Below are 227342 nucleotides of genomic sequence, written 5' to 3' on the forward strand. Positions count from 1 at the left end.
TATGTCATTTTTAATGCAAGGTGACATTGTTTGAATTTTCTTTGTTATTACAACTTGACATAATACAAGACATCATAACGTGTTACAAATCTGTCATAAGCATGACATAGCAGAATAATTATCAAACTTAAGAAACGACCTAGCTTTATGGGTTAACATTACATTAAACTGTCATTTAAATGTCATTAAGTGTTAATACTGTCAAACAATTTTAAATGCCTCAACAAAATGCAACAGACATGTCAAAATATTATATTTAACTTTATGTAGGTGCACAATACACGAAAAAAAACTAACAACTAACAAAGCTTGTTTTTCCTTAAACAGAGGGTTCTGAAATTTACTGACATAAAGGAAAAAACTAACAAATAATTTCATTAATTTAATTTAATGTAATTACCTTTGCAGCGATATGAACCCAACGCTGCATAGCTTAACACATTACTGTACTGTTTTCATTTAATTTTAGGTTAATCGATCTCCAAATGCAATAAATATAATTTTATTTATTATTATTATTATTATTATTATTATTGAATGGTTGATTTTATTTGTTAAACACATGGAAGAAACTTTAATGAACTGAAGAATATTCATAATGTTCTTATAAAACTATTTGACAGAGCCACTTAATGCCATTTTAATGACCAATTATATTTATACCACTGTAGTTGAGGTCAAGAAAAATATTAATTACGCTGTTATAAAACTATTTGACAGGGTATTAACACTTAATGACATTTTAATGACAAATTCAATTTGTATCACTGGTAAAAAGTGGTCCGTTATGTTGTCTTGGTAATGTCAAGTTTTCATGACAAGTTTTGATCTATTGGTTAATATCAAGTTGTGATAACAAAGACATCTTAAAAAATGTCATCTTTGCATTAAAATCAAACCAATTACACTTAATGACCGTTGTCATAAAGAGCATTAAAAATCTCTTTCATATTCATAGCACGTGTCGTGTCATGATTATAAATGTGTCATGTCAGTCTTATGAACACCCCTTCATATAAAGTGTTACCTTAGTTTCACAATACAACTAGTTTTTACATGTGTTAAAGGGATAATTCACCCAAAAATAAAAACCAAACCGTCCATTAGCCCCTTTAACTTCCATTCCTTTTTCCTACTATTGAAGTTGGGGCTCATAAACGGTTTGGTTGCAAACATTTCTTAAAATATTTTCCTTCGTGTTCATCAGAACAAATAAATTTATCTGGATTGTTACAACATGAGAGTAAGTAAATGATGACAGAATTTTTTTTTTGGGTGAACTATCTCTTTAAAAAGCCATTACAACATCAAATCTTTAAGATGAGTTGAAGATTATCTGTTACCTGTAATAATAGTCTGTTTCTCAGACAGCTCAGAAGATAGTGATGTTTTGATTTCTGTCCTTTCTGGATCTTTACAGTCCTGGTCAAGTTTTGAACAGCATGGGGGTGAGTCAATTATGACCACATTATGAAAGTATTTCTTTAAAAAAGAATCAATCATCTGTAACGCTGAGACAAACACCAAACATACACAGTAACCTGTAAATGTGTGCATACATGGTGATGTGATTGGAGATATGAGGTTAAAGTTCAATGTCTGACATTGATGCATGAGAAATGATTTGTTGCCGTGTCCCATCATGCTCTCTGTCTGTAGCAGTCAATTTAATTCACAATCAAATAAACAGTGAATGCTTCAGAAATCTAACACGGTTTTATTTTAGAGTAGCCTACTGCAAGCAATAGGTCCTGTTAGTGTAAACATGGCCCTGTTATCTTTTCATATCATTTATTGTAAGATGAACATTGTTTTTTCCATGTCTCCTCAAGTGTCAAACTTGTTAGAGAGCCGTAAGCCTACAAACCCTGACATGTGAGATGTGTGTGACATAAACAGAATCGATTACCATAACAATATGATGCAATTTATTTTATTTAAACCTGCATTTTAAATAGATCAAATTAATCTGTCCCTTTTCTCATTCTTATTGTATATTTCTGTACCTTCTGTCACACAATCAAAGAGCCTCATTTAAATTTCATCCATGCATGTCTGTGTAATTCAGACAAGCATTATTTTCATTTCTCCATCAGACTCTGTTGTCTTTAGAAATTAAAGAGGAATATATACATATATATTTATTTATGTACGGCTTCAGATGTGACATTTTTTTGTGCATTTAGTGTTTGTAAGTAATGTGTTTGTTGATGCCTGCAGGCTGTATTCAGCTCTTCTGATACAGATTTGATCACGGCTGAGCGCGCTGCCCTGCTCTTCTGCACTTTGTGGTTGCCGGTTGTTTTTGATGCCCTTAGGGAAAGGTGGGGGGGTTGTGCCACAGCAATGGGGAAAAGCAGCAAAGGGGACGCACAGGAACACTTCACGAGCTGCTGTGCCATATACGTGGCTTTTTTACCGTAATTTGACGGAATTTCTCTGGCGACTTTGCTGCCAGAGATTTACCGTTTTTTTACGGATTTTTTTTTACAGTGTAATTCCACTACTTTTAGCGGTAGCGAAGTATTTTTTTAAATCAACTAACGCAGTTACAATTACTGAAATTGAAATGAGTTCGTTACTCTATTTTGTGAAAATGTAACACTTGCAGACAAGACATTCCTGATCTAGTCGCAGGACTGTGGTGGGCGGCGCAATGAATCATTAAACTTAATCATGGCAGACAGTGCGTATGAACATAATAAATCCAAATGGGACAACATACCTTTGTTTAAAAATTGTGTTCGAGTCATCAGTCCATCCGGTCTCATGTTTGTAAATTATCTTGGCCAAGCGTTCACAGTATGACATCAACTTGCATTTGTTGTCCACAAAAGTAAATCTGAGAAATGTTTATATATATTTATATATATATCTGCTTTCATGACAGAGAACGATCCGCGATTGTTGCTTTCCAGTAACATATGCACCCCGCACTGTACAACCATTTTAAAACTCCATAGTATGTGTGAGTGCGCATTTAGTTTCAGTTTTAGTTTCACTCGCTCTGTGTCCGACAAAATAATCCACTAGCTCTGTGTTCGTCCGACAAAACAATCCACATACTCCGTTTTTTTATTAAATATCTTCGTTTAAATCATTTAAATCAAACATAAAAAATATACAAACAATATATGATCTTAATTATCACGGATGCGGTAAAGAAAACTGTGCAACTCTACTGTATTCCAAAGAGCGCACTACCCGCAAGCTTCACAGTCTTCAAATTCTTAAAGAGACAGTTCACAATTTTAACTGAAATATATTTTCAATGTTAACATACAGAATATTTGTCTAAATGGTCTAAATTATATACATAAATAAAGTAAGCTTACATATTAAGATAATTTCTAACAAAAATATTCAAAGGCTGAATCTAAAGCAAAATAGGATCTTACAGGATGTGATATATTAGAGTCTTAAGGGGATCGCACACCGGCCACGCAGCTCAGCGCCACGTCGAGTCGCGTCTAGGACAACTCGGAGGTATTGTAAACCGGAAGTGCACATTAAATAGTGCGAGCTTCGTCAGATAGCGTCTACTTCAAAATGCAAAATATACGTTAGCAGCCAATGTTAATCGTTAATGATTTGGGACAAATATGATGTTATTTATTGTTAAACTATGTTAGTGGCGCTGTGTGGCGTGACAGGGATTTGAGCAACTTCCTAGTCACAGCTGGGCAGCGCAGACAGGCGCCACCTGGCGGCGCCGGTGTGCGTATACTCATAGAAAACAATGTGTTCAGTTGATTTAGAATGGTGTGCGATCCCCTTTACGTGTAAAATAGCCCATCCATATAAGAAACTTAAATAATAAGATAATACAGTAAATAACCAAACAAACAAAAGAGTGATCATTTTATCTGTTCATATTTACATTTTAAAAGCAAACTGGTAGAGTAATTCAATTACTTTTAAAAGAAGTAACTAGTAACTGTAACTAATTACTAATATTCAGTTACTTTCCCAACACAGTTCGTGTCACTCACACTAATTTCTATAAATAGTTTTTCGTGTCCGTTGCACAACTTTCTTTTTCATTTTCTCGTTGTTTTTTCCTATTTTCTTACCATTGTCACTTGGGGTTGGGGTTACAATCACTTTTTGTTAAATTTTAAACCCCAACCCAAACCCCAACTCTAACCCCAACTCCTGGCGAGAACAGTTTTAAAAGCTGAAGAAAAACATGTAGAAACCAATACATAAAAGTACATCCTTACCCCAAATCTAGCCCCAACCCCAAGTGACAATGATTTAAAAATAGGAAAAAAAAATTGAAAACAATACATAAAATGACATGAAAAAGAAAGTCGTGCAACATACACACAAAACTATTTGAAGAGTTTTGTTGCAAAACAAGATAATTTTTGTCAGAACATGTTTATTATGAAAATTCAGTTTTTTTATTTTTCAGAAATCTCGTTTTTTGGTTGTGCATTCCAATTAATATCAATTCAACTGCAGTTGGTTTGTTTTGATTTTAACCTTCATAACATAAATCATGTTATTATTTTGTTTTATTGTGCTACTTAGCTGTATTTTTTAAGTTATGAAGGAAAACAAATGAACTGCAGTTGAAATTATATTAATTGGAATGCACAACCAAAAAACAAGATTTCTGAAAAATAAAAAAAACGGAGTTATCTCGTTTTGCAACGAAACTCTTCAATAATAGAAATTCGTGCGAGTGACACGACAAAGACATTTCTGCTCAAGGCACAAACAAGCTAAATTTCGTGCAATGGAAACAAATAAATTAATAAAAAATTTTGTGACTATAACACGACTTTCCGTGAGATCATGTTACACAAACCTGGATACATTTATTTGTTCTGCTAAACACAACGGAAGATACTTAAAAAAAGCAGGAAACAGGAGCACCAATGGCTTCCACAGTAGGAATGAAAAATACTATGAAAGGCAATGGTGCTCAAAAACGATTTGGTTGCAGTGCTCAAAATAACATCATTTGTGTTCAACAGAGCAGATACATTTATACAGGTTTATAACAACTTCAGAGTGAGTAAATTATGACAGAATTTTCATTTTTGGGTGAACTCTCCCTTAAATTCATTAGGTATCATGAACTAACAATAAATAATACTTCTATAATTTCTTAGTCCATGGTAATTCACAAATACGTTTATTAAATCAACATTGAAATAACTGTTAACATTACTCAATGCTCATGAACTAGCATGAACAATTATTCTTTGGTATTGACTAACATTTACAACTAATGTTATTCATTGATAATTCATGTTAGCCAACACATTTACTAATGCAAACTAATACAACCTTATCGTAATGTTGTACTTTATAACTGTAGGCTGTTTAGCAAATTGCTGTGTTTATCAGCATTTTACAATGGGTGACTTAAGAATAGATCACCTTTTAAAATAATTCAGTAAATCACGAAAGACTTAAGTGTTATAAATGATACACTAAGAACCTTAAATGAAGGCAATATATTAAAATACTGTTGTAAGGTTAATTTCTAAATATAATATTGATCATTAATAATTTATATGGTTTCATTACTTGAAATATGAAAGTGCATACATTAAAAATAAATGCAGCATTTTTGTCAAATCAATATATATTTATGTTACTTTAACTTAACAAATCAAGTTAAACTATGTCAACTTGTTATGTCAAAACTTAAAAAAGTAGGTTGAATTGACTTGCAAAACCAGGTTCATTTTTATGACTACTAACCAAGAATAATAAATGCAGTAAATATTATTCATTGTTAATTCATACTATTTTATTATATCAACTACTGTAAACCATACAAACCTCAAGTGTAGAACAAAAAATAACGAGGTAGGAATCAATGTCATGTCACACACAGAAATCATAAATCTATAAAATGTCATTTCAAATCCATTCGACAATTCTCTTCCAAATTCTGTCTGACAATCACTGGGAAGCTACATGAGAGTTTAAGATTGAGTTTAAAAGCCCAGCCATCACAGCACCCTTTACCCTCACCCCAAATGACTCCCCCGACTCAAAGATCACTCCCTCTCTCCCTCCCTTTATTAATTGGCTGTCAAAAATGTCCTGAATTAATGGATTAATGACCCCGGTTTGTGAATCTTGAAGTTGTGGATGGAGATCGGGTAAACCTCCCCGTCGTCCCAGCCAGCAAGACACTCGCCCCTCCCGTCGCGTCCTCATGTAGTATTGCCACAAACGTGTATCCGGGACGTTTGCGTGGATTGTGTTTCATTAGCTTGATTCGAGCAGACAGCACTAAGCTGCTGTGGGGCTCTGTGCTGACAGCTAATTACAGGAATCTGCCTCGTCTACTGATAGAGAACAATGGGTTGAAATGAGCCTCCTTCACCGGAGGGTTGCGACTGTATGGATCTTTATGCATTTCATCTGAATATGTGTAAAAAAAGTCAAATGCACCACGTGCATACATTAACATACCTGGAATCAATGTCTGGTAACATTGACATTTATGCATCTGGCAGAATCAAAAGTGATGTTCAATCTATACGTTGAGTGTGAGAATCGAACCCATGACCTTTGCTTTGTTAAATGGAAATTGTCTAAGCTTCAGAAACTTTTTCAAGATGACAACATCCGCTATATCTTCAGATGTCGGGTTTAACATTTCTTGTATGCAGCAGTAAAACAAGTTTAGTGATGCCCGATTTGATGCCAGTACATGTTTAGCGGGCCGGATGCGGTCCGTTGAATTACAGAATCCTGCTCTTTGGGTTTGGCGGGAGTCTGTCAAGCACACGAGTATTCCCCTTGATTTTGTCTGGACCTCCATCTACAGATAATAAGCATTAAAACATGCCGCTCCATTCATGTGAACGCTTTTCCCCCTTAGAAGAAAATTAAATGGATTAGCGCAAACGTCAGTAAATCAAACGACGTATTACGCTCGCTACATTTGAAGCGGACAGCGCCGGCACGTCAAAACAATTCAATTAGCTGCGTTTCTGGCTCGGACGTATTCTTTTGTTATGTTTAGCATTTTTCCCAAAACCGAACTCGCTGTGCGAAATATTTGCCAGCGGATTGCAGCACAGCTATACGCCGCCACACAGCATGCAACAATGCTAATTCCCAAAACTCCTAGGTTTTTGACACACTTTTGCCAAGTTCTTTGTCTCCGGCACCCGAAAAGCCTCATTTCTGAGCTGCCATCATTTCCTTTTTCAATATCCTGACACGCTGTCAGTGAAAGGCAAAAAAAATTCTCTCCGAGATGGAGACATTTCAACATTTCTTAGCTGCCGTTTGGCCAAAAGCTCGGGTCAGTCTGTCTTCTCCTCCTCTTCCTTGCCTTTTTTTCACGGTTTCATCATCGGGTCGTTGTGATTGAGAAGCGCCCCCCTCTCTTCTGCCCATGCACGCTGTGGCCGTCGTTAATGTCACTCTGTGTCAGGGTGAGTACACCACGGTGACCCGTTTGGTCTCCGCAATGGGCCTGCTAGTCTGTCGGACATGGGGTCAGCGGTGCCGCAGCGATGCGTTTGAGTGACAGCCCGCGTGGGGGGATTGTTAGTGAGATTTCACTGCATGGAGATGCCCTGTCAGGGGTGGCAGAGCCCTGCCAGTGTCAGCCGGCCCGCGGCGCTGTCGTTGGGACACTGGCTGACAGGTGAGCTGTACTGTGGCTCCTCGGCCTCCTAATTGCAGCCTCTGGTCTTCTATCTTGTGGGGATCAGGACTGATAGGGTGGCGGAGGCCGACTCGTGTCCGGCCGCCCTGCCCTCCTGTGCCAGTGCTCAGTAAGGTGAGCGCTCCGCCCCTACGGAGCTACGTCTGGACATATGATGGTAATATGACACGAGGACCAGACACAAACATGGCAGGTGAATTTGATTGGCAAAAGAGGACATGCACACACTTGGATATCATGAATGCATGGAAATTGTGCATGTTATATTGTGTGTTTGACAGATTTTTTGTATTCAACATACTCGTTTTGAGTGAATTTAAATATTTTATCATTTAAATATCCCATATGTGTGTGAGTTCAAAAAACTTAAGAATGTTGTTTCTTAAATAGAGTGAGTTTTTAATTTCCATGTCATTATTTTTCCGTCGAAGAAGAAGTGATATTGGTGTCTATAAAACAAGAGGTTGTGTAGGTTTACTCTATAAATCATGGTAAGAGATGACTGTCAAATGAATTCCCCAAAGTGTTTTTGCGTGAAAATTAAAGTTTTATGAATATGTATGTTTCTAGGGAATCAAAGAAATTGTGCCGCTTTTATCTGAAGACTAAGACGATACAGAAGAGGATTTGTCTGTCAAAAAGTAATGGTTTGGGTATTACATATTTTACATAAGAATTGACTAAAGGTGTTTTAAATCCATTAGGATATTTATGCTGGTAAAACATTTGTCTTTTAACTATTGCACCATTTAAAATCTCTAGTAAATATTCCTTAAAAGGTTTAGAAAGCAGTAAATGTGATATTTTGTATACCAAGGCGAATACTGTAGCAAAAAATTGGACATATGTGTTTTATTGGAGTATATTGGAGGTATGTGTGAGATCAATTACATTTATATATAAATATTGGGTGTGCTTAAAAAGAATATTAACATATTTCTGCATGCATATCATGCACATATGACTTTTTCCAAAACTTTTACGGACATTTTCCCAATCAGGGATTGAATTAATCCAGGACTAGTCCTTAGTTATACTAGAACATTTTAGTAGTTTTTACAAACATACCTTAAAAATAAACAATACAAGTGTGCAAACCATGGCACTGATATATAGGATTAGGGCTCCATAACAACGAATTGTTTGCAAAATAAAAGTTTTTGTTTGCATCATGTATGCATTGTGTATGATAATTTGTGTATATATAAATACACACACATGCATGTGCAACTTTTATTCTGCAAATGATTAGTTGTGTTGCAGCCCTAGTTAAGATCTGTCTGTGCAAGGTGTTTTAAAATTAAGGCAGCTCAAACATGCATTTTAGGGACTACGAAACTGCCCCATATACAATAAAACACACAACACAAAATACTTTATCCTATGTAATGCATGATATTCCAGTATTACTGGACTTGATAATAGTTATCAACCAGCATTTTATCATTCATATTATTATTTATTACATATTATTTGTATTATAAGTGATGTGTTTTGCTAAGGACTTCATTTGGACAACTTCAAAGGCGATTTGCTCAATATTTAGATTTTTTGCACCCTCATTTTTCAATCTTGGCCAAATATTGTCTTATACATCAATGGAAAACCTTTTTATTCAGCTTTTAGATGATGTAATCTTGTAAATGTATAAATCTGAGCCATGTTTTGTGGTCTGGTGAAACATTTTTCCCTGATATCAGACTGAAAATCCAAATAAATATATATTTCCAAGATTATAATGTGACAGCAAACTACAATATAAAAAAAAACTATCGATGCATAATGCACTGTTATTTTTATCCTTTTAGTGGGCAGTATAATGTTTATATTGAGCAGTATATGCAGTAAATTAAAATTGCAATCTGAAGTTCTAGGCCTGGTTTCTAGTCCAAGATTAAAATGCATGTTTGAACTGTCTTAACCGAAAACAACTTGCATCTCAAAAATATATCAGTCCCATTGTTTTTGTCTCAAGATGCACATCAGTAACGTTAATTTTAAAGGGCACATTTATAAAAAATAGCCTACTTAAAGGTTCTTATTCATCGGGTTAATTTAAGCCTTGTCTGTGAAACCGGGCCGTAGAGAATAACTTGTGCCTAATTTACTAAATAACTACAAATATATGTGAATATTGTCAAGCCCAGTTTATATGCAGATACGGTGCTGTGTGTTATTTTCTGGCACTTCTCATTGGCAGCTGTGCAGGGTGGCTGCTGTATCCTGAGGGCAGAAGCCTGCAGTGATCTCTCCAATGTTTCTACACAGACTCTGAGAAATGCAAGACTCGTGGGACATCACAAAGTTCAGATACACAATTGATACAATACACCGTTTAATCAATTCCAAATTTGCTGCACGTGTAGGCCCATATTCAGCGCACATTGTGCTGAATCTGCCATTAGAAACGCAGACGTGCTGTGCTCAGGAGTTTTAATTAGTCAGATGTGCTCATCTCTCATCCACAGTCATTTTCAAACGCTCTCTGAGGGACCTGGCACGTGAGACACCTCGAAGAAATGAAGCAAACCGGAAGAAACCGACTAGATGTCCTGGTCTGGAGGAAAGGATGGAGGAACAGCGTAGCGAGAGGAAAAGGGAAGAGCGTTTTTATCTACTGATGGTTTTGGTAGCGGTGAAACTTCAGATGGGCCCGCCGCGCCCGTGGACAGGCGAGAGTGACGACAGACTGCCATCCAGCGGCCACGGGAGGTATTGCATGCTTATCGTAAACCTGTCAGGTAATGTACCTGGTTATTATAATTTTATTTTTATGCATGTGACTTATTTATTATAATATGAGGTCTCCTAAATGAATCTATTAGTCATTTGATGCGTTTTACAATTGAAAAAAGTACCTGCTTAAACCAACGATGTCTTAAATAATGACGTTTCAGTTGGCATTTTTGTGACAACCTTAATTGCGACTTTTCACGTTTATTTGTATAAACATTTTCACAATACTTACAGTTTAAAAAAAAGTTATAATATTGTACTCTTTAGAAGTACAAAAAAATCTGTCAGTTTCGTATTATGTTATATGAATGTCAAACTATATATATATATATATATATATATATATATATATATATATATATATATATATATATATATTTATTTTTATCTGAAGGGTTGTCAGTGTATTATTTCAGGGTTGCTTGGGTGGATGATTCCTGACAAAATTTCTGTGATGTTCTGGTTTGTGGATGTTTCTTTGGAGTAAATGTGTTATTTTTGGGAATCTAGCAAGTATAAATCTCTTGCCTTAGAAAAATAATAGCACACATCTCCTTAACACGCTGCACGATATGAGTTGTCATTCAAATTCACGGCTTTAAAATAAATTAAAGTTTAATATCTAAAGTCAAAGGTGTAATTCTCGATTTGCAGTATGGTGATGCTTGACTTTAACAGCATCTGCGTTGTATCTGTATGGCATCTTTATTTACTGATCAGCACAGTGATGGAAGAGCTCAAGATTGACAGATTGCTCCCATGGTGGGCATTTAAGGCCGTGTATATGATGCATAGATAGAGGAAGGCAGGAAAGAAGCTATAGTGATTTTCGATAGGTCTCTCGTCTTGATCTTTATATGGCCTGTGGCCTCTCGAACCCCCAAAACTAATCAATCAGCTAAACTCGCTGCCTGCAGTGCACTCGTATTGAATAGTGTGCATGTGTTTGTTTATGTCTGTCGACTAGTTATTGAAACCTATTGATGCATTTTTGTGCATGTGTGTGCATGCAGTTGTTTATTAATGTTTGCAAGAACCCCACTGGGAAAGTTAATACTTTAATGTTATTGTTACGCTGGTCTTTTCCATGCAATGAAATGAATGATAACCAGGTGCTCAAACACAGTGTATAATTGGTAAAGCATTGTAAAGGTCATGGGTTCGATCCCCAGGGAACACATGTGATAACATGTATATCTTAAATGCACTGTAAGTCACTTTGGATTAAAGCGTCTGCGAAATGCATCAATGTAAAATTTGAATTGCAGGTTGATCTGAAACAAGAGTCTGTTCTGACGCTGTGGTCGCATTGTACGGCATATGTTATGAGAGACTATGTAAAGCCCATGGGAACGCTGTCGAGGTGTAGCTCAGATGTATTGTGTTGGTGGTGGGCTGTCGGGGGTCTGTTGTGGTCATCTGTTGTACGGCGGTACAGATTACGCAGCTTTATCATTAAAATACAGCTGATCCTTGTACCAACCCCCTTTACACCTAATTAGCCTCATTAACCGACTCACCTGAACTCAGCATGCAGCACAGCCACCTGGGAGCCACAGGCAGGTAAAAATACCGAACACAGGGACGGCTTACAACCATTATTACGCCAGGTGCTCTCTCGCATACCCACTCACCTTTACACACAAACTACACAGTACATGCAATTAACACAACTGAACATTAATCCAACTTCCCGACTTGACTGCAACACTAAAGCATCATCATGTCTATAACACAAACACTGTGGCTTACGTTTAATACTCCTGACTCTGCAAGGCATAAATTCTTTAAACAAACATGTTAGTTATAATAACTCATAAATAAATGTAAAATGAATGAAGACAGGTGAATAAAGCTAAACACTGAAGTCTTGGTCCCTTGGTTACTGGATTTGTATGCGTGTGAGCCCAGCTGCCTGATGGATCACACTGTTAGTGTACTTTATATTCCCTATGGATCCAAACACCAAGTGCTTTCTCATCACCACGACAACCACAGATGAGCTTGGGTTGTGATGGTGATGCTAGCATGCCACGTGTTTCGTCAACTTTATGTTGGGTGGTTAATGGTAACTTGTCAGTCACTGCCTGGTGTTGTATGAATTACTACTCTATCACTAATTATCCTACTTCCTGTTATTTCGTATTCAACCCAGGGAATGAATGATAGGGAAAAGAATCTCGTTAAAATAAAGGAGCAACCTGGGCCGTATTTAAAGACCAGGATATCAGAGACTTGGGGTCGATCAGACGCACACAAAAACCTGTCATTGAGCATGAAGATGTTCTAGAGCAAGTGAAAGTGTCTTTATGGTATAACCATGGTATTGAAGGATTACTGTATTTATATGATGTTTCAAGAGCACCTAGTATCTTCTGATTCAAGATTTTACAGTTCCTTTGGTGTGTTAAGGGGGTCGCACACCGGACCTGTCGCGCCACAGAGTGCCACTCACATAGTTAAACATTAAATAAAACCATTTTTGTCCCAAATCATTAACGCCTAACATTGGCTGCTAACGTATATTTTGCATTTTTAAGTAGACGCTAGTTGACTAAGCTCGCGCTATTTAATATGCACTTTCGGTGTACGATACCTCCGAGTTGTCCTAGACGGGATTCAACGCGGCGCTGAGCTGCGCGTCTGGTGTGTATTAGTAGATGTTAACGATATGCAAAAGGTACAATCCCCAAAGTAAACGATGACGTGAGTTATCATCTCCAACGTAAATTTCTTTTCTTGGACTACAACAAACACATGGATTGTAGGCAACAGTTTACTTCCTGGAATTGGTGATGTAGACAAGACCGACATTATCATAATTCCTTCCACTTTAGACTCACAGCCTGTAAGTTAACTCCTGTTATCATTGCATTGTGAGCGAATCTTTCAAACATGATAAGGGGCGTCACATTTCCGACGGACGTCAGAGGTATTCAGACCAATCACAACGTACAGATTAGCTGGCCAATCAGGGACACAGCACTTTTCAAAACGATGAGCTTTGTACAAAATGAGGAAGACAGTATATCTGGAGCTACAAAAATTGTACACATTGTAATATACCAAATACACAAAATAACAATGTTTTTAGCAATGAAATATGTGACCTTTAATGTATTATTGCTGATGTCTCTCTGTACTGTTCCTTATGAATGACTACTTGCTCAAACTCAAGCTCGCTCGCTCGCTCGCGCTCTCTCTCTCTCTCTCTCTCTCTCTCTCTCTCTCTCTCTCTCTCTCTCTCTCTCTCTCTCTCTCTCTCTCTCTCTCTCTCTCTCTCTCTCTCTCTCTCTCTCTCTCTCTCTCTCTCTCTCTCTCTCTCTCTCTCTCTCTCTCTCTCACTGAGCCTTAGCTCTTCTCCCTAAATGACGTGTGGAGTTTAATTAAACACAATCTCAGTCATCTCACCTGTCAGCTCCGTGTCTTTCTGCCCACTCAGTGTCTTCCCCCCTGGGTAAGTGCCACAGTCTTTTTTCCCTCCTCCCTCTCTCTCTCTCTCTCTCTTTTTCTCTATCTCTCTCTCTCTCTCTCTCTCTCTCTCTCTCTCTCTCTCTCTCTCTCATATTACACACACTCTTTATCTCACATGCATATATCAGTAAAAGGCCTGCCATATAAAGCTCAAACCCAAGAGGCCTGCTTCATCTCCTGGGCTCACAGACACAGTGGGGTTCAGTAATTTACTCTCAGATGCTCTCACAGTCTATTCACAGACCGTACGAAGCTTCCTGCAAACAAACACACGATCAGGAGCTGTAATCTGAATGAGTTTTGTTTGAGTCGGTTTTTAAAAAATTACTCCAACAAAAAAACTTTAGTAGTAAGTCATTAGATATTCATGAGCATAAAGCTGCATGTACATTGGCAACGACTGCCAACAGCGGAGCGATGCAATCTCATTCGTGGAAGCTTGCCGATTTCCAGCGACATGAGAGACCGTTGGCGACAGGAAGTCGGTGTGTTCAGCTATGTGACAAAGTTAAGAACAGTTCAACTTTATTCAAATGACGAACATTTTTCAGTAGTGACGACCAATGACGTGAAGCAGTGGAGTTTACGTCATCTGTCCTTCGTCATGTACTGAGAGGCCAATCAACTCATTCCCTGCCAGCCATCTTTTTCTCTGCTTGTAAACTCTTAAAGGATTAGTCCATTTTCTTAAAAGAAAAATCCAGATAATTTACTCACCACCATGTCATCCAAAATGATGTCTTTCTTTGTTCAGTCGAGAAGAAATTATGTTTTTTGAGGAAAACATTGCAGGATGTTTCTAATTTTAATGGACTTTAATAGAGCCCAACATTTAATACTTAACTCAACACTTTACGGTTTTTTTCAACGGAGTTTCAAAGGACTATAAACGATCCCAAACGAGGCATAAGGGTCTTATCTAGCAAAACGATTGTCGTTTTTGACAATAAAACTAACAAATATACACTTTTAAACCACAATTTCTCGTCATGTAGATCCGGTCGTGATGAGCCAACGTGACCCCACACAATACGTCATGACGTCAAGAGGTCACAGAGGACGAACTCGAAACTCCGCCCCAGTGTTTACAAGTGTGTTGGAAGAGGACCGTTCCGACGTTGTTGTATGTCAACTGATACTAATTAATGTCTTTGTGGCAGTTTATTGTTTAAAATGGTCCGCAAATGTGCGTTTTATATATGTAACACGTGACCTCCCTACGTCACTACGCATTTACGTTAGGTCGCGCTGGACTTGACCTAGACGAAAAGTTGTGGTTTAAAAGTACATATTTTTTTATTTTTCTTCTCAAAAATGACAATCGTATTGCTAGATAAGACCCTTATGCCTCGTTTGGGATCGTTTAGAGTCCTTTGAAACTCCGTTGAAAATAACTGTTAAGTGTTGAGTTAAGTATTAAATGTTGGGCTCTATTAAAGTCCATTAAAATGAGAAAAATCCTGCAATGTTTTCCTCAAAAAACATAATTTCTTCTGGACTGAACAAAGACAGACATCAACATTTTGGATGACATGGTGGTGAGTAAATTATCTGGATTTTTCTTTTAAGAAAATTGAATATTCCTTTATGGGTATTTAAAACAAATTTAAGCAAAAAGCTGAAATAATTGCAATTTTTGTGAAGATATTTTGTACATTCAGAGTTTAAAATTAGTAAATTACATTTTGGTTTCAGTTTTTTCATAAATTGGGTAAGCGCCATCTAGTGGATAACTGTTGTATTGCAGATTAACATAAAAATTCTTATGAAACGCGTTTTTTATGCAAATGTTTTTTCACTAGACTTTTCGTTCCACTGACTCTGAAGAAACGCAAGCTTGTGCGACAATATTTCACAGCGTACCAAAGTTGAAGTCTGGTGAACTCTGACCTGCGAATTCGTATCACGTGGAGATAAGTGACTAGTAGAAAACCAGTACGTCACGGCGTGACCTTTCTCTTTACTAAAAAGCACAAATGGACGAAGCCAAAGATCTATTGACGAACCGCTCCCTGCCCATATTCACAGCAACGTTTGACAAATATTTGCATGCTTAGTCTAGTCTAGTGTGACCGTGCCTTTACTCATTTGTTTATTGTCTTTATAAACAAAATCAGAAACATCTCCTAATGACCTCATTGATGCTGACTCCCTGGTGGTGTGCATGCATTACTTTAATAGAGATGTTTTGAGACTGGCATCACTTTCTAACCCTAACTAGTTGTTTGGGTCAGATTATACAGTAAAGGCTATTTTAAAAAGACGCTTCATTTTCTAATGTGATGCAAAGGATTTCTGTTTTGTGTTTTCTGTTATAGTTTTGTTCTGTGTGTAAGATTGAAATCTTAGGGTAGTGACAGGTGTATTTAACTGCAGTAGCGTCAGGTTCTCGTTTATTCATTTGAGTGGCAAATCTCCCCACATCCTTCCCAAAAAACTTCCCAAAAAAGCCTTTGTCATCAAGTGGCGGCGAATATCTGCTTGCTCAAACTCTGCCACCCAAGCAAATCTCTCTCTCTCTCTCGCTTATTCTGCTTAGGTGTGTTCTGTTCATTTCTGTTCTACTTCTACTCTCCTTTGTTTTTCTTTTACACACAATCTGCCTTTGAGGTTGTGTGTGTATGCGTGTGTGCATGCATGTGCTTGTGTGCGTGCGTGTTAGGAGGTCAGTCAGGCATGCAGTACAGAGGACAGGAGTCCCCGATGTGGAGATTCCTCTCTGTCTGCTTTAATTGAGACATACTGTCAAAGTGACAAACACATTTGCATGCTGTTTGTGTGCGTGCGCGTGTGGGGCAGAGAAGAGTCGTGCTGTTAATCAGCTCAGTATCTCTGTGAAGGACACAACAGAGACTCATCTCCCTACAGTGACAGCTTCAACACCAGAGGACACGGAGAGGAGGGGGAATCGCCGCTTTAACATTCTTCTTTTCTTCTTATTCACTTACGTCCAGCACACACCAGAGCTCAGCTGAAGTCTGAGATGGTAACAGCGAGTGTCTCACATCATCATCTTTCACTGTGTGCTTCACACACCTGTGGACATCTGAACCTGGCCATTTTTAGTATATTAAGTCTCACTTTGGCATATAAGTCATACGGTTTTGGGATATAGGTTCATACTTATAGATATTTCATTGCGTTTATTAGATATTCAGTTTATTATTGCAGATCCATAACCAAACAGAAGGATCTGGTACATTTCTCAGAATTGATGTAGGGGATGCTGTACTGTATATCAATGTATGGATCGTTTTCTGTTTCAGATCAACAGTTGTCATGTTGTTTGATATACAAACTTACATAAGTGCGCAAGTAATATCATGTTGTTTAATACAGCAGATAGATTATATCTATCACCTCCGTAATTTCTGTGCTTTGTTACTAAAAAGATATTGCGATAATGCATGTTAATGTAAAAATGCAATGTGTGTGCCTGCATTTGCATGCTTGTAAAAAGTCTATATTTGATGATAAAACCAATACAGTCTTCTTAACATAAGAGGGAGTTTACAAAAAAGTATTTAAGGTACCGCATCAAAAGCACCAACAAGGGAAAAAGTGAGAGAGGATCATGAAACAAGAATCCTTAAATCACGACCTAAAAAGGATAGTACGGAACCCCTAAGGGGACATAGAGCAAAAAATAAATAAGGTTTAGTTTCGCGTGCGCACGTGAAACTATCGCGATCTCACAGGAAACTATCGCGATCTCACGGGAAACTATCGCGTGCTCACGTGAAACTATCGTGTGCTCACTTGAAACTTTTGCGTGAGCACTTAAAAACTACCGCGTTTAGTTTTGCGTGCTCACGTGAAACTTTCGTGTGTGCACATGAAACTATCATGTGGTCACGTGAAACTTTTGTGTGCGCACGTGAAACTATCGGGTGCGCACGTAAAAACGAATGTGTTTAGTTTCGCATGCTCACGTGAAACTTTCGTGTGCGCACGTAAAATTGTTGTGTGGTCACGTGAAACTTTTGTGTGCACACGTGAAACTATTGCGTGCGCACGTAAAAACTACCGTGTTTAGATAGATAGATAGACTTTATTTGTCATTGTGCAGTAGTACTGTACAACGAAATTTACGTGTGCAACCTCTAAAACAATACTCGTTTTGTTTCGCATGCTCACGTGAAACTTTCGTGTGCGCCAATAAAAACGTGTGGTCACGTGAAACTTTTGCGTGCGCATGTGAAACTATCGCGTGCGCACTTAAAAACTACCGCGTTTAGTTTTGCGTGCTCACGTGAAACTTTTGTGTGCACACGTGAAACTATCGCGTGCGCACGTAAAAACTACCGTGTTTAGTTTCGCATGCTCACGTGAAACTTTCGTGTGCGCCAAAAAAAAACGTGTGGTCACGTGAAACTTTTGCGTGCGCATGTGAAACTATCGCGTGCGCACTTAAAAACTACCGCGTTTAGTTTTGCGTGCTCACGTGAAACTTTTGTGTGCACACGTGAAACTATCGCGTGCGCACGTAAAAACTACCGTGTTTAGTTTCGCATGCTCACGTGAAACTTTCGTGTGCGCCAAAAAAAAAACGTGTGGTCACGTGAAACTTTTGCGTGCGCATGTGAAACTATCGCGTGCGCACTTAAAAACTACCGCGTTTAGTTTTGCGTGCTCACGTGAAACTTTTGTGTGCACACGTGAAACTATCGCGTGCGCACGTAAAAACTACCGTGTTTAGTTTCACATGCTCACGTGAAATTTTCGTGTGCACCAAAAAAAAAAAACGTGTGGTCACGTGAAACTTTTGCGTGCGCATGTGAAACTATCGCGTGCGCACTTAAAAACTACCGCGTTTAGTTTTGCGTGCTCACGTGAAACTTTTGTGTGCACACGTGAAACTATCGCGTGCGCACGTAAAAACTACCGTGTTTAGTTTCGCATGCTCACGTGAAATTTTCGTGTGCGCCAAAAAAAAAAGTGTGGTCACGTGAAACTTTTGGGTGCGCATGTGAAACTATCGCGTGCGCACGTAAAAACTACCGTGTTTAGTTTCGCATGCTCACGTGAAACTTTCGTGTGCGCCAAAAAAAAAACGTGTGGTCACGTGAAACTTTTGCGTGCGCATGTGAAACTATCATGTGGTCACGTGAAACTTTTGTGTGCGCACGTGAAACTATCGCGTGCGCACGTAAAAACTACCGTGTTTAGTTTCGCATGCTCACGTGAAACTTTCGTGTGCGCACGTAAAATTGTTGTGTGGTCACGTGAAACTTTTGTGTGCACACGTGAAACTATCGCGTGCGCACGTAAAAACTACCGTGTTTAGTTTCGCATGCTCACGTGAAACTTTCGTGTGCGCCAAAAAAAAAACGTGTGGTCACGTGAAACTTTTGCGTGCGCATGTGAAACTATCGCGTGTGCACTTAAAAACTACCGCGTTTAGTTTTGCGTGCTCACGTGAAACTTTTGTGTGCGCACGTGAAACTATCGCTACGTGCGCATGCGATAGTTTCACGTGCGTGCGCAATAGTTTCACGTGAGCACACAAAACTAAACTTAAAATAAATTCTGCACATGAAGGTTTCGCGTGAGTACATGAAAGTTCATGTGAGCATGTGAAACTAAACTTTAGAGTTTTTTTACTCCAATGTCAGTTCACCCAAAAATGCAAATTCTGTCATCATTTATTCCAAGTTGTTACAAACTTGTATAAATGTCTTTGTTTTGCTGAACACAAAGGAAGATATTTTGAGCAATGTTTGTAACCAAACTGTTTATGGATTGACTTCCAAGTCAATGTTGCTCCTGTTTCCTGCTTGATTACAAATATCTTCCTTTGTGTTCAGAAAAACAAAGAAATATTTACAGGTTTTTAACAACTCGAGGTTGAGTAAATAATACAAGGGCAATGCTTTTAAGAAATGCATGACAAAACCCCTTTAATTCAAATAACAAACAGGTTTAGCTCAGTCTAAAAAAGTATCCTGTAAGTGAAATTAACTTGAAAACTCATGACAAGGCAGTACAGGTGATATCATCGTGTTTGATCTCACACTGACAGAGGAAACAAATACTAATAGCACAAATGCAAAGATTCAAAGGAAGAGGAGAACCCTGCCGTTCAAATGCATTAGTGTTAGCACGCATTAGCCTAAACTAAAATGATGCAGTCGTTCTCATTGGTGCGGAGACTCGGGTCCCGGTGGGTGCGTTCCTCTCGTTGCCATAAGCAACTGCATATGCATTAATAAAGTCCATTGAAATGCAAAATCTAGCAACAGTTTGTTCTGTAAAGCTCTCAGGGAAGTATGGATTAGATGAGAGAGGGGCGATACATTAGGTGTTTTAAATAGCTTTTAGACGTTGCCTTTATTTCTTCTTGCTAGCGCTCTCTTGACTCAGAAAACCTGCTGTGGTTTCAATATGCATGAATCCTTTTTCATGTTGGCTGCTCGGTTTCATTGTCTGTGTCTGTAGGTGGCATGAGGTGTTCAGTAGATGGGCTCACACATATTTGAGTCATAACAAAGACTAAAATGCAGGTATGTTGCTCTGGGCAGATTACAGAGATTCAAGTTGGGCTCAAAGCTTAAAAGTTTTTTTTTTACTGAGGACAGTAGATTTGTGCTTTAAATGAAAATCGGTATACGTAAAATCTTTCATCGAGAGTAGCTTTTCCTCTTTTAAACCATGACCTAACCAGACAAGCGACAAATTGTCTGTGTGTTAAGTTTTGTCTTAGCTAGAAGACTTGTAAAACTGTAAAAACAAAAAATTTGACATTTTTGTCAAATCAACATAATTTGTTAAGTTAAAGAGCATCTATTGTCCAATTCACGTTTTTACATTTCCTTTAGTGTGTAGTTGTGTATTAATACATGTTAACTCTTTCCCCGCCATTGACGAGATATCTCGTCAATTAAGAGAAAACGCTTCCCCGCCAGTGACGAGATTTTCCGTCTTTCCGCAATACCGCTATTATCCACCAGGTGGCGCCCTTCCGCAACTTTTTAAAACCGGAAGTATTGCCCTATGGCAAGCTGCTGCATGTCCGTGTCTGTTTTAAAGATCGCTCTGAATGAGATCTCTATGAAAAGTCCGTCATAAAAATGGAATTATCTCTGCTTTTTGCTTAAAATATGGTGTTTTTGCAAAAACCTACCCATATTCAAAAGCTGATTGCAAAAGAACCACTAAAGGTAGGATGAAACGTTTTTTTTTTTTTGAAAGCAGAGGGTCTGTTCTTTCATTTGGTATATTGTATGTTTATATATTTAAAGAAGAACATTTTCTGGAAGGCATTAAACTTTGGTGAAAATCATGAAAAACGCTGGCGCTGGCTGGCAACTTTTTTTTTAAACGCTGGCGGTGAAAGAGTTAATGATATGCAAAAGGTACAAACCCCAAAGTAAACGATGCCGCAAGTTATTGTCTCCAACGTAAATCTCTTTTCTTGGACTACAACAAACACACGGATTGTAGGCAACAGTTTACTTCCTGGGATTTTTATATAAAAATAGGCGCGAAATGTGAAGCGCCCCTAACACAGTTAACTTTTTCCGCCATTAACAAATTATCTCGTCAATTAAGAGAAAACACTTCCCTGCCAATAACAAGTTTTTAGGGCAATCCATATTCCACTATTATCCAGGTGGCGCTCTTGCTCAACTTATAAAACACTAACTTTTGTGAAAATCATAAAAAATGCCGGCCCTGGCTGGCAATTTTTTCAAAAATGCTGGCGGGGAAAGGGTTAATACAACTATCACTTCAGGATAGCTCATTTGTCTTAAATCTGTATTTTTGCCTGCTAAGTTCAGGACAAATATCTGCTGTGGTATAAACAGGAGTTTTACAGTCACGTGATATATATCTCATACCTTCCATCTCTGAATGAGAATAATTCCCAGACATGTTAACACTTTTAGGACGGCCCCTGGTGTAGTGCGGGGAGCCACAGGAAACGAAGGGCCGAATCCGAGACAGCAGTGTCTGAATGACTGCTGTTAGACCCTGAAGCACAGACTTAATTAAACAGACCCTCTGTCCTTCTTTTTTAATGAAGTGGTCTTCTCCATCGATCCAGCTGAACGCAGATCTTCTTCCTCTGCTGTGCTGGCTGCCAGCCATTTGGCTTCGCTCTGTCAGCTCTGCACAGCTAATGAGCTCTGTTGTTCATTTGCTTCCTTGAGATTTCCACCCCGTTTCAAGTTTAGGAGGGAAATGCAAAGCGGCCGGATCAGGCGTGACATCCCTGGATGTCGAACCCGACTGCCACCGGTCCTGAGACGAGTTAATGACTCAAATACACCGTCTGTGTTGATCTCTTATTGAAGCCTTTTGCTACTGTACATCTAATGTCAAGGTAAAAGAATCAAGCTAGATGTAATCTGATGGTAGAAACACAGTTAATGTAGAGCTCCCATCATGTTGGTGTTGTTATCAAATGAAATCGTTTCAGTGGGTGAAATATATCTAAATATTATCTAACTTTTCATGCAAACTCCTTGATGTAATGATCAGAAGTTACTTAAAAAATTTCTAGTGCATTTTTTAAGCTCCGTTCATTAAAAAATAATCCATATAGTTATTAAATGACTTCTGAGGTGAAGTGATGGAAGTGTTGAGGGATGGATGCTATCCAATGCCATTATAAAACTAAAAGAGTCTCCAACTGCGGGCTAAAAGAAGAAAGTCATACACAATGTACATCTATGATGGCTTAAGGGTGGGGTTAAATTAAATTTTGGTGGTGAACTATTCCTTTAAGTGACATTTTGTGTGTGGAGGGTTACATATACTTTTTCTATACTAAATTTTCACAAACATAGTGAAATGTCTCCAAAATAATTTTTTTTGCTTTAACTCTCACGGGTCAGTTTACAGTTTATGCAAAAGAAAATATCATTAGCCTGCTGGAAAAACAATAGAAGTCTATTAGATATACAGTAGTGAAACACATCTGTGTGTCTCCCTAACACAGGAGATGTTTAAGGTTTCCTCATATTGGGTGAAATAGCAACGAAACAGCGCCGCATTCACACCCACTGAGCCAATTTAGCATCGGGCAAGCGGCATAATAACAAGATATACAATTATACGCTGGACTGACCTGAAACCATTAGGCTGAAATTGTGTCCTATGTATGTATTCAAATAAGACACTACGTTTTTCCATATGTGGGCAAAATGAGGGGCGCTCGGGATGAAAAATCCTGTGAGGTCTGATGGGCGGGAAACAGGTCGGAGCGTGAGGATTGAGCGTACGCGGGTGGTAAGGCCACGGCTTTGGTGTCGCGCTTCATTTAAGTGAGTTCAGGACTATAACCTCACTTATATTTTCGTTTCTTATTGACAGGTATTTTAATGTCACGGTCTAAAAAACACAGGACAGGTAAGAAAAACTGTTGAAATGTTGTTGACAAAGTGCTCAGCGAGACCAAATACAACAATTATTCAGTTATATCTGTGTGCACAGAGATTTATTTATGTTTCCCCTTTAACAATTTTATTTAATGATTTCAGATCACCGCAATGATTGCACATCTCTTTAAAAAACACAAGGGGGAGCTGCAGCGCCTGTATTAACGAGACAGTATCAGATGGCGCTCCTTAACTGACAGTGTACACGATACATTGCAAAGCCATTTAATACAGTGAAAAAAACCACATTTAATAAAATGCTGCAAAACTTTGGGAAGCAGTATGACCTGCCAGGTAAAACATATATTTTCAAAACAACAATTCCAGATTTAGGGAAGTGAAGGATGCTTTTTTAAGGATCTGTAAGGAATTGATTTTTTTGCAGCCACTACAGACTTGTGGTTCAGTACTAATATGACCTTAGTATGATTGCATTTTTATTTTCATTTATTTTTGACACTTTATTTTGTTTATTTCTTATGAAGATTTTCAGTTTTTTTTAAAGATATATTCATTAAATAATTACTTTTAAATATGTGTTATGTGTATTAATATTTAATGCCAGGTAAACCTTGCAAAAGATTAATTTAAATAATCACAGCGTAAAAATTATTTTATAACCAAACAAAAAAAATTATGAGAATTAAAGCAAAAAAACAGGAAATTAATCGTCATAATCGCCACAATTTGTTAGGCTATTAACTGTCAGCAAAATTTCATAATTGTGACAGCCCTAATTTTTTCATCATATTTTTGTACCTTATGTTGGAAGAGTTTATGTAGAAAAAAAGTGTTTAAAATATTTATTCTGTGGATTTATTCTGAGGATTTTTCGCAATGACGTGAGGTCGCGCTGGCGCATCACAGGACCAGAGGAAGAAGAGTTGTTGTGGTTTAAAAGTGCATATTTTTATTTTTATTGCCAAACATTACAATCGTTTCGCTAGATTAGACCCTTATGCCTCGTTTGGGATCGTTTAGAGTCCTTTGAAACTGCAATTTTAAACTGCATTAAAACTGTTAAGTGTTGGGGTCCATTAATTCCAATAAAATGAGAAAAATCCTGAAATGTTTTCCTCAAAACAAAAAAAAATTCTTCTCGAATGAACAAAGAAAGACATCAAATTTTGGATGACATGGTGGTGAGTAAATTATCTGGATTTTTTTTTTTTTTTAGAAAATCGACTAATCCATTAGTGTAAATGTAAAGGAGTAACTCAAGCTTTTTGCTTTATTGAGAAAAACTAAACATTGTGCACATTGAGATGTGTGATCACTTTGCCCTCTGCTGGTCAGAAGTCACCAAAATTTTGTGTTTGTCCTTCACAATGCGTATCCTGGCCTTTCTAAATATATATACTGTACAAATCTTCAAAAGAAGAAGAAGTGATTTTCAAGCTTTCAGTAATCTTGTTCTTATCTCGAGTGTGTCATCAAAGTGATGTTCTGTACTCGTCTTTACTCAAACACATCAAATCTAAATGAATGGGTGATACCTATGCCTATAATATAGGCATATTATGTTTAAAACATTGCTCCATCATCTCTGTTTTCCTCGGTATCAATGCAGAGTTCTGTTTTGCTTCACGTGTCAAAGCTGACGGTTTCACAGAAACAAACCTCTAATCACGGCAATGCGTATTTGAACACACATACACACACATAGAGAGAGTGACAACCTGTGCCAACAATACACATCCGACTCCTCTCCCTCCAGAAACCTCCTTTGCATTGTTTTTCACGCTTGTCTCGTGACAGCACAAGCGTTTCAGTCTCTTAGTGTCAATTAAAAGTGAACTATCTGCATTTGTCAACATATCATCTCCGGGCCCCGGCGTGACGTCTGGATGATTTGTCTGGGCTTTCTGACACAGTGTGGGATACGGTGATCTCCCTCATTAGAGACAGAGCGAGAGCCATCATATCTGACGCGATACTTACCAGGCGAACCCCCCCACCTGTTCTGTCATACCTGTCACTTCAGTGCCCCCCTCCCTCACTCGCCTGCTCTCTCTCTTTCTCTTAGGGAAAAGCAAGGCTACCAAGGCATCCACAAAGAAACAGAACAGACATTTTATAGAGAAATCTGGTGCCAATTTGGTGGACATACTGTGTACGTTTTTAAAGCAAAGCTCTTATATATGAGTGACTCTCATGATCACTGTCAGGCTTATTCCTTACTTCAGACCATATATCATATACCATAATATAGTGCAAAATATGTTATAGTATTAAAGGACACTCCACTTTTTTGGAAATATGCTCATTTTCCAGCCCTCCTAGAGTGAAATGTTTGATTTTTACCGTTTTGGAATGCATTCAGCTGATCTCCGGGTCTGGCAGTACCACTTTTAGCATAGCTTAGCATAATCCATTGAATCTGATTAGACCATTAGCATCGCGCTAAAAAATAACCAAAGCGTTTCGATATTTTTCTTTGACTATTTTGTAGTTAAATCGTGTACTTAGACCGGCAGAAAATTAAGTGTTGCGATTTTCTAGGCCTATGGCTAGGAACTGTACTCTCATTCTGGCGTAATAATTAAGAACTTGCTGCATTTAAGTTTACATCCAAGATCGCTGATATTCGACGGGATAATCAATTCCGATTGGGATTCACAGACTGATTCATGAGCTAGGGAACTTAATGAGACACGCTAAGAATGTTTAAAAACAGCGGGTCTGTGTGTGTCTGTTTAAAAAAGCCTCACTCACTAATACTAAAATAACCAGTAGGTGGCGAAATAATACAAACCGTGAAGCAGTTACTGTTATGTTATCAATACAATATTTCACGCCTGGGAAGAGCTCTTACCGTGGGTTCATACCAGCCGCGTTTGAGGTGTCAAAATCGCGTCTACCTCGTCTAGTTTGCCGCTTGAACACTTCGAGACATTCACCCGGAAATTCGCTTTATGGGAGGGCCTTTCATCGGCCTCTGCGACTCCGCTCGCTTCCTGTAATCACATCACTACTAGAGCAAGCTGCTAATTGGTTAACGCGGTGCGTTGTTCCGCCAAAGTTCAAATTTTTCAATTTGCACGTTTGCCACAGCACTGCTCAATTCGCGACATTCACGCAAACTAGACGCATGAATGAGGCGGAATCGAGTCTACCGCGCCGTGCTAAACGCCTCATTCACGCAGCGAGAACTCCGGACGCGTGTCAAACTGTCAATGCATCTTCACATTGACTTGACATTGAAATCACTCGTGCTTGATGCCTCTACCGCGGCTGCTCTGAATGCAGCATTAGCCAATCAGATTCGAGAACCTGAAATAACTGTTGTATAATAATGTTTGTGCATGTATTATGACTGGTATTTGCACCATTATTTAAAGCAACACTATGTAGTTTTTTTTACCTTTAAATAATGTCTCTAAAATTATTTCAGTGATAGAACAACTTTTAACTGGACAAATTGTACTGTTGCTGCAACCTGAGCAGCCTCCTAGCTGCTACAAGCACACTCTGAAAGTGGCGGTGGAGGGTAGGAAACACAGCCCCGCCCCTCCCCCTGCCTGCTAAAGAGTGTCTGATGCAGGCACTGTTGCGCTTTTCAACCACATGGGGGAGCTGTAAGTCATTTTTACATGGAAACTACATAGTGTTGCTTTAACAAAGAAATAAATGCAAAATATTTTTGCATTTCCCATTCATTTTCAATTGGGGTCATTTTCACTCCCAAGGGCCTCTTTTATAAAAAAAATTACACATCTTCAGAATGACAGAATCAAAGACAGATTTATAAATATGGACTTTGCCGTGGATTTTTGCATACACAAACTTTACGATCAAATCTGTGTCTACGCATGCTTTATAAATGAGGCCCCTGATCTTTGATTAATAATTGTGTTATTTTTTTCTGAATGAGTTGGGGGGTAACTTATATACATTAAGGGTGAGATTTTGTGTAGCAGACAGAAGAGGATGTGAGGACTTGTGACTGTATTATTTAAACAAAAAATATTCACAATAATTAAGTCTCCAAAATTAGGACTAGGACATAATGAAAATTTTAGACAGTGTTGTTTTTGCGTATAGGAGTTTCTCTCTGGAATGTTGTGTGAACTCCTTCAGATAAAGATGTGACCTCTTTAGCATTATTTTTCAGTAAGATGTGAATCTTGTGAGTAAGGTTTTGCCAGACAGAAAATCACAGAAATATTTATGCGGACTAATGATATGACACATACAGATTATTTGTATAAAATATTTATTCTGTAGTTCGGTATGCTATCAAAACTACAGTAAACTGATCACTTTACAAGAAATGAAATATTGTGAGCAGATTTCCCCATTATTTGCATGATACTGTAGTCAAACTTTGTGTTTTACTCTTCATTTATAATTCATCAATTTATAGTAAAGTGCACCCATCTGCACAATAATTTATTTCCAAATTCATGGCTGTTTCATTTGACTGGTTTTCTGATTAATGATTCACAGCATTGTCAAACACATTCAATGATGTCAGGGCAGTATATATATAAAAAAAGAGTATAGTTCATGATGTAGAAAGAAAAAATATAAACAACACAAATATAAAAACACATTACATCTCACAGCATAATTATAAAATATACAAATCCAACAGTCCAGTGTTAAAATCAAATACTGATACAGTCTACATGAACTACTTCGAAATTAAGCACCTACTTTGTGCTACAATAAATACTAATACTTTCAATACTTTTTTAGCAAATATTAACTGCTAAACCAACCATATGCAGAATATAAAGTTTTCAAATTAATTTAAGTGGGTTTTACAAAGTACAACTTTTTCAATTATATTAGCAAGGCACAGTAAGTATGATTCAAACTATGGTGTTTTTAAAAATACATTCAAAGCATGCCTGTATTTACCAGACACAAACACTGAAACAGAAATAACTTCGCTTTGGAAATAGTTTGAAAAGTCTGTGTGAAGTCATTTCAAAGAATTGTTTTTAAACGCATTATAAATGTTAGACATGTATTGCTGAAACACATCACAAAGATTGTGGGGTTACACCGTTAAACAGTTTTTCCACATTTTTGTGTTCAGGATTATTTGGGCGGGGCTAAAATGGTAGCTAGATGACGCCACGGAGCATAGCCGCGCCTCTAAATCAATTGCGTGCATTAATTCAGGTTGCAGCGGTATTTGAAATTTTAAAGAGACGGCAACTTTCCTGCAAGTGGGCGTGGTTTCAGCGCAGACAGCGGCCACACCCCGACGTTTAAGAACAGAAAATCCTGCCTTAAAGGGACACTCCAGAGTGATATTTTTCCTTTTTAAAACTGCCCCTGGTATTGAAAGATACTACGGGGACAATTTTCGGCTGCTGCGTAATATCATTGCGCCTCCTGCAGCCATGTTACGGCAGCAAAGTCCTTGATTATTGCGCCAGTTTGAGAGTATTGTCCTAGCCATATCTGCCTAGTAGCAACTTTTAATTTTCTGTCGGTCTTAGTACACGATGTAACTACAGAAGAGTCAAGTTTTAAATAGAAAAAATATTGAAACTCTTTGGTTATTTTTAGGCGCGATGCTAATGGGCTAATTAATGGATTGTGCTAAAAAGTGGTAGCGCCAGACCCGGAGATCGGCTGAATGGATTCCAAAAGGTAAAAATCAAATGTTTAACTCTAGGGGAGCAGGAAAATGAGCATATTTTCAAAAAAAGTGAAGGGTCCCTTTTAAAGAGACAGTTCACTCAAAAAAATAATTTTTGTTTATTGTTACAAACCTGTATAAATTTCTTTGTTCTGATGAACACGAAAGAAGACGTTTTGAGGAATGTTTGTAACCAAACCATTTGTGAGCCCAATTCATTTCTATAGTAGGAATTAAGAATACTGTGGAAGCGAATGGGGCTTTCAAACAGTTTAATATCTTACTTTACACAGACTTTCAACCGGGTGTGCCTCATAAGTCTTGAAAAGTGAAGCCTCTGGCTCTTTGATCGCCCCCTGGTGGCTGGCTGCAGTACAAGTCATAACCCCGCCCTCTCCATTCAAACAAATGGGACTCTGCTCTAAATAAAAAAAATATTTACACTTCCAATAAAAGTTTCCCGAAAGATAGTTTTAGTCCTTTTAAGTAGTTGTTATCACATTGATATATGTTCAAGTGTTCATTTTTGTGATAACTTTCATTTTAGCTAGTTATTTGATGCTATAGAAACTGGGCGTGTCGTTAAGATTGGCGTGGTTTAATTGGTCGCGCGAGCGTTTAGGCGGAAGTTTGATACCGCGGCTCCACGGACATTTTTGGCTTCAATTCATTACAATGGAGGGAGGCGACGTCGCGTCGTCCATCTTTTTTTACAGTCTATGCTTTCAACATATAGCTCAACACAAAACCAGACAAAGCCTCCATAACACTAAACATAGCAGAAAGAGAATACAGATGTCTCCAGGTGTGTTTTTAAATGTTGGACTATTTTTAACATAACGCAACATCTCGAAAATGCTCTGCTTGTGGTGAGCGACTAAACAACAACACAAGAAGCAACACAACAAAAATCTGAAGTCTGTAGCTGTACTGTCGTTGCTTTGAGAAAATAATAAAAAGGATTGAACTGTAGCTAAATAAAATGTAGATACGGTAATTGTCAACCTTGACTAGTCAGATGTTACACATTTAGTTGATTTCTGTGTTGTCTATACTTCAAATCTATTTGCAAACAATAACATTTTAACTTTTAGTGTAAATGTGCTGTTGTTGTCATTATGGAGGGGCGGTTTTCCAGACAGGGCTTATCCTAGTCCCAGACTAAAATGCATGTTTGAGCTGCCTTCATTTAAAGAAAAAAAACCTTGTACTGACATATCTTCACATATATAGGTGCCATTGTTTTGTCTCAAGATGCACACCAGTAGTTTTTTGTAAGGTATGTTTGTCAAAAAAAATGTCCTAATATAACTAAGGCTATACGTTTACACGAAAACGATCTGAAAAGAAAACACCAAAGTGGCGTTGCGTTATCACTTTTTATTCCGTGTTTATATGAGCGTTTTGACTGAGAAATCTGCGCGCGTATGGTGACGTAAAAGTGTGTGATATTCAATGTAGTATGTACTCCAGGCAGCTAGGTGGCAATGTGAAGCACTGAGGTCTCGTCCAAAGCCGACTGGTTTGCCTCCGACAAAATGGCGCATCAACAATTTGATGTAGGTAATTAAAGCACCTTCTCTGATGAGTAATACAAGCTGTGAATATTTCATACAACTGCTGGAAAGACTTGTATATTTATCACATATTTACGACATTTTTGTTGTTATTTTCCTGAACTGGGGCATGCCTGTGACGTAAACGCGTACGCGAAGAGAGCCAACCTGAGCAGACTTTTGCATTTTTACCCTTCAGACGGGAACACGACGGTAGATCGTTTTTAAGATTTCCACTCTAGAGGGTGGTTTCACTTTTTTGCGTTTTTAAGCCCCAAAAACGCCGTCGCCGTGTAAACGAAAGGCACATCCGATAAAATATTTTTACGTTTTCACCCTTGAGCGTTCTCGTGTAAACAGGGCCTAAGGCCTAGTCCTGGGTTAATGTAAACCCTGTCCGGGAAACCGCCCCAGAGTGTTTAAACTACTACAGTGTATTTAGACCTTTATTCACAACCTAAAGGACCTTAAACTGAGGTAAAGCATGGCCTGATACCTCTTTTGAATGGCACTGGAGAAAAGGCACAGAACCATCAGTGGCATTGGTCTCAAGCACAAAAAATGTCTAAAATCTCAGTTATTTTCTTTCACTGGAGTTATCATCAACAGTCAAAGGCGGAGTGCACGATTTTTGAAAAACCCTTTGGAAAAAGGTGTCTGGTCGACTACCAAATCACACTTGTAGCCAATCAGCAGTAAGGCGCGTGTCTACTAACCTAATCGTTGCCTGGGTTGGGTATGTGTGGGGCGGGTCTATCAAAAGAAGGTCCAGATTCTATTGGGGTAGGGGCGTGTTTGTTTAGGTGATTTCAAATGTCAACACTGGCTTTAAGAGATCATGCACCCCGCCTTTAACACACAAGTGGTCATTGCTTTCAATGCTATTACACTGAAAGTTCCATCAAAATTCACACAGTTGAGGTAATCCTACAGACCGGCTACCGTACCACACTTTGTCTCCCATCACCTTTGTACACAAGTAGCTTCATCGTGCCTCGACATATAAATCCCACGCTTGCTGGCTTTGCCACCTTATAATAAATTTAAAAGTGGCATGGCCACAAGTGCAACAATGTTAAATGTTGTTTGTGTATACATTTGTCAGATTAGTCTCTCCTCTGGAGGAACTTTAAGCACGTTCCCCATCTCCAGTCTGGCTCCTGCTACCTCCTGTTGGCTCGGGCTGTACGTTCCCTCCGACTGACGTTTCCTTCTGGCGGTGAGAACCATACAAACCAGAGTCACCGCTGCCAGCAGAACCCCGAGACACAGCAGCGGGACGGCCACCACCAACCATGGCACACCTTCTCCCTGCAGCTGTTTCTACAGGAGGATAAACAAAGGAAAGAGAACAAATGAGGATTGAATAGCAAAGATGAAGAGGAAGCAGGGCAGCGATTTCAACTCACAGTATTCTGACAGTTTGTTCCACTGAAGTCAGACACACAGTCACAGAAATAAGAGTTCAGTCTGTTCAGACAGGTGCCACCGTTGAGACACGGGTCAGATTCACACTCATCTATATCCACTTCACATCTAGAAAAAAGTCAAAAGTGAGTCTAACTAAGAGGATTATTATGCCCAACAACCTGCATGGGCCGGATTTGCAAAACATTCTTATGAGGAAAAATATGTACGATTTTTGTAATAAAATGTCACAAAATCAATTGCACAATGTGATTATTTCATGAGAACTTTTGGGATAATGCAAGTACACAACTCCAACACTGCAAAAACTGTGATTTTCTAACTTAGTATTTTTGTCTTGTTTTCAGTAAAAAGATCTAACAAATCTTAAATTAAGATGCTTTTTCTTGATGAGCAAAACGACCCAAGAAAAGTCTAGTTTTAAGACAAAAAATATCAAATTTAAGTGAATTTGTGTATTGAAGGAGCAAAAACATCTGCCAATGCGGTAAGCAAAAAAATCTTGAACATTTTTCTTGAACACTAAATTCAAGAAAAATCTGCTTACCTAATTGGCAGATTTTTTTGCTTGTTTTATGCACAAAATCACTTACATTTGAGATTTTATGTCTAAAAACTAGACTTAATTTCTTGGGTCGTTTTGCTCATCAAGAAAACGCATCTTAATGAATTTATGAATTTTTAGATATTTTTACTGAAAACAAGACAAAAATACTAAGACTTTTTGTCTTGTTTTCACTGCAAAAAAAGATTTTCAAGAAAAACATTTCTTAGTATTTTTGTCATGTTTTCAGTAAAAATATCTAAACATTCTTAAATTAAGATGTTTTTTTCTTTATGAGCAAAATGACCTAAGAAAATAATACTAGTTTTTAGACAAAAAATATACAATTTAAGTGAATTTGTGCTTAAAACAAGCAAAAATATCTCCCAATGGGATGAGAAAATTGTACTTGAATTAAGTTTTTAAAGAAAAAATAAATCTTATTTCACCATTTTTTTTCTCACCCCATTGGCAGATAATTGTGCTTGTTTTAAGGACAATTTCACTTAAATTGTATATTATTTGTCTTAAACTAGACTTATTTACTAAGGTCATTTTGCTCACCAAGAAAAAGCATCTAAATTTAAGAATTATTAGATATTTCTACTAAAAACAAGACAAAAATACTAAGACTTTTTGTCTTGTTTTCACTGCAAAAAAAGATTTTCAAGAAAAACATTTCCTAGTATTTTTGTCTTGTTTTCAGTAAAAATATCTAAAAATTCTTAAATTAAGATGCTTTTTTTGATGAGCAAAACGACCCAAGAAAATAAGTCTAGTTTTAAGACAAAAAATATCAAATTTAAGTGAATTTGTGTATTAAAGGAGCAAAAAATCTGCCAATGCGGTAAGCAGAAAAATCTTGAACATTTTTCTTAAACACTAAATTCAAGAAAAATTTGCTTACCCAATTGGCAGATTTTTTTTGCTTGTTTTATGCACAAAATCACTTAAATTTGAGATTTTATGTCTAAAAACTAGACTTAATTTCTTGGGTCGTTTTGCTCTTCAAGAAAAAGCATCTTAATGAATTTATGAATTTTTAGATATTTTTACTGAAAACAAGACAAAAATAATAAGATTTTTTTTTCTTGAAAATCATTTTTTGCTGTGTAACATCATTAACTCTTTCACCGCCAGCGTTTTTAAAAAAAGTTGCCAGCCAGCGCCAGCGTTTTTCATGATTTTCACCAAAGTTTAATGCCTTCCAGAAAATGTTCTTCTTTAAATATATAAACATACAATATACCAAATGAAAGAACAGACCCTCTGCTTTCAAACAAAAAAAACCGTTTCATCCTACCTTTAGTGGTTCTTTTGCAATCAGCTTTTGAATATGGGTAGGTTTTTGCAAAAACACCATATTTTGAGCAAAAAGCAGAAATAATTCCATTTTTATGACGGACTTTTCATAGAGATCCCATTCAGAGCGATCTTTAAAACAGACACGGACATGCAGCAGCTTGGCATAGGGCAATACTTCCGGTTTTAAAAAGTTGCGGAAGGGCGCCACCTGGTGGATAATAGCGGTATTGCGGAAAGACGGAATATCTCGTCATTGGCGGGGAAGCGTTTTCTCTTAATTGACGAGAAATCTCGTCAATGGCGGGGAAAGAGTTAAGCTTCACTTTTGTTATTGTAAAAAAGTGACCTCTAGTGGTGAAAATCGTACATATTGTAGCTTTAATATATCACACATGTATATGTATTTACAGATCAGAAAACCCAAGGGCCGACCCAAGATCAGTGTTTGTTCGTGTCTAAAAGTTTCATGAGTGCCTCGGACACAGGTGGGGTATAATATATACACTGCAAAAAATGACTTTCTTACTTAGTATTTTTGTCTTGTTATCTGTAGAAATATCTTAAAATTCTTAAATCAAGATATATTTTCTTGATGAGCAAAATGACGTAAGAAAATAAGTCTAGTTTTAGACAAAAACTATACAATTTAAGTAAATTTGTGCTTAAAACAAGCAAAATTATCTGCCAATGGGGTGAGAAATTTTTGCTTAAATTAAGTGTTTAAGAAAAAATAAATCTTCTTTTTTGATTTTTTTCACCCCATTTTTTTTTGCAGTGTAGCAGCCTAGGGTAATTTAAAATGAATGTGAACCCAAGAAGACCCGAGACGTTTTCATGTGTCAAACACAAATATGCAAAAAAGCATTTTGGTATGAATCAACATTTGCATACAGAAGATATAAGCATTTAAAGCAAACAGTTTAGCACGTGTGCTTAAAACGTCTATAATTTTTATGATAATATCCTACACTGCACAGGGAAAAATATGGATTTTTTTCCAGAAAACTTCTTGCATAAAATAGTTTCAAGCACTTTCAATGACCTGTATCTATCTATGTATATTTTCAAAAACTTCCCAGTTGTAAATCTTATTAAGTCATTAAACTATAATGCACATGTGAAAGCTCTGATGTTCAGACACAAAGATTTAATTCTCACCTCTCTCCAGTAAAACCTGGTTTGCAGGTACAGTTTGCCCCTAAATCTCCTTCAGTGCACATGCCTTCATTTTCACATTGAAGATCAACATCACACTGCTGAGGAGGAAAGCGCCACCTGATGGGAATGTACTGAATTATCCTTCAGATTATTTAATTAGACAGTCCATAATGTTATCTAAGATATCTTAAATGGGTGCATTAAATTTAACACATTGTTTACTTGGCTACAAAGATTTAAGCAGTTTATTCCAAAACTTGGATTTAGAAGATTAAAGCTCATTCTGATGTTTTTATACCAACATATCTAACTTCATTAACCTACTTACTGACAGGCAACAATTCCCTGGTTGAAGATTTTTGAATTTCATATACAATAATATAGTAATAAAACAGAATAAAAATATTAATAATAATACCCAACCCTTATAAACAGCCGGTTTACCACCACTAAAAATAACAGGAGCCGGGTGAGTGATTTGTGTGAAACTCACTGGCAGAAAGGGCCTGTATGATCTGGTGGACAAACACAGGTATATCCGCCAATCGCATCCACACACGAGGCACCGTTCTCACAGCGATGATCCTGGCACTCATCCTCATCCACCTGGCAGTTCTTGCCACCGTAGCCAGGGGCACACAGACACTCGTAGTCCCCCGGCAGATCCCTACAGGTCCCATGGAAGCAGGGCTGTTGGCCGCACTCATCGATGTTATCTTGGCACCGATCCCCCGTCCATCCAGGGGCGCATTCACAATCAAAGAAATTGAAGAGGTCTCTGCATGTGCCGTTGTTCTGGCAAGGCTCACCAGAAAGACACAAGGGTGCACCGTGGCATCCCAGCTGAGGCTTTGCTACCTCGCCAATCCGGACGAACCGTGAGGTTTGTGGTGGTTCCTCCTCAAGATTTCCGACTAACGGTATATATACCTCACCGATCCGTACCTCGCCCAAACAGCCGGTGTAGTTCTCAGCCAACCACAGGGTGGAGTGGTTAAAGAAGTCCATGCTGCCAGCTGTTGCCAGGCTGTCGCCGGCTGCTCTGCCATCTATGCTGAGGTGCCATCGAGATGCTGCGTTGGACATGTAGAGTCTGACCTGGTGCCAATCGCCGTCTGAAACGGACATTGTACTGATAAAAGCTTGTGTCTCAACGCTGTTACCGTTGCGGAGCTTCACGATCAGGGAGGAATTCAGAAGGCCCATGCAGAAGAATTCCACACCGTTGGAGACGCGTAACAGCGTTCCGTTTACATCACGGGTTCGTAACTCCATTGAAATAGCGGTCACAGAGGTATGTAAGGATCCGGTGGCACTGTACTTCAAAGCATTGCTATGAAACGTGGCATTGGCTAAACCTGGTAAGAGGAAACGTAATGAGTAAAATCAGGATCAAAGTAAATTCATGAGGTTGAGTACTTTCTCAAACAAAGAGTGCACTTAACTCTTTCACCGCCAGCGTTTTTAAAAAAAGTTGCCAGCCAGCGCCAGCGTTTTTCATGATTTTCACCAAAGTTTAATGCCTTCCAGAAAATGTTCTTCTTAAAATATATAAACATACAATATACCAAATGAAAGGACAGACCCTCTGCTTTCAAACAAAAAAAACCGTTTCATCCTACCTTCAGTGGTTCTTCTGTAATCAGCTTTTGAATATGGGTAGGTTTCTGCAAAAACACCTGGTGGATAATAGCGGTATTGCGGAAAGACGGAAAATCTCCTCATTGGCGGGGAAGCTTTTTCTCTTAATTGACGAGATATCTCGTCAATGGCAGTGAAAGAGTTAATTGCTCAAAATAAAAACAAAACTCTTGCTTCAAAGCAGAACTTTTGATTTTATGTAAAAATTAATCCTTTCACAAATAATCTTAAAGGGATAGTTCAACTAAAAATTGAAATGGTCATCATTTACTCATTGTCATGTTGTTATAAACCTGTATACATTTATTCGTTCTGATGAACACAAAAGAAGATATTTTGAGGAATGTTTTTAACCAATCAGATCGAAAGCCCCATTGACTTATTTATTTATCCTACTACTATGGATGTCAATAGTGCTTCTCAAAAACAAGCTCAAGTTTCAGTTTGTGTGGTTGGTGTTTGTTTTTCTCACTTATTACTAAGCGTGCTGCACAAGCCCTGAAAAGTGAAACCAAAACGTCTCGATCGCCCCCCAGTGACTGGTCCCAGTATAGGTCATAAACCCCACCTCCCCCATGTTATTAAATGGGACTTGAGATCAACTAAACAATTTGATTACACGTCAATTATCTTTTTTCCAAAGCTGGTTTCTGTCATTTACTGTAGTTTTTATCACGTTTATGTAAATATAAGTGTTCGTTTTTTTTAAGTTTGTTTTTCATTAGTTATTTAATGGTATAAAAATGGTGGTGTCACGTCATGATTGACAGCTGTGATATGCGAATTCTGCGAGACCGAGGGCGGGGCCCTAATTTCGCGGCTTTACTTCCTGCTTACTACTGCGCAGGACTGGTCCCGAAATCGCTACTGCGCAGACTCAAGACCCAAGATGTCAGCGCTGTGTCGGGACACTGGCGGCTTCACTTTTCACCAATGAAAGAGAGAGCGAACGGGCGTCATCCATCTTTTTTTACAGTCTATGCTTATTAGACGGCTCATTGGAATGCTTGATTCTGATTGGCCAGTCACGACATTTGCAGGCCTTATTTATGATTTAAAATAGCCATGTAATAAGTGGAATAATAATGTACATGCAGCCAGTTGTTATCGTGAAATAAGCACGTTCAGTATGATGACTGATCAACACTGTCGAGGTTTATTTCTTACTTATTAAAAGATTGTTTTGTGAAGGTTCTGTGTATAGACTGTAAAAAAGATGGACAACGCATATAGATAAACTTCAATTTTTTACAAAAAACAAAAATGAAGGCAAAATATCACAAAAATGGCCGCTAACATCTTGCACAAATGACATCTTTTGGAGCCAAAGTCTGTGCAGTAGTGATTGTGAGGTGGAGCTGTGGTATCAAGGCCCCGCCCATTTTATCCCATTTGACTCTAACACACAAATCACGTTATCACAACTCTTTTAAATAGCATCTAATAACTAATTAAAATAAACTTACCGAACACTTCATACATCAACTTTATAATAATTTTTTTTATATAATTTGATTTTTAAATTTGGCTCATGTCCCATTCTTTTACATGTATAGTAAACGAATTTTCCATTTTATAAACAAAATGTTTTGGCTTCACTTTAGGATGTGTGTGGCACTCCTTGTTTTGAGAAATGCAATGCTGTGCACCAAACCAGAATTTAGTTACTGAATAAAGTCCAAAATGGAGCCTTAAGAAAACAGATACTTACACTCGTAACCATCAGGTAAATCTAAACATCGACTCCCAGGGACGCACGGATCACTAATACACCACACATGAGTGTCGCACGCCTTTCCAGAGAAATTCAAAGGGCAGACACACATAAAGTCATTCCAGAGATTGGTACACTTTCCTCCGTTCTGGCACGGCTTCATCTACAAAGACAAAAAAGAGTTTATCTAACAGTACATTCCTGGCATGGTTACATGAAGTACACTCTAAAAACAAACGGTGCTATATGGCACCAAAAGTCGTTCTTTGCTCGTAATCATAGAAGAACCGTTTTTAGTGCCATATAGCACGGGTGAAGCACCAGTGAAGAACCATATGGGGGCCATATAGCACCACTATAGCACCATATATGGTTCTACATAGCACTATGTGGTTCTACACAGGTGCTATATGGCACTAAAAACGGTTCTTCTATGATTACGAGCAAAGAACCACTTTTGGTGCTATATAACACCGGTTGTTTTTAAAGTGTATAAACAGGTAAATACAGATCCGCACCAGAGTCTATTGCTATCTGGGTATCTATTATAAGCAAAACAACTACTTTATTACGTTCTATAGTTTACAAACAAAATATCTCACCTTACACATTTGGTCGCTAATGCAATCCTCCAATAAATTCGATGAATTTCTTGGTAAGTAGCTTGGATGTTGGGGTTTTTGGCTGATACTGCCCGAGTACATGTAGAGCTGTACGTCATCTATGCGGACATCTTGCAGACAACCTTTAAAACATCCACCCCACTGTGTAGTGTCCTCACCTTCAGAAAGTCCACCCAGATACGCCACATCTCCAGCATTGACTTCGAAATCGACAAAATCTCTCGGACTAAAAACCAGACTTTCATTAAAGTATATAAATCCTTGTTTTTTATTAATAGCCACAAAGACTTTCCTCGCATCGCTTATGAAGTCAGAGGCTTTTCTGATGGAGCTGTATATCGCTATATATACTGAGCCGTTCTTTATTAAAACTGTGAGGTAAGCACGATTCTGACGCTTCAGTTGAAAGATCAGGCCGTTAAACTGGCGCGATTTCAGCCAAAACGACACTGTGATGTTACCTCCGTGATTCTGCGTGATGGGAAACGCAGCAAAAGTTCTTCTACGCTCATAACTGAATGTCCACGATGAGTGCTCTGTAAAACACAAAAGTAAATAAAATTAACGCAGAATACAAAACCAGTAGATTAAACATTGTGCTCGACCAGCTTTAAAAGTTTTGCATGGCTATTCTGGTCCACAAGCTGGACCATCATATATATTTATATAAATCTAATACTTTGAACACAGGTATTCAAAAAGAAGCCTCACCTTCTGAACAGTTGTGTCCATAGTACGGCCTTCTGCATTCACACGTGTAGTTTGACCAAAGGTCCACGCATCGACCGCGATCCGAGCAGGGGTCTGGATGACACCATTCTGTCCTCTCACAGCCTACTTGAACATCAAGCTCTGTCTCGAAGTTGTGCGGAAGAACCGGCTGAGAATCCATCAGCAAATCCTCTAAACAGCCAACGAATCCTGTCCCGGATAAAGTTTTGTTTAAGTTTTCCTGTGGAACTCCACCGATGTACGCTTTCTTCAAACCGTGTGGCTGGAAGGACAGAAGATGGTTATGACCTTTATCCTCAGCCGTCTTGTTCTCTGCTATCAGGCTCAAAATCAGTTTCTCATCCACACTGACCATGACGCCATGCCAAAGTCCATCGCTGAAATCCCCTTTCAGTTGAGCAGTAAGATTTAAGTCTCCCGATTCAGCTCTAGAGAGGAGATTTCCACCACTAAGCTCCAGTGTAAAAAAATGCTCTCGGCTTCCCCGGTAAAAGATAATTACGTCGTGCAAAGTCGTCCTGAATCTCAGCTGGACGCTTGGCCCTTGGATTCCGGCTTGCCTGCGGCTCCTGTTACTCTGCAGAACGTCCACCACCAAATAAGTCCCTGTTAAGGAGAAAGTGGTGGGGATTTCACATGTGTCGCCATAGAAACCAGACGGGCATGTGCAGGTGTACCGGTGCTCGTCTTCATGCAGCGTAGGGATGCAGGTGGCACCGTTTCGGCAGGGGTCATTCACGCATCCGGTCAGTGTGATGTTACAATCATGGCCGCCCCACGGCAGCTGGTCAGGTGCAGGAGAAGGACAGTAACACGTGTAGCCATTAATAGCATCTTCACACCGAGCTCCGTTCTGACACGGTTCTGTTTCACACTCATCGATGTTAATCTCACAAACAACACCTGCAGGTGAGATGACAAGAATAATACTCGTGGGATAAATTTGGTGCATGCAAACATCTGTATCATTAAAAGTTAGTTTCGTTTTATGTTAAACTTTTAATGTAATGGTTATTCTGTTATTTCATTCGGATAAAAAAATGAAGGTACTGTAAACTACACAACACTAAATAAAACCTAAACACAGCCGATGAACGGCAATCTTAAAACACATGAATCAGCTGTTAACTAAAGTGACTTTAATCCATTAAACAATTACAGTAATCCTGGTAAATGGATTGTGATGCTAGCATATGGTTGAGACTGTGACAACGTTTATTTAGCCTCCAAGAAACTACTGTGGAAACTTTGAGTAAAGCTAATGTAGCAGTAAATGAAACCAAACTAAGACAAAGCATACACATATGCACTACAGACAGTTTTTTACTTCAGATAGACGTTCACATAAAATCAATAACAACAGTCCTTTACAGTAATCTATTTCTGCATAACAAGGGAAATAAATGACAACTAAATCATTTCTAATGTAACGCATATTAACTATTACACCTAGTTAACGTTACTGTGTAAAATTAATGTATGCAATGTTAGCTACAGGTCTTGAATTCTTGTTGTGATCCATGCTCATCATCTCCCCTCGTTTTAGCAAACCAAAACGTTTTATTTTCGACAAGGTATTTGTTTCAGAGATCAGTTTAACCACTAGCCAGACTGATAAATAAATACAGACCGGAAGTTCACTTCGGTTCAGGCTCGTAACTGCGACAATGTGCGTGTGTCCGATTAAACCGTCTATACTCAATTTATTACATGGCACTCTAAAATGCTTGATTCTGATTCTTCGTGACATTCCAATGTATTTTATTCAGAAATAAGAACCACCTGAAACTAATAATACACACTGACCCGGATGCTGCAAATCATTTTGACAGGTACAGTTAAATATTACACAAAAAGTATTTTAATAACATACATGACATTATATATATTTTTACATTATAAACCAAATAGTGTGTTTGTGACATTTGAACGTCTCGTCTTATCTTAAAGGGGTCATAACGTAAAAATCTTTTCCATGTTTAAGTGCTATAATTGGGTCCCCAGGACCCCAAATTAGGTTGTTCGGATTTTGCCTGTTTTGTGAGGTAGATAGCAAGGCCAATTACAATAATACCGCCCCTTAATCTGCACTATCCAACCATGGCCCTGCCATTTAGTACAGAGAGAAAGAGAGAGAAAAAAATTACTGACAGAAAAATTGAGTTTCAATTGCAACAAACCACCATCATTGCGATCAGTGTTGCATTTCATCAGCTCATTTGCATTTTGAAGGACACACCCAAAACAGGCACACATTTGTTCAGGCCTACAAAGTGGCAATTTTAACATGCAATAATTAATTATCTGTGGAGTATTTTGAGCTAAAACTTCACAAACGCACTCTGGGGACACTAAATACTTATTTTACATCTTTAAAAAATCTCATAATATGACCCCTTTAAAACCAAAAATAAACATGTTTTCCTCACAGAAGGTCTGCATTCGTTAAAAATGAGCAAATAAAATATTTCAAATCAATATTTAATGCTCCTTACCTTACTTATGAGGTAAATAGCTGTTTAATAAGCAGGATAATGTACAGTCAGCAGGTTTTTATCGTGAAATTAGCCCCTTGTATAAACAGGACCCGACGCAAAGAGGTGTTATCCCTATGTCACAGTAACATTCAACCAATTCATCAAATTGACAATATAAAAAAAAACTGACACAAAAGCCAACAATATTATCAACCTGTAAGTAAACCTGCTAGAGCGAAGTAGAAATCCATATAGGTATACAAAAGTTATTTTTTGTTTGAATGGTAATAGGTCATCGCGCCTTTGTTTATAGTTGTGTATTACTAACTATGAATGTACATCAAGTTTTAATAAAAAAATGCACATGAAACTTTATAATCGCCGATTTTAGGAGAACAGCATTGTTTTGAAAGGAACCAATAGGCTGTGTGGTTCCTAAGAGACATTTCCAGCACAAGAGAAATATGAGCACACTGCAGGTAATTTTACATGAATGCAGAAGGCCTGTAGAGCTGAGGAAAGCACCGACACTGTACCTGTCACGAGAAGCAGCCCACTGCAAATCACTTCCACTATTAATCCTCTCATCCTGCCAAACGTCCAGGCCACAGTCACTCTCTTCAACAAGACAACTGACAAAAACCTGACAGCTTCCCATGCAGACGTCCACCAACCATCTCGCTCTCTCTCTCTCTCTCTTTCTCTCTCTCTCTCTCTCTCTCTCTCTCTCTCTCTCTCTCTCTCTCTCTCTCTCTCTCTCTCTCTCTCTCTCTCTCAGCACCAGGCGGTACAGAGTGATTATAGTGGATGAGTCCAGCAAAACTCCCCCTCTCCAGTGCTGCCCTGCTGGGCTAATAATCCACTGAGATTCTCCTCCCGCCCCGGCTGACTCCTGTCAATGCTGACATCAGGAATGTCTGTCCGCCCGGGCCGGCGTGAGCGATTACTTTCCATGCCAGCGAGAGGTCGACTCATTACTGGAGATGTGATTTTAGTGATGTCCGTGTGTGTGGGATACAGCCGTTTCAATGCTTTGAATGCAGAGTTCATAGGACAATAAAGCAGCAGTGTTTAATTTCTGTCACCGAACAAAACCCCCCTAAAAATAATGACTTTTTTGCCCATCTACCCTGTCAGAAAAAGGTACAAAATATATCACCGGCATAGTATTTTTTTAAAGGTCCTAGAATGTACCATGTAGGTAGAGATGTGTGTACTTTGAGGTATTAATATGCACCCTTTTGCATATGATTATAAAGGAAGTATTTTGACTTTGATTCACAAAAACTCACACTTTTACCCACTCAATTGACCTTAAAGGGATAGTTCACCCAAAAATTTTAATTATTTAATTATTTAACACTTACCCTTAAGTTAAGGTGACCAGACGTCCCCGTTTTCCGGGGACAGTCCCGTTTTTTGGTGTTCTGTCCCCGACTGGAGCTGTCCCCGGAAATGTCCCCGTTTTACAGCACGTCCAAAACAACCAGCAAATACACTGAAAAACCCGATCAGCATAGCGTTTGTACCAGACCCGAGCAATCATGTAATGATTATTTTCACCAGCAGAGGGGGCCGCGAGCTACTGATTACTTGCGCACATCACTGATTTAGCGATGAAGAATTTACTACAAGTCACACGAGAAAGCGTCATCATCATCAAGTTATCATAAGATATGAAAACAGTTAAAGTTATTGTAGGTTAAGGTACTAACTACTCATGTTAAATTAAAGTAATAAACAAATTAAGTGAACTGATCACAGTATGTATTTGTTTTATGTAGCCTAAATATGTTTGCTTTTGCATTATTCCTTCTGTTCTTCATGTTTACAATGCTATAAACTCAGCTGAAGTAGTAGCCTGCCTTAGAAGTCATTTTTGATGATGTCTCTGTGCATTTTATTAAAAAAAGGAGAAAAAAAAATCAGATTTAGGCTACAGAAATTGTTCAATTAATTTAATTAGAAACACTGCAAAAATGACTTTCGTATTAGTATTTTTCTCTTGTTTTAAGTACAAATATAAAAAATTCTTAAATCAAGATGTATTTTCTTGATAGGCAAAATGACCTAAGAAAATAAGTCTAGTTTTTAGACCAAAAAAATCTAATTTGTGCTTAAAACAAGCAAAAAAACAAAAACAAATCTGCCAACACTTAAATCAAGAAAAAATTTCAAGAAAAATATTTTTTGCATGTTTTAAGCACAAATTCACATCAATTAATTTTTTTGTCTTAAAACTAGATTTTTCTTAGGGGATATTTGCTTATCAAGAAAATGCATCTCGATTTAAGAATGTTTAGATTTGTACTGAAAACAAGACAAAAAATACTATTATGTAAGAAGTAAGTCATTTTTTGCAGTGAACCCACAACAATAAAAAGAAGAAAACTTTCAAAAAACGTTTGTCCCCATTTTTTAATTCATAGATAACAACAAATGAGATTTTAATGAGATTTTGACCATTTAAGTATAAAATGCCCCCGGTTTTCATTTTAAAAATCTGGTCACCTTACCTTAAGTTGTTACAAACATGTATACATTTATTTGTTTTGCTGAACGCAGATTAAGATATTTGTAATTAAGCAGGAAACAGGAGCACCATTGGCTTCCATAGTATAAGAAAAATACTATAAAAGTCAATGGTGCTTAAAAACGGTTTGGTTACAAACATGGCTCAAAATATCTTTTTTAGTATTCAGCAAAACAAAGAAATGTATACAAGTTTGTAACAACTTAATAATGAGTAAATTATGACATAATTTTCATTTTTGGATGAACTATCCCTTTAAGCAGCTCTAGCGCCTAACCTCACACCCTAAACTTTAGACAGGTAAACACACGCGTCATTTTTAAAACGTCGTACTGTCTTTGACCAAGTGAATACTGTGACGAATAAATACAATATAGAACATTGCAGTGCTGTTTTGTTACACACTGTCATAAAATTCAGAAAATAACATCAGAAAAGTCACACCTTACCTGTGAACCCCGGAGCACATAAACACCGATACGCATTGATGAGATCTTCACACGCGCCTTTATTTTGACACGGCACGGACTCGCATTCATTCACATTAACTGAGCAGTTTTCACCTGAAACACAGAGAAACTCCGTTATTAAAAAATGAACATCATCATATAACATATTTTGGACGTCGGCTGCACTCTGTGACAGTATGAATAGTCGTCATATTTCACCTGTAAATCCAGCGAGGCACTGACACAGGTAGCCCGCCGCGTGCTCGTACGTGAAGTCAGAGTCCAGTTCAGGCAGAACTCTATAGAGATTGGAGTCTGATCTCTGAAAACATTGTCCATCATTCTCACACGGCTGCCGTTCACATTCATCCACATCAACCTCACAGTTCTCGCCTTCAAAACCTGAAATAAATTCATTACTAAACATTGACTCACATGTCTCTTTAATTGCATAACTGCAACTTTTTGTCAGTGTATATATTGCAAATCATTGGCACCGATCCCCCTGATGCTTGATTTGACTCATGCATCGTTGCGTAGACAGTCTACGGTAGACAATTGGCTCATGACATCGAAGTACCGCGAGAGTATTTCGAAAGCATCAAAGCTCTCCGATCTTGGCTCGCTCTCGTGTTACTTTGATGTCATATTCAGATCGGTCTGCGCAGCTCTGCATGAGTCAAACATCTTAACGGATCGGATTTTGATGTGTTTGGCTTGCGTGACGCTTTCTTTGTGAGGGCCCTAAAACGTGTTTTAAGGAGTGATAGAGTTAGAAATTGCCATTTATTGCATCTTTCAGCAGCAAATGTGTAAAAAAAACTTGCTCGAGCTGATTCGAGTTTGAAGTCCATCATCGGCTAACAGGTAGCAGTTTAAAAGCAGGTAAGTCCATTTGTTAGGGTAACAAAAATGTCATCATCACCTAGATAAAATTAAGAGTGGACAACATTTAATTTTGGACTAATATAAACCTGCATCCTGCTGTTATTATAATACATCACCTTAATTATGCATTACTTTATCATAGCATTTGCCACTTACACTAAGCATAATACGAGCCATATAATGAGGATTCTTAAAATGAGCATTTTTAGAATCATTTTTTAATTAATACATTTGTAAATATTTATTTATTTATGTGTTGGGGCGACAATGTAAAAACTTTCCTAGGGCACCAAAATACCTGCACTTGTTTAAAAATTGCATAATAAGCCTATACTTTGTTTAAAATTTTGTTTAATTTTCAAAACTTTCCAAATATACTAAATGCACTGAATAAATGATTTAGTAAATGTGCGGCTCTTGGTACAGAATAATAAGTATCCCATAATGCTTTACCTGAATCAGCCATCATTTTTGAAGATTTATTTCTGAGATGTTAACAGGACAGAAACGTCACAACACAACACACCATAAAACTGTTTGCATGGCTTCACATGAACTAGAAAATTACAAGTTCTTTCAACTAGAAATTGTATTAGTAGTATTTAGTTTATGTACAGTATGCAGTAATAATCCATTCCAAACAGCCAGTTTATCTTTTCATGCACTGTTGCAATAGCTAATATTTTTCCCTAGGGGGCAGTGAGGTGTAAAAAACAGTTGAGAAGCTTTCGTTCTGGACCTGTATGAGATTATTATTACATTTTAAGGGTTACTAGTAAATGCAGACTGGTTACCTGGCCAGCAGAGACAGGTGTATTGGTTAACTCCTTCCTGACAGGTAGAGGCATGGCGACATGGATCAGATGCGCATTCAAGTATATCTTCTTCACAAACAGACCCAATGAATCCAGTGCCACTACAGTCACACTCATAACTGTTATTTAAAAAAAAAAAACAGTCACTGAGTTCATATAAAGACTTAAATATGTCCTGGTAAGTAGCTGAGAGAAATAAAGAATAGCCACAGACACTTTCATCCAAAACAATTTACTGGTTGCAAATCACAGTCTTACCGCTAGATGCCGCTAAAATCTTCACAGTCTCTGACACACAGATCGTTTCTATTAGATTGATCTTTAGTAATCTCACCTGTTCACCATATCCACACATCGTCCATCATGTAGACAGGGTGAGCTGTAACATTCATTAATGTCCAGCTCACAGTTAATGCCTTCATATCCAGGTAAACACTCACAGGTGTACAGACCAACATGATCATGACAGGTGGCACCGTTCTGACAGGGAGTCTCTTCACATTCATCGATCTCAACTTCACAATTCACTCCTGCAGAACAAATCAGTGAAGACATCAGGAATTAAACAGACATCTGTCTGCAAAATGATCTGTAATACTTTTTAGACAATTAATATAGTAATATCCTTTTATGGACATTTTTTAGCTAAATCACTTACCTGTAAACCCATTCAGACATTCACAGATGTAGCGATCCCTCATATTGACACATGTCCCATTGTTATCACATGGTTGGGATGCGCACTCATTGATGTCAATTTCACAGTGGTAACCTTGGAAACCAGGCACACAGTAACACTGATACACATCAATACCATCCACACAGATGGCACCGTTCCTGCACGGTTGTGACAGACACTCATCAATATCTTCTTCGCAGTGTTGACCTCTAAAACCCTGGGTACACTGGCACTCGTATCCGTCCGATCCCCAAACGCAGGTGCCGTTATTGAAGCATGGATCATCCGAGCAGTCTCGTACTCGAGTTTGACAGTTATCTCCACCGTATCCACTTGGACAGTGGCATGAATATCCATTAGCACCATCTATGCAATGGTTTTTAATACCCGTGCATGGGTCACTCTCACACTTATTGATGTTTTGGGTGCAGTTTGGCCCATCAAAGCCCTTGGGACAAAAGCAGGTGTAGTTCTTTGTTCCTGCAGTGCCGATACAGTTCAGGCAGTCAGCATTTTTACAGGGGTCAAATAAAAGCTCACAGTTCTTACCGTCATACATAAGAGGAGATGTTGCACAGACACACTTGTAGTCGGTATGTTCAGGCACACAGGTGCCGTTGTTTTGACATGGGGATGACAGACATTTGTCACCGGTCACTGTGCAGAACAAACCTGTGGGTGTAGAGTATCAGTATTATGAGAAAAGATCCAGAAAGTGTCTTCAATATACTCTACTGTATCTTTATTACAAAGATAAAACTAATGTTAGTAGTTACTCACTCAATCTTAAGTCATATTACTTTATTGTTTAAATAGCCCATAAAAGCATAATTCAGGGTTCCCACATACATAGATACAGGTCATTGAAAGTGCTTGAATCTATTTTATGCAAGAAGTTTTCTGGAAAAAATCAATTTTTTGCAAAGTTGTGTTTGACACATGAAAACGTCTCGGGTTACGTATGTAACTGTTGTTCCCTGAGAAGGGAACGAGACGCTGCGTCTCCCTTGCCATACTTCCTGCGTCCCTGTAAGGCCATATTTGGCAATACTTCAGATAGCGATATACTTCCTGGCTTCCCCGTCACCCTGTCTTTGTTGTTAACCCTCACCATTGGTTGAATTTGATATACACATTCAGACGCACTTACCCCTGGAGGCGTCCCCAAAGTGTTACCGCAGTGACGCAGCGCGAGTTCCGTCGAAAGGGAACTGTAACAATGTATCCTAAAAGATAACACGATGTAACCTTGCTCTCACTTGAAATGTGTCCCCACATTTAGTCCTTAAATTTGAGAGTATTGGACCTGTAAAGTCCTTGAAATGTCCTTGAATTTGAAGTTAACTAGGTGAGGGAACCCTGATACCCAATTAAAACATGCATACATTTGCATAGTGTTTATGATGCCCATCCACTTTAATTGTATTGTAGATGCTGTCAAACATAAGATCTTGTTTTCAAGGAAAGAAAGTCACACATATGAGACAGATTTTTTATTTTTAAAGATTTAAATAGATTTAAACCCACTTTTTTGCCATTTATTTTAGGCACTATTAAACCTATCCATTGAACTGGATTAAGAAGGCTTTCATCCACCAGCAGATGGGTCTTAACCTTCTTAACTAGCTCTGATAAACCTTCACCAGGTGCATTGTGTCAGTCTGATGGATCACTGAGACAAAGTGTCCTGTTTCTCCATTCATAAAGTCAGGAGAATGTGAATTACAGGCAATGTTGTTGTTCAAGGTGAGAACAACATTACTGGTCACATGATGGATAATCATGTCCATAAACTAGATCAACACACTGTAAACTAGTCTAGACAACCACAGGAACTGATTTTAAACAAACACTATAACAAAATGTTTAATGTAGTTACATAACAAGAGGTTATAGTAACACCATTGATTCACTTTCAAATTTACTTTCACAGATAGAAATGTGTGTCAGTAGGTCCTGTGCTGTGGTGAGCGCGACTTACATTCCCTTAATCCAGGATCATCTCCTCTCCTAAGAGTGAGAGAGAGTAAGACGAAGTGAGCGTTTCTCAAAACCAAAGACAATTCTGTACCATTTTACCACAGACACAACTGTGATTTATAAAGAAATGGAAAGATTTAAAGTCTAGACGGGCAAGCGGAGGTACATGACTGCCATAAGCTTCGAAAGCTTTTCTTTAAAATCAAGTCGATTGAAACAATAAACTTTTAATAAACAACAAAAGAAAGTGAGTGTCTTTAAAGCACCATGAGATGAGTTTGAAGAGATGAATGGTATGCTGAAGCCTGAGGACAGAAGACAGATCCAATCCCCATCCTGAGACACAATAAACCATTTCAGAGAACCTATTCTTTAATAAACACATGCCATATGTTTATTAAAAAACCTCACAGAGTCACCCGTTTATCAAGAGCTCCTTATCACAAAACCTTATGTTTAAATGTCATTAAATAACATTTAAATGTTCATGCTGTTATCTGTGTAAAGTGATGATTGCTATAAAGTTTCTTGTTTTTTCTGTTATTAACTTTTATTCCTGACAGCCACAAGATTTCCACAAGATCTGCAGTTGAAATGCACCAGTAATAAGCCATTTAAAAACCACAACTGATCCTTTTACAATCTTTCACACCAATTAATGGCACAAATTCACTTAATTCAATAATGCAGAGTTGCTCCAAATCCTGTTTTGATGAAAACTCTCTAGTAATGAACACACGCAGATATACTCAAGACTGTCCTCCAAAAATTAAGACCTCATAGTGTTTGTGCAAGCATCTTATTATAAAGTAACGTGTTAAGGGATTAGTAGCGCCAGTAGCTTATAAAACCTGTGGTTACGTTTTAAAGAAGACATTTCACAAGACTTTTTTAAGATGTAAAAAATATTTGATGCCCCCAAAGTATGTATGTGAAGCTCAAAAAATGTATTATACAGTAGCATGTTAAAATTGGTACTATGAACAGTATGTGTGAGAAAACTATGCCGTTTTTGTGTGTGTCCTTTTAAATGCAAATGAGCTGATCTCTGCACTAAATGGCAGTGCCGTGGTTGGATAGTGCAGGTTAAGGCGTGGTATTATCCCCTTCTGACATCACAAGGGGAGCAAAATTTCAATTACCTATTTTTTCACATGCTTGCAGAGAATAGTTTACCAAAACTAGGTTACTGGGTTGTTCATTTTCACATTTTCCAGGTAGGCACTGCGCAATATAGCACTTAAACATGGAAAAGTCAGATTTTCCTGATATGTCTCCTTTAAGGTTTTTGCCTTATACAAAAGATTAGATAAATATATAATTTTATGAATTTGTAAATGTAGAAACGGTTTCATAAACATTTAAGTTTTTATAATTACGATCATTTTATATGAAGAAATTCATGAATGCAACGCAGACAGTCAGATTTCATTCAACCATAAACCATAACACTAGACTGTGACACAATCTCCCACGAGAGCCAATAGCGCTTCACATTCTAAGCTGATGTACAGTGTAATGATGCAATCGGTCATAAGACACACCAGTCAATGATATTTCACAATCAAAGATGACGTATCATTGCTGCTTCTGGCTGTAGTTTTTGAGCATGAATGTCTTTTTCGTATCACTCGCACAAATTTCTATAGTTTTTCATGTCCGTTGCATGACTTTCTTTTTTGTGTCAGATATACTGTCTTCCTGAAATGCACAGATTTTGTACAAAACTCGTCAATCTGAAAAGCGCTGTGTCCCTGATCGGCCAGCTAATCTGTACGTTGTGATTGGCCTGAATACCTCTAACGTTAGCCGGAAACGTGCTGCTCCTTGAAAGATTCGCTCACAATGCAATGCTAACAGGAGTTAACTTACAGGCTGTGAGTCCGAAGCGGGAGGATTTATGATAATGTCAGTCTTGTCACCAATCACCAAGTAATATTGAAGTTTATCATTTCAGTGTTACTTGCAGAATTAAATAGGATGGCAAAAAAGTGAGTGTTTTTTTTTATTATACCGAAACCTATACCAATGCTGCCTTGACAAAAAATCTTTACAAATTGCACACAACAGCATACCAGTGTATATTTACATATTACTTTTCAAGGAGAAAATCAAGTGACATACTACATACACCGCAGTTTTGTTGAATGAATCACAACTTGAGTTATACAAATCTAAACACAACAGTGTCTGTCCATCTCATTAACCTCAGTGAGTTTCTCTGCTGGTATCTACAGTTCATCTACACCCTAATAACCTCTGACCTCTCTGAGGAGCTCTCAGATGGAAAGAGAGAAAAACATCTGAGCTATACTGAAAAACGAAAAAAGGAGGCTGGTACAGACCCTCACGCACAGGAGAGGGGAGTTAACCTGAGACCCGAGACTAAACTTAGCAGCGAAGAATGAAAGTGACTAAAAGAGATAAAAACTTTACTGATCGGAATGTTCTGCCAAGAATGTTCTTACACTGGAAAAAAATGACTTTCTTACTTAGTATTTTTGTCTTGTTTTCAGTAAAAATATCTAAAAAATCTAAAATTAAGATGTATTTTCTTTATAAGCAAAATGACCTAGGAAAATAAGTTTAGTTTTTAGACAAAAAATATAAAATGTAAGCAAATTTGTGCTTAAAACAAGCAAAAAAAATCTACCAATGGAATAAGAAAATAATTCTTGAATAAAATGTTTATGGAAAAACTAAACTTATTTTTTTTTTTATGTCTTATTACATTGGCAGATTTTTTTTTGTTGTTTTAAACACTACACTGCAAAAAGTGATTTTCAAGAAAACAATTCTTAGTATTTTTGTCTTGTTTTCAGTAAAAATATCTAAAAATTCTTAAATTAAGATGCTTTTTCTTGATGAGCAAAACGACCCAAGAAAATAAGTCTAGTTAGACCAAAAAAATCAAATGTAAGTGCTTTTGTCTTAATCTTAAATTAAGAATATTTCGATATTTTTACTGAAAACAAGACAAAAATACTAAGTAAGAAAGTCATTTTTTTGCAGTGTACTGAAGAACTGTTGGGTTTGATGAATTGCAAAAGCGTTTTATTTATAAGTTGCTTGGATAAACAGTTCTGGTAAATGAATAAATGTATTACATTTTGCAGTAACATCACCTCCTCAGTTAACTCCCTCTGAAAGATCTCTGATAAGAAACACAGCTGATCTCCGTCCAACTGTACTACCAAAAACAACTCGTACAGTATAAACTCTAATCTAGAATTAAATAAAAAAAACTCTTAAATATACATTTTTCTTCAGTGTTTGTAGTAGAAAGTTAAGCACTGAAATACTTAAAACACATTTTGGGTTAAACTCTTTATAACATCAGTAAATGCTGAGAAAACGACATTTTTTGCAAATGACCCCAACATTGAATAAACCAAAACTGATTCTTTCCCTTCACAGACAAACTTCATTACAGCTTACATTTACAGCACAGCATATTTACTCAACAAAATGTTTCAGTCTCTATTCCGCTTAAAGACAAAGAGTGAATTGGCAGCTCACTCCAGTGTGGTTACCATAGTGATGGTCAACTATGCCCCCTTCACATGTCTCGCACCGTGCTTTGAATCAGCCCAAAAGTACCCAGAATTCACAAAGGAGAAATGGGTCATTGCTTCATTAAGGAGTCGTGCTTTACAAACCATCTGTACTTAAACTCCCAACAAAACAATAACACGCGCACACACACACACACTGATGACACACTACACTCTCTTTCATAAGATAATGACAAACCCTGATAAACAACTCATTAGTTTGTAAGCATCACTTTAGTGCTTGTGATCAAAACAAACCCTGAATGTTTGAAACCTTAAACTTCAGCGTGTGACTCTCCGTGTTTATGCTGACACTTGAATCATGTCAGGCGAGGAACATTTTTTTCATAATTTTTTGTTTCATAATTGATGGAGGGACCTGAGTCTTATCTACTTGGTAGACTTGAGGATTGGGCTCTTTTGACCTAAACTACAACCTGGCAACTACCAAGAGCAACATCGCAGTAGATAGTTTGCATCCATCAAATTAATAATTTGATGATACTTGTAATCCAGAGTCTGTGTGTGTGTGTGTGTGTGTGTGTGTGTGTGTGTGTGTGTGTGTGTGTGTGTGTGTGTGTGTGTGTGTGTGTGTGTGTGTGTCTGTGTGTGTGTGTGTGTGTGTCTGTGTGTGCGTGCATGCGTGTGTGTGCGTGCGTGTGTGTGATTATCATTCATTGTAAACAATCTGACGTCCAGCTGGCTACACTTTGTCCTCTACATGCGCTAATTCCCAATTATTTCTCTCTCTCTCTCTCTCTCTCTCTCTCTCTCTCTCTCTCTCTCTCTCTCTCCACAGCATCTGCTCAGAGAAATAAAAGAACCTGCCACGTGCAGATGCTAAACATTATAATAAAACTATTCCTAGTGCCACTTGTTGCATTCATTCATTTAATTACAGTCCACACTGCAAAAAATGATTTTCAAGAAAAAAAATCTTAGTATTCTTGTCTTTTTTCAGTAAAAATATCAAAAAATTCTTAAATTAAGATGCTTTTTCTTGATGAGCAAAACTACCCCAAATATAAGTCTAGTTTTTAGACCAAAACTATAAAATTTGTGATTTTGTGCATAAAAAAAGCAACAAATCTGCCAATGGGGTAAAAAAAAAATCTTGAAAACTTTTCTTAAACACTAAATTCAAGAAAAATTTGCTTACCCCATTGGCAGATTTTTTTGCTTGTTTTATTCACAAAATCACTTAAATTTGATATTTTTGGTTTAAAAACTAAACTTATTTTCTTGGGTCGTTTTGCTCATCACGAAAAAGCATCTTCATCTAAGAATTTTTAGATATTTTTACTGAAAACAAGACAAAAATACTAAGAATTTTTTTCTTGAAAATAATTTTTTGCAGTGCACAGAGAATTTAAATATGAATCACCATTGATAAAACATTTACAGTCAGACTGAATATATATGTTTTACTCTATCTACCTATATCTACATTTGGCCAATTCACATCCTTCATTCTTAAAAATAAAGGTATAAAAGTCGTCATTGGGGTGGTACCCTTTCAAAAAGTATTAATTTGTACCTAAAGAGTGCATATTAGTACATAATGGTACCAAATGTATCCATATCTGTACCTAAGCAATACAAATAAGGACCTTTTAATGGGTACTGCCCCTTTTTCTGCGAGTGATGTGGTGTGACAAGTGTCAGTCACAATAAACTAGGTTGACATGACATAACATGACTTAAACTGTGTCACTTAACTTAAATGATCACTATTAAAAAGTAAATATGAAATATTTTAGATATTGACACTTACCCACTTTGAACATCATTACAAACAGCAGAGCTGCTCTGTTATATCTTAGATTAACTTGTCCAAACTCCATGTCCTGAAATAAAGCTTCGCCTTCAGCTTCTAAACCTGCGGACGCACTGTGAAATATTCCCACATCATCCTGATCTTATCCTGTCTGCATTCATATCCAGACTCGAGGCTTTCCCTCGGTGCTAAACTTCTTAAAGAACCGCTGCTGATTTACTTCACTACGGTATGATGGAAAACATGGAGTGGAGGTTCACCCTGGACTGGAGTTAATCACCAATCTCATTTCAAACTGCACACCTCCTTACTCTCATTCCCTCTCTCTTTCTCTTTCCCTATCTCTCTCTTTCCAATCTAATGACACCTGTAAAACCCAACAACATTTGGTAAAAACATGAACAGCTTCTTCATTATCTTTTATTACATATAAATTTCATTACAAATCTCCTTTCTTTCATTTAAAATAGTTTTTTTATTATATCATATCACAATGCAGTTATTAATTTAATATCAATTGCATATACCTTTATTAACTTAGATCATCATTTAGGGGCGTTTTCTCCAGATGGGGTTTGACATTAATACACCGAGTGATTTATCCATGTGTTGACTGTGCTGTAATCCGCTGTATGCTCACACCAGCCACCCAAACCCTCAATTATCTGAGCTTAACTGACCCATGCTGTGAACACAAGCAGACACTGGTTAATTAAACTACAGCGGGTACTAGCTGGCGATGTAAAGACCATTCAACACACACCACACACACAGCTGCAAAACTCCAATCTACATTCCTTACTGCAGCATCAATAAAACCACCAGCAGGAGTTTCTAACTGAACTGAAAATGAGCCAACATTTTATTCAAATGAGGAAAGCAAAGCCTTTATTATGGACTGAACATCATGTGAAAGTTGGCATGTTAAACGTGTTACATTTTTTAAAGTTTAATATGACTTTGACTTAAAATTTTCAATTTAAAATAAAAAAATTGAGTGTTACCACATTTAAGTCACTTTTTAAGTAGATCCAATTTTTATTCTCACAGTGTAAGTTTATCTTCACGGGAACATTTCACAAGACTTTTTTAAACTTAAAATAAATCTTTGGTGTCCCCAGAGTACATTTTTGAAGTTTTAGCAATTTATTATAGCATGTTAAAATTGCCACTTTATAGGTGCGAGGAAAATGTGCTGTTTTGGGTGTGTCCTTTAAAATGCAAATGAGCTGATCTCTGCACTAAATGGCAGTGCCATGGTTTGATAGTGCAGATTAAGGGCGCACTCACACTATCCAAACCAAACCGCGCTCGGGCGTGTTTGACCCCCAAAGCCTGGTTTGTTTGACTAGTGTGATCGCTCTGTACCGCGCCCGGCCGCGGATCGGTTCATCGCGCCGCGGCTGGGTTACAGAGGTGGGCCGGAGTGTGGTTCACTAAGGGCGCACTCACATTATCCCAACCTAACCAAACCATGCCCGGGCGCGATTGCCACCCCTCCCTACTCCCCCAGGTGCACGCACTCACACTGTACTTCTTATCGATCCGAGTCCGGGCGCGCTTTCGTCATTAAGATGCGATTGTTTTGAAAAAGCAGGAAGTAAAGCTCTCTCTTAACACTGGAACCCACCGTAATGATAAGTCTGTGTTTTTTTATTCGGAGTCGTTTGGTGCGCGATTACAGACAGCCCTCTCACATGTCATCATATTGCTTAGTTGATCTGTCACGTGCGCAGCTCGGACATTCACGTAACCCCGCTGCGCGCATCAAAAGGTTTTTACGGAGGCATATGAAGGTGAGTGGTCGCGCATATGACGTCTTCACCTTTTGAATCGCGCTCAGGCGCGATTGCGCTCACACCACAGCCTTCCGCGCCTGAGCCCAAGTGAACCGCGCTCCGGCCCACCTCTGTAACCCGGCCGCGGCGCGATTAAACAATCCGCGCCCGGGCGCGGAACGAAGCGATCACACTAGTCAAACAAACCAGGCTTTGGGGGTCAAACGCGCCCGAGCGCGGTTTGGTTTGGACAGTGTGAGTGCGCCCTTAGGCTGTGGTGTGAGCGCAATCACGCCTGAGCGCAATTCAAAAGGTGAAGACCACTCACCTTCATCTGCCTCCGTAAAAACCTTTTGATGCGATCAGCGGGGTTACGCGAATGTCCGAGCTGCACACGTGACTGATCAACTAATCAATATGATGACATGTGAGAGGGCTGTCTGTAATCGCACACCAAACGACTCCGAATAAAAAACACAGACTTATCATTACGGTGGCTTCCAGTGTTAAGAGAGCGTTTTACTTCCTGCTTTTTTCAAAACAATCGCATCTTAATGACGAAAACGCGCCCGGACTCGGATCGATAAAAGTACATTGTGAGTGCGTGCACCTGGGAGAGTAGGGAGGGGTGACAATCGCGCTGGGGCTTGGTTTGGTTTGGATAATGTGAGTGCGCCCTAAGGGGCAGTATTATTTCCTTTTGCCATCACAAGGGGGGCCAAATTTCAATTTTTTCACATGTTTGCAGAGAATGGTTTACCAAAACTAAGTTACTGGGTTGTTGTTGTTTTTACATTTTTTAGGTTGATAGAAGCAACGGGGACCCAAATTTAGCACTTAAACATTAGTCAGATTTAGAAGTATCCTAAAGACACATTTTTTGTATATTATAAACTACAAAATGAGTACCGGTACGCAAAATAGTAAATTCTCAAAAAAAAACAATCAACACAAAAGTGAATCAAAGCAAACTTTGATTTTGTCAAAATTGTGTATGTGGAAATCTATTTATGAGCTTTTACAATTCCATGAAGAATTGCAAATGATGTCATTAAATAAAAAACATTAATAATATAAATCTATTAAATAAGCCCCTGATTACAAGTATAAAATACTTTTCAAAGATAAACATTTGCACACACTAAAAACATCCTTCTGCAAAAGGAGACCTTGGAAACCAAAGTAATAACTATTTTTTATCTCTTTCACTGAACAGATGTATGTGGTTTCTTTAACTCATCAATTAAAGTACAGCTCATTATATCATACTAAAGGAATGCCAGGGCAAACAGCTTGTGATAAAGAAACGTTTTACCTAAATATCTGTGGCATTTTACTGCTAAAATGTACTGTGAGAGACGTGCAAGATTTCACTGTTGTTTCAAATTGTACATCCGTTTGATGGTGAAAAAAATCTTAAATCACTAAAGGTCAACCTGAGAAACACACAACAGTAGCCTATATTTAATAGAGAGGTAAATGAATTTGCTTTGAGTTAAGTCAACAAAAATGAGTTAATAATAGAGTTCATCTAATCAGCTTAAATGCAGCAAAATAAGTCAAAATTCATTCATAACACACAGCAGGTGAGATAAAGACAACATGATGATTTACAGAAAGCCTACAGATGTACAAGCAATGAAAGTTTGAGTTAAACTCCTGAGTTCCTGAACTGCCTAAGATAAAAATGAAACACAGTGTAACCAGACTGGATTATAATGTTTAAGTGATGACTGTACTATTGTACTGTGCTAATCTCTGAGTCAAAATCTTGTGCTCTTGAATAGATGCAGACTTACAGATACCTAAAGGTTTGAGTAACCTGCTTCAGAAAGACCTTAAAGAGCACCTATTTGATTGCTAAAATGTATTTGGTATATTACAATGTGTTTTATGGTTAAAAAACACATTATTTTCCACATACCATACATTTTTGTAGCTCCAGGTTTCACTCTCTTCCTGAAACGCACAGATTTGAAAAGCTCTGTGTCCTGATTGGCCAGCTAATTTTTACGTTGTGATTGGCCCGAATACCTCTGATGTCAGCTGGAAATGTGACGCTCCTTACCATGTTTGAAAGATTCGGTTGCTAACAGGAGTTAACTTACAGGCTGTGTCCGAAGCGAGAGGAATTATGATAATGTCGGTCTTGTCTACTTCACCAAACCCAGGAAGTAAACTGTTACCTACAATCCGTGTGTTTGTTGTAGTCCAAGAAAATAGATTTATGTTGGAGATGATAACTCGCGTCATCGTTTACTTCGGGTTTGTACCTTTTGCATATCATTAACATGTACTAATACACACACACCAAAGAAAATTAAAAAACGTGAATTGGACAACAGGTGCTCTTTAATGTTTTTACACAACTCAAACCCACGCAACCTCAGAATGGAATCCGAACCTTGCACTGTTAGGAAAAAATGTCAAAAAAAATCACCTGATGTCACTGGGGCAGTACCCTTTAAAATTTGGACCAATAGGTAAAGGTATACATTTGGTAGAGATATATACTTTTGACAAACTAGTGTACCTCTGAGGTAACAATATGAACTCTTAGATCCAAAGCTTTTTGAAAACGTACCACCCCAGTGACAGCTAGGGTACATATTTTGCCAGATAACAGAGCTCCTCACAGGTAAACTTTGCACCCTCTAGTGGTAAACAATAAACAATGCTGCAGAATAGTTTTTTTTTTGCTTTAGGCCTAATAATCTACATTACAATTATATTTGAGTTTTTGTTTATACTTTAAATTAAAACTTCTATATTATATTCACGCTTTCATTTTGTTTTTAATTGCTGGATGTGATTATAAAAGATTCAGTTATATATGATCTAGGACCACAAAACCAGTCATAAGGGTCAAGTTTTTGAAAATGAGATTTATACATCATCTGAAAGCTGAAAAAGCTTTCCATTAATGTATGTTTTTTTTAGGATATGACAATGTTTGGCTAAGATACAATTTTTTGAAAATCTATAGTGCAGTAAAAAATCTAAATATGGAAAAAATAACTTTAAAAGGCTTTAAAGTTGTCCAAATGAAGTCCTTCGCAACTGCATCCACTCCCAAAAATCAAGTTTTGATTTATTTTTTATGATAGGCAATCTACAAAATATCTTGATTTGACATTATCTTTACATAATAGCCTATGGACAAGATTAATATTTTTACCACTAAAATAACAAAAACACACACTGTAGACATTCACATTATCAAGAAAAAGATATAAGCGGTCACTGTATAATTTATTAAGCTCCTAATATGTATCATTAAAGTACACACGTTATATACAGTTGGATATACATTTAAATACACTATGGGTACAAAAGTGTACATTTAAAAAAAAAAACCCCACTGACAGCTTTTGTATCTTTCTTTCTTATATGAAAAGGTGCATTCAGAAGAGCACTCATAAACACAGACAGACACAGAGTCTTGGTCGTTGTTATTAAATTATTAAACAAACATGATACTGTTTAGAGAGAACTGACACAACCTGTAGCCATTTCACAAGGACGCATGCACGTCTCATCCAAACAACACCACATTCCTGCTGGATATTTCAATTTGAATCCTGCTTCTCAATGACCACCTGATCTATAAGAGAAAAGCCCACCTGATGGACCCAGGTAACATGAACAGCGTTTATATATTTGTTTACAATTTGTTTATTTTCTGACCTGTAGCTTACCTGGTCAATGCCACCAGCAACTTTATCAATTATGGGTTTGATTCTATAATGTGTGGATAAACGTATAGCATTGAATATAAAAAAATTATCTGATAAATATATACAAATTTAATACACTGAGAGGAAAAAAAATTGTCAAAAAATGTACCCTAGCTATCACTGGAGCAGTAACATTTCAAAAAAAATCATAATAGGTACATATTGGTACTAAATAAAGCGAATTAGCGCTTCAAATATAAATGCTGGTATCTCAAGGGCAAATATTTGTACCAAATATATACACATCTGTACCTATGGTACATATTATGACCATTTTAAATGGTACTGCCCCAGTTGGGGTACATTTTTGAAAGTGAAGGGTGTTCTTTTTAAGATAATTTGAATACCTATTCGGACAGGTTAATCTTTAAACGGATTTATATCCATTTTTGTTTTTTATTAACACAAATATAACAAACATTTGTTGAATTAATGAATCAATGGTCTATTAACAGTGTACAGTAAGTGAATTCTTGTTTTAACACATCTGATCTGAAGACAGTATATGAATGCATATGAATGTTTGTATTTTTTATTAGTCAGTTTGCTGAGAAAACTAAATACCGATAAGACTTAGTCAATTTTTTTAAGAGCGAGCACATAAAATGATCTGATCTTAAATGAGGGATTATATATCATGAATGAATAATTCATTGTCGTGTTAAAGGTGACGGTTTCACTGCTAACAGAGTTTCCTACAGGGCTGAGAGAGAGGTTTTAGATGTCCCTAAGGTGAAACGTAACAAAAATGCATCAAAATAAGTCAAATTATTAATTTATAATGCACAGCAGATCAATAGAGATTGATACGAAGTCTACCGATCCAATGCATTTAGATTGTAGAGCGCTGTGATGTGAAATTATTTGTTTGATTGCTTGATGAACAGTGAAAGTGATGATCATTCAAGTCTTTAATACAAACAGTGTCAAACAAGTGTTTTAACACTAAACTAAATGACTCACCTTTAACCTTCTGTCTGTCCATCACCAGCAGTCACTCCACCAAACATTCCTGACGATCCGAGAAACATCCAAGAAACATCCAATTCTTCCGTGCCAGGAAGGAGCACAATGTTACCCAGTGCTCCAGCAAATGACTCCGTAAGCATCCTGACAACCATCCCATCCAATGACACAGACAGCATCCAGACCGGCCACCGGGTTACCGACGGCGACAGCATCCAAACATCTAATGCAGCCTATGACACTGACAGCAATCCAACAACTCATCTGGCATATGAGACGGACAGCAACCGGACTCTGAACCCAGCGTTTGACACAGACAGTGCCCATACTCTAGAGAGGATGGGAGTACTGGGCCCTCCTGGAGGTGAGGGTCCGTCCACCAGTCTCCCACCTAATCCCTCAATGGATCCACCTCCATATAGCCCAGCGGACCCTAAAACAGCTTACCTCATGTACCCTTCACCTCCACCACATTACCCCAACCAGCCTGTCATCACCTGTCAGCCTGGAGCCATCCCACCAGCCATCTACCAGCCTTCCTTCCCTCCGCCATCCACCTATCCATCATACACTATAGTAAGAGTTTCATTTCGCAAACGCGTCCAATTCACTTTTAGTCATGAATCTGAACTTTTAAAACTTGATTTCAGTACATGAACGGACCTCAGCCGGGAGAAGAGCAGCCATCCTTACCCAAAGATTATCTGGTCGAGTCTGTGCTGGTCACCGTCTTCTGTTGTTGGATGAGCGGTCTCGTAGCGGTCATATATTCTGCAGAAGTAAGAACTTGAAACATCATGCATGCACACCAATATAAAAACAAATCTTTTTAATGCAAACAGTATGGTTTGACTTTATAATGACCTCTGACCTCTCCGCAGACCCGTGCGGCTTTGGCTCGAGGTGACATCCGTGAAGCAGAGAAAACCTCTCAGAAGGCTCGGATGCTGGTCATCTCCAGTTTAATAGCCGGCATAATCGTTATTGTCGGCTGGATTGTTTATGTATTAATAGTACTTTTAGTATAGAAATGTAACTAAAGTATTAACATGTAATATCTGCTTTTGTTTGTGCACCTATTTTCCAACAAAAGACTTTTAGATCCCAAGGATTTGAAGATATTAATAAATATAAACTCAGTCAAGTGTTTCAAAACCTCTATGACACATGTATTGACTTTTCTAAGTGTTAAAAGGATAGTTCACCCAAAAATAAAATTTGTGTCATCATTTACTCATCCTCAACTTGTATAAATTACTTTGTTCTGCTGAACTCAAAGAAATAAGGTTTGTAATAAAGCAAATCTGGGGCACCATTGACTTACATAACAGGACAAAATAATACTATGGAGGTTAATGGTGCCCCTGATCTGTTTGGTCACAAACATTCTTCAAAATATCATCCTTTGCGTTCAGCAGAACAAAGAAATTTCTGGAACAAGTCTGGAACAACTTGAGGATGAGTAAATGACACAAATTTCATTTTTGGGTGAACTATCCCTTAAATGAGAGACTTTTCTGTTGTTTTTAAACATTTTTACTTGTGCTTTCATTGTGTTTCTTCAGTGTAAGGCCATAAGAATAAGTTTAGTTGTTTTAAACTTACTGAAATGACTGATGCATCATCATATTCATGTTTATTCATTGCTAGAATCTGAAGTGTTATTGTCAATAAACCTTGTACTTTTTGACTGTGATATATATATATATATATATATATATATATCATATTGTATAGAACAGCAAAAAAATTAATTGGTTTTAGTTTACTATAGAGTTATTTTAGTCTGTACATGTTTAGATATGTGACCCTGGACCACAAAATCAGTCATAAGATGCAATGGGTGTCTTTTTAGCAACAACCAACAATACAATTCTACATTTTAAAATGATCAAATTTGCTTTTATGCCAAAAATCATTAGGATATTATGTAAAAATAATGTTCCCTGATGATTTTTTGTAAAATTCTTACCATAAATACATTAAAACTTTATTTTTGTGAGTGGATGCACTGCAAAAAATTATTTTCAAGAAAAAAATTTCTTTAAGTATTTTCAGTAAAAATATCTAAAAAATTCTTAAATTAAGATGCTTTTTCTTGATGAGCAAAACGACCCAAGAAAATAAGTCTAGTTTTTACACCAAAAATATCAAATTAGTGATTTTGTGCATGAAAACAAGCAAAAAATCTGCCAATGGGGTAAAGCAAAAAAATCTTGAACATTTTTCTTAAACACTAAATTCAAGAAAAATTAGCTTACTGCATTTATTTTATTTTATTTTTTTGCTTGTTTTGTGAACAAAATCACTTAAATTTGATATTTTTGGTCTAAAAACTAGACTTATTTTCTTGGGTCGTTTTGCTCATCAAGAAAAAGCATCTTAATATAAGAATTTTTTGATATTTTTACAGAAAACAAGACAAAAATACTAAGAAGTTTTTTTTCTTGAAAATCATTTTTTGCAGTGCAGTTGCTACAGTACAGTCTTGTTTTCAGTAAAAATATCAAAAAATTCTTAAATCAAGATGTATTTTCTTGATGAGCAAAATTCCCTAAGAAAACAAGTCTAGTTTATAGACAAAAACTATACAATTTAAGTGAATTTGTGCTTAAAACAACCAAAATTATCTGCCAATGTGATGAGAAAATTTTGCTTAAATAAAGTGTTTAAGAAAAAAAATATTTTTAGATTTTTTTCTTACCTTATTGGCAGATATTTGCTTGTTTTACGTTTAAATTTACTTGAATTGTATATTTTTTGTCTACAAACTCAACTTTTCAAGAAAATACATCCTAATTTAAGAATTTTTAGATATTTCTACTGAAAACAAGACAAAAATACTAAGTAAGAAAGTCATTTTTGCAGTGTAAGGGCTTTATTTGGACAATTTTAAAAGGCAATATTTAAAAAAAAATTTTTTGCATTTTTCATCCTCAGATTCCAGATTTTGAAATTGTATCTCTGCCATATATTATCCTGAATGAATGATCAATGAAAAGCTTATTTATTCAGATTTTAGATTATATATAAATCTCAATTTCAACATATTGACCCTTATGACTGGTTTTGTGGTTCAGGGTCACATATGTGTTTATTTTATTATTTTATGCAGTTTGACCATGCAGCACTAAATAAATGTTATATCTAAAAGAGCACCGCTCTCTGTGTCTTAAAAATGTTTTAACAAAATTTATTACATTCTATAATGCTTAAAAATAATGATGAGTGTTCAAAAGCAAGGCTAGAGAGAAATGTTATCTAGTATGCGTTTTATTTTATCACAAGTTCAATTGTGGCCATCATATAAACTAAAATAATAATAAATAAAACACAGAACGGAAACAAATAAAATACATCATGAACATTTCAATCTTTAGCTGCACAAGAACGCTAAACTATAGTTATTTATTGGGTATAAATTACATAATAAATTTAAAGTAAAAAAACATATTTGGTTCAAAAAATATTTCCTGATAGGTATCTTATTTATGGCAAAAACAAATTAAATATGGCTTTTGGAAGTCCAATCCAATTGAACTCAAGTGGCATTCAGTTTTAGAAAAGCACAACAGTAAAAGTTTTTTTTTTTATCAGTCTGGTTTGAAAAGCTGCAGTAATGAAGTGTTGTTATACAGACAGATTAACACAGACACATAAACAGGCATTAAAATATTCCAGGTTTTAAACACAGACAACACATGTGACATATCACTATTAAAACACATAAAGCCTATCCTAAAAATATGAAAGAGAGATTATTTGAAAGAAAGTTTGTTAAAGATGTGTTCAGCGTCAAACAATAATTTGCTTCATCTCTTACTAAATGGTAGAGCTGCACCATAAGATTATATTTCAATAAAAAAAAATAAGGTTTTCAGTAAAGTTTAGTTACTACTAGTCAAGTTTTCATTTAACCATGTAACTAATTTTGACTGCACCATGTGTTCAAGCAATAAGTAAACTTGTTTAAAATATTTGTGTGTTAAACCAGCCATGCACAAGTACTGACACAGAATGACACACATATATACTGTAGAAAAGTGCTTGGATTATACCGGTTTCATGCTGTAGCGCAATTTATAATTGTTTCACACACTCTTTCGAATATCACGTCTAACAGATGTAAATCTGACTGTCTGAATGTCGTAGTTCAATCCATCGTTTTATTTTGACCACTGGTTTTTAGCTTGGATAAAGTTGAATGCTCAAATATTTACTTTATATGCTATAGATTAAGCTTTAACAGCTGGTACCACCACGCTTCTGGACTGCATTGAAATACTTTATTCAATATTACACAAAAAAATGCAATTGACACTTACAGAAGTTGAAGTGTAAGTGCAACAGGCATCGAGTATTCATGCAAAAAACCACAAGTGTTACAGATCAAACATGTAAGGCTTGAATTTCACATTCATATTTTAAACCAGTCAATCCATTATGTTGTAGTTTTATCTGTAAATGTTGCTGCTTTAATAAACAATATTTTATCTGATCATGTGTCTGAATGAGATGCTGTAAGGCAGTTTTAATCAGGCATTATGAAGGTGTTCTTAAACTTCATAACAGTGCAAATATCTGTACATTAAATGTGTGTAATATTAAGCTTAGTTCAATGGCATTAGTGGTGAGCTTTAGAAAAAACCTGAAGAAAGATCACAATCTGTTTTACTGAACTACTGACTCAGTTCAGTTTCTCAGTTCGCAGAAAATAAACAGCTAGTCAAGTTTGTACATGCTCTGAATGAGAAAACGTATAATTATATTATATTATATATTACAGTCCGATATATCAGACGGTATTTGGGGGGGGAGTGAATTATCGGATTTTTCCCATAAATCTTTTCAATTTGTTTGTTTTGAAAATGTGACCTATAATGATGAAAATCTTACATATTGTGCCTTTAAAAGGATATTAAAGGGACACTCCACTTTTTTATAAATAGGCTCATTTTCCAGCTCCCCTAGAGTTGGAATCCATTCAGCCGATCTCCGGGTCTGGCGGTACCACTATTAGCATAGCTTAGCATAATCCATTGAATCTGATTGGACCATTAGCATCACCCTCAAAAATAATAAAACTTGACTCTTCTGTAGTTACACCGTGTACTGGAAAATTTTAAGTTGCGCAATGATATAACGCAGTGGCAAAAAATAGTCCCCATCTATTGAAAGTTACAAAGAGGACCTTTTTCAGGTGCTGCGTAATATCATTGCGTCTGCTACAGCCATGTTACGGCAGCAAAATCCTTGATTATTACGCCGCAATGAAAGTATAGTTCCTGGCCACATCAGCCTAGAAAATCGCAACTTTTAATTTTCTGTCGGTCTTAGTACACGATGTAACTACATAAGAGTCAAGTTTTATATAGAAAAAATATTAAAACACTTTGGTCATTATTGAGCACGATGCTAATGGTCTAATCAGATTCAATGGATTATGCTAAGCTATGCTAAAAGCGGATTTAAAGAGAAAGTATTTGATGAACGTATAATACATGGCAAGAGCATTCATTTAATATCTTTATCTTACTTTGGTTTAACGGCTTTTGCGTCTAAACTCATCATATATTCATAAATATTCTACGCAATAAATGTTTAAAAAAATTCACTTGTTAACTGTGATTACATTTGTGTTATATCAGCCACATTGCTTTCTCAATATTGGCTAGTAAAAATGGGCAACCACTAGTTTTAAGCTTTTGTGAAAGAATAATTTTTTTCAGATATTTGACTGTTTCATAACGCAGAACATTGCATTATTTAATAATGGTCTAAAATGTAGATATTGAGTTAATATTAGTCAAAAACTTAGTTTTACTAAAATAAAATAAAAATCCTGGCCATTTTTGCACTCAACAACTTTCAATATCGATGAACTTCTTCAAAACATATCATACATACATAAATAAAAATGAATAAAACAAAAAAAAAAACAGTCAAACCTTATCATTCATTCCATGCATCTCATTTGATTTTCAGTAAATAAACGCGAATTTGAAGACAGACATTGTATGATGCCGTGTGCGTTCATGTCGCTGATGGATGTTAATGCAACAAACTGTGTGTTTTCTCGCCTCTTTAACTCAACAGCTCCAGGTACGTAACAGGCACTTTGCCTTTCTGGTTTCCTCTTTCACCGATCAGCCAATCAGAGTCCATTCCAGGTACTGTATAGACTGTGATCACCTGATGATGGGGAAAAAATCTATTACAATTCTGGTAAATGATCTTTAATCTTCCTTCCTTAATTCACATGAGTTGTTTACCTCATCTGCCCGCAGCGAGAGCTCACTGGAATCTCCGGCCTTGTAGTCGAACAGGACTTTGGCATTGCGTGTGCCACTAGCGGGCGGCTGAACGTCTTCGATTTGCAGAGCGTCTGTTTCCAGAGGAGGAGGCGGGTTCAGGACAGAGGATGGGTCAGCGGGACCACTGGAGGAGTGAGAATCCACCGCAGGTGAGTCGGTGCATGTTCTGAAAGAGAGAACGGTTATGAAGGGAAACTGGAGACGAGTGTGTCCAATAGCAAAAGTCCAGATAAAGCTGTTTAGTTCTATATACAGATGCCCAAATGTTTAGATCACATGATCAGCTTAACATGACTCCCTTAAGAAACAGATCATTTCTACACTGTTAGGGAAGGGTTGCCAGATTCGTTTAATTTGTAATATTAAACAGTACTTGTCAAAATGATTTGCAGCATTCGGGTTACCGGGTTATTTTTAGTTTTAAGTGGTTGTTATCTGCAAATGTCGCGACTGGCCAATCAGAATCAAGCATTCCAACGAGCTGTATAATAATAGTTAATAACTTCACACAGACAGATGTCAAAACTAAACTGATGTTTAAAGTTGTCTTTAAGTTTAGTATGACAGGAAAGTGAATTAATGATGGCAGAAGTGTCATTTTTGACTCCCACTTGAGTATACAACACAGGTGAATATTATTTAACATCAATACCGGTATGATGCGCACCTGCCCAGTTCTCCCTGCAGTTCTTGCATGTACTGGTGACACTGGTTATAATACATCACCTGTCCTTCCACGAACTCACGCAGACAGCGCAGATGATTCACCTGCGCAAACACAACATACACAGCTCATACTTTTTTTTATTTAAAATGTGAAGTTCACCATTGGCATGCAAAGTTTCTAAATTAGTTTTTCGCTTTAAAAAATATATTTTCAGGAATGTTATGATGGTTATTTTGTAAATTGTCAATTGTAAACAAATGCTTTCACATTTACAGGTTTGGCAGGTGCTTTTTTGGCAGGAAGCGATTTAGAGAGTGTAGGGCTGGATAACGATTAATTGACTAATCGTTTGCAGAATAAAAGTTCATATATATGTGTGTGTGCTGTGTTAAAAATTATGTTTATGTAAATACACACACCCATGTATGATTTTAAGAAAATATATATATTTATAGATTCAATATTTATATATAATAGGGATGCATAACGATTAATTGCGATAATCAATAGCAGAATAAAAGTTTTTGTTTACATCATATATGTGTGTGAACTGTGTATAATAATAACGTATATAAATACGCACACATGCATATATAATTTTAAGAAATATATATATTAGGGCTGTCAAAAGATTAATCGCGATTAATCGCATCCAAAATAAAAGTTTGTGTTTACATAACATATGTGTGTGTACTGTGTATAATTATTATTTATATATAAAAACACACCCAATCATGTATATATTTAAGAAAAAATTTTTATATTTATATATAAAATATTTATATTTATATATAATATAAATTATAGAAATGTATATACAGTATTTAAATGCAAATATTTCTTAAATATATACATGAATGTGTGTGTATTTATATATACATAATATTTATACACAGTACACACACATATGCTATGTAAACACAAACTTTTATGTTGGATGCGATTAATCGCGATTAATCTTTTGACAGCCCTAATATATATATAAGTATTTTTATTTATATATAATATAAATTATACATAAATATGTATATACACATTATATGTAAACATTTCTTAAATATATACATGCATGTGTGTGCATTTATCTATACAAAGTTATTATACACAATTCACACACACATATATGATGTAAACAAAAACTTTTATTCTACTATAGATTAATCATGATTAATCGTTATGCATCCCTAATTTATAATATAAATTATTAGGGCTGTCAAAAGATTAATCGTGATTAATTGCATACAAAATAAAAGTTTTTGTATATATAAATAAATACAAACACATGGATGTATTTAAGAAACATTTACAAGTATATTTATTTAGATTAATATATTTTATACTGTATATACATTTTAAAGAAATATACATAAATACATTTTTCTTAAAATGATACATGTACGTGTGTATTTATATACAGATAATAATTACATACAAATACACACACAAATATATTATGTTAACACAAATCTTTATTTTGTATGTGATTAATTGCGATTAATCTTTTGACAGCCCTACAAATTATATAAAAAAGTATATACAGATGTAAATACTTCTTAAATATCTACATGCGTGTGTATTTATTTATACATATTTATTATACACAGTTCACCCACATAAATGATGTAAACAAAAACTTTTATTATGCAAACGATTAGTTGCGATTAATCGTTTTACAGCCCTACAAGTTTGTATTTCATGAGTACTGTATAGGAATTAAACCAAATACATTTGCACTGTTATATTAACCATTTATGCTTAGACTACCTATAAGATAAATTAAAATATAAATCTGTGTAACGTGTGTTAATCTAGCAGGACTTACATGTGTGCTGCCGATCCCCTCTACCAGCAGCCGGGTGACTTCAGCCTGCCTATCAAACTCTGTCTGAGCAACTCGCAGCTCATGTTCTGCCTGAGAGAGAAGAGAGAGAGAGAGAGAGAGAGAGAGAGAGAGAGAGAGAGAGAGAGAGAGAGAGAGAGAGAGAGAGATTATTAGAGAGATTATGTAATTTATTTGTAAGAAAGCATCTGAAAATGAAGGAAAATAAAGAATACACAAGAAATACCCATCTCACACCAACTTCATTGAAAAACAAAAGCTTTATTTTGCTTACATCTACTGTTAGGACCTTTAGGATGTTTTGCATTATTATAGTGTAATACATTAATGAGAATGAGGAGGAAGATCAGCGATGTCAGACTTACTTTCTGAAGCTCCTCATTCCAGAGCTGACCAGAAGAAGAGACACACAAACACAATGACATCATCATAACATGACAACACAACAGGCAGAAATGTACACGAGTCAAACTTCAATTTAATACAACAGATCTCTGGATCACAGATATACTGTAGGAAAACACACAGCATGACAACAGCACATCAGGATTATACAGACAGACAGATCACATCTCTCATGAATGTCTGTATGTGTCTATACAAGTTTTGCATTTATGGGATCACAGTATGGTCTTACCGCAGACGCACTCGCAGACAGGACATAATTTCGTGGTCTGGTTTCTTGGAAGTCGGGCACAGCCTGAAACAAAGAAACTTACTTTAATATCCACATCATCCCAAACACTTCAATAATGTGTATAATGTATAAAATACTGCAGCCAATCCAAAACACACAGAGAGAACAAGAGCTGTGATAACTCTGCCATGCAAACAGCCTGAAAGATTCAAAGATCAGAAAATCACCTGACAGCTCATTTAAATCTATACTGTATGACAAATAACCTTATAAAATACTGAAGAAGCAATGTGTTAGTTCTGATCTTTCATCTTTTCAGAATGACCAAATAAAAATAAAGTTAGTCAAATACAGACAGTGATCTTTGTGAATTCTTCAGTGCAAGTTTATCCCTGAATATGTACTATAATTTTGGACACCTCCTGCACTGCACTCCCAGCTCTACATTAGAGCATTTACATTATACGTGTTTCATGAAAACTGTGTCCTGTTTCGAACTAAAGTGCCAATGTGAAAGCCCTCTTAATTACATTCAATTCAAACATCAGCCACTAGAGGTCATAGATCAGCAACAGAGTCTGTGATGCCAAGCTAATAACTAAATACTCACAAAAACACACTGAGTGCAATATTGCATTACACAAGACTGTCACCAACAGCAATTTTTTATTGGAATAAATACTTTGAATGTGAAAAAATATATATTTCTATTGATAATTTAATCAAGTGTTATGGAGCAAATGTCATGGGTTCAATCCCACATATAATTATAAATGTGCAACTTAAATGCTTTGGACGCTTTTATGGTAAATGCATAAATGTGAATGTAATAACATTTTATGAATGAAGTCTTTCACTTTCTGCAATGCATTATTCTGCTGTAGATTTTGTTTTTTGTTACAGACAAAAGGATCTTTATAACCAGGGGTGCACATAACTGGTGGGCAGGTGCGCATTTTGTTTGATAAGTTTTGTTTGCACGCACCTGAGGCACAAAACATTTTAGAGTATAAACTTGATGTTGTTTTTAATATTAATCAAACAACAGACAAAGAAAATCATAATTTCCTTGTCTTGGCTAAATAATTTTACTTTATATAATAGTTCCTTTAATAAGAATTAATCCAATTTACACAGTAAAGACTATGCCGTATTATCTGATTACTTTAGTTTCTGTACTGTATCTGAAAAAAACAGACCAATCTTCATTTGTATGTTTGTACTATTGTATTTATTTGTGCATTGCTTATAATTATGGTACATTCACACGGGGCGTAACGGCGCATTCACACGGGGCTTCAGCGTTAACGCTTCCCATTCACTGTTGATGGGTGACGTCATGCGTTGCCGAACTGAGTTGTGGATCCGTCTGCGCCACGTCCCTGCCATTGCACGTGGCAGAAGTTGTACATTTCTCAACTTTTCAAGCGGCAACTCGTGTGTCAGCCAATCAGATTGCCTTATGCAAATAAAGTAGGCAGAGCCAGCCAATTACATTTATGGAAGACTGGAGCATGTGTAACGGCCACTGTGATTGGCTGTTGGCCATGCTTCAGACAAGCCTTCCGTTAAGCGTTAACGCTTACGCCCCGTGTGAATGCGCCTTAAGTGTTGACGGTTTCCATTCACTTTTAATGGGTGACGTCATGCATTGCCGAACTGAGTTGTGGATCCGTCTGCGCCACGTCCCTGCCATTGCTCGCGGCAGAAGTTGTACATTTCTCAACTTTTCAAGCGGCAACTCGTGCGTCAGCCAATCAGATTACCTTATGCAAATAACGCAGGCAGAGCTAGCCAATTACGTTTATGGAAGACTAGAGCATGTGTAACGGCCACTGTGATTGGCTGTTGGCCACGCTTCAGACAAGCCTTCCGTCAAGTGTTAGCGCTTTCGCCCCCTTCTGTTGCAGTAAATTAGGTAATTAACTATGTAACAAAGGTTCAGCAGCGTTGGTATTAGGGATGCTTAACGATTAATCTCGATTAATCGTTAGCAGAATAAAAGTTTTTGTTTACATCATATATGTGTGTGTGAACTGTGTATAATAACTTTTTATAAATAAATGTACACACATGCATGTATATGTTTTAGAAATGTTTACATTTGTATATTTATGTATAATTTATATTATATATAAATATAAATACTTAATATATAAAAAAAAATTCTTAAAATTATACATGAATGTGTTCATATTTATATATATACATATTTATTATACACAGTTTACACACATATGTGATGTAAACAAAAACTTTTATTCTGCTAACGATTAATCACGATTAATTGTTTAGCATCCCTAGTTGGTATGCAAAAGCGCCCCGTGTGAATGTACCGTTTATTTGAAATTTATGAGAGTTAGTAGTCATTAATAAAGGTTAAAAACCAGGCATATTTTATTTTATATACATCATCGTCTACCATGTTTAAACCAAAGAGATATGGTGAAGAGAGATTAGTGATGATGACAGCATGTAGGATGTCGGTGCTATGAATACTGTGAGTACCAGGCAGCATCTCCAGGTGCTCCTTTGAGAACCAGGACAAAAAAGTAATGTGCACCCCTGTCCATAACATCATTTATACCAAAAACTAAAAGATAGAAGGATATTGTAAACATGAGAGAATAATACATGTGTGATACTCACTTCTCCCTCACACTGTGAAGGACAATGCAAAAACACAAGGTTAGTGTGCAGTCAATACAAAACATTCACAACTGCACAGCACAAACAACAGAAGCTGCGTTTCCATTACCCTTAAAATTCGCAAATTATTTTGCAAAAATGCTCGGGTGAGGTGGTTTTCAGACAATTAAAAAAAAAGGAATATATCGCAAAACTGCAATAAAAAAAAAACGTTTAGGTCAACTAGCGTGCGTAAAAGTCACATTATTATTCTTTAAATATGGCACAGTGTGTTTAATTGGAGGAAAAGAGAGAAGAGGGGTGATCGACAAGCGCAATTAATCACGATTAATCGTTAGCAGAATAAAAGTTTTTGTTTACATCCCATATGTGTGTAAACTGTGTATAATAAATATGTTTATATATAAATATGAACACATTCATGTATAATTTTAAGAAAAAAATTTTTTATATATTAAGTATTTATATTTATATATAATATAAATTATACATAAATATACAAATGTATATACACATGTAAACATTTCTAAAACATATACATGCATGTGTGTACATTTATTTATACAAATTTATTATACACCGTTCACACACATATATGATGTAAACAAAAACTTTTATTCTGCTAACGATTAATCGCGATTAATTGTTTAGCATCCCTACGCACAATGCAAAAAAAACGATTTTCAAGAAAAAAATTCTTAGTATTTTTGTCTTGTGTTCAGTTAAAATATCAAAAAATTCTTAAAGGAGCATTTCACCCGTAGGAACATTAATCTTTATTGAAAGTGTTTCATATTTGTAGTCGAAATGTAACATACATTTAGAATTTGGTGTCTATTTGACCGAGAAAAGGGGTTTTTGTAGTCTCACCCCCTCAGCAAAGATATTGGACTTCCTTCTTTCAATGATGCAAAATGATGATTTTTACATCATTGAAAGAAGGAAGTGCAACACTGAAATCTGTATTTCTCCTGTCTCAACGGCAACTTAGGAAATGATGGATGACCATTCAAAAACATGACTGGGGTTCTAACTATACAAAGCTTAATGCAAATGGGTGAAGTGTCCCTTTAAATTAAGATGTTTTTTGCTTGATGAGCAAAACCACCCAAGAAAATAAGTCTAGTTTATAGACCAAAAATATCAAATTTAAGTGATTTTGTGCATAAAACAAGCAAAAAAAAATAAATAAATTTATCTTGAAAATCATTTTTTGCAGTGCATGACATCAAAATACCACGATTTGGGAATCTGCTCTTGTGGAATTTTGATGCCCCATGGTATGTCAGTCTGCGCGGCGCCATATAAAGTCGAAAACACCAGTCGCTATAATTTTTTGAATTATTTATCGCGAGACAACAAAATTACGTTTTAGTCGCATAACATAGGTTAATGTAAACGCCATAATTTAGAAAATAACGCTAGAGTTTTGTGCAAATCTTTAATGGAAACACAGCTAGTGTGAGACTAAGCTACATAGCGTAAGAGAGGGTTAAGGATCTACAGCCCATTCTGAAACTGACATTTGGTTCTGTAAATGTTCGAAAGTAAGTCAGAAAAGAGGGCTTACGGCGGCTTTGCTCTCAGCAGCTTTAGCTTTCTTAAGACGAGCTTTACAGGCATCAAGATCCAAGCGGCGGTTCTCCAAAAGTCTGCGCTCCCTCTGTGGGGTTGAACAGAACGTTATCAGTAAATCTTTACCTGATGAACATCTCTCATCTCAACATACAGATCATCTCACCGAAATGGTTCTCCAGTCGCCCTCCAGAAAGTTTCGCAGTGGTGTGAGGAAACTAATGGACGAGGTATGGAGAAACTCTCGCTCAGCACCACCCAGTTTCCTCTGACAGTCGGACACTTTGATCAATGTGCTACCTGCACGGGCAAAAATAAATCAATTAATTAGATTCAATTAAATGCATCATGTTACAAGTTCAGCCAATCGGTCAATGAGTTCAGTCAATCTACTGTGTGAACGCTTTTGGTTAAAAACAGATTTGATTCCTGTAAATACAGGCTGAGACAATAGTAGACTGTTTTTAGCAGCATTAGTGCTACAACATGCTAACAAACACATTTAGAAAAGCATTTGGATAAAACTGTGGGCTGTGGGTGAGGCTTTGTTTTTGTGATGTCAAATTTAACAAGAGAATCAAAACAGCCTGTCTAATGAGACTGCTCTGGTTTAATGGGGATTAAATAAAAGGAGTGTGGAGTTTTTTCATTGTAGGGTGATTGTGTTCACACAATGCCAACACACATTTATGTCCAGAGATTTTGCATAATAAGTGCCCTTTAAAGTGGACAGAGAATGAAAAACCATTTTTACCTTGTCTTTGTTGAATAATAGTAGTCTACCCGCATTCACGAACATACAAAAAGTGCTAGACATGCTAAACATCTCAGTTTCATAGAAATTCCTCTTCTAGAAATGTCAGCCAGAAAATGGCCCAATCTGAAAAACTGATGCTTATGACATCACAGGCATCTCACTGCCCCTCCACTTTAAAATAATTGGCTACATTTTTTGAGTGGCAGCGAAGTCAGCCAATCAGTAATGAGATTGCAAGTTAAGCCAGTAGGGGGAGCCAAATAGGTGCAAAACCACTTGTTTAAAATCCCCCACCCTAATAGAGCTATCTGAGAGAGGTTTTTAGGAAGCTTCTAAGGCATTACAGACCCAAACAAAACATTTTTTGTCTACATGTCACATCACAGAACAAGGATAAATACCCCGATCAATCATTCTATGTCACCTTTAAAACTGAAATATTAAGCTGATGTTTCTATTTCTGGGTCATTCATAAAAAAGCAAATTTGTGAATTTCCAAGATCAGATTCCATACTTTAAAGGCTTTGGTAAGACATCACTCCTACATTAGTAATGTGCATTCAAAGATAATCATCATGTGTCTGAAGCCACCAGGTCCATTATAATACAATAATGAGTCATTTAAAACCACTAAGTGCACTTCACTCATCACAGATAAACAGAATCATTTCCACACTGCTGTACAGATCTGTTATCATCATTCACTACAAACATACTCAACAGAGATTATACATTCAACTTCAAATACACAATTGTTTTATTGTATATATCTAATTTTTTTGTCATTCAGTATTATTGCCATGACATTTGAGCTTGTCATTGTGGTTTAAATGTTTGCTTTCTGAATTTATTCTAATCCAATACATAAACACAAAGATCACATTTACCCTCGCTGCAGGACATAACCTGTCCATGACATTAACATCTTTTGTGCACTTCTATCAAGTGAGAGATGATTTCCACCAAAATACCACAGCCACTGACATAAACAACAAAAAACATCGAAAGGTTTTTCATCTCCCTTCTTAAAGTTGATAGGCCCATTTATTTTACTAGCCTTACTATAGGCAATTTTTTGGTGAACTATCCATTTAAAGGCAGGGTGCAAGATTTTTGAATAAGGAAAAGGAAGTCAGGCCGAGTACCAAAACACACTTGTAGCCAATTAGCAGTAAGGGGCGTGTCTACTTACCGACATCATTGCGTATGTGTGGGGCGGGTCTATCAAATGAAGGTCCGGATTCTATTTGTTTAGGTGATTTCAAATGTCAACATTGGCTTTCAGAGATCACGCACCCCCCCTTTAAAGACTGGTTTACATTCATGGTTTAACTCTCATCAAAGACTGATGTCATATCCTGCCTGATGACCTGTGACCTCTAAACACTATTGATCTCTCTGATGGGGAACTGAAAGTAAAATGCATCAGGAGGAATTGGTCTGGCTGTTTCCACAGACCCTGCAGCAAAAAAAACTGAAATCAATCTGTTTTACAGAGAATATAATTGATCCTGGCAGCCTACATCTGCACAAACTGCACTGAGGTCTCACAGACATTCAATATTTGCAAAAAAAAAACTAATATTTTCTCTTAGATATCTGTGCTAAAACCTGACACCAAAAAAACAAGACATTCATGCTGACTAAATCTATGACTTTTATAAGCAGTACAGTTTGAGATTTTTTTACCGTATGGTGTGTCTGCCCCAAACTCTTTTCCAGCCTCCAGCATATACTGGCCTAATATCTCTCCATTAGTGGCCCGAGGTGGAACCTTCCGGTCAATTTTCTCATACAGGAACTCTTCGATTCGAGCACCTGCCAGACAAACAAACATTCAAACAAACAGCTGCGATACATATCAACTTTTGGGTTATCACAAAAAAATAAGTTCTGTGTTTCACAAAAGTTTATGACACTGTCCAACAAGACAATCTTCACAGATGAACACAACTTTTATAATTTTTTTAAGTCTAAATGCATTTACTAGAAATGAAAAGCCAAACTTAGACTACGAGCGAACTAAACCACGGTCTCTTGAACCTCAAAGTCATCACCACAACAAACGCATTTAATAACATGTTTCCTGATAAGAAAATGCTATGTTGATAAATCTTTTTAGGGAATTGTGTTTTTTTTTCATCTTTTTTGTAGAAATGTTTAGCATCTTTAATTCTAGTATATTCAAAATGGACGTGAACAGCTAAAGTGAATGAAAATAAGATGCAAAGTCTAACAAACATTTACATTTTACAGTGTTTTTCCAGCAACAAACCTGATCAACTATCACTCAATCTTATAAAATAATAGAAATAACAAACAGGGGTTTTGCGCAACAAACTTCCGTATTCTGCAAAACAGTCAAATCACTTCTATTTCAGGTCTTTTGCATGTGCTTCATATTTAACTTAAGATGCCTTCAAAGAAGCTACCGAAGATAAGCATAAACAATGTCCAATGTCCAGGTTGTTCGTGGCGAAAAAGGCCACTTAATTTAAATGGCTGCAAAAATGTATCTGATGAATTAACTCTTTAATTGCCAAGGTAATAAGTGGTGTCACTGATTTGTGTAAAAACATACACAAAATGACAGATTTTCAATATAAAACGTGATTGGATTGTTTTTAATCTTTTTACAGTCTTGGGCATGTCAAAGATGAGTAAAAACATTGTCTTTGATGAATTTTTAGTTGTTTATGCAGCATCAGATTTAATTTTTTATCCCTACTTAGTTGTTTGTGGCTTTTTTCCCCCATTGACTTTCATTGTAACATTTTTTTATTGCAAAGCCATGACATAATATAATCATGCATTCTTGGCTGTCAGTGTTTTTTTTTTCATTTTGCTAAGAGGTAAGATTAGTAATTTTTTATGTTGATAACCATGTGGCACCATTAACCCTTTAGTAGGCGCAATGATATTACGCAGTCCCCGAAAATAGTCCCCTTGGTTACTTTCAATAGCAGGGGACTATTTTCAGGCACTACGTAATATCATTTCGCCTCCTGCAGCCATGTTACGGCAGCAAAGTCCTTGATTATTACGCCAGAATGAGAGTATAGTTCCTAGCCAAATCTGTCAAGAAAAGCGCAACTTTTCATTTTCTGTCAGTCTAAGTACACGATGTAACTACAGAAGGGTCAAGTTTTAAATAGGAAAAAGATCGAAACTCTTTGGTTATTTTTTTGTGCGATGCTAATGGTCTAATCAGATTAAATGCATTATGCTAAGCTATGCTAAAAGTTGTACTGCGGGACCTGGAGATTAGCTGAATGGATTCCAAAATGGTAAAAATCAAATGTTCAACTCTAGGGGAGCTGGAAAAAAGTGGAGTGTCCCTTTAACACTTTCTCTACAAGCAGATAAGATGAGACCTGATTTCCGTTTTGTTCGTGTAACGTTTGGTAAAAAGCAAAACATTTTTTACATACATGTATGTGTGTGTTTATATATATACAATATGTACACACAGTACGCACATAAATATATTATGCAAACACAAACTTTTATTGTGTATGCGATTAATTTTTTGAGAGCCCTGTACTTCTGTGGGGGCAATATATGACGGCATGTACCTGGATTTGGCTGAAGCAGAACTTCTGTCTGTCTGTAAATCTTCTCAGTCCAGTTTTTGGTGCAATCTGCTCTGGTTAGAAGATTTTCAAAATGAGCATCCAGCTCAGTTCTTTCTGCATGTCCAAATTTCTCCTCTGTAAACTACAGCAAACATGAACAAATCAACAGGGATCTGTTAGACTTCAGCAGGACTGTAGATGTAACACTGTAGCATTACTGTAACCATTATTTTTATACAACCTTGGTAGCACATGTTCACATTTAACAATATTTTGTACGTTTTTTACCACATTTCATGTTATTTAACTACATGACCACACATTAAAAATTGGTCTGTTAACATGCATTTGACAAGAAGCTCTGTGTACAAAAATGCGCTGTTATCTGATGTGATGTAGGAAACACATGATGATAGGGGAGGTGCGAGTCACGCACTACACATCAACCTAACCATTCACTTTCATTTACATTAAACCTCGAGTATTTATGACGACAGACCGAAGAAATCTCACCTGCACAGCCCGACTGAAGAAGATTCCCGCATCTGAGGCAAGTTTCCTGACGTTGAAATCCATACTGTTGTTATTGTTGTGGGAAAATTATCAGGCGCTCCGCAGAGGCCACTGACTGTGAGCGTATGTGTGCGCGCGTGGGTGTGCGCGTACGTGCGGTGTGTGTTTCGTTTTATTGTAGTGACAGTTTCTTCCTCCAGGTGGAGTCCAGTGGCTCAAAATTATCATTCGTCATTGAGCTGCATTCAAATCTTACAACGTTATTTGGTGTATTGGAAATTTGTATACTAAAGCTAGCATATAGATGATCAGTTAGCATTTAGCAATATTTCTAAATATTATTTTTTTTTTTAAAGACTACAAACGCGATTAGTTTATGAGGTGCCACGTGACGACGACAAATAATGGCACGGGAAAACTTTAAAAGGCATTTAAGTAAAAATCATATTGAGAACATTTATACAAATAAATTATTTATTTTAGACGTCCCAAACCAAATAGGCCAAATTTTACGTCTACTATGACTTGCAAGTATTGTATAATATTCCATTCCACTTACTGTAATTCTGAGGCGATCGGTCTTAAAGGGCCAGAACACATTTTAAATAGGATGCAGTTATAGACAAAAAAACATAATGTAAAGCCATGTTCATGTATAATTATGGGATATTTATGAGTGTTTTTAAAGCATTATGCTCTTCAGACATTAACTGAATCTAGTAATCGTAATAATTAATCAACATCTTCACGTGACTCACTTGTGACACTTTTAAAAACAAACAAACTAAAAAGGCGTAAAGTATGTTTATTTTAGAGATGAACAAGATGAGACAGGAACAGTTTAATCATATCTCGAAACAGGAGTTTGTTGAATGCTTAGTTTGTGTCTTTGTTTTAAAGTATCTACTTTGTGTGTCCTTCAACCCACTGATTGAATCTTAGAGAGTATGCGGAGGGGCTTACGGTGGAAAATGCACGTCTTGGATATTTAATCCTCTTCCACAGATTCTCGAGCTTTTTTTGAAATCCATATTCTGTGAAAATATCTATGATTCCCACAAAATATCTCAATTGGGGTCCATCGATCACGTGAAGAGGGTTTCTGTAGTCAGGTAGCAATCTCCTGTTCTCCACCTGGGTCTGCTGAAAGTCCTGAAAATGTAGAGCTTCTTCTGATCTTTTATGTTCAGAGTTATTATCAGATTCTTCGTCTGATGTACATCTGCTGACTGAGCAAGGATGAGTTGGGTCCTTCTGATTCACAGATCTACAAAAATGATCAAACACGTCCAACATAATCAGGAACACTGATGTGAATCTTATCAAAATTATTATTCATGTTGAGAAAAAATGACTGATTTAGGTTACAGAATTTATTGGTTACAGACACTTGCTGAATACAAGTCTTTGTATAATGTATTTATACCAACAGTTTTGGACTCTGGTTTTTGTGTATTTTCCAAACCAACTCTTACATGGTAGTGCGGTGGACAAGATTGGCGAGGTGATGGTTCTGATCCAGTTCGTCCTCATGTAGTGGTTGGTGAGCTAACAGAAGGCTGTAATCCAATACGTTTATTGAGCGGAGAAACGCTGTGTCAATCTTCACCTGTCGAACCAACCAGGAGCGCTGTTCTCCTGCAAATAAAATCATAGCGTTACACACTATCATTATATCATACAATAGTTGTCTATAATTACATGAAGTAATATAGTATAATCATATACAAGTAATTTGACATCATAGGCCATATTTAACTTGATATGAGGGATAAACATACAGTTAATAATTTAAAAACATAGGTTTACAAATTAGATGTGACTGAAAACTGTACAACAGCAAAGCATTCATGTTTCTGACAGCTTGTTTTTATTATTAACAATAAAAATAAATCATACAGAAGATAAATGTCCTCTTACCAAGAACAATGTGCTGTCCTTCGAAGTTCATGTCCTTCAAAATAACTACAGCTTGATCTTTCTTGGGGGTGGGGTTTGACCATCGGCCCACCTCACATCCTTTGATGTCATACCTATAAATATATATTGAGATTAATGCTTTATTAGAATATAATCATGATCTTTATAAACAGCAAAAGCAAATTTAAAATAAAATGATGAAACTACATGAACCCATACAAGTGTTAAATCCTTAAAGGAAAACACCACAATTTTTCAAAATTTTACTATGTTCTTACCTCAACTTAGACAAATTAATACATACCTATCTTCTTTCAATGTGTGCATTTATTTTTTGTTCAGCACCTTGTGAATGTGTTAGCATTTAGCCTAGCCCCATTCATTCCTTAGGATCCAAACAGGGATGAATTTAGAAGCCACTAAACATTTCCATGTTTTCCTTATTTAAAGACTGTTACATGAGAAGTTACACGAGTAAGTATGGTGGCACAAAATAAAACTTTTGTTTGGAGCCATAGGAATGAATGGGGCTCAACTAAATGCTAACACATCCACGAAGCGCTGTACAAAGATTAAAAGTGCACGCACTGAAAAAAGATAGGTATGTATTACATCAAGTTGATGTAAGAACATAGTAAAATATTGAAAAATGTTGGTGTTTTCCTTTAAACGCTCTTTTATTTGTAAATATTTAATTAATGAATCTAAATGAATAAATGTAAAATCCCAGGTTTTTATACCTGGCTGTGACACTCTCATCAGGATAGAAGACGCTCTGCATTACAATAAAATATTTCTAAAAATGAATGAACAATATATATTAGTTTTACCATTTCAGACTTGTACTGCATGTTGCCAACTGGTAAGTTTTACTGAGAAAAGTAAAAATGTATATATTTACCTTTGATTCACCTGATATGATTATCCGATGCACCCCTAGAAATGAGTGTTAACATATAAGAAGTCGGTATATCTTCATAAATACCAGGGTTCAAAAAATACAACATACATTTATGCATAGGGATAATCAACCAATTTGAACAAATTCCATTGTTGTGCTGAATACAAATAAAGATATTTTGAAAAATTAAATACGAAACAGTTCTGGGGCACCATATTATTATTTCTTTTGACTATGGAAGTCAATGGTGCCCCAGAACTACATGTTTACCAACATTGAACAAAGAAATGTATATAATTTGGTACAACATAAGGGTAAGTAAATGATGACAGAATTTTCATTTTTTGTAAACTTTCCCTTTAAATGTAACTTCTTATCTTGCAACAGAGACTCATTACACTTTCTTGTTATTTGGATATTATCGATGTGTGTGGTGTATATTTATCAAAGGATTGGAGAATCATTTCTTACCCAATATTTTTACCAACAGTGAATGTGGGTATTTGTGAAGATGCTCTGTGTAAATTCTTAAGTTGGACAAGAGAAGCCCAATTTCCTTTTTAGTCTCTGTTTTCAAAAAGAACCTTCTGTCATGCCTGTAGAAATAAGGACATTTAATATCAGCATGAGGTTTGTGATGATGACAGATCTGAATGACAGAGTAAGCTCACGTGATGAAGAAATCTGCTTTGCTCTTTGAGTTACTGATAAACTGCAGGTATGGCTCAGATGAAGCCACCGAAGTCTCATACTCTTCCTCACTAATGTTGACAGAACGCCGCAGGTTAGCAAACACAGGACCAGCAAATGTTTGCAACATAAAACCCTACAGAAGCACAACGATTAAAAGGCACAACTGACAGAAAACTCTCTGAAGCATAAGAGCATTTCAAGGATGTTCTTAATTTGAGAACTTGTTACTAACCAGTATGCCTATAAAAAATAATTATTTACTAATTCTGGAATTTATGTTTTATATAATATTAAATGTCCATGGGTTCTCAGTTATACATGCAAATTAAAATCTTACCTGATGAATATAAGTTTCTTCTTTGGTGAAATCATCAGGTGAAAGTTGTGTCTGTAAATATTAAATGTGTTTTGTGCAATCGAATGTATACCTAAATAAACAGATGTTGTGTTATAGTGGTGTTACTCACAGGTGTTGGTTCATTTTTGTTGTTTTGTAGTGCAGTAGAAAGGCCGCTCTTCATCATGCACGTGAGATCATAAAATTCATGACCTTCATCAATCTCAAAGAGACCCAGCAGAGTCCAGTGTTTTATCAGACCTGACCACTTACGCCGCCTAGTGGACGATGTGCGCCTCTGCTGCGACATCTCACACACAACATTATACATTATTATTAAATGTTTCACTCAGTTAATTATTGCTACACACAGAGTACTAAGAGTACGTGTATTTTTTATTTCTTTCTCTCTATCAAACCAAAACCAAAATGGTAAAAATAAGAAACCAATGCATAAAACGATACGAAAATATGCACATGCAAAATTGGAAATATGTATTGCACGACTTTTCACAATGCGTATTATTTATACGCAAATTATGGGCTAATCTATCCATCAATCTAGGCTAACTAACTTTTGTGAGGTGAAATAGTCATGTAGATTGTTAGATTTTTAACATTATAAACATATCCCTCAATTTATTTTTCCTTGTCAATAACACACCGTAACAGTTGTTGGATTGTAAATAGTTTATGTTTAGATTTAAGACTTACTGTCAGGTGTTGATGGCTGATTGTCTGAATATGATCCAAAAAGCTCGATATGTTCAAAACTGCTAACTTACTAAGTGAAACTACTAGTCTAAAGTGAGACTCCATGAAACTGCCGCGTTCCTGCAGCAGGTGTGTCGCAATACCTGCCAAAATAACTTAAATGCTAAAATGAGTAAAACTTAATCATGTGTTTCGACAATTATGCACTGACTTAATTTTCAAATTACAATTTTTTTCCTATTTTTATTTTAATTTTTTTTACCAAAGATTTTCTAATTATTACAGTCATGTAAAAACATATGTTGTCATGACTTATCGACTCATTTTCACTAGGCTATGTGGTTGTGGTATAGGTCCAATGTTTTATTTGGATAGGCGCTTTTCCAAATTAATCATATAGCTAACTTATTATAACTATAATTGTTTTGCTTTTTATCAAATTAACAACACCATTGTTTAAAACGGAATAAAAAGGGGAAAACTATGCATAAAATCAGATATTTTTTATATAAACAACTTATTTCAAAGTAATAGGGCTACATAAAATAAAAACTATAATTTAATTGTTAAATACAATTATCGGTAGGCCTACATGTGTAAACAATGTATTTGCTCTCGTCAGTGTTGAGTTCAGGAATCTGACATGTTGGTGAGTTATTATCACTAGTAGGCTATGTTAGCGGTCTCGTGATAGTTAGAGAGGATTTTAAATGGGCGCTATGTTACTCTCCGTTTTGTTCGTGTTTTATTTCGCGTTGGTTTTACCTTCATCTGAAGTACATCAGAGCGGCTGTATTAAGGTAAATCAGTGTAAGTGTTTGATGCTGGACGGTTCAGGACTCATCGATCTGGGTTCAGTGCCAGACCAGGACGGGTTTATACAGCGACTTGAACCCGTGACACCCGCGCCACCGGGAAACACAGAGGTGCTCGTGTCATTCAGCCCGTGCGCGCCGTTCACTGAGCCTAAAGATTTCACTGTCACCCACTGTACTGATGTGGCTGTCTGTGTCATCACACGGTGAGTTCATATATTTTATAAGTAACAAACTTTCAATTAAATGATGAAACAGATTCATCAAGATACATTGTGTATCGCCCTGTCTAATAAGTAATTGCATTACTAATCACTTAATCTCGTAGGCCTGTACTGCAATCCCTATAATATGAGACTCTTTACATTTATTAAAATTGAGTGAAACATTAAATGTAGTTACATTAAAACATTTCTTAATACAAAAATGTAAACAGATTATAAATCTAACAACAAAAACTAGTAAAAACAAAAGCAAAGTTGTTTCAATATAATAAAGCTGTAGTTACAGTTTTCAGCAGATCTTCTTAAAAATGTGTAATTATTTGACAAAATACCCATCTTTACTTATATTAAGTAAATAAACAGAAATACTTAACACAAGAAACACACAGACACACACACACAGAGAGAGAAAGAGAGAGAGAGAGAGAGAGAGAGAGAGAGAGAGAGAGAGAGAGAGAGAGAGGATTAAATTCTCCTTTATTTTTACCATATAGGCAAGACCAAAAACTCTGTTACAATTCTACATTCTTACATTTCACAAATCACAATTATTGAAACATTTAACCATCCACAAAAAAAAATAGTTAAAAGCTGATCACTAAATCATCATTTTCATCAACTGTGCAAAGTACCTCATTTACAGCCCATATATTCACAAACATTGGTAAACAACCTGTAAGTTTATAGTAGGCATATTCAATCTTGAGTCTTGATTTCATCAACCCCAGAAACATTAACAAAGGATCCAATGTATCTCTGCCCAGCATCTTATTCTTCCTTGTTTTCCAAATAGCCAGTTTAGCAATACCAAACACATAATTTAATAAAACCAAAGCATTTTTGCGACTGACCGAATATTTTGGTCCATATATAAACAGTTGATAAGAAAAATCTTCACCCAAGGCTGATGCCCATTGAGTTAAGATGGTAAACATATTACCCAGCCGTGTACATTGTACAAACAGATGAAAAACAGATTCACTTTCAGAACAAAACAGACAGCCCACTGTTGTATTTGGATTGAGGTGCACCACATGTCTATTTGTTGCTATTGCGCCATGAACTATGCGCCATTGCAAATCTCCTGTTCGTTTGTCAATTGGCCGTTTATACAATGATCGCCAACAGCCTTTGGGGGAGGTATTATCTCTAAAAAATTCAGTCCATCTAGATAAAATCACTCCAGACAAGGATTGTGCATTGGTCACTTTAACACAAGTCACATACAGTGCTGTTTTCTCAGCAGACTCAAAACTGCCCAGCTGAGGAGTACTGAAGGACAATATGAGATTTTCCTTCTCCTGCCATTGTCCTGAGTCAGCAGCTACCATTAGGGTTGGAAAATTATATTCACATCCAGTTTTCCAGTCATCAATATGATTAGAATCATTAATGAAAAGTCGCTGATCAAAGTTCAGTTCCCCAAGCACTTCATCGGTGAGCTGTTTCAAAAATCGAGTAGATTTTATCCCAGTTCTTTCACTCAGATTGTCCACACTGATACTAAGAAGATGGCCCAATTTCACACATCCAGCTGCTGTCAGTCGTGATGTCAAAAAAGTGGAGTGTAAATGTCTAGAGGGTAAAAATTTATTAAAAAACAATGGTTCTTCAAAAAGCCAAAAACCTGCACTTGTTTCCATTGATCTTGAAACACAAAATACTTTCCAGGCTTCCATCATGGACCTGTAGAAAGGGGTCAGATCTTTTAAAATGGTTTCATTCAAGTCCATAAGGAACAAATGTCTATCAATTCCCATGTTTCCTGCCCTTTTTAGCAAAGCAATTGCTGTATTTATCCAAGCACTATCATTGATGTAAAGTAGTCTTTGGGCAGCTTGCAAACGAAAGGCCATCAGTCTAGATTTGATGTCAACTAGACTTTGCCCCCCTTCTTGAACTGGTAAAAAGAGAACAGCTGAACGAACCCAGTGCTGTCCAGACCAAAAAAATGTCACTAGTTTCCTTTGAATTTCTTGAATTAGTCCAGCAGGTGGCTGTAGCACAATAAATCTGTGCCACAAAGCAGAAGCAACCAAATTGTTAGCAACTAAAACTCTACCCCTATAAGACATCTGTGGCAACAGCCATCGCCACTTTGACAGTCTGGTGCACACTCTCTCCAATACCCCTTCCCAATTCTTTTTCTGATATTCCTCAGATCCCAAAAATACACCCAATATTTTTAGTCCACTTGTGTTCCATACTAAGTTACTGGGTAGTTTTGGGAACCTTTTTACATCTCCTTTACCTGCCCAAAAGCCTTCAGTCTTTTCCCAGTTTACTTTGGCTGATGATGCCTTCTCATACATGTCAATTATCTCAGTTAAAACATTGATATCATTCTGGTCATTTACAAACACTGTGACATCATCAGCATATGCAGTAACCGTAATTCTTAAATGCTGAGACATAGTAGGTAATGATAGGCCACTTAAAGCTTTTCGTATGTGAAAAAGAAATGGTTCAATTGCAATGCTGTACAATTGCCCTGATAAGGGACAACCTTGTCTTATACCTCTTAAGACTGAAATAGGCCTACTTAAACCACCACCAAGCTTAACCATACAAGAAGCTCCATTATATAAAAGTTGTATCCATTTTATAAATTTTTTACCAAAACCAAAACCTTCAAGCAAATTAAAGAGGTATTTATGGTCTACACGATCAAATGCTTTTTCTTGATCTAGTGTTAATATCCCAACCTCATCATTACATGTTTTGCAAATATCCAAAACATCTCTCACCAGGAAAAGATTGTCCATTATTGATCGTTTTGGAATACAGTAGGTTTGGTCTTGATGAATTATCAAATGTAGGTATTTCTTAAGTCTATTAGCAATACATTTTGATAGAAGTTTGTATTCTGTTGTTAATAAGGCGACAGGTCTCCAGTTCTTTAAGAGCGTTAAGTCTCCCTTTTTTGGTAAGAGAGACAATACAGCACGCTGACATGAAGTTGGTAAAGAACCATCCCTACAACTTTCACAAAAAACTCCAAAGAGGTCCATACCGATGCACTTCCAAAAATGTTTATAAAATTCAGAAGTCAGTCCATCAATGCCAGGGGAACGACCAGATTTTAACTGTCCAACAGCATTACTGAGTTCATGAAAGGAAATGTTGGCTTCCAAGGCAGTCTTTGATTCAGAGTCTATTTTTGGCAGATCCTGACACAACTGTTCAGCACAATCAGAGTTACATTGTTCAGCCTTATATAAACAAGAATAAAAATCAACAGCATGACGACGCATTTCTATAATATTGTTGGTTATTTTTCCATCAGGAAGCCGCAGACATAGCATTTGTTTGTGCTGTGCCACTGATCTTTCCAGATTAAAAAAGAAAGTACTTGAGGCATCCATATCGGCAACTGATGTAAAACGTGCTCTTACCAGGGCTGCCTTCACCCTTTCATTCAATAAAGAGCTTAACTGCGTCTTTTTCTGCTGCAAATTATTAATCATGGTTGTGTCATTTCTTTGTAACACTGCAGTTTCTATAGAAACAATGTCTTTTTCAAGTCTTTGAACTGTTTCTCTTTCTATGGCAGTAGAATATGCAGTATATTGTTGACAGTATGTTTTAATATGGATTTTGCCAACTTCCCACCACTGCTTTAAGTTTTCAAAATCTGCCTTTTTTGTTCTCCACTGATTCCAGAAAGTTACAAAATGTTCACAAAAATATGAATCCTGCAACAACTTAGCATTGAAATGCCAATATGAGGATTTTCTTAAAGACTGTATCATGTTAACTGAGATAAACACAAGGTGATGGTCAGAAAATCCCACAGGTGAAATACAACAATCAATAACTCTATTATTAAAAGACTCTGAAACATAAATTCTGTCTAATCGGGCAGCACTAACCTGATTGTCAGACATTTTAACCCAAGTATATTGTCTCTCTACTGGATGTTTAATTCTCCACATGTCCAACAATTCAGCTTCCCTCATTAATTTTGACAAAAGAATAGAAGAAGCGATATGAGGTTCCTCATTTACACGGTCAAAAGTAAACTTTTCCGTGCAATTCCAGTCTCCACCAATAATAATATTCCCATCACTAAAATCTTGTTTTAAAACATTATTCAATATATTAAAGAAAAGAATTCTTTCATGTCCCAGATTTGGTGCGTAAACATTTATAAAGTAAAAGATAAGCCCTTCAATATCAACTTTGACAAGAGCAAGACGACCCTTTACAAATTCTTCAGTTTTCAAAATACTAATCTTTTTATCTGACATAAAGAGAAAAGCAATTCCTGCACTCAGATTTGTGCCATGACTAAGGATATGATGACCCTTCCACCACATTCCCCACTCAACTTCATTATCAACATCGCTATGCGTTTCTTGTAACAACATAACAGTTAACTTTTTTTGATGCATTATCTCAGACACCAAGGCTCTTTTGTGCCTATCCCTCCCTCCATTAATATTTAGTGATCCCACCCTCAATGAATCCATATACAAAAGAAGGAAGGGATAGAGAAAGAACAGAAAAGAGCAGCAAAAAAGGAACACCGCGTGATGCATAGTTAGAAGTTTACAAAAAAGCTTTTAGTTTCCTCTTTTTATCCACTTTTCTGTATTTTCTAATGGAAGTAATATGTTTTTTCAAACGAAATCGCTTCTTTTCACTCAATAGATCATGACTTACATATTTATAGTAGAAGGCCACAGATCTCTCAAATTTTTCTTCATCAGGAAAAAAGTCTTTAATATTAACTTGTCTTCCAAATGTGTCATCAAGAAAGCTATTGATTTCCTCTAATGTATATAAGGAGGAATCTTTATTCATATCCTGAGAAGTGCCTTCAGGTCCACACACAGAGCCTGCTTGTGAATCACAATCAAAATCAATAGAACCATTGTCATCCGATACATCATCCCTTACACTTGTATCATTACTAGAACACAAAGCTTTTTGACTCAACTCCATATGACCAGCTTCCACACCAAAACTAGAACTAGGTCCCGCCTGCATCACATTGTTTTCTTGTGGTTCATCACTTGTGATGTTTTGCTCAACACTACTGATACATTCATCACTTTGACTTTCACTTACATCTCTAACATCGGAAGAAATAACGTTATCAAGTGTTTTTGTAGCGGACGGCGCCGCATCAGTATTACTCACCGGTTTAGATGATGTGGATTCCTCTCCCTGAACTGAAACCTCCGACACATTTCCCTCACCTGAGACACCAGGCCTGCTCTCTGCTGCGTGTTCGCGATGTGGGCATGTAAACTTTTTATGGCCAAGGTCACCGCATTCGAAACATCGCAAATGTCCAGTAGACGCATATACCATAAGGGTTCTCCCGTCATGTCGCACGCGAAAAGAAACATCCATCGTATTTTCTGGAGAATCCAGAAACATAAACACTTGTCTCCTGAAAGATTTAACGTGTTTTAATGACGGGTGTTTGCAGCCCAGAGGGATTGTTTTAAAACCACTCGCAAATTTGCCAAAGCGTAACAATTCTCGTTCCAAAGCATCGTCGGGAATAAACGGCGGAACATTTGATACAGTAATTCTTGCAGACGGAGCATACAAAGGGGTAACCTGAACAAGATTTTCCTTTATAACTAGGCCAGTTTCGATTACACGATTAACAAGTTTGTGATCCTTTACGAAAATCACTACAGCCTTATTCATGCGGGAAGCGGACACTATGTTTTCATGTCCGACTTCTTCCCCGGTGGAAACAAGCACGTCTTCCACTGAGACGCCGTCTTCAGGTACACACCTGAAACCATTTCGCAGAGATAACGATGGCGTCTCCTCGTGAGACGCCATCTCCCTGCGCAGTCTCTACTAAAGTGCTTAAAGTATAAACTTCCAAACCATGCAAGAAATTAGAAGTAGAAAAAATCCAAAAATGTAGAAATATGAAGATATACAGAGCTCAGGTCTCACCCACCACCGCTCTCAAAACACTCCCAGCATGCACTCCGAGAGAGAGAGAGAGAGAGAGAGAGAGAGAGATGGTTCTCTGGTTGAGAAATGTTTCATGGGTAGGCTATGCATAATTTTTCGATAAATGCACACCTGACCTGTCAAATGTCTTTGGTTAGGTGTGTGTTTTAAACAATCAACACCCCTGGAACATTTTTAACCAATCAGAATAAAGAATTAAAAAGCCCCTTGGTATAATTGAAATAATAATAACCTGGGGTGTGCATTATTTTTTAATAATTCAACAGCCCATCGTCAATTATTCCTTACTTAATGTCATGCACATTACATTACACATCAAGCAAACAAAAAAAAAACACATAGCGATCTGGATAATATCGTCTGCCCATGATATAGCTTAATTATTGAGGCATTACTCACATTATTATATTTAATTGTTCATCGACTTATTGGGATGAGTTGTAATATTATTGAAAAGTGAGAACTCATTGAAAGTTGTTGTTTTTCTAGATTTCATCAGGACAACAGATATATCAGTCACTATGTGAACTATGGCAGACATGAAGGAAACCGATTCAGCTATAATGATTCAGAGAAGATTCTCTCTGTCTACTATTACAGTAAGTTACACTGGACAGACATGATGTTTAATATTTACACTTAAGTGTCTTATCAAGTGTCCAATGAATTGGAAAATCGGAAAAAATAGGAAAAGAGAAAGCAATATAAGATTTGAGGCTTTTAATCTATGTGTAATGTACATAATGTTCTCCTAAATGTTGACAAAATACATTTGGATAATGTTCTCTCCAGAAAAATGTGCCTAAAATATTGAATATTTATATTGTGCATGCACTTTTTATGAGCAGGTGCATCACTAAAGGTAGGACAATTCTAAGGGCCCACGCACTATTGGGGGCCCCAAAGATCATTTTTATTAGAGCGGTAGAGGGCCCTCATATTTTTTCATAGGGCCAAAAATTGCTAGTGGTGCCCCTGCTGTGTCAATTGATTTATCACAAGGTTTTTTTGTTAGCCAAATCCCCTTGACCTAAATTATTTCTTTGAAATACCTCCTGAGGTTTTAAGTAAATATTTCAATAATTTAACAACATAATAAAACATCTAACTTTAAATAGATTTATTTAGCATTTGTTTTAAAGTTTTTATCAGTGGTATTTTACGTAGTTATTAACTGCTATTCGGTCTATAATGTTTTTTTTTAATCTGTACATAAAACCTATTCATTTTGCATGAGTTCATTGATGCCAGTTGTGTAATGTCCCAACATGACATTAAACTAATACAATATATTTTTAGTTAGTACGCGTTTTATTTAGACTTTAAATTTTTATACAATTATTTATATACATTTTATCATTTAATTAGAATAAATTGTAAATTCGCAAAGCAATGTTTTTATTTGTTTTCATTTCTGATATTAAAAACCTGCTTTAGAAAGCAGAACCTATTTAGTTTCAAAGCAACAGATGAGATGAAAACGAGACCAACGTTCCTCCTTTCATTCCGGCTGATACTCCAGGATACACATCAGTAAAAGCTCATACTGAAACAGGATCTGATGCATTTTAAACTTCTCTTAACATTTAACAGACACTGCAACATCGACATCTTGAATCAGACTAAAACAAATGCAAAATATCAGAAACAAACAACACAAATATACAAATACTCGTCGACCAGATGTTTCTATTTCAAAATGTTTTTTGATAAATTTCTTTGTGCAGTTTTAGCAGAACACACTATTAAACAAACAGCTCATGTGACTCCTGAAGATCCATAAAATGTTAAAAAAAAAGTTAAGTTAAATATTAAAATAATTGTTTTTCATCAACTCACGAATCTCCTGCAATTCCCTCAGGTGCTCAGGAACCCATTTTATCATATCAATCATTGTAGTCCCTCTATATCTCCTGTCTTTGATAAACAATACCGATTAGTAGCCTAAATCATGTTTCATGGCTGTAATAAATCGCAAACAAACAGGGTTGTTAAAATGATTTCATGGGTGTTAAATAGCACACCTCTATAATGAAGAACTTACAAAAATGCTTTAGTTGTCCTGTGTCAGACCGTGAGTCAACAGAGGGTGTCGTAGTCAATCTGAATGGGATGTCGTTTAGCTGTGTATTTATTAACTATGACATCATGACCGCAGACATCTCTCTTTCTATCAGGTTATTCTCACAGTGATCCTCAAACTGTTGTTCACTACCAATGCAGTCTGAGTCGGTCTACACGCATTCAGAGGTTCAGTTTGGACGCGCCCCTGCAGATCTGGGTGAAGAGTCCTTGTGTGTGTCCCAATGCCTGTACACTGGTGGATGTGGGTCCTGGCACCATCTTCCTCATCATCCTCTGCCTCAGTGTAACAGCTTACTTTGTTATAGGTAATTTTACATTATCTTGTAGTACGGTTAATGTCCAGTAGGGGTCACAATAGTACAACTACACCAAGAAAATCCATGTTTAAAAAACAACTAAAATATTGAATTTATCCATACGTCATTACAATATTGAATGGTTTTAACCAAATCTTATTTCTTTTCTGAACACCTACAGGATCTTGTGGTCTGCGGGCATTCAGGAGCACTAATGGCATGCAGATGGCTCCAGAGGACAGTGTTTGGTGTATGCTCTGTTACAAACTCAATGACCGGCCTCGTGTCAGTCCAAAGAAAAAATTATTCAAAGGAAGAGAGTACACTACGATCGAACAAGGTCCAGCGAGGAGTCTGGACACATCATATAGCTCCTCCAAATCTTTTTTGGTTTAATCTAACCAAAATTCGGTGGAAAACTGAGATATCCTCTGAAAAGTCTTTAAATCAAGTTTTAAAGGAAAACACCACAGTTTTTCAATATTTTACTATGTTCTTACCTCAACTTAGACAAATTAATACATACCTATCTTTTTTCAATGCGTGCACTTAATCTTTGTACAGGACGTCGTGAATGTGTTAGCGTTTAGCCTAGCGCCATTCATTCCTTAGGATCCAAACAGGGATGAATTCAAAAGCCACCAAACACTTCCATGTTTTCCCCATTTAAAGACTGTTACATGAGTAGTTACACGAGTAAGTATGGTGGCACAAAAATAAAACGTTAAAAAGCGGATAAAAAATGAGAACTATATTATATGGTAGAAGAGCACTTAGTTTGCAGCACTTCGACCTCTTGGCTACTCCCCGTCTCACTCAAACTTCTGTAAATATAACTGTGCCCGATAGTTCTTAAAAATCGCCACGTTTTATTTTGTGCCACCATACTTACTCGTGTAACTACTCATGTAACAGTCTTTAAATAGGGAAAACATGGAAGTGTTTGGTGGCTTCTTAATTCATCCCTGTTTGGATCCTAAGGAATGAATGGGGCTAGGCTAAATGCTAACACATTCACAACGTGATGTACAAAGATTAAGTGCGCACATTGAAAAAAGACATGTATGTATTTATTCCTCTAAGTTGAGGTAAAACATAGTAAAATATTAAAAAACGGTGGTGTTTTCCTTTAAAGATGCCTACAGGAGACAAACAAATGATAAAGAAAAACAGATGAAAACGATTGTTTTTGAGAGTCTGTTAAACTTTATTGATTAAAAACACAGTTGAGATTCACAAAAATAGTGCACTACTTGGAAATAGAAGTGAATTTTGTTAAAATTATAGATCTTTGTTAAGTTATAGGTCTATCTTATGAACATTAAAATGTTAGCTTATTTGCAGGATATATGCAGAGGTTGTGCATATTGTTTACTTCAGACAAAAGTTAAAATAAAAACAAACAATCTGCGTTAGGTGCCGAACAGATGAACGTCATTCTGCTTATGATGTAAAGAGGAAACTAAAACGAGTTCATTGCACTTTGTGACAGTGTTTTGTGCTAATGTTTAGTGCATCATGAATAATCTAAGAAGACTTCATAACGCTGCAAGTTCTACGATAAATGTTTCCAAGTGATATTCACATTTCAAGAAACAAGAATGTCATCTACTCTTAAAAGGAATAAAACACTGTGCTTTGAATAAAGCAGTCGAAAAATTTCTACAAGCACTCGGTTCATACAGACAGCACCGCACACACAAATGACAGTTTTCCAGGTACAAACACCTCAAAAACGCCAACACAAAAACATTTAATTTCTCTGAAGAATTTCTGTAAAGGAAAATAACCAGCCAGCTGGTATTGAAGAATGGGCGATGGGTGAGTTTCTGCATACTGGAAAATAAGTGTAAAATAATGTCATCAGGTCGATTTAATAAGAATCACCAGTAGTGACTGAAGTCATTTAAAAAATAAACTGAAGAATTAAACAGCCATTGGACCGGCCCTGACTGTATTTAGAGTGACATTAAAGGGACATTTCACCAAAAAATGAAAATTCGGCCATCATTTTCTAATCCTCATGTTGTTCTAAGTCTGTATGAATTTCTTTTTTCTGAGGCACACAAAAGACGATATTTTAAGAAATGATGGTAAGCACACAGCTGATTTTAACCCTTAAATCAAATAATATAGAAGTATTGTGATAAATGATGAAAAAGATATTTTGATAAATGGTGGGAAGCACATGAATTCCATCATATTTGTTTTTCCTACTATGGAAGTCAATGGTTATAATCAGCTGTGTGCTTACCATCATTTATCAAAATATATTATTTTGTGTTTATCAGAAACACTGGAAAAAAACATTCATTCAATTAGAAAAAAAATATTCATTTAATTTACTCGATTTTTTTAAGGTAAGTGGTTGCAATCAATTTATTTAAGCTACATTTAAACAATAAAAATTAGACAAAAAATTATTTTTGTTTAAATGTAGCTTAAAATAAATTTATTGCAACCACTTACCTTAAAAAATAGAGTAAATTTAATGAATATTTTTTTTTAGTGAAGAAAAATTCATATAGGTTTAGAACAACATGAGGATGAGAAAATGATGAAAGAATTTTCATTTTGGGTGAACTATCCCTTTAAACATAGCTTGATTTCAGACCCAATTTTAATTCTGTTCCAATAAATTTAATAATCCATTTAAAAAAATTATATAAATGCTGTTCGGCCACCAAAAAGTATTGGGGTGTAAGAGGTAATCTAATAGAAAAACACATCTGGATCACATATCACCCCAAAATAAATAAATGTATAGTATTAATTAAAGAAAGTGAAGTCTGTTTTCTTTGCAAATTTTTTTTTAAAGCTAAATATATGTTAATGTTTTCTATACATGTTGGGGGAAATATGTCCTGGACATGTTCTCATGAGATTTACCCCTATAAAGTGCAATAATTGATTTTTATAACACTAGAATAAACTGTAGTGAGGAAATATTGTGTCGCACAGCAACGTGTTATTTTTTGTTCATTTCTGCAGGGCCATGATAAAGTCTGCTTTAGAAAGCAGAACCTATTTAGTTTCAAAACAACAGACGAGACAAGGACGTCGAGACCAACGTTCGTCCTTTCATAGTATTCAGACCGGCTGATACTCCAGGATACACATCAGTAAAGCTCATACTGAATCAGGATCTGATGCTTTTCTTAACATTTAGCAGACACTGCAACATCAACATCTTGAATCAGACTCAGACAAAAGCAAAATATCAGACACAAATATGTGCACACAAACAAGATGTTAGTGGCTCAAGATCTTCGACCAAAGGGAAAATCTTTACTCGGGGAGATCTTTCATAGTCTATTTCAAAATGTTTTTGATTGTGCAATATTAGCAGAAAACACTGATAATAAACAAACAGCTCAGTTGACTCCTGGAGATGATAAAAGTGGTTTGGCACACAGTCCAGTCTCCAGAACCTGCCGAAATCTAATGGCTTTCGATGACCACAGGCTCATACACACCAGCAGAGACCCTTTAAACAAAACACAAACAGAGAACCATCAGTGATATGTGTATGTGTGTGTCTTTATCAGTTGTGTGTTTGATCAGGACTGTGTACAGGTGTGTGTGTCAGATTACCTGTTTCCAAGGTGGATGCCACTCAGCGCTGTCGTTCCATCTTTGCTTACGAACAGTCTCAGGTTACTGTCTAAAGACACGAGAGACAACAGAAATATGGTGAACTGTCAAGACCACGAGGACCACTTGATACAATTTGAGTCAGATCATAAACTCTTACCTTCATTGTTACTGATATCAGAAAAGTTTTGGCTCTGAACGATTTTCTCCACAATATCATCTGCGTCTATACGCGTGTCATTAACCCAGGATGGGTGATCCTCCACCGAGTCCTGTTTCCTCCTGCGACAAACACAAGATGTATTTACAACAAGACTCCCGCTGCAGAGACATGAATGCCCGCTGTGATGTGGCCGTACTGTACCGTAGAGGTCTGTTTGAGGGTAACATGGGTCGTGGTGGTCTCGGAGGTCGATCAGGACGGGTGTCGGTCTCGGAGGGAGGGTCTGCGCTCACACTACTACCTGTAGACGTGTTCCGACGATGGGTTAAATCAGACAAACTGGAGGAACATGAATGTTCTGTGCTGTACCCTGAACACACACAAACACACACGCAAAAGTTACAATTTGAGATTTTATGCATGGTAATAAAGTATTCAATTAGTAAATAATGCATAATAGAAGTCTTTACGAATATATGCAATGAACAAAAACAATAATAGCAACTGTTTCAGACTGTCTGTCTGTCTGTGTCAAGTGTTGGTAGGATGTTAAACAAACATTCCCATAGAGCGCCAGCATCCCTAGAGAGCAAAGTATTGAAAAAACAGGAAGCTATAGGAAACTGCTTCCTGAATCTGTAACCGGGTTGACATGCAAAAGGAATGTAAAGATTTACGGTAACTTCCCATCCTGTTTGGGGAGACTCGATGTAAAGCAGTTAACTCACGTACACACCTGACAGTTTGCTCTGTTGACTGGCATAACTTGAGTTACGTGAATGACCCGTGTGAAACGATTCATCTAGACTCTGATCCGCCTCCTCAGAAAGTCCTAAATAAATCAGATATTGCACAGAAAATTATTAATGAAACTTTTAACGAATCATACCAAAAGGTACCACAGTACTACGGTACATTGTTTTATTAACATACAACATAACAGTTAGAGATGCGCCAATATGAATTTTTTCCACCGGTAGACGATTATTCACACTTGATATTTGCTGTTAACGATGCCAGTACCGATAGTTTGGTGGTTATGTTAACTTAATTCTGAAGATTAAATTTTTGAATGTTATTTATTCATATAATGACCGTTAACATTAACGGGTGTGCATTATTTTCAAATAATTCAAAGGACCGGAGTCAATTATTCCGCTTATACCACGGTTACCACAAACATTGCTCTGGTGGCTATTTTAAAGACATTTGACAAGTTAGGTGTACGGTTATCGAAAAATAATGCATAACCGTTGAACATTTCTCAAGCAATGGGAATACAGCATTTAACAGACCCGTGGTATAACTAATGTTAACAAATACAACCTTATTGTAAAGTGTTACCATAATATCACAATGCAATAATATGCTTCTATTTTATTAGACCCAGATATTTTACAGGACATTGATACTCTTACCAGAACTGACTCTCGGTTTGGTCAGTCGTGATGATGGGACATCAGATGTCCCCTCCCCTTTACATCCCGGCTGAAGCGAATGATCTTGACCTGCCACTGATATACATTTGGCTGTGCTTGGTGGCCTAAACACATCGAAAGTAAGACTTTTACACTCATCACAGGTTATAATTATCATCTGTCGCATTGTCTACTATGTGCCTGTAGGGGGCACCAAAGCACCATTACAGATAAAGAGACACTATGCCAACACTCACGTTTTAAAACACGGATCTCCAGATAAGAGGGTCATTCCAATGGTCACCTTCAAAAACATGAGAGAGAATTAAAGAGATAGTTCACCCAAAAGGAAAATTCTGTCGTTATTTGTTGTTGTCAAATTTCTTTGTTTCGCCAAACACAAAAGAAAATATTTTGAGCAATGTTTTTAACCAAACACTTTTTGAGCACCTTTGAGCTCCATCGTATTTTTATATAAGTCAATGGTGCTCCTGCTCGATTACAAATATTGTTCTTTGCAAATGATTTTTGGGTAAACTATCCCTTTAAAACCTAATCTGATTTAAAGGGACACTCCACTTTTTTTGAAAATATTCTTATTGTTCAGTTCCTCTAGAGTTAAACATCTGAGTTTTACAGTTTTGAAATCCATGCAGCCGATCTCCGGGTCTGGCGGTACCACTTTTAGCATAGCTTAGCATAATCCATTGAATCTGATTAGACCATTAGCATCAGGGTCAAAAATGACCAAAGAGTTTTGATATTTTTCCTATTTAAAACTTGACTCTTCTGTAGTTACATTGTGTACTAAAAGTAAAATTGCGCAATGATATTACGCAGTGCCCGAAAATAGTCCCCAGCTATTGAAAGTTACTAAGGGGACTATTTTCGGGTGCTGCGTAATATCATTTCGCAATTTTACGGCAGCAAAGTCCTTGATTATTACGCCAGAATGAGAGTATAGTTCCTAACCATATCGGCCTAGAAAATCACAACTTTTAATTTTCTGTCGTTCTTAGTTCACGATGTAACTACAGAAGAGTCGAAAACTCTTTGGTCATTTTTGAGCGCGATGCTAATGGTCTAATCAGATTTAATGGATTATGCTAAGCTATGCTAAAAGTGGTACAGCCAGATCTGGAGATCGACTGAATGGATTCCAAAAAAGTAAAACTCAGATGTTTAACTCTAGGAGAGCTGTAAAATGAGCCAATTTTCCAAAAAAGTGGAGTGTTCCTTTAACACTGAGAGCTGATTACGGTTTGACTTCTGACCTTTAGGATTGAGTTGTCCTGTCGTGTGTTTTTGGTGTCGTATCCCTCCAGCAGACAGCAGCGTGCAATGGAGCCAGAACCAGCAAACTCTGCCATATTCAGATCGGCAAAGCCCAACTGAAAATTTCACAAACATATTAAACATCAGACAGCTGTTTCTCCTTAAGAACTGAATTCCTGTCATTTTCTGCCAAATGTGCTGATGTTAAATATGATTTAATAATAATCTGACAGATGTACGGAGCCCATGAAGAACATCGGTCTCAGCAGTTTAAAATCACAAAGTTTCATGATTCAGCTGGGCTATAACTGATGGCCTATTTGGTTACTATCATAATAAACTGGATGATATTTTGTAGAAATCTGATAACCTAAACCATATGCTCTTCATTTATGAGCAGACTTTAAATGGAAACAAAAAATTTTTTGTTTTAAAGCTTAAAACATAGCAAAAGTTGTCTCTGATATTCCTTTATTGTTTTTCAAATGGGAACATATTTACATTAAAGCGGGGGAATTTCATGCATTCTGACACATTAACACAGTTAAAGAGTTGGTTTCCTCATGCTTAACATATGCAAAGTGTCAAAAAAGCAGTTGGACGTGTTACAGAGTATTTCTGTGCCCAATGCAACCCACCAAAACTTTTAAACGCGGCTGAAAATGCCTTAAGGACACCGAATGCCAGCTGTTTTTCAGCCAAGCTCTTTGGTAGCTGTGATACTATTGCTGTGAGCCGGTTGGTTGATGTGGTAATGTCCCGCCCCTCCTCCACTGTAATTGGACGGCCGTGTGGGAACTGACATTGATGAGCGGAGCTTTTCACTCAAAGTTGAATTTTTTTTACTCTCGGAGCTCAGCGCTGAACACGGAAAAATCCCCAAGCGCTGGTTTTCACCCACTAGCTGCTTGCTTATTTGAAAAACGCTGAGTTTCCAAATGTTTATGGTCAATTTTAATCACGATTTTTGCTGTATAATAAAGTTAGTTAATAAAGTTTGGATATATTTACGATAGGAAATTTAAAAAATATCTTCATGGAACATGATCGTTACATAATATACAAATGATTTTGGGCAAAAAATAAAAATCGATAATTTTGACCCATGCAATATGTTTGCCTTTTTTCAAATGAAGAGTTTGGTTTAAAAACGCAATAAATCCATTTAGACTAATTTCCGTAAAAACTTTTTTTCTATAAAAAATGCTTTTAATCTATAAAATCGATATATAAATTTGCATTCATCTTTGCCATGTTATATTCATTTATTTGACTAGTGGTATACACTGATTTAAAAAATAAACATTAATGGCATTAATCAAAACATTTACTTTGTCATATTAAGAACACTGTCATTGCTGCTGTTATACTTGGGAAGTCGTCGCTGAACTTTTTTGACAGCGATCAGCTGTAAAAAGTTTTGGTCCGGCTCGATTTTCGTTGACTTTGAGTATAAAAATAATGGAAAGTTTTTCATAAGATCCCCTGGGGTCAATGTGTTAGCATGACAGAAGCTTGATGCTGTCGGAAGAACAAGCAACAACCGGCATTTATCTGTCTCCCGAGTGCCTCTCACGTAAATTATTCACGTAAATTTTAATTGCTTACTTTCTTCCACGTCACAGACCAACAAAAGTATTATTTTGCTTTTGTTTGTTTGTTGATCATGAAGCAAAAAGTAGATGAGGAAAAGTAGAATTTTGTGTGTATTCAAATGCACCATGGAATGGTGCGCTGTGATTGGTTAAGTGGGTTTATGGCATTCTGCTGAGATGGAGGACTGGCGTTTATCGCATTTTGGGAAAAAGGGAGAAAAGATGACAGAATAACACGGCGGATATTGGATTTTGTGTAAAATTAAGAAGTTACTTTTAAATACTAACCTGATATAATATTGATTTTGGCGGTAACTCATTTTTTTTTAAATGGCGTTTATCGCGTTTTGGAACCAAACTCTTCAATTATACCTTTGACTTACGACTGGTTTTGTGGACCAGGGTCACATATTATATTACATTTCTTTCAATAGATCCTCCTAAAATTTACATACTGCACCTTTAAATATATGTCAATTGCCCTTTAAAGATCAAAGCGTGATGATTTTATAGCTTCATTATGATTTCGATTTGCCAAAAGCTCAAAATAATCTATAAAAGGCACTATATGTGTACCAATACCTGGTCTTTTACAGTTAACAATTTTACAGACACAGTTACATTGACAAAGTTTGTACTTGAACAAAGCGTAATGACTACAGCAGGTCTGATCATCAGGTAAATGTTTAGTAGGTTTTAGGTCAACATCCTGCTGGTTTACTGTAACATCTTACTCACTTCTTCCAGCGTCTCTCCTAAGAAAGAGGGACTATTTATAGATCAGGAATATCCAAACTTAGCCACACAGGAGAGGAAAATACAGCGTCGCTGGACTACCACAGAGTGGAACTTTCATTATCTTTGTGCGCTATCTAGGGCACTTAAATGAGTGACAGGGGGCCATTGCTTATGTAAGACAAACATCACGTGTATAAATACAGTGATCACATGAAAAGAGCTTTAAATCTTGTGTTTACAACATTACTTTAGCCAAGTTAACATTGTCACATGATCATACTGTAAGTTTAGTGTGATGTTGACTATAAAGTGTTTATTGTGATGTTTGTGTTCACAACAATAAGATGAGTTTAACTACATTATTATAAAAGATATATGTAAATATATGTGATGTGAGATGGGTTAGTCATAGCAGAACTAATAAGCGGTAACTAAAAAAATACAATGCAGCAATTTCAATCATCTTGTTTTTTGATGATAGTTACAAATGTGAACTTATGCACTCGGCTGTATAACCAAATCTTTGTTCTATATATAAACGTGTGTAAAAGGGAAAGATGTGGAAGTTGTCACTTACTTTTGAATATGCTTTTCCTCCTTTGAGTTCCTGTAATGAAAACAGGAAGAGTCTCACGTTCAGTGACTCAACTTTCTCGAACATCCCATGCATATAACCTATCCCAAAATCATCTACACCATGCTTCCATGTTCCAACACTACAACACCTCTCACACGAACCCTCTTCTTAGACTTTAACCTCAAATAACCTCGAATGTAGTGTCATTTTAATATAACCAAGATAAACTAAATCTCACCTTTCGTACAGAGACTCGACACATACAGGGGTCCAGGACACCAGTGTTAGGATTGGCGCTCAACTTGCATACAAAGGAGAACCTCTTTCTCCATCTGACGGAGTTCTCGTGGACTTCTTCTCTGTGGGTGAAAGTTTCAACAGTGTTATTGATTCAGATCAAACAGTGCAGATCCAGACAGACGAGATGACATGTTGATGTTAGCTGTGATATCTATACTCTTGACTAATGCTCAGGATGTTTGTTATGGCTGCTCATGCAAGTAAAAGATTCGAGACAGTTTGTGACTGGAGATCGTCCAGACCTTCAAAGGCAACAAGCTGCGATCAATCCAACCACACAACAACTCCAAATTCCACTAAAAAGAACTTCTTAAAGGAAAACACCACGTTTTTTAAATATTTTACTATGTTCTTACCTCAACTTAGACGATTAATACATACTCATCTTTTTTTCAATGCATGCACTTAATCTTTGTACAGCGCTAGTGAATGTGTTAGTATTTAGCATAGCCCCATTCATTCCTTAGGATCCAAAAAGGGAACACATTCACAAACGCTGTACAAAGATTAAGTGCACGCATTGAATAAATTAATTTGTCTAACTTGAGGTATAAACATATAAAAATATTGAAAAACGGTGGTGTTTTCCTTTAAGAAGTTCTTATAGTATGGGTCAAAACGATCAATCATCAAAATCATTAAGTAAACAGTCGATCAATTTAAATCTAAACTTAAGTCATTCTTCTTTAACAAAACATTCAGATAAAATGTCCAGTAAATGTACTTATCCCGCAATAGTTAGTTTGTCTAGAACAAAGCATTCACACAACTCATCTGGGTAATATACTTATGCCGCAATAGTTAGCCTGTCTGGAACCGAGCTGATTTAAACCACAATACTGTATGACAATTGCATTACATTTGAACGGCCCCTACGCTAATAGGATTCTGTTTCTCTCTCCCTGTCTCGACCCCGAGGACAATGAGACAAACAGACCCAGTTCCTGCTGCTGTGAAGGTCATCACACCACTGACCTACTGACCGTCCTTCAACGTGATGCCCAGCCGATGCCTGACCAATGACCACCGGCGGAACCAGTTTAATTCAATTACCCTTTCACATACCTAATAGTATTTATATATATAAAGATACATGTATCTCTCTCAGGGGTTTTCTCCTCCTAGGAGTTTTCCCCCTGGACTAGCCAGGACTGTATATGTTATATTACTACTACACTTGCTTGTCTATGCTTTTCCTACATCTATTAACGTAAAGCTGCTTTGAAACAATTAAAAATTGTGAAAAGCGCTATATAAATAAAATAAAATTGAATTGGATTAAAGATCAAGTTTCATGAAGATATTTTGTAAATGTCCTAATGTAATTATAGCAAAACTTTATTTTTGTCAGTGGATGCAGTTGCTGAAGACTTAATTTGGAAAACTTTAAAGGCGATTTTTTTCTCAATATTTAGACTTTTTTTGCATTTCTTAGATTCCCAAATAGATGCATCTCAGCCAAATAAGGTCCTTTCCTAACAAAACATACATCAACGGAAAGCTTTCTGGTGATGCAAAATCCCAATTTCAAAAAATTTACCCTTATGACTGATTTTGTGATCCAGGGTCACATATGGTATGGTTAAATGACTTACATAATTCAGCTTCTTTACAAACATACTTGTAAACACAACTCCTATTTACTATACAAATACACAAGCAGTCTAAATAAAAAACATACACAAAAATATAAAAGTACACACATGCAAACTCATAATTCTCTTTTGAGGACATAAAAATAACCAAGAAGAAACACTATTGAATATTCATGAGATCCTGACCATCTGCTATACAAGCATGCATCTAATAATAAATCTGAAAAACAGCATTCAGCTCTCCCTGAACTTCACTTCTGCTTGAATAAAAAAAAAACATTTAATATATTCATGATAACAGTTAGATTTGTCCAAGTACAAAGAACAAGCAAGTGTACCAAAAATTAAATAAAAATACAGAACCACAGACTGCTTGCAGTCGTGCATAACTAATATTACTTCTCACAGATCTACAATTTAATATCAGGTAGATAAAAAAACCTATGGAAGGATATTTACACAACGTGTCTTCATAGATTTGGCTTAAACACAGACATCAGCACTCTGGGACAGAACCAGAGCAGAGCCACGCAAACATCTCGCCGGTGACGTGGATTATAGCCAACAGCAGCATCTGTTTCTAATCCTTCTACACCCTCAAATACAAACACACACACACACACACACACACACACACACACACTAAGGAGTAGCACGAGGACTCACTGTTATATTCGTGTGCATGTGTGGTTTCTGTATTATTCAAGTAGTTCGGTTTGTAGTGCATTGCATTAGCAATACAAAGGTTATGGGTTTGAACCTATATGAACACACATTACTAATAAAATTTACTTTGGATAAAAGCATCTGCCAAATGCATAAATGTAAATGTTCAACTCATACACACATTTAATTAACATGAGGATTGTTTGGGGTAGTTTAGGACATTTTATTAGCTTAAGCAACATTTATACAAATGTGAGGAATGTGGAAAAATCTGTTTATTGTGTGTGATGGTGCAGAAGTAAAAACAAAAACTTTCACATCCTAAGATTCTCTGGTTGATGGCCAAGTGCACTTCAACCAAAAAAGTTACAGAAACTTACACAAACACATTCAGTGTCTACAACAAACAAAGCAGCACCATTTTTTTGGTTTAAAGGAAAACACCACTGTTTTTAAATATTTTACTATGTTCTTACCTCAACTTAGACAAATTAATACATCCTTATCTTTTTTCAATGCGTGCACTTAATCTTTGTACAGCGCATCGTGAATGTGTTAGCATTTAGCCTAGCTCCATTCATTCCTTAGGATCCAAACAGGGATGAATTTAGAAGCCACCAAGCACCCTATTTAAACACTGAGTAGTTACACAAGCAAGTATGGTGGCACAAAATAAAACATGGCGATTTTTTTAAGCAGATAAAAAATGAGAACTATATTTTGTGGCAGAAGAGCACTTAGTTTGCAGCACTTCAACATCGGCGTGCAGGAACATCATCACTCCTGACTACTACAACAAACTAGTGCTTTTCCACCACACAATACAATTTTTTTATCCACTTAAAAATTAGCACGTTTTATTTTGTGCCCCCATACTTTCTCGTGTAACTACTCATGTAAAAGTCTTTAAAATAGGGAAAACATGGAAGTGTTTGGTGGCTTCTAAATTCATCCCTGTTTGGATCCTAAGGAATGAATGGGGCTAGGCTAAATGCTAACACATTCACGACGTGCTGTACAAAGATTAAGTGCACGCATTGAATAGAGATAGGTATGTATTAATTTGTCTAAGTTGAGGTAAGAACATAGTAAAATATTGAAAAACGGTGGCGTTTTCCTTTAATAAACTCATCCAGGATCATCAGAGGTCATGAATCTAAACAGAGATAGGGCTGCACAACATTGGAGAAAATTGCAATTACTTGCTAAATGGTGTAAGGGGTGTGTCGATAAACGATAGATTGTCCATATTTCTGCCTATCAATGCATTACAAAGCATGTGGGCTTCCCCTAATACAGGTTGCTCGGACTCCTTCTCGAACCTGAACTTGTAACTGCAATCTTAACTCTTTCCCCGCCATTGACGAGATATCTCGTCAATTAAGAGAAAACGCTTCCCCGCCAATGACGAGATTTTCCGTCTTTCCGCAATACCGCTATTATCCACCAGGTGGCGCCCTTCCGCAACTTTTTAAAACTGGAAGTATTGCCCTATGGCAAGCTGCTGCATGTCCGTGTCTGTTTTAAAGATCGCTCTGGATGGGATCTCTATGAAAAGTCCATCACAAAAATGGAATTATCTCTGCTTTTTGCTCAAAATATGGTGTTTTTGCAAAAACCTACCCATATTCAAAAGCTGATTGCAAAAGAACCACTAAAGGTAGGATGAAACGGTTTTTTTTTGTTTGAAAGCAGAGGGTCTGTTCTTTAATTTGGTATATTGTATGTTTATTTATTTAAAGAAGAACATTTTCTGGAAGGCATTAAACTTTGGTGAAAATCATGAAAAACGCTGGCGCTGGCTGGCAACTTTTTTTAAAAACGCTGGCGGTGAAAGAGTTAAAGGCTGACTATAGGGCGAACTGCCTATTGGTGTGGGACGATATGCGTTACAATAATACTCTTTTAAATCAAATTTAATAATAATAAAATATATTTAAAAAACAAAAAAATTAAAATGTTTCAACATACAGTCTCTGCTATCTGCATCGACCAAAAACTCTGACTATGCGTTCATAAGCTTTTGAAGTATTAAAACCATTGCAATGTGTGTATTGCGATATGCATGCTTGCAATATTGCTGTGTATATATCGGGACCCTAAACACAGAGAGACCTGAATCTTCTCCTGCAGCATCAGTGTTCATTCTCTCCCCCACCACAATCTTATCCAACATTCCACAGGCCATGGTACTTTGTTGTATCACCGTGGTAACCACAATCTCCTTGTGTCCACGGTAACACTCATGAAACAGAAAAGGAAGGGCACAAGTAGTTAAGTGTGAAAAACAGAGAGCCTATCTCCATACTAGAATATCACCTCAGTAGTCTCAGTACTGGCTGTTAAGTTAACTCAGTCCAAGTTATGTAACCCTCAAAACACCACCATAGCAACCATCTTGCAATGTCCTAGCAACCACCAAAATTACAAAAGTAACTGCACAGCACTGTGCTAAACACCGTATAAAATACCATAGATAAAGCAACACACCACACTAAAATAGTGCTCTGTTTGGCACAGGCGAACACTATTTACAATGTTTTAATCATTTCTGTGCTAAATTCCAAGCAATTAAAAATACATTTCTTAAAACTGCTCATCATTACATATTCAAAAGAGCATCTTTATTATAAACAGCACTAAACATACGACACACAGACTTTGTGTGTTACCCTGGTAAACACAAGAGCATTTTCTCCTTTCACGCTTAGACCCGTCTCCCACGGTAAACTCAATCAGCGCTCGTGAATGGGCCGATTGTTGGGAGACTCGGGACAATTTAGACCGTTGAAAAGACTCGTGAGTGAACGCCGTGAGAAATAAATATGCATAAGATGCTCGCCGTGCAGCCTGGATGAAGTGAAGAGGGTCACTGGGTGCAAAATCACAGACAGGTGTGTAAAGAATTATAAAGCCAGGTTTATTAAAATATCAGTAAATAAGGATGTCTACTATTATTAAAAGAAAAAATATTTTTTAAATACTGTTATAGCAGGTAATATTAATATAGCATGTTATATTAAATATTAAATTAATATTAAAAGGCGGGACCTATGGGCTTATTTCCTCTATTCTAATTAAAGGGTTTGTTTATGATGTTTAAATATGTGTGGCACATTGGAGCAAAAAAATATATATATAAATAAATAGGACTGGCATTTATCGCATTTTGGGGAAAAAGGGAGAAAAGATGACAGAATAACACAGCAGATGTAACAAATTTTAAGATGTAGGTCCTGCACTCAGAAATAGAAAACAAAGAGACTTATTAAAGTAAAAACTATGAAAGAAGACATACCCCTCCCCATTCCACCCCTTCTTAGAGAGCAACACAATAGTCACAATGACCTACTCGAATTCAATAGTCATCCTTTAATACGACTTATTTACATACACTTCAAACCAAAGTGCAGGAAGATGCATTCAGTCCAGATGATTTAATACTGATATTTACACAAACAGAAACCATGTTTGAATATGTCAAGCTAAAATCATACAGTGAATGAAATACCCAAACCCCCATTACATTTTTTTACACGTTTACATCTATTACATTTTCCTCTTGACATGGGAATGTCTGTCTGCTTACACTGCCGAAGCAAATGTATGTATCCGATTCATACGATTTATTATGAGGCTTGAGGGGAAAAAAATCAGGAATTGAGTAGCTTCAAACAGGCAGTGTAAATGTGGTCAGAGTCTCTGTGTATTGTATTGTTTTTTTTTTATGAATCCACACTGAAGCAAACAAGTGAACACTGGCCTACTGACACAATCTTGCAGTTCATGCTTTCCTAATGTTAAAGGAAAACACCACCGTTTTTCAATATTTTACTATGTTCTTACCTCAACTTAAACTAATTAATACATACCTATCTTTTTTCAATGCGTGCACTTAATCTTTGCACAGCGCGTCGTGAATGTGTTAGCATTTAGCATAGCCCCATTCATTCATTAGGATCCAAACAGGGATGAATTTAGAAGCCACCAAACACTTCCATGTTTTCCCTATTTAAAGATAAGTTACATGAGTGGCATAAGTATGGTGGCACAAAATACAACGTGGAGATTTTTTTAAGCCAATAAAAAATGAGAACAATAGTGTATGGCATAAGAGCACTTAGTTTGTTGCACTTCAACCTCAGGCATAATAATATTGACTGAAGTTAAGCGAAAAGGGCAGTAGACAGGAGTGAAGATGTTGATTCGCGCTGCCGAACATACTTACTTGTGTAACTATTCATGTACAGTCTTTAAATAGGGAAAACATGGAAGTGATTCGTGGCTTCTAAATTCATCCCTGTTTGGATCCTAAGGAATTAATGGGGCTAGGCTAAATGCTAACACATTCATGACGCGCTGTACAAAGATGAAGTGGACGCATTGAATAAAGATATGTATGCATTAATTCATCTAAGTTGAGGTAAGAACATAGTAAAATATTGAAAAACGGTGATGTTTTCCTTTAAGATCACAAGGAAGGCAATGCAAAACACATTTTGTAAACATCAGAGGCATCTATCATTACAATGACCTCTTATCTATTAAATGATCTGCAAAATTTGATTTCTCAATTCATCACCCTTTTAAAATCAAGCCGTAAACAGTGTTTAATGTGCAGTCTGCAGAAAAACAGACCTTGTTTATGGTGTCGGATTTTTGCGCATACTCAGGTTTCATAAGGTCTGTATCGCACCCGTGTTACCCAGATCAACAGATGATTCAGTGGAGCAGAAATGTGCAGCTCAAACAGGATTCTAATCTCTCATCCTGTAGCTCGGCCCGTGTCAAAGTCCAGATTCCCTGTGTCAGACCCTCACAGCGCTTACACAAACATCCAATCAGCCCGTGTGACGTCACATCAGACCTTCCTATATCTGCTAGCGGACGCAGAGCCGCTGACTTCCTGTCTGTGCTGGATGACATCGCAGGACACCAGAAGGTTATACTGTATAGAGGGATCATTAACTGGTAAAGAGTTCAAAACAAAACGCTTCAGACACTTCTCTATAAGGAAAGTTATGTAATAAGCAACTTAATGCCATATCTATGACATTCGTTGTTTTTAAAACACATCACAACACTCTAACACAAGCCCAAAACAGGAAGTGATAGCCAGAACGGCCAATAAATAAGAGATGTGAACCGGGTGGCCTTCACTGAGGATGAGGAACTCCAGCTGTGTACAGACGTCTGAGCGCAGGGCCAGGACGTTCTGCTTAATGCCCGAGTCACCCTGCAACAGCACCGGAGCCAAATCAGATCTCGGAAAGGAAGATTTAATAAAGACCACCGGTTCACATTAAACAGACAAAAACACTCCGACACAAACACAGACGAGCGTTTAAACACAAACACATGCTGAGTGTATTTGTGCATTAAACACAAGGTAAAACTGAGCCAACATTTATTTACATCAGTTTGAATCATGCAGTGCTGAAAAATATATTTTAGGTCAGGTTATGACTGTAAAACAATTTTACTCAATGTATTTTTTGCTGGCCACTGCAAATCTAATGACACTTGGACCTGAAACCAGGGGTTTTCTGTTTTCCTGGATTTGGCTTAAAAAGCAATCGCATTCATCAAAAAATTATGTTAGACATAATGCACTCTATAGGGTCTGCAACATTGAGACAGGACATATTAAAGAGCACCTATTCTCCGAATGATGTTTTAAAATGTCCTTTGTTGTGTAAGTGTGTATTACAGGATTCCCACACCTTAGTTAACTTCAAATTCAAGGACCTTTCAAGGACTTTTCAGGTGAAATACCCTCAAATTCAAGGACTAAATGTGAGGACACATTTCAAGTGAGAGCAAGGTTACATCGTGTTACCTTTTAAGATACATTGTTACAATTCCCTTTCGAGGGAACTCACGCTGCGTCACTGCGGTGACACTTTGGGGACGCCTCCAGGGGTAAGTGCGTCTGAATGTGTATATTAAATTCAACCGATGGTGAGGCTTAACGACAAAGACAGGGTGATGCGGGAGCCAGGAAGTATATCGCTATCTGAAATATTGCTAAAGACGGCATTACAGGGACACAGGAAGTATGCAGGGAGCTACACTGCGACCAAAATGGTCGCATATGCGACCTTTTGAACTGCCGTTGCGACCCTAATTTTTAATGGGTCGCAAATGTGCTACCTAATGTTTTAGACAATATGCTATGATTTACTATGAGCATTTATTAAAACAGAAATGTGGATCTTAAGAATACGTTTTATAACATGCTCTGAGCCATCAACACGTTGGCTTCATTTTGCGTGAAAGCACGTCGTGTCTCTCCCTATCAGTGTGCGTTTGCGTGCTCAGCTGTTTCTCAATGAATTGGGTGGGACGCGACGCAAGCGCAGTGTCTTCCTTGTTTCTGAACTTGAGCAGAGGCTTTCTTCACTGAGGACGCGGGACTCGTATGGTTCCGGGTTTATATTTTAAATGGTCTGTCGGGTCCGGTTAGGTCCTAGTTTAATTACTTTGGGTCCCAAGTCTGATTAATGTTTTGTTTATAACCCGGGTCGATCGGAAAACGTCCATGAGCGCTACCGCGCTAAAGCTCGAGTGCAGTTTCAGCGTGCCTCCGGTTTCTATGGCGAGGGTTCTTGTTACGACCACGCGCTGCATTTTCTTTCTCACATTTTTTTAATAATCTTATTATTAATTAACCATATATTTTCTTAAACCATATCCATATTAAGTTTGGACAGAGATTGTAGCAAAAAGCAATGCTAATGTCAAGCCAATTGCACTGAACGAGCAAAGCAATGTAAAGTCTGTCACCGGGACAGCAAGTTAGACTTTTAAATCTGAAATAATGAGTGGATTAAGCTTTTTAAATCAGCAAGAGAGAAATAGAAAGATAGAGCAGAAGCAGCAAAAGTGCCTTTCTAATAGAAATTATAACCATTATAACATCAGTCACATTTATAATCTATAGACCTGCACTGTCTATTAATATACTATACATAGTATTGTATTATATTGAGTTGTATAAAAGGGGTCTAATTGCTTCATATATCAGTGCAAAAACAGTAAGTCTTTTTGTGGTGCTTTGACAAACAGTGTCAGCTTTGTTAATGGCAAAGAAAGTTTAAGGTGGTTAGATTGATGAAATATAATGTGAAATTAATATTAATTTTCAATGAATCAAATTATTGTGTTGTGTCACACATTATTAGTTCTACATCACATGTATAGTAGACCATTATTTGTCAGTGGGTAATAATTGCCCTTTTCACCGGCTACCACCACCAAGTAAATTTCAGATCTGTGGGAAACACTGCAACGTTTAAGAAAACAAGGCGGTATGTGGTTTAAAAGATGGCAAGTAAAATAAAAAGCATATCTGTATGCAATACAGTTTCATTATTGTTCATTATTATCCAGAGCGCCTTAATATAACTTGAAAAAAATATGTGCGACCAAATCATATTTTGCGCCAGTAACTGAAAAAGTTGGTAGCGCAAGTGCCACCAGTGGAAAAGGTTAGTGTAGTTCCCTGGTATGGCAAGGGAGACGCAGCGTCTCGTTCCCTTCTCAGGGAACAACAGTTACATACGTAACCCGAGACGTTTTCATGTGTCAAACACAATTATGCAAAAAAGCATTTTGGTATGATTCAACATTCGCATACATACGATTTAAGTATTTTATCGAACAGTTTAGCACGTGTGCTTAAAAAGTCTTGAATTTTTATGATATTATCCTACACTACACAGGGAATAATATGTTTTTTCCAGAAAACTTCTTGCATAAAATAGATTCAAGCACTTTCAATGACCTGTATCTATGCATGTAGATTTTCAAAAACCTCCCAGGGCCTTTAATTTTTTTCTCCCAGATTCACAAACTTTCAAGGATTTCAAGGACCCGTGGGAACCCTGGTATTAGAACATATTAATAATATGCAAAAGGTACAAACCCCAAAGTAAACGATGTTGCGAGTTATCGTCTCTAATGTAAATCTCTTTTCTTGGACTACAACAAACACACGGATTGTAGGCAACAGTTTACTTCCTGGGATTGGTGATGTAGACAAGACCGACGTTATGATAATTCCTACCGCTTCGGACTCACAGCCTGAAAGTTAACCACTGTTAGCAACCGAATCTTTCAAACATGGTAAGAAGCGTTATTCAGAGTTATTCAGGCCAATCACAACGTACAGATTAGCTGGCCAATCAGGGACACAAAGCTTTTAAAATCTGTGCGTTTCAGGAAGAGAGTGAAATCTGGAGCTACGAAATTGTACGGTATGTGGAAAATAATGTTTTTTAAACATAAACCACGCAAAATATTGTATTATACCAAATACACAAAATAATGTTGTTTTTAGCAATGATATAGGTGCTCTTAAAATTATATAGTGGACTGACATATGATGTGACACAGTTAAGTATACAAACTCTTTAATTAAATCAATATATTGCAACAAATCAATCAGCCTCACTCTCTCATGGGAGTGATCATTCGAAACTATTGCTGTTGATCAATGAAGGTCTTGAGGTTTTGAAGGTCTTTAATCATATCTGACTTTTGGCTGGGGTCAAAGTAGCACATCTGCATAACAGCATAAGGTCTCCAGTCGGGACACAGAGAAACCCTGAACACATAAAACTCTGATTCTGGATTTATATCAGACATAAACGGGTGAGACTTCCAAAATGGAATCGATAAACACCAAGTCTGTGTTCCTGTATAGCTCAGTGGTATAGCATTGCGTTTACAGCACAAAAGGTCATCATGGGTTCAAGAACACGTCACATACTGATAAAAAAATTCTGCGGTGCAATGCAATGTAAGTCACTTTTGTATAAAGCAAAAAAGCAAAAGTGTAAATAACAAAAGCCCTACAAAAACCTACAATTTGGATATACAAGAACAAAAACAATGACTGACAATTTGAATGGCACACATCTCAACACTACTAGAACAAACAAAATCCATGATAACCCTACCGAAAAATCCAGCTAAGACCAGCATAAGCTAGTGTAATATCAGTAGTGATATTACGCAGTGCCAGAAAATAGTCCCCTTGGTAATATTCAATAGCAGGGGACTATTTTCGGGCACTGCGTAATATCACTACACCTGCTGCAGCCATGTTACAGCAGCAAAGTCCTTGAATATTACGCCAGAATGAGAGTATAGTTCCTAACCATATCTGCCTAGAAAATCGCAACTTTTAATTTTCCGTCTGTCTTAGTACACGATGTAACTACAGAAGAGTCAAGTTATAAATAGGAAAAATAACGTAACTCTTTGGTTATTGTTTAGCGCAATGCTAATCGTCTAATCAGATTCAATGGATTATGCGAAGCTATGCTAAAAGTGGTACCGCCAGACCCGGAGATCAGCTGAATGGATTCCAAAAGGGTAAAAATCAAATGTTTAACTCTAGGGGAGCTGGAAAATGAGTATATTTTCAAAAAAAGTGGAGTGCCCCTTTAAGAGAAATAATAGCACATCTCTCCTTAACCAGGGGCGTCAGTTTGTGTTGAAAAGTGGTGGGGACAAAAGTTTAGATGAAAAAACATTACAGCAGGACTGGAAAAATATTGAATAACGGCGCATCAAAAATGGGCAAAGTGTACAGTAGGCCGGTCAACAACACAAAAATACTCAGCATAAACCCAACAAAGTCGACTGCACATGTAACAGTCCCTGCAACACCAGCTCAACCTAACAGTGCCAAAGCACCATACTGTCGAAAACAGCAGCATGTTAAGTCAATGATTACAATAAATTCATTACATATGTAAAAGAAAACACACCATAAGCATACAACACAACAAATGTGACCCTGGACCACAAAACCAGTCGTACACTGCAAAAAATGAATTTCAAGAACAAATTTTCTTTGTATTTTAGTCTTGTTTTCAGTAAAATATTTAAAAATTCTTAAATTAAGCATTCTTGATGAGCAAAATGACCTAAGAAAATAAGTCTATTTTTTAGACCGAAAATACCAAATGTTAGTGATTTTGTGCATAAAACAAGCAAAAAAATTGCCAATGGGGTAAGCAAAAAAATCTTGAACATTTTTCTTAAACACTAAATTCAGGAAAAATTCTAGAAAAAAATGCTTACCCCATAGGCAGTTTTTTTTTGCTTGTTTTATGCACAAAATCACTTAAATGTGATATTTTTGATAGATTTTTGCTCATCAAGAAAAAGCATCTTAATTTAAGAATTTTTTGATATTTTTACTGAAAACAAGACAAAAATACTAATATTGTTTTTCTTGAAAATCTGACTTACTTAGTATTTTTGTCTTGTTTTCAGTAGAAATATCTAAAAAATTCTTAAATCAAGATGTATTTTCTTGATGAGCAAAATGACCTAAGAAAATAAGTCTAGTTTTTAGACAAAAAAATACAATTTAAGTGAGTTTCTGCTTAAAACAAGCAAGCATATCTTCCGATGGTGTGACAAAATTTTGCTTAAATTAAGTGTTTTAAAAAAAAAAAAAATTTATTTTTAGATTTTTTCTCACCCCATTGGCAGATATTTTTGCTTGTTTTAATCACAAACTCACTTAAATTGTATATTCTAAAAACTAGACTTTTTCTTTCATTTTGCTCATCAAGAAAATCATCTTGATTTAAGAATGTTTAGATATTTCTACTGAAAACAAGACAAAAATACTAAGTAAGAAAGACTTTTTGCAGCAGGTATTGTTTGATTTTGCAGAACATTTTAATCAAATGCTTTCAAAAAGTGGTGGGGACAAAATCAGCCATTTCAAAAAGTGGTGGGGACATGTCCCCAGTGTAAATGACACCTATGTCCTTAACAGACCATATATCATCCATAGCAAAAACACTGCAGGTGAATTTTAAAACTAAAGCTCTGAGTTTTTTTTTCCAGACACTAACAGTGATTTATAGTAAAAGTGATGCTTGATTCTCAAGATTCTCTGAATAAAGCCAGAACTGAAAACAAAAACATTAGCTTATATAATGTCTATGAAGTTATAGGTATTCTTTTAACTACATATAAGAATAAAGAAAGTTACATTTTGTCCACACACACACACACACACACACACACACACACACACACACACACACACACACACACACAGCTGGCTGTGGGATCTGTGTGATACACCCAGTGGTTTGCTTTCTTGTGGTTGATCTTTCAAGAAGGTTTGACTTAAAACAGCAGATGGTTTTGCAGCATTTAGAGAAGACAGCTGTCAAACTGATACTAAGGTTTTAATGAGCTACAATAACACCTCTATACCTCCATTCTCTAATGACCTGAACATAAAGCCAAATCACAGAAAATAAGTGGAGATTTTGTATTCACCCACAGGCACCAGGTTGCCCGCACATAGTCTGTGAGGTGCCTGTCAAAGCACATTCTATTAATAGTCTCAATTGTAATGTTTATTTTTTTTTATATATATATATATATATATATATTAGCTTGGCTTCTTTTATGTATGTTAACATTTGAAACAATGATAAAACATATCAACAAGTAAAATAAAATAAGTAGACTATATCAAAAAGTAGCCCCCCAGATTGTTTTATCCATTGTGGTAACCCTTGCTGACCAAAAAGGTTGGAGACCCCTGATATAAAGTATAAATCATAACAAACATGCAACATATGGTCTTATAAATAGTACAGATTCTCTTAACAGTTTAAAGAGAGTGAGGAACTTTGACTATCAGAAATGAACAATTCATATGATAATTTGTAAACATGAATCAAGCAAGCGTCTGGATATACATTGAGGAACCTGACGGTTTCAGACTTAAAACTGTGGCTCACAGTAGGTTGCTACATGAACGAGAGGAGAATCTGCTATAAATATCAATACTGTTTAAAAATAAAGTACATCTTCTAAATCCATAACTACTTATACTGATGATGGGGTAGAAGGAATGTGATTGTTAAATAAAAACATTTAAGACTTTTAATTTTACTTCAGGCCAAACCCAGTTAATTATGAACCCGTGTAACAGCTGACTTCAGTAAAGACTGGCCCGCCCAACATTCTTACAAGAGGAGACTAGACTACTATACATAACAAATAATACATTTTTATTTATAACACTCTGTATTTATGTCCAGCAAGTAAAATGATATATATTTATGACTTATTTAGAAACAGGGTCAGAGACTCATTATAGGGTCAAACTGAAGTTTGCTCTTCTGAAAAGACTTTGATGTACTGTATTTCAGATTGTAACTTTCTCTCCTGTCCACCTACAGCCGTATATAGTGCCGCTTGCTTTGTCAAGTGTATGAATTCAGCTCATGGATGCCATAAATGCTGTCAATACATCTTAATGTTTACTCACAGCAAAATATTCCTTTATAAATCTTAACCTAAGATTTAATAGCCGAACATGATTAAACAATTTTGATTTCCTACATAGAGATGAGATTTGGTGAGATAAGATGAGAATCCTAAATGAACTTAAAATTTGCTTCTTTAATATGAATTTGCAAAAAATGGTAATTTAACAAATCACATCTCAAGTTAAGATCTAAAGCTGCATTCAGACTAGCAGCAGCAAAGCGACGCAATCTCATTGATTTCAATGGAAGCTTGGCGACTTCCGGTGACATGAGCGACAGTGCCCGTGGGTGATTGGATGGGGCGTGTCCAGTTGCGCGACAAATTTGAGAAATCTTTCACTTTATGCAAATTATGAGCGACTTTCAGGAGCGACTACTAATGAGAACGAAGAGGTGGAGTTCACATCATCAGTCTCTTGTCAGTTCATTTCCCACCGTAAATATATATATAAAAAATTATTTATCATTAGTAATGTGTTGCTAAGGACATCATTTGGTCAACTTTAAAGGCGATTTTCACAAATTTAGATCATTTTTTGCACCCTGAGATTTAGGGATGCTAAACAATTAATCGCGATTAATCGTTAGCAGAATAAAAGTTTTTGTTTTGCACCCTGAGATTTATGGATGCTAAACAATTAATCGCGATTAATCGTTAGCAGAATAAAAGTTTTTGTTTACATCACATATGTGTGTAAACTGTGAATAATAAATATGTATATATATAAATATGAATATCGCGATTAATCGTTTAGCATCCCTATTGCACATTTTCAAATAGTTGTATCTCGGCCAAATATTGTCCTATCCATGAAAAGCCTGTTTTCAGCTTTCATCTTGTGTATGATAGGGCTGGGTATCGATTCAGATGTTCCAGATCGATTCGATTTCGATTCACAAGCTATCAAATCGATTCGATTCCGATTCTTGATTAAATTTTCGATTCTGGTTCTCAGGTAGGTTTTTATACTCGATTCTCGATTCAACTCAATGAATATAGATTTAATACACATACTATATTAATAAAAAAGAACAGTGAACAGCAGTTTACAAGTGGGTAATTAATAAAAAGAAATTAAAAGCCACAACACGTCTTGCTTGCAAAATCTAAAATGCTTCCATTCCTCCGTTCAATGTTTGCGGAAATACATATGAAAAAAATCGATTCTGCTCTTTGAGAATCGATTTTTAATCGACCACGTTTTAAAAATCGATTAATCGAAAAATCGATTGACTGATTTTGTGCTCCAGAGTGACATTTGTCATTGTGTAACACTGGATGTACCCAATAAATCTGCTCCTATAGGCTATAGATGCAACACTATACAAAATCACTGAACATCACAACACACACAAGACTATACAAACACTGTACACTGAATGTCTGATGGACAGAAGAACAAACATGCTGTGAATGAGCGTCATCTTTCCAATTATTATTGGAAACAAACAAACAAACAGCCGAAATATGAACTGGGAGATAAAGGACAGTGTAAAGAAACACCACAGACTGCTAGTACATCAATAAAGACTTGATCATATCATGCGTTAACAACCATTCTTTACCAGTGCTTAGAGATGTTAGAATTAATTGCAGTCACTGCCTTTAAATCACGAGAACAACAACGAGACACTAAACTGACAAATCCATTAAATGTCTAATGCATTTCAACATATCTCTCCATACTAAAGGGACGTATCCCAAAATCACAAAACAGTGTTATGGTGGAGCAGAAATGACAACAGAAAATACATCTGGAAATAATGTCTCCCTCACTTCCTTTTGATCACATGCTATGGAAAAACATCTTAATGTAATTAAATCGAGTCTGACTGATCAGCAGATCAGACTGGAGCTAAAGGGCATTACTGACAAACAGATCTATTGCAATATCCATTCATTTCATTACACATCAGAACCAACATGACACTCATTTCATTTGAAATAAAGGTTTTAGAAACAGCCTGAAGATTTTAAAGTGCATATGTTGTCAAACCCTAAGTTCTGTGATTCTTAAAAAAAACTAGCCATGTACTTCTGCGTCACAGAAACGAGACCATCAAGAACATTGTTTTCATCCAGTGGGGCTATTCAAGCCAAACATTGATATTAATGAGAAAAAACTTGCAAGCTTTCTTTTCAAAAACGTTAACCCAAGTATCACTTTCACACAAAGGAAACGGTTTACCTTGAAGATGAAGCTGTAAAATCTCCGTCTAACAGTCTGATCTTGCAGAATAAAACTCCATTGACAAAGGGCACAGCCGTCAGCTCCTCCAGAATAACGTGAGTCTGAAACTTAAACTTTTTCTTCTTCACTAAAAACGCCATGAACTTCGCTTTCTGTGACTCTATCTTGTGTTACTTAGTTTCTTCTGTGTAATGAGTTTAATCTGGAAGCGTCATGTTTTCATTGTTCGTCTGTAGAAAAAAAAACAACACAAATCACACAACGGCAGATTAACACAACAGCTGCTACATGGTTCGTGCTTATTTCCAATAAGCGTTATTTGTTTTTCTATGTTAATTTTAAGATTGTTCAGATCACAAACCCTCAAACGCTTCTGATGAGAGGAAAAAGCGTCCGAGTGTCTCGTGCAGCAGCGGCGCGCAGATGAACTGATACACTGTGATACATGTGTAACATCAATGATGAACGATGGCACACTAACAGTGTGTAGTTGTGTTTCTTGCTTTCAGATGTGATGATACTGAATCACGTTGCCTGTGTGTTTGCTGTTTTTCTACAGAGATTATAAACAAGCGCCGCCTCCACATACGCGCGCGCGCTCACGAGAAGGATCTGAATATCTCAAAAATCACACATCTTCTTAATAGGTTATATAAATAAATATATTTATAATTATTATTATTATTATTTATATTATTTAATAAATGTATTTTGGTGTTGCTTCTAAAGGTTTAGATTTAGATATTTTATTAAATGTAGTCCCATTTGCTGATTTTCATAGAAAGTAGTATTACTTAAAATTAATAGTAGGCTATATAGCCAATGATAAATATCTTATAGTACAAAGGTTTTCCATTTTAAGACACTGAAAAGAGATGGGGGATGAATCTGCAGGTGAAGAAATAACACACTTTGCCTCCCTCTAGTGGCCGAATAATAAACTACAGTTAAATAAACCATAAATCGGACTTTTTCCATGTTTGAGTGCTATAATTGGGTATCAACCTAGAAAATGTGATCAAGATCAACCTAGTAACTTTTCTGCAAGCATGTGAAAAAATAAGTCATTGAAACTTGTCTCCCCTTGTGATGTAAGAAGGGGATAATACCGCCCCTTAATCTGCACTATCCAACCACAGCACTTAAATTTAGTGCAGAGATCAGCTCGTTTGCATGTTAAAGGACACACCCAAAATTGGCACATTTTTGCTAACATCTACAAAGTGGCAATTTTAATATGTTATAATAAATTATTTATATGGTATTTTGAGCTAAAACCTAACATATGTACTCTGGAGACACCAAATATTTATTTAAGATCTTTAAAAAAGTCTTGTGAAATATCCCCTTTAAACAAATTTATACTGGATTGTAAAAATCACAAAGTAACAATAGGGGCTGTCTAAAAGCAAAGGAGAAAAATTTGTTACTGAGGTTTCAGTTATACTCAATGAAAGTATATTTTGTAAAGCTTAAAAGGTTTCTACATTTATTTGTTTGATATTAAACGTGTTTATTTTAATAAATAAACTGTATAATTAGAGACAAATGAAATTATTTGTGTTTTAAAGCTTTGCTTAAGGTACTTTTAAAAGAAAACATTTCAAATTCAGTCTGCAAATAACAGATTTTTACTTCTGGAGAGTTTCTTTATTTAGTATTTGTTATTTGATGCAAAAAAAATGTCTTTCCGAGTCTGATTCACCTGCCACTGAAAAAATGTCTAACTAGAATACTAAAACTATGTTTTAGGGGTTTTGCATGCAGCACATTAATGTTATGATTATTTACACACGATTTATACAAAAAAATATACATATCCAAAAATGACTAAATATATATCTTTAGTATGCAACATAACTACAGTGAACCAAATAAAAAAATCCTGACCATGAGTTAAACTGAAAGACCTTGCAGAAATCAAAATGCTAGTCAAAAGCTAAAATTTGTCTTCTAGATCACGTATTTCGGCCATTTCTTTCTTACAACTGTACATTACTTTATCCCTCCAACATTCACACATACCAGCACAAACTTTATGTGGCAGTGTGAAATCATTTACACTCTAGACCAAAACTGTCAAACACGCATACACACATACACAACTCCAAACATGTATTTCATTTAATCTATTGTCCATCTTCTAAAGGCCTTTGCGCATTTTCCATTTTACCCTCTGCAGTCTCTGAGGCACCTGCAGCATTCGAGCTGTTGGTGTTCTGTAGGAACTTTCTCAGGTCCTTCAATGCAGGTCTGAACATCTGAACAAGAGCCAGCAGACCAGCCTGTGTACCCTCCAGAGCCTGAGCTTGTCTCTCCTGTGCACAGGCCTGGGCCTCCAGGGAGCGCCGGATCATCTGCAGGAGGTCGTTCTGGTTCTCCAGGTGCTGTGAGATCTCACGCACATGGAGGTTGGTGACACGGTGCTCCTGGAGGAGCTTGGCGGAGTTAAGTGCGATGCGGCTCTTCAGCTCTTGGGGTTTGGAGGAACACTCGGCCTGCGCCGCGAGCATCTCCACAGGTGTGACTGTGACAGGGGTCTCGGTGGTGCAGTACTCCACCATCCCGTCCTCCAGGGTGTGATATGTCGTCTCATCTGCAGGACATGATCACACACAACTTAATACTTTAAAGATCGAGGCCGTCACGGGTGAAGATAATTTTGGCCAATGACTGATATCTCACCTTCAATTGTTTTAATTATACACGCCCCCGTTGTAGGTTGAATACCTGTGCAGAAAAATTATAATGAAACAAAAGGCTTATTTACATGTCGTAATTATGTAACATGTCAAATGTGTCATGCTATAATATACATTATATAGAGTATTTTTATACAGAATTTTTTTTTATTTACACCATTTAATACGTTCCAAATTGATACAGTATGGAATATGTAAAACACCAAAGGACCATCTAAACTAAACTACAGACAAAAATAATAAATATAAAAAGTTAAATAACATATAGTGGCCACATATATTATAGACTTTCCCCTATACATTTAACATTATAAAGAACTGAATTTAAAAGCCAATGCACACCTAATGCACCCACTACCCAAGTAATAAAACGATTGTGTTTGGTGTCATTCTGCAACACAGTTCTAGTTTATCACATTAACGCCGCAGTGCTCTTTCTATAGCACGCATTTTAAGTTACGCAACTGTCTTACTTTGCGTTAACGCGACGGTGGTGGCGGCGGAACTGATGGGCACCGTGATCTCCGCGCCCGCCTCCGCCGTCGGCAGACTGATGATGGTCGCCTCTCCCAATAGATTGCAGATGCGCTGCTGCATGGAGGTCAAGAGGACGGGCACTGAGGTGCAGTCGCCCGTTCCCTCCATGGCCGCCCGCGCTTGTGCCACTTTCCGTCGCACCTCCGTCTTCAGATCGGACCATTTCTTCTTGACCTCCGCTAGCTCTCGCTGGCAGGTGGCAACGGCGTTCACGCGCTTCATGATCTCGACCCACGCGTTGTTCTTTGCGATATGCGTGACGCCCGCGTTGAAATGGTTCACCAAAATGTGTTTTTGTTTTTCCATCTCCTCCACGATGATTTCCACCTCTCTTTCGGAGAAGTTCGTTTTTCTCTTTTTGGCCTGAGACGCCATGGTGAATTTAAATTGACTTGGGGGGTTAAATAAAAAAGTGCGTAGAATACGTAAAAATAGTAAGTTTTTGGTCTCGGCACAATTGCGCAGCGTAATGGCTTCTTGAATCTACTTCTCTTCCAACAACAACGTTTGCGGACGTCCCGCCTATCTTCCACTTCCTACGACTCCTATTGGTTAAATCATACAACCGACAACGTTGTCTTAATTTTTATTGGTGGAATGCGTCGTCAATCACACTGTACTGCTGCACGAAAGCGACAGAAGAGGGCGCAAACTGCCACAAAACTGTCATTTACAGTCAAAACATACAACATAAAATATAACTTTGTGAGAGGGTAGAGTACGTAGTGAACAGAGAAGCAAATATCATCACGATATTTTTATTTATTAGGAAAACAGTATGTTCGTGTGTGAATATAGGAGATATACACCAAACACATGCAAATACAGTAATCATGCAGTAATGATGCTGCAAAATTACCTATATAGGCCAACAAGTATCCTTAAAGGGATAGTTCACATAAAATATAGGCCTACTCATCCTCATTTTATTCCAAACCTGTATACATGTCTTTGTTCTGCTGAACACAATTGCAAATATTATTAAAAAAAGCAGATCTGGGGCACCATTCACTTCCATAGCATTATGTTTCCAACTATGAAAGTCAATACTGCCCCAGATCTGCCTGGTTGCAATTTTTTTTTAAATATTCAGCAGAACAAGAAAATGTATACTGTTATTGGTTCTGACCATATTTATACATCATCTGAATAAATAAGCTTTCCATTGATGTATGGTTAGCCAAGATAGGACAATATTTGGCCAACTATTTGAAAATCTGGAGATGCAGAAAAATCTAAATATTGAGAAAATCACCTTTAAAGTTGTCCCATTGAAGCCCTTTGCAACACACATTACAAATGATAGCCTAAATAAATGTTTGACATATTTAATATAGGACATTTTCAAAACATCTTCACGATCTTTACTTAATATCCTAATGATTTTTGGATAAAAAAATATAAATTTGACCAATACAATGTATCGTTGGCTATTACTACAAACCTGTGTGACTTATGACTGGATTTGTGGTTCAGGGTCTTATATTATGAGTTCATTTTATCAATGATGAGCAAGAATGGAACGCATAAATAAATAAACCAAACCCCATCATTTAGCCAACAGAAAAGGCACATAATAAACAGAAACCCTTATATCAACCCTTATATATGTTGTCAAAACAGCACAGTGTCTAAGAATAGTTATAAGAACACAGAAATGACGGTCCATTCATTGACAAGTGTCTACAGATACGTCACATTGTCTGTGATAATTTGATCTGTGTGGACTTTCTATGCATTGTTAGCGTTATTTTATAAGAATGCAAATATACATTCACATAAATCTATTTTAGAGCCTTTTTAGTTTGCTGTGATTTTGTTATTTGTATGCTCTATTTGGGTATTTTTTGCCTTGTACAGCACCTTGTACAGTCAACTTTGGATTGTTTTTAAATGTGCTTTATAAATAAATAATGAAATATACAGCTACTGTTTCATTATAGGCCTTAAGTCGTAACAGGTACTTTAAACAGGTACAGGAAACCAGTGCTTTGAAGTTCTAAACAATAATCTAATAAATATAGGTTATTACTTGAGACTGGCTTCATAGTATTAGTAACTGTGCCACTAAAGAGGTTCAGGCATAACCATTCTGAGAACTCAGATTTGTGTGATAGCCTGAGAAAGCTGAATTCTTAGAATAAGATCACTTATTACAACGAAAGGAATTTAGCAGAGGAGTTGCCTTTGTCGTTCGTTTACCTTCGAACAGCAAACACCTAACAAATCCCCTCAACAAAAAAAAGTTAAACAGGACACTTGTGGAATTGTCCACAAACCATTCATTAAGATCTTTGGCATTGTAACCTTTCCAGTTGCATTTGCCCTTTACCATCAGTCAGCGATGACTCACTGAGACACATTGTATTGGTCAACACTAAAGTACATTCTCAAGAGCGTTCATGTCCAGTCACATGAGAGAGAAGAGGATTGCCCTTTGCTATAGCTGTTTATATCACTGGGCTTGCCTCCACAGACCTGGCAGGACGTTGTGTTTGAAGTCTGTTTCAGTCTTAAAATAATCACAACACGGTTAGTTTAGCAATTTAAATGTCACAACCCAAACAATGAACAGAAATGTCAGTGAATATAGAAATTCAAGTGAGACGAGTGAAAGTATAATGAGTCTATATATGTGAAGTGACACCCCACTTTTTATAAAAATATGCTAAATTTCCAGCTCCCCTAGAGTTAAACATTTGATTTTTATCGTTTTGGAATCCATTCAGCCGATATCCGGGTCTGGCGGTACCACTTTTAGCATAGCTTAGCATAATCCATTGAATCTGATTAGACCATTAGCATCGCACTCAAAAATAAACATAAAGTTTCTTTATTTTTCCTTAATAAAGGTGAATGATTGAATGGAGTATTTATCCTTGTTCTGTGATGTGACGTGTAGACAATTTTTTTTTGTTTGGGTCTGTAATGCCTTAGAAGCTTCCTAAAAACCTCTTTAAAAGGATTTTAAAGTGGTTTTGCACCTATTTGGCTCCCCCTACTGGCTTAACTTGCAATCTCATTACTGATTGGCTGACTTTGCTGCCACTCAAAAAATGTAGCCAATTATTTTAAAGTGGAGGGGCAGTTAGATGCCTGTGATGTCATAAGCATCAGTTTTTCAGATTGGGACGTTTTCTGGCTGACATTTCTATAAGAGGAATTTCTATGAGACTGACGGAAAATTAAAAGTCCCCTTGGTTACTTTCGATAGCAGGGGACTATTTTCAGGCGCTGCGTAATATCATTGTGCCTCCTGCAGCCATGTTACGGCAGCAATGTCCTTGATTATTACGCTAGAATGAGAGTATAGTTCCTAGCCATATCGGCCTAAAAAAATTCCAACTTTTAATTTTCTGTCGGTCTTAGTACACAATGTAACTACAGAAGAGTCAAGTTTTAAATAGGAAAAATATTCAAACTCTTTGATTATTTTTTGGCGCGATGCTAATGGTCTAATCAGATTCAATGGATTATGCTAAGCTATGCTAAAATTGGTACCTCCAGACCCTGAGATCATCTGAATGGATTTCAAAACGGTAAAAATCAAATGTTTAACTCTAGGAGACCTGGAAAATGAGCATGTTTTTTTTTTTTAAAGTGGAGTGTAAAAAGTTACAAAAGCTGTCATTGGGGCAGCTGTATTTAAAAAAAATACACTTTTGTACCTACAAAGTGCATATTTAGAACTTCAAAGGTACATATATCTCTACCTTAACTGATCTTTTTAAAAAGTTCTGTCCCAGTGAAAGCGTGTGTATCTTTCTACTGAAAGTGTTGATAGTGATTTGCAATGTCAACATTAACTTTACTTGTTGTTTTTAAGTAATTACTGGTTGTTAGGGTTTGCCTGATCTTTTGTTGCTGGTGATAAGAACATTTGAAAATCTCAGCAAAATCTTTGTTGACATGGACCACTGTACTTTTACTGACAGATACACAGCCACCATGAAGCAGGTAATAACAAATAATGAAGGTAATAACAAATTAAGCAGGTATAACAAATTAGGCGGGACAGAGCACATCCTGTTTTTCATGTCAATCTCACCACCCAGTAAAGTTTATCAGATGCACATCAACTATTAGACTTAATCTAGCATGACATCAAAACATACAGGAGATTATGTGTGATAAATGTTGAACTTGACCTTGGCTCTGTACTATGGTTAATGTACACATTATAGCTCGTCCACCATTGGCCAAACATTGAGTTTAATGTCTTTTTTAATGTATAGTACATTTTATAACTGTACTGTTTACATGTCTTGTATGTATAGGATATAATGTACGTGACATAAACAGATAAAGGGTTAGGACTTAGGTGTTATCAGTATACTGTACATGTACTGCAATTCAGCTTATGGTTCAGTGTTACCTAAAAAAACTTGTTTGTTTTCAATTTGTTCTGAATAGTAGAATGTAGACTTCATGACTTGATTATTATGGAAAGTATGCACCCAGCAAGCATTAGCCCTCATTCCACCATCTTATAGACCCGATATAGACCCAAAATAAATTTGGTCATTTATTTTCAGGCTATGGATATACCAGGGTTCCCACACCTTAGTTCATTTCAAATTCAAGGACCTTTCAAGGACTTTCCAGATCCAATACCCTCAAATTCAAGGACTAAATGTGTAGACACATTTAAAGTGAGAGCAAGGTTACATCGTGTTACCTTTTAAGATACATTGTTACAGTTCCCTTTTGAGGGAACTCGCGCTGCGTCACTGGGGTGACACTTTGGGACGCTTTCAGGTGTAAGTGCGTCTGAATGTGTATATCAAATTCAACCAATGGTGAGGCTTAACGACAAAGACAGGATGACGTGGGAGCCAGGAAGTATATCGCTATCTGAAATATTGCCAAAAACGGCATTACAGGGATGCAGGAAGTATGGCAAGGGAGACGCAGCGTCTCGTTCCCTTCTCAGGGAACAACAGTTACATACGTAACCTGAGACGTTTTCATGTGTCAAAAACAACTATGCAAAAAAGTATTTTGGTATGAATCATTTCCATACAGAAGATAAAAGCATTTAAAGCGAACAGTTTAGCATATATGCTTAAAAGGCTAGAAATTTTATGATATTATCCTAGACTACACAGGGAATAATATGGATTTTTTCCCAGAAAACTTCCTGCATAAAATAGATTCAAGCACTTTTAATGACCTGTATTTATGTATGTATATTCTCAAAAACTTCCAAGGGCCTTGAATTATTTTTCACAAGTTTTCACAAACTTTCAAGAATTTCAAGGGCCCGTGGGAACCCTTATATACGTCTAGATTATTTTCACTGACAATGCCAAATTTGCCTTAGCCTAGACATCTGGGCTGAGTTTGGATGACTATTAGATGTCTTTTAAATGCAAAATTGCTTGCTGGGTTTGCAAACGTGACATTGTATAAATATAAAATCAGTTTGGAATTGTGACAGGTTAATATTTTCACATAGGACACATCTCTCACCGCCTCACAAGCCCATCTGATGTAATCAGAGAACTCTGGTGACTCCCAAAGCCTGCATCCAGTTTAAACCACCTGGATTAGTGATTCCCACTTTGTGACTGAGTTAAAATTAGTGAGAGCACTGGAGTCAAATTCAATCATGAGACCAGTCTTATGTTCTCCTGGGGTCTGACTGCACCATACAGTAAAAAAGTGATTAGGATTTTCAGAATATGTTTAAAAACTGCTGAGCCCTTTTGACATAATAAATAGCTTATTTCGTTTTGGTAATATTGGAATTGTAACATTCATATTAAAATCTTGAACTTTTTTTAATTATTATATGCTATAATATTCATTTAGGCTTATATCAAGTTTGGCTTTTGAAACAATTATTTTAGTACTAAGCTTTTCCTTTGCACTTTGCATGTTATGCAGGTTACAGATGGTAAATAAATGTGTGTCTCCCCTCTTCATAGACTTCCTTATAAATCTCTTCAGATGCAGAATGTAATTTTGTAACTGGAGCAACTTCACTGCAAGATTAAGCCTTACAACAGGAGACACTATAACCACAGTTACCATTTATAGTATGTAGACTAGTTGAGATTCATCCTGATACTGATCTAATGGTTCAGATTAGTACATTCAGGCAGTATTTTAACAGCATTTGACCTCATGAGCTCAGATCACTGATACAGTTTTATGTGTTTTGTGCTAATGACTGTAAGTATAATTTAAACCAGAATCATAGTTAGGCTACCTTACAAATTAGCTTTTTTGACATGTGACAATAAACATACAATTCACAAATACAAATAAAGTGAAGTTTATATGTTAATATGCTGGGACAAGATTCTGGTTGAGTTTAGCTAAACGTTTAGAGTCCAAAGTTTAGCAGCAACCATTAAATATGTACAGTAAGGCATAATACATTAAATTTTAGGAGAGCTAACCAATAAAATTAATAAAATACTTTCATTTGATAGGCTAATCAATCTGGTCCTTTTAATCTCTAAGCCATAATGACCAGTATCTTTACTGTGTTTATTAACTGTGTGTTTAAGACGAATTCTCTCTCATGTGATGATTACCTAATCCTTTGAGAAGTTAATTTGAGTGCCTTGTATTGGAAATTTCACAGCTCATCACGTGGGTTTCTTCTCTCTACCGGCGCACGCTGGAATTCATCAGAGGTCAGTAGTGAAAAGGGCGGGCTCTCACGTACCAAAAATGTTCAATGGCAATGGCTTTCGATTGGACGTTTAAAATCTACGTCAGAGGCTGCGTGTCAAATCAGCACTTGCGTAAGAACACACAGCCAATCAGAATCCGCCGCTCTTTACTCATAGGGCGTGACTGAGGATTTTTCTAGGCATGATCAGCTGCCTTACCGGCATTTCAGCGTTTCACCGCCGCCAGGACTCTACGCGTCCTATTTATTTATTTATTGTCGTAGAATTTTATATTATTTTGAAAATGTTGTGCCTGTGCTTGTATGTGCCTGTACCCAACTCCGATCAGATCGAAGTGGAGTACTTTGAGTCGAATGGATTACCATCCGAGCTGAAGTCAATCTTTAAGCTCAGCGTCCTTCTACCGTCCAAGGAATTTTCAACCTATCAAAAATGGAGAAAGGTAATACATTTTAAAATATACCTATCTGCTAATTAGCACGCATATATTTCAGTTTCTAAACAGTTTGGAACTATAGTTAAAAGTGCATTTAAAGGTAGTGTGTGTTTTTTTTTAAGAATGGCACATTTTTGTCATGACGCATGACCGTTTCCGGTGTTCGTTCCTCTTCTTGCGCACATTCCGTTCAAATGACCATATATGGAGTTCCACATCCTGAATTAAAAAAAGCGCGCAGTTTTATTATTAATCTAATAACTAAAGTGCTTTTTACAAAGCGTATACTTTATCTTATGAATTCAAAAAATATTATTTTGCTGCTCCGTTGATTTATGCCTTGAGGATGAGGATCATTCTTGTACATTTTATCGATTTCTGAAATTGTTTATGGCTTCTTTAGTGGCGAACTTGAAATGTATCACATTTTTCTAATGTAACTTACGATATAAAGTTTATGCATAATTGCACAAACTGCTCAATTAAATGCACATTTGTGGTTTTGCATGAGTGCATAAATATGGTAATTTTATGAATTGATCTGGGAATGCATGCAGCAGTCTTTAGTCAATAGTAAATATAAGTTAGTGGTCGATTAAATACATTTTGAATCTTTGTTCAAGTTAGTAAACTAGAATTGTTTAAACTTGTTTGGTGGCAATACACCCTTTTAACAGATGTGATGTATGACTTTGATTGTGACCAGATGTTAGGCGTTTTTATCATGGTTTGCCTCATGTAACTTCACAAATTTCCACATTTGAAAGCTGTTGGCATTCACACACACTTATCTTTACTGAATGTGTGCTAATGTACAGATGTTATTTTGCATTGCCATGTTCAGGACTTTCCCACACAGATTATATTAGTTTTCTTTAATATGTGTAACGTTACCTTTAAAATTTTGTCTCACAGAAATCATTGAAGACTGAAGAGAAAGCTCTTGATGGGCAGCTAGACTTTGAAGAGTTTGTTCACTACCTCCAAGACCACGAAAAAGATCTGAAGCTCGTCTTCAAAAGCCTGGATAAGAAAAATGCTGGTATTAGATCTTTATACATAACTTAATTTACAAATTAAATGATTAATTCTAATATGTGTAAATGAAAACTCAATAGAAACATGTCGTTTTGTGTTGCTGTCAGGTCAAGTGAATGCGAGTGACATCGTGAATTCATTGCGAGATCTTGGTGTCCATATCTCCCAGCAGCAGGTGGAGAAAGTCCTTAAAAGGTAAAACCTGAATAATAAATAGTAATATTATTATGTTTAAATAAAGTAGAAGTAGACATGCACATTGCACTTTACAGGTTTCTCTTTAAACGCTTTTCTTTTTGTCACCATTGTGTTTGTTCTCCCGTAGCATGGACAAGAATGGGACAATGACCATTGACTGGAATGAATGGAAAAATCAGTCACTAAAGCCTGCTGAGAACATTCCAGAAATCATCCTGTACTGGAAACACTCCACCGTAAGAATTCCTCTTACTTGCATAAACTATACATGCAGGATCATTTTTACAAAGTTGGGATTTCTCTAAATTGGTTCAAATTAGCTGAAAGTTCTTAATTGTTATACAGTATGGCAGACTGATAGTACTTAAAAATACTGACTGCAGTGGAACACGATGATCTAGGACAGGGTCCAGTTTAATAGGTGTGGCATTACACATATGTACCGTGAGTGGCATCTAATCTTGTATGGCAGAAGTTCACTGCTATTAATATGACAGTAACCGCCTTACAGAAATGTCCAGTTAATATCACAGCACCCAAATTAAAACGTAATGTCCTCTTAAATGGTAAACCTTTAAGCAAGAAGTCACATTATGTGATCTATGGGCTTTTGAGTCTGCGGTTTTATCTCAGTGACCTTTTTCCACACCAGACTTTAAACTTCAGGCCTTGGTTTTTTTGTGCGTAATGAGATGAACGCAAATATCTGCAATGTCACAAGGGTTTGCGAAGTCCGCAGTGGATTGTAAAATCAAATATCACCTTTGTGCGCTAAAAAACACACAGATTAGTTTGCTGCGTCAGTAATCGGGTCAAAGCCTGCTGACGCACAGGCTACACCTGCCAAGGTCACGCCACTTACCTGAAGTTGCTCACAAAATCTTTAGTGTTTACTTAATAAAGCTATAGATTAATACTTTTTTAAGATATATTACAATAAAGTTTTGTGAACTTTTTTTATAGATCTTTGATGTGGGTGAGAACCTTATGGTTCCAGATGAGTTCACCTCTGAGGAACACATTACCGGTATGTGGTGGAGACACCTGGTTGCTGGTGGAGGTGCTGGAGCCGTTTCTCGAACCTGCACCGCTCCGCTCGACCGACTCAAAGTCCTTCTGCAGGTAAGATTTGCCTTTCATCTGCTCAGCCATCAGTCCCAAAGGTCTCCAGGAGAACTTTATTATTGTTATTAGATCTTGTGTATCATGTTATTGTCACATGAACTGTCAAAATATTGCACATTGGATGTAGTGTCAAAGCCACCGCAGAGTTTGATTCTTAAGTCATGTGTCTTTCGAAAAACCTGAAAAAAATCCCGACTTCCTCAGTAGACTCAGTAGCAGGACGATGCAATCAGCAGAGATCTGTTTCATAACTTAACAGGAAGTTTGTGGTAAATTCAGAACAATTGGTCGTCTTATCCAACAGTCATAAAATGAAGTGTAAAAAGTACATCAGTATCAGTTCATACTTCATCATAAGTGTCCTTATTAGTCAAACAACCAATCAAAATCTGAGAAGTCAAGCATACCCTCTGTCCTGGACTCTGATTTGTTAGATACGTGTTAGTGTTTCGCAAGACCACCTTTGGTTTCATGTTGATGTTGGTAAAAATCTGTGTCACGTTTGCGTCAGTGTTGATCAGACTTTGATCCATCTGTGATTTGGTCCAAACCCTTTCACCTACTTTTGAAAAATTTAACTTTGTTCCCTCTTGTCAAGCACCCAGATCTCTCTTAATAGAACACGATGACCTGTCAATAAACTCAAATCATGATGTCATTATAATGAACTTTTTGGTTCTTCTGTCTCAGGTGCATGGTTCCCATACCAACAACATGTGTATTGTGAGTGGGCTCACACAGATGATCAAGGAAGGTGGGATTCGGTCATTATGGAGGGGAAACGGCATCAACGTCATTAAAATCGCCCCTGAATCGGCCCTCAAGTTCATGGCTTACGAACAGGTACCCAGCGCTGACGTGATGTCATTACAAAAATGTGCCGCAAAGTCTGTAACATTAAAGTAATCGACGCTCTGTTCTTCTCAGATTAAACGTCTGATGGGCAGCAGTGGTGAAACTCTGGGGATCACTGAACGTTTTGTAGCAGGTTCCCTGGCAGGAGTCATTGCGCAGAGCGCCATCTATCCCATGGAGGTTCTCAAAACTCGCCTGGCGTTAAGAAAGACGGGCCAGTACAAAGGCATCTCAGACTGTGCCAAGCAGATCATGCGTGGGGAGGGGGTCTCAGCGTTTTACAAAGGCTACGTTCCCAATATGTTGGGTATTATTCCTTATGCCGGCATCGACTTGGCAGTCTATGAGGTAGGCACAGAAACTTAATTTTATAAAGTTGTTATTATTGTGCCATACCTCAAGAAATCAAAAAGCTTATTGTTGCTAATCTCTTTTTGACAGACGCTCAAGAACACGTGGCTTCAGCGTTACGGTACAGACAGTGCAGATCCAGGTGTGTTTGTGCTTCTGGCCTGTGGTACTGTCTCCAGTACGTGCGGCCAGCTCGCCAGCTACCCCCTAGCTCTCGTACGAACACGAATGCAGGCACAAGGTAAGCTCACTTTTGTGTCTTACGTTAGGGTATGACAGTTAGCGTGAGCTGTTACCACATCTCATGATCTCCTGTCTGTTTCCTCTTCAGCCAGCATTGAAGGTGCTTCCCAGGTCTCCATGACCGGGCTCTTCAAACAGATCATGAAGACGGAGGGGCCGACGGGTCTGTACCGGGGTCTGACTCCAAACTTCCTGAAAGTCATCCCAGCTGTGAGCATCAGCTATGTCGTCTATGAGCACATCAAGTCAGCATTAGGAGTGCAGTCAAGATGAGACGCCTATGAAGGACTTGAATCTCAGGGTTTTAATCCTTGAGGTGTGGAAGTCATCTCATTCTGTGAATGTGAGGGGAGTGGAGGAGAGCTGTCAGTTAACTTGCACAAATGAATGTATTTTACCAGGCAAACAGGAAGAATACCTTCTTTAAACTGTAACCTTATTTATTAAGTGGTTCACATCATTTGAAGACACTTTGTTGAAAGCTGAAATCAGGGACCAAACGTGTGTGTGTGTGTGTGTGCCCAGATGATGTATGGATCTCTACAAAGTGTTATTATTATGGTTTGGGCAGTGTGAAAGTGTCCAACACTAAAAGGTTTTACTGTGAAATGCTGAACTTGCACTGCCCATACTAATGCTGCTTTATATGGTTGAAAGTGAAATATTTAAATATGAAAACCAGTTGTTTATATAGTATTTATATTGTGGGATCCGGTGGAGAGTTCTATGGTTGTGTTTCTTGGCACCTCTAATAAGCACATCTTAAAGTCAGTGTTCCCCCTACGAATAATAAATCTGTTTAATGTGTAATTTAAAGATTTATTTTTACGAATCTACACACTAAAGTTCTTAGCTTTGTGTTGATAGAACGGTTGATCTAAAGAATTAATGCACTTTGTTTTGAATGGAAGCTCTAATGTAATGACTGTAAACAAGTTGTCAATGGGTGTGAATGTTTTGTAGTTGGGGACCAAATGTTCCACTAATAAATGCACAATATGCTCACTTGCAGTATTGCTTGGGTGATGAGGGACTTTAATGTACACTAATGAAGGAAAAAAAAACATGGATATCAATATTTGTGTTTTAGATGATGTGATTTGGCAGTGAAAGGTGCTTTGTGTATGTCTGGAGAGTGAATGATTTGATGTCAAACTTTTGTCTTGTTTTAGTTTGCTGTTTTAAAATAATTATAAATATTTTTCTTGAAATGTAATTTATATTTTCAATAAAAAATGTAATATTCATTTGTTGCCTGTAGTGTTTACATTTATTCATGTTTTGGCAATTGCTTTTAACCAGAGTGACAATACATTCAAACTATACTTTTTTATGATTAGGTTAGTAGGTGTTAATAAATGCTTTACCAACTAAGCCACATCTGATAAAGCAAATATTATTATGAAGTTAAAACATGGATTAATCTAATGTGTCAATATAACAATTGGTTACTAAAAATAGTGTAAAAGAGGTAATTTTATTTAATATATTGCAGTAAATGTTTTGATTATGAAGGAAATTTTAAAACTCCTAAAGCTATGCTATGACAATTATGTGTTATGAATAGCGGCTTTATAACATGTCTGTATGTTAAATGATGAGGTAATAGCTGATATTATTGTTGGACTTATTGTTCAAGATGAAAGTACACACTCCGTCTGAACTAGTTTCATAACCAGTCAAAATTCTGTATAAATGATTGAACACTGCCATCTGTAGTCCTACTTTTATCACTACAAATAAAAGTCTTTCGTCTTCAGACCTACTGGTACAGTATGTCGTTATTTCTGCTTAATTAAAATACTTTGAAACATTTCACATTTAAAAAACATGAGTGACAATAAATAAAATCATAATGTATGTAATAAATGACTAAGAGTTTAATTAAATAAAAAAATCACTCACATTCATGCTACTAAAAAAATAATCACCCTTATTTTGGAATCCATAATTTGAGGACTTTTATTTTGGGAATCTAAGCAAGCGCTTGCACCCGGAAATGTCAGACAAAACATCGAGAGAAACAAAAACGCCAGTGTTTTATTTACATAAATGTATTTCAATGCACGAGAGTTGAGACATAGTGTCATATGGTTTCATTTAATATTTGTTTATCTGTTAACTTATTCATAATGTTTAAAAACATGTTTAAATCCGGGTGTTTAGTGCGAACTGCACATGTAATTCTGACTTGGCTCACAACTTTGGTACTATTTCTTCATAACACAGGTACGTTTAATTATTTAATGTCTACGCCTTGTCTTATTTGTATTATTAAAGTATCATTTGAATACCATGGTATGTGAATTTGTTCATGAAAACCATACAGATCTACGAAGATGTCAACAGAGAGGAGATCTCTTACAACCTGTGATATTTAGCTCTTTAGTTCTGCTGTCAGTGCTGCTGTACTTCACAGTGTCTCTCATGGATCCTGGTTTTGTTCGATCTGACCAAGACGCAAAGGTATTAAAAAAAAATCGAAGACTTTATCACATCTTAATAAAATAATAACCGTGCAATACAGTCAGATATTTGGTCTCTTTCAGGGAACTACAGTGGATGATGATGAAGAACTAGAGAAGATGATTCCTCAAGAGCAAAGTTCATTCAAGCAGCGACGTTGTGGTTACTGTTTCTTACTGGTACTCCAAAAACCTTTCTGTTTAGTATACACAATGAAACCTTAGCTGTTACTTTACAATAAACTGAACAGTGTCTACACTTTACTGTAACATTTTAAAAATAATATTTCTTATTTCTTTGTTTATGTGAACTAGCAACCAATGAGGGCACGGCATTGTAAAATGTGTAAGCAGTGTGTAAGGCGTTTTGACCACCATTGCCCCTGGATTGACAACTGTGTTGGAGAGAGAAATCACAAATGGTTCCTGCTGTATTTGTGTGTGCAGTTTGTTGCTGTATCTTGGGGACTACAGGCTGCATGGTGAGTGTGTGTCACATACATACATTTGTCGAGAAATATTTATAATAACAGTGTATCATTTACAGTATAGATAATTATGTATATCTGTAAGGTCTGGCATCGTATTTGCCCCCACCTGGCAGCAGTGGTTCACTCAAAATGGCTTCCTGCTCGGGGCACTTGGATTGACAGGGGTGTTTACTATGGTCGTCTTACTTCTGATGGGCATTCACGTGTACCTGGCGTCCGTTAACACCACCACCTGGGAGTTCATGTCACGACATCGCATCTCATACCTTAAACACTGCGACACAGAGGATAACCCCTTCGACAGAGGAGTGATATGCAACCTATGGGACTTTTTCTGCATCTGTGGGACTGTGGCATGGGAGAGAATGTACATCAAACAAACTAATGGAACCGTATGACAAGAAAACTAGGGGCTGTGGTGGGATTTTATCAACATTTTTAGTTGAGTCTTATTATATACTGTAGTCCCGACAGAGCACCTTGATATTATTTTACACTGATTTAGTGTGTGATGTTCAGTACTGTTCTCAAGGCCCCAAGGGACTAAATCATCCAGGGAGAAGTACAATGTTGATAACAAAACTGGCTGTTAATAATTTTGTACCTTAATTACTGGGTGGGTTTCTAATCAATTAAAAGTTGGTTTGGTGTAATTTTATTGTTTTTACTCATAAATTGTAGGATATTTATCTGACAGTTGGTTCTGTTTTTATGGGGGCAGTTTCCCGGACAGGGGTAAGACTAGTCCTAGACTAAAATAATGAGCTGTCCAAACTGCAAACAACTTGCACTGACATATCTCGAAATATGTCAGTGCCCTTTGGTTTGCCTCAAAATGCTCACAAGTAATGTTTTTAGTAAGGCATGTTTGTTAAAACTAGTTATATTTCCTAATTAACATAAGGCCTAGTCCTGGTTTAAGATTATCCCTGTCCGCCCCATAAAGAATACAGTTTTACAGTTTACAAGTTTCAAAAGTTAAACCTTACTTGTTACTAGTTTGTTATTGACATTTATTTTGAATGTAAAATAAACTTTTGTACAGAATTATAAGTTTGTACTATTAGGTATACAAAGTTTAGTAGACATTTTGGAGAATATAATACAGAAATGTCACTTGTGACCCGGTTTGTTGAAAAAAAAAAAATAAGACAAGAGGAAAAAACTTTACGGGGCAGTTTCCCCGGACAGGGCTTTTCCTAGTCCCGGACTAAAATGCATGTTTGAGCTGCCTTATTTTAAAACTATCTTGTCCTGAAATATATTAACATATATGAGTACCAATAAAGAACGAGTTTTTCTAAACTTTTGACTGGTAGTGTATATCAGTACCATTGTTATGTCTGAAGATGCACACCAGTATTTTTTTTTATATGTTTGTAAAAATTACTTAAATGTCCCAATATTACTAAGACCTAGTCCTGGTTTAACCTAAACCCTGTCCATGAAACCGCCCTTACAAGTCATAAATTTAAATTAATCCCAGTTCATAACTTGTAAGCAGTTATGGGCAATGGCTTAATTATGTCTGACTCAAAGTAATAGTTTTGTAACTAAGGGGCAGTTTTCCAGACAGGGTTTAGATTAATCCAGGACTAGACCTTAGGATATTTAAGTAGTTTTTACAAACAAACCTTACAAATAAAGACACAGGTGTGCATCTTGAGACAAAACAATGGCACTGATATACAACACTACCAGTCAAAAGTTTAGAAACACACGTTCTTTATTTATATTTTTTTCACATTACAAAATAACAATAAACTCGTCCAAATTATAGTATAAAGAAGTGTTTTCCTTCAATGTTCTGTCCATGTCATCTATTTTAAAGTAATATTTTAAAGGGGCACTGTCATAAGATGTAAAATAAATCTTTGGTGTCCCCAGAGTACATATGTGAAGTTTTAGCTCAAAATACCATATAGATAATTTATTATGACATGTTAAAATTGCCACTTTGTAGTATAAGAAATAAGGTGCCATTTTGGGGTGTGTCCTTTAAATGCAAATGAGATCTCTGCAGTGCTGTGGTTGGATAGTGCAGATTAAGGGTCGGTATTATTCCCTTATTACATCACAGTGGAAGCCATATTTCAATTACCTATTTTTTCACATGCTTGCGAAGAATGGCTTATCAAAACTAAGTTACTGTGTTCTTTTTCAAATTTCCTACGTTGATAGAAGCACTGAGGACCCAATTATAGCACTTACACATGAAAAAGTCAGATTATCATGATATGTCCCCTTTAAGATATGTCAGGGCAAAGTGTTTTTAATTGAAGGCAGCTCAAACATTTAGTCTGGGACTAGAATAAGCCCTGTCTGGGACACTCATCCTAAGAGTCCAGTCTCATATCTCCCATCATATTATGTCAATATTAATTATTATCTGATAAGTTAACCTTTTGACAAAGTAAATATTTGCATAATTTTGTAATAAATAATATTTACATAAAAAGACAACTTTATCTGAAACCTTCATATTTATGTAAATATTAATGTAACCAGCAGTTAAAACAATAAATAAATAAAGTTTTACAAATTATAATTTCAGTTACAGCGAGAACACATTTTGAATAAAGTTTACAAGGTAAAAATGTAAAATAATGCAGGTGTATTCTAATTAAATGAAGCGGGATCTTTTATTATGTATGTGGTCTAGAACCATTTTACTTTCATTAGCTGACATGTTATGAGAGCATCGTTGAAATCCCGCCCTTTCTGCAGCTGCTTCACGTCACGCCCCGGATCCCCTGGCTCTGTCCAATCATTGCGCTAGATCGGGGACGAGCGCAGAGCGCGGCGGGTTGTTCTGGAAGGGGCGGAGTTCATTTTTCGAGCTCGTGTGGGGCGCGTTCTGTCCGAAAGAGAGCGCGTGAGAATTTGCGTTCGCTGTTAAGTTTGTGTGTGTGCTCACTTACTTCTGTTCTGCTCCGGAATATTAGAATCTCCACAGAGCGAGTTTTAGGAGAGTGACCTCCTTTTGCCTCGAGGAGTTTGAAAGCCTTGATTCTCACTGAAAACTCTCGTCGTGATCAGTGAAATCATGTCTGCATCAGCGGCTAAAGTCAGTAAAAAGGAACTCAACTCGAACCACGATGGAGCGGACGAGACCTCGGGTAAGCGACAACGAACGGCCGCCATTTTTACTTTATTTTCTAACACCGGAGGGTTTTCGATCGATACCATCGCTGTATAATGAGCGGGGACTCGAGTGTGCCTAGCTGATGTCGACGGTAGCGTTGCGCTGTGGTTATGATTGGCCGTGGGTCCGGCTGGATGCTCGCGAACGAGCGGCCGTTGTCGGAGGCCATGTTTGATTTCTGTCCGTCCGCGCCACAAAGCCCCATTATGAAAAGCGCAAACGCCGTTACATTTTAAACTGCATTACGTAGGACTTTCTTTGTACCCCTCGAACGGGCTGTTTGTAATAAAAATGCGCACTTTAATAAAGAGCATGAAACGCGGCGAGCGGAAACCATCGCGCGCGGCTTTATTGTTGTTCTTTAGCTTAGCCGAGCCGCATCTCCGCCATGATGCAGCGCGTGCTAATTGTTGTTTATGGTCTTTAAAGGATGAACGATGAAAGAAATAAACTCTAAAGCAATTTTAAACATGCTTCTAACATCCGTGCCGTTCGGGCTCGCTGCGGAAACAGGTGCAGCGCGAGCTCGCGGAGCCTAAAACAATTCCGTGCACATTTAAACCACGCGGCATATGCGCGCCTAGGTCTGATCTCAGTGCATCAGACTGTCCAGAAACCGTACAGTTAACCACACCAACTTTTCTCAATAAAACGTGCACGATTGATTACTTTAATAGCTTTTTATTAATACTTGTGTGGTTTCCAAAATTTAACGGTGTTTATGCGTTAAGCGCGTGTTTGAGTGTAATCGCAAATAAGTGTAAAAATATGAAATTAAGAACCTCAGTTTACCTACACTGATGTATTGTTGTTGTTTTGATGCTTTGCGTCTCATTGTTTATTTGTTACACTGTTTTTCTCATTTAGAAAAAGAGCAACAGGAAGCCATTGAGCACATTGATGAAGTACAAAATGAAATCGACAGGTATGATGATGCTTTACGATTTGTTTATGTAAAACAAACATTGTTTAAATTAGAAGTAAAATGATAGTTTTATAACATTATATATTTAAACAATATTAAGTAGCAATTTGGTTTGCAACCTCTGCTTTTAAACATCTAGAAATTCAAAAAAAAAGTTTTGTTGGAAAATCTTTGTTTTGAATATTTGTGAACGGTGGAAAAGTTGAAAAGACAAATTTTCCCTGATCCCATCCAGACTGAACGAGCAAGCGAGTGAGGAAATTCTCAAAGTTGAACAGAAATACAACAAACTTCGCCAGCCGTTCTTTCAGAAGAGGTCAGAACTCATAGCCAAAATACCAAATTTTTGGGTCACAACATTTGTCAACCATCCACAAGGTAAGGTCCAATACAATCTGTTATACATTTATTTCATGGTGCTTTTTTGTTTAATGTGATATGTAAGAAATCATGTTTAAGTTAAACTTCGCCTATGTAGTCTCAGCTCTTCTTGGTGAGGAGGATGAGGAGGCGCTGCACTATCTGACCAGAGTAGAGGTGACAGAGTTTGAAGACATTAAATCAGGCTACAGAATAGATTTTGTAAGTATTAATAATCTTTATTTTGTTTTCACGACTTGAAGCTGTTTGATTTTTTTACTTACCGCCTCTCTGTGCTTTTCAGTATTTCGATGAAAACATGTATTTTGAGAACAAAGTCCTCTCCAAAGAAATTCACCTGAACGAAAGTGGAGACCCAACTTCAAAGTCAACAGAGATCAAATGGAAGCCAGGAAAGGTACTTAAATAAATGAAATAATTTTTCACCCCACCCACACGATTGTATTCTCTCAGAAAACTGTTCAGTTTGTTTAAATGTAAAACGTTTTTGTACGTTTAAAGGACCTCACGAGCCGCTCCAGTCAGACACAGAGTAAAGCTGGCAAGAAGAGACAACACGAAGAACCAGAGAGTTTCTTTACCTGGTTTTCGGATCATGCGGATTCAGGAGCGGACGAATTGGGCGAAGTTATTAAAGACGACATTTGGCCAAATCCTCTACAATACTACCTGGTAAATCTTGTCATCGTTTTTTGAAAAACAGCTACACGTGTCATTTTGTGTGAGGTTATGCTCGTACGTTTTGGATTTTGCCGAAGCTGTACATGGTTTCGTAATGTTTCCAGTCAGTTAAATGATGTGGTTGGATTATTCTTCCTTTTTAAGCAGCTGAATGGAAATTCAGAGTAATTGATTTGCATTCAAACCACATCTGATTCAATCATCTGCAAACAGGTCCCAGATATGGAGGACGAGGAAGGAGAGGGGGAGGATGAGGATGAAGATGAGGAGGGTCTGGATGATATCGATGAGGAGGGTGAAGATGATGGAGAGGAAGAGGATGATGATGATGGCGAGGTACACAATTCTTTTTTTTGTGTTTAAGAAATGTAATGTTACATTTGCTGTAATAACTTTGAGCTTTTTCCCTATTTGGAAGTTTTTGGACATTGGTCAGGTAGAAGTTTTGTATTTTAATTTGCATTTTTTTCTATTACAGGATGAAGGCGAGGATGACTGAAGCTGGAATGAGGATTATTATTCCAGTCCCAAATTGCTTTATTGGCTTTGTTTTTGGGGAGCAAGATGCTTCTTTTTTCCTCTTCAGATTGTTTTTTGTTTTGAGCTCCATCTATTCCTCTTCAATGAAATTGCCATGTTGAAGTTCCCCAAACAGACTCCTAATAAACTGACTGTAAAATCCCGCCGACATGGCATTTACCATCTCAATTCCCAAATGCATTTCGAGGTAAAAAGCAAAACACTGTAGTATCGGCAGCAGCCATCTGGAGTAGACTTGCGAATAGTGTTTTTGTTTGTGTTGTTTTTTTTTATAAATATATATGTACAAATATGTATAATTTTCTTCCTGTTAAAGTTGTGTTGTTAATTGAACCGAAGCCATGGTGCGCAGTGATCTGCTAGCTCTAGCATTCTCCAGGGTTTTCTTACTTTATTTTTTGTGTTTAAACCCTTCATGGTTTAATCAGCAGGTAGAAACTGGTTGTTACCTCTTGTGGGCTGAGGAAAGAGGGCATATGGACACCACCTTTTGAGTTTTTGATTTTTATCTTGTTTTGTTTTACAGACATCCACCAGATTTGAAATGACATTTTTGATAAAGAAAATAAAATCTTCAAAAACAGTAGCCTAATCATGCTTGTAAATTGACCTCACTGTCTGTATTACCGTAAACTTTCGACTGTTTAGTTATTTGTTCTAATAAAACACCATGTTTGGGATTCATCTAGTGGCAAAGAAAGTGCGATGTTTTTTTGTTTGTTTTTCTTTTAATAAAAATAAAACGTAAATAATTTAACTCTCTTTGTGGGTCTCCCAAAAACAACACCATGCTCACTAGTTGCTTTAAATAATTCTCATAAAAATAACTTTATTGAAAGGTATAAAGTTGGGTCAGGCAATTTGTCAACTTCTGAAAGATTTGGGTGTCATCAGCAGTGTGGATGCAAAGTGTTCCTGTAGTAACCTGTCGGCTATGAGTGCCACAAATGTTTGATCTGAACCTTCAAACTCTTCTCTGGTCACTGTGCTGGGCCAATCACTCGGCTGAAACGCCCAACCTGCACAAACATGCAACAATATTACACTAAACAACAATCATGTTATAATAATAGTACAAACTGTGACTCTGTCTGTAAAATCCTGTCTGAAGTCATAATCTAATGATGAGATTTGCTTTTATCTAGAGCAATGCATTCCAACTAACGTATAGACGGTTTCTTAGGACACGCGCGTCTGGGCAGAACTTAACTTCCGGTCTCTGTTTAATGGTCTTTAACTGAACTCTGGAACAAATACCTTGTTAAAATACCTTGTAAAGGGGAGAAGGCGATCATCGATCACCACTGGGAGGCTTGGAAGCCAATCTGTAGTTAACATTATATAGTATACATTTTACACAGTAACGTAGCTCAATGTACTTTTTGATACACTTTAGCTATGATTTAAACGAAGGTAATCTACTTGTTGTTTATTTTGCTAGTTGTCAGAAATAAACTACTCTGTTATTGAGGCAGAATTGCGGCATTTACCGGAAGTTACGTTTGTTCCACGAAAGCCGTTTGTTTATGTTACTCCATGCAGAAACCGTCTATTATACATCTATCAGTATGTCAAAGTCAAAAAGTTCACACTATAACTCCATTTAAATGTTTATTTCAATAATATAAAGGTTTAACTGTTGTTATGTACATTGGCATGCAGGGTCGTTTTAAATAAACTACATTTGGTTAACCACAAAAACTCTTTGACACCCACCTAGGTGTGTTTTGCACCGCGGGCACGTGGTAACCGTCCACGAGTAACCAGGAAACCAGGTGAAGTGACTGTCAGCCGGCCAGTGCTTTAAAACATCCGCGCGCTTAAACGTGACGACCTCAAACTGAAAGCCCTGAGGATTTTCGAAAAGCTGAACGGAGATGCGCTTCTCTCCGATTACGGTGTCGTTCCGGTGCGACAGTGCCATGCGGCTGGCCACGTACCTCAGGTCCGCGACTTCCGCCACCTCGTGCCCGCAGGACCGACAGAGCAGTAGTCCTGAGCAGGCGACGCCGGACCGAACCCACCCACACAGCAGCACCACGACCCACGCCACAGCCGGAAAATTAAACATCCCGACAGGAGAATGCCCGCGTCACACCACTGACAGCTGAAGCGCCAAAATAAAATAAACAAAGAAATGTTGCGCCACCTACTTTAACAAAAATAAGAGGATGACTGTTTCTCAAAACATCCTAAAAAAAGCAAATGGACAATGTGGAAAAATGTAGTTTAAACTTAAATTAGCGAGACAAATACAAACATTTCCAACTGCTTACAGCTGAAAACATCCACAAACTTGAACTGACGGTCATTGATAGAAAACTTCGCTGTCGCCCCCTACAGGTGGGATGAATTATAGCAATGCAATACACTGATTACACTTTATTGCGTTCATACTTGTTTTTACTAGTTCTTGTTTAATCTTTATACAATACAATACAGCTGTACATTATGTTATATTCTTCATCTTCACAATTGTTTTAATGAACTTAAAGATTTGATAAACATGGTTACAAGACACTCAGATATTTTAAAAACAGGAGGTCATACTTTCCCAAACACTAGTTTTGATAAAAGAACATAAAATTGAACTTAAGATGACACGATGATCCAATAAGTTAATTCTACATATGAAAAAAACGCATCAAGTCTCATGTAAGCACATATTTAATCCACTGGACAGCAGCAAGTTTCATCTCTCTTTAATTAGTTAATAACACAAGCGACTCCACCAATCAGGACCTCCAGAAGCCAGGATCCAGCTGACCCTTGGGAGAAGGGATCTGCTGAGTTCTTAAAGATGTCTATGTTAAAGAAGACATACAAAACAAGCATTAAGTACTGCAGTGTGCTGTAGTTATTAAAGGTCTATAATGTATACATTTATCTGACAGCTTCTTCTACACATAATGTTGCTCACCTCTAGAAACTGCTTGAGTCTGGTTACAGAGCCCATCTGACCAGAGCTGGTGACCGCTTCAATTCTGAGGAAATCAGGTGCTTTAGTTTCGTTGTTAGGACACACAGGCCTCAGTCACACCTATGGCTGGTTGCATACACTTCTAGAACTATTCTAAAAACTAGCTTTTTTTCTTCGAGACACATAAAGATAGATTGGTCTAATTTAAACCAAATAGTAAGACTGATTATCCTAAACTAATTGCTAGGTGGTCAGACTACTTCTTAAGACACATACCTAACTTACCAGCTATGTCTATGCAACAGGCCCATTAATATCTGGCTTTAATGCAGAGTCTCATGTGACAACTTACTGTATTTCTATCCTTTTCTGAAGCTAATCATCTTAAAGGATTAGTCCATTTTCTTAAAAAATCCAGATAATTTACTTACCACCATGTCATCTAAAATGTTGATGTCTTTCTTTGTTCAGTCGAGAAAAAATTATGTTTTTTGAGGAAAACATTCCAGGATTTTTCTCATTTAAATGGACTTTAATGGAGCCCAACACTTAACAGTTTTAATGCAGTTTAAAATTGCAGTTTCAAAGGACTCTAAACGATCTCAAATGAGGCATAAGGGTCTTATCTAGCGAAACGATTGTCATTTTTAGTAAGAAAAATAAAAAATATGCACTTTTAAACCACAACTTCTTGTCTTACTTTGGTCCTGTGACGCGCCAGCGCGACCTCACGCAATACGTCATTACATCAAGAGGTTACGGATGATGTATGCAAAACTACGCCCCAGTGTTTACAAGTGTGGAGAAAGAGGACCGTTCCGACATTGTTGTATGTGGAATGATACTAATTAATGTCTTTGTGTCAGTTTATTGTTTAAAATGGTCCGCAAATGTGCGTTTCATATATGTAACCAGGGCTTAAAAACGAAAAAAATTATCAATCGTTTCACTCCGAGCAGAATCGATATTTTAACGTTTCCGTTTTTACGTTCCTCATTGAACATTTACGTTCCGAAAACGGTTTACTTAGAAAAAATACCGGTTAATAACGTTATTTTAATTCAGGCTATACTTGAACAAATGCATGCATACAGACTAATTTTCACACAAAAATAATAACATAACACATGATATAACTAAACTTCAACATTTCATTAATTGTTAAAACCACAAAAGAAAAACCTGCTTTAATTTTAAGTATAAACAGCTGAAAAAAACGACCCGTTTTATGCTGGTCTTTTACTGGTTGAAACCGCAGCATACTCTGCTGGATGTTTACGTTAAATGTGCCTCTGTAAGTTACCTCAGTGATTCCCGGCTACTGTACCCCTTCCCCACATCCTTCAATATTGCAGACAGACTTGTTAAGACAGCTTGTCGTAAGAAAAATAATAACGAAAAGGAATTTCTTGGTGGCGACTCATCTAAAAAGTAATTGACAGTGGTATAAGTCCCCATGGCTTTTTTGAGTTACAGTTTGCATCTTCATATTTCCAATCAAGTTTTAACTTAAACATACCTCTGAACATTTGATGGGTAGCTTGGTGGTTATTTAAGACAAATGCTATCGGGCCGGAGACTCGATGACTGCGGCGCGGGCATTTCACTTACGCTATGTGTCAAAGTCACTCACGCTTGATGCATCAAAGTCACATGTTGTACTGTTCAATTCATGATTGGTCACTGATAAAGTACAATATTAAAGAAAACGATAAAATAACGTTATTAACCGGTTAATGGTAATTTTAAATAAACGTTTCTGTTCAGAACAATTAAAATTGATTTTGTTTTCGTTTTCGTTTTTGTTCCTGTTAAAATTTCGTTCGTTTCCGGTTTTCGTTTTCGTTCCTTGAACCGGTTCAGAGCCCTGTATGTAACACAACCTTTCGACGTCATTACACAATTACGTGAAGTCGCGCTGGCGCGTCACACAACCAGATGAAGATGAGAAGTTGTGGTTTAAAAGTGATTTTTTTTTTCTGTCAAAAAATGACAATCGTTTCGCTAGATAAGACCCTTATGCCTCATTTGAGATCGTTTAGAGTCCTCTGAAACTGCAATTTTAAACTGCATTAAAACTGTTTAGTGTTGGGGTCCATTAAAATGAGAAAAATCCTGCAATGTTTTCCTCAAAAAACATAATTTCTTCTCGACTGAACAAAGAAAGACATAACCATTTTGGATGACTGGTGGTGAGTAAATTATCTGGATTTTTATTTTTTGAAAATTGACTAATCCTTTAAGTTATTATACTAAAGAATCCGTTTACATTTGGGTAGTGAATGTACAATTTCACTTTTATAAATTATAAGTTTGTGTTTAGTATATTTCTATATATAATAAATAAATTTCCTTATTAAACATCAGAAATAAATACCTTGGAAAGTATTTCTCCTTAATAAGCAATAACAGCTTCCAGAACTGGCCCTGATATTGCTTCATTAGGGCATTTCCACAAACCTGCACAGAAAAATATTTCAAAAAGAACACTTACAAAAACTGACCTGTAAACTATATGTATATTTATATGCAGAAGAGAAATTCACCTCCAGAAAGTCGAAAAGAATTGTGGCTGTGACATCAGCAAGCGGCTCCATGTTGAGAATTTGTGCCAACCAGCGCCAGCCATGATTTAACCCATGAGGATGAGGCTGCACAACATCAGCACAAACATCAATCAGACATTCAACTTCTCACAGTCACATGTATTATTAATTAACGTTTAAGTACACACACCCCTTGTTTGTTATAAGGCCATTTTAACTGGATTATCGCCGCGTACAGACGAATCATTCCTGACATCCTCTTCAGAAAACTGTCCTGCTCCTCCACTTTAGAGTCATCCACACGGTATCCCAGAATTCTGTTGTGCACAGTAAAAAAAATGTATGCGTATTATTATGAAGCAGTGTTTCCCATACATAGGCTCTACTTGGGCGCTGCGCCCAGGTAAATTGCGACCCACCCAGGTAAAAAAAAATCACTTTACGAATTTCCGTATTTTCTGAACTCGACTGGATGACCCGTGTTTTGGAGAGAGAGAGAGAGAGCGCGCGCGAAAGAGAGAGCGCGAGAGGGAGAGCGCGAGAGAGAGCGTCGGGTGACCGTGAAGATGATGCACGCGTCATAAACTCATCATCCAGCGCGGCAAACTGGATCAACTGCAGCAGCACATACGGAGCAGCCAGGGAACACACTGCGACCAAAATGGTCGCATATGCTTATGTGCATATGTGTTTATAGCATCTAAGTTGGCTTCATTTTGCGTGCAAGCACGTTGTGTCTCTCCGGTTGAGTGTCCGTTCACGTGCTCTGTTTCTCAATGAATTGGGCGCGACGCGAAGCAACCTCAGTGTCACATTGTATCCTTTCATGTTTCTAAACTTGAGCAGAGTTTTACCATTAGAGGTCTTTCTTCACTGAGGACGCGGGACCCGTACGGTTCCGGGTTTATATTTTAAATGGTCAGATGGGTCCGGGTCGGTCCTAGTTCATTACTTCGGGTCCCAAGTCTGATTAATATTGTGTGTAAAACCCGAGTCGATCGGAGAACGGCCGTGAGCGCTACCGCGCTAAAGCTCGAGTGCTGTTTTAGCGTGCCTCCGGTTTCTATGGCGATAGCAACTGGCTCTTGTCACGACCACGCGCCGCTTCATTTTCTTTATCCCATTTTTTAATAATCTTACTATTAATAGACAATATCTTTACTAAAATCTAAACAGTTTGCACAGAGATTGTAGCAAAAAGCAGTGCTAATACTGAATGAGCAAAGCTCTAGCTGACTCAGGATATAAAAAACGCAAAGCTGTAATGTAAAGTCCGTCATCGGGACAGCAAGTAGACTTTTAAATCTGAAATAATTAGTGGATTAAGCTTTTTTTAATCGGCAAAAGAGAAATAGAAAGCAGAAGCAGTAAAAGTGCCTATCTTATAGAAGTTATTAACATTATAACATCAGTCACATTTATAATCTATAGACCTGCACTGTCTATATAGGCTATAGTATACATAGTATTGTATATAATTGAGTTTGATAAAAGGGGTCATCAAATTGCTTCATATATCAGTGCAAAAACATAAAGTGTTTTCGTGGTGCTTTGACAAACAGTGTCAGCTTTGTTTATGGCAAGAAAAGTTTGGGGTGGTTAGATTAATGAACTATAATGTGAAATTAATATGAATGTTTTATAAATCAAAGTATTGTGTTGTGTCACACATTATTAGTTCTTTGTTACATGTATAGTAGACCATTTTTTGTCGGTGGATAATAATGATTGCCCTTTTCACCAGCTACCACCACAAGTAAATTTCAGATCTGTGGGAAACACTGTGAAGATTGATATTATCTCAAGATAATGAAATAATCACAACAAATAAGTAAAGCAAACAAGTGCATATGCAACTAAAGCCAAATACACAAAGCGTACGGGAATGAAGCGAAATACATAAATTGACGCTCAACTTTTAAATTTTACACAGCTTTTTTAAAATGGATGTGATGTCTTGGTCTAATCTGTGTGTACACAGACATACCAAAAGCAGAATGTGACATCACATCCTGTGAATAAGGGACCAATTTATACTGAAAACAAGTTCTGCCCTTTCAGCACAAAAAGAAGTAGCTCAGTAAACACTCACCTCTGATAGTCCTCAACAGACATGCCTTCTTTCATGGGTGGGTAGTACGGAACGGCATACGGGCACATCTTATGGAGGTGGGCAAGTATGAGTTTTCCAACTATGGGATGGAGTTCCCACACACCTGACGCCACAACAGCAATGGGGAATGCTGCTAAATGATTGGACGCCACTTCTTCTTCACCTTGTTTCTGCAAATGTTTAGTACATTCATTTATTTACTTACTTATATTTCCCTTTAATCTTAAAAACTGAAACTTCAAATGGCAGTAGTCGTATAAGTTGATACTGACCAAAATTTTTATTAAACATTCAATATAACACACTAGTGTTATATAATAGGTATTTCCCCTTAACTGTGTGGGTTTCTTTTTTTTTATGGTGGGCACGGGGGAGGATATTTTGGGAGGTGGTGGTGGGCGCACAGCGGTGGGTGGCCATGGGCTTCCATGGTAGGAATAAAAAAAATATGATGGAACTTCTTACCATCATTTAATAAAATATTTTCTAAGTCATTTATCCAAATACTTACAAAATATTTTTTTCCTACTATGGAGGTCTATGGTCGCTTGCTGCTATGTGTTTGCCATCATTTCTCAGGGTATCTTCTTTTGTGTTCGTCGGAGGAGGGGGATGCGTGCGGGTTTGGAGCAGCGTGGGGATGGGTGGATGGTGGCAGGGTTTTTCATTTTGAAGTGAATTATCTTTACGTCAAGTCACTTTTACTCCTGTTTTATTCTTTTTTACATTTTAAACTGTTTTTATTAAAATCACATTTATTTTTTTTATTGTTATTTTAAATTCTCATGTATCTTTGTTTTTATTGTGATGTTATCGTGTATCTCTTATTTTTACATTTTCTTTTTTATATATTGTTTTCTCATTTCTGTGTAAAGCACTTTGAATGATCTCAGTGTATGAAATGTGCTATACAAATAAACTTGCCTTGCCTTAACTAATGCTGTCCCGTAAGCGGGACACCCGAGTTTACTTCAATATTTGCCAACATTCTTATTTTTAAAAGTCTGATAGGTCTAAGCTGTAGTGTTCGCTGACAAGCGTAGTGGCCGCCCACTAAATATATACTTTAATGCATTATTTTTTACTTATTAGAATAAATTTAAACTGTTTTTATTTAATATTTTCACCTCCAGACACTTCCGTGAAAACTTTAAAGCGTAACTAAACCCCTGGTCAGAGCCTGACTCCGCCCACTGGCAATATTTGAAAAATGCAAGAAAAGTGGGCAGACCCCAACGGAGATAGAGGGGACGAACTAAGTGTGTGGTGAGATCGCAACACGGGCGTGGTGAGCTTGAACCTGCTTACGTCACGAGTCATTTTTTGGACCCAACATCCAACAGGAAAATTCAACTGCAGTAGCCACCGTTTAACCTGAAGAGGGCAGCACTCAGACGTTTTTACACCATATATTGTATTATTGAAACACTTTATATCCAAATGTCAAAAAACTTACTAAAATCAATGAACAGCACTAATAAAGCCCCATTCTTACAGATCAATAACTAAAAAAAGTTGGTTTAGGGTTTAGTTACTCTTTAAAGTGTCTTCTTTAAAACAAGACCAAGATTAGGCTTCTAGACCAAAAAAAATGCCAAAGTTATATACATTTGAAAGTGTCGCCTTTTCACCCTTTCAAATGTTTTTTAAGATAAGAAAAAGTGTGTTTTTTCATTTTCAAGTCAAATCCTTACCACAAACTTTTCTGCAAGTTTATAATTGACAAACTCTTGCCCATGTGGATGCTGGGAAGCACACACTTGCTTTCCACCGGACGCCACCGTGCGTCCTGACAGCAGTTTATCAATCTTCTCAAAGATTTCCTTCAGCTGAGAGCCTGAACACAAAGCGGAGTACATCAACCTCAGAAAAATAAACAAAAAACAAACAAAACTTTGTGCTGTTCACTTCACTTTATCTCACCTGATCTCGATCCGATCTGGCTCACGGGTATTGTGGCAGCCTTTTGGAGCTCCATTTTTAATTTCTTCGTCTGCACGTTTTTATTATAAGAAAACAAACTTAATACACTTCAAAAATACCTCATCCAATAAGATGCACAGCACTGGATGTCTAACCTGCATATCTTTACTGTTGAGATCCTCAAAAGATTGAGCACACTGATTCGCAAACTCCTGCAGCCCGATGTACCATTTTAAAGTGCTGTCATCTGCTCTCAACTGCAGGCCTGTAGAGTAGATGAAGACATTTGCTCATCTTAAAGCAACAGGTCTGGAAACGATCATACATGCTCCGATTTATCTTTCTCACCCTCACGCTTGGTCTTCTCTTTAGCGGACAGCGCTGCAGTCTTCTTCTTCTGCTCCTCTTGCTGGGCTTCTAGCTCAGCCTGCCTCTTCCTCTTCTCCTCCTCCTCCTCTTCCTTCTTCATCCGTTCTGCAGCCTGTGCCACTTCTTCATGCAGAGATCTGACCAGCGACCTCATAACCTGTAGCGCTCGCTCCGCCACATTCATGTCCTCCACGTTTGGAAACTGACCCTGTATAACACAGACAACTAGGCTTTTAATGCTCTTCTTTTTTTACAATGAGCAGTCAAACAAAACAAAACTTTTAGTCATACTAAAAAACAACAACTCAGTAATCATTAAGAAGAATCAGAAGTAATGTCAACTCACCTCAGCAGTGGTTCGCACCACTTCAGACACCTGTGAGCAGAGCTGGTTGCCGCGGGTGATGTAGGAGGCGTGGTCAGGGGCGGGGCCTGTCTGTGTGGGCAAAGCTGGTTGTAAGAGTTGGTTGAGCTGCAGCACTTCTTCTTGAATGGCGTTAAGCGCTCGGAGTCTCTCTCTGCCCTCCGTCTGTCTCTGACGTTCAAGCTCCGCCTCCCGTAGGCGCTGTTGCTCCGCCTCTCTCAAGCGCAGGTTCAGGATCTGTGATAAAATAGATGCAGGTCATTAAAACCTACCGGAAATCTGGAGATAATTCAATTGCCAGCACATCACTAAAAGCAGGGATAGACAATATGGACTGTCACTTGCCCGATCGGGCACGAAAGTTGATCATGTGAACGTGTTTTAGGCTTTACCAGTTTAAATATCCAAGCAAAGACGACATAAAAGAGTTTTGTGTGCGTGCCCTGAAAGCCACGTCACGGGGTTAAACTAAGTTTTGTATCCTTGAATGGACATGTTTACACAAAATTCACTCAAAATGCCAGGAGCACCTTTGTAAACATTATCAGTTCTAGCTTAAGTGAATGTGAAGTTCACATGTGTAACAGTATAATGAATCCATGAATCCAGTTTTTGGCGTCATAACATTATTTATTAAGAATAAATGGGTCAGAAATAATAAAAACAATAATTAGGTCTTACGTTTTTGTGCTTTTTTTGTGGTGGGGCCAGAGCAAGTTTTGTCAGGGCACGTACATTTTGAACCACTGGCCTAACTGGGCCAGCACAGAAAATCTTTAGCGATTAAACCCGACAAGTATTACACTATAAGAGAAAATTATGTTCTGTGGTTATTATTCCAAAAATGTTACTGAAAGATGTTCCCGAAACATCCTTTAAATGGGAATGATCTAAACACTCACCTTCATTCTGTGTTTATGTTCCTCTCGCAGTTTCTCTTGACGGCCGAGACTCTCCTGTGTCCTTTAAAAACAATACAAAAACTCTTTATATGCTCCGACACAGTTAAATACAGCCGTTACCATTTTAGCCTTGGATAAGGGTCAATGGACATTTATTTGTTGCGTTTAGTGCTGCTTCACGATTTATGCGACTAATCATTTGCAGAATAAAAGTTTACATAATATATGTGGGTGTACTGTGTATAATAATTATGTATAAATACACACAACACACACACATGTATATAATTAAGAAACATTTGCATTTGTATATACATGTTTATATTTATATATAATTTATATTATATTATTTATATTTTTTCTTAAAATTAAACATGTATTTGTGTGTATTTATATATATATATATTTTATATATTATATATATATAATTATTATACATGGTACACACACATATATTATGTAAACAAAAACTTTTATCCTGCAAATGATTAGTCTTTACGATTAGAATTACATTGAGTTACATGCTCTGATGAGAGTCTGGTGCTGGCAACATCTGGATCACGGGTTTGATTCCAAAATAACACATGTAAAAGAGAAAGCATGAGAGGGGCAGAGGTCACTTACTCTTTCTCCATCATGTCCCGCATGCTCTGATACTCCTGCCTTTGCTTCAGCGCCATGAGTTCATCCAATCGCTTCAGCTGCTCGGACCCTCGGCTGGCCACTGTTGCCACGAGACGCTCCTGCTGTTCCTGCCTGAGGCTCAACTCCACCTGAGAGACAGCGAGAAATAAACAGAAAGAAAGAGAGACATATTTTATATTTATAAAGTGACATATAAAGTGGCCTCAAATCAATTTTTAACACATTAGTCACACTTAATACTGCATAGCAGTTTAGTACTAAACAAAATCCTTCTTTCTCTAGTCTAGCAGTCAGATGAAGCGTTAAGAGTGAGTTACCTTTGCTTTGGCCCTGTGTTTCTCTTCACACATGCGGATGCATCCTGCCATCTGTGTGGCTCTGGGTGACAGGACGGAGATCACCGGAGCGGAGTTGATGCTTTCTGCAGAACTGACAGCGATGGCACAATAATCGGTTTCATCCTGTTTATCCTCTGTGTTCTGACATCAAAATAAATAAAAAAAATCAATTTTGGAGTTGTGCATGCACAAAAAGATCACAGTGTCAAAATGATCTCCTGACTCTTTAAATGAATAATTTACTTGCATTGGGAGTGCATCACATGAGTGGTTATTTTAACTTTTTTCACTCTTATATCTCAGTATCGGCTCATACATTTGTACTTCTGTCTGTCTGTCGTGAATGAATCCTTGTGCTAAATATAAATGTTTAGAACCAAATCATTTTCATATTTCAGAAGTGACAGTCTTGTGTAGAAACGATCATGTCACCTTCTCATCTTTCTCTTCAATAAGGATTGAAGCTGCAGGTGGAGAGGTGGGGGGTGAAAAGAGCCTGGGGCTGATGGGAGCCGAACCACACAATAAAACATCTTCTAAAACACAATGACTCGTATCACGAACAGAAGAACCCAGAGAGCAGCGGCTCTTCAATCGGGGTCCAGGACTCAGTTTTTTCAGAATCTGTCCTGATAGAGGGGACAGACTTGAGACCTCAATACAGCCTGACAGGATATCCTGAAATAAAGATGGGGTGTGTTTAAAGACATTAATAAAATAGAGACAGCAGGATAATGAAGACAGGCAGATTGTATCTGCGGACTTAAATAGTGCTTTAAAAGTACATTATTATATTGTTGTAAACTGGTTTGTATTTTGGCCCAAGCTTTAGGAGCTCACTGAGAGCATTGTGAACATACTATGTTTATTATAAACATACGATGCTAAAAATGTTAGCATGTCAAAAAAAGCAACATCACGGTACATGGCAAAAACACAACAATAATAATCAAGTGATAAAAATTATATTAGCCTTAAAAATAACGTAACTTTCTGTTAATAGATTCGTTGTTAGGAAATATAGTTTGAAAGTAAAGACGCAAGCTGGTCTAACCTCTCCCTTATCCAGCCAGTCCGGACTGTATTTGAGTTTCCCTTTCGGAGAGTTTTTCAAAGCATCTAAAGTTTCCCATCGCAGATTTTCAGAGTGCATTCTGGAGACATAAATGTGAGATTTATTCCACTAAACACACGAGAGTATCTGAAACTACAAACACCGCAAGGGCTCTGCGCAAAACAACCCGCCGGTGTTAATTTCCACTTCCGCCTGAGCAAACTACAAAATAAAAGTTCGGATGACAAATTAAAAAACTACGAGAGTCGTTTGATTATATACAAAATAATATAGAAATAACACTTAACACAGACATTAAACTTAAATTTCAACAGATTCAGATTATAGTTTGATAATAAATGTAGTAGTGAGGTCAGTGTGAATTTATTTATTAATGTCAGTAGGTGGCAGTGGTGTAACGTCATATCCAGCGCACTCAACAAAAGACATCAAAGAAGAGAGATAAGTATGGACGGGTCACAGTCACAGTGGAGGGTACGTTTAAAACCATCTGTATATTTCCTGCAGAAAATGTAAATTAATTCTCTTAATCGTGCTTTCATTGGCATATATTGTGTTTATTGTACATATAATAAGCTTGAAGCTGTCACAAGTTGACGTCACATTAATGAATGTGACATGAATTAAAAGTGTTTTCAGGTTTTCATATGCGGATAATGTAAACATAGAAAACTCTACCTAGAAGGACAATAGTTTTGCATTTTTTGGAAATGTATTATGTACCAGGGTATTGTAGAAAATATAGCATTTGATTACCATAAATACCATTGCATCATGTAATCATTCAATAGCATGGTAAAAATAATATCACTCTGGATACTATCAAGTGTTATTATACAGACACACACACCTTTCATTCATTTATTTATTTAAACAGGTTAAAACCTACTCACTTTTACAAAAGGTGAGCTGGCTAAGAGAGCAGCATATATATATATATATATATATATATATATATATATATATATTTACCACAAATAAAATGCAACAGAATCATAAAGCACACCCCATGGTAAAATAATTTGATAGTATTTAAATTCATTTAGGGAACATGGACAACTTAAATATATATTGTAAATACAACTGCAGATGTCTTAAATGGCATATCACATTTTATTTTACATTTAACCTATATAAGTAAAATATATTTCACTATATACATTAAAGTCACATTCAGTAGGGTTTGTTTTTGTGTTCATTTGTATTAATTTGTAATGTATTGCTTTGGTTGTGTTTGAAAACAGCCACCACGTGCCTGTGAAGTCTACTGGAGTGAATTCAAGCACTGTAAGAGTCTATTGAACAGATTTCATCAGTACTACACACATGGCAAAGCTCCAGACTGTCAGCAGTGGAAAGAGGATTTTAATTCCTGTAAAGAGTGGGAAAAAAATCAAAGCGCACATTTTAGGGTGAGTGTTTTTAGGGTTGTTTTACTAGACTCTTGCTTTGATTGCACTCATTCATCCATCTCTCATATCTTCAGGAATCTCTTCAGCAGAGCGAGAGGAAGCGTGTGGCCGAGCAGAAGAAGTTCTCTCCAGTCTGGGAGCTCCGTCAGACTCCTCCAGCTGACTGGCATCTGCCACTCAACCAGGGCAAACCACAGGACTCTTAAACACACATTGCAGAATACATCAGACTATTGATGATTGTCATATACAATAAATCCATGAAGAAAGTTTCCTGCAGATGTCAGGATTCTTCTTTTCTGCGTTTTCTGATTTACTGTTCTGTTGCACTTCTTTAAATCTGAGGTCCACACAGAAAAATGCAGAGCAGCTTACAGTCAAATATAATAAATTATGGAAGCTTTTAACCTCCTAAGAAATACGTTTACATTACATTTTTTTGTTGTTTGCACCATAATACTTAATTTGGTGTAACTGAAACCTGTTGTACACAAATGTGGACAATTACACTGCTTCATGTTCATATTTATTGGTTCTTCTTAACCCAAATAGCTGGAAGAAATCTAAAATGCAAGCCAAACCAAACCTCGGGAAAAATAAATATTAGATTATGTTTTGTTTTGTCATTATGAATCTTTGCATAAAACCAAAGAACGGCTTTATTTAATCCAGAATATGTCTGTGAAGTTTCAGTTCAAAATACCACAGTAAGTCAGTGGCTGTGGGCGGGGCTTTATCGGTGTGACATCACATTGACAAGAATATCAAAACAGCATGTCTAATGCGTTGGTTTAATGTGGATTTACAAGAAGAGGGTGGATAATTTTTATTGTAGGGTTGTTGTGTTCACACACTGCCAACACACATTTATGTCCAAACATAAACACCTTGTAAAAGTGTATTTTGCATAAAATGTACCCTTTAATGCCAGTACAATTGTTCATGTTAGTTCATTGTGCATTAACTTATGTCAATCGTTGTAATTTTTCATTTAGTAAATGCTGAAATACATTTTCTGAAATTAAAGTAAAAAAAAACATTGAGATTAGTGAAAAAAGACTTTTAATTTTTTTAAAGATCTATTCCAGATATTAACCAACTGTGTCTGTGTGGGCTGTCCCACACTGGGTGTTAACAAATATTTATTTATGTAAAAAAAGAGATTTTATGAAATGCATAAAGAACAATAACAGATATTTTGGCTGTAAATAAGCACAACTACACATGAATAAAGTTGTTCATTCTCACAGTCCTGTTTTCTTTAATGTTTTGATAAATCTTCTCCAGCTGTTCTTCATCAGTCATGTTGACACTGGTTTATCTGAAGAGCCCAGTCCTTATTTTGTTCAATAAACCTTACACACCTAATACACCCCTCATTGTGTGTATACTCTTGTAATGTCATTGTATTTGCCATCTGGGGCTTCATAGTTTGGAAATGAGGGTGTGTAGCAGGGACCCTGATGCTGGAAAGGGAACAGATCAGTATCTGGTTTGATCGCTGCTTTGTAAAGATCTTCTGATTCAATCTTCAGCTCTTCCAGTGCCTGCCTCTGGGCCTCCAGCGCCTCCTCAATAACAGCCATTTCAGTCTGGTGCTGGGAGTATTTATATCTGGACCATTGTTTAAGAAGCAGGGCTCTGCGCTCACTCTCTTCAAATGACAGTTTAGGACCCTCTCGGACCCTGAAGCACATAAAGAATGAAGTTTATTAACTGTTTATTTTGAGGTAAAGCTTTACAAGACAGGGTTATACACCACTAGCAAAACTTTTTTTATTATTTTACTTTTAAATAAACTCAGGAATAAAGCAGATGTGACTCAGGGTTAAAAAGACATCAACCTAGAGTTTGGTTAAGTTGGAAAAACTTCTTTGTGTCAATTGTACCTGGTTTCATCAAGACATTTAGCAGGTGTGACAAAATCTTCAATGGGAATCAGTTCTGGTGGAACTCTCTCTAATTTTTTCAGTTTCTTCTTCAGACGTTCTTTCATCATAAGCTCTCGCCGTGGATCCACCTTTTTCTTCTTCTTCGGCTCTGCTCTGTTGAGTACATCAGGCATACAGGTCAACAAATATGACTTAACTAAAATACCATAAACACACCACACAATAGCGCTGCAGTTATTGTTACTCATACAAAACATAATGGGCCCTATTTTAACGATCTAAGCGCATTGTCTAAAGCGCACAGCGCAACGTCTAAATGGGCGTGTCCAAATCCACTTTTGCTAATTTAACGACGGGAAAAATGGTTTTGCGCCGAGCGCATGGTCGAAAAGGGTAGGTCCTATTGTAGTGGGAGTATTTTGGGCGTAACGTGCAGTAAACCAATGAGAGTCACAGCTCTCATCCCCTTTAAAAGCCAGTTGCGCTGGCGCTATGTCTAATCCCTATTTAGATGACGGACTTTGTAAACTGAAAAACTAAGCGGAGGAAGAAGATCCCCAGTTTAAGATTAATGTTAAATAATTGTGTTGTTTTTCACTTGTATTGAAATTGTTATTTTTTTATTAAAACCTTTAAAACCCGTTTTCTTTTAGTCATGGAAGTAAAAAGCAGGCTTGTAATTGCTTTAAATGTATGGCTATCCAATATCAAAAAATAATTTACAAGTATGTAAGATAAGCTTTGTACTCTAAAAATACTTTATTTGTAACAAACAGGAGATAAAGAATTTACAAACGGCTCTCCTCACGTTTCAGCACTTTGGACTTTGGAGTTTTTTTAAGCATTACTTAAAAATGTTTCTCATCCCACCATATCCACAGGTACAGAGTAATCATATACAATAAATCCGTGAGGTGGCATTAAAAAAAAATATTTAAAAACATGCAAGATGCATTTGTTTAAAGCAAAGCATTTATTTATTTACCAGGCTGCAGGTGAAGCAGCTCTTTGCGCCTTCTAACGTCTCATAATTAGTCCTCATTTATGTCCAAGAGACTCAATGATAATCTTTTACATTCAATCCTTTAATCTTTCATATTTAAAAGCATTTTTGTGCTGCTGCGCATTCATGTACCTTGTGATAAGCAAACCCGCGTTGTCCTCCCGTGTATAGGCGCATTTTACTAATGCGCTCTTTAAATAACATAAAACACATTGCGCCATTGACTTTAGACTTTAGACCAGGTTTTTGTTGGTCAATGGCGTAGTCTATTTTAGTTGCCTCAAAATAGCAACGCGCCAACAATGCGCCTGAACACACCTCGTTTTCAGACCAGAACGCCCATGGGCGCAAAAGGGGGCGCAAATGCATTTGCTATTTAAACAACGCGGCGCTAAACGTGAAAATTAGGGTGGAAACTAGCGAAAGACACTTGCGTCGCGCATTGCGCTGCATTGCGCCGGGTGTAAGATAGAGCCCAATGTATTAATATGAGATCCTCATACAGTGTAAAACAATAAATTCATTTAAAATATTTTTTTAACAATTATTACAAAACTTTATCAATATTTTCCAAAAAACGTGGCACTACTATCTACCCTAACCCTACACTATTACTTTACCATGGTAATGCAACAAACCTTTTCTTAGTTTAACGTAAGTGCAATACCCAAAGTATTAACAGAAACTGTGCTTACCATAGTAATTATTGTAAGGAAAATAGTGTTAACTATACTAACCTTAATGGTGCAGAGGTTTTTATAGTAAGGATTGATGTAAACCAGGGACTCTGTCTGCCAGAAGACAGCACAGGACGGCAGCTGTAACACAGAATATTATCAACGTGACCTCTATGAGAAATCAACAATATTTTCTCGTGCACATGAATGTAAAATAATTTACATACCATGTTTGACTCGATATGACTCGACACACAATCCCAGCCATATTTACAAAAACATCAATTTAATATGCATCAGCAGCGATGTGATTATTAAACTGTCTTCACAGCTTCCGGTGAACAATGTGGATCTGTAGCTGTAGGTCAGAATAACCTACCGTTTGCTTTTCCATCAGCACTTTCCAAATTTATCGTATCACTAATTCCTGTAATAAAACGCCAAATGTATACAATAATAAAAAAGTATTATACGAAAGTATTTGTGTAATGGGTGACGTTATTTTATATAATCTAATATTTGACGAATAAGTCGAATGTTGTGATGTGAATGTTGTGCTGTGTGTTAAGTGGGTGAAAGTTCACGCGCGGTGTGTCTCTGCAGTCACTCGAATCAAACGATCAATATTATAGTCAACATCACTATGGCTCTCTTAAGAGGTAAATTAACTTTATATATTTTATCTTTAAATGCGTTACATGTAATTGCTTAGATTTTTTGTTTGTTATTTTGTATGTTTTTGTTTTATGCCGCTTGCTCTTGAACTTCAAAGTCACAAGTGTTTTTTATTTAAGTTTAATTCTTTCTGCATGCAAATTGCATTTCTTATATTTTCACGAGATCACAGCTGTAATTCGTCAACTTATTATTAAGAGGGAAATGTAAGCCTAAATCTTTAAATGAATATTATATTAGATACAAATAATAAAACTGCGTCATTAATTGAACCAACTCCAGCATCAATCAATAGAAGCGTGTTCGTGATACTAGAAGTAGGGTAAAGGGGATTTCATTGACACATTACATAATCATCTTTATAGTAGGTACACACACACACACACACACACACACACACACACACACACACACACACACACACACACACACACACACACACACACACACACACACATATAGTCTTTTATACTGCAATCCATTGCATGAGTGTTTAAACTGCTGTCTCCTCTTTACTCTTATTCAGGTGTGTTCATAGTCTCTGCTAAGAGGACACCGTTTGGCACATATGGAGGTGTGCTGAGGGATCACAGTGCTACAGATCTGGCTGAACATGCTGCTAAAGCTGCTCTTTCAGCTGGGAATGTGGCACCAGAGCTGGTCAACAGTGTCATTATGGGAAACGTCATGCAGGTGAGAGAGTAACTGACACCTCTAAACAACACAGGGCCACAAGATATGCAGAAAGCAAAATATTACAAATGTGCATACGCAATATGCATTTCATCATATGGGCATCAGAACCTTACACTGTACAATACAATGTAAAAATACAAATACTTTTGTAATATGTTGCAAAAATTAATAAAAAAAATATGCTATACGTATACGGTCATGGAAACCATTCATACTGGTTATTTTTCTTCAGTCTGGTCATTTTCCTTGAACATGTCTCTCTCTTTTTCATTCAGAGTTCTGCAGATGCCCCCTATATCGCACGGCACGTGGGTCTGCGGTGTGGCGTACCGATACCAGTGCCAGCGCTGACTGTAAACCGTCTCTGTGGGTCAGGATTCCAATCTATAATCAGTGGAGCACAGGCAAGATCCAGATTAAACTGAAAGCGCTTGAACATTTCTGCATGTGAATATAATGCTGAGTTGTTTATCGGTTGTGTGATGTTGTGTAGGAGATCTGCCTTAAAGAGTCAGAGGTCGTCCTGTGCGGAGGGTCAGAGAGCATGAGTCAAGCTCCTTACGCTGTCAGGAACATCCGCTTCGGAACCAAGTTCGGAGTTGATTTGAAGGTAAAATTATAAAATGTAAGTTCCAGTAATGATAAAGGTCGGTGATCAGAATAAATAACATTAGTGTTTGTGAATCAGCTGGAAGACACACTGTGGGCAGGACTGACAGATCTACACGTCAAGATCCCAATGGGCATCACAGCAGAAAACCTGGCAGAGAAATACCAGATCACACGTGAGGACTGTGACCAATACGCCTATAAGACACAACAGAGGTGGAAGGCAGGTGAGTGTGTCAACCTGAGGCTAAACATCAAAACACCAGACCAGTACTGACACATCTCTCTCTATCTCTTTAATGCAGCTAATGATGCTGGCTATTACAGCGCTGAGATTGCACCCATCGATGTGAAAGCCAAGAAAGGCAAAGTGGCCATGACGCAAGATGAACACCCCCGCCCACAGACCACACTGGAGCAGATGGCAAAGCTCCCCACTGTCTTCAAGAAAGGTGGAACAGTCACTGCTGCCAATGCTTCAGTGGGTATAACGGTTTTAGACCAAATGTTAACAATTACTTTATCATTATTGTGTAGTTTACATGCCTTTTCTATTGTTGGCTTCTCTTATAGGGTGTGTCTGATGGGGCCGCCGCTGTGGTCATAGCCAGTGAGTACGCTCTTAAAGCACACAACCTCAAACCATTGGCTAGAATTGTGGCCTATCATAGCTCAGGCTGTGATCCGAGCATCATGGGAATTGGTGAGAGTTCAATTTACCGACTTATTTGTCTGTTCTCATCAGGGAAAGTTTATAGATATTTATTAAATGACATCATATTTTGCATGTACATCAGGGCCTGTACCTGCCATCACAGAAGCGCTGAAGAAGGCTGGCCTTTCACTCAAAGACATGGACCTGGTGGAGGTAGATTGAGTTGCATTGGAGCTCCTGCTGTCTGTCAGAAGTGTGCACCAGATGATACAGATAATGATGTGTGTCTCTGTCTGGCAGGTGAATGAAGCGTTTGCACCTCAGTATCTGGCAGTGGCGAAGGCTTTAGGGTTAGACCCTGAGAAGAGCAACGTTAATGGAGGTGCCATCGCCGTCGGACACCCGCTCGGAGCATCTGGATCGAGAATCACTGGACACCTCGCTCATGAGCTGAGGTACAGACCTGTCACACTTCCAATGCAACACACATTTATATATTAATTTAATTAATGTGGCATCAAAACTGACCGTACCCTATTTTCCGGACTATAAAGCGCTCCGTAGCATAAGTCGCATCAGTCAAAAATGCCTTTTGAAGAGGAAAAAACATATATAAGTTGCAGTGGACTATACGTCGCGTTTATTTAGAAAATAATTTCACAAAATCCAAGCCGAAGAACAGACATTCACATCAGTTCCAGGAACTGCCAAACTATGAAAAAAATGCGACATATAGTATGGAAAATACGGTAATTTAATTATCTAGTTGATTATCCCAAAATGGTTTGGAATGTCATTTATAGCAACAGGTGATCATTTTAGAATATATAATCCTTACTGTGTATTATTAGTACAAGCAATCATGTGATGAGTGCATATCTCTCTGCTTTCAGGAGGCGAGGTGGAAAGTATGCAGTTGGCTCAGCTTGCATTGGTGGCGGTCAGGGCATCGCCATCATCCTGGAAAACATGAACTAAGACAAAATAACACACACTTACTGAATAAACACAAAAACAAGTCATGCACCAGTGTATACCATCCCAAGTAAAAAATAAATCCTCAGGACAGAGAAAGTGGTAGAAAAATAGACTCACATACGGTTAATTATGCAACTATAAAATGTTTTATAACATGACTTGTTAAAGCGAGATGAGAATCTGATGGAAAGTAACGTTGGTATGTTCAGATGTTGATAATGTAATGTGCCTTGCTCTTCTTTTGCCTGTGAAATATTCACTCCACTGTGTCACAACACAAACTCTATCGTAGTTATGTTCTTTTGTAAAGAATCTTGTCGGTATAAAATATTGGCTTGACATCTTGACTAGCGTGAGCCTTGATTGTTCTTATCAATGAATAAAAAGCTGTAAAACTTTCATTTCTGTAATATTACTCATTTATTTGTTAAAGGTGCATGTAGATTTAATATTTTGTGCATTCTGTAATGTGCAATGCTGCAGGGTTATTATTGTAAAAGGGATAGTTCACCCAAAATTGAAAATTCATCATTTATTTACCCTTAGTTGTTACATTTCTTTGTTCTCCTGAACACTAAGAAAGATATTTTGAGCAATTTCTGTAATCAAACTGTAACCATTGACTTTCAGATTATTTTGTTTTCCTTCTGCACTGCAAAAAATGATAAAAAAAAAATGTCTTAGTATTTTTGTCTTGTTTTCAGTAAAAATATCTAAAAATTCTTTAATTAAGATGATTTTTCCTGATGAGCAAAACGAACCAAGAAAATAATTCTAGTTTTTAGACAAAAAAAATAAAAAAATTAAAGTGATTTTGTGCAAAACAAACAAAAAAAATTTGCCAATGGGGTAAGCAAATAAATCTTGAAAATTTTTCTTAAACACTTAATTCAAGAAAATTTGCATACCCCATTGGCAGATTTTTTTGCTTGTTTTATGCACAAAATCACAAATTTGATATTTTTGGTCTAGAAACTAGACTTATTTTCTTTGCTCATCAAGAAAAAGCATCTTAATTTAAGAATTTTTAGATATTTTAACTGAAAACAAGTGTATACATTTTTTGCAGTGTATGGAAATAGTGCTTCAGCTTCCTGTTTGATTGCAAATTTCTTACTTTGTGTTCAGCAAAAAAGAAGTTTATACAGGTTAAAAAAGACATGGGTGAATAAATGATGACAGAATTTTTTATTTTTGGGTGAACTATCCTTTTGACTAAAGCTGCTTTTAAATTAAATGTATTTTTAATTAAAATAACATAAAATATAGGAAAACATATCATTAGAAATGGTGCCATAGCAAAACACTGTAACTGAAGAATCAAAATGATTAACTAAAATAAATGTGTAGTAATAATAATGTGGAAAAAATAATAGAAAACAAATATGTAAAGGGTGACCAGTAGCTGTGATTTATGACAAAAAAAATTTAAATTACGAAATATGGAGATGCAAGTTTATTCTGACCGACAGCAATTATAAGTCCTTATATATAATAACGTTAGTTAATAGTATTGCACATGCTTCTCTTTCTAACTAGTAAACGGATTCCATTGTGATAGTAACCTTATATACAAATGTTTATTTAAATCATAGCAAATATTTTCTGTGGTAAAACTCATGTATGTAGACTTAGTGTGTAGCAGGTAAATAGTTTATCACAATTAATATGTTTGTACTTGCAAAAATTTGCAAATATCAAAGGTTTCTAATTAGGGTAATTTCGGAACCATCCGTGTAATGTAGATATACAAAACACTGTGTTTGTTTATAAATTAAGAAAGAAAAAATTATATAATGAATTGTTGAATCAAAAATGGAATAATAAATGATAAAATACATTTCTTTTAAAGATTTAGCCAAAAAAAAAAAAACTATGATTGAAATAGCATAAAAATGAATACGGGTCATTTTAGACATTTAAAAAAATAAAAAAATAAAAAAAACTGATTCACTTGTTGGTCGTTTAGGGGCGCTCACATCCAAAATGATGTTTTGTTTTTTTAACATGATGTTAGAAAGCGCGTGCGTCTTTAAGACCAGAGTGACGGAAGTAGACGCGCGAGCGTAACACGTCACACTATATATACGTCAAATGCCCGGATGTCGGTCTTTTTTTCTAGCTGAAGGTAATTGTGGCTTCCATGTCTGATTTGTCCAAACGCAATCTATATTAATCTGGTCAATCCGTGCTTTATTTTTGATTATGGATAACATGTGAACGCACTGTGAAATGTTTAACACCAGTAGATGTGATTATTGTGCGCGTGTTGTATGCTTTAGCTTAGATTATTCCCGATCTGTACGCGGTTATCGTTTAGGCCTGATGCAGACGTAATGTGAGCTGATATGAACGCTTGTGTGTTTTTACTTACAATAAAAAGACGTTACAAACATGTGAACAGTTGTCAATAAAATGCCGTGTTTATTGGAAGCTCTGTAATGACGTTTTGTAGTTTATAACTGTGTTTGTGTGTGTGTGTTTAGCCGGTTAGCTGCGTTACAGCAGGTCACGTTGAGTCAGTGCAGCCTCATGCTACACAAGTTAATGTAAATGAATGATTGAGCATGTTAACTGGTAATGAAATGACAGATTTGGTTTATTAGTTTCATAAATCTTTAATATGTAAATGTGTGTCCATTCAGCTGGTAAGAGAGTAACTGTTATATTTAATGTACAGTACTAGTAATAAACTATCCTACAGTAGAGTTATGCAAGACTTTAGGTTAGTTTTGCCTCTGCTGCAGAACACGAAAGATGAAACCATGTCTGTATTTAATGCATATCTGAACACTTGTTTTAAAACATTCAGATGGCTGAGGGCGATAAGAAGAAGGCTGCCCGTAAGCATCACGGGAGCCGAAACCCGGTTCTGGCCCGGGGCATTGGCCGATATTCCCGGTCAGCCATGTATTCCCGCCGTGCCATGTACAAGAGGAAGACTAAAGCTCCTGTGACAAAGGTGAGCGTCTGCAGTTCAAGAAGTGTCATTTAACTTTGCACCACTTCAAAATTAGACTTCATTATCACTCACTGAACGTGTAAAATTTTCCAGTATTAGAACAGAAGTATGCTTCGTGTTTTCAGATTGAAAAGAAGCTTAAGGTGAAACCAATTAAGGAGAAGAAGCCCATGACTGCCATCAAGACTGTCGGTGGAGACAAAAATGGAGGCACCCGTGTCGTCAGACTGCGCAAAATGGTGAGTAGAAAAATAGTAATCTGTCCCAGTATCCAGGATGAAACTTTAACAAGAGTTGGAAAGCGTGATCTTGCATATATTTATCGGCTTTACTTTTGTGTGTCCAGCCCCGTTATTACCCCACAGAGGATGTGCCCCGTAAGCTTTTGAGTCACGGCAAAAAACCTTTCAGTCGCCACGTCAGAAGACTTCGCAAAACCATCACCCCTGGAACGGTGCTTATCCTCCTGACCGGACGCCATCGTGGAAAGGTACATATATTGGTGTTTTGTGGTTTCCAGTACGTGTCCCCTCTCTGTGAAATCCAGGCTAAAGTCTTATGTTGCGTTCAGACCAGCTGCGGTAGAGGCGTCAAGTGCGAGTGATTTCAATGTTAAGTCATTGTAAAGAACTGTTGACGCTTGTCTGGAGGTCTCGCGGTGCTAATGAGGCGTTTAGCTCGGTGCGGTTGGCGTTGTTTTTTTTAAGTAATTTTTTGGGCCATTTTTGCCTTTATTGGATAGAAAGTAATTAAGAAAATGACAAGAAAGTATAGGGTGAAGAGAGGGGTATGGGATTGGCAAAGGACCTCGAGCCGGGATTCGAACTCGGGTCGCCAGAAGTGCGTCTGCACCATGTGTCGGAGCACCGTCCACTAAACCAGTGGTTCCCAAATCCAGTCCTCGGGACCCCTCTCCCAGCATGTTTTAGATGTCTCCTTATATGAAACACCTGATTCCACTCATCAGGCTAGGCTGGAAGGAGCCTGATGAGTGGAATCAGGTGTTTCATATAAGGAGACATCTAAAACATGCTGGGAGGGGGGTCCCGAGGACTGGATTTGGGAACCACTGCACTAAACCATCGGCTCCGACGCGAATGTCGCGAATTGAGCGTTGCTACGGTTGAAAATTTTGAACTTTGGACTGAAAACGTGCCGCGTTAACCAATCAGGTGCTTACTCTAGTAGTGACGTGATTACAGAAAGCGAGTGGAGTCGCAGAAGCCTCTCCCAAGACGGGAATTTCTATGTGAATGTCTCGATGACTAGAATTTCATGCGCGAATGAAGCAAGTCAACTCAAAATGTTAAAGCGGCAAACTAGACGCGAATTTGACGCCTCAAACGTGGCTGGTGTGAACCCATGGTTATAATCTTAGGATGTGATGAGGAGCATCAAAGAATGATTTCATTTGTTGATTTTAATCTTTAACATGACCTTACTGGGATTTTATATTCACACAAACTTCTTTATGTGGGATGATTTTTATAGAAAACTAAATCACAAAAAATACTTAAGATGGGTTTTCCCAAGCAAGCTCGCATTGTGACGTTATGCCCAGACAATGTCACCTGCTTTGATTAGCAATAGCATTTAAAGGAAAATACCACCGTTTTCAATATTTTACGATGTTGTTACCTCAACTTAGATAAATTAATACATCCCTATCTTTTTTCAATGCGTGCACTTTTAATCTTTGTACATCTTTGTATTTAGCCTAGCCCCATTCATTCCTTAGGCTCCAAACAGGGATGAATTTAGAAGCCACCAAACACTTCCATGTTTTCCCTATTTAAAGACTGTTACATGAGTAGTTACACAAGTATGGTGGCACAAATTAAAACTTTTGTTTGGAGCCATAGGAATGAATGGGGCTAGGCTAAATGCTACTACATTCAAGAAGCGCTGTACAAAGATTAAAAGTGCATGCATTAAAAAAGGGAGGTATGTATTAATTAATCGAAGCTTTGGTAAAAACAGTAAAATATTGAAAAACGGTGGTGTTTTCCTTTAACACATAAATACATTTTTATAGCTCTGCAAACAAATGGGCTCAGCTGTTTAAATGGTTTCACTTAAACTTGAGTAAAAATAACACTGCATACTTTTATAACCAACAGCTTCTGAATGTCTTTAAACAAAGCAAACAGTACTGCATATACATTAATATACACTGACGAACACCTGTAGGTCCGTTATCACAGCACTGCATCCACATGACGAATGAAACTCCTACATGCATAACAGACCTGCGGACCTGTACGCGGTCTTCCCACACATACACTTGTTAACTGTTTATCTACACTTTATTGTGCAGAATTAGGTTAACAAATTGCACTTGATATTTGCATTGCAAAAGGTTCTTATTAGAAACTGAAATGGGAGTTTTTAATGCTATCTGTTTCTTTACAGCGTGTGGTCTTCCTTAAGCAGCTGGGAAGTGGTCTCCTCCTTGTTACTGGTAAGCCAGTTTCTTCCTGCATTGTCATTTACAATTAAATTATTTTTTTTCTTTCATAATCAGTCTTCATTCTAAATCTGTATCTGTTTGCTCATTGAGTGAATAATTTCTGATCTTTCACAGGTCCTCTGGCTCTCAACCGGGTTCCCTTGCGCAGAGCTCACCAGAAGTTTTGCATTGCCACCGCTACCAAAGTGGACATCTCTGGGCTGAAAGTCCCCAAGACATTGACTGATGCTTACTTCAAGAAGAAGAAGCTGAGGAAACCCAAGCACCAGGAGGGAGAGATCTTTGACACAGAGAAGGAGGTAAATCAAGTAGTTCTTCCATCATGTGTCCTATAATAACAGATTGTAACAAACGTACTGCCTGATGTGAGCGACGTGGTACTAAGCATTCCCTTTGTTTTGTAGAAGTACCAGCTGACAGAGGAACGAAAGGAAGTTCAGAAAGCTGTGGACTCTCAGCTTCTTCCTCTGATCAAGAAGGTTCCCCAGCTGAAGGGATACTTGCGCTCCCAATTCTTCCTGTCTAATGGAGTTTATCCCCATAAACTGGTTTTCTAAGATGCGAATAAAAGTCTGTTTACCCAGTTCATTCTCCCAGACTCATTTTTGGTTTGCACGTGTGAAATTCTTTAAGGGGATATTTTAGAAGACTAAGAAATCTTTTGTGTCTCCAGAGGAGGGTTGAGCGGGGCACAAACTAACACGGGGTTAATTGTAACACAGCTACTTAACATATTTATACAGGGCAGAGCAATATGTGCTTTTGATCTTTTTCTCTTAGTGTCAGAAGATCTCCTGTGAATGTGAAGGTTTTTAAGTGTTTTGGTTAAGATAATGTAGTGTTTTTGAGGCATTCAATTTTTTCTGATTTCTGAGTTGGGTGTGTAAGTTACCAAATCCAACCTTATATTATTTTAATCACTGTCTTGTTACCTAATACATAACACAATTTTGAAACATGTCAGCCAGTCCTAGTAACTGATAGCTGGGATTGAAAACATTTTTACACTGCGGGGTTAGTTGTCACACGGTGTTACAGCTAAACCTTCACAATGAAATAAACAATTTAAATATTATTAATCATGATAACTGTTAATGCAATATCATGGGAAATAATTCACAATTATAATTTTTTGTCTTAATTGTGCAGCCCTTTCAAAATCTTTCTATGCATTGATCCTTAATCAAAGGATGGTTAGATGAAGGATCATGAATGGATGGGTGAATGTGTGGATATCTATTTTAGGCAGATATATAAACAATATCCACCTTTAGTATATAGACAATTTTATTGAATTAGCAGGCGTTATAACAAACCCTCTGTTTATTACAATTAACCCCACCTATGGTGTAAGTTGTAATGTTTGCACTTCTGTCACTTTCAATGTAATTGTACGATAACGGTAGGTCCCACAAACACTTTAAGTGTTTATTTGTAGCACATATGTGTGTGTTGATTGTGTAAAAAAATATAAATGAACTTAAATATTTTTTGAATGATAGAGCCAAAGTCAAAAAGCATGAGGTTGTACCCCGCTCTCCCCCAAATAAAAGTTTTAACTCAGAATACCAGATAATTTCACCTAAATGTGCCTTTTTGAGGTGTTTCCTTTTAAATGCAAATGAGTTGATTTATTGCAAACACTGATCGCCACTTGATGGTGGTTAGTTGAAATTGTAACTCAATTGTGCTGTTTTTATTTTCTCTGCACTAAATGGCAGCACTGTGGTTGTAACGTGCAGATTAAGGGGCGGTATTATTATAAAATCCCCTTGTGACATCACAAGGGGAGCTAAATTTCAATGACCTATTTTTTTCACATGCAGAGATTGGTGCACCAAAACCAAGTTACTTGGTTGTTCTTTATCATATTTTTTAGGTTGATAGAAGCAATGGGGACCCAAATATAGCACTTAACATGGAAAAAGTCAGATTTTGTCAGTGGTTGTTTTTGAGTTGGTTTAAAATTGCTGTGTTGACATTTTCATATCCTAATCTGGAGATTTGGTATTTTGCACGTTTTACATCAGTAGTCATGAATAACTGAGTCATGAGCATTGCAGTATTTTAATAACTTTATTAATGAATCACATTTGCTGTAATTCTATTAAAATGGACATGAAATTCAGAGTATTTAAAATGCTGCATTAGCAAAGTTTCATTCATGAATGTCAAATTTATTGGTTCTTAGTACAGTCATGTTATATAGTCCTGCAAAAGAGATGCAAAACTTGTTGAACTTTATCATTTTTGTGTCAGAAGAACAGACACAAACGTTCTTGTAATTAAACAAAAATATAAATGCACCCCAACTGATAACCGATAAGACAAAAATATATTTTATTAATGAGACCGTATTAGGTTTAATCATGCCGATAGGACTACTAACTGTAGTGGACCCTGAGCGTTTTTCCTGTCGTGGATGTTGTCCAACATGGATGCACACAATTTTAAAAACTTTGCTTACATCACCTCAGACAACAAAATCCACTTAAACAGCCAAACAACGTTGCTTTAATAAAAAAAAAACTCAGGTGAGACAAAACGCTTCAACGACGGTGTATAGAAAACAAAAATAAATACAAGTGTTTCCTTTTATCATTCTCTTCTCATATGGCCATTTTCGAAATAATATCAGAACAAAAGAGGCAGCCGAGAGAAGGCCGGTCCCAGTACAGGAATGATCAGCCCAGTAGATACAGTCAGTTTTAATGCTCTGTTGAAATGGCGTCGCTCGTTCACCCAGACTTAAACAGCAGAATGGCCACCTGACCCAAGTAGAAGTAGATGAAATGCTTCGTCTCGTGAGTCACGTAGCTGCCGAAGTTCCTTCCCACGATGCAATGCCAGGTGGGGTTGTACTTTTTATCAAATTCCTGCAAGAGAAAAGGCTGGAATGAAACACTGCAGGCATCCCATTTCACATTCACATTGAGTTTTTCACCCTGAAACACAATGTAGCTTTTATCTTATCCTTTGGTAATTCAAAGCATCCAATTATATTTAGAATGGAAACAGATGATTAGAGAAATTTAGTGCCTAAAGATGCACAGTGACGAAAATAAACGAGAACCATTTTGATTGCATGTCAACTTTACGTTTCTGCTTACTTCACCAATAAACTGACAACAAGGTATTCATGAGCACATCTTCAGTGCTAAAAATAACCCCAGCTAACAAAGACGTCCCATTTAAAAGCTGGACGTCTTTATAGTGTCCTGCCCAACGAGCCGAAAAAGACCACAGGCGTTTACCTTCTTGATGTAGGCAGCGATGTCTTTCTCGATGTTGTATTTCTCCAGCGCCTGTGTGGCACACTCCACAGCATCCTGCTGCATCTCTTCAGACATGTCCGCATTTTTGATCACAGCCTTTCTGTCCGACATGATTGTTCTGCAAAGGAAGATAGAAATGATGACGAACAAATGAAATTAATTGTACTCACACCTTCTGACGCACACTTGTTAAGTTTCACTAGAAGTATCTATTCTTGAGGGCGGCCAATATAATCATTTTCAATCAAAGGTGCGTATTAAGGAGCCATGTTGGTTTTTTGCCCTGCCCCAAATACACAATCCAGTACCATCCACCTTACTGGTCAGACTGGTCAAACATTGAGCGTCAGAGACCACCAGCCACGCGGATGAGGTTATATAATAACAGCACATGAGATGCTCAACAGCCTTTATTCCGTCTTTATTGCATAACATCACGCGGCATATTTCACCAGGTTACTGTTGCCATGGTCACCTGAACTAAGAGCTGTACTCAGCAGCAGCAAAGACTAATTCACCAAACTTATAATACTTACAGTGAAATGCTGCTAATACAATAAATTAAAAAAGATTATTAAGTGAGTAAAAAACTCACTTAATAATCTAAAGACATAAAACTAAATATTTATTTAGCTTTTTAGGGGGTTTATTCGTAGTGAAATTAAATGAATGGGATCATATACATTTTTAGGAATGAGAAAACTGTCAAGACATATATAACGAGCAACATCGACTTTATGGTAAAAAAGAGAGTTTTACATTATTTTTTAATCTGGTAAATTATATATTCCAAAATGTATTATTTACATCAGCTACTGAAATATGGGTGTGCAAACAATCAACACGCTCCAATATCGCTTTTTTTAAAGGAAAATACAGTATTATACCCGTAAACGATACAAACTATAAAAATAGAAATGTTTTACCTTATTTTTATGCAGTTTTCAGACACAGAGACAGTGTATGTGTACACGCGACGCGCCCGTGATGCTCCCGCTGTGTGCTTGACTAAAAGTAATGTAGGTGTGTAACTGACGGAGACTCCTCCCGCTCTTGTCTTCCATTGGCCGTGACTGCCAGACCAGGGCCTCTGATTGGTTAGATTTGCGAGCTAGTGCCTGCAATGTATTCCTGCATTTTATTTCAGACCATCATGCATTGCTCCTTAGACGCTTCGTTGGTCTCCATAGCAACAAACTGTGAATTTTCCAGAAGAAAGGCGGGGAAAGGCAGTGGATGCGTTCCTCGGGTGCTCTGTAAAGGGAACTTTATATTGTGTTCAGCCATTTTGAGCGCGATTTTAAATCACAGGGAGCCACATGCGATCTTATAACTTAATCACTGAAGTGGAGAAAAAATTCCATCAGTGATGAATCAGTTTTATTTAGTTTAATTCATTTTTGGCAAAGACGGACATTTAATTAAAGTTTATTTAACTAGCGCTTTTCATTCATTGTTTCATAGCAGCGGGGCAATTTTTAACTATAGTTTAGAATGGATTACATGAAGTTACACAGAGTTAATCACATTTAATTCCATTGTATTATGAAAATAAGATGGAGTACATGGAGGTATTTAAATGTATTATTAATAGAATAATGTGTAATACTTCAATACCAAAACTATAGCTTTACTTTTTGTCCAGAAATAGAGTGCATGGAGGTATACAAAGTAGTTTGAAGGCAATTGCAATATGCCATAAATCAAGATGTTAAAGCAGAGTTTCTCAAAGTGTGGGGTGGGTCCCACTGTGGGGAATAGGAACATTACAAGTAAACTTGTAAACAAAGTCTTATTTCATGCAAAGTGATAATACATTTGAACGTTATTTTCTCTATTGAAAGTGTTTAATGCTTTTATGTTTTAAAATATGATGTGATTAAATAAATTTCAACCGTTAATCGGGAGTAGTCCACTTTATAGATGGGGCCCATTGACTTACCATAGTATTTTTTTTCCTACTATAAAAAGTCAATGGACCCCATCTTTAAAGTGGACTACTCCTTTAAAGCCTAGATGATTACCATTTTGTTGGGGGGACAGGTGGGGCTTGGAACCCTTCCCTAACTCCAATGTGGGGACTGGCAAAACGGTTTAAGAAACACTGTGTTAAAGGGATAGTTCACCCGAAAATTAAAATTCTGTTATCATTTTCTCATCCTCATGTTGTTCTAAACCTGTATGAAATAATTTTTTCTGATGAACACAAAAGAAGATATTTTTATAAATAATGGTAAGCACACAGCTGCTGTGTCCACTGACTTCCATAGCAAAACAGATATTATGGAAGTATTGTGATAAATGATGAAGAATATTTTTTTGATAAATGATGATAAGCATACCGTTAAAGGGACACTCCACTTTTTTGAAAATAAACTAATTTTCCAGCTCCCCTAGAGTTAAACATTTGATTTTTACAGTTTTGGAATCCATTCAGCCGATCTCTGGGTCTGGCGCTACCACTTTTAGCATAGCTTAGAATAATCCATTGAATCTGATTAGACCATTAGCATCACGCTAAAAAATAACCAAGAGTTTCGATATTTTTCCTATTTAAAACTTGCCTCTTCTGTAGTTAATTTGCGTACTAAAACTGATGGAAAATTAAAAGTTGAAAAAATTAAAACTATATAAAGTTCTTTCTATAGTTCCTAGCCATATCTGCCTAGAAAATCGCAACTTTTAATTTTCCGTCAGTTAGTACACGATGTAACTACAGAAGAGTCAAGTTTTAAATAGGAAAAATTTCGTTGGTTATTTTTTAGCGCGATGCTAATGGTCTAATCAGATTCAATGGATTATGCTAAGCTATGCTAAAAGTGGTAGCACCAGACCCAAAGATCGGCTGAATAGATTCCAAAACGGTAAAAATCAAATGTTTAACTCTAGGGAAGCTGGAAAATGAGCATTTTTCAAAATAAAGTGGAGTGCCCTTTTAATGGTACCCATTGAATTCCATCATATTTGTTTTTTCCTACTATGGAAGTCAGTGGTTACAATCAGATGTGTGCTTACCATCATTTATCAAAATATCTTCTTTAGTGTTCATCAGAAAAAAGAAAATCATACAGATTTACAACAAAATTAGGATTAGAAAATGAGGATAGAGTTTTCATTTTTGGGTGAAATATCTTTAACACTAAATGCAATTTGAGGTGTCATATTACTTTTATATTACATTTACATTTATTTTCAGTGTATACTCTGGGTTCATTGAAAAGCAGAATGTTTGGGTGGGTCTAGAAAATATGCACACTAGCAAGTTTTAATTCTAAATATTGGGATAAGTTTCTATTAATCCACTAAATAAATAATCTCTTTAAATAATTCTAGAATCATTACTATTGTACAACAAACCAAATGGTATACATTTTTCTTCTGACATTAAAATAGTAGTCTATTAAACATGTCTTGGAAAATTCAATATAAAAACTAATTTTAGGAAAAATGTGTGGTCCTGCAAGCACATAGATTAAAATTTCCCAATTAAAACTTATACAAATTGAAACAATTAATATACAATGTGTGATTAAAATAAATTTGTATAAAAACAACAATTGGCAAAAAAAAATCTAAATAAAGATGCTTACTGTAGACAACGTTTTATCTTATTATCTGCTGTTACTTCTCAATACACCGAAACACTCATCATAATGTATTTGTCAGTGTAACTTCTCTTTATTTCTACATTTGGAACGTCATTCAGTGTAATGATAGTGAAGTGTGAATTTCTAGTACTAAAATTATGGTTTTTAAACATACAGACAAATTCTGTTTTAGGGCCATATATACATGCAGTGTGAAGAAGTTGTGACTTTTATTGTCATTACAAGGTGTCAATAAATGATGACATCAGAGAAACAGAGTTATTTGTATTTGATGTTTATAATATTTATCATAAAACATGCTTAGCCTAGTGATGCTCATAAACCAATCAGTCAATATTAAGCACATTGCTCTTTACAATCTAACCGTATATACATAATGTCTTAATAACCACTGTATGTGCCACACTTAAGCCAGCCAATCAGATCAGAGCTTGACAAATCAAGAAAGCTCTTGCCAAGTAATAGATGGGATCCCACAAATGTTGTCCAGGTATATGACAACTATAATTTTTGAGGAAAATTTGATGTTAAGCTAAAGCATTCTAATTAAATTTGTCTCTTAAATATTGTTTCCATCTCATGATGTCAGTCTCAGAGTAATATTATTATAAGAAAAATGATCTACTCAGGTCAATTTATTTTTTCTTAACAAAGACACTAAAACATTTCATACAATAATTATATCAAACTTTATTCTGACATCCATTTGGCAAACTATGGAAAATTCACTTAAAACAAAAAAAAATTCACACACTTTGATAGAATTTCATTAATGTATTAATGTGTATATACAATATATTTCGTGTGTCTGTGACTGTGTATGTGTAATGTACCCATTTCAGTTTCTAAAATATTATTTTGTTATTGTATTTCACTTTGAGGTGACACTATAGTACAAGAAAATGACAATAAACACACTTGACAACTGCATTTTACTACATTTTAATATTTCAAACAATATAATGCCTACATAAATAATGTAACTTGATAAACAGCACCACTGGGATATTTTACAAGTATCTTTTATAACATGCAAATGTTTGCCGTCTTATCTTTGAGAGAATAACATAATCTGACACATTATTTGGCTGTGCATCTCTCTAACAGCTCTCCGCAATTCAGACTTCAAATTAAAATATAACACATGATTTAAAAGAAAAACACTCAACTACTGCTATGCAGATGCCTTTATGACCTACCGTATAAAACCTCAAACTTAAATGCATATCACCTCCTGAAATGTGTCCTCTAGTTAAAACACTTGCACTTAAACAGAGTTTAAGTATGAATTTTGACTGATTTGTTACATCTCTGTAAGAGGTAGAACAGCTTTTTTACACTTCTCTTAGCATCTGTGTTTCACTCGCTTCGTTCCTTTGGCTCCCTGTACTTAAACTGGATATAGTCGAAGATGTCCTTCTCACTGTCCACCAGCAGAGGTTCTCCAGCCACACCTGTACAATAGAAAACATTAGAGAAAAACAATTTCCAAGGTACACAGACTCCTTAAGCTTTATAGCTACAGAATGCCATTATTAACATATGCTTATGGAAAATGTTTGTATAACGAATACTGTTATAGGTATACTGATAATAAAATCACACAGTGCTGGGCTCTGTGGAGACCAAAACAAGGAAACTGAATCAACAAAAAGCAGATAAAGTGCGTAACAACGATCAACGTTTCTCACCAGTCACCCCGAGGGGACGAATCGTGTACTCATTGAGAGTAAAGCCCTTTTCCAAAGCATGCGTCCTCATGTGCTTGTTGAAAATGTCACTGCCAGTGAAGTACAGCACACCACAGTAATACTGATCTTTGGGAATAAGCCTACAAGACCAGAGAGGTATAGAAATGAGGAACGTTTGGAAAAAGCATAATATGACTTACATGGAAATTATAGCGTTCAAATTATCTTTGGATGTCTTGTTTTGGCACCTATGCATGCAGTAGTGACAAATCCTTATCAACACAAACTGCAATGGCACAGTTATGATTTTAGGTGGTAATAGTTTTCAATTTAATTGAATTTTAATAAAATCACCATATACAAATACCATTATATTTACAAAGACCTCCAAGATACTTTAAAGAGTACAATGGTGCCATAAATGCCTAAATAAACTGAATAACACAGGAATATAAAATCCATGCAAACCTGATGTCAATGCGACGATGAATATTATCTTCTTTATCCTCCTCTTCTTTCTGTAGCTGACACACACCCTGAGGAAATAACATTCCTTGTTTGTTTGTTTGTGATTGACAATTTTTTCTAGTGAGATACAATTTAAGAGAAAAAGAGAGAGAGCTGACCATAAACTTGGTGTCTCCTTTAGACAGGGTGTCAGTGATGAAGTTGATGGACTCTAGATGATCCACAACATCGTGAAGAAGTTTTGGCTACAGGAAGAGAAAGACATCATATTGTGAAAACTTAAATCTTGCGATCCTTAAAACTTTTCAATTTTCTAAGTAAACAAAGTTTACCTGTTTTTCAGATTGAGATGTAAAGTTTGGGTGAGTCAGCAGTATATCAATATCACCACTCGACTCTGCTCCTAAAGATTATTAAAAACACATTCGAGTCAATTAACTTAACAAGTATTAACTGACCTCGATCTGACTCATTTAACAAATATCTTCCATCTTTAACAAAAACAAAACACACAAGGTTTATTTGTCTTTCATTAAAAGCAACAGAACGAATCCAAAGTAACATTTGCATTTTTCTAGTTAGCATTTCAGTTGAAAGAAAGTTCATGTCACACCGGTTTTACAATGACAAACATCTTGCTGAATTTCAACCATCATTCAGGTTTAATAGGCGACTGTAAATAAGCAGTTACCTCTTCTGTAGCTTCCACATATGGTGCCGATGTATTCTGGATTCAACAACTCCAGCTCCTTTATTATCAGAGACTGAAAACACAAATCATTACGGTTTTAAAACTAACAAATCTGACACATTTGATTATTGAGATCACTGAAGAAATTTCTACCTCCATCGTTTGCATTTCGGCACGAGGTATTCTCTTCTCAAATTCTTCAAAATACCTTAAATACATGGAGTAAGGCACACATTAAAAACACAAACATTACTTGAAAACAGTAATAATTATAAAACAAACGCTATGATACAAATCCACCGTGAGGTAGTTAGGCTTACTTTAATCCAATCTGCTGATGGTGGTTTAGTTTGTGTTCAATCTTCTTTAAATCTATAAACACACAGGTGAGAATTTAAACTAAAATATTACAGAAAAAACATTCGCAAACATGATCGGAAACAAACCTTCCAATGTTCTGACCCCTTCATCATAAAATTTTCGAGCTGCAGCAGGACTAAAATCAAAGAGAGAGTCAATGATTTATGCACATGATGTAATTTTATTGTTTTTTAATTAAAGACCTCAGATGCAAAACTCTCTAATGAATGTGAATGTATAATAAATTAATGAATGTATAGTAAGTGTCGAGAGCATTCGGTTAATATCATCAATATCTCAATTTTGACTGAGGTGGCGTTAAGCAGCTTTTGCATCTAAGCTCCTCAATTGTTGACTTGAAATGAAAACCGTCGTACCCGATTCCAGTCACTCTGGTTAAGAAGTTGATAGACGAGCTTGTGTCATCATTGCGAATCTATACAAGACACACAGACCAAATGAGCATGCAATTTAATTATCATGATGCATAGATATAAGACATGGAGGTCTCTATAAGACAGCATATCATTTTGATTAACATGTTAAAAAAATAATCATTAATAAAACTAAATATGCTATAACAATACCAATGCACTCGAATACCTTTTCCAGCTTCCGCAGTTTCCCCGTCGTCAAAAACTCGTCGATTTTCTCAGCAATCTTTGCACCAACTCCATCCTGATGGTAATAAAACATTTAACAATAAAATGCTGTGCTCAGATCAGTCAAATAACAAACATCAGGGTGCTCAATACTAGTAAATATAAAGCTTGTGTACCAGTTTCTTTGCTTCTGTTCCATTTTTGATCTTCTGTGGATATTTGGCGATTACAGATGCTGCTTTTCTAAACAAATAAATATATGACACAATCTATATCATAATTTTTTGTAATTTATTTCTAAAACCTCTTGTTGTTTCTATTTATAAAGTTATGAATACAAGATAAGCACATTACCTGTAAGCATTGTATTTATGAATGGCTCTGTTGACATTTCTTTCATAATTTGCCAACTCTGAAAGGAGAAAAAACTGTGTTTTAGCTAAAGCACTACTACCTCAATGGACCAGCAACAAAATCTCACAATTAAATACAATTAAGAGACACAAATCAAGAAACTTGCAAGCAAAGAAGATTATAAAGTCTATAAAATCGACACTATATATATATATATATATATATATATATATATATATATATATATATATATATATATATATATGCATTTGTAAATATAAGCATGGTGTTATATTCATACAGGATGTTACTGTAAAACAGCCTGCTTTTGTTTTGTTCTCAGATTATTGAATTGGAAACCATGTGCCTTAAAATAGTACTAATAAATAAAATAATAATAATGTCATTAATAATCTATTAAATGTCAGTTTCTCGTAGGAACAGACACTATTTCTGATCAATTTATCTTCATTCATTTGTTATTTAAAGGTCCAGCTAGCTTAGCCACATGCTAACCTAAGCTGTCACAGAACTCACCTATAAGGAAGTCTGTAATTCCTTCATTCAGAGTCTCCTGTGGCGCTTTCCGTTTACTCATGCTTGATAACAATCGTGGATTTAATATATGAAATGGTAAACGTTGTATTTTTACTTGAAAATATGCTGAGTTGACGCTCCACACAACAGGACAAAGCCTTCGAATTAGCAGCATTAGAGCCACGCAAGAACACGGGGCGGGGATTATGGACGCCCCGCCCACTGCACATACACTGACCAATCAGAGAGTGTATTACATGAGTCGTCGAGTCTTTTAAAGGTCTTTGGTTTAAAGATACAACGTTTAACAAAAAACAAAAAATGTTGATGTCATTATTGTAAGATAACAAGGGCACACATTTAAAATGCGTTAAAAATAAGAAATATTGAAAATGGTAATTTTTGGCCGTTTCTCAATTCGAATTCTGCAGGCTCCGGAGGTCGCATATCTAGGCTGCATACGTCATCAATACTGTCTTATTTCAGAATATTAAGAGTTATAAAGTTTAATATTATATTATTATTCTTTTTTATTTGTAAATTGGTATAATATGCTTATGACCTGGGAATTTAATGGTCAGTTAAATTAAATAAACCAGACTTGATGACGTAGGCAGACTGCATATGCGACCTCCACAGGCTGCAGCCTTCGGATTGAAAAACGGCCAACATTTATTTGATGTAGATAGTTGGTGTATGTACTTTTCTGTGAGGTACTTTTACTTCGAAACAGCTTATAATAAACAACATGTTTATTGTGATCTTCAAAATAAGCACCACTGTCGTTTCAGTACTGTAATACTAAAAATCATTACAAACAACACACCAAAACAATTCAAAGCTAACATTCTACTAATACCAAAATTAACAAATACATTATAAATAGTTATCTGGCTAGTACAAATGCTGCAGCTGAAAAAATCTACAAAATGACTGTATGTGATAACAGAAATACTGCAATTATGATTCATGTGGAAAATTAAAATTGTAAAAGTCGATCATTAGCCAAAGAGACCTCAGTCAGGTCTAAATGTGCATTTAATAAAAAATATTTGATTTACATCGACAATGTGCCCAAAAAGACAATCCCCTGATAAGATATTTAAATGCAGTGAAAATAAATGCAGTGAACTAACTCTCATCGAGTAATGTAGCAGGATCAATAACACAGTGCTGTGTTTATGAGTCAATTTTTACATAAACTTTGTCACGGGAAAAGATTTTGATGGCTTCCTCCACTTCAGAGAGACGCTGATCAAGTTCTGCACGTCGTGAACGAATGCTGAGTGTGTCTGCTTTTATTGGGAGAGAGACCAGTTCACTGACCAGAGACCTGTGAGCTAGAGATAGAGAGAGACTGACTGACTTGTTTGCTCCATAAAAACTAGAAAAAGATAGAACATGTTTCTGGACACTTACTCTCTTTAAGAGACTTTAGGGTTTCTTGTCTCTCTTGTTCAGACATCTGTGTGTGTCCAGCAGGAATGGAAGGATCCCGCATGTTTTTCCTTTTCTCCTCCTCCTCTTTTCTCCACTGCATCTTCCTCTGCTCCAGACTAACAAAAATAGAGTGCATGACGCAGAACTGAAACAACTTGAGATGGAAAAAAGTACTGCACATTGTTGATTTAAATAAGATTGCAGATGTTAAATCAAGGAGCCGGTTGCATAAACATAGCCGGTACATTAAGACTTTGTCTTAAGAACTGGTCCAACCAACTAACAATAAGTTAGGGCTAATCAGTCAAACTTTACGGATTAAAAATGTTTATATGCATTTTAGTTTAATTTATGCATGTATGAATTTTAGTATTATGGCAGTAAGAATCTATGGGAACCTAAAGGGAATCACAAGCAGAAGCACTCACTACTGTGGAACTTTTCCTTTCTCAGCGCTGGGTGGTGGTTTTTCTCTGAGGTCCTGTAAGGATTGAGATCGCCGTAAGGTCGTCTTCCCTGCAGCACGCGCATTGTGACTCACAAAGTCTACCGTGTGACCTCTGACCTCCATCTACACATACACAACAGTGAAGAGGAAATGATCATTGCAACAGAAAGAAACTGTTTTGTGTTCCTCAGCCTGAACAGAGAAATATTTGACGCACTTCAGAACCGGACTGTCCAACAGCGTCCGGTGCCGGTCCAGACTCTGAGCATCTGAGCTGCGGTCGAACTCCAGAATGAGCTTTCAGGAAATTCTGACATTCCGGTTTCTTGGGTGGGCTCGTCTCCTACACAATACAGAGAAACATTATGATGTGGCTTGTGCTAAAACGTTTGCTGAATGGAAAAAAAACATTTTTATTTGTCTGAATATCATTTGAAAGTAATAAACTGCTACTGCACTGAAACCATGTGAAAAATTCATTCCAAACTCACTCACTTGTAATTGGGCCATAACCCTGGAGGAGACATCCTGGTATTTTGGCGATGTCCAGAGTGCTTTAACAGGCACAGGTTTGGCATGTTCTCTCTGTGCCTCCAACTCTCGAAACCTTCTCTGAATTTCACGTAGCTTACGGACATTTTCTTTCCCAAAGTCACGTGCGACAGGTTCTGTTAAAGAGGCCATGTGATGAGATTTTTTAAGATGTAAAATAAGTCTTTGGTGTCCCCAGAGTGCGTATGTGTAGTTTTAGCTCAAAATACCCCACAGATAATTAATTATAGCATGTTAAAATTGCTACTTTGAAGGTGCAAGCAAAAATATGCCGTTTTTGGGTGTGTCCTTTAAAATGTAAATGAGCTGATGAAATGCAAACACTGATTGTAAAAATGATGGTTATGGCAATTAAGTCTGGAAAAAGTCAGAATGGACTTGATCTTACTGGGTTTGCTTGGATTGGGGATCAGTGACACTCCCTCCAGTTTCAGTAAGCTGCCCATCACTCCTCTCTGGCCTCTTTCCAGAATGTCAGCAGCATTAGCACCAATGCGGGGTCGAGGAGTGACCCGAGCGCTGTAGCACCCAGGATACAGCACAGGATCTGGAGCTAAAGGACCTTTAAGAAAAGCTGGAGACTTACAGTTCCCCTCCAGTCGACCACGAGCTTCAACAACAGACAGATCAAATGAGCAACATAAAAAAGAGAAATAAAATACCACCTTATATGACACACAAAAGTAACATCGCTGGTTTGATCTTACCTGAGGATGGGCGTTTGTAAAATTCAGGAAACAATGTAGGGTCCGGAGGTATGGGACCAGAGATCATTGAAGGCCCTTCACACATATTCTTGCTTCAGAAGATTTAAAAAAAGAAATGTAATCTATGAAAATACTAATTTTACAGACCATATAGAGCAAACAAACTATCCAAGCACATTACATTGGAAAAGGCATTTTTTATTCATCAAAGAATAAATGTCATGTTTAATTATATTTAGCATTTAAACATAAGCCATTTGATAAGTATTATCTTGTATAAATCTCAGCAAATTAAAATGTGGTCAGCAAATTATAATGGCTTATTTATAATTATTCTTACATATATTATATAGACGGAAATTTTGCTATTATGAGTCTAATGATGCTTACAACAGGTGCGTACCACATATGAAATATTTTCATATCAGATTATAGTATGATGGACTTACTTATATAATGGACATAGATTTGCACATTAATTTTTAATATTTATTAACTGATTGTGTATTTCTCCCGGCTGCATGAGCTCCTAATGTCAATAAACACCTGATGATTCAGATAATCCGCGAATCTGAATAATTCATCGCCAACTATAATCTGCTTAAAACATCAACGACAGAATATATAATGTAATTAAGTTATTCATTAAAGACTTACCTTTAATAAAATCCTTAGTTATTTGATATTTGTGCAAATACTGTGCTGTTTTTGCTCTTTCTCCAGTTACACGCAGACTGATGACGCGCTAACAACAAGCGCGCAGCATCACCATAGCAACGCATTAAAGGGACCGCAGCACATTTATCCTAAAGATCTTAGTGCAGGGAACAGAAGACATTAGTACCTTCTTGTACAATGTCACTAAATTGTTTTGTGTGAAATTAAATCTCAACATCATACAGCCACTTTACAGAAGAACCTTAACGTGTAAAAAATGCAGTCAGTTTATTTAACAGTTCAGGATAAACCAGACAATCATCATAAAACATACAAACAGTCTTTGATCAACAAGGAAACCTTTGAACAAGTCAATTTTTGGGCAACCAGTCAATTGTGTAAAAAGGCATTGTTTTGCTTTGCGGAATATTTGTAGATCTGATACGTGAGATTGGTTCGTCAAGTCAGTAATCAATCAATAAAAAAATGAAATGCATTTTTATGTTTAAAATTATAAACATATAAAAATGCATAAAAAACAAACATCAAAGACATAGAAATAGATATTGACAAGACGTAGAAGTAGAAAACGCCAGCTTATTCCTTTATCAAACCCCAAAATAGCGGACTTGAGACTTATTTACAAAGTGCTTTTTAGAGCAATAGATCATGTCACGATAATGTGACATTTGTACCCACATATAAAAAAATAAGCTGCCTATTTACACAATACTGGAAAGAAATGGAAAGCTGACAGATTGCGCATGCGCGGTTCACGTCTCCTTCACTGTGCCCTCTCGCGCTGTGCAGTGCAGAAACACGGTCACGCACATCGACACGGTAAGAAACGATATGTCTTTACTGTTATGCATGCTGTATCGATGAAAAACTGCTGCATGCATCACAACAACACATATATTAAACACTTCTTAATACAGCCTGCTTAAAATGATAGTGGATTGTTTTGTACACGCACTGTAAGATTTGAGACAGTATGTTTCTAGGGCCGCAGACACATTGGTGACACCTAAATCCTGATCGTTATTAAATAACTGATAAATCGCACGTGACCATCATTTTCCTATATTACATTTTAAACATACAATAAAGCATTACGCGTATAATCTCAGTTTTTCTCTTCACGTGTAAGAATTTTCAGCAAGGACATCTTAAACATAATACAGATGCTGTTTTCATGTTATTCTTTAACAGTTAAGTCGACTAAAGACGCATTAAACACTTGCATGTTTAACTTATATTAGTGAAAAGCCGTCTCGCCATTTTTATAATCACTGTGAAACACATAACGTTAAGGGAATTAAAGTGTGACTCGGAGAAGTGTTCCGTTATACGTTATATGGGCGTTGTGCGTGCGGCGCGCGTCAAGCTCGATGATTCGCCGAGCGTTGCGCGACCTTCTTTGTTGCGTTGTTTACTGTCCGCTGGGACACTGATTGAAATCTTAACCCTCTATTGTTACATGATGTCGCATACGAGTTAGTCGTGGTTTTTAAGGTTTATCACACATATCAATGTTACTAAAGTGATACAAATACATTTATGTAGTTTCATAACTAGATTTTGGACGTATAAACTGGTATTTGTATTACTGGTTAACATGCAGGGTGTTAAACTTGTGCCATTTCTTAATTAGTTAAGGTGTGATGTGTAACTTTATAATTTATTTGTGTATATAATAATTAATGTGGTTTAAAGCCATAGATGTAGAAGAATAAAAGGCTATTTATAAAAGGCGTTTTGTGATGCGTGCCAGTGGCTTTACATTCACACCTTTGACACACGCACGCACGCACGCACACACGCACCAACCAACCCAATCTAAAGTTTTATTGTGCTACTTAGCTGTATTAGTTATGAAGGCTTACATCAAAACAAACCAACTGCAGTTTGATTTATGCTAATTGGAATGTACAATCCAAAAACAAGATTTTTCTTAACTCGAGTTATCTTGTTTTGGAACCAAACTCTTCAAATAGTTTTTCGTGTCCGTAGCAAAACTTTCTTTTTCGTGTTACATTTCAGACATCCTAACCTAAACCCAACTTTAACCTCAACCCCAAACGACAACAATTTTAAAAAGTAGGAAATAAAGGAAAAACCAATACATGAAAAAGACATTTGTGACACGAAAAAAGCGGAAAATCCTGTCCATGAACACAAATAAAATTTTTTTTTGTAGTTATACCACGAATGCATTGAGGTAGGGTTGCACGCACACGTTACTGCAGAAGAAGAAAACTTTTACATATTAAAAAAAATCTAAGCCCAGCTGCATGCTTATTTGTATATACAGCACAAATCTGCAACCGTGTCAGTGTAAATATGCCTTGTATCACGTTTTTCTTTGTCTGTATCTGTTGGCAAACAGAATTGTCAGGTAGGTATGAATGTCTTCCTTGTTTATCTTGCAAACATCTTGGCCATTTTACTCCACATGATCATAGAGGCGTTCATTGAGTCTGTATGAGCCACTTTCTCTAATGGCCTCTGTATGTGGAGGGCTTCTGAAGGGCATTTATTTATCCTCCATCCTTAGACTGTTATTGAAGATGACTGGCTGGTTCTTTGTCGTGTTTGTGAATGATGAATAGCAGGTACAGCATGTGTCACATTAAGCCTCTTAAAGGTACAGCAGGTGATTTTCCTTCATGTATTATTACTGTATCAGCGGCTGATCCTTTATACCGGCATCAGCATCACTGATATGACTGTGAGCGGACATCATTTTACAGTGCAGTTCATTTCTTTACACGAACAAATTGCTTGCTGCACCTTTATGGAGGTTAGATGTAGATGAAAAACATTCCCATTTCGTAACGCCTCACATCACATGGGACAGCCGTGTCAGTTTGTCTTCACTATTTATAGCGTGTGTCTGGGGTATCGGGGTGGGGGTTAAGGTCACGCACTTGTGTGTATGTGTGGGATCTACAGATGCTGATTCAGCACCTGGAGATATGCCTCTTTATTAAGGGTAGATGTGAGTTTAGAGGTTGTCATGGTGATTGAAGAGACATTGGTACCCCTCTTACCCAGGACAGACCTTTGCAAAAATTTACCATGGTAACCGCAGTTTCTGCCTCCATGTCACTGTTATCACATGTTTTTTTTTAATTATTAATGACAGGGTTAGCTAATGCCAAATTTTTGCATTATTTAACAAACATTGATGAGTGATTTGTTGAGCCATGGTGAATCTTTCGAGGCCGGTACCAAGTGATGTCATTTACCATTGACGACAAATTGCAGCATGTCACATACATGTTGCGTGTGTATAATTCTGAATTATAATCCTTTAAGTGACATGTCTGAGAGAGCAAAGCAGAGTTCAAATAAGGAGAGAATGGAGAAGAAAGACACACAGGTGAAGGGAAGCAGTAAGCCCTGTGAACACTGTAAACCAAAGACCTGCGGTGAGTCAGAAAGAGAGCTAGAGAGAGATGAAATATGAATTAGCTGAAACACTCCCGTGTGTCTCTGATGTCTTGTATTAAAAGATGTTCTGGGTTTGACAAACTCAGCTGCATTCACTGTATTTGTGTATTAAAGGGAAACTATGCTAATTTTTCAGCTCCCCTAGAGTTAAATATTTGATTTTTACCATTTTGGAATCCATTCAGCTGATCTCCGGGTTTGGCGGTACCACTTTTAGCATAGCTTAGCACACTCCATTGAATCTGATTAGACCATTAGCATCTCGCTAAAAAATAACCAAAGAGTTTCAATATTTTTCCTATTTAAAACTTGACTCTTCTGTAGTTGCATTGTGTACTAAGACTGACGGAAAACGAAAAGTTGCGATTTTCTAGGCGATATAACTAGGAACTATACTCTCCTTCTGGTGTAATAATCAAGGACTTTGCTGCCGTAACCTGGCTGCAGGAGGCGCAATGATATTACACAGTGCCCAAAAATAGTCCCCTGCTACTGTAAGGCCCTGTCCCAAATGGCGCACTTCATGTGGACTTTCGGACTCATGGCCTTAAATTGCGCGTGTTCGCTTAGTCTACGAGTCCGTCCCATCTGTCATTTTTATTCTCCGAAGTGTGCTCATCAGCAGCCCCTTTGCATCCTTGATCCTTGCACTGCAGCAGGCTTCACGAACTTCACCAACCCAAAAGTCCTAGCGAAAGAGCAATTAGACGACGGAAGGGAGAAGTTCACAATGATGGGCAACTTCTCTTTCTATTTCCGGCGTGACGCTCGAGTCTTTCCCAAAATACGACTCCGGTGCACCCTCGTGGACTCGCGTCAAGGGTTCCTAAGGTCTGCACTTCATGATGTCATCAAAGTGTGGACTCTGAGGAAGTCCATAAGTCTGGAGTGTGCCATTTGGGACCGGGCCAAAGTAACAAAGGGGACTATTTTCAGGCGCTGCGTAAAATCACTACAGCCATGTTACAGCAGCAACGTCCTTGATTGTTACGCCAGAATAAGAGTATAGTTCCTAGCCATATCTGCCTAGAAAATCGCAACTTTTAATTTTCCGTCGGTCTTAATACACGATGTAACTACAAAAGAGTCAAGTCTTAAATAGGAAAAATATCGAAACTCTTTGGTTATTTTTTAGCGCGAATGAATTATGCTAAGCTATGCTAAAAGTGGTACCACCAGACCCGAAGATCGGCTGAATGGATTCAAAAACGGTAAAAATCAAATGTTTAACTCTAGGGGAGCTGGGAAATGAGCATATTTTCAAAAAAGTGAAGTGTCCCTTTAAAGTTTATGTAGTGAGGCCATGACCAGAATACACACTGTTTTTATATATGAGACATTTATGTACAGAATAAGTGATGTAAGTAAACCACAAGCTTTACATTTCTTCATTTAAACCTCCTTTAGAATGACTCTTCATGACTTTTATTGCTTGGTTGGAATTTTTACAATCTGAGAAATGTTAAACATCATGTCAGTGATGTTGACATACTGTATACTGAACCCAGAACATTTGAAGCCCCTGTTTGTGTGCGTGTGAAACACACCGTGTAGTACACGTGTGTAGTTGTGTGATCATGAAGTAACACCAACACATATGATGTTAGCAGCCTATACCTAATGCTTTCTAGCACAGAAGCTAAAAGGATTGTATTAAGCAACGACACTTCATCTTGATCTGTCATCTCTTACTAGATCTGCTGGTTTATGAATGCATCATGTGTATGACATGTTCCTAGTGTGTGTATGATTTTTTCTTTCATACTGAATCTCTCTCTTTCTCTCTCTCTCTCTCTTTCAGCAAACATGGCCGTCCCCCCAGCATATGCTGACCTGGGCAAATCCGCCAAGGATATCTTCAGCAAAGGCTATGGTGAGAGATCCCAGACACCCAAAGATCGTCCTGAGCTTATCAGCAACAACTGATAATGGTCAATTTTGTATTTAAATATTGTTAAGTAAATATTAAGCGAGTTGTTGTAATGGTAATGTTAAGACAGCAGAATCAATAGAGACCTGTATACAGATGAACGGGTAAAGGTTTTGATATGATCACAGATGTTTCTCTGTTGAGCTCTTTCCACACATACAAAGAAACACAATATTTATCACAACAATTAGCGATTTAAGCAATATCACATGATTGTTGTACTGAAAATCATTTACATACATACAAACACTCTGTTTTCTAGATAATAAAGGACAACTTTTATGCAAAATCCACTTTTAGAAGGTGTTTGGACATAAATGTGTGTTGGTAGTTTGTGAACGGTATAAAAATCCACCCCTTATTCTTAAAAAAAAAAAAAAAAACATGCTGTTTTGATTTTCTTGTTAATGTGACATCACACTGATAAAGCCCCGCCCACAGCCACTGACCGACTGTCCTGCATTACCATAGTTTCCACCCACAGTATGCCGTCCGCCATAACTAAATAGTGAGAATACAATTGGCTCAGACTCTATTCACAGGAATTATTTTTACACGAAAGTGCATATTGTTTATTTTGGTAAGGGAGTGAGGAGCTGGAGCTCATTTGCATTTAAAGGTACAGACACAAAAACAGTGCGTTTTTGCTCCCACCCAAAATGAGGCATTTTGGACATGGCTTAATAAATGGTTTGTGGGGTATTTTCAGCTGAAACTTCTCAGACATATTCTAGACATAGCCGAAACTTATATTACATTTAGTAAAAATGGGCATAATTGGTGCCCTTTAATGTTGGTTATTGAAAAGTAATGTTTGACTACATCTTAACATCATGTATATATCCAGTGGAAATTCATTTACGCCACACTTTCATATGGACCACGAAGTCTCACATAAAAACACTAAACTGTATTGTTGCTCATCTACGAGTAAAATTTAGACAGGTTTCTAACTGAATCTCTTTTTTTAGCGTTTGGAGCGATTAAACTGGACCTGAAGACCAAGTCTCAGAATGGAGTTGTGAGTTATTTTATGTTTTTTTAAGTATTATGGTAGTTGCTTAATATCAATTAAAGTACCACAGTATTACCATCTGATTTCATCACGGTACTATGGTACAACTGTAGTACTTTTGCATGTATTGAAGCTTGATCCTTTTCATGTTCATGTGAACTTGTGTGCTCTGATCTGTTTTTGGATCAGATGTGATCTTCAGGTTATGAGAATCTGTTTGTGTGATTAACACGAATCTAAATGTTTGTGTGAATCTCTTTCCTCTAACTGCACAACTGTGTCTTTCTGTCCTGCTATCTTTCTTGGACGCGGCCATCAGATGGTAAGACTGAGATTACAGATGCTGTTTGTGTGTGTGAAGACAGACAGATAATCTGAGTTAGGAAGTTTAAAGGTCCCGTTTTTCCTGTGTTTTGAAGCTTTGATTGTGTATACAGTGCACAATAAAACATGTTCATGTTTCGTGTGTTAAAAAAACGCAGTATTTTTCACACAATGTACTTATCTTTTTTCACCGGACTCAGATATTGTAACCGTAAGCGCTCAGTAGTCCAAACCGGCCATTCCCTGTAGGCTTTAAAGGGAAATTCTGTTAAAGAAAATATATTGCTTGAACTTTGAGATTTATAATTTTGCAGGTATTATTTATGCTATTACAGCAACATTATACACTAACTTTAATGTTAGTATACACTAACATTGAAAATGGGATCAGGAATAACGGGACCTTTAAGAATGACTTAAAAAGCAGGAAATTCTATTTAAATCCAAAGACTCTGTGATCCTGTCTGTCGCTTCTTGTCTTGCTGTTCCGTTCAAAAATTGTTTTTCTTTTGTTCTCGCTTGTTCTTGCTCTGGGGCCTGTCGCATTTGTTAAAGGAATTTGTTGGTGTCACCAAAAGTATTACGTAACTTATTGCAAATTTACTCAAAAGTCCAAAGACTAGCAGTGTTTGCCACCACAGTCCCAAGATCCTAACATCTAAATGAACATTAACTACATTATCATGTGTTTTCTAAAGACTGACCAGCAAATGTATGAGTGTTTTAAAGTAAGAGGTGACAAAACCTGAAGCTGGTCATAAAGTTTCATTATGGCTAACATAAAGATGTTAAAACCCTGCACATAAAACTCTTTCCCAGTCATTACCTTAACTCTTTCCCGGTCATTGACGGAGAGAAAACGCTTCCCTGCCAATGACGAGTTTTTCTAGAAATCTGTAATTACACCATTATCCACCATATATATATATTAATTAGAGGTTTTGTTCTTTTATCTGATTTATTGTATGTTTATATATTTCAAGGATTAGTCCATTTTCTTAAAAAATAAAAATTCCAGATAATTTACTTACCACCATGTCATCCAAAATGTTGATGTCTTTCTTTGTTTAGTCGAGAAGAAATTATTTGAGGAAATTTTTTGAGGAAAACATTCCAGGATTTTTCTCATTTTAATGAACTTTAACTCTTTCACCGGCAGCGTTTTAAAAAAAAATTGCCAGCCAGCGCCAGCGTTTATCATGATTTTTACCAAAGTTTAATGCCTTCCAGAAAATGTTCTTCTTTAAATATATAAACATACAATATACCAAATGAAAGAACAGACCCTCTGCTTTCAAACAAACAAAAAACCTGTTTCATCCTACCTTCAGTGGTTCTTTTGTAATCAGCTTTTGAATATGGGTAGGTTTCTGCAAAAACACCACATTTTGAGCAAAAAGCAGAGATAATTCCATTTTTGTGACGGACTTTTCATAGAGATCCCATTTAGAGCGATCTTTAAAAAAGACACGGACATGCAGCCGCTTGCCATAGGGCAATACTTCAGGGTTTAAAAAGTTGCGGAAGGGCGCAACCTGGTGGATAATAGCGGTATTGCGTAAAGACGGAAAATCTCGTCATTGGCGGGGAAGCGTTTTCTCTTAATTGACGAGATATCTCGTCAATGGCGGTGAAAGAGTTAATGGACCCCAACACTTAACGGTTTTAATGCAGTTTAAAATTGCAGTTTCAAAGGACTCTAAACAATCCCAAACGAGGCATAAGGGTCTTATCTAGCGAAACAATTGTCATTTTCGGCAAGAAAAATAAAAAATATGCACTTTTAATTCACAACTTCTCTTCCTCCGTCTGTGTGACGAGCCAGCACGACCTCACGTAATTGCATAATGACGTTGAAAGGTCACGTGTTACATATATGAAATGCACATTTGCGGACAATTTTAAACAATAAAATGAGACAAAGACACTTATTATTATCATTCGACATACAACAATGTCGGAACAGTCGTCTTTCTCCACACATATAAACACTGGGGCATAGTTTCGATATGTCATCCTTGACAATCGTTTCGCTAGATAAGACCCTTATGCCTCGTTTGGGATCATTTTGAGTCCTTTGAAACTACAATTTGAAACTGCATTAAAACTGTTAAGTATTGGGGTCTATTAAAGGCCATTAAAATGAGAAAAATCCTGGAATGTTTTCCTCAAAAAACATAATTTCTTCTCGACTGAACAAAGAAAGACATCAAAATTTTTGATGACATGGTGGTGAGTAACAAGAACATTTTCTGAAAGGCATTAAACTTTTGTGAAATTCATAAAAAATACCAGCGCTGGCTGGCAACTTTTTAAAAAATGCTGACGGGGAAAGAGTTAAAGGGATAGTTCACCCAAAAATGAAAATACTGTTATCATTTACTCACCCTCATGTTGTTGTAAACCTGTATGAGTTTCTTTGTTTCGTCTGTATGAGTGAACTATACCTTTAAGTCATTTAAATATGATTTACTGTGAACCCACATTCCAGCTTAAAGTCAACATGAAACAGGATATTTAAGAAGAATAAAAATCTTCTCTGATCTTACGGCTTCATTGTGAAACTTCCTCTCTTGAGATCGTGTTTTCTTCTTTCATTTCCTCCTCAGGAGTTCTCCACTGGTGGCTCCAGTAATACAGATACTGGAAAAGCGGCTGGAAATCTGGAGACCAAGTACAAAGTGCAGGAGCTGGGCTTGAGTTTGAACCAGAAGTGGAACACAGACAACGTTCTGACCTCCGAAGTGACTTTGGAAGATCAGGTGAGTCCAGGTCATCTTCATCACATATTAGCAGATTTTGTGAATGGTTCATGGATGTGTTATTGAGCTGTCGTGTTTCTGTGCAGCTGGCCAAGGGTTTGAAGCTGGGCCTGGACACTTCTTTCGTGCCCAACACCGGGTAAGACATCCTCAAATCATGACTCTGCTTTCCCACTTATTCAATATGTTCCCAGTAAATATATTCTCATTCTAACCCTTTCTCTTTCCCTGTGTTATGTTTAGGAAGAAGGGCGCTAAGCTGAAGACGGGTTATAAACGTGACTACATGAACGTGGGCTGTGATTTAGATTTTGACCTTTCCGGACCCACGATCCACGCCGCAGCAGTTCTGGGTTATGAAGGCTGGTTGGCTGGTTATCAGATGGCTTTTGATACGGCCAAATCCAGACTCGCCCAGAACAACTTTGCTTTGGGCTACAAGGCAGGAGATTTCCAACTACATACTAATGTGTAAGAAATTACCAGGAGCCAAACAACTATTTAGTCATCATTTTAAACAAGTGGTAGGGTGAATTTCTTCACGGCCCCCACAAAGAAAAATCATGACACAATCTCAAATTTACAATTTGAATTAAACAAAACATTAAATTATACAATGTTGTGCTGTTGGTTAGTAGCCTTATTTTTTTGTCGTTTAATTTCACAAAAATTATAATAAATTAATGTGTTTTATAAAAATGCCCCCCCCCCCCCCCCCGGCAACATCTTGCGCCTGCCTCCCAGTTTGGGAACCACTGTCTTAAACTATCGGTGTAGATTAATGTAAACTTTATAACATTTTGCCAAATTGTAAGTGTAAGGAAATAGTCAGAAAGCAAATCAGAGATGTATGATGATGTAAATCCCCCACAATCCATTGCATCACTCAGCTTCAGCTTAAAATCATTGGGTTATTGCAAACCATTGCGGTATGTATGCTTGCGATATTGCTATGGTTTCAATATCTATATTAAGGCCCCGCACCTTTGACTATATGTAAAGTATTAAAATCTGTTATTGCAAACCACAGCGATGCCCCCCCCATAAATTAGCTATTTATTTTGCGGCACTACACTTTAACTATACGTAACTTTTTTTTTACGTAACTTTAACTATACGGAACATTGCGATCCCCCCTCCAGTATTGCTATAATTTTTACTATACAAAACCTTTCAAAGTATTAAAATCATTCTGTTATTGCAAACCACGGCAATGGTTTTTCCCGACAATGTTTTCCCCCCGATATTGCAATAATTTAACTAAATATATTGCGGTTCTGCACTTTTAACTATATGTCGCTTTTTGGAGTATTAAAATCATTGGATTATTGCAAACCGTTGCGATATTAATGTTTGCGATATTGCTATGGTTTAAATATCTATATTACGGCCCCACACCGTAATATAACATGTACGTTTTCAAATTATTAAAATCAATCTGTTATCGCAAACCACGTGATGTTTTTTTTCCGATTTTGCAATCATTTTGCTATTTGTTTTGCGGTTCTGCACTTTTAACTATACGTAACTTTTTGAGGTATAAAAATGATTCAGTTATTGCAAACCGCTGCAGTATTTTTCACCCCCGATATCGCTATAATTTTAATATCTATATTCTATATCTATATTACAGCCCTGCATGTTTGACTATACGTAACTTTTTTAAGTATTAAAATTGATTTCAACGCTTACATTGTGGCCCTGCACTTTTGGCTATGCGTAGCTTTTCAAGTTATTAAAATAATTGGGTTATTGAAAACCATTGCGATATCCCCCCCCCCCCCCCTCCCCCCTATAGTATTGCTAAAATTTTTATATCTATATTATGCCCCTGCATCTTTGACTATATGTAACTTTTTGAAGTATTAAAATCATTCTGTTATTTTAAACCATTATAATATGTTCTCTGCGATATTGCGGTAATTTCACCGGTTGTATGCGGCCCTGCAGTTTTGACTATGTGTAACTTTTGCGATATAAAACAGTTTGTTGTTATTGCGAACTATTGCAGTGCATGGGGGTTGCGGTATTGCGATACCTTGCACATGCACTATGTGTTAAATGTTTTTTTAATTATTAAAATAATTCATTATTGCGTTAAAAAAAACATTGCGAAATGTGAGTTGCGATGATTTTCGGTACCTAGATTGCGGCTTAAAGTATTAAAATCATTTGGTTATCGCAAATCATTGCGAGTTTTAGGGAGTGCAATATTGTGATACTTTCAGTATATATTTATAAAACATTTTCGGTCATTTACAGTGAAGTTGTTCTTGTGTTTTTGCAGTAATGATGGGACAGAGTTTGGTGGCTCAATCTATCAGAAGGTAAACAGCCAGTTGGAAACCGCCGTGAATCTGGCATGGACCGCAGGCAGCAACAACACGCGTTTTGGCATCGCTGCTAAATACCAGCTGGACAAAGATTCGTCCGTCTCTGTAAGTCTCAAAACTTCACACACATCAGATGTGCTTTGTGCTTTTATGTTTTCTCATTGAAGAAGCTTTTGGACCTCATTGTGTTTCTCTGCAGGCCAAAGTAAACAATGCTAGTCTGGTTGGAGTAGGTTACACGCAGACCCTGCGGCCAGGTAAGCAAAGTTTCTCTATAACTGGATTACTTTATCAGCTAACTTAGTGACTAAAGATTAACACCGTGTCTCTCTGTAGGTGTGAAACTCACTCTGTCTGCTCTGATCGATGGTAAAAACTTTAACGCCGGTGGGCACAAGGTGGGCATGGGCTTCGAGCTTGATGTGTAAAGATGAAGATGAGAGGCAGAGAAGACGACAGAAAGCTAACAGCACGAATTTAGCATTAGCAAAATTTCCCCCATAATTCCTCCAGACCCTAAAATTAAAAACCTTGTAGCCCCCGTCGAGTGAGAAATGGTTCTGGCTACACTAATCTGCCCAAACAGCATCTGTTCTATGTGTAACATCACCATGACAACAAATCTCTCTGCATCTTCAGTGGAGTCTGTACTGAGTTATTAATGATGCGTGTAGGTTTTAAAATTACATATCATTTGTTTGTAATGGACATCTGTATCTGTAAGCGTTATCTTTAATATCCAGATTATGCTGTTGTTTCAGTTAAGGTTGGAAACAAAGTTCACATTTAATGAGAAATAAGAAAGACGCCTCTGAATATCACTCAACGTTACTCCACTTTCATTCTTTATGATGTTCATTGCCAAACATACCGTATTGTTTTATTATTTAAGTTTCTTATCTATGTTTTGTGTAGTGGAGATATTGGACCGTTCACAACCTTCTCTGCAGTTTTATTTCTTCACAGAACGTCTTGGTTTATGTTACAAATGGAGAAGTAGAAGTCTGTGTGTTGTGGAACTAAATAAAGAAGATTGTTGACGAAATGAGTCTCTATCTTTCTCGTCTTTCAAACATAGCAAACACTCATCTGGTACTTAAACAAATGTATGTTTTGAATTACACAAGACATAAACATTTTACTCGAAAATACCGGATATGTTTTTATCCTTTCTTTGTCAAAATACAAAGGCGTTGTTATCCCACAGTGAAAACGGATGTACACAAACTTAACAGTTTCTAGTAAAAACAAATAATTCTTAATAAACCCGTACTGTACACATTTCATGAGATCACGTCTTCATAAAGTCGTGATTTACAGTTCAGGAGTCTCAATTTTAAAACTGTACGTAGGACTGTTACTAAAAGCCTACATACGCACAAAAGCCAAAAATGGCATACGGCAAAATATATTACAACTTATAAAACAAAGCAATGTTCCCTTTACAAGTCACAGATCACCTGCAAGTATGCGTACATTAATCATCCTCAGATCCCACCCTGCAAAACCATTTTCCCATCAAGTTTGTTTTTTTTATAGATCACAACCTTTGCGTGTTGTACGCACGTTTTGAGCCCCGTTTTGTGCGTATGCACGTTTTATAAATGAGACCCCAGGACCTGCAGAGTAATGGAAAATAACTTTGAACTGTTTCTGGTTGTGTGAAATAATTGCACTGCAAAAAATTATTTTCAAGAAAAAAAATTCTTAGTATTTGTGTCTTGTTTTCAGTAAAAATATCTAAAAATTCTTAAATTAAGATGCTTTTTCTTGATGAACAAAACAAGAAAATAAGTCTTAAATATATCAAATTTAAGTGATTTTGTGCATAAAACAAGCCAAAAATCTGCCAATGGGGTGAGCAAAAAAATCTTGAACATTTTCCTTAAAGACTTAATTCAAGAAAAATGTAAGAAAAATTTGCTTACCCCATTGGCAGATTTTTTTTGCTTGTTTTATGCACAAAATCACTTAAAATTGATTTTTTTGATATAAAAACTAGACTTATTTTCTTGGGTTGTTTTAATTTATTAATTTATTTGAGAATTTTTTGATATTTTTACTGAAAATTTTTTTTTCTTGAAAATCATTTTTTGCAGTGTGATATTGTAAATTCTTCTCAAACTTTCAACACTAAAAACAAGTAGCCCAAGTTTACTTTAAAAAGATTCAAGATCGTCTTAGTCTGCTCTGAACAGTTTAAGCAATTTACATGCATGCATTTATCAGACGCTTTTATCCAAAGTGACTTACAGTACATTTAAGGTATACATTTGGTCAGTATGTGTGTATTCCCTGGGATTCAAACCTATGACCTTTGAGCTGCAGGAACAGATGAATCTGTCACATAACCTGACATCAAACACACAGCTTATGTGTGGGAGCAGCTGCTCATTTCACATTACAGAAGAGCGCAGGATGAAAATTATCATTAAAAAATACTTATTAAAATAAGTGGACTTTAGGGAACAATAAAATGGAAGTGTAGGATAAAATCCTTCAGGACATGAAACAAGTTTGTGTTCATCACTCCCTGCAGTATCGCGTTTTCTCCAGCTGGTGTCAGTAGAGCATTGTGTGTATGTGACGTTCTCTTAAGCCAGATCTTGTCCTCCATTCAACCACTTCCACTCTCTTAACATCTGACGGTGAATTAAAGATAGACAAATATCAATAACATTCTGTATATAATCACTGATGGGTGATTTTCACGAAATCCAGATTAAGAAGGTGTCCAGCATCAGATTTTTTTCTAAAAGCCCTTGAAGCCATTTTTTTGCGCAATATAAGATTAAGGTCTGAACTTACTATAACCATTATTTTTAGAGGATTTAAAAAATATTTCCTATAGAATTATTTACATTTTTTGGATTATCATTATAAAAAATTATCATTACAGCAACATGATATTACATTAAATATATGCATTTACCAACTCATGTTTCGGTAATGAGAACTAAAATGTTGTCTAGGTACTAAAACAAACAAAATTTCAACTTTTATCTGGAGATAAAAATAAGAACTGCTTACCAGTCAATTATGTCCCATCCAACAATTTTTTTTTTGAAAATGTTAGTTCTTTGAGGGCTTAAACAATGATTGAAAATTGTTGCGGAGGATGAGAAAATTGGTCTTGGACACATTTATATTCCTTATTATTGTCTCTACATTTACCATTGATCACCAAATACCACATGTTTCTTTACTGTAAATGTTTATAGTATAACATGCACTGAAGCTTTTTATTTTTTAGATTTTTTTATTATAAATATTTCCATGTCAAAGAACCCAAATCCAGTCATGGACATGTTGTGGTAATGAAAATTTTCCCCTTAAATGTGGAAAAAAACAACAAAATTGGTTTGTATGATGTCATTTGAAATCATGTGCAAAATAGTACATAAAGAGATGTTTGTAACTGTATGCTTCTTATTTTGATAGCATTTACTTTTATTATCAAAATGTTTCATGACACCTCATAAGTCTAATTTCGTGAGAATCCCCCTGATGTGTCTCTCGTGTCTGTGTGTTTGTTACCTGCATGCTGCTCTCCGTCTCCTGTATGGTTTCTTGTACTAAACTCTGCAGACGATTCTCAAACGACTTACTTTCCTCAATCACAATGTGAGAGTCATCTCTGTAGACACACAAACACGCACGCATGTGATGGAAACATGCAAATACATGCAAAGTCATAAGCTGTATCCTTATATGCAGTGACTCACAATCAAAATATTGTGCATGTAAAAAGTATTTTGTGAAACTTTATAAACCAAAAGATAACAACAGATTTTAATAACAAATTAAAATGAGTGTAAATGTGATGATTTGACTCACATCTGAGGCAGACTGCCCAGACTGCTGGGATGTGAAGGTCTGTGAGGTAACAGAGGACCTGGTGGAGTTCGACCATCATCTGGACTTCCACTCACTGGACTTCGAACTTTACTCTATACAACACACATACATACATACATACAATACACTTAAATACTGCACACTACACATTATATATTATCTGCTATTTTCAATAAACAGTATGCATTTTTTCAAACCATATTGCTGTAGATTTATTATCACATGACTTAACTAGCAGAGGTGTAAAGTACTCAAGTATTCTTTTTGACTGAAAAAAGAAAGACATCTTGGATGACATGGGGGTGAGTAAAAAGACATTTTCTTATGAAAGTGAACTACTCCTTGAGTAAAAATTTAAATACTTGGGAGTTTTTTACACCTCTGGATACATTATCTTGTGCTCTGTTGTATACTGCAAATGTTGGTGTATGTATGTGCGTCTTACACAGGCCACTTTGAGAAGATTCCACAGTTCTTTCTGTCTTTTCTCCTGCAAGTGAAGAAGTTGAGTTTCATTTTCAGCCATCGCGCTCACCATCCCCTCCACACGAGGCAACAGCTCCAGAACTCTCTGACGGCACACCATCGTCTTACTGCATCCAAACACATAACCAAAGACATGAACATGAGCTCTGTACTAAAACCTAGTAAGTTGACTACCAAGATAGCATTTAATATGCGATTTTGTGAGGATGAAACAAACCTCAAGTGCGTGTAAAAGTCCCGTAACTTCCTCTCATAGAACTGCACTGCTTGGACGACCAGTCTGATGACCTCCTGACAATCACCCACACAACGCTGATCTGGAAACAGACGTATGGGAGATCGTGTCAGACCACAGTCAAATCCGAAGATTGTAGATCTGGAGTTTGTCTCTTACCTCTGGGCTTCTCTCTTAGTTTCCGAAACAAATCCATCGCTTTCACCTCACTACACAACACAAAAAAGGTGAGTGTTTGTGTTAATAAATGTAACAAAATAACATTTGGTTGACAAATGATTACTCATTTCAACTTCTAGATAAGACAATGTGTTGAAAGTATGCTTATGTGAATGGTTATAGTGTGTGTTTACAGTGTCTCTAAAGCCTCTCCACTTCTCCACGGCTGTCTCTGAATATCCACTATATCGGTCTGTAACGTCATCATCTCCTCTTCCAACTTATTCACATCTTCTGTCTGAAACACACAAACACACACAATAAAACACTGTGACTGTCATTGCACATCACACACATACACAAACACTTTTACCTGTCCACAGTTGAGAGCCGTTTGTTCCATTTCACGCCAGACGCTCAGTAGTTTTTCTGACGCTAGGACAACAACACATCAAATCAGCATTCAGTCATTCATATTATGCCCATTATAACAAGATGTATTAATATAAGTCTCAGGTGTGCATTTATTGTCTGTTAAGTTTACCCCACAGATCATTTATTATAGCATGTCCAAAATACCCCTATTTTTTATGTGTGTGTACCTTTAAATGCAAATGAGCTACAGCTTTTCACTCCCTTAACAACAGACAGTGAGCGCTTTTGTTAAAAAATAGATCTGATAATCTGAGAAAAAAGTATCTCACTATTGAGCACTACAAAAAATGACTTTTTACTTAGTATTTTTGGCTTGTTTTTAGTAAAAAAAAAAAAATCTTTAATTAATATGTATTTTCTTGATGAGCAAAATTACTTAGGAATATAAGTCTAGTTTTTAGACAAAAAATATAAACTAAGTAAATTAGTGCTTAAAACAAGCAAAAAAAAAAAAAAAATCTACCAATGGAATAAGAAAAAAATCTTGAAAAAAGTTTTCTTTTTCATACACTGCAAAAAAAAAAAAAAATCTTAGTATTTCTGTCTTGTTTTCAGTACAAATATCAAAAAATTCTTGAATTAAGATGCTTTTTCTTGATGAGCAAAACGACCCAAGAAAATACATCTAGTTTTTAGACCAAAAATATCAAATTTAAGTGATTTTGTGCATAAAACAAGCAAAAAATCTGCCAATGGGGTAAGCAAATTTTTCTTGAATTTAATGTTTAAGAAAAAAGTTCAAGATTTTTTTGCTTACCCCATTGGCAGATTGTTTTGCTTGTTTTATGCACAAAGTCAATTAAATTTGATATTTTTGGTCTAAAAACTAGACTTATTTTCTTGGGTCGTTTTGCTCATCAAGAAAAAGCATCTTCATTTAAGATTTTTTTTATATTTCTACTGAAAACAAGAAAATCATTCTTGAAAATACTTTTTTGCAGTGTAAACAACAATTCAAACAAAATGTTCAAACAATTTTTTCTTATTCCATTGGCAGATTTTAATGCTTGTTTTAAGCACAAATTCGCTTAAATTGTATATTTTTTGTCTAAAAACTAGACTTATTTTCTTAGGTCATTTTGCTCATCAAGAAAAAGCATCTTAATTTAAGAATTTTAGATATTTTTACTGAAAACAAGACAAAAATACTAAGTAAGAAAGTCATTTGTTGCAGTGAGATATGTCAGACAGCGTACGACTCGCTGAGGGTAAAACTATGGTTATGCAGGATTGTAGGTCAGTGGCCGTGGGCAGGGCTTTATCAGTGTGATGTCACATTAACAAGATAATCAAAACAGCATGTCTAATGACACTGCATTGATTTAATAAGGATTAAAAAATAAGTAGAGGGATTATTTTCATTCACTGCAAAAAAATGTTTTTAAGAAAAAAATTCTTAATATTTTTGTCTTGTTTTCAGTAAAAATATCAAAAAATTCTTAAATTAAGATGCTTTTTCTTGATGAGCAGAACAACCCAAGAAAATAAGTCCAAAAATATCAAATTTAAGTGATTTTGTTCATAAAACAAGCAAAAAAAAATCTCAAAATCTCTTTTTCTCAAACACTAAATTCACTATCGTGTATTGGCGATCTCATATGCTGACGATATGACAATCTCAAAATGGGGCATATCGCTCAACGAACACTTCCAACACTCATTTATGTCCAAACACCTTGTAAAAGTGGATTGCATAATACGTGCCCTTTAAAGCACATTTACTATGTGATGAATGAACTATAATGATAAAGGCAGTGATTTTCAAAATCTTTAAATGTTCGTCATTGCATACGGCTTCCAACTGTTTTAAATGCCGTACACTAGTACGTCATTCTCCAGAGCATGTGCGCGTGTTTTATGTCAGTACCGATCCCAGAAGCTCTCTGTTCCTGGTATTTGTCAATGTCAATGTGCAGGCTGGTGGTGAAGAACTCCAACGTGGCTTTAAGTCTCTGATGCATTGACACCATCTCATTCTTCTGCTTTGACAACGTTCCATTGTGTCTGAGAAGACTCATTCTGCGAACAGAGAGAATGAATGAACGAGACAGAAATCAGAAGGCCACTTTCACTCCCCCTTGTACGTCAATCTTGTTCACCCATAGCTCACAATCACCAAACTTGTGGTGCAGTTAAAGAAATAGTTCAGCCAAAAATTTAAATAACCCCATAATTTACTCGCCCTCAAGCAATCCTCGATGTATATGATTATATTTTTCAGACAAACACAATCTGAGTTATATTAGAAAATGTCCTGGCTGTTTTAAGCTTTATAATGGTAGTGAATGGTGCTTCTGATTTGAATCCCAATAAAGTCCATTAATACTTCACAGAAGTAATTCACACGGCTCTAGGGGATTAATAAAGGCCTTCTGAGGGCAACCAATGCCATTTTGTAAGACAAATATCAATATTTTAAACATTACACACTAAAATAACTAGCTTCCGTAACGCAAGTTCACAAGAGAGTCTGTTTCCAGCATATGACGTAGGATGTAGAGTCTTGTCTTTCTTGTCTCATCTCCAAAACGTCTTGTACACTACGTCCTACTCTGGAAAAGCACGCTGTCGTGAACGCGCAAGTTTTAATATATACTTTTCTTACCAAATTGATTGTCGAAGGCCTTTATTAACCCCTGAATGTGGATGTCATGTGAAGGATGGATGGACTTTTTTGGGCTTTAAATCAGAAGCACCATTTACTACCATATCCTACTACCACTGTCCTATCAGCAGTAAAAGTGAACTCTAATCAATTCATCATTGTTTAACAGCGCCATCAAGCTGCCGTTGTGTTGTTTAGCGACCTCTACTGGTGAAAATTACATATTGTGCCTTTGGCTCATCCTAAGACTGTGTTCACACCAGAAGCGGCAAAAACGCGCTATTCCTGCGTAGTTGGATGCTTGAACATTTATGCTACGTACACACCAAATGCTTAGCATCGCTTTGCTTGCTCTAGATTACTCGCGGGATAAAATTTTGTGTCATGCAAATTTTTGCTTGAGTTGAATATTTTCAACTTCCGCTAAGGCGTGTTTGAGGCGTATAGCGCGTGTTTTCGCGGCAATCGCGCCGCCCAATTCGCATCGCCCCGCGCGAGGACGCCTCTGATCATGTCTTTGTATGTAATCTAATAGTTGAACTCGCGTTTGGTGTGTATGCCCTATTAGAGTGTACTCGCTTCATTCACGCGTGAAATTCTAGTCATTCGAGACATTCACACGTAAATCCGCATCATGGGAGGGGCTTATATAGCTCAAATTAACTAAACTTATCAGATTGTTCGACCTCCTCACTCACTTTCTTCCAAACAAGATCCTTTTAATTCCTGTAAAAGTACGAAGATGTCTCGTGTAGCAATGATCCGCTCGCTTCCTGGAATTACGTCACTGCTAGAGCAAGCTCCTGATTGGTTAACGCTGCGCGATAAATCCGACAAAGTTCAGATTTTTCAACTTGCACGGATCACACAACAACGCTCAATTCACGCTGAAGGCACCATTTGCCATTAGCAGGGTGTCTATTCGCATTTTTGCATTGACTTAACATGTAAAGGGCGATTTATAGTCGTGCGTAGGTCCTACGGCGTAGCAGCGATGGCATAGGTTCCGCGTCGGTTTTCATTTATACTTGTGCGTCGCCGTCCCCGTCGACGTGCAAACACACGCGAAACCGCTGGTTGGCAGTAATCACGCGTGTAACCACAGTAGCAGCAGAAGTCGTCAGAGAAGAAGAAGCTAAGCAAGTTAACCCACAAACGAGGAAGAAATAGCAACTTGTTGTGTATAATTTGAGAAGACCAGCAATGATGGAAGTAAATAAACAGCGACTTATGTTGCACTTTGAGTTACATCACTCCTCAACTTGGCTCATCTTTGTTTTCACCGTCTCAACCGGAAATACCTATGACGCAGTTTTTTTACCTGACGGGAGGGGTTCTGGTGGACCAATCACAGAGCTTGCGGTCCGCGTAGAGCCGACGCGCTGTTAGGAATTTTGTGAGGTGCGCGTCAGGCTACGCAGAGCTACGCACAGGCTACGGATAGCCTACGCCGTAGCTACGGCGTAGCACCTACGCACGACTATAAATCGCCCTTAAATCCCTCGCGCTTGCCGCCTCTTAAGCGTCTGGTGTGAACGCACCATAAAGCACAGGGTGAAATACTCTGTAATGTCTTACATGGCCACTTTCTGTCCCTGTTGAAGTCTCTGCCAGTCTTCTTTAAGGGAGCGTATGGCGTGCCAGGCTTGACCACATGTGCGTCTCTGAGGGCCGTATGCCAATGGGCGCTTGGGGTCGTTCTCTAAATCACACAAGACATCAGTTTAAAAACCACAGGATGCAGCAGTGTTGAAGGGATAGTTCACCCAAAAATGAAAATTCTCACACTCCTGTATACATTTCTTTGTTCTGATAAACACAAAAGACGATATTTTGATAAATGTTTGTAACCAAACCGTTCGTGGACCCCTTTCACTTCCATAGTATTCTTTTTTTCCTACTTTGGAAAAGTGAATGGGGTCCACAAATGTTTTGGTTACAAACATTTCTCAAAATATCTTTCTTTGTGTTCAACAGATTTGTAACAACATGAGAGTGAGTAAATGATGACAGAATTTTAATTTTTGGGTGAACTATCCCTTTAAAGTTCAGTTATGTGCTAAAAAAAGGATCATGATCAAAAGTCACACTTACGAACAAACCGAACGTTTTCAGGCAGGACTCTGGGTGTGAAGTGCGGCTCGTAGCTGCAGCAGGAACGATCAAACAGGAAAACCAGCGGCTCTTCGGCACGTCGCGTGTCTAACAGCTGAGACACGCAACACAAACCGGTCACATACATTAAAACGTTCATCTTCTTTAGTGTATCGAAGACGCTTGAACTTACGCTGTAATCGATCGCACACTGCATGACGCTATTGTGCGGTTCCAGGGCGAGTCCGGCCTCCAGGAGAAGCTCCTGATTGGCTGGCAGAATGTGAGTGTCCTGTGCGATTCGCTCTTGCAGGGATGCCACATCCTCGTCCGGCTGCACGGTGTATGAGAATATTTCTGCAGAGGTCATGTTCAACACGTGCACCAGCTGAAGAGACAGACACAGGCGTAGATCAGATCATCTCTTCTGACGCTCAAGGTTGCTCAAGGTTCTCTGTGACTTACCTTCAGATTCAAAATGCGGTTCAATTCATCAAAGCAGAAACAAGTTGCCTTCGGAGAGTCTTTGGTGCCCTCTTGAGCGTCTTTACTGTCGTCCTCCGTATCTTTTACAGCTTCAGGAATTTCTCTCCTCAGTTGCCTCAGATCTTTGCCTCTCTCTTTAGAAGACCATCTCAGCATCATTTGCAACCAGCGCTCTAGTTCACCAGCTAACAGTCTGAAACACATTTGAACACAGATGTTATAATACAGATGTGTAATTTTTTTTTTTAGGAAAATGTGGGCATTGTTATTTTTGAGCGCGATGCTAATGGTCTTATCATATTTAATGGATTGTGCTAAGCTATGCTAAAAGTGGTACCGCCAGACCCATGTAAATCTACTGTAGGGGAGCTGGAAAATGAGCATATTTTCAAAAAAGTGGAGTGTCCCTTTAAGACCTGTAATGATGGAGATGACAGCTCGTTTGCTCACTTGACTCACTTGTTAAGGTTGTGTGGATTAGGCAGATGCTTAGAGTACTGAACCTCTCCCATCAGGTCCTCATAAACCATAATATCCATTTCTTTTTTATTTAACATCTTTGCATGCCTGGTGAGAGAGAGAGAAAGATGAAAAGTTCAATGACCTGGACTTATTTTGCAACACACCCAGCAGTACCGGCGTCAGTCTGGATGAAATCTCAGAACCAATATTTGATACGATACTGGAGTGCAGCCAATCACAGCAAAGTGATCGCTAGACCAACAACCTGTAAAAGCAATAATATTATCTTTACCTGTTCGAACAATAAAGGTTGATGTTTTTTTATAAATGAGCTCTTGGCTTGAAGCGCAAACTGATAAAATGCTGGGACATTGAATATTTTATTGGCTTTGTACTGGTAATGTAAGGTTGACATTTTCTAGGTTAATGTAAACCAATGGTTGGGTTTGTCCATATTTTTACTCAACCATGGGTTGAAATAATCCAACATGAATGCATTAGCCTCAGGTCCTACTGACAGTAATAATTAATCATGTGCTCCTGTAAAGCTCAGTGGTAGAGCATTGTAATAGCAGCAGTGCAAAAGGTCATGGGTTCGAACCCAAGGAACAAATATACTGATAATTTTTATTGGATAAAAGCGTCTGCCAAATGCATAATGCAGTCACTCCAAAAAAACACGATTATGTGATCGCATGATTCAATGCATAATCAGCCAAAGTCCACTTATTATTGTGGGGGCAGCATTTTTTCAAATACACTGCACTTTCGCCGCATAAATTGCAGATTTCCGTGCATGATTTCATAATATATTAAAAGTCATATATATCTTAGCAGAAAGTTGAAAAATGTTGCATTTACTTCACACAACCGCAGCCATGTCCCCTGTTGCTATGGGAACGTTATGAAGTGACGTAATTAAGCGACTTAAGAACATCATTGAAAAGCTGCAAACCGCAGTTTTTTGCAAGTTCCCGCAGTTTTTGCAAGTTCCTGCCATTTTACTGCATAAAATTGCATAAATATACCGCATGTTTCATTGCATTTTTTAAGAAAACTTGCTGCAAGATCAAGGATTTTTGCCTGCAACAATCACAAAAAAAACTCCCCATTTTTCTGGAAGGACTGATAATGCATGTAATGTAATGACAAAAAAAAAAAACAGTATATAGCAGTACATACTTTTTAAGAAAAAAAAATCTTAGTATTGTTGTCTTGTTTTCAGTAAAAATATCAAAAAATTCTTAAATTAAGATGCTTTTTCTTTATATGCAAAATGACCTAAGAAAATAGGTTTAGTTTTTAGACCAAAAATATCAAATTTAAGTGATTTTGTGCATAAAACAAGCAAAACAATCTGGCAATGGGGTAAGCAAATTTTTCTTGAATTTGTCTTGAATTTAGTGTTAAGAAAAAAAAATTTGCTTCTTACATTTTGATTTAAGAATTTTTTTATATTTTTACTGAAAACATTGGCAGATTTTTTTGCCTGTTTTATGCACAAAATCACTTGAATTTGATATTTTTGGTCTAAAAACTAGACTTATTTTCTTGGGTTGTTTTGCTCATCAAGAAAAAGCATCTTAATTTAAAATATGTTTGATATTTTTACTGAAAACAAGACAAAATACTAAGAATTTTTTTTCTTAAAAATCATTTTTTGCAGTGTAAAAGTGTGGCCTGTATTAATGAATTGTCATTACATTACATGCATTATCAGTCCTTCCAGAAAAATGGGGAGTTTTTTTTTGTGATTGTTGCAGGCAAAAATCCTTGATCTTGCAGCACGTTTTCTTAAAAAAATCCAATGAAACATGCGGTATATTTATGTAATTTTATGCAGTGAAATTGCAGGAACTTGCAAAAACTGCGGGAACTTGCAGAAACTGCGGTTTGCAGCTTTTCAATGATGTTCATGTCGCTTAATAACGTTCCCATAGCAACAGGGGACATGGCTGCGGTTGTGTGAAGTAAATTCAACATTTTTCAATTTTTGTTGCTAAGATATATATGACTTTTTGCTATGAAAATGCGGGGAATATGAAATCATGCATGGAAATCTGCAATTTATGCGGCGAAAGTGCAGCGTATTTGAAAAAAATGCTGCCCCCACAAAAATATGTGGACTTTGGCTGATTATGCATTGAATCATGCGATCACATAATCGGTTTTTTTTGGAGTGACTGCATTATGCATTTGGCAGACGCTTTTATCCAAAAAAAGTTATCAGTATATTTGTTCCTTGGGTTCGAACCCAAGGTGTGTTTTAAGTGAAAGTAAAGAGATAAATTGATCTGTGTTCAAGTATCACATGTAAGCACATCTGAGTGATGCGTGTATTAATGTACCATGGAACAGGTTGCCAGGTTGGTAGAAAAGGTCTGAATCCCGTGATACACTCAAACACCAGTGTCCCTAAACTCCAGTAGTCCACTGCGACCGTGTATTTCTGCTGCTCTAACAGCTCAGGGGCCTTAAGAGAGACACAGAGATAAAAACACTCGAACACCATCGAAATGAAAGAGTCTGAAGAACACTCGTATACAAACCAAATACTGCAGCGTCCCGACGAATGATGTGCAGAGACTGCTTTGATCCAGCTCTTTAGCATAACCCAGATCTATGATCTTGTGAACCAACTACAAGGAAGGACAGAGAGATCCAGCTTTAAGTCATAATCCATTACAAAATTGAAATTTTCTACGCTTTTTTGAGAGAAAAGTCTGCAGATTGTATTTAAACATGAGGCAGTGCCTACATCTTTAACTATTTCTCTACACTTTATTATTAATAATAATTATTATTATTTTTTCTTTTTTTTTTTCTTCATTATTGTCTACAAGGTCTGAGACTGCTGTATGTTTTTGTTTGTCTGTTCTGTGGTTATAACTGGAAAATTTTCAATAAAAATCAATAATAAAAAAAAAAAACATGAGGCAGTGCCGTGGTTGGATAGTGCAGATTAAGGGGAGGTATTATCATAGTAAGATGATCCCCTTCTGACATCACAAGGGGAGCCATATTTCAATGACCTATTTTTTTCATATCCTTGCAGAGAATGGTTTACCAAAACTAAGTTACTGGGTTGATATTTTTCGTGTTTTCTAGGTTGATAGAAGCAATGGCAACCCAATTATAGCACTTAAACAAGGAAAAAGTTAGATTTTCATTATATGCCCCCTCTCTTTTTTGTAAGTTGGATCTGCCAAATAAATCAATGTAAATGTTTTTAAAATAATCACCCGCTTCTCTCCCTGTTGAAGGACAATGTTTTCTGGCTTAAGGTCTCTGTGAATAATTCTCATCCCATGAAGATACGTGAGCGCTGAGGCTGGAGACATGGAGGGAGAGAGAGAGAGAGAGAGAGATTTTATTTTTAATGAAAATGTAAAAATATGCATTTGAAACTGGACAAACAAAAAAAAAAGATGCAATAATTCCAGATCTTGAATACTGCAAAGAAAACTACTTTATATTCAGTTTTATTTAAACAGCACAATACTTATGTTTAAAAAAAAACATCTGGGGCACCATTTACTTCTATAAAAGGAAAAAAATTATACTACTGAAGTCAATGGTGCCCCAGATCTGCGATGTGTATTTAATATGTGTTTGACTCATACAGGAAAATGAACAACCTAGAGTGTCGTCTGTTTTATAACGTGTACCCAAAAGTACCCACATGGTCGAACGCACAGCCTTGCAAAGTATTTTTTGACGACAATTGCGCACACGTACACATACAAAAATGGACTATACTTCGGCTTAAAGTGTCACTATAATGCCTCTATAGTGATTGAGGCAACAGGGTCAAAGGTCACCTGAAATGTCATAGTAAGTGAGTCTGTGTGCATTGACAGAGAAATGCATGTTTTTAGATCAACTTTTCTTTTATAGTTCACACGTCTACCCCACACATACCCATCACCACACTTTCTCCATTTGACATCTAATATATCCTAAATGTACTTTCGGTACTTTCTGCAGTGTGTGTGTGTGTGTGTGTGTGTGTGTGTGTGTGTGTGTGTGTGTGTGTTTCTGGCAAAAAAAGCATACAAATGATTCACTTTTACCAGCACATCTGGGTCAAATTATGAACTCAGTTTAAACTGTGACATTTACAAGAGATGTGACACAAATTCAGCAGAAACTGAAACACAAAATCTCCCGCAGACAACGTTTAACTCTTTACTTCTCACATATCTTTATGCTCACTCAGTATATATTTGTATGTTTTATACTGTATGCTGTGACTTTATTAACACAGCTGTAACACTTTACCAACATGTGTTTAATTTGTAGTGATAAATCAGGACACCTCATGCTGTATAACTCCCGCTGGAACTTTCATGACAAAAATAAAGGGAGTTGTGAATCTGTTTAATAAATGAATGTTCTCCTGTAAAACTTTGAAACTCGAGTGGTTTGTACATTTAACAGATGGAGATGGTTTAATGCAAAATATCTCACATATGTCCTGAATGAGGGTCAGTACAGCGGCCTCTCGCATCCCACAGCAGTTCTCCAACAGATTCAGATACTGTACATACAGAAAACACAAAGATTAATATTATATGAAGTACTCGAGCAGTGCCAAAGTTGCATTAGATGGTAACACCATGTTACTAATTTATTATCATATTCATAAACTTTGGTATTTACATGGTTCTTTGAATAATAACATACTATTACCACTTCACAAGAAAAAATTTATTCAACAGTTACGGTTGACCAACATGGGTCGTTTGTATGGCTTATGCCGATAACAATATTGAGAAAGCAATAATGCTGATTGACTGATATAATACAGATATAACACAAATGTAATGACAGTGAATAAGTGACAAACAGAAAATTTGTGCTTTGGAAAATATTTACAAGTGAGTAATATTATATTAAAAAGTGAATATCTTTTCATCATTTTACAGTCTTTCAGGGGTGCGTTTCCCAAACAACTCGTTGCTGAACGACCATAGTACGATGCATCGTTGGAAAAACGAACTACCTTGTCACTACTGTTTCTCGAAAGCATAGTATCTTTGTCGCACATTCGTCGTTTGAACCATGTTGGTTTAACAACATAGTTGATGATGTCACATGGGAGGTGAAGTACTAATTAATCTGTGCAAATCGATTTAATGTCAAATTATTGCTGTAAATAACATATATTGTATCGGAAGACTGATTTTGTTATCAGGATTTAGTTATCTGTTGTTTATTTTCAAGATAGTTCCCTCTTACGTCTCTCCTCCCAGGGATTCCCCAGGGTCTTAAAGGAATATTCCATTTTCTTAAAAGAAAAATCCAGATAATTTACTCACCACAATGTCATCCAAAATGTTGATGTCTTTCTTTGTTCAGTCGAGAAGAAATTATGTTTTTTGAGGAAAACATTGCAGGATTTTTCTCATTTTAATGGACTTTAATAGACACCAACAATTAACACTTAATTCATCACTTAACAGTTTTTTTCAATGGAGTTTTAAAGGACTCTAAACGATCCCAAACGAGGTATAAGGGTCTTATCTAGCAAAACGATTGTCATTTTTGACAAGAAAAAAAACAAATATACACTTTTAAAGCACAACTTTTCGTTTAGGTCCGGTCCAGCGTGACCTAACGTAAATGCGTAGTGACGTAGGGAGGTCACGTGTTACATATATAAAACGCACATTTGCGGACCATTGTAAACAATAAACTGACACAAAGACATTAATTAGTATCAGTTGACATACAACAACGTAGGAACGGTCCTCTTCCAACACATTTGTAAACACTGGGGCGGAGTTTCGCGTTCGTCCTCTGTGACCTCTTGACGTGATGACGTATTGCGTCGGGTCACGCTAGCGCATGACGACCTGATCTAAACAAGAAGTTGTGCTTTAAAAGTGTGTATGTGTTATTTTTATTGTCAAAAATGACAATCGTTTTGCTAGATAAGACCCTTATGCCTCGTTTGGGATCGTTTAGAGTCCTTTGAAACTCCGTTGAAAAAACTGTTAAGTGTTGAGTTAAGTGGTGGTGTCCATTAAAGTCCATTAAAATGAGAAAAATCCTGCAATGTTTTCCTCAAAAAACATAATTTCTTCTCGACTGATCAAAGAAAGACATCAACATTTTGGATGACATGGTGGTGAGTAAATTATCTGGATTTTTCTTTTAAGAAAATGGAATATTCCTTTAACGCTCGTAGGTCTGCACACATGCACAGTTTTCAAATGCAGCGCTTTCATTCTGTTTACAAATGTAAAGACGTAAAATAAAATTGTAATATATTTAGAATGATGGATATAGACTGTACTACATGTTTTTTGCTTATTTTGTTCAAAAGCATGATCAACGTAAGTCTACATATGATAATAACAAGGAACGATGCTTCTAACGACAGGTCAAGTCGCTCCAACGACACAAGTTAGCGATGCAGTTTGCGAATGTTCGTTAGAACGATGTTTTCGGGAAACACCAAATCGTTGAACGATGTTAGTAACGATGGAACTTTGATGTTCGTTGGCTAACGATGCTTTTGGGAAACGCACCCCAGATCGGCTTTACATTTAAGTGTCTTTGCCGATGCCAATCATATAAAAACTCCAAATATCTATATATCTATCTATATATAAAAAATCAATGGGGTAAGCAAATTTTTCTTGAATTTTTCTTGAATGTAGTGTAAAGAAAATTGTTCAAGATTTTTTGCTTTCCCCATTGGCAGATTTTTAGCTTGTTTTATGCATAAAATCATTTAAATTTGATATTTTTTTATATATATATATATATATATACACACACACACACACACACACACGTATAAATACACATATATATAAGATGAAGAGTTTGGTTTTAAAACGCAATAAACGGCATTAAAAAAATGAGTAACCGCCAAAATCAGTACTGTATCAGGTCAGTATTAAAAAGTTAATTCTTAAAGGGATAGTTCGGCCAAAAATGATATTAAGCCCATGATTTACTCACCCCCAAGCTGTCCGCACTTTTCTTAGTGACGTATGACAAATTCGGAGGGCGGGGGGACAGAGCAGCAGCAGAGTAGCCTCCGTAGGCTGCGTAAGCTTTCATCCTGAATGCAGAAGCGACTAAGATGGCGGCGCTACCGGAAGGTATTTATTTTCGTTAATAAAGTTTTAAATATGAATATTTCTACAACAACACCGCGCGGATTACCGTCAGAAGACCTTTGTTTATCATCCTGGAGCCGTTTGGATTTATTTTGTGAAGGATGGACGCACTTTTTTTGGTCGTGGACTATGGGTGGACCCCATAACATTACATTTAATCAACTGAAAGATCTAAAACATTTTATAAAATATCCGAAAATGTGTTTGTCTGAAAAACGATGGACATATGCAACTCGGACAGCTTGGGGGTGAGTAAATCATGGGTTTAATATAATTTTTGGCCGAACTATCCCTTTAATTTTAAGCAAAATCCAATATCGGTTCTCCATTTTTTTCCTCCATTAAACCCACAACAAATCACAACGCACCATTCCACGCATTGTAAACAATAATGGCGGCGCGTTAATGTATACCACTAGTCAACTTAATTAATATAACATGGCATAGATTAATGCACATTTATATATTGATTCAATAAATTTAGAGCAAAACTTTTTACTTTTTTTATTGCATTTTGTGGAAACAATTATCCGTAATAAGATTTATAATAAATCTTTGAAAATCAAATTATGGATTTGAATTTTTTATGTTTTTATAACCTAAAGATGCTGTTTGAAAGTTTGAAACAAAAAATAGTGGTTTTCATCTTATAAGTTTCTTGGTATAGAAAACACGTTTTTACCCAAATTAGTCAAAATGGATTTATAGCGTTTTGGAACCAAACTCTTCATATATATCGGTCACTGCAATATATCAGTATACCCGTGGATCTTTTGTAAGTGACGCACCTTACGTAGGTCCCCACCCTGGCAGTACTCCATAGCCAGTAATGGAAGGTCATTTGTGGCAAGTTTCTGGAGTTCTTCTGGCACTTCTCTCGCTGCAACTACATTCATATGATTCAGCCTTAGAAAAGAGAGACGTTTCATTATAAACATGCGGACACACAGAACTCGGTGTACACATTGCTGCTCATAACCTGCTCTGTAAATCCAGCGTACATAATTCTTAATTAAAATGGGTTTGTTGGTCCGGCCTGTGATTTGATCCAATAAAACATCACAGAACAAAGAGAAATAAAAACCATATGGACTCCAGAGTACCCACACAGGTTTCTTTCATCAATGAAATAAACAACAGTGTTCCCTGAGCTTAGGCAATAATCTTGAGGTCATTATAAAACAAGCAAAATTCAAGAAAAATTCAGATTTTTTTGCTTGTTTTAATCACTTAAATTTAATATTTTTGGTATAAAAACTAGACTTATTTTCTTGGGTCGTTTTGCTCTTAAAGAAAAAGCATATTTATTCAAGAATTATGAGATATTTTTACTGAAAACAAGACAAAAATACTAAGATTTTTTTTTCTTGAAAATCATTTTTTTTGCAGTGTATAAATATCTAAAAAAAAAAAATCTAAAAATTCTTACATCAAGATTTTTTTAAGGATCAAGATGCATTTTCTTGATGAGCAAAATGACATAAGAAAATAAGTCTAGTTTTTAGACAAAAAATATTAAATTTAAGTGAAATTTGTGCATAAAACAAGCAAAAAAAATCTGCCAATGGGGTGAGAATTTTTTCTTGAAATAAGTTTACTTTACACTTAAATCAAGAAAAATGTAGGAAAAAATTTCTTACCCACTGGCAGATTTTTTTGCTTGTTTTAAGCACAAATTCACGTTAATTTTATATTTTTTGTTTAAAAACTAGACTTATTTTCTTAGGTCATTTTGCTCATCAAGAAAATGTTTCATGATTTAAGAATTTTTAGTTATTTGTACTGAAAACAAGACAAAAATACTAAGAAAGACAGTCATTTTTGCAGTGTAAAGTAGTGCTCGAAAAGGGTTACTAATGCATCATGAGAAATGATGAAACACAGAAATGTTATGTCGATATTATGTTACTGCTCTCTCATAAGGCGGTTACACCAAACACACATGGTCTGATGATTCCAATTTACACGATTAAATGAATCATGACGAACACATCTGTCTTTGACGTCAGTATGTAAGCAGATACAAACACCATAACAAATACAGCAGGAGTGATGTAAAAGCTAAACTAAAGTTCATATGATCATGTACGGCTGGATTAAATTATAAATGAAACAAGTAATAATTTAGTAATTTAGTCACTCGGTTGTGTTTTTTTAAGCACGTGTGTTGTGTTTGTTGTGTACTGTTATATACAGAAAGAAGGAGTGGGTCCGGGTTTGTGGTTCTGACCATGTCTGGGGACAAACGGCTATAAATCTGAATACGACAGACATAAACCCCTTCTATCATCACACAGCCACTGCTATATAACTACAACAATTTATTTAACCACACCACAGCATCATGGAAACACTCCACAATGTGAGAGCTATTTAAGACAACACATTGTTTAGTGTGTACAAAAATTACCATTGCACAATCCAATATATTGATATTGAAATAAATAGATATTAAAGGAAAACAATATTTTACTATGTTCTTACCTCAATTTAGACGAATTAATACATACCCATCTTTTTTCAATGCGTGCACTTAATCTTTGTCCAGTGCGTCATCATGAATGTGTTAGCATTTAGCCTAGCCCCATTCATTCCTTAGGATCTAACAAGGATGAATTGAAGAAGCCACCAAACACTTCCATGTTTTCCCCATTTAAAGACTGTTACATGAGGAGTTACACGATTAAGTATGGTGGCACAAAATAAAACGTGACGATTTTTAACAGATAAAAAATGAGAACTATATTGTACGGCGGAAGAGCACTTAGTCTGCATCACTTCGCCCTCAGCGTGCCGTAACATCACTACTCCTGACTACTCCCCCTCGCGCTCAAACTTCCCTCAATATTAATGCAACCGAGGTTGAAGTGTTTGGTGGCTCCCTGTTTGGATCCTAAGGAATGAATTGGGCTAGGCTAAATGCTAACACATTCACGACATGATGTACAAAGATTAAGTGCACGCATTGAAAAAAGACAGGTATGTTATAATTCCTCTAAGTTGAGGTAACAAAATAGTAAAATATTGAAAAACGGTGCTGTTTTCCTTTAAAGGCACACAAGGCAAGTCTGAGTATTATTTGTCTACTAGCTCCCCCTAGTGTCTGGGAGTAAATGCGTTCTATATCTAAGACTATACGAGACTGAAGGACACCGGGTCGGATACAGCGAACTTGCAAGTGGGGTATTCTTCCTACAGACGGTAGGGGCGGGCGAGAGAGTCTTCATTCGTCATGTAATGAGTCATTTAACCATATACCGACTTACGAAGATGATTTATTAACATAAAAATGCTGCCTTGTGTCCCTTTAAAGTGTTATAATAAAGTTTTACTTATTATGCCTGAAATAGCCCCACAGAAATTATTTTGTTTATTTTGTGATGAACAATTCCTTTAAGAATGAAACTACAAGTTGAGCACCAGAGTATCCGATTTACCAGACAAGTGATTCATATGCCATTTTCACTGAAATTATGGAAAATACATGGAAAATGCATCTGGGATTTGTCCTGGTATCGTTTGAAATAAATATTTGCCAACAGAAGTGTTAGTGTTCAGTGTGTCATCGAGCCACCGTTTTAGCCCCGCCAAAATAATCCTAAACACAGAAATGTAAAAAAAAAAAAACAGTTTAATGGTGTAACTCCACAATTCAGTATTACGTAGTTCAAAATCTTTGTAACGTGTTTTAGCAATACATTTATAATCTCTTGAACTTTAAATGAACAAATATAAACATTGCCACAATAAACTCCATCAGACCGGAAACTTGCCTTTAAATACACAGACACACTTGTTCCTATATAAAGATGATCTTGGTGTTGTGACGACACAAAAAAATTGCTCAACTTTATATTCCACACACTGTTGGTGAATGTTTTACTGCTGCGGTGTCATAAATTCATCCTTATTTGTTTTGCTCAGAGCTTTTGTTCATAAAATATATAAAAATAGCTGAATAACAATGTGCGTGGTCACTTAATAGACCTTAAAATAGATTTATTTTGCTAAGGGGTGAAAGATGGAAAAAAGCATGAAAAACAGTGTTTTTACCATGATGCTGTTATGACAATGTCTTACATGAGAAACAACTGCTGTGATCTGAAAATAAAAGCGTCTGAAATAGCCACACTTAAATTACACATAAATTATTTTGTTTATTTTGTGATGAACTACTCCTTTAAAAAAATTAAACGATAAATTCAGCACCAGAGTATCCGATTCACAAGACAAACATGATTCATAAGCCCTTTTCCTACAGAGACTATGGAAAATACGTGGATAATGCACCGGGGATCATTCAGTTCGTTTAGGTTAATTCACACTGCCAATGATTTTCAAGAATCTGCGGGTGCATTCACACACATGCCGTGCGACGTATTTAAAGGGACATTCCACTTTTTTTTGAAAATATCAGCTGATCTCTGGGTCTGGCGCTACCACTTTTAGCATAGCTTAGCATAATCCATTGAATCTGATTAGAGCATTAGCATTGCGCTAAAAAATAACCAAAGATTTTTGATATTTTTCCTATTTAAAACTTGACTCTTCTGTAGTTACATTGTGTACTAAGACCAACAGAAAATGAAAAGTTGTGATTTTCTAGGCAGATGTATCTAGGAACTATACTCTCATTCTGGCGTAATAATCAAGGACTTTGCTGCTGTGACATGGCTGCAGCAGGCGTAGTGATATTACGCACTGAACGAAAAAAGTCCCCTGCTATTTAAAGTAACCAAGGGACTATTTTCGAGCAGTGCGTAATATCACTACGCCTGCTGCAGCATGCTAAGCTATGCTAAAAGTGGTAGCGCCAGACCCGGAGATCAGCGGAATGGATTCCAAAACGGTAAGAATCAAATGTTTAACTTTAGGGGAGCTGGAAATGAGCATACTTTTGAAAAAAGTGGAGTGTCTCTTAAAAGTCCTGCAGCAAGTTTGCTTATTATCTGTAATTTCTCTCTCTAGAAACCAGGCCAAAATCAATGTTTTGTTTATGATAAGTCTTATTATGCTGGTGAATGGTCAGATAGTGACAATCTCCTGATCTCTGCTTCAGTCCAATTTGCAGACATTTGTCATAGTGAATGTTGATCTGCATTTAAATCCCTGTGTCAGAAAGCTAAACCATAATAACTTGTTGCGATAACGCATGTCCTCACTACGACACCTTACGGCATTGTTTCTGGCTTTCGTTCACATGGGACGTTTTCCGTAAATGTTACGACAATGTTACTAGGTCCCAGAGTCCCAAAACATTTATGGTATGTGTTTGTGCTCACACACAAGGCAATCTGCCAATTTTATAGAAATTTTCTGGACTCAAACTGCTGTGTGAATGAGGTTACAGTGAACCTGCTGTGTGAACTGAACATTCCTGGATAAAAACAGACAGAAGGACATTGATATTGGAAAAAATATATTCACCTCTTCATGATCTGGATCTCTAAACTCCATCTTCCCTTGTTTTTGGCACTAAGCTCCTGCCGACACTGTTTGATGGCGATCTGAACGCTGCTCTCCTGTACAAACACACAGGGCAACACGTTAGGAAATCTTACTGGTCCGTATCATCATAACATATCATATGATTCTCTGTAAACCATAGCACTCTTAATGACAGTGAGTCCATTTCCCATAAATTGTCTTCAGCTCATTTCACATGTAAATGATTAATGACACCTAGTGACATTAATAAGACGTCACCAGTCGGTTGAGGAGAGGTTGCAATGCATTAAGGTGAGTAATCAGTTTGGGTCTTTGATGACATCATGCCTATGTGGGTGGATCCAATTATATGAGTGACATAAGTAACCTGCAAAAAAATTATTTAAGAAAAAAAATTCTTTGTATTTTTGTTTTGTTTTCAGTAAAAATATCTAAAAATTCTTAAATTAAATGCTTTTTCTTGATGAGCAAAATGACCCATGAAAATAAGTCTAGTTTTAGACCAAAAATATCAAATTTAAGTGATTTTGGCTTGTTTTATGCACAAAATCACTTAAATTTAATATTTTTGTCTAAAAACTAGACTTATTTTCTTATGTAATTTTGCTCATCAAGAAAAAGCATCTTAATTTAAGAATTTTTAGATATTTTTACTGAAAACAAGACAAAAATACTAAGAAAAATGTGTAAGAGGGTTTTGATCACCTGTTCTTAACTCGTTCTGCATCAAGAACCAGATTTAACGTCATGTGGCAATAGAAAAAAAAAAACACAATTGTCTATTGTACAAAAAAACCTGTCATCATTAAATTTACATGGAAAACACACACAGATCCTGTCCACAGGATTTCCACCCTGGTTTGTGAGTGGTATCAATATCCTCTTCTCTAAGCCGAAATGCCAACACCCCAATGACATTCCCGACAGGACATGATGTCATTGCAGACCATTTGAGGGTGATGATGGGCAGGGTGTGTACAGTCGCACTACAGGAAATGTGCCAGTGGCGGCTCGTGACTGCTCATCCGAGGGGCGCAAGTTCAAATTAAGTGTTCGGAGTTGCTTGCCTTTTCAAAATATGTGTTCTGTGCGTCATTTTGTCAAAATAAGTGCCTGCTGCACACGCGTCAAAACCGTTTATGATAAAAGAGACGCTTATGTTCACAAAATACACGCAAGACACTCCCTTAACACTTAACTCTGATTACGCATGAGATTATGCGAGTATCTGGCAAACGCGAGCATCTCTTTTATCATAAACCCTTTAGATGCGTCTGCAGCAGGCACTTATTTTGACAAGAAACGTGATGCACGGTTCACTCAACACGCAGGACACATTTTGAAATACGAACCACACACATGACGGGCTACACACATGTTGTGATGAACTTCGCATCGAACGCCCTAAAAAAAAAAGTCAACGGCCGCCACTGAAATGTGCTCAGGTCTCTCCCTCAGTCAACCAATAGGAAACTTTCTTCTCATTATATCATCCACTATGTATTAAAGTAACAGTACATCTCTCCTCAACAAGATACTTGATATATATATATATTAGGGCTGCACGATGTGAGGAAAAGTTGCGATGTGCGATGAAATTGTTTAATGTTGCGATGACGATGTGAGTTGCGATAAATATTTTATATTTTTTCCATGTTTTAGAGGCCATTCACATGTCGCGCCTAAAAATGGGTGGAAAATGCTAGACACGTAGGTTATTGTCACATGACCTGCACGCTGCGCTTGTGTCATTCTGAAAAGTTAAAATGTTTTTGAAATACCTGGAAATAAAGAGCGCGTCGAACTGCGTGCGAGTCGTGACCACGGCGCTTCCAGAGCGAACATACATTTGAAATAATGAACTTGAGCGCGCAATAGACGCAATATATGTGAATCACCGCTTCCACAGTACCTGTGTTTGCGGCGTCATCTCTCCTAAATCCAAAATAATTCCAGCTGAAGTGCTGTTCCTTTTTACCACAAGGTCTTCGTTTGACAGCACATTTTCCTCACTATTCTCTCCTTTCTCGCCATCATTTTTGCTAACAGGCACAGCGTCGCAACTGACACTTCACAAATCAATCTGAGCGTAGCTGACTTGGGGGTTCCCCTGAACGCGCAAACCATCCGTGCGTCTTAAACTGCCTACTTCCATACTATATAGTATCCAAAGAGTACGAGAAGTAGTGCTTTTCGCCTACTATATAGTATGGAAGTATGCGGTTTGGGACGCAGGGCATGTCTTCAGGAATAAACGTGATAGGTCAAACGTTCATTACATGCGCTTACCGTTTTCCCTTCATTCATCGCGTCAAGGCTGTCTGTTGCGATGTGTTCATCGCGTGAGTTCATATCGCGATGACGATGAAAATTCGATGTATCGTTCAGCCCTAATATATATATATATATATATATATATATATATATATATATATATATATATATATATATATATATATATATTTTAGGGCTGTCAAAAGATTAATCGCGATTAATCGCATCCAAAATAAAAGTTTGTGTTTACATAACATATGTGTGTGTACTGTGTATAATTATTATTTATATATAAAAACACACCCAATCATGTATATATTTAAGAAAAAAAATTATATTTATATATAAAATATTTATATTTATATATAATATAAATTATAGAAATGTATATACAGTATTTAAATGCAAATATTTCTTAAATATATACATGAATGTGTGTGTATTTATATATACATAATATTTATACACAGTACACACACATATGCTATGTAAACACAAACTTTTATGTTGGATGCGATTAATCGCGATTAATCTTTTGACAGGCCTAATATATATATATATATATATATATATATATATATATATATATATATATATATATATATATATATATATATATATATATATATATATATATATATATAATTCATATCTGTAGCACAAACAGTGCCTGCTACACTAAAAGAGGGTCAAAGGTTATGTTTAAACACAGTTACAGTTTAGATCAAAACTAATTGATGCTATAAATGTTTAACCTTTTTGGGGATTCTTCATCACGCATGACTGCTGTGGTCAGTAAACCGTCTATATAGACGTATGTGTGTGGACTTTACCTGCTAGTGTATATGTAGTGGTCAGTGACTGATCATGAGGTCATCATTCAGGAGGATGTTGGTGACACAGAGGTCAGTGTTTAATAAGGATGCATTTCCATTCACCTTTTAAGCAACGACTGAATGCTGTAAAGGGTGGGAATTTTGAAGTGCTTCTATATTTAGGCTTTTGTACGCTATCCTGAGATGACAGGATGGGTGTGTTTACACCAGAAGTTGCACAGTTTACGAGCAAGACACCAACGAACGTAGTGTGACCCTAATGTAAGCAACCAATGACTATCGCAGGACAGATTTTGCCTCATCATTACGTCATGATCTTTTTATTAATGATTACGTGTTGTAAAATGTTTTCTTTGGAAGGTGAGCATTGACAAGCAGATCTTCGGACTCAATAATGTAGGTCAGTTAAGATAAAGAAAGAAAAATAACATCTGTCTACCTTATTTTGCCAAAGTGTGACATTCCCGAATCCTCCAGTTCCCAAACGTTCCTTCAGCTCCCAGGGGCCGCACGTCTGAGGCTGCATGGAGGGTGGACGGCTCATGATGCCCCTTAATCCCGATCATACAAACCCTGAGGAGGAAAACAACATCTTTAGTAACAGCATTTTTTAACTCAGTGAACAAAACAATGTGGATTTACTTTAACTGTCATGTCAACTATCAATAACTTCAGTTTTTAATATAGTCAGTCATATATGCAGAGTGTGTGTGCTTTATTTATAGTTACACCATATGTTTGTGTTAAGACTAAAAACCACAATAAGTTTTTATCCATATACAACAGGAAGTGTGTATACTTTGTGTGCACACGTGTGTGTTTGTGTGTTTCAAAAAACGGAAGTAAAACATTTCCACTTTCATAGTTAAATGTAAATTTATATCTAAACGTGAGGTTTGTGTCTATTCAACATTGGTAATAATACCGAGTTTTGAAATGCTTTGTTCGTGTAACGTGACTAACAGGTCTATGAATTTTACGTTACATAAGATCAGATTTGTTTACCAACTTGTAGTGGCATTAAAAACCTGTTTGTATTCACTTTAGCTCACTTTTAACATAATGCACTGTGAGAAATCGAAAGTTTATTTACCTTCGCTTTCAGATGTGATTTCTGATCTGTTCCTCCCAAAACTTTTTATCCTGCTTAGATCAGATTCATCTGACGTTTACAAACTTATTCAGCACATCATTGTGAAAACGGGCAGTTTTGCGATTTGAGTTTGAAGTCAGAACTTGAAGCGATGCGAGTTTCTCCACTTCCGCAAACTCAGTTACCGTAAACATTGTAATATTACGGAAACGCGCAACAAGAACAGCGTTAATAGAATTACCGTAACTACGCGCCGTCCACCGCAATGATCAGAAAAAATCAAGAGCTTTATTTAACACACAATGTTTTTTGTATTAAAAGCAAATAATAATAATAATAATATAAAGAGTAAAATATGAAACTATAAAAATAAAAAATATAAAGAAAATACATTGTAGGCTGCAGTACACCTGTTAAGTGGTAATGCAATGTGTCATAGAGGTGATGATAAATACTACAGGAATTCCTACCAAGAATGGAATTACAAGATATGACATTATTATCTTTGATACATAAGTCTATATTGTCATATACATTAATATATTTAATATATACATTCATATAATGGCATCTAGAGCTACAGGTCCATCGTATATTATAACACTGTAAGAAATGTGAATACCTCTATGTAACTTCATGTACTTCTAAACTATATTTAAAAACTGTCCTGCTTTTTTGTTTTTTGCTTTTCTGCATTTTCTTTGTTTCTGTTTCATGTAAAGCTGCTTTTGAACAATTAGCAATTGTGAAAAGTGCTATATTAATAACATTTTATTCAATTGAATATTTTATAATGAATTTTATTTCCTTTTCAAGCTGTCACTTCACATCGCTTGAATCACTTCTGCATATCATTTCCTTTAAACAATGAGTAGGCCTGGATGAGAGTGAATTCCTGTGGTGCCACCCAGCCTGAGGAGAGATTTACAGATCTGACCTCGCTCAGCCCTGAAACAAGACACTTCCTTCATTTGTTAACATTTTGTTGAAAATCTATTAGGGGCAATGGAAAATGGTTAGATAAAGTCATTGTATCCATTTTTCAATAGTTTGATTTAATGCTTAAAAACTAAACAGCTATAGATGTACTCAAATTTCTTTGATGCAAAACAGCACATAGCACATTCCTCACCTTTATCAGCTTAATTTTTAGAAATACATTTTTTAAAATAATGGTGCTTCACGATGCCATTGAAAAACCATTTTTGGCTTTCCATGTTTAGTGCATCACAAGAAATCAGTGCCTTTGCATTACAGCATCACATCTCATTCTGTAAACGTCAACAATGTATCTTTAATTCTTTAGATCCAAAAACAATTTTTTCCCTATATCTGGAACGACATGCAGTAACATGATAGGCCATTAAGCCTTACGTCCTGCGTCACGGTGAATAATCTGTTCTCTGAAAGTCACTAAATGGATCCTAAACGTCACAGAAACACCGAGTTAAGAAACTTGGGCCATGGAAACTTGTGATCATAGAGGTGAAAACAGCAGTAGAATAAACACAAGTGTTTATAATGCCGCACGTTGCCACATCTAAGAAATTTCTCCGGCATTGGCGTATGTGGCCCTGTGACAGTCCAACCCATACTCTGAGCAGTAAAGATGATGAAGATACAAATCCCAGCTGCTGTGTTTACTTAAACGTTTCCTGTTATGTTGTTGTTAATGTTTGATGATACATAAAGATATCTCTGCGTAAAATTATACAAATAATAAACATACTTGATTCTCACGACACCAACACAAGATTGTCACGAAAAGCAGAACATATATACTGACATATATATTTATTCATAGACTAAAAGTGACGTACAGTCTACTGGTATCTTTACTAACATGTTCATCATAGGTTTTATGGACTGACAGTACACTGTAAAAAGTTGGGTTAACTTAAAAAGTTACTTATTTATTTAACTTAAATTTTTCACCTAAAGTGAAAATTTAAGTTGAATAAACTTAAAATAATTTGGTGTTAAAAATACATTAATTTATCATAAATTCTGTGTAATTAAACCTCAAAAACCGTAAAATTTTCACCTAAAGTGAAACTTTAAGGTTGAATAAACTTAAAATTTTTAGAGGTTACCAATTGAACTAACATTTTAAGTTCATCCAACTTTTTACAGTGTACGTCGAAAGCTTTAAAACATGAGAAACATGAAGTGTCCTGACAGAGCACAGATCTTCATCACATCAACCATTACAAAAATTAAACATGTTTTGTGTGGTAACCATGTTTTGTTGATGTAACTATTACTAATGGCTATACCATGATGTTTCCAAATCCATTATTTACAATGGCTTTTGTTTTTTTTTTACTTTAGTTGTAGCAGCCATAGTTTAGTTAATTTTTTTAAAAAGGAAACTATTTAATTTTGTGTTTTGTGTTATTTTTTCCAAACCGTACCTAACAGACTCTTTTTGTTAAATGTTTTATTTGTCACCTACCAGCACAGC

At 36.7% G+C, this 227342-nt stretch overlaps 21 protein-coding genes across 27 annotated transcripts; 9 read left to right on the top strand and 12 right to left on the bottom strand.

Moving 5' to 3' along the window:
* Positions 1-27489: 27489 nt before the first annotated feature.
* Positions 27490-61324, bottom strand: crb2b (crumbs cell polarity complex component 2b). 3 transcript variants are annotated; one of them, XM_065248287.2, is made up of 13 exons: positions 61178-61324; positions 47368-48060; positions 47044-47239; positions 46689-46828; positions 45226-45408; positions 45007-45120; positions 39527-40450; positions 38795-39351; positions 38190-38355; positions 35331-36195; positions 34838-34954; positions 31812-31938; positions 27490-31725 (listed from the first exon to the last, which is right to left on the bottom strand). In XM_065248287.2, exons 1-13 carry the CDS (start codon positions 61197-61199, stop codon positions 31504-31506), a joined length of 4326 nt encoding a protein of 1441 aa, XP_065104359.1. In that variant the 5' UTR covers positions 61200-61324; the 3' UTR covers positions 27490-31503. The 3 variants fall into 3 exon arrangements, with proteins under 3 accessions (XP_065104359.1, XP_065104358.1, XP_065104360.1); XM_065248286.2 differs by lacking the exon at positions 61178-61324 and adding an exon at positions 54697-54997; XM_065248288.2 differs by lacking the exon at positions 61178-61324 and adding an exon at positions 54701-54996.
* Positions 61193-62432, top strand: LOC141282975 (proline rich transmembrane protein 1B). The gene is made up of 3 exons (XM_073816203.1): positions 61193-61756; positions 61831-61959; positions 62062-62432. The coding sequence occupies exons 1-3, from the start codon at positions 61286-61288 to the stop codon at positions 62206-62208; spliced, it is 747 nt and encodes a 248-aa protein (XP_073672304.1). The 5' UTR covers positions 61193-61285; the 3' UTR covers positions 62209-62432.
* Positions 62433-64435: 2003 nt separating this feature from the next.
* Positions 64436-79921, bottom strand: sh3glb2a (SH3-domain GRB2-like endophilin B2a). Of its 2 annotated transcripts, XM_065248293.2 has the most exons (11): positions 79708-79916; positions 79195-79336; positions 77309-77437; positions 75029-75162; positions 74858-74950; positions 70639-70701; positions 70367-70390; positions 69984-70073; positions 68162-68262; positions 67453-67660; positions 64436-67372 (listed from the first exon to the last, which is right to left on the bottom strand). In XM_065248293.2, the coding sequence occupies exons 1-11, from the start codon at positions 79768-79770 to the stop codon at positions 67265-67267; spliced, it is 1155 nt and encodes a 384-aa protein (XP_065104365.1). In that variant the 5' UTR covers positions 79771-79916; the 3' UTR covers positions 64436-67264. The 2 variants fall into 2 exon arrangements, with proteins under 2 accessions (XP_065104365.1, XP_065104366.1); XM_065248294.2 differs by lacking the exon at positions 70367-70390 and having other exon boundaries at positions 79708-79921.
* Positions 79922-80088: 167 nt separating this feature from the next.
* LOC135730382 (phosphatidylinositol 4-phosphate 5-kinase-like protein 1) lies at positions 80089-93382 on the bottom strand. 3 transcript variants are annotated; one of them, XM_065248290.2, is made up of 11 exons: positions 93305-93382; positions 93100-93177; positions 83689-83868; positions 83559-83609; positions 83200-83354; positions 83000-83124; positions 82529-82563; positions 82368-82423; positions 81628-81740; positions 81183-81345; positions 80089-80974 (listed from the first exon to the last, which is right to left on the bottom strand). In XM_065248290.2, exons 3-11 carry the CDS (start codon positions 83866-83868, stop codon positions 80611-80613), a joined length of 1242 nt encoding a protein of 413 aa, XP_065104362.1. In that variant the 5' UTR covers positions 93100-93177; positions 93305-93382; the 3' UTR covers positions 80089-80610. The 3 variants fall into 3 exon arrangements, with proteins under 3 accessions (XP_065104362.1, XP_065104361.1, XP_065104364.1); XM_065248289.2 differs by lacking the exons at positions 93100-93177; positions 93305-93382 and adding an exon at positions 84273-84534; XM_065248292.2 differs by lacking the exons at positions 93100-93177; positions 93305-93382 and having other exon boundaries at positions 83200-83289; positions 83689-84082.
* On the top strand, positions 84832-94134 carry LOC135730385 (uncharacterized). The gene is made up of 4 exons (XM_065248296.2): positions 84832-85293; positions 91750-91859; positions 93438-93650; positions 93823-94134. The coding sequence occupies exons 1-4, from the start codon at positions 84983-84985 to the stop codon at positions 94035-94037; spliced, it is 849 nt and encodes a 282-aa protein (XP_065104368.1). The 5' UTR covers positions 84832-84982; the 3' UTR covers positions 94038-94134.
* A 690-nt stretch (positions 94135-94824) lies between these two features.
* eeig1a (estrogen-induced osteoclastogenesis regulator 1a) lies at positions 94825-120639 on the bottom strand. Its single transcript, XM_065248298.2, has 12 exons — positions 120439-120639; positions 120075-120307; positions 103240-103360; positions 103002-103031; positions 100091-100207; positions 99074-99120; positions 98817-98941; positions 98135-98230; positions 97600-97768; positions 97396-97517; positions 97236-97305; positions 94825-97128 (listed from the first exon to the last, which is right to left on the bottom strand). Exons 2-12 carry the CDS (start codon positions 120215-120217, stop codon positions 97083-97085), a joined length of 1086 nt encoding a protein of 361 aa, XP_065104370.1. The 5' UTR covers positions 120218-120307; positions 120439-120639; the 3' UTR covers positions 94825-97082.
* A 1008-nt stretch (positions 120640-121647) lies between these two features.
* naif1 (nuclear apoptosis inducing factor 1) lies at positions 121648-124172 on the bottom strand. Its single transcript, XM_065248297.2, has 3 exons — positions 123253-124172; positions 122763-122807; positions 121648-122673 (listed from the first exon to the last, which is right to left on the bottom strand). The coding sequence occupies exons 1-3, from the start codon at positions 123689-123691 to the stop codon at positions 122207-122209; spliced, it is 951 nt and encodes a 316-aa protein (XP_065104369.1). The 5' UTR covers positions 123692-124172; the 3' UTR covers positions 121648-122206.
* Positions 124173-130077: 5905 nt separating this feature from the next.
* Positions 130078-135456, top strand: slc25a25a (solute carrier family 25 member 25a). Its single transcript, XM_065248299.2, has 9 exons — positions 130078-130405; positions 131315-131441; positions 131545-131632; positions 131763-131871; positions 132599-132757; positions 133451-133603; positions 133688-133963; positions 134057-134207; positions 134298-135456. Exons 1-9 carry the CDS (start codon positions 130145-130147, stop codon positions 134480-134482), a joined length of 1509 nt encoding a protein of 502 aa, XP_065104371.2. The 5' UTR covers positions 130078-130144; the 3' UTR covers positions 134483-135456.
* Positions 135457-136163: 707 nt separating this feature from the next.
* On the top strand, positions 136164-139718 carry zdhhc12a (zDHHC palmitoyltransferase 12a). Its single transcript, XM_065248300.2, has 5 exons — positions 136164-136438; positions 136539-136675; positions 136759-136854; positions 136990-137156; positions 137248-139718. The coding sequence occupies exons 1-5, from the start codon at positions 136300-136302 to the stop codon at positions 137561-137563; spliced, it is 855 nt and encodes a 284-aa protein (XP_065104372.1). The 5' UTR covers positions 136164-136299; the 3' UTR covers positions 137564-139718.
* A 275-nt stretch (positions 139719-139993) lies between these two features.
* Positions 139994-143537, top strand: seta (SET nuclear proto-oncogene a). Its single transcript, XM_065248302.2, has 8 exons — positions 139994-140284; positions 141178-141235; positions 141471-141613; positions 141714-141817; positions 141900-142013; positions 142118-142288; positions 142511-142633; positions 142776-143537. The coding sequence occupies exons 1-8, from the start codon at positions 140212-140214 to the stop codon at positions 142794-142796; spliced, it is 807 nt and encodes a 268-aa protein (XP_065104374.1). The 5' UTR covers positions 139994-140211; the 3' UTR covers positions 142797-143537.
* A 109-nt stretch (positions 143538-143646) lies between these two features.
* LOC135730393 (protein cereblon) lies at positions 143647-145174 on the bottom strand. The gene is made up of 2 exons (XM_065248303.2): positions 144554-145174; positions 143647-143856 (listed from the first exon to the last, which is right to left on the bottom strand). The coding sequence occupies exons 1-2, from the start codon at positions 144906-144908 to the stop codon at positions 143702-143704; spliced, it is 510 nt and encodes a 169-aa protein (XP_065104375.1). The 5' UTR covers positions 144909-145174; the 3' UTR covers positions 143647-143701.
* Positions 145175-145486: 312 nt separating this feature from the next.
* On the bottom strand, positions 145487-156217 carry gle1 (GLE1 RNA export mediator). The gene is made up of 16 exons (XM_065248301.1): positions 156012-156217; positions 155390-155635; positions 154937-155098; positions 154599-154747; positions 153975-154035; positions 153055-153309; positions 152688-152916; positions 152495-152604; positions 152340-152409; positions 152111-152253; positions 150396-150586; positions 148494-148620; positions 148304-148408; positions 148135-148217; positions 145758-145821; positions 145487-145641 (listed from the first exon to the last, which is right to left on the bottom strand). The coding sequence occupies exons 1-16, from the start codon at positions 156108-156110 to the stop codon at positions 145573-145575; spliced, it is 2163 nt and encodes a 720-aa protein (XP_065104373.1). The 5' UTR covers positions 156111-156217; the 3' UTR covers positions 145487-145572.
* Positions 156218-156413: 196 nt separating this feature from the next.
* Positions 156414-158593, top strand: c11h22orf39 (chromosome 11 C22orf39 homolog). The gene is made up of 3 exons (XM_065248307.1): positions 156414-156506; positions 157277-157444; positions 157519-158593. The coding sequence occupies exons 1-3, from the start codon at positions 156480-156482 to the stop codon at positions 157648-157650; spliced, it is 327 nt and encodes a 108-aa protein (XP_065104379.1). The 5' UTR covers positions 156414-156479; the 3' UTR covers positions 157651-158593.
* Positions 158490-161400, bottom strand: mrpl40 (mitochondrial ribosomal protein L40). The gene is made up of 4 exons (XM_065248305.1): positions 161244-161400; positions 161077-161157; positions 159334-159489; positions 158490-159130 (listed from the first exon to the last, which is right to left on the bottom strand). The coding sequence occupies exons 1-4, from the start codon at positions 161282-161284 to the stop codon at positions 158821-158823; spliced, it is 588 nt and encodes a 195-aa protein (XP_065104377.1). The 5' UTR covers positions 161285-161400; the 3' UTR covers positions 158490-158820.
* A 146-nt stretch (positions 161401-161546) lies between these two features.
* Positions 161547-165028, top strand: acaa2 (acetyl-CoA acyltransferase 2). The gene is made up of 10 exons (XM_065248304.1): positions 161547-161675; positions 162218-162384; positions 162663-162791; positions 162881-162997; positions 163076-163223; positions 163302-163477; positions 163570-163699; positions 163794-163864; positions 163952-164106; positions 164545-165028. Exons 1-10 carry the CDS (start codon positions 161660-161662, stop codon positions 164627-164629), a joined length of 1194 nt encoding a protein of 397 aa, XP_065104376.1. The 5' UTR covers positions 161547-161659; the 3' UTR covers positions 164630-165028.
* A 2391-nt stretch (positions 165029-167419) lies between these two features.
* On the top strand, positions 167420-170644 carry rpl6 (ribosomal protein L6). Its single transcript, XM_065248308.2, has 6 exons — positions 167420-167591; positions 167717-167830; positions 167938-168081; positions 170004-170052; positions 170176-170360; positions 170466-170644. Exons 1-6 carry the CDS (start codon positions 167442-167444, stop codon positions 170616-170618), a joined length of 795 nt encoding a protein of 264 aa, XP_065104380.1. The 5' UTR covers positions 167420-167441; the 3' UTR covers positions 170619-170644.
* A 1479-nt stretch (positions 170645-172123) lies between these two features.
* On the bottom strand, positions 172124-174371 carry dynll1 (dynein, light chain, LC8-type 1). Its single transcript, XM_065248309.2, has 3 exons — positions 174263-174371; positions 173316-173454; positions 172124-172937 (listed from the first exon to the last, which is right to left on the bottom strand). The coding sequence occupies exons 2-3, from the start codon at positions 173445-173447 to the stop codon at positions 172800-172802; spliced, it is 270 nt and encodes an 89-aa protein (XP_065104381.2). The 5' UTR covers positions 173448-173454; positions 174263-174371; the 3' UTR covers positions 172124-172799.
* A 3472-nt stretch (positions 174372-177843) lies between these two features.
* On the bottom strand, positions 177844-181852 carry polb (polymerase (DNA directed), beta). Its single transcript, XM_065248310.2, has 14 exons — positions 181648-181852; positions 181111-181168; positions 180933-180999; positions 180758-180832; positions 180532-180590; positions 180241-180290; positions 180115-180166; positions 179948-180002; positions 179795-179867; positions 179436-179506; positions 179262-179348; positions 179104-179171; positions 178636-178775; positions 177844-178398 (listed from the first exon to the last, which is right to left on the bottom strand). The coding sequence occupies exons 1-14, from the start codon at positions 181820-181822 to the stop codon at positions 178304-178306; spliced, it is 1125 nt and encodes a 374-aa protein (XP_065104382.1). The 5' UTR covers positions 181823-181852; the 3' UTR covers positions 177844-178303.
* Positions 181853-182411: 559 nt separating this feature from the next.
* enkd1 (enkurin domain containing 1) lies at positions 182412-185586 on the bottom strand. Its single transcript, XM_065247882.2, has 8 exons — positions 185452-185586; positions 184795-184886; positions 184476-184697; positions 184031-184203; positions 183753-183878; positions 183516-183658; positions 183067-183203; positions 182412-182987 (listed from the first exon to the last, which is right to left on the bottom strand). Exons 2-8 carry the CDS (start codon positions 184877-184879, stop codon positions 182827-182829), a joined length of 1047 nt encoding a protein of 348 aa, XP_065103954.1. The 5' UTR covers positions 184880-184886; positions 185452-185586; the 3' UTR covers positions 182412-182826.
* A 582-nt stretch (positions 185587-186168) lies between these two features.
* vdac3 (voltage-dependent anion channel 3) lies at positions 186169-197782 on the top strand. Of its 2 annotated transcripts, XM_065248312.1 has the most exons (10): positions 186169-186291; positions 188773-188885; positions 190709-190780; positions 191809-191858; positions 194786-194938; positions 195025-195077; positions 195182-195409; positions 197226-197376; positions 197471-197528; positions 197608-197782. In XM_065248312.1, exons 2-10 carry the CDS (start codon positions 188777-188779, stop codon positions 197697-197699), a joined length of 966 nt encoding a protein of 321 aa, XP_065104384.1. In that variant the 5' UTR covers positions 186169-186291; positions 188773-188776; the 3' UTR covers positions 197700-197782. The 2 variants fall into 2 exon arrangements, with proteins under 2 accessions (XP_065104384.1, XP_065104385.1); XM_065248313.2 differs by lacking the exon at positions 188773-188885 and having other exon boundaries at positions 186190-186291.
* Positions 197783-197922: 140 nt separating this feature from the next.
* ikbkb (inhibitor of nuclear factor kappa B kinase subunit beta) lies at positions 197923-225058 on the bottom strand. Its single transcript, XM_065248311.1, has 22 exons — positions 224879-225058; positions 224225-224358; positions 220655-220749; positions 216016-216133; positions 212562-212631; positions 211334-211422; positions 210641-210730; positions 210440-210564; positions 208089-208196; positions 207609-207822; positions 207337-207531; positions 207144-207258; positions 206628-206751; positions 204312-204463; positions 202383-202444; positions 202204-202307; positions 202010-202059; positions 201833-201932; positions 201575-201722; positions 201109-201221; positions 200809-200908; positions 197923-199913 (listed from the first exon to the last, which is right to left on the bottom strand). The coding sequence occupies exons 2-22, from the start codon at positions 224327-224329 to the stop codon at positions 199866-199868; spliced, it is 2325 nt and encodes a 774-aa protein (XP_065104383.1). The 5' UTR covers positions 224330-224358; positions 224879-225058; the 3' UTR covers positions 197923-199865.
* Positions 225059-227342: the final 2284 nt, after the last annotated feature.

The sequence above is a fragment of the Paramisgurnus dabryanus genome, chromosome 11 (genome assembly GCF_030506205.2).
Source record: "Paramisgurnus dabryanus chromosome 11, PD_genome_1.1, whole genome shotgun sequence".
Classification (NCBI taxonomy): Eukaryota; Metazoa; Chordata; class Actinopteri; order Cypriniformes; family Cobitidae; genus Paramisgurnus; species Paramisgurnus dabryanus.

Coding starts and splice junctions, on each gene's coding strand:
- vdac3 (XM_065248312.1), top strand. CDS start 188,777: ATGTCTGAGAGAGCAAAGCAGAGTTCAAATAAGGAGAGAATGGAGAAG. Junction 191,859..194,785: donor CCAAGTCTCAGAATGGAGTT/GTGAGTTATTTT, acceptor TTTCCTCCTCAG/GAGTTCTCCACTGGTGGCTC. Junction 195,410..197,225: donor TTCCAACTACATACTAATGT/GTAAGAAATTAC, acceptor GTGTTTTTGCAG/TAATGATGGGACAGAGTTTG.
- LOC141282975 (XM_073816203.1), top strand. CDS start 61,286: ATGTTACCCAGTGCTCCAGCAAATGACTCCGTAAGCATCCTGACAACC. Junction 61,757..61,830: donor CCTATCCATCATACACTATA/GTAAGAGTTTCA, acceptor ACTTGATTTCAG/TACATGAACGGACCTCAGCC. Junction 61,960..62,061: donor CGGTCATATATTCTGCAGAA/GTAAGAACTTGA, acceptor ACCTCTCCGCAG/ACCCGTGCGGCTTTGGCTCG.
- LOC135730385 (XM_065248296.2), top strand. CDS start 84,983: ATGGGCGCTATGTTACTCTCCGTTTTGTTCGTGTTTTATTTCGCGTTG. Junction 85,294..91,749: donor GCTGTCTGTGTCATCACACG/GTGAGTTCATAT, acceptor TTGTTTTTCTAG/ATTTCATCAGGACAACAGAT. Junction 91,860..93,437: donor TCTCTCTGTCTACTATTACA/GTAAGTTACACT, acceptor TCTTTCTATCAG/GTTATTCTCACAGTGATCCT.
- acaa2 (XM_065248304.1), top strand. Junction 163,224..163,301: donor ACAACAGAGGTGGAAGGCAG/GTGAGTGTGTCA, acceptor TCTTTAATGCAG/CTAATGATGCTGGCTATTAC. Junction 164,107..164,544: donor CACCTCGCTCATGAGCTGAG/GTACAGACCTGT, acceptor CTCTGCTTTCAG/GAGGCGAGGTGGAAAGTATG.
- ikbkb (XM_065248311.1), bottom strand. CDS start 224,329: ATGAGCCGTCCACCCTCCATGCAGCCTCAGACGTGCGGCCCCTGGGAG. Junction 210,731..211,333: donor TTCAACAGGGAGAGAAGCGG/GTGATTATTTTA, acceptor CCTTCCTTGTAG/TTGGTTCACAAGATCATAGA. Junction 202,060..202,203: donor GGAGAGGCTTTAGAGACACT/GTAAACACACAC, acceptor TGTGTTGTGTAG/TGAGGTGAAAGCGATGGATT.
- zdhhc12a (XM_065248300.2), top strand. CDS start 136,300: ATGGTTTCATTTAATATTTGTTTATCTGTTAACTTATTCATAATGTTT. Junction 136,855..136,989: donor GTGGTTACTGTTTCTTACTG/GTACTCCAAAAA, acceptor TATGTGAACTAG/CAACCAATGAGGGCACGGCA. Junction 137,157..137,247: donor TGGGGACTACAGGCTGCATG/GTGAGTGTGTGT, acceptor TATATCTGTAAG/GTCTGGCATCGTATTTGCCC.
- seta (XM_065248302.2), top strand. CDS start 140,212: ATGTCTGCATCAGCGGCTAAAGTCAGTAAAAAGGAACTCAACTCGAAC. Junction 141,818..141,899: donor CAGGCTACAGAATAGATTTT/GTAAGTATTAAT, acceptor TGTGCTTTTCAG/TATTTCGATGAAAACATGTA. Junction 142,014..142,117: donor TCAAATGGAAGCCAGGAAAG/GTACTTAAATAA, acceptor GTACGTTTAAAG/GACCTCACGAGCCGCTCCAG.
- LOC135730382 (XM_065248289.2), bottom strand. CDS start 84,377: ATGGAGTCTCACTTTAGACTAGTAGTTTCACTTAGTAAGTTAGCAGTT. Junction 83,125..83,199: donor AAAGCAGATTTCTTCATCAC/GTGAGCTTACTC, acceptor TTATTTCTACAG/GCATGACAGAAGGTTCTTTT. Junction 81,346..81,627: donor AGGACAGCACATTGTTCTTG/GTAAGAGGACAT, acceptor TTTTATTTGCAG/GAGAACAGCGCTCCTGGTTG.
- c11h22orf39 (XM_065248307.1), top strand. CDS start 156,480: ATGGACGGGTCACAGTCACAGTGGAGG. Junction 156,507..157,276: donor GGTCACAGTCACAGTGGAGG/GTACGTTTAAAA, acceptor GTTTGAAAACAG/CCACCACGTGCCTGTGAAGT. Junction 157,445..157,518: donor ATCAAAGCGCACATTTTAGG/GTGAGTGTTTTT, acceptor TCATATCTTCAG/GAATCTCTTCAGCAGAGCGA.
- rpl6 (XM_065248308.2), top strand. CDS start 167,442: ATGGCTGAGGGCGATAAGAAGAAGGCTGCCCGTAAGCATCACGGGAGC. Junction 167,831..167,937: donor TCGTCAGACTGCGCAAAATG/GTGAGTAGAAAA, acceptor TTGTGTGTCCAG/CCCCGTTATTACCCCACAGA. Junction 168,082..170,003: donor CCGGACGCCATCGTGGAAAG/GTACATATATTG, acceptor GTTTCTTTACAG/CGTGTGGTCTTCCTTAAGCA.
- enkd1 (XM_065247882.2), bottom strand. CDS start 184,879: ATGTGTGAAGGGCCTTCAATGATCTCTGGTCCCATACCTCCGGACCCT. Junction 184,698..184,794: donor TTACAAACGCCCATCCTCAG/GTAAGATCAAAC, acceptor CTGTTGTTGAAG/CTCGTGGTCGACTGGAGGGG. Junction 184,204..184,475: donor CCCCAATCCAAGCAAACCCA/GTAAGATCAAGT, acceptor CCTCTTTAACAG/AACCTGTCGCACGTGACTTT.
- mrpl40 (XM_065248305.1), bottom strand. CDS start 161,284: ATGGCTGGGATTGTGTGTCGAGTCATATCGAGTCAAACATG. Junction 161,158..161,243: donor GTCATATCGAGTCAAACATG/GTATGTAAATTA, acceptor TCTGTGTTACAG/CTGCCGTCCTGTGCTGTCTT. Junction 159,490..161,076: donor AAAACCTCTGCACCATTAAG/GTTAGTATAGTT, acceptor TGTACTCAACAG/AGCAGAGCCGAAGAAGAAGA.
- eeig1a (XM_065248298.2), bottom strand. CDS start 120,217: ATGGCGTTTTTAGTGAAGAAGAAAAAGTTTAAGTTTCAGACTCACGTT. Junction 98,231..98,816: donor CAAACCGAGAGTCAGTTCTG/GTAAGAGTATCA, acceptor TGATTTATTTAG/GACTTTCTGAGGAGGCGGAT. Junction 97,769..98,134: donor TCAACAGAGCAAACTGTCAG/GTGTGTACGTGA, acceptor GTGTGTGTTCAG/GGTACAGCACAGAACATTCA.
- slc25a25a (XM_065248299.2), top strand. CDS start 130,145: ATGATCAGCTGCCTTACCGGCATTTCAGCGTTTCACCGCCGCCAGGAC. Junction 130,406..131,314: donor CCTATCAAAAATGGAGAAAG/GTAATACATTTT, acceptor TTTGTCTCACAG/AAATCATTGAAGACTGAAGA. Junction 134,208..134,297: donor AACACGAATGCAGGCACAAG/GTAAGCTCACTT, acceptor TTTCCTCTTCAG/CCAGCATTGAAGGTGCTTCC.
- dynll1 (XM_065248309.2), bottom strand. CDS start 173,447: ATGTCGGACAGAAAGGCTGTGATCAAAAATGCGGACATGTCTGAAGAG. Junction 172,938..173,315: donor TCGCTGCCTACATCAAGAAG/GTAAACGCCTGT, acceptor TTTCTCTTGCAG/GAATTTGATAAAAAGTACAA.
- sh3glb2a (XM_065248293.2), bottom strand. CDS start 79,770: ATGGATTTCAACGTCAGGAAACTTGCCTCAGATGCGGGAATCTTCTTC. Junction 77,438..79,194: donor TCTGCTTCAGCCAAATCCAG/GTACATGCCGTC, acceptor TTTGTCTGGCAG/GTGCTCGAATCGAAGAGTTC. Junction 70,702..74,857: donor CTGCTGAGAGCAAAGCCGCC/GTAAGCCCTCTT, acceptor TCTTTGTTTCAG/GCTGTGCCCGACTTCCAAGA.
- LOC135730393 (XM_065248303.2), bottom strand. CDS start 144,908: ATGTTTAATTTTCCGGCTGTGGCGTGGGTCGTGGTGCTGCTGTGTGGG. Junction 143,857..144,553: donor GCGGTGCAAAACACACCTAG/GTGGGTGTCAAA, acceptor ATGTTTGTGCAG/GTTGGGCGTTTCAGCCGAGT.
- naif1 (XM_065248297.2), bottom strand. CDS start 123,691: ATGGCGTCTCAGGCCAAAAAGAGAAAAACGAACTTCTCCGAAAGAGAG. Junction 122,808..123,252: donor CACCGTCGCGTTAACGCAAA/GTAAGACAGTTG, acceptor TTTTCTGCACAG/GTATTCAACCTACAACGGGG. Junction 122,674..122,762: donor TATAATTAAAACAATTGAAG/GTGAGATATCAG, acceptor CATGTCCTGCAG/ATGAGACGACATATCACACC.
- polb (XM_065248310.2), bottom strand. CDS start 181,822: ATGCTGCTAATTCGAAGGCTTTGTCCTGTTGTGTGGAGCGTCAACTCA. Junction 181,000..181,110: donor CATAAATACAATGCTTACAG/GTAATGTGCTTA, acceptor TTATTTGTTTAG/AAAAGCAGCATCTGTAATCG. Junction 180,167..180,240: donor AGGGGTCAGAACATTGGAAG/GTTTGTTTCCGA, acceptor GTGTGTTTATAG/ATTTAAAGAAGATTGAACAC.
- gle1 (XM_065248301.1), bottom strand. CDS start 156,110: ATGCACTCTGAAAATCTGCGATGGGAAACTTTAGATGCTTTGAAAAAC. Junction 152,917..153,054: donor TGGTGCGAACCACTGCTGAG/GTGAGTTGACAT, acceptor TGTGTTATACAG/GGTCAGTTTCCAAACGTGGA. Junction 148,218..148,303: donor TTCTTTTCGACTTTCTGGAG/GTGAATTTCTCT, acceptor TTTTCTGTGCAG/GTTTGTGGAAATGCCCTAAT.
- crb2b (XM_065248286.2), bottom strand. CDS start 54,766: ATGGAGTTTGGACAAGTTAATCTAAGATATAACAGAGCAGCTCTGCTG. Junction 38,356..38,794: donor TTAGCGACCAAATGTGTAAG/GTGAGATATTTT, acceptor TTGTCTTTGTAG/ATGAAGCCGTGCCAGAACGG. Junction 31,726..31,811: donor GAACAAACTGTCAGAATACT/GTGAGTTGAAAT, acceptor ATCCTCCTGTAG/AAACAGCTGCAGGGAGAAGG.